The sequence below is a fragment of the Lepisma saccharinum genome, chromosome 17 (genome assembly GCF_977018435.1).
Source record: "Lepisma saccharinum chromosome 17, izLepSacc3.1, whole genome shotgun sequence".
Classification (NCBI taxonomy): domain Eukaryota; kingdom Metazoa; phylum Arthropoda; class Insecta; order Zygentoma; family Lepismatidae; genus Lepisma; species Lepisma saccharinum.
Window position 1 is genome coordinate 20,101,593 of NC_139245.1, and position 240,114 is coordinate 20,341,706.

The 240,114-nt window shown below is 38.3% G+C and overlaps 4 protein-coding genes across 7 annotated transcripts; 2 read left to right on the forward strand and 2 right to left on the reverse strand.

Moving 5' to 3' along the window:
- Positions 1-3,761: 3,761 nt before the first annotated feature.
- On the reverse strand, positions 3,762-24,545 carry Cdc6 (Cell division cycle 6). Its single transcript, XM_083139048.1, has 10 exons — positions 24,362-24,545; positions 20,899-21,124; positions 20,311-20,541; positions 17,973-18,172; positions 16,382-16,548; positions 8,713-8,959; positions 8,292-8,457; positions 7,206-7,426; positions 6,246-6,386; positions 3,762-4,046 (listed from the first exon to the last, which is right to left on the reverse strand). Exons 2-10 carry the CDS (start codon positions 21,110-21,112, stop codon positions 3,948-3,950), a joined length of 1,686 nt encoding a protein of 561 aa, XP_082995174.1. The 5' UTR covers positions 21,113-21,124; positions 24,362-24,545; the 3' UTR covers positions 3,762-3,947.
- Positions 24,546-26,854: 2,309 nt separating this feature from the next.
- Positions 26,855-60,951, forward strand: ncm (pre-mRNA-splicing factor nucampholin). Of its 2 annotated transcripts, none has more exons than XM_083139049.1 (12): positions 26,855-27,102; positions 28,643-29,586; positions 37,475-37,697; positions 38,086-38,214; positions 39,883-40,071; positions 40,574-40,727; positions 41,978-42,121; positions 46,154-46,380; positions 47,161-47,441; positions 51,004-51,105; positions 53,411-53,550; positions 60,690-60,951. In XM_083139049.1, exons 1-12 carry the CDS (start codon positions 27,076-27,078, stop codon positions 60,806-60,808), a joined length of 2,679 nt encoding a protein of 892 aa, XP_082995175.1. In that variant the 5' UTR covers positions 26,855-27,075; the 3' UTR covers positions 60,809-60,951. The 2 variants fall into 2 exon arrangements, with proteins under 2 accessions (XP_082995175.1, XP_082995176.1); XM_083139050.1 differs by having other exon boundaries at positions 26,855-27,094.
- Position 60,952: 1 nt separating this feature from the next.
- Positions 60,953-114,694, reverse strand: LOC146001568 (EF-hand domain-containing family member B-like). Its single transcript, XM_083139052.1, has 10 exons — positions 114,532-114,694; positions 112,346-112,522; positions 106,894-107,074; positions 81,965-82,094; positions 76,795-76,971; positions 74,964-75,186; positions 67,429-67,624; positions 64,860-64,940; positions 63,633-63,781; positions 60,953-61,301 (listed from the first exon to the last, which is right to left on the reverse strand). Exons 1-10 carry the CDS (start codon positions 114,580-114,582, stop codon positions 61,113-61,115), a joined length of 1,554 nt encoding a protein of 517 aa, XP_082995178.1. The 5' UTR covers positions 114,583-114,694; the 3' UTR covers positions 60,953-61,112.
- Positions 114,695-114,984: 290 nt separating this feature from the next.
- Positions 114,985-154,762, forward strand: Rab5 (RAS oncogene family member Rab5). Of its 3 annotated transcripts, none has more exons than XM_083139055.1 (6): positions 114,985-115,001; positions 134,882-135,047; positions 137,664-137,815; positions 139,160-139,376; positions 146,911-147,067; positions 152,910-154,762. In XM_083139055.1, the coding sequence occupies exons 2-5, from the start codon at positions 134,888-134,890 to the stop codon at positions 147,021-147,023; spliced, it is 642 nt and encodes a 213-aa protein (XP_082995181.1). In that variant the 5' UTR covers positions 114,985-115,001; positions 134,882-134,887; the 3' UTR covers positions 147,024-147,067; positions 152,910-154,762. The 3 variants fall into 3 exon arrangements, with proteins under 3 accessions (XP_082995181.1, XP_082995179.1, XP_082995180.1); XM_083139053.1 differs by lacking the exon at positions 114,985-115,001 and adding an exon at positions 115,128-115,221 and having other exon boundaries at positions 152,910-154,760; XM_083139054.1 differs by lacking the exon at positions 114,985-115,001 and adding an exon at positions 115,336-115,449.
- Positions 154,763-240,114: the final 85,352 nt, after the last annotated feature.

Below are 240,114 nucleotides of genomic sequence, written 5' to 3' on the forward strand. Positions count from 1 at the left end.
GATGTAATGGGAAGTGTAAATGAATTTTTTTACAAAGCATGAGAAATGGCACATAACACACATGTACGGACATGCCATCGGTAATTTTCAGTTTGGTTGGGTGCATTAGCTCGGCATCTATGGCAGTGAAAAAAGAAATGTTCATTTCTACCGATAGCCAATTGTAAGACTATGCATTGCTAACACTGCTGGTGTTTCAGTGCCACAAAAGGTGTGTTTTGAAAATTGTATACATCATGCAATTACATAAAAACAATGAAAAAGAAACTTGGAAATTTTCATGAAAATAGTTTTACTTACATGCACCTGGCAACCATGCAATGAGATTACATCCCCCCCCCCCTCCTGCTTGGAAAGAAACAGAGGAAAGGCCAGTCCTGTTCTCATCCCATGGTTCCCTGGTGCATGTAACACTATTTTCATGAAAATTTCCAAGTTTCTTTTTTATTGTTTTCAGTAATTGCATGATGTATACAGTTTGGAAACACACCTTTTGTGGCACTGAAACACCAGCAGTGTTGTCAATGCACAGTCTTAATTTCTAAAAACAACGATTTTCTTAGTTCCCCCTTAAAGATGCCTCATCCAATTGGCTATCGGTAGAAATGAATATTTCTTTTTTCACTGCCATAGATGCCGAGCTAATCCACCTAACCACACTGAAAATTACCGATGGCATGTCCGTACATGTGTGTTATGTGCCATTTTTCATGCTATGTGGGCCTCCCCGATGGTGCAGTGGTAGCGTAATTGCCCTGTAATCAAGGGGTCCCTGGTTCGATTCCCAGTGGAGGCACATAGTGGTTCGGATCCCACTTTAAACTATAGGTCCAGTCCCAATTAGCCTTACTGTGCATAAAGTGGACTTAAAACACCAAATCAAAAAAATGAAATTCATGCTTTGTAAAAAATTTCATTTACACTTCCCATTACATCTGGTAACATCCGGTTCAAAAGTTGTACTATCCCCAAATCTGGGTTGCATTTTAAGTGGAACACCCTGTAGTACAAAATGGCCCCAGTGCTACCAAAACCGGATGAAATTTATTTTTCAAGCTTCCTCAAAATTATGCTAATGAGCTTGGGTTTTATTCCAGGGTTGAATCGATACTAACCCGGAGCCACAAAAATGCTGCACAACATGAACTCTATCCTGGAAAGTATTCAACATTTGAATTTTTCATTTATTTTGCGTGGGCATTATATGGAAAAGTACGTTTTGATTAAATGACAATGATTTTCATATTCTGTGAATGTTTGAAAGCAAAATTCTAGCAAATTGATGCATATAATTGCAGTGAAACAATATTTTCAATAATTTTTAATTGTTACAATTTTCAAGCATGCATATTGGTAAGAAGAGAAGAATATCGGTAATGGTATCACCTCAGCCCCATTATATTCACAATACTTTAGGACATAATAAGATACCATTTGAAGGACAAACTGGCCTTGTCAGTTGGTTGACAAAGTCAATACATTATTTGTTTATATAAATACATAGATTTTGCCTCCACTGCAATAGCAAATTGAATATTCCTTCAAATTTTGCATGTTATGTTTGGAAGTGAAGTTTGACATTTTGTTGCTTTGCCTAAGTTATATTAATAGTAAGATATGCCATGGTAACGGTAGATTTTAAGAGAGTTGCATTTCAAAATGTCACTAACTTTAGACCTCAAAAATTCATTTTCATAATTGTCCAGTAGTACATGAAGAAATTAATTTTGTGCTTAAACGACAGCTACCGATATTTATAATATTCTAATGTAATTGGGGTGTAAGGGGTGACTTTCCAAGTAGTGCACCAAATTGTCATCCTCACTTTCACGTAGTACACCCTGGGCTGCAGTTTGCAGACTAACGAGGCTCTGGCGACTAGCCCAATGGCCAGTATAATTCTGTTTTGTTCATACGTGTGCTCCTTTACAGCCTCAGTTTTTAACCAAAGTCGGGAAATGTTAATATTTAGTTACACAACACAAGAATTATGTTACTTTAGTTATGATAAGGGGCTGGACCCCTAATAATGTGACAGGTGCAAAATAGCCTAAGTGCTGACGCACCCAAACGAATCAAAATCAAATCTAATGTAATTTTCTAAACATTCAAAAGTTTGATTTTTTTTTGTTTGTTTCAAGTCCACTTTATGCAGAGGCTAATTGGGACTGGACCTACAGTGTAAAGTGGGATCCGAACTACCATGTGCTTCCACCCTAAATACATGTTCCAAAATGATATAGAGGTTTCAAGTAGTTGGTATATTGCAACCTGGAGTGCTTACATTTGTCTTCCATCAGTCACAATGCATAGGTGTATTACAAGATGGCGATTCCCGTGCAAAAGTCCTTTTGTGTTCATGAATTTGCAAGGTGTGGTTCTGCTATTTCAGTTCAGCGATCTTTTGAAAGTTATCCTCCATCGGATAATATTCGTCGATGGTTTAATAATTTTCAAACAACTTGATATATCTGCAAACGGATGAGTTCTGGACGTCTTAAAGTGTGTTGTCACAAATGGTGCTCACATTGAACATTCATAAGGTACACTATGTAAGCTTTGTCCTTGTACTCCACATATAAGGGAAATTAAAATACTATGAAATCCTGATAATCATTTTTGGACACACTGTATTTGAGAGCAAAACTGTAATGATGTGGTATAGTAAGAAAACACCTGCTAAAAGATGCACTAGTTAATGGAGAAGATATCAGATGAGATATGACATTAAATTAAGTGGATCCTGTGCTGACATGAAGAGTAAGGTGCAGGATTCTGTCAATTAACACTACAGTGGATGGGTTGTGCCTGAGAAGCATGCAACACGACAAATGAATTTGAGTTTAGTTTTTTTTTTTCCCAATAGATGGCCGATAGATACAACTGTGTCACTCGGTGTACCTTTCGTTGCGGTTGCCGGGAGTAAATTGTTCATAATCATGGAGTAAGCCCATCAGCTGTCAGTGAGCGGGAAGGCATTGTTCTCGTTATGTACCTGTCACACACAACCAATCTGCTCGGGTAGCATTCAAAGCCTTCGTTGAAAATTGCATTGGGTGCCTGACGGGCACAACCCGTCCAGTCACATAACAATTTCACCTGTGTATTGAAGGGTTAAGGCAGAGATTGGTGAATGAACATTTTGATTGATTTTGAACTTTTAATTGTTAACTAGCATTGGTATTGGTGAGGATCAGGAAGAGTGCCAACAGTCGAATTATCATTATTCAGAGAATTCATGTGTAGAAAGTTCTACAAAGAAGAGCATTTTTTGTCTTTCATATTTTATTAATGTGTACAAACATTCTATAATATTGATTTCTAGTCACAATAAATTAAATGCTGAATAATTCTTACAATCAGGCCATGCAGCCAAGATATGTACAGACACCTAGTCAATGGGGTGAAGTACAAGTCAAACTCAACAAAAATATTCATGCAATTCATGCTTGCCAGAACAATTGATTCACACATTTATGAGTTCAAAGACTGAACTCAAACTCATGCTCTGAACACAGTAAGCTCATTAACAGGAATTTATTATAAATTACCTAAGACTCCTCTGGATGCTGTATTACTACAGCTTTATTCTAGTGTTCATTTTTATTTGTCCTTGTACTCAGGTTCTTTACATTTGCGGTTTAAAAAATTTCCTCTCAAAACTTAATTTTCCCATGAAAAATACTTATAAAAATATTCTCATCACAATTCAACACAATACACCTTTTTTTTCATTTCACAATAAATAAAAAATAAATACACAAACTAGATATTTGAGAATCATACGATGTTGTTTTGCACAAAATGCGACGATGGCAATAATAAAAGGTCGAATCCTGGTTGAAAAAAATCCACTTCTTTTTTAATTTGTCCTACAATATGGAAAATACTGAGCAGTTTTAACTTTACGATTGTTACTGTTTTTTCAAGAACAACAATAATCATGGTCAACCAGACAGGCAGGACACATCATTCAGAATAGATGTCATGAGTTGCTGATCCTGTAAAGCAGATGATACTTCCCCTTCATCCCACTGCAGAACAACCTGAAAGAAAGAAATAGATAGATAATAAAAAAGAACAGATCAAAATATATACCCTACTTGAAATTTAATAAAGTAAAAACGTTTATTTAATACACAATTGATACAAAGGAATATCACTGAGTGAAAACCTGTTAGTGTTTCAAATATTTTGTGAACTTTGTGTCGCAAGAATAAAAAACTGATAAAATTAGGCAAAGCAGGGGATATGAAATGTGCGTTCGACATGTAATGTCTATTCTTAACTTACTTTTTTTTGTATTTCTGTCAAACGTGTGGTTTTGCACAATATGTATTCCAGTGATTTCGGTCATCAGATAGGATGCTAAATCCCAACACCAGACTTGGCATCCACATAATTACAGTGGAATCTCGATTTTACGTTTTTCAGGGGACCAAGCTGGAAAAACTTAAAATGCTGGAAAATGTAAAATCGAGGAAAATTTTATAGCATTTTGCTCTATTGGGACCGTGAATACTGAATGTACAGGGTGTCCGACTTAGACCTTTAACATTACAAAACAGTATAACTTTAGTTACATTCAATTTCAAATTAAAGTTATTGTTTGTATGGGACTGGCAACTGTAGCCATTTGCGAGAATCGTCAGTACTCCGAGTTGACGTGACACGCATGCGCGTGTATCGCATAAATTCCAAGATGGCAGAGTTGGCGGTTCAGCAGAAAGTGTTCTGCGTTCTTTCACTGGCAGAAAACAAATCTGTGAAGCTTGTTCAATGTGCTTTTCGGCGTGAATTCAATCTTCAACGTCACGACAATTTTCCTTCCTATTTGAGTATTGCTAAGTGAGATAAACAACTAAGAGAAACTGGAAGTGTTGTATCAGTGGGCGTGAAGTATGCGAAGCGGAAGGTATCAGAGGAAAACATTGAAGTGATTCGCACTGCATTCACAAGAAGTCCAAGAAAATCAATAAGACGTGTAAGTTTAGAGCTCAAAATTCCTCGGTCTAGTATCCATGACGTTGTGCACAAAAGGTTACGTCTACGGAGGTACAAGATCCAGTTACATCAAGGAATTTATGCTGATGATAAGCCTAAAAAGACAGACGTTTTTGGGCAAAATGTTAACCGAAATTGACAACAACAATGCTTTTCTGGACAAGGTGTGCTTTTCTGATGAAGCTGTATTCCACACGTGTGGCAAAGTTAACAAGCAAAATTGCCGTATTTAGAGAAGTGACAATCCTCATGAGTTTCGTGAAATTATGAGAGACTCGCCAAAAGTTAATGTGTGGTGTGGTTTAATGAAAGAGAAGATAATAGGCCCGTTCATCTTTGCTGAAAGAAACAGTGAGAGGAACGAATTATTTAGACATGTTTCAGCATTACGGTGTGCCTCAAATGCCTCCAGAAACCATTTTCCAACAAGACGAAGCCCGGCACATTTTGCTATCATTGTACGAGAATTTCTCGATGAGCATTTTCCTTGGCCTCCGCGCTCGCTGGATCTTTCCCCCCTAGACTTTTCTTTTGAGGGTTCATCAAGGACCAAGTCTACAGTATGCCTGTCGAGAACTTGGAAGATCTGCCTAACAGAATTCGTCAGGCGATTAACAATGTGACCCCTCAAATGCTAGTGAATACCTGGACGGAACTGGAATATCGGTTCGACATCTGACGTGCCACGGGGGAAGCTCATATCGAGTTTGTGTGAAGTGCTGGTGCTGGGACAAAAAAAATGCATGAGTTTTTCTACCAAAATGTATATTTTGGTAATAAAATTGTGTTTCTCTGCAAAATTATGCTGTTTTGTAATGTTAAAGGTCTAAGCCAGACACCCTGTATAATGCTGGAAAATGTAAAACCGAGGAATGTAAAATCAGGGTTTCACTCTACACTAATGGCGACACAGCTGATTTTACACAAAAACAAATATATATGAAAGAAATCCCAATAAAACAAAGCGAGTTTAAGATGGTTATACTTTTTATCATAAATGTCTATAGTTTCACCTGCAACAAGGGCACAAAGTTTTGTTCCTGGCCAACATGTGATATGTACCTTATTTATTGTTATAGGTCCTATTAATGCTTATATGTGTAATATGGAATTATTGTCAATGGGTATATTCAAGATTTCAATATTTATCCATTTTTTTCTCAAATTGCTTCACAAATTATATTGATATTTCCTGTGAAATTCAAGCAAGTAAACTTCTAGTCCCGGCATCTCATCCTCACCTTCGTTAACCTGGCATCTCCTTTGGAGTACAGTCTCAAAGCTCCTCTTGTTTCTATCAAGGTGCAAAGGTTCAAGAACTCAGACTGACCTACTGCCAAAAGATTCCTCTTTTTGCATACCCGGCAAAATACTTCATACAACTGCAAAAAGACAGAACATTTATTTTAGTAAGGCTATTTACAATATGTTGATTCACAGCAATGTAAATAATGAATAAATAGACACGATTTTAAAGTAATAAGCTGAAAATGATCAGACTCTTCCACAATTAACTGTGTGTGCATCATGCAAAAAAATAAATTGAGCATTGTAATTATATCTGATACATTTCTGTTCAAGTTCAGGAAGATAACTACTTTATATTCAACATGAAATCTAAAAGCTATAATCTATTAGAACAATGGCTGTGCATCTAAATTGCAAGCATTACAAACCTTGTATGGTTGTTTACACTGATTGTATTAAAATGAATGCTATGAGTCTCAAAGTTTCGGTCCAAAACAAATAGTTACACTCGTGATATTTTCTGGAAATAATCATGGCCACCATGAACCAATTGAATAAAGTTTTTATTGCAAAATTATTTGATGAATTGTCCTACACCTTGTATACAATTCAGGATTTGACTTCATTGGACCTAATCGTGCAAAGGAGAAGTAAAAAGTAATCAATTGATTGATTGGCATTATTTTACTTCGCTTTTTGTGCCACTTTTGGCTAATTTGCGAAGACTGAGATGAGTGATGATGTGATGAAATTGATGGACACTCACAAACATCCATGCCAAGGCCAGGATTCGAACCCGGGACCCCTGGCATTGCAGCTCGATGTGATAACCACTCTGCCACGGGGGCCGGCTAAAAAGTAATCAATTTGTTGTTTATAAATATACAGTGAATGATAAACTAATTTATTAGTTCTCAAGTATTAAGGATAACAGAGTTAGAAAACGATGATACCCTTCCTGTAGTGACAGCCTTGTTCTTTCCTTTCTGCAAAATAAGCAACAAACAGCAGAGCAGGATCCTTTGTTGCAAAGGGAAGCTTTCTTTGTTCTCAGACTCCAATGATGACGATGTGCTGTACACATTATTCAGAATACACATCAGCTGCTTCAAATTTACACCCCTTAATTGATTACATTTCCTTGGAGATTTTCGGGGGCTGCCTGGATTGGAGCCTGAAACATTACGCAAATCATCAGGTTATAAAGAGATAAAATTCAAGCTTCTGCATCATTCAAAATACTAGCAAGCCATCTACAGGAAACAACTTTTATATGACTGATATGTGAAATGCATAAAAAATGCAAATATCCTCTCATACACACTACAAGTGATCTTACACAATACATAATTTATAAAGTATCAAAAATATATTTTAAAAAACATGAACTGAATTTAAGTTAATTTCTAAAACATAACTAGTTAAGTACAGAGAAACTAGTACTCACTTTTTCCGCCACTGCTGATTGATTGATTGATTTGTTGTTTTAAGTCCACTTTATGCACAGAAAGGCTAATCGGGACTGGACCTACAGTTTAAAATGGGATTCGAACCACTTGTAACTCCACCGGGTGTCAAACCTGGGACCCCTTGATTACAAGGCAACGACGCGACCACTGCGCCATCGGAGAGGCCCATTTTTCCGCCACTGCCATCATCCTCATTGGAACTTGTTGCAACAAGTTACAAAAATACAGTTTCATGGAAAAAGTTAGTACTAGTTTCTCTGTATTTATCTACCACCACGTCTCTCATTTAATCATGAACGACTACTTAGTCATATATTTTACACATTCGCAAAATGACACCTTGCCATCATGTAGGAACCAGCAAGTTGCAATTCTTTATTAAGCAATAACACACTTGTCACTTTCGGCCAATGAGAATAATGATGATTAAACTTATGAAGGAACATTCACCAAGAAATGCCCAGGCCAACATTCAAACACACAACCTTCAGTGGCAAGATGGTGAATTTAAGGTGCTTGGTCATCGAGGTGGCAAATTTGCAACCACAATCGAACCATTCTATAAATTACCATGATCAGATGTTGGCTGCAGAACCTGTTTCCCCTGTTCTCTCTCAGCCATATCCACCAATCGCCGAGCAATATCCAAGGCCCGCCTGACATCACCGGAAGTTGCTGCAACCTTTCCTGCTAACAGCTGAATCACTGGAGGAGAAAACACATCACATACCCGTGCCTGAAATGAAAAGCATTATAACATATTTGGCTGAAGACCTTGAAAGACACAAATATTTCTAATTTGATATCTGGATTTTCTTGTCTAGCAGGAAATAATTATTACAGGAAAAATGTAAACAACTTGTTTCTTTAAATCAATCATTAGTAAAGAATGGCAGGGATTTCACATTCAAAGGCTGTTCAAGATGTAGTTTCTTAACATAGTTATAGCAAGTTATTAAAACTATATTTCCAGTTGACTTTGATGACTTACCTCGTTCAATCTATCCGTAAGAATCTGTGCTATCTGCTGCTTAGTGTAGGGCTGGAAGTGTATCAACTGAGGTTTACACTCAGGGCGAGCTTGCAGCCTTGGCAAGATCCTGTCCGTCAGATCCAGTGCATTAGCAATACCAACAAGGACCAGTTTTGAACAACTTTTCCCTGCCCATTCGAAAATTGTGTACAAAACTGACTGGTTCTTGCTGTCCAATTGATCCAGTTCGTCCAGAATTAACAAGCTGAAATATGAAAGCTTATTATTTATTTTTCACAGATATGCACACATTCAACTGTCTTGTGTAGCCTTGTTTTATTCCTTATAAATTACAAGATTTATGGTCAAGGCTGCTGGTTACATTTTTAAATACTTTTCAGTGTCATGCATGCAATTTTTAAAGTTCGTGCCAGAAGCATGTAACACCTGACTGATATAAATACAGTAAACCCTTGATTCTATGAAACTGGATATAACGACCTTCAAGAAAATTGATGGAAAAATATGTGTTTTGCACTCATCCCTCGCAAGTGGGTCTGGTCTAAAAATAGCCACCACCACACCAAGCTTGAGTGATATCCAATAGCACTTGACCTCACCCTCCCCTCCCCCAAGTGTGCCAATGTTACCCTGCACCCGACGGCTGCTACCCAACATGCTGGGCTTGTTTTGCCATTGTGATTTCGCTTGCTCTTGGGTACGCAAGAAGAGAAGATCAAATGTGCTTAGATGTTATTTTAAATAGACCTTGACTTGTATTCTTGTCCTAAGAGCTGTTGACAACTGGATTGGGGGGGGGGGGGGGGACAGCCCAAAATGACTGTGCTGGACTTGCAGTCTTTGTCTATGTATATGGCAGGTCAAGCTCCTTCATCGATAAATACACCAGTCTTGAGAAATTAGAGATAAGATCGCAGGAATGTTCCAAAATACAGATGCGTGGTGCCTGGAAGTCTGGACAGTCTGTCCGGCTGAACAAAATTTCAGCAGGTTCCCGTGAGTGAGCAACTCTTGGCCTTGGGAGCCGAAATCTTCCCGTAACCGCTTTCATTCAAAACACATTCTTTGTTCCCTGTAGCACTTCATAAAAAAGTGTTACTGTTAGAGATAAAGCCACATAGGCCAACTAAAGATCATCAACTCGTTTAAGGATTTGTCATCCAAGCTTCCACAAAAGTTCGATCTTACATGCATCATAACTCCCGTTTTCCACTTCATACGTTTTCCTGTGCCGATGTCGTAATATTTGCCAAAAAGTGTTACCCCACCCCCTCCTTCCCAGCTCATTCTCCCCCACTAGTGTGTACGGCAATGTCAGAGAGGCAATGTGATAATTGCAGAATTCAGGTTCTCATTTTTTTTTTTTTTTAAATGCTATTTACTGCATAGGAAATATTTCCCGTATAATTGTCTGTTGCATAGTAAAACGTAAAGAAAGGGTAATTTCTTTCTTCTCCACACCGCTGATAAAAGTTCAGTCTCAGACAGGTGAGTTATCTTACAATGCTGAGGATTTTCTCTTCGACCACCTGTTGCTCGAACTTTCAGCCAGTCTCCTTGTTTTTATGCTGCAGCTGGTGCCAGTGTTTTATCTAGCATCTGCAAAGCAACAATGACTCATCCAGCACCAAGCAAAATATCATTGTTTTGAATCTTGCAAAGCTGTTTTCATTTGAAGATAACGAAAGTCAATATCCAGAAAGAAAAACAAGAGTTAAAATAACTTCATGTTCTGCACCTTCTGATGAGCAACACTGTAAATTTTACTTTACATCTGACAAGAACAAACTTCAACACTCTGAGCATGTTGGAAGGAATTGCACACAATATAATCACCACTTTTCTTCAGAACCATTCATGTGGGAGAAAAGAAAAAAGTGCTCAATGTAGGAATGGACGCTGAGACTGATTTAAAGAAACATTATTCAAGGGGAAAACATTTGGAGGAGCAGATGTTTGACATCGAGAATACTCCTAAATTCAACTTTAAATCATCGATTAACATGACAGTAAATAACGATCTCCTATTTTGATATCTGAAAATGTGCAAGTTTCATAAAGCTTGTTTTAAGTTCATTTTATGCTGATGGGCTAGTCGGGACTAAATATACAGTTTAAGAGGGAGGTGGAGTTTGGCGAAGGTCGCCGTGGAAAGCGCTTAAATTTAACATGGGCTTTTTTGCATTTTGTTGAATATAACGTTTTAGGGCAAAAATTTGCCGGAAAACACGCAGTGGATGTGAACTTAGTTTATGAAACTTTGAGTACATGACACATTTATGCAATTTCAGTTCGTTAAATGTGCACAAATTCCATTATTTTTTTTCAATTTCCCATAAGGAAATACGTAAATAAGCACAGAATGGTTATAGGATTTGTGGGTAGCACCAACGAAAATGGCCATTATGATGCATACTAACGTAATGCTCAATCCTTTTATGACTGAGCTAGGGAGGGCTTTTCTTTCAAAAGTCACTTGCACGGCCCAAAATGATTGTTTAAAAATGTCATGTATTATCGACGGCGAAAGATACGGCCGCTTCAGCCGAATTTCATTCATCATAGTTCGCCACTTGGCCACTAGATGTCTCTGTTCGAAAATTGCCCCAGGGTGACGGGAGGGCTATTTCGCGCGGGTGTTTGAATCCTCTGCACAGCTGGGTTCCGTCCCCTCCTCAGAAGGTCCCGTAGCTGTCACAGCTTGATTTATTGCCTCTTTCCCAGGCAAGATACCAAGAAAGCAGGAAGGCCATGAGTTTGTGTATATTTGAGTGTAGAGAAGCAGAGCATATTTACCGTGAATTGGAACCAGTGACACAGTAAATTTATCTCGATCCCTCCCGCGAAGGAAGTATTCAGGGGGTCCAGGAGTCCCAACCTCCCCCCGAAAGACTTACCAAGTACAAAAATTAAATAATGAGATCATAAAATAACTTCAATTAAGTAATGAAAATAAGGTTGTTGTCTAATCGCAATTTGTTTATTTCCGCAAAAATATTGGAAAGCAATACGACTTTGAATGACAGTACCAAAGAAGATTTATGCAAGAATTATTACTACTTATAATAACATGCAAAATATTACCAGGAATTTTACTTTCGTCAACTGGATCTAACATCATTTTTTCATACTCAATAAATATTATATTCTTTATCTATTTGGCATTAATTTCCTTGCCAGGGCAGTTTCTATTTACAAATTTTGCCGACCTTAACTACACGTAAGCTAGATAATGAATACTGTATCACTGTTGTTATATCGCCTTCTTATCTATTAATGTAATAAAAATACGTATATTAATTAATTTAATATAATTATACTTATTTTAATTTAACATTATTAATATTATTATTTTGAGACATTACGTTAGGACGCCCCTCCGAAATATATATCTCGATATGTGCCTGGTGTTCGATTTGAATAAAATGTAGAAAAGGCGGGGAGGGTGTTAGCGCTTCCTCTTTTTACATTTCGATAGTTTTACCTCACATGTAGTACTTTGTGAGTCAACGGTGCAGATAGGAAATACGTGTACACACACACACATAATTGATGATTCGCAAAGGAACTTCGTTAAATTCCCATGCTTGTTCCGCTCACAAATCATATCCTCTCCAAATTACAATAGCCTACTATCGTTGTTGCTTACATATATGTGTGTGTGTGTGTGTGTGTGTGTGTGTGTGTGTGTGTGTGTGTGTGGTTCCTAGAACTTCACTATTTCCAAACATAAACTTGATGTGACTCTTACAAAACATTTGTTTTTGGAGTGGAAGGATCATGAAAAGTTCTACTGTTTCTTTGCAAACCTTCAATTAATCTAAAATTTAGTATAAAAACATAATTTTGGCTGACTTGCTAACTTGAGATTTAAAGACAAATTATTAATTTGAATTCTCCATAACAATAACAAAAGTGACATAAAATGTAGAAGGACAAGACTAGTGTTGCCCACGGGACGAGACGGGACAGGCTTTTAAAAATTCAAGACGAGATGAGATTGATCATGTGTCCCGAGACAAACGAATATTTTCGAGACGAGACAGCATTTCACAGCATTTCCACGAGACGAGACAGGCCAAAGTCTCGTCTCGTGTGCAACACTAGACAAGACTTTTGGCTTGGTTGAGAATTACATTAGAGATGTACAGGTTAGGAAAGGAGAGGGAGAATTCCGTCTTCTTCCTTTTCAGCGCGAACCCTGCCTCCTACATTCTACATGTCCATTCAAAATGTCTTCTTAGTTTTAGATATTTTTGCCTCCCCTATAGCGTAATGGTAAAGATGACCCTCGTAATGTCAAAAAAGGTCCCGAGTTTGGTACCTGGTGGACGCCCAATAGTTCAATCCCACTATAAATGTAGATTAGCCTATCTATAGATAAAGAAGACTTACAGAAACTCAAACTCAAGATACTCAAACGACCGGCATAGGGTTGACGGCGCTTGGTGCAGTGAGAGAGCTCCCCTTTGCCAAATCAAAATTAGGAAACAAAAACTCATCTTCAGGGGTTCCCTCACTTTTTCGCCCTTAGATGGCAGCTGCTGATAAGGGATGAGCATCCCCCCCCCCAAAAAAAATAATTCTGCATACAGGCCTGCTGTCCTGCATCATGACCGTCCGGTCTAAGGCGTTATGCTTTGGGTTCTCCAGCTACGGGACGCGCTCAGGTTCGAGTCTCCTGGAAGAAGCGTAACGACTTTTCTCCTGATATTTCGGCCAGTCAAACTCGCGGCCCGTGGGCCGCATGTAGGCCCCAGCATCCGTTAATGCGGCCCGCCTTGGCCCCACTTAACACTTCATGCTTGAAATTATCTATACATTTGTAGTTATCCCGTTTTCTCTTTTTTCGTGATACAAGACCAGACTCATCCAAACTTCAACACATTGACCAATTTTCCCTACACAGGTATACATTCCATTATAGAGTAGATGTTGTGTCAACTAAGCAAGCTGATGGACATGTTACTTCTGAAGTACGAAAATATCTTGCCAGCTGGGGGAGGGCAGCGTGCATACTTTCTGTCGCCTATGAGTTTGTTTCTTGATTTTCAAGGATTTACCTGGAAGAAAAGTCAGTTTCTGTAAAGGTTTCAGAGAACCATATGGCTTCCCAAACTTCGTGGGAGTAAGAAAAGGACTATAGACGAGGAATGTAGATTTTTCAAGTGAAATGCTTACTTTTGTTGTGAAGTGAATAGTGAAAAGCGTAGAAAATTTGTACCCTGATAAAGTTTATTCATCCAGAAGTATTTCTATATCACAAAATAAATTTGCCAACCTCTGTGGCAGAGTGGTTAGCACAGCCCGTTGCGACACCAGAGGTTGCGGGTTCGAATCCTGGCCTGAGCATGGGTGTTCTTTGTATGTCTCTCTTCATCAATTTCATCATACCATTACTCATCCTCATCGTCGCCATTAGCCAAACGTGGCAGAAAAGCAACGCTAATAAAAAAATATAAAAAAAAAAAACAGAAATACAGTTGAGGAGAGAATTGATGACTTAGTCAACGAACAATTGAAAGCAAAAATTGTTCGTGTTGTTGCCTTTTCGCTCACAATATGTGAAATTACGAACGTCTGTGAGCTAGCTCGGTTAGCTCCCTTCATTCGTGGATGCGATTCTCATCTCGATATGACAGTAAAACTACTTGAATGATTCCTCCCCGTGACACAAGGGCTGATATTTTGAAGGAAGTGGAGGCCATTTTGCAAAGTTACAGTCTTCCGTTATATTAAAACTTTTTTAATAAAGTTATAATTTGTCCTTCTCAACTTCTCAGGAATACCAGGTATGGCAGGAATATTTGTCCACAGTAAAAATACTACGTGATGAATTTGGAAACAGGTTTCAAGACTTCAGAGGGTGCGAAATTTTGTATCAACACGAAACCCCCTACAAAAGAAAAAAGAAAATGGCGACTACTATGCCTCTGCCTTGTTATCACTGCCACTGGTATGCTATACATTTACACAGCGTACTTTCAATTAGTTATTCTTACTTGATTCGTCGTTACTTTCAACTGATAATCTCTACCTCCTTCTTTACTATCAATTTATAATCTCAACCGCACAAAGAGAAATTCCACATAATTATAGCAGCCACTGTAATCAACAACATTTATTCAATCCAAATCTCATTTGTGAAGGTCCTGACTGTTTGCCGTTGCCACTTCCCTTGCAGTGAATATTTTGCCAGTGGAGAAATCTTGAAAGAAGCGGGAACCAGAATGAAATGAAACAGGTGGCGCCCTTTCGCAGCAATCACAAAGGAGAGGGGTTGGTGAAGGCAGGGGGGAGGTCCTCTGCCCCCCGGCCTGTGCTCTTCCTCTTGTAGTTTAGGACACAAGCGAGAAGAATTGCTAGTTCCCTGATATGTCGCTAGGTGTCTCTGTATCGCGCCGGGGCAGGAAAACTCTTTTCATGCCAACCTCCAGGCCACTCTTAAAGTGAAATCCAATTCCAAACCTGAATGATTATCAACTGCGACGCTGTTTAATGTGTCCTAGAAAACAGATCGCAAGATGCGTGTTTGGACTGCTCCCTTGAATGGGGGAGGGGGTGACTATGAAGTTGGTTGAAGCATAGAAAACATGACTTTTTTTTACAATGTATTTAACACTGCCGAACCACCGAAATTTACAGCCCCACCTTTTTTTTTGTCTGGTGCCTAGAAAGGTTGTGTTGTTTCTCCCGACAGATCTTTTCTTAACAGTTAATCTTGTAACAGACAATGCTCCAGTAGACCTGTATAAAATCAAACATCCACTCTGCCCGATTATCTCAAGATTCTTCGAGTTTCGCTTGCAATAAGCGAGAGATTGTTTTCCTTTCCATAGGTCTCAGTGCAAATGGGTTTCTCATGAACTAGAATTGTAAGAATTTCCTGGAAGAGCAACGACTGTGCACAATTGAAAGAAAGTAACATTATTTTAAATCCTTTTTTGTGAAAAAGTTTTCATGTTCTATTTTCCTTCTCACAACATGCATCCTGTGCATAACAGATTGTATAACTACCAGGATAAATGGTGTTCCAGTCTCCTAGGAATCTTTGTGTGTCCGTTTGAGCTCAGTTTAAGCTTAAAATTGGTGCAAATTCCAATAACGACCCTTTTCCTGGGAACCGTGAAAGATCGTTGTATCGACAGTTGACTATATAGGCATTTTTACCAATAAATCAACACATCTATACTAACTGGTATCGACAGAGTACCAAGTGAACTGTCCAATCCCTAAAATACATACATATTACTGGTAAAATGAACAGCAATCATATTAAAGTTAACTCACTACTGACTCCTTTCAAAAAACACAATGGCTTATACTTTAATTGTAACATGTTGCCTTTATCTCTTTGTATTATTGGTTCTTGAAAAATAAGTACATATATGCAGTACGTCAAAACACCAGGTGCAGTAAAGAATTTCAGCCATTGAAGAAAACTACTTATTAAATTAAAATTAATTATATGATGAATGTGGCCACAAGGGGCCAGCCATGTGCAAAGATTTAAATAAAATATCAACAGAGTAAAATAGTTGTTGCTCTAAAGTTATCCGTTTTGATGCACATTAACTAAATTATAGACATTGAGCGACTCCTGAATTAACATCGTTTGAGCACTATTGTATTTTCTTAACAGCCACTAAATCTGAACGTAACGTACATCATTTTGTGAGATTCGTGAAGACATTCTTCTATTTGTGATATGATTTCCTTCTCCTTCTTGCCAGGAGTCTTCAGCTTCAAATACTCTGCTATCCGTGAGAACACAGCACTGGAATTTTTCATTGACGTGCAGTTTATGTACAATGCCTTAAAACCAGACTTAACCTGAAAGTAATAATTTAATTATCAAGCAAGAATTAAGATGATACCAAAATCTGTAGAAGTGAAACAAAATAATCATTTGATAATGTCATTTGGTTAGTGGTGAACTGCCAATTTCTTACATGTACTCTACCATTATCTGTAAAAATTTTGTATATTATAGGACAAAACCAGAGTACAATACTTATACAATTTAAATTTCATGGTTGCCTATGGAAGCATTAAACATTATCGTGAAGTGGATTCTACAAACCTTTACATATTGTCAAGACAGAAAACTACTCAAATGATTTAGCCAGTTCGGTGGCCGAACACGTTAAGAGATCAACTTTACAACTGCCTAAAGGGTTGATCGACAGGTTATAACTTTCAATCTCGCCATCAAAGTTCCAGATTCGCAGTCCCCTCATTATCACGATTTGCCAAAAAGTGATAGAACAACAGAACATAACAAAAATACAAACACTACATTCAAATCACTGATGTTTCGGTACATGAATTAACTGATGCAAATTAGCTTCATGCAATTAAAAAACTAGCCATCAATATATTACTGTTCTGAGTAATAACTCAAGTAATATTTCTGAAACTTTTCAATAAAACTATGGCACAGATAAAGTTTATTAACAATGTACAAAATAACATACCTAAATAGCTATATTTAGGGGCATGCATATTTCGTTTTTGACAAAAAAACGAAATTTGAAAAAACACATTGTAGTGTTAATTTTTCATGTGTTTGAAAAGTGTGTGATCCATTTTGTGACCATATTTTGTCACGAAATAATGCGAAATGAACTCTTAAACACGAAATTCAGGGTTTATTCACAGACGTGACACCTTGTGAGGTCTGAATTATCCTGAGAGTTATGCAATTCCCGGAAAAGTTATTAATTCTGCTGTTAATATTGGAGAAGCAAAAATGGACTCCTTTACACAGAAAAAAACTTAATACTCTGATAACTACATAAATTTGCTATTAGAAGTGAAATGTTAATTCTGTGGAATAAGTGTAGTTTTTAAATCAAATTTAGGATTATATTCACAATTTTAAAACCAAAATGTATTTTTATATACCACTTTTCATCCAATTTTTCACCGCTATAACACCGATATTTTATTTTATTTACCGCTTTTGAACCCGAAATTGACTCCATTTTTGTACCGAAATTTTGCTTTTTTATTTACCGAAAATATGTGCCTCTAGCTATATTATCTTTAAAAAATCTGAGAAATTCTTTGTTTCAATTTTTACGTAAATCAGGCAAGCAATGCACAGTTTTCAGATTCTTCCCATTTCACCAGAGGAAAATTACCAGATATATCAAGGGATTTTTCAAGAGATTTTGTAACATATTTGCAATATGAGACGTATGTTCTTTTATACCTACAAAGGTTGCTTTCCTTGAGCAAAAATCCAGACTCACCTCAGAAATTTCTAGCGACCTCATAAGAGATGCAGTTTTTCCAGTTCCTGGGGCTCCCGAAATGTACAAAGATCCAGATTTGTTGGCAGCCAGGCTCTCTCGAAGGAAGGAAGCTATAGCTTGCTGTTCCTGCTCTCTTCCTGGCATACGGTTCGGAATTGTTCCGTGGAAAGCCTGCCTGGCCAACTGATACGTGCAGCCTGTCAAAATATATCATACAAAGGCCTTAAAGGATACCACTTTGAACCAATGCCCGTACCAGTTCTCACTGATACTAATACCAAAGCTTGAAAATTGTAAGAATTAAAATTTGGTGGGTATAAGCATCAATTTAGCAGAGTTTTGCTTAAAAATATTAAAAAATTACAACAAAATATTAAAATGCATGTTATGTAATCAGGTAATAGTTATATATTAATAATAAATCAATGGAAATTTTTCTCCCAGGATAATTAGACCCCACGAAAGTGTTGTGTGGCTTTATTGTGGACCGGGCGAAAGGTAAAAAAGACAGAAAAGTATCTGCTTGTATAGGTAAATAAAATCCGAATGATACTGATACATAAATTGTAAAAGCAATAATAATAAAAATAATAGCCTCCCTGATGGCATAGTGCTATCATCAACTCCTTGTAATCAAGGAGTCCCAGGTTCAATACCCAGGTGAACGCACATAGTGCTTTGCAGCCCACTTTAAACTGTAGGTCCAGTCCCGATTAGCCTATCTGTGCATAAAGTGGACTTAAAACTCAAAGTCAATAATAATAATAAAGGTATTCCCTCACAAACTAATATTTTCTGCATCTTTCAAATGCACAGATTAGTATCTCCCAACTTCAGACTTAATCCCACAATCATTTCCAGTATCCTAAATGCATTCTGATACTGTACAATCACAAGAAATTTGTTGTTGTTATGGAATTATTAAAACATCCCTTAACATTATATATTCCCTTTCGCAGAAAAGACAAGTAAGGCAAACAATGACAATTTACTCCCAACTTGAAGTTGTAAAAAAAAAGTTACACAATCAAAATATGTTCCAAGCATGTGTGACAGTAGTACAAAATCACTCGCACAGTATGCTATTACAACACTGATGCTTAAGAATTTATCACTAGGTAAATACAATACACAAAATAATTTCTTTTAAAATAAAAGTAATTTCAGAGACAATCTGTTGTACCCTTGACCCTCTGTACCCCATAGATAAAGTGAAATATCTTGCATGGTGTATGAAGATTTTGTTCTTTATGAACATTTTCAGTTTATTTTAGCTCTCGGAAATGTGTTATTGTGAAGTAAAGTACCAGGTGGTTATAATTAAAGTGACGGTGTTCAGAGTGGTACAGCACGGGCTGTAATGAGAGTAGCAGTCTGAAACTTCGTAGATATGCTAATGAAGCAATGCGCTCGCGAATTATGCAAAAAAAAAAAAAGTTCCAATTCTCGCCACCAGGGTGAAAAATGGCGCTGTAAGCAGTCAAAACTTGGTATAGTTACAGGAAAAACACTATAAATCGCAGAAAACAATACTCTTTGTAATAAAATATCGCTACAATTTCACTATTCGAATTACATGAACATTACTAAAGGAAAAAGCAACAAGCGTCACCAACAACAACCAGGGAGCTCACACAATGGTTAGGCAATTTCACCGACTTTGACGTCAGAGTTACGGAAAATTCCACGTTTTGACTGCTTACAGCGCCGTTTTTTACCCTGGTGGCGAGAATTGGAACTATTTTTTTTTTTGCATAATTCGCGAGCGCATTCCTTCATTAGCATATCTACGAAGTTTCAGACTGCTACTCTCATTACAGCCCGTGCTGTAGCACTCTGAACACCGTCACTTTAATTATAACCACCTTGTACTTCTGTTACCTTAGCATGTTACTTTACTGTGAAGCAGAACAGCCGAAAGCTTCGCGCAAGTGATTATAGCACCCAAAATGACTTTCCACAACAGCAACTATAATATTACGTAGTTAGGTTAGAATTGTTAGGGTTGGTACTGATGGTTATTTTCGGCATGTCCCTTTTGCTATTTAAGTGTACATACAAACAGTTTTCACTAACAAAAAGCGGCGAAAGTACTCCGAAATTGCAGGTTTTAACTTAAGTTGGTCATTCTTTGGGATCAAATATCTCCATTATTTGTGCTTTGCTAACGCTGGAACCACTTTTACATTACCTAAAACATTGAAATCTGTCGATTAAAAAAAAAAAAAAGAGGGGGTACAGTGGGTAAATGGCCCGCAATCTGATATTTCTGGCAAATCTTGTATCTAAATTTACGATATTCTCAAACATTGGGGAAAAAATACAAATAAAATACCTGCATCAGAAAACAGTTTCTTTGGCATCAAAGACCCTTGATCTTCATGCTTTTGAGCCTTGCCCTTAGAAAAACTGCTGGGTGGGCTTCCCAACTGTAACCTCTTCACCAGGCTTCCAGGAGTACGTGGTGACTTCAGATTTTCATCTTGACTGTTTCTTCTTGGAGATTTTGATGGACTCTTTAATAATGAACCATCACTTTTCCTAATTTTACGTGGAGATGGTCCACCTGAAACAATGAAAAACTATTGAACATTCAATCCCAAAACACATATAAATTAAGAAAATCTTTTGAACTTTTCAAGATGTTAATTTCTCAAGCATAATTTAAATGTCTCTTGGGTATGCAAGGGTACATGAATAAAATATAGGCGTCATAAAATGTAAAAAAAAAAAAAAGTAAGTGCTTTACCGTGGTAATGGTAACCACTTCCAAGACATTGTGTGAATATGTCATCTAGAGAAACAAATCAGACAAATAAACATAAAATAGTACTGCAACATAATTAACCAAATACATGACTTTTGAAACCCATAGTCTAAATTTAGATAAAACAAAACTAAGAAAAATGAAAAACATACTTACTGTCATTTTCATTCACAATTTTCTTCCCAGTGGTACGCTTTGATTTTGTGTGTGCATTAGATCTTGAAATTTCTTCATATGCTTGTTTCTCTCCAAAGTTGGAATCATCTTCAGACTGTTCTTTCTCACAATAGCTAGAGGTTTCAAGGATTTTGCATTTTCTAGGAAGCTTCTTTCTAACATTGAAGTCCAATCTTGTTTGGACTGTTGCCATATTGCTCTTATCCTGTATCAACATAAATAAAAACTATGTTAAATGAGAGTCACTAATTGTACCACAAGCTACAGTGCCTTGAATAACGTAGTGTGGAAAACGACCCAAGAAACTGGTTCCCGCGACTGATGAGAACATCTGGCAGTGCGATCAGAATCGGTGCTAATTTTCTTATGAAAGAAATGCGGCTTTGTTAGTTTTTGGAATATATTGTGTAGATTTGTTTGTCTTGAAAGAAGGAACGTGAATTGATGGAAACAGTTATATTTGTGGAGTGATTTGCAGTCACAAAATGGCATTAATTTGGAAAGAAAAGTAAAATAAAATGAATAAATAAATAGCATGCGTGCGTAACACAAGAAGAAACATCGCAATGTGATTCCGGACGTCAGGTCTTGGACTGTGTATTAGAGTTTATTTTTCTATGTTATTAGAATATAAAGAGTATCCTGAAAGATATTTCATACCAAGGCGACAAACCACAAGTGTCGCTTGAAAGCAGTCTGTAATCAATGCAGCCTTTCGTAGGGACACAAGCTCTGACTGCGCAGTTTCCTCAAGGAGATTTTAGACCAAAGCGACACGCGACAAATGATACGAGGATTTCACACCAAAGCGACACTAGTCCTTCGGTCCAAGGCAACTTTCATACCGAAGGGACACATGTTGCTTGGAAATGAGCCAATCAAGAGCAACATTTCACATCGTAGCGGCATGACGGGAAGCACAGGCCAGCGTTCGGTTGGTGAAATCCTCAAGCGACAAGTGTTGCGTGCCCCTTGTCGCTTTGGTGCGCAATCTCACTAAAGCAAGACACTCATTGCATCGCTTATGCGAGAACAACAAACCACGGCAACATGTTGCAAGCTATTGAGGAAATGGCCCAGTTTGAGCGACGCACAAGAGACAAAGCGACACGTGTGGCTTATCGTGTCGCCTAGATCTGTTGTTGTAATGTGCAGTTTTTTGTGTCACCTATCTGTTGTTCGCACAATTAGCAGCGAACGCTTGCCAATAGATTGAAGGCACCATGTCGCTTGTCACTTATTTGGGAACTCCCCCTGTAGCTCGTCCCTTTGGTCTCAGCACCCTTCCTTTAAGGAGCTTTCCGACCGAAGTAACAAGTAGCACGCGAATACGCCATATGAACGTGTCATTTGCTCTTTGGACCCTCATGTGCAATGAATGCTATTTTACAGTCTGGAAGCGTGTGTCACTAGTGTGACAGTGTGAACATCCAGTGTCGCTTGTCCCATGGGTTTGAAAGTTTCCTTACACTCATGTCGATGGCACCAAGAAAGTTTTGTGGGGTTCCCCTTGTCGTTTCATGCAATCATCATTATCATCATCGCCGCAATTAGTTTAAAGCGGAAGAAAAGACAGTAAATATCCAAAATACAAATGCTTCAGTGTGTATATCTTTAAAAGAAATGATGATGATGATAATAATGAACCTAATTCATACACAAAAATTTAGTTGCCAAGAGCATTCCACGCATACTTTTTCTCCCATATTATTAACGAAAGTATGACGATAACAGGACGTGGTCGACTGTCTAGAATGTTCGTTAATATCTTCGCGACCACTGTACCAAATATCATAGCAATTATCACATTCATAGAAATGCTTCATGTAAAAGAATCAGATGTTGCAGCGAAAACTCCATTTACTTCCATTATAAGCAGACGAATACCACGCACCGGGTCCAACACCAGCGCCTCTAGCGGTATCATTTTCGAGTGGAACCAGCCAGAGAGCGCAGAACCGTGCCGTTTTCCACACTACGTTATTCAAGGCGCTGTACACAAGCCTTACCTGGAGTGCTTTACTACAACTATAATTCTTTTGTGATACTCTATTTAGTACATAATAATTTACAAAAGTTTTCGACAAACAGTATAAATCACCAATAGAATACAAGAAATCAAGACAATCTAAGTATAAGAAGATACCAACACAGTAAATCTAAAAAAAATATGACTTATATGGCGGTAAAAATTTACAATCAATTACCACAATACTTACAATCTCGGTAACAGTTCGTTATATCGGGAGACACTTTTCTTCAAATTTACAGGAGAAACTACTTACAAAAATCAGTTTCTGTCGCATTGTCGAAGTTCTTCGAGTTACTTTCTTTCATCTTTCAATCTATTTCAGCCGGAAATCAATTCCAGTTGCTTCAATTTAAGTGAAAACATAACCACGCCGTTTTTTAACTATGTTTGCCTAACCTAACTGAACCTAACCTTTTGTGAATGGTCCGTGGGGCTATCTGGGAATGGTTTTTGGGGCTATTCGTGGATGGTTATACGATCGCAAATGGTTTTTGGGGCTATGCGTGAATGGTTTGTGGGGCTCGCACCATGACGTGCGTTCCATAACACTTCGAAAAATGGCTTATTTTAGTGTAAAAAATGTTTTTAATCGTGTGAAAACCTTAATGGCACCTTCAAATATGTTCCGCAATACACACTTGGTAAGTACAAACCATATGAAACACAAAATATCAGATTTAAAAGTGTCCCCGATATAATGAACTGATACCAATATCTTGTTACACAAACTATCAAGTATATCCCACGTAAATGACAGTTCACTCCGTCTTGTAATTGTGGCAAGAACTTTCTCGTACCCCTGGCAACCTTGAGCTCACTGATGCCCCGCAGTATTTTCCTGGATGTCGATGGATCCCGGTGTCGCCAAGTTATAGAGCGTTAATATGGCTTTACAATGTGAAAATAGTAATTATATATTTTATTGTATAAATTAATAATAATATAACTTGACATTGTCGATACATTCTTGTAATGTCTTATGGTAATCAAGATGTTCTTATATTATCTAATGAGGAATATGTTGCCAGTTTCCAAACATAATACATTTTCTAATGCTTCAATATCTACATTAAATATCATACACAATTGGAATCGTTACCTAAATGTCATAGCTTACATGTATTTAGCAGAAATGGCACACTGCCACAAAAAAATCTTCCAATATTTCATTTAAGGAAAATTGTGACCATAAACTTCAAATTTTATATTACTGTAAAAAAAATAGGTGCAAAAAGAATAGTCAGTTGACCTATAGTAGATCCACAAAGACACTGGTGTGAAAAAATAATTACTAATAACATAAAAAGGTCCACAGATTTCATACACAAATAATGCACAGTAAAAATAATTGTGTTAGGTAAATATGCAGAGAAGAATTTAAATGTCCCAAACATCACCATATGATTATACCTGATATAAGTCCGATCTGTCCTATATTTCCAAATTATATCATGCTCAGTAAATTGTGTTTTCGTTTGATTTAACAACACACTTTCTAAAATGAAAAAAAAAATATCTGTGCACTTATTTCGGTTGCTTCGGAAATTTGAGGACTCTACACACGGAAGTGAGTGATCTTCAACTACCGCCAACAAAACGCGGCAAAATTGTGCCACCCCATTGGCAGTCGCTCGACGAGATCGACGATTTTCCTAATGAGCAATTGTACATATTATATTATGACATATACCACAGACAACAGACAAGTGCAAGCAGAGAATGGTGCAAGGGGAAGGGAACTGCTCAAGCAGCTTCAAGCAGTGACGTGCGGTGACGTCGACACTTGGGGTAGCAGTCAGTGGCGTGCTCAAGGGGTAGTGGTTGGTGTGGGTCACACCTCTCCCACATTTAGGGCCCAGTATCCTAAAAAAAAGAATGTCAATAACAAGAGAAGATTACAAAATGATGAATGAGTACTAAAAAAAAGTACACGTAAACCCCACCCACATTCGAAAATAAAAAACTATTTGATTTGACTAATAAGCCAAAGATCATGGGTTAGAATCTCAGCTTGGCCATGGGTATTCTTTGTGTGTGTCCCTTCATCAATTTTATCGTATCATCTTCGCGATTAGCCAAAAGTGGAGAAAAGCGAAGTAAAATAAACCAAATCGAGCAATCAATCAATGATTTGATTTCATTTTTGTTACTTAGCGTCGCTTTTTTGATACATTTGGTTAATTGCGAAGATGATACGATAAAATTAATGAAGGGACAAACACAAGGAACACCCATGCCCAGGCCGGGGTTCGAACCCGGAGCTCCTGGTGTCCTCTGGTGCCCCACGGTTGGTTGATTTGTTTTAAGTCCACTTTATGCACAAAAACAAAACAGGTAACAAAACGCACTTTTTTGTAGTTTCTTCAATAATATTCCTTTGGCTTTTCGAGTTCTGAGATACATTTTTCTTTCCAAATTATTTCATTATTCACTGCAGAGTATAACACATAGGAACAAGAATGCGCACACTTCACGGGTTCGAATCCTGGCCTGGATTGTTCATATGAGGTCCCTTCATCAATTTCATCATATCATCACTCATCCTCACTTTCCCGATAACCAAATGTGGCAGAAAAGCGAAGTAAAATAAACCAATCCAACAACAATATGAACGCGCCGTTCTCTTGCCCAAATAAATATATCCGTATTTATGACTGTTACAGGCCGAGAGTAGTATATTTAAATAAAACACTACTACTAAAACGAGAGTGAGAGAGAGCCCGAGCACATATTTGTAATTTAATCATTATATATTACATACTTGAAAAAAAAAACATAACACGTTCCCATTTCATAAATAATAAAACTGCATTCCATATTATACATACATATTGTACAACGCTTAAAATGTTGTGTAAATATAGAGAACTGCAGAAAATTTTTACCCTGAGTTCTTTAGAGGATTCACAAAAAATCTATGAGAAACCAATCCCCTATCTGTCCTATAGGAGATAGACTAGGGGACCTGAAAGCACGGGCTTTCAACCATTGCAGCGGGGAGAGGGGGCAAAGGAGGTAGAGGTAGAAATCTTCCTTTTCTCTCGGGCGTCCGTTTCTACCTGGAAACTGGTCAGGCGGAAGAAGAGCGAGCTAGGGTATCCAGCCAGTTTTGCCCGCGAAGAACACCGATGGACGAGAAGAGCGTGGGAAAAAAGGTGTTGCATATGAGCTGTGGTGGCTTTAACAAGACAATAAATATTGTGATTTGAATATAATTCGAGATGTGAGATTGATTGATCTATCTCTGCTAGACTAGCTACTCCTCAGTGCACGTCACTGGCTTCAAGTACAGTCATGGAATTCTATGGTACGGTATTGCACTTATCGGACACAGCCATAGATTCGTAGATGTGCGGACCGGAAAGTTCTTAAAATCCTGACGTTCTGGAAGGAAAAATTTGTCATTTCCCGACTAGGTAGAGAAATTTTCGTAACTGACGAAATGATAGAAATTCCCGACGTTGTGAAAGAAATCTTAAAGTTTACACACTATTTACACGTATGTTGTGTTGCATTTCTAGAACAATCACTGCTAAACATGGAGAATTATTCAAATTTGATCAGTATGTTCACAATAAATTGGACATCGAGTCGATATCGCTTTTTTTCTTCGATCCAAGCAGTAAAAATATGATACGTACGTTCATACCCTGTGAAAGATATATCATGGCAGAGCAGCCGTTGGCTGAACCTCGCCCGCTGAATAAAGAAAATTTATTATTATTATTATGATCCAAGCAGGGCGATTCACAAAAATGACTACATAATCAAGTGTACAACGGAATTTTGTAGTCCAAGATCATGCCAGCCAACAAGATGCCGCACACGCCCAAGTTTAAAATTCCGTAAAGAATACTCTATCCGAAGTTTTTTTTTCATTGTCATGGTCACCGTCGAATCGCAGTGAGTTTCTAATCTTTATGTAACACGTATATGATTTTTTCACTATTTCAATAACTCATATCTGAAGTTAATTATGCCGTTATTTACAAATATTGCATATTTGCATTGACTCAAGGATATGGTGTGGTGTTTGGAAGTAAATGCTGCTTAATAGTTGAAGCAATTAACGTTTTCCTCATGAGTGTTGTAAACAATCTCGTACACTGCATGAATTTATTTACATGATATATCTTTCACAGGGTATGAACGTACGTATCATATTTTTACTGTAAAAATAGTAAGAGTGTTATCTATATGTTTTGGACTACGTCTTCATAATTTTTAAATGCAGTTGAAACTGACTTGTTTTCTGGTTTCTGCTGTTGTTTTTTAAGCGTTTATTTGTCCCCACAAGTTCTAATTGTATAATTTCGATGTGAACGTGATACCCTTAAGGGCCCAATTTCCTTTTGTTTTATTGCGATTTCATCATGCTACAAATGCAATTTGTACGTGGTTATATTTCGATGTACGTCTGTTAACACATACTGCGGAGTTTTAGCGATTACTTACGATTTTGTTCAATATATATTTTCATGGTTAAGTTAGGCAGGTTAAGTTTGGTTCCCTTAGCATTAAAATAAAGTCCCTAAATGCATTCTACTAAGGTTCCGATTTACTTCTACATTCATTCCCACGCTTCTACGATATTTACTGTCTCTTGTCGACGGAGAATATCTTGTCCATGAGTGCGTAAGGTAATTTTCAAGTTGTTTTTTCAACATAAATAACCTTTTACCGAGTCCAAACAGTGCTCATTACTTTAAGGAAGGTTCACATTTCGTGTGACAATGATTTCCAAAGTTCTACGATAATGGTCTTTGTGCTAGGAGAAATCATAAAACAATCGGAACCGTTACACCATGATTAGTTTTTAAATTAATCGAGCAGAACTTACGCTACACATTGTGCAAATTATTAGATTTTATTAATGTATACATCAAAATAATACTTTACTGCTTAGCGAAGTAGTAATGCTCTATCGGTAAATATGCGATAACGCTCGGACACCTTTAACTCATTTATTTCCTTAATTTTACCACTGGTACTTACCTTTTCTGCATTGCGGAACATTCTTTAAGGTGAAGTTATGCCTTTTTCCATAAAATAGTGTCAACTTTTCATATTACGAGTGATTATTTGTCTTCCTTTTTCTGCTTGGGTTACAGACAATATTGCATGCACTCATCATGTTTCATTGTGCCGTGCTTGTGTTTTGGAGTGGGTATGCAGTGTTTCAACCTTCTTAACCAAAAAATACCTACTTTTGTGTTCATTATGTCATCACAAACCACTGACGGATAGCCCCAAAAACCATTTCTGGCAAGGTTAGGTTGGGTTAGGTTAGGTAAGCATAGTTAAAAAAAAAGAAAACAAAATTCTCGTAATCTGCACGCACACAATGGAAACAACGGCATAATATGGCGTAAAAAGTGATTAATTCTTGTTCGGCAGCATTCAAATACGAAGTTTTTAGTTTCCCGTGAAAGAAAATACCTCCAAGAACGTCCAGAATGCTAGAGAAACTCATTTCAGTAGGTACTTTCTCTTGTAAATTTGAAGAAATCCGTCCGGGCGATATCGCATATTTACCGCTGTATCCTCTACTTGCATAACTTTTTTTTTTAATATTGTTGTGAGGATGTTTCCTGTATTTCATTCATTTCATTGATTTTTTTTTTAATCTAACATACTTGAGAACTAAAGTTACCCATGTTCAAATGCTGATATGAGAATTTAAAATTTCAGGTTAGTTCATATACAGAGAGGATGGGGAGCAAGAGTCACAGAAGGGATGAGGACTCCGAGGAACACAAAAGTAACACAAAGAGACGTGAGTCAAACTACAGCAGGAGAGAAAGCCAAGATTTTTCTCCAGAACGTGTCAAAGATAAACATTCTTCTCACCGAAGTAGTAAACATAAAAGAAGTGACAAGGATATATCTTCAAGGGAACATAGGAAATCAAGAAAAGATGCCAGTAGTGATGATGAAAGTATAGAACATAGAAAACACAAATCAAAGCAATATTCTGATCATGCCTACAGTGATGATGAAAGTGTAGAACGTAGAAAAAACAAATCAAAGGAATATCATGATGAAGAAGTACGTGACAGTGAAAGATACAGAAGATCTAGGGACGAAGAGAGTCGAGACCGTAGGGATAAAAACTTCGACAGTAGACGAGAGAGAAGTTCAGATTCAAGATATTGGAGGAATGATTCTGAACCAAGAGTTAGGGAAAATAGTGACACATATTGGAACAAGTATTCGGATAAGTTGAGAACTAGCTATAATGATGATTCGGAACATCACTCTGTGAGTAGTGCGCACAGAAGCAGTAGTGGTAGTCGTAGTAGGAAAGATCATTTTGATAGAGATTCTGCTGTGAGTGAACGTGAGAGAAGGAACAGTGCTGAGGATAAGGAAAATGTTAGAAGCAGATCTAAAAGAAGAGTGGAGGAAAGTGACGAGAGGTCAAGTCAAGCGAAGAAGCAGAGGAGGGAAAATGAAGGTGAACCCAAGACAAGTTCGTTAAATACTGACATGCCGCCTCAAGAAACTTCATCTGACACTGTTCCAAAGAGGCAGGATAAATCTGCTTTGGAAATGTTGACGACTAAAACAGGAGGAGCGTATATTCCACCAGCAAGACTTAAAATGATGCAGCAACAAATAACGGATAAGTCCAGGTTAGTTGCAGTGCATATCATTACACATGTTTATAACATTTATATGTCCCTAGGAATATATGCATGTTTAATTATTCAGAATATTTTAGATTTACTGGAACATTTTTTTTCCCACTAATTTATCGGGTTCAAGTCAAGGTGTAATATGTGCATAAGATAATAAATTTTGGAGCTTGCATCCAATTTTTTCCCCCATGTATCATATTTTGTGGTTTTACGTTGCTTTTTCTGATGTAACAAGGACAGCAAATGATTACTTGATACATGATTTAATGATTTGTGTACTTTGAAGATAGACCTTGTTCCAAACCGATGTTGATACCCAGAAAAACCCACCAAAATACCCACTCAAAATGTGGGTTTTTCAGAAAATGTTGTAAATTATTGCTTTATATAATTGTAAGGTTCTAGAATTGTCAACATTTTGAGAAAACTTGTAAAATAAAAGCTTAGCCAAGCTTATAATACTCAAAATAATTAATGTGGTACAAGTCACAGTGGTTTTTTTCAGGATATTTTTCTCAAATCATGTTAGAAATAGACTTTTAACAGAAATAATATGAACTTATATCCAAGAAACAAAAATTAAGATTGTCTGAAATATTGAGATAAAACATTGAACGAACAAAGCTTATAATTTTGAAATGTGGTAGCACTTAGATATCAGTCACTTCCATATGTGCGCAAGCCACTTAGTTTCATCTGTGACGATCAACTTTTACAATAATTTTTTCCATGAATAAAACATTACAACTAAGAATTGAGTGCATGTTATTGAAATGTCGTGAAAGTAGAAGGTACTAGTTTACTATCCTTCGGACAGATTTCTTCATTTCTACAGAAGAAACTACTTACCGTAATACGTTCCTGTAGTATTGTCTAACATCTGGAAGGTGTTTTGTGTGAATGTTTCATAGCGGAAATTCAACCATTGACGCATAGCCCCACGAACCATTCATACATAGCCCCACGAACCATTTCTGGTAAGGTTAGGTTAGGTAGGGTCACGTATAGGTTACAATAGTTAAAAATTGGTTTCGAAAAAAATATGCGTAGCCCCACACACCATTCTCGCATAGCCACACACACCATTCTCGCATAGCCCCACGAACCATTGACACATAGCCCCACAAACCATTTGCGGAAACGTACGTTCTTCAGTTACAAAAACACTTTTTTTTAAAAAAAAAAAAGATCAAAAAAACGTGAATACACGTTAAAAAATGATCCGCGAAGCAGATAGGTAAGTACAAGTGTCAAAAATTGACGAAACTCAGAAGTTATAGGTGTCCGAAGGATAGTAAACATTTACCAAGTAGAATAATGTTAATTGTGGTATAATTCAACCAAACACTTTTCAAATGATTCATTTCATTTCTCAAAATTTAGTATGTGTGCAAATGTTCTGTTATCTTTCCAATGCCTTCCACTGAGACAGTGACCCCTCCCTCCCTCCAGTTCAGTGCATTGATTGAACGTATTGGGTTGCTTGCCCATGTAGGATAAATGTCATTTGTGGTTAGGAGCTCTATGCCCAAGAAGTCTAGCACACTCATAATCTACCACGATTTCTTTTTATCTTTATTATAGGGGATGTGGGGTGACATTACTTGCACTGTAGATTCACAATAAAATTATCGAAACATAATGCACGATTTAGGAGGAGCATGGGTGGGGTGGATGGGCAAAGAAAGACAAGCCATCTATTGAGTGAAAAAAAAATGAAAATAAATGTCTGATGAAGGGAGTGTGTGTTCTCCTGAAACGTCACAACGAAAAACTGTTTTCTTATGCTTGTAATAACCGTAAACTACAGGAAAATAATTCTCCAATGCGTACATACAAGAAAAACTATCTATTGAGTGACCATGATAACATGTTTCTGCAACTAGAAAACTTGACAGACTGCAATGGTATTACATATGAGTGAAATTGAACAATGTGTTTCAAGATGGTGAATGAAAAACTGATTTTCCTCATGTTGCATTATTGTATATGAGAAAAATTTGTCACCATGTTTAAAAATGGTGGACAACAGACTGATTTACATGCCTTGCGAGAGCTTTAAGTTATGCAAGTATTTGAGGTCAGATTTTCATAGATTAAGAAAACCAAGTCTCAGCTACGTTAGGACATTACTTGAGCTTGAAGTTTTTAATAAAAAAACGTGTTATATAGTGTGTGGTTTCGGAAGGGTCACCAATTTTGAGACCACGATGTCTTTAGCAATTGTAGAGTTTTTAATCTGAAATTCATGTTGGAAATAGATACACCCAGGGAGTGATTTTATTTTGCATTTGCAGTTGTTGATGATGGATGAAAAATTGATTTTTCATATTCTGAGGTATCTCCAAATTCTGATGCCACTTTCAACTATCTGCCTAAACTACATTTTTGGACATTAAGAAAAGATACTTAAATTTAGGGCATTTCTTAAGCTATGCCTTGACAAATAATTTTTTTAACAATATAGTGCATATGTTGTACATACATACATAAATGAAGTACACACAGCAGAACCTTTAGTTCCAGAACCTAACTTGACTGAAGTTAAAGGTGCTATTAAAAGGCTAAAGAATAACAAAGCACCTGGCATTGATTTAATACTAGCTGAGTTAATTAAATATGGTGGAAATTCATTAATATGTGAAATTCATAAATTAATATCTTTAATATGGAATGAAGAAGAAATCCCTCAACAGTGGAAAGAATCCATAATTGTTCCTGTGTTTAAAAAGGTGATAAAATGAACTGCAATAATTACCGTGGAATTTCTCTACTCTCAACAACATATAAAATATTATCTAACATTCTTTTAACAAGACTTACCCCATATGCTAATGAAATTATAGGTGATTATCAATGTGGATTTAAACGTTACAGATCAAATTTTTCACATTAGACAGACACTTGAAAAAAAGTGGGAATATAATCAAAATGTCTATCATCTATTCATTGATTTCAAAAAAGCATATGATTCGGTCAAAAGAGAGAAATTATATAATATATTAGTCGAGTTTGGAATACCTAAGAAGCTTGTTAGTATGATAAAAATATGCACCAGTGAAACAGAAAGTAAAATTCGTGTGGGTATTAATATGTCTGACAAATTTACAATTCATGATGGGTTAAAACAAGGAGATGCATTATCTCCATTGCTCTTTAATTTTGCCTTAGAATATGCTGTTAGGAAGGTAAAATAAATTAATGAAGGACTAAAATTAAATGGTATGACTCAGTTGTTAGCATATGCAGATGATGTAGACTTATTAGGGGATGATATAAATACAATTAAGAATAATGCTAAAATATTTTTCAAAACTGCTAAAGAGATAGGTTTGGAAGTTAACAAAGAGAAAACTAAATATATGCTTACAGGCCGAAACCAAGTGTTAGGTAATAATCAAAATCTAATTATTGATAACTCGTTTGAACCAGCTTCCAAATTCAAATACTTAGGAGTAATATTAACAAAAGGAGTAATATTAACAAATGAAAATTATATTAAAGAGGAAATAAAAAGTAGGCTTAATTCAGGAAATGCATGTTACTTCTCTCTTCATAAACTTTTGTCTTCTCGTTTAATATCTAAGAAACTAAAAGTTAAAATATACAAAACAGTAATTTTGCCTGAGTATTATATGGGTGTGAAACTTGGTCCCTTACATTGAAAGAGGAACATAAATTGAGAGTATTTGAAAATAAGGTTCTTAGGAAAATATTTGGGCCTAAAAGGGATGAGGAGACAGGTGAGTGGAGAAGGTTACATAATTTAGAACTACATAATTTGTATTCATGTCCTGATATTATTAGAATAATGAAATCAAGAAGACTTAGGTGGGCAGGCCATGTGACACGAATGGGAGAGGAAAGAGGAGTTTACAGGATTGTTGTTGGGAAACCTGATGGTAAGAGACCTGTAGGAAGGCCAAGACGAAGATGGAGGGACAAAGTTGAGATGGATTTAAAGGAAATCGGTAGGGATGGAAAAGAGTATATAGATCGTGCTCAAGATAGGGACAGATGGAAGGCCTGTGTTGCTGCAGCCATGAACCTTCGGGTTTAAGAAGGGTTAGTTAGTTAGTTATATAGTGCATATGTATGTTGGGATCCAAATGGGGGCCACTAATGTTTTGTCCATGGGAACTTAGTTTCATAGCAACCAGATATTTTGGAGGATGGATACGGATTCCATTTGGATGAAATCAGCCAAGACAATTAAATATGTTAGCCTTATAATTTTGGCATGGTTAATACACAGAGAGATATTTAAACTTGAAACATCCACAGAAATAATGAGAAAACACAACTGAACAAACTGTATTGAAGCAGATTTAAAAGTGTGTGTGCAGCTACCGTATGTTGTATAGTAGGTAAAGGTATTCCGGGAATTCCTTGAATTCTAGAAATTGTGTGTGAATAATTGGCTCTGGGAATTCTTCGTGAATTTTTCTACATAGACGTGAAAAATTGCAACATTTATTAAATCCATATCCCACTGAACGCATCCACGATGGTGCAGTGGTAGCATCGTCACCTTTTAATCAAGGGGTCCCGGGTGCGATACCAGTGGAGGCACATAGCGGTTCGGATCCCACTTTTAACTAAAGCTGCACTCCGAATTAGCCTTTTTGTGCATAAAGTGGACTTAAAACACCAACTCAATCAATCAAACCATATCACATTGAATTTATAAATGCTCTGAGGCAAGTTTTTCACCGATCAATTTTATTTTTATCGAGGAAGGAAAAGAAAGCTATGTGAAAAATAAAATTGAATTCAATTCATCCGTTTACTTTCTTAGTGTCCTTGGTAGAACAATCTATCTGATAGATGGAAGATTATTGCAAGATAATATATCCTGAAGTTGAATAGGTAAATTTCAGCTTAAAATTCTTATACAATTAACAATTTTTCGTACATTAGTATATCTTGTAACATTAGTAACTTGTGTTTGTAGATGTATTTTGAGTCTGAATATGTGAAATCCAAATATAAACTCCGCACCTTAAATTTAATATTTGAAATATACATATGTGCCATTTATTTTAATTTATTTAGAATTTTTGGATACATTGGAGTCACACAGACCCTTTATATTGTTAGTGTGGGTGGTGAGAAGCGGTAATACGTAAGGTTGAAAAAGAGAAAACATCTTCTGGTGACCTTCAATTTTTGGAAAGTTCACCTTGAAAACTGGGAATTATATTTGAATTTTAAGAAAAGTTGGAAGGGGGCCGGGCGCCTGCCCAGTGTCAAATGACATGGCTACCTGGGGGAAACCCTGGGGGGTAAAGGTGGTCAGGGACGTGATGCTGATCACATCACTCCCACTCACGACCAGAATAAGAAAGTGTGGGTGTTACCTCCACACCCCCTATACGTTGAGGCACATATTTTTGGTAAATAAAAAAGCAAAATTACGATACAAAAGCAGTCAATTTCGGGTTCAAAAGCGGTAAATAAAATAAAATTTCGGTGTTATAGCGGTGAATAATCACATCAAAAGTGCTATATAAAATGACATTTTGGTCTTAAAAATGTGAATATAATCCTAAATTTGATTTAAAAACTGCACTTACTACACAGAATAAACTTATGCCTTCTAATAGCACATTTATGTAGTTACCAGAGTATTAAGTTTGTTCCTGTGTAAAGGGGTCCATTTTTGCTTCTGAAATATTTACAGCAGAATTAATCAATTTTACGTGAATTGCATAACTCGCAGGATACTTCAGAAAGTGTCGCGTCTGTATATAAACAGTAAATTTCGTGTTTAAGAGTATATTTCGCATTTTGCAGTTCATTTCGCATTATTTCGTGACAAAACAGAGTAGGGAAAATGGATCTCACACCTTGAAAAATGAATATTACAGCATGTTATTTCATATTTTGTGTTTTCTGCAAAAACAAAATTTGCATGCCTCTACCTATATGCCTTCATGGCGTGGTGCCAAGTATGGGAGCACTTTACTTTTTTTTTTTTTTTTACCTGGAGTGGCCACCCTAATATATCACCACACCATGAAGGCACATTCAGGGGATATGGGGGTAGGGCCCGACATATTCTTGATCTCAGCCATTTTGAAGGTGATGTGATCACAACCAAACTCCAGCTGCCTTTACCCCCACCTCTCCCCCAGAACCCATTGGTTTGAGGCTGGGTGAGTTCCACATCTGCTTTATGCAGGGACAAGACCGGAAAAATTCCTACCTTAGATCACCCACCCAAAGATTCGAACCTGGGTCTTCTGCATGGCAGTCAGCCAGCCTGTCTACTTTTTTTTTACGTAATAAAAGTAATACTGCTAAGCAGTAGTATCCCCTCTTTTCTCTCTATTTTCTGTATTTTCTCTGTATTATCATTGGGACAAACATCCACATCTGAACCAGGATTCGAACCCGGGACCCCTGGCTTTGCAGCGTGCTGTGCTAACCCCTCTTCCACGGTGGTTGACTAAACCACCACAGCTATCAAGTATTAGTATAGTATTGCAATGCGAAACCCTGGGAACTGATCATAGATATAATAACTATTACCCCATCCGGCAAGAGTAGAATCAAACTGTTGGGCAAATTTTTCAGAACATAGTATTTTATATAATTTAATCATTTGTTCCGCACTTTGGTTGTGCGGTCATGCTTTGGGCTCCGGCTATGGGACGCATGCAGGTTTGAGTCTCCTGAGATTTCGGCCTGGTCATGAAAACCTACGACGACGATTGGGGGTTCATCGTGCTGACCACACGTCACCCCGTAATTGGTTGTATGATCTCCCACCTCTGAGTAGGATCAGGTGGAATTGCAGTCGGTAGGTAGGCCTAGGCCCTCAATGGTCTGCGGCACGGGTTATGTATGTTTTTAGTTTACTCACTTCAAGATGTGAGATCTTGATTGTCAATTCTTAACTATGTTAACAGAAAATATTAAATAGTTGTTGATTCAGTGAACTAAAAGAATACAAATTGAATGTTCCAATATATTACTATTAGAGACAAATGTATTCATTTTTAATATATATATATTTATAATCATAACATGAAAAAACCCAATAACACTTAGTTTTGCCCGGGTTTAATTGGGTTTTATCTGAAAAGACCCATTTTTGAAAAAACCTGGGCAAAATGTCAACCCTGACTCCTTGTAGATGTATGAAATGAATTGCTTTTAGGGCATATTTATTTCCCATTTGGCTCTGCTATTCAATAATAAATGTGTTCATTCAGGAATACTAGAGGATGTCAGGTGATGACAAAGGCTAGATTTTGTACAATACATACTTGCAGTAGGGCAAACCCTATTTAGGGAAACCTTAATATGTAGTGTGGTCAATTATTGTTTGCATTTTGAGTAAGTGAATTGTTTTCTTTTATATATGTGTGTGTGTGTGTTAACCAACAGTATAACACATATATCCTGGAAAATTATCCACTTTAAAAACGGGCCTCCCCAATACTGTCTCAAGCTAGATTCCAGTAGTTTTTGTTTTCTTTTATATGTGTGTGTGTGTGTGTTAAGCAAACCTAATATAACCAACAGTATAACACATATATCCTGGAAAATTATCCACTTTAAAGATGGGCCTCCCCAATACTGTCTCAAGTTAGATTCCAGTAGTTTCGATCCTACTTAAATCTGAGCAAAAAATGGATTTATAACTAACTTTTTGTCACTTTAAAGACTACATATAATAGTTTTTTAAACACTATGTATGTACTGTGTATCAGACACAGAATTTTGTATAATGTATGTATCCATGCCATTTTTTTTAGACAGTACACTGCATGCGATTTTCTATTCTTGTTACAACCTAATACAACCAACAGTATACTGAGAAATGTTAGTTTGTTTAACAGGTGCTAATTACAGTTTTCATTATACTCCTCAGCCCCGCATATCAGAGATTAGCTTGGGAAGCCCTGAAGAAATCAATCCATGGCTTGATAAATAAAGTAAACACTTCAAACATTGCAATCATTGTGAGAGAGTTGTTTAAGGAGAACATTGTGAGAGGAAGAGGCTTGTTGTGCAGGTCCATAATACAAGCCCAGGCAGCATCTCCTACATTTACTAATGTGTATGCAGCTTTAGTGGCTATCATCAATACAAAAGTAAGTCTGTGATGTCCAAAATTCTGTAAATTTGATCTGATCTGAACATTTTTTTTTTTTAGATAATAGGACTATTTTTTTCTTCATTTAAATGCTGTAGTATCTTTTTTTAAATTATTGTATTAAAATTTAAGATGCAAATTAGAAAATTCAAACCAAACCATTATTTTTTTAAATAACAAGGCATAATTTGATTTTCAGAAGGCAATAGTGTGGTCTTGTTGTGGTCAAACATACCACCCTGGCCAGGCCATGGCTATTTCATTGTTGTGTTTATCCCAAAACAAGTAGATAAATAATTTTCAATAACCAAATACAAACATTCAAATGGTCTTCATTAACATGATTCAGAATTCAACTGTGAAAAATATTTCTTTTTGTCTTTCAGTTTCCAAATATTGGAGAGCTGCTTCTAAGGAGATTAATAATACAGTTCAAGAGGGGATTTCGCCGCAATGACAAGAATATCTGCCTTTCAGCAGCAACATTCATAGCCCACTTGGTGAATCAGCAAGTTGTAAGTATTATTTTCCTGTAGTTTACGGTTATTACAAGCATAAGAAAACAGTTTTTTCTTTGTGACGTTTCAGGAGAACACACGCTCCTTTCATCAGACATTTATTTTCATTTTGACTAAAGATACAGTTATAACAATGGTTAGTAATTTTTTAAACAAAAAGAATCTGTTATATAATGGATGTTGTCAATGTTACATTGTTGTAATATAGCAACTTAACTGTGAAAAAAGCAGTGTTTTATTTTTATTTCAGATTTTTTTAAATTATGAATCCCAAATATCATCAGGTATTCAAATTCATCATTGTTTTCACAAAGTCTCTTGATGTTTTCTGTTACATTAAATTTTAAAGATGGTGGCTTACTCCATTTGTGAAAAAGAAAACTCCATACTGGATCTATGTTACCATTTTCATTATTTAATTTATTCCAGTGTTCTTCTGCAATGAACGAAGCTTCCCAGACATTCAACTCTGTGTTTCCCGTTAATCTTTTTAAAACCCTTCTCTTTTTAATCAAATGCTTAATCAAGAAAAACTATAAGTTGTAAGTATATGATTGTCCTCAAGTCTTCATTGATTCTCTTTCTAGGTTTACATTTGTATTTTCAAATTTTAACTAATAACTTATAAGGTTTGATACTTAGTGGCAAGTTGTAGCATAACCAAGTTTGAACCTTGGACCCTGGCATTATGGTACATGCCTGTGCTGTAACTAATTGAGTTACCAATCCACTTTTCTCTCACTATAATTTCCTCAATGTAGATATTCGTATTTGCTCTATGCAGCCTTCAATTGCTTCCAAGCATTGGGTTATGTTAATAAAAAAGAGCACTTGACTCATTTCTCAAGTTTTGTTGAGTATGCATTCCATTTCATGTGTCTAAAAAATCTGACAACCTGCTCTCTCAGTGAGTGCCTGCGCTGATGGTGAACAGTATGAATGTCACCAAGTCATAAAAAGATGAGATGTATATCTGAGACTTTACTAGGTAATGTTTCACAGACTTCTCATTTGCATCGTTAAACTCAATGGAGTTGTATTTGGGATTTCATAGTTGGTTGAATCAGTTTTGAGATAATTGTTCACGTTTGACAAAACCAATAATCTAATAGTTGCTAAGTCTTTCTGTTTCTATCATTATCACTGGTCTTGCTAGCTTTTTTGTACCCATGAGAAATAAAGGTTTCCAAATTTATTTTCATTTAAATTATTTTTCGTTGTATAATTCCAATGCCTTCTTTTACATTTATTTCTTTTTATAATTATTAGCACTTGTAATCAATTTCACTTTTTCAGGTGAAGAAATACATTTTTTTTCTTTTATGGTACCTCCTTTCAAAACCTTTGTTTACTTTTTGGTACATTCAGAATTCTTTCTTGTACAGGGCATGTAGTTTGTCTCATGTATTTGCTTTTGCAGCTACATTCTACACTGTACATATTTTATCAAAGAATCTCTTAAATATTATTCATCTCTTTTATCATCTTTTAATCATCTTGTTTATAAATGAATAGCCAATGAATTAGCAATATCTTGGATTATGGTATGTATCGTGCAGCACGGTAGACCTAGTACCAAATTGTTTATAAATTTGTATGTACCTGTTCACTAATATTGTGTAAACATAATTAAATGTTGATTTTTACCTGTGTATCTGTTTACAGGCACATGAAATCGTAGCATTGGAAATTTTGACACTACTCTTAGAGAAGCCAACGGACGATTCTGTGGAGCTGGCCATTGCATTTTTGAAGGAGAGTGGAATGAAGCTTCAAGAAGTGTCCATGAGGGGAATCAATGCTATATTTGAGACTCTCCGACATGTTCTTCATGAATCAAAAGTAGACAGAAGAGTAAGTACTTAATAGATTTTTACAGAGTTGGTCCAGTATCAGTGTTGATATTCTTACTGGTTCCTGGGAATGTGCGGGATACGGAAATATCTGTGCCAGAATTAGAAAAAATATTTCAGGAAATTACTGTCCATTTTTGCTGATTCCAAACCATTGGGAAATTTTGAATGGACATGTAAATTTAATATGCTTATTGTTTATGCACTATGAAGGTTAGACTTTCTCGGAAATTGAATTTTACATATCCAGAGAAAACAAGATTTTTCAGTGTAAACATTTTCCATCCCAAATGTCATGGTTTTAAAATTTGACTGAAATATTTCAGTTCCGCTCATCCTTACTATTTACCACTAATCCATTGGAGCAATTGCAAAGTTTTGTCTAAAATTATATTTTTGTTATGATTTTATGATTTCTGGAAAAGATGTTTAAATTTTTTTTCAGGATAAATTGCCGTTGATAAAAAAATTTGCTTACTGGTGGCATTTGAATTGTTTTTCAGGTGCAATATATGATTGAGGTGATGTTCCAAATACGTAAAGATCATTTCAAAGATCACCCGGCTGTAGTAGAGGAGCTTGATCTAGTAGAAGAACAAGACCAGTTCACTCACCTTATCACGCTCGAAGAGGCTACAAACACAGAGGATCTACTGAGTAAGTCACTCTTGTGTAATCTATTGTTAGTTAAATCGAAATCACATTGTTCAAGTCCACCTAATCAAGGCTGGCCCGACAGTTTAAAATGGAACCTATAAACTTCTATGCATCTCCAGTAGGGATCGAACTGCGACCTGGTTGATTACAGTGTTACTACCTCACCATTGGAGAGGCCAGAATGAAATTGAATAAAATGTCATTATGTATATGTGCACCGTTTTATTACTTCTGTATGCATACATTAATATCATGAGGTAGATAGTATTTATTTATTTTTTTGGTATAATTTGTGGTATTTGTAATCGTGAGAAATTTTGATGTAGTTAGGGTTGACTTCTTGAAAAACTTGCCGAAATGCCTGTAACTTACACTTTATTTATGACTACATTGTATTTTATCTCTTGTTTTTTACCATTACATGGCTTACCTGCTAAAAATAAATTTAAATTAGTGAATTTTAAGTGTATTTTAATGCTTTGATAACAATGGCAATTTGGGCCTCAAAGATGGCATCGTGTAAAGTCATTGCCTTCCGGTAGAGGTACATGGTGGTTCAGATCCCACTTTAAACTGCAAGTCTAGTCATGATAACCCTTTCTCTGCACAAACTGGACTTAAAACCAAAACTCACAATGATGCCAATTTTTCACTTGACTGTACAATTGATGTTCAGTAGGAACAACTGATTACCAATTGAAGTTTTTTTAGTACCTGCTGTATATTTTTTTACAATAATGTATATAGTACAGTGAAGCACCTTAAAATGCAGTAAAATATAAATATTGGGAAAATTTTATGTGGCATTACGAAATGTCATATCATAAAATTTTCCCAGTATTTACATTTTACTGCATTTTAAGTTGATTGAGCCTGGTTCCCAGCAAAATGTAAAATAAGGGGTTCCACTGGGTATATAAATATATTTGAATTTTTTTTTCATGTGTCTTCAAATGTTTATCTATTATAATCACTTCTTTTCTTAATTATTTATTATATACAGGGTGGATCAAAAGTAGGTATAAATTATCCCATCATAAATATACTATGTACTGAGTTCCTACTTTTGACCCACCCTGTGTAAAAACTTGTGTATTTAGCTGTTTCAGTCATCATAGGCAACTAAACCAGGATGTTCTATCACAGGCTATAAGTTTTGTTGTTGTTTTGCTTTTGTTTTCAAGCTAGAGCAAATGCAGTTCTATCTAGTGTTCTGTTTTAAGATAAATAAATCTTCTCCCTTCTTGTAGATGTATTCAAACATGACCCTGAGTATGAGGCAAGTGAAGAAAAGTACAAAGAATTACGTAAAGGCATTCTTGATGAAAGTTCGAGTGAGAGTGGAAGTGGTTCTGGATCAGAATCGGAGGAAAGTGAATCAGAAAGTGAAAATGGTAAGTTTACTATTTTTTAATTTATTATTTTCAGTTATTTCTGGAATGTTCTATTGTGTTTACAGTGTGTGTGTTCCATTGTGCTGGTGTGGTAATGAACATAATTTCCATTTTCTTTTTCACAGACTGTCAGTTCAAATTACAATACTTTCCTACTTTGCATCAGTTTTCTGCTTTAAAATCTAAAATTATACTTGTTATAAAATATGTTTGTCATTTTATGAAATTTATTTTTATTTATATTTTGTACTTTTAAATCTTGCTAACTAATATTTCCTGCCCCCTGTCAAAATAGCTTATTGCTCTGGAAGTATATTTTTCAGCATTTCCCAAAAAATCTGCTTTGTATCATCAGGAAGAGAATTACTGTTGAAGGTCTGAAGTAGATCTGTAAGATACTTTTTTAAAAATTCTTACATGCATTTAAAAGAAAAAAAATAACAGGTCTGCGATGAAGAAATTGTTTCAACTTGAATGGCTGAGTCCTATGTATTTTTTCGCGCTGATTACGGGAAAAATAGTAAAAGCATTCCATCACATACCATTTTTACGCAAAACGCTATTTTTGGATTTGACACCCCACATATCGCCTTATATGGTAAGCGAGCAGTTAGTAGCATCTTCCGTAACTTAAAATAAGCTGTTCCTCATTTCAAAGAATAGGTTTGCAGTAGAACTGACCATACGTAAAATAGGTAAATAATCTTAAAAATAAATTTTTGAGTTTCAAGCACACAGGTTTCATCCATGGCCGTATTTAGAGGGGGGTTTCTAGGGTTCAACCCCCCCCCCCCCCGAAACTTCTGACATGTTGCATTAATGGATGTTCAGTAACCAAAATCTGTAACAAATTTTCAATTATTTTTTTTTGAAGCATCACAAAAGTACAAGGAGACAATGTTGAAACGATCGAGCTACAATTTTCATACATTTGTAATTCTGAAAGTTGAGTGAAACAGGATTTATTCTCGGAATTGCAGCCCACCGGCGACCCCTCCATTATCACTTCTGCTGTCATCTTTCCAGTGTTGTTCCTGCATCACAAGGAATATAGATTGAAGATTTCCTTATGATTGTCCCAAAATTCCATTTCCAGCTTTTAAATTCCCCGTCCGATAAAGTCGAAAATAAATCCCCCTTGATAGGAGTTCAAACCTAGTACCTCCAGTTTCGTAGCACATTACGTTCGCGATTGAGGTTACAATCCATGCACCAGGCTGAGCTTTTAAAGAGAATAACTGGTTCCACACTTTTCAAAATTCCAAAAATTTAATTTTAAAGTCAAACAACAAAAACTTTATGACTAAAATTTCCATCTAACTCTTAAAGTTTTTTCTTGAAGGTATCTAAAGCTTAATGACGAAGTAAAATAATTGTGCATTACAGTACACACTGTATGAAACGTAAAAAAAACAAAAAGAAAGTTATGGTGGATATTCACTCATCTGCTGGATTGAGTAAGCCCCCTCAAGGATATAACAATAATATATTAATAATAATTATTAGTATTATTATTATGGAATAAAATTGTTTTATTATTATGAAATTTTAATTATTATTGTACAATTATTATTATTATTTCTATTATTCAAATTTCTGGGGATGCCCTGGGAATAATTATGAATGAACCCCCCCGAAAATTTTCCCTGCCTACGGCCATGGTTTCATCTACAGGGTGTCCCAAAAGTCCCTTAACAGCCATCCTAGAGACGTGTAGTGCAGAGATTGACATGATTTGAGTATATAGTAATACTGTAGGGGTAGGGGGAACAAGATTGCTGTGGGTAACCATGGCGGCGGCCATCTTGGTATCCGCCATATTGGATGGAGGTCATTTTTTTAAATGGGAAGGTATATGTGTGGCACATAATTTTAGGCTAGAATTGCACCAGAAACAAGAATATGAAGCCAGTTTTCATATATCTTTAATCTGTGAAAAGTTATTGATGCAATATTGAATAAATGATGACGTATGATAAAGTATGGAAATTGTGATAACTGATATCATATCTCTTTTGTTGCAAGTGTAAGTGACAATGAACATGATTTTATCCAATGAGGAACGAATTGAGATCATCCTCATTTCCGCCGAAAGAAGTTCACGGGACATTGCCAATGAATTCAATCAAAGACATCCGCTTAGGCCGCCAGTGTCGCATGTTAGTGTGGCCAATGTGATGAAGCGGTTTAAGGAAACGGGTGCAGTGCACGATAGACGTCGATCGGGAAGACCAAAAACAGTCACGGATGAAGAAACAACAACGGCATTTCTGGCATCATTCGTGAAAAAAGTATTCGACGACTATCCGTCCAATGTGGTGTTAGCAAGAGTTCGATTAGCAGGATTATGCCAGAACACAAATGGCATCCCTACAAGATGCAAATGCCACAACATCTCAGTGAAGATGATCTTCATAGGAGGGTGGAATTTTGTGAGTGGTGTGTCGTGCAACTTGAAAGTGACCCTGACTTTTTGATTTTGAATTGATTTTGAATTTAAAATTTTGGGAGCGTCAGCACTTAGGCTATTTTGCTCCCGTCACATTATACGGGGGCCAGCCCCTTATCATTACAAATAACAACTCTAGCGTTGCATAACTAAAAATGTTAAAATGTTCTGACTTCCGTTAAAAGCCGAGGCCGCAAACGGGCACTCAGCACACACAAGGACAACAAACAGGACAACACACACAAAATTATACTGGCCATAGTGCCAGTCGCCAGAGCCTCGTTAGTCTTTAGTCCAGGGTGCACTACGTGGAAGTGAGGTTGACTTTTGGGCGCCTACGTGGAAGGTCACCCCTTACACCCCTGACCCTGACTTCTGGCGAAACATTCTGCATAGAGATGAGACATTTTTTTTATACCAATGGTGAGGTCAACCGTCAAAACTTGTGGTATTGGTCCTCTGAGAACCCGCACTGGGTAAACCCGGGGAACGCGGTTGGGCCAACAAAAGTTATGCTGTGGTGTGGAATTTGGAATACCCAAATCATAGGTCCATTTTTCATTGAGGGGACATTGAATGCAGAGACCTACCTGCAGTTGCTACGCGATCTTGTCTTACCTTCAGTTTGTATGCCGGATTGGTCTTTCCCAGAATTTTTTTTCAACATGATGGTGCACCACCTCATTATGGAAACATTGTTCGGCAGTACCTTGATATCCAATTTCCTGGTAGGTGGATTGGCAGACGAGGACCAAGAGAGTGGCCAGCCAGGTCCCCAGACCTTACTCCCCTTGATTTTTACTTGTGGGGCCATCTTAAGGCCATGGTTTATGCAGTTCCAATACGTGATATGCGTCACCTTCGTCAACGAATCACTGAGGCCTGTGTAGCTGTCACTCCCGAAACTCTTTTGAATGTTCGCGTGCATGGGAGACTTTCTTACGGATGTTTTTACGGGAGCATGGGAGCACATTGAGCACATTTTGTAGCGCAATAACTTTTCACAGATTAAATATATCTGAAAACTGACTTCATATTCTTGTTTCTGGTGCAATTCTAGCCTAAAATTATGTGCCACACATATACCTTCCCATTTAAAAAAGTTGACCTCCATCCAATATGGCGGATACCAAGATGGCCGCCGCCATGGTCACCCACAGCAATCATGTTCCCCCTACCCCTACAGTATTACTATATACTCAAATAATGTCAATCTCTGCACTACACGTCTCTAGGGTGGTTGTTAAGGGACTTTTGGGACACCCTGTATATTCCCATAAGATCATCAAATGTTAAAATCTTAGAGGCAGATTATCATTAACATTATGATTGTCACGTTAACAGAATAGAAACCTAAACTGTGGAAATATATTGTATTATATGCTGGTGTTTATGTGGAAAAATTACCACCAAAAAAAAAAACAACTTCAAATACCCATTAAATCAAAATGAAGGCATTAATAAATTAAAACCAAATTAGCAGTACCAAAAATGTTAGAAAGAATGTAGCGTTCTTAAGACATTATTTTAGTAGTGAGCCTTATCAACAGTTACATTGTGAAATGTGATTTCTTTCCTTTCAGAGGAAGCTAATGCAGAAGTAATTGTGGACAACACAGAAACAAACCTCATTGCTCTGAGGCGACTGATTTATTTGACAATCCAGTCAAGTCTGGACTTTGAAGAGTGCGCTCACAAACTGATGAAGATGGAATTGAAGCCAGGGCAAGAGATTGAGCTCTGTCATATGATTATCGATTGCTGTGCCCAGCAAAGAACGTACGAGAAGTTTTATGGGTTGCTTGCTCAGGTGAGGAATTAGATGTAGTTATGATTGATTAATGGCTGTGTCGGATTTGAAAATTAAACCTTAAAATACCGGAAAGCTGTCTGATGTTTTTCAAGTGTTTGTAGGGAAGCAAAACTTCAAGAGATTCAATATGCCTTAAAAAATAAAATGACCATTATATTTTTCAGGCCAGGATGAAGTCAATTAAATGGTACTCTCTCAATATTGAATGTTGAAGACATATTGGAAATATTTACTAATAACTATAGTAATCTGATAACTATAATAGTTCACATCAATTCCCTCATTTCCAGATCGATGGAACTAGTGTTCATTTGTCAGTGCTAGTGTTTTTATATGTCCCTGATTGCCGTTACTGTTGTGATTTTTTTAATACAAATTTTATTCTTCAAAACAATTTTAAATTGCTGAAATGTTTACAGTGGAACCTTAATTTTGCGTTTTTCAGGGGACCAGACTGAAAAAACTTAAAATGCGTGAAAATATAAAATCGAGGAAACTTTTGTAACATTTTGCTATGTTGTAACCATCAAGATTGAATGTACAATGTGGAAAATGTAAAATTCAGGAACATAAAATTGGAGTTCCACTGTAAATTTTGGCGGCAGTCATTTGAGAATTTGGATCAGTTTTAGAGAAGACTGTTTGATGTACCTTTGTGGTTATACTAGCAGTGTTGTATTACACTCAGTGTGAAATTGCACAATGTTCTTTCAAGTGAATACAATTTCTTCAGACTCTTTGTTGTTTGTTGATGTTTTCAATTTTCTTATTTTCCAGAGATTCTGTCAGATCAACAAAACTTTCATCGAACCATTCCAAGAAATATTTCAGAGCTCTTATGACACAGTCCATCGTTTGGAAACTAATAAGCTTCGTAATGTTGCAAAGTTCTTTGCCCATTTACTATATACAGATGCAATCTCATGGGAAGTTCTTGCCCACATAAAACTAAACGAAGATGACACCACCAGCTCAAGTAGAATTTTCATTAAAATACTTTTCCAGGAGCTCTCGGAATATATGGGACTGCCAAAACTCAATGAGAGAGTGAAAGATCCGTAAGTGTGATTCTTGTACTGAACTCGACTCCAACTGGCGGCTGGGAAACATCGAATCAGCGATCAGTTGAATTTTCTTCGATTGAGATCCACACGTTGCCAAATGTACTGTAAAGCGAGGAGTCTTCTTGGGCAACAATATTGCCAGCACCAGAAATCAGCGGGGGTTAATGCACACGCGGTCCTTAACGATGAAGTTTCGGGAAGGACCACCCACAGGTCGGAATGTAGGTGGACACACAGTCATATAACAACAACTGGCAAAAACAGAAGTATGCTTGACAATGTTGCTTCGGCAGAGCGATGTGATCCCTTCAGCTTTTACTTCGCAACCGAGTTTGTTGACACCCATCGGACCACACGCCCCCGAAAGTGATTGGGGGACAGAAAGAGCCAGAAATACCCTTCAAGGTCAGCCGCCAGTTGGAGTTGAGTTCAGTATAATTGTGGTTTAAGGTTTGATGAAGATGGTTGAAGTGTTAAGATTTATCCCTTGAGTTTGTACTAATGCAATTTTGAGAGAAGGAAAGTGTTGCCTGATGTGCTTCATTAACTTTTGTTATAAATAAATAAAAAACAACAACATCATTTGTTACTGGAGAAGTCATAGATATTTGAGTAAGTTTAATTTACATATAAATATATGCCTGACATGGATGTTTTACGGTTTCTATGTATTCATGTACTGCCGTCTTGTATTTGATTTTCTTTGTTAATTAGTTTTTCACTAAGTAGTTGAAGTTACCCATCACTTTGTAACATGCCATGAATGCATATGTGGGGGGGGGGGGGGGGGTTATGGAGGTAAGTCCCACACATTCAAAATCTTGACTGTTTGTGGAGATGACGTGATCAGCACCATGCTCAGGTACCCATTTATTCGAACCTGAGTGAACTGCAAAGCTGCTCCTTGTAGGGGCATTCTTAAAAAAAATTCCTTCATTATTTGCAATAGTGTTGCCTATTCCAATAATAAATAATCATATTAGTGTGTGTGGTCCTTTGCGATCTCATTAAGGTTAACATAGTTGCCTTGTACAGTGCATTCATTTTGACTCTGGGTCGAGATAGCACGTGAACAACTCATAACATAGTTTAGTACTCGTTATGCAATATAATTATAACTGTCTCCATGCTAAAGATATGTGCGTTAATCAGCGAGGCATTCGGGAGAAAAATGCCGGCATCTGCGCTAATGCCGGCATCTGCGCTATGCCACGTGCTATCTTGGCTCAGAGCCAAAAGAAATGCACTGTATTTAAGTCTCTTGGGTTAATTTCCTAGTAGAGAAGAAATTCTGTGTTTGCGATCCCACTTCAAACTGTTGCTGCATTATTCACTAGCAGATCTCAGTATAAAGTGGACTAAATTTGACGTTTCGAGGCCTATATAAGTAGTATCCAACCTAATTTTTTCCCCTCATGGAACCAAAGGAAGCACAGGAAATGTTCTCTGGCACATGCGTGTTGGAAACCTTCGTGTTTATGTGTGAATTTTTTCCTGCCCGCAGAGAACATCAGTAGTTGACAGTCAGCTTGAGAGAGAGAGAATGTAGTGAATGTCCATCAGATTGCTATTTGCCGCAAAATGATTGAATGACTCAATCAACAGTATTGCATCAAATTTAGCCAAAAGCATGGTGATACCAAAGCGGAAAGCAATCAGGATGTTCAGCAGGCTTTCGGTGACAATGCCGCAGAAATCACACTGCTTAAAGAGTGCTACGACGACTTCAAAGATGGTCACTCATGAATGGAGAGTGAATCACGATTCCTGTTGGTCCTCAACGAGTTGAAATGACATGGTGATTAAACCTAATGGGGTCAATTGCTAGAGGCATGCATATTTCATCTTTGACGAATACACGAAATGTGAAATAACACATTGTAATGTTAATATTTCATGTTTCTGAAAGGTGTGAGGTGCATTTTCCTACCCTGTTTTGTCATGACATTTAGAGTATATGTACTGAAGCAACACTATCTGAAATTTGAATTATCCTGTGAGTTACGCAATTCATGGAAAATTGATTAATTTAATGTAAATATTTGAGAAGCAAGAATGGACCCCTTTATACAGGAAGAAACTTAATACTCTGGTAACTACATAAACTATTAGAAGGGATATATTTATTTTGTGTAATAAATGCAGTTTTTAAGTCAAATGTAATATTGCAGTCACAATTTTACAAACAAAATGTCCATTTTATATACTTACTGCTTTTGGTCCGATTTTTCACCGCTATAACACTGAAATTTTATTTTATTTACCACTTTTGAACCTGAAATTGACTGTTTTTGTACCAAAATTTTGCTTTTTTTATTTACCAAAAATATGTGCCTCTATCAATTGCTAATGCAGAACTGTTGTAGTTGTCCAAGTACTTGCAGACAAGGTGGGTATAAGCATTGGTTCAGTACATTCTATTGTGGGAGAGGATGTGGTCATGTGAAGCTGCTAATATTGGTAAAAGTCTAGAAGTCTCACAGTACATGCTGGAATAAGCAGGCGGTGATCCTGGCTTCATGAACACCATAGTCACTATTGATGAGTCTTGGGTTTACATGTACAGTGGGATCCACGAGTATTACCATGCAAATTGTCCATGACTATTTTCATTAATTTTTCTCTTACATCCTATGTATTTTTATCATGGATCTTTATGTATGCTGGTGCAGAAGTTAACAACAGCTTATTTTGAGTTTTCTTTTAATTTGTGAAGCTCTTATTGGGTCAAATAAAGTGCACAAACATGGTGATGGATAATTTGCACGGTAACTCTCATGGATCCCACTGTACAAGCTATAAACCAAGGTACAGTCATTACAATGGAAACATTCATAATCCCCAAGCACCCCCCACTCTAAAAGTTGCATAGCAATATAAATTTTACATTGGCTGTTTTCTTTGACTCCCATAAAGTGGTGCATCATTAGTATACACCAAAGTGTACTACCTGGAGGTCCTATATTACCTTTGATATGCTTTGTGGTGCAGACAAACAGACCTGCACCACGGTAGTGCTCCTGTCCATTCTTCACTTCTGCTTCAGGCTTAGCCAAATACAACGTATGTCTGTTTCATCAGACTCTATGCTCTTCCGACATTGCCCATTCTGGTTTTTGGCTCTTCTCCAAGCAGAAAATGCTGCTGAAAGGGACTAGAAAATTAGGGTTCCAAATCTCTAGGTGAGTGATTGCATTTTTCCCAGTCAAAGGTTGGATAGTATTTTAATAGACTTCGTATTTGTGGTGTGTATTAGGAAGGCACTTTGTAAGAAAAGGAAGAGTTTACAATTTTGTATAAAGTGATGCTTTACATAAGATTTCATTTCCTTTTCTTCATCGATTTTTAATTTGTTTGTATAATTCATTATGTTCCCAGCATTTACATTTTCCCATATTATATATTTCACCTTGTTCGACCCAATAAGGCACTGTGTTATAGAATTCTCCTGAAAGATGTCTAATCAAAGTTCCACTGTATAGTTTATCACATGTACACAAATAAACCGTAAAGTATAAGTGTGCACAGTAACCATGCTTATTTCTTTCTCTTTAAGGACTCTGCAAGTGGCATTCGGTGGCTTATTTCCACGTGATAATCCAAAAAATACAAGATTTGCCATCAACTTCTTTACTTCAATTGGTTTAGGTGGACTGACGTAAGTTTTTGACGTAAAGTTGTAAAAATAGTTGGTACAGTTAGGAGAAATTTGCTGTAATGGAATAATTAAAACTAGGGATTGGACAGATTAATCAGTGCTCTATCGGTATTGGCCGATATAGACCTATTGGTTATCAGTAAAATTACTGATTATTTTACCAATCTGATATATTTTATAATTTACTGCACAGTTCTGCCATTTTCTTATAATGTTTATGGTGCATTATCCCAATGCCCTAGTTTAAAAACAAAATGTCTAAATAAGCAGCTTCTTTTGCGCTGCAGTCACCTGGAAACAAACATTTATTAAGGAGGTCAATGAACCATTCTGGTTCTTCAAGGACCACTTCGAATTTTATATCGGATTGGTAGAATATCGGTATCGGTAAATTTTATATCAGTACTGTATCAGTATCGGCCAAAATTTCATATCGACCCATCCCTAATTAAAACTCACTCTTGAAATACTTATAATGTAGGTTCCTTTTTGGCAGACAAGCCAAATAATGGTAAAAATGTAGAGGCAATACATGCATACATGATGCAAAGTTGTTTTTCAGAATCACATGTAAGTGTGAGAATTTAGCATGTTTTTCAGTGAGTTCCTAAGAACAGCAAATTTTCTGTTGACTGACATAGTTGAAGATTGAAAGTTTTTTCTACTTCCATGCTACTGAAATTTAGAATATGTTCTTCTTGAAGGTTTACATAACCACTTTTTGTACATGCAAAATAATCTTAACAGTTATATTTAGTAGTTTTTATTTGATTTTATCTGCGACATTTTGTTCTGGTTTGTGTAGAGGGATTAGCCATGTGAGGTTAGGTTGTGTTGTTGTATGTGTAGCTTGCAAAAGTTCTGGGAAACCAGAACGAAACATCGCAGATAAAATCAAATAAAAACCACTAAAATAATATTTTGCATGAAATTTAGAAATCTGTTTATTTTGAAGTATGCCTTCATTATCTTCAAGTAGGCAACATAATGTAAATCCAAGGTGCAAATAGTGGACCTTTGAAATTAACAGGTTCCTGATTTAAGTAGCCTGCAAATATAAATTTCTATCTATCTTAATATGTTATAAGTTAGTTAAGCATCTACTTTTGCTTAAATTAAGTATACAGTAGAGTCCTGATAATTCGAGGTTGACAGAACTGAGACAACCTCAAATTACAAAAACAACTATACAGAATAACCTAGGATAAATCAGAGGAGGCAAAAGAAAAGAAAATAATAAAACATAAAAAACTACAGCATATGATAAGAAGAGACATACATTATTATTATGAATATTGTACTTGCATTGTTCAGTACATGAGAGTACATAAAAAAATAGGTAAACATTCAACTTACACTTGAAATGGTCAAATGTCTTCACTTCCGTTCACAAACCTGAGCACTTACCAGAAGAAAACTTGGATTTTTTTTTGCCTCTTATTATATGGGACGTCAGATTATTGACACACTACTGCAGTAATAACCTTTTCACCATGTAAAGATGTTTAAAAATGAATTTAATGGCATATGTAAGATCATGTTCAACAATTTGTTGAATAGCAAGTACTATAAATATGGATATATAACTCACTTTATCCGCGAAACTGTTTTTTCTTCTTTGTTCTATGAACAAGTACTATCTTTACAAATGCCATATATCAAATTTCATTGTTGATATATTTTTTTAAGTTAACATGTAATGGTTGCAGATGTGTATATTGTGTTGTCCATATACATATGTTTGTCTTCTCATCATTGTGATTAGCCAAAAGAGGGAGAAGGTGAAGTAAAATAATGTAAATCATTCACTATACCACAGTAATTACTGTATTGCGTTACCAAAACTATATCAGTATAACCCCCGTGATCAAATTTTCAAATTAAGAAATTTCATGTTTGAATTTTACCAATTTCAATACTGGTTATGATTTACCATTTTCAATTGATATACAGGGTGGTCACAAAGTGGGCGTACCCCCCTTTATTTTCGACACTATGATGGTAATAGTTGGATTATTTGATATGAACACACACCTCTGTCAAAGTGTGCCAAAATATGGCACAGATTTCGGCCGTGCTACGAAAAAGACTTTCTCCATACCGATGTTCGGAATACTTAAACTCAGGTATGTGTTCATATCAAGCATTCAATCATAACCATCGTAGTGTCGAAAACACAGGGGGGTATGCCCACCTCCCTGTACATCAGAAATTGTATTCTTCATATACCTTCTTTTTGTTTAATACTAAAGTTAATAATTCAAAATATTTTCTTCATTGAACACAAATGGAATTTATCTTGCAGGGATGAGCTGAGAGAACATCTGAAGAATCAGCCCAAGCCAACAGTGGTGCCAACTCTAGCACAGGCTCTTTCCAGTGACTCAAGCGATTCCAACTCTGATTCCAGTGATGACGAGGAGTCATCAGGCGATGATAGTTCAGGTATCCACATTTATTTATATTTTAACTATATTGCTCCTCTTGATTATGTTCTTCAAGATTCTGTTTAATATCATACTGAGAGAAATCACTTTGAACTACCATATTGTTGTAAAGCCATGAATTGGTTCATTAGGTTGTATGATGTAGTTCCTCCCGTCTTGACAGTATTGTTTTTTTTTTCTTTCTTTCAGAATGTTGAAAATAATTTACACAACTTATTTTTCTCTATAAAAGGAAACATCTCATATTAAATTAAAATAACCTATTTTGAATTACTTGATTAGTTAATTAAAGAGAAAGTGGTCTATTGAGAAATTTTTTTTTTTTTTTTTTGCTATTGAAATGTGGAAGAAATAGGAAGAGAAACTGTAAGTGTTTGTTTCCCCCAGAAAGAGCTGAAGAACATGTTATACATAATAAGAATCGTGGGCATGTATTGCCTATTTTAATCCAGAAAGACGTTTGTTGCTTTGAGTGATTTACAAGTGAACATTTAATTTTATTAATTCATGAATCATTGCTAATAAATTGACATTTGTTGATACATTTCTGGCATTTTGGTGTTCGTTGCCACACTACACTTACAGAGAATTCCAAGTTTCCATTTATTTTGCACCAGTATTGTATGAAAAACTGAATTTCGTAATAACGTGATAGGCAGTTTAATATTCTGATGTAATTCTTTAATATTTTAAAGTAAATTTCTGGTAAATTAATGCATTTATTAGGTCATTAAATATGAAATATCAAATTTTTGAATCAAAAGTGTGGATATTGTATCTCAGTACAATTAATCAAAGTATGCTCCTAAACTATGGCCATTAGCAACATCTTCGCAAGACACTGCGTTGATGTTTTGAACTGCCTATACTGCATTAGTTCTATGATACTTATATTCCTTATGAAAACAACACAATTCTTTTAAAATTAGCCATGCTTTTGCAAATATTGCTATGAAAAAGACAATTCGAAAGATAATCACAAATCAAAGAGAACTGTCAAAGTAAAGTGGCAAGCTATATCAACTGTCGAGCTTAACACTTCAGTACCTAATGACCTAATAATTTGAGTGGAATGTATACACACCAATATCAATATTTCAATTAATCAATAAATCAATATTTTGAACAACTTTTAATTGTTGCAATTTTCAAGCATCTGCATCAGTATTGGTGGTAATTATTAAGGGTTCTGGTATTCGCGATTAAAATTAACCGATATGCCATCTGCCGGGATTTTCAGGAAGTACTCTAAGTAGGATACGTTGTGTTGAAGTCGTTAAAAGCATGGTGAATATGCGAGAAAGTAAGGTCTACTGTTCAGGTGTTTTTTTCTTCTTTTTTTTGCTCTAAATAGTTTTATGGGTCAGAACAAATTAAAAGTTTTCATGTGTTTCCACCCCGTGGAATCAACAAAATGAAATTTGTTAATAAATCAGGGAAAACGTCAGAAGATTGGTATGGGGGATATAACACTGTAAATCGGCAAGGAAATTACGAAGAATGCACGAGTCTGCTTACTTTATTTATCGAGAGATAAATATATATTTCCACGAAAGTAAAGTTTTAAATTGTACTTTATAAATAAAGCTTTTTTTTTCCGAAAAATCATGAAGCGTCTTAACCAATGCGTCCATGTATTACCGGTGTTACGTATGTGTGAAATTTGGAACAGGTGCAAGTCGATTAAGAGGGAAGATGAAAATAGTTTGATAATGAATTAATGTCAAATGTAACCAGAAAAAAAGTGGACATGCTAATGTTACTGTTTCATTCAGTACGATGTCCTTTTTCAGTGAGTATAGCCTGGTCATGAAATCGTGAATATTATTATTAAACCAGACTTTCTCTTTCGAGAAAGAACTGCAACGATATGTTCGCAATTTTCTCCTGTCCCAGCTTCTCAAGTACAGGTCAATTTCAATACCTTTATTTTCAAATAATTTCCGAGAACTCCAGTTACATGACGTGCAGATGATACAGCACTGCTTTGGACAACCAGTGCGTATACATAGTTTCGTCTGCATTTTCCGTGTTATTTTTGCCCATCATAATTAAATGCTTCGTTCTCAGTACAGCTTCACGTTTATTAGAGTACCTGGAATTCACATCGCATTCGCAATATTTAAAAATAATGCGTAATTTAAACGTTTTCTACCATACCAGTCATGACAACACGCTGCTCTTTTGTGCTACTGCTGAATGTAAACAAAGATCTATCCTACTTAGAGCGGCCATATTGGAAGCGACACTAGCGCTCAGGTGGTAATTTTAATCGCGAATAGGTACAGGTATTGGCTTACCCCAAAATACAACTACAAGGTAGGGATGTGACGAAGCTGAAAATTTACCGATGCTGATGTACTCACCGATAAATTTTGGAACCGATACCGATGCCGATATTTAACCGATTCCGATACATAAGATTATTAAACAGAAATGGGATGTTATTTTCTGCATGACAAAAATAAATTTGCTATATACATTTCTATTGCATATCATATGTATATACATATATATTCTCAAGAGATGCGAATGTACATTTGCATCTACAAAAGGTTATGTGAACCTAGAGATTTAACATTAGTACACAAGCAGTTCTTTGAAATGCAAAATGAATTCCTGTTCTGCCAGATTCAACTTTAGAAATACGAGATTTGGAAGCACTTCAGGAAGTAACCTACTTCTTCTCTTATCGCAAATCTGTTCAGCAACACTGAACACAATCACTGAATACTGATGCAGCAGGTATGCCCAAGTATTTTCTCAGCACTTGCTTCAGGTTTGAATAGTAATTTTTGAATTTCCAATACAACAGCAGATCCTGGTTCAGCAATGTACTGTTTTATTTCCGATTTATAGTTAGGTTGATCCTCTGAATACGAGTTTTCAATAATTTTATTACAAAAAACTACAATAATGACGAATCATAACCAAATTTTCAATAAATCTTACAAAACTAGAATATAAAACTTGTTAGAAGGTAAAACTCTTGTATAATCTGTACCGGTTTAAATATCAGATTTTTGCCGATTCCGATACCGATGCCGATGTGTCAATTTCTGCCGATTTTCATACATCTGTAATCGGCTTCGGCACATCCCTACTACAAGGGCTATCCGGAAAGTAGTACCCATTTTTAATTTTTAGAAAAGTAACAAAGATTTTTTGAAAGTATTTTGTAATTGTTAAGAACAAACTTTATAAACTACTTCTACATAGTCACCATGTACATTTAAGCATTTGCCATAACATGTGACGAGTTTCTGTAACCCACCTTCATATTCCTCTGCTGCCAGTCCATTGAGAAAAGTAGTGAGCCCTTCTTTCAGTTTCTCGTCACTGTGAAATGTCTTTTCTCCAAAAAAAAAATCCTTTGTTTTGTGAAGAGATAAAAATCTGAATCAATTTCATGAAGAATTGTTGATGAAACATCAGGGAACAGATCACTGATTTCATTCAGTGTGACGCGCTGATCGTTCTTGATGAATTCGTCAACTGCACTAAGCAGTTCGTCCGCGATGACATACGGGCACGGAATGTTCGTTCTCATGGATGTTCTCCCTCTCCGAGTTAAAGTTTCGACACCAGCGCCGAACAGACGACTCAGCAATAACATTGTCTCCATAAACCTCCTTTGATTGACAGTGAATATCACATGGTCGCACACTCCTGGCGTTCAGAAATCTGATCACAGCCCTAACTTCACAAGTGGCAGCGTTTTCAATTTTTTTGAACATTGTAAACACTTACAGAAACAATAACTACAATGACAGCGCTACGAAACTTTGCACATACTGAGGAGACAATCAACTGAAGTCGTTTGACCTTGAGCAGCGACTACTTGCGTCAGTAGCGCTCCACACATAACGAACGGGTACTACTTTCCAGATGGCCCTCGCACATACACATAACTACAGAGAAACTAGTACTCACTTTTTCCACTTAAGAGTTTCGCTGAAAAAGTGAATACTAGTTTCTCTGTATTTATCTACTACCGTGTCTCTCATTTCCCATGTGGTTGTAAAGGATTTCAAGAATGCAAGGATGTTATTTTAGAAATGCTTAAGTTTTCCATTGCATTGGCTGTTAACCTTAATAGCAATACATATTTAACCTTTTCACAAGGCCATTTTCACTTGTAACCCCCTTGGTCCCGATCAGATTTTTAACAAAATGCCAAGTTTCAATTAAATGAGTGTAGATCGGAGGCTAATTGCCCTAGAAAGATGAATGATATACCGTTGTACGCTGAATGAACCAGAGATTTAGACTATATAAAATTTATGCAAATTTGGCTTATATGTGGTGGGGGAGGGGAGAACCCCAAAATTCCAAAATTTCAGGAAAAAATGGGGATTTCCCTCTCCCCCCAAGAAAACAGTACATGACAGTGTCAACATGCACATGGAAATTATCTCTGGCATGTAAGGAACACAAAAATATTTGCATTATTATCGTATGACCAATGTAACACGAGTTGTACCCCCAACAGGAATGGTCAGAATGCCACTGATTCAAGCTTCAAAATGCAGCGTTACCTTGAAATGACTGTAGCTCAGAGGCTAATTGCCCTAGAGAGATGAATGATATATCGTTGTAACTGGAATGAATCACAAATTCAGACGATATAAAATTTATGCACGTTCGGTGTATATATGGAGGGGGAGGGAGAATCCCCCAAATCATTCTTTTTAAAAAAAATGGGGTTTCCCCCCTGCCCCCGAAAAAAAGGACATGAAAACGTCAACATGCACATAGAAATTATCGCTGGCATGTAAAAAACAGAAAAATGTTTGCATCATTATCATATGACTAATGTAATGCGAGTTGTTCCCATCCCCAAAAAATCATTTAAAAAAAAAAAAATTGGGGTTTCTGCCCCGCTCCCCCGAAAAAAGGACATGAAAAGGTCAACATGCACATGGAAATTATTGCAGGCATGTCAGTTTGTAAAATAAAATAGGAAGAGGAATACAAATATGAAGTTTTTTTTGTACTTACCTTCGCTGCTCCAGCTCCCAGGCTTGGTCTGGAGCCATGATGTCTTACTGGTGGTACTCCATAAAACATGGGTCCAGACACAGGGGCACCTTACAGGTAATGCAGCGGCATCTACTTCGTCGTTGGTTTCGTGGCCCGCACTGTATGCATCTCTGCTGTTCTCGTACCATGGTGGGGAAGTGACTAAAAGCCACGAACCTTGTACCGCTTGTTGGCTGATGGACTGGGACCTGACGGACCAGGTTGTGCCGCAGCTTGGGGAGGTGGGGTTCAAGTGCCTGGCCCGCCCCTGGTCCCCAAAAGACTTTGAGCCCACTTCTCACGGTAACCAAAGTGCCTCACGTTCTGATGAAATGACTTGAAGAGCAGGAAGGCGTTCAGGATACATGGGTCAAGAAGGTGGAAGAAGAGCTAGACAGTCCACTTCATGGTGTTTCGTTGGACACTGTAGGAATTAGTCATGCAGTCGGCCTTGTCAACGTAACCCATGTGGCTATTGTGTTCACATACAATAGCCAGCTTGAGTACGTTACAATGGCCATCGCAGAAATTTCCCTCAGCTGGTGACTGATGTATGTTCGTCAACACGTACACCTCTCTCTTGTCTTTCCAACATATCACAGTCAAGTCATTCTTCACCCGAAAACGTAAGTCTTCAGCTTCAAGTCAGTCTTTGAAAAGTGGAGTGGGAGGCCTTTTCGTCGGGGATTGACGGTCCTGCAGCAATATATACTTCTTGTTGCGAGATCATCAAATAGTTCTGGAGAAGAGAAGTAGTTGTCCATAAATAATTTATGACCAACTCCCTTCATCTTCTCCGTCAATGCTACAACTGAACCATGCGTCGCAGATGTTGTGGCAGTCGTTCTGTCTTTGTCCTTGCCCAGATATACGGTCATGTCATATGTATATCCCAAACAATCACAGAGTTTGTAGATCTTGATCCCAAACCTCTTGTGTTTCTTTGGAATATACTGTTTGAAGATGACTTTCCATAGCTGCATTAACTGCTAAATGCTCTGTAGGATAGTAGCATTTAGAGCTAAGCTCATTGATCTTGTCAAAGACATACCTCATCTTCCACAGCCTATCATAATTGGGATCTTGAGGGGAGGGGTTCTTCGTATTGTCCTCAAAGTGTAGGAATCTAGAGCAAGTGGATAAAGCGGTTACGTGACATCTGTTGTCCATAAATCTGAGTGTAACGGTGGGGTTTTGTGGACTCGTAGTCTCGCCAACGTTTTCTGCGGTCATGTCCCATCAGTATTGTCAAACCATTTCATTTCGTCAATGGTCACGTCACGTTCGGGCTTTCTCGTTGGGTGCTTTTTGATATGTTGGTGGTAGTATCTGTTGGTCTCAGTCACCAGATACTGGAAGATTTCTTCGGAGAAAGTCAGTGCAAAAAAGTCCAAGGGAGGGGATGCATTGTCAATGTGTCGAGCCTTCAGTCCAGTCTGTCCTAGGAAAGGTCGGGGGTTGGGAGCAGTCCTCCCAGTTCGGGGAGGGGGTTGCCACTCGGATGGTGCAGGAGGAGAGGAAGGGGAAGATCTTTGTGACATATCATCAGAATCACATTCTGATGATATATCAGAGGGAATGTCAAGCTCTTCTTCATCCCAATCGGAGTCTGTATCCATCTCGTTCCAGCTCATCTCAGATTTCATCAGAATGGAGATCACTCAGGGCAGCCATGGTCGACTATATGCCTTTTGGGAACACAGCAAGCACAGACGACACTATCACACTTCACACATCACGTGAACGAAGCAAAGATGATAAGAAAGTCTTGGGAAGAGTATCACTTCACTCAAAAAATCTTTGGCACTTGGGCACAAAACGAGTCTCACGAACGCACAACCTTCCAGGAGGAAAAGCTAGAACGGAGTGAAAAATGCATGCCAATTCTTGCAGCTACTTCCAAATTCTATTTTTAGACATTGCAGGGTAACCTTTGTAGCCACATATCAACATATAGACTTCGTGACTCCCATCACTTTGCCTTTCTAGTCCATAGTCTGCCACCTAGAAGTAGCTTTCTCATTTACAATTACGGGTAGATTTTTCATGCATAATTATTGTTTCTGGAATTTACGAGTTTATTTATAGCTTTATGCTTTCTTTTTTGAATTACAGATAGCAGTGAACCTGTTTCTAAGAAGGAGAAACAACGATCTAAACATTCAAAAAAAGAAAAGAAGAGTAAATCAAAGAAGAAGAAAAAGAAGAAGAGGAAGAAGAAGAAGAGTAGATGAACAATGTACAGAGATTGTGATAAAGAATTTTTGTGTGAATGTGTTTGAAAAATCAATGTGGAATTATGAATTTATCATTTCATCTGTATTTGATTCATGAAGAAGCACACATTTTCTTGTTTTTTTTTTACAAGTGATTATTAAAGGCCTGTTTTTAACCTATGTACAATCAGTATTTATTTGTTTTGTTACAAATGTTTCAGAGCATCATATTTTTGTTACATGCTTAAACCATGATCTTTATAAACCAGTTTTAAAAGTGCAAAAACAGAAAAAGTAAAAATAAAGACAATATGTATAAATGCTATTCGCAGATTTGCTCCTCAAGGATTTTGAAAGCCTTTTGATCAAGTAAATTCCGAAATGTTTCAACACAGACACCTCCAGTGTTGTCCAGTTTCTTTCCTTCTTCCCAGAGTTCTTCAAAGACTTCATCAGATATTTTGAGTCCTATATTTTTGAAGATGTTCCGCATTTGGTCTTTGCTTCGTGGCTGAAAATGTTTGAAAATAGTGAGTTATTGAACAGACAGTTTCAAAGTGTTTTGCATACTTCTGCATTTAGTACTGGACTCTTTGTTCCCCTCGGTTATCAAGCAATGGCACTATACTGATACAAGTGTACTAACTTACACAGAAAAAGCCAGACTTTACATTTTCACTTGCTGTTATACTGCTGCAAGGTATATCATTTGCTTGTGGTCATTCAAATCTCCCAGCCTGGAATGTAGTAATATTGAGAGTATAACACCTGTGGTGGACTGGCTGATTGACAGGTGTTATTACACTTGTCATTCCTCAGGAACATGTCCAGAACCTAGTAACTACCGTATTTACTCATGTATAATGCACACTGTTTTCCAAAATTTTTGCCCCCAAAAAACTGGTGCGTAATATGCACGGAATAATTCAGACAGCCAACATGAAACCATACACGGTCGTTCCATGATTTTGGGACACTTGCATTGATTTTTCATGTTTACGGAACCCTATCATGTTATATATCGTTGTAAAGCTTAAATCCTGCAGTTTCTGAATATGGAAACAGTATTCCATTCAACATAACGACACTAATGTGAAATGCGATTGAAATAAGTTCATCACAAAATGAAGGAACTTTCTGATTTTTATGGTACTTTGGATGAAAGATAACATAAGGAAAAAGATAATAAAAATTAAAATGTATTACTGGCCAAATAATATGATATAGTACATGGAGTGTGTAAATTCCTTAATGGAAGAAATCTTGAGTTGCTAACTGCTATTTGGAAGGTCCTGAATGTGCCTCGTATAAATGTTACATTAGTCACGGAAAGAAAAAAGTATATATTTTGAAGTTCTTTTAGAAAAAGTAAAGAAGGAATGAGCAAAACCACATATAAAAGTTTGAAGGCCATTTCACATGATTTTTCACTTTGCAATGTAATGTTCTGCGACACCAAGAAAAGTAGTGCAACTCTGGCGGAATTCGAGCATGCACCTTCCTTCACATGGGATGCATATCAGCAGTATTTGTCGGGCAAGAAATAATAGAATATAACTTCCTGAGTACTGCAAATCCATAATGTAATTTTGATCTCGCTTTCAACTATTACAGAATAAATAAGGTGGTTAAAGAGTGAAAGCTTTGGGATTCTAAACACAGTGGACGGAGAGGGGGGAGGTGGCATGGGTTTACACAAGAGGATATCCTCCTCTTGGTCCACATAGCAACATGTGATTCATTGAGTAGGTATGATGTTATTCACTCTTGATCAGCATAGCAACAGCTTTACGACGTACAACTAAGAAAGCCATTTCTTGAAACTGGATTGTACTCGCATTATATACGCGATATAATTTTTTGTCAGTTTTACCCATCAAAAACCAGGGTGCACATTATACTCGCACGTGCACTATACACACGTAAATACGGTAACACTGTCAACATAAACTATTTGAATTTGCACAGGGGTAGACAAAACTAAAAATAATAAAGGCACTAGCCCATTTTTTTTTCTCTTTTGTTAAATACGGGCTAAGCCATGAATCTAACCGAGATAAAGCTGCACATTTTGAAATGTGATCTTTATTAATGAATATAGGATTGGATTAAATGTAATTAATTCTTGCGGCAGAGTGACCTTCCTAAAGAAGGCTCAACCGATAACAGCATGAATAATATATTCTACCATATCACTGCAGATTTTAAAATTAGGCTAACAACTTTTGATAGAGAAAAAAAACTGTAATGAACACATACTGTACTCATTATTTTTTAAAAAAGGAAGGGGAAATGGAAATTTCCATAAGCAAACTCAAAATATTTAAAAATATACATGTATTTCTTTTGGAACTGAATGAACCAGCACTTGTTCCTTCATGTAAAAATTGTCGGAATCTCAACTGCATCCCCTTTGCAGACTCTCAACCAACCCTGATGATGATTCCGAGATTGAATCGAAAGCTTGGACAAACTCTTTAAAGTGTTTTTTATCGTGCTGTTTGTGTGTTTTGTGTTGTTTTTAACAAGTACATTAAATTTAATTAGTAGTATTATCAACAATTGTGGTGTTATTACTGCATCAGGTCTTATTTTTTTTACTTCTACAATATTTCAGGTGCTATTTTCAATTGTGGAAGAGTTTGTTGTGGTGCTGAAGCCTTCCAGAAATAAGAACAAGATATTCCAGTAAGTACTGTACACTGTAATTGTTGATATTATCATTATGCACAGAATTTTATGTAGAGGTGATGTTTTCTAGCAGTAATTAATTCAAATGTGAATTTCTTATTTGAACTGCAGATATTAATTTACCCAATATTAGATTTACATATGTACTTACCCGAAAGAAATCTTTGTATGTCAATCCATAGTAAGTAAATATAGAAGGGCTAACTAGTGCTTTACAGTTGTCGGTAGAGAAACCCAAGAGACGTAGTTCTGCGGGAAGTTGTCCAAATATTTCACTTTTCTTTCCAAATGGCTTCATGTCTGAAAATATGCAACAGATAATTGTTAATGTGTTAAAGTGGGCTCAAACTTTGAAGCCTAGTGATAATTTTTTCATTCAAAATATTGACAATATTTTGTAAAAGTAAAGTATAATGAATTCATATGCAGAAAGATAACGGGTGTCCCACTAGCTTTCGAACCCGAAAAAAACGTGATAATTTCCGAAAAAACATACATAGAAAAATGAAATTCACAATACACGTACCTCGGAACGAGGCAGGGTTGAACATAAACGCACGCGTCAAAACAAAGACTGTAGGTGGCGCCAGGGGAAGTGGTGCATGTGGGTTAGTGTGATGCGCGAGTCCCTTCATCGCAAGGATGGATCGGTACACCGTACCAGAACGCATGTTCATTGTAAAGAACAACTGGATATAGGGATCGTATCAGACCGTTCAACGTGAATTTGGACGCCGTAAAGGACCATTGAAGGTGGGAGTTTGGTGTGCAATTTCCCGACAGCGTATCATTGGACCCATCTTCTTTGAAGATAAAGTAAACACACAAGTTTACTTACACATCTTCAGTACATTTGTGAATCAGCTGGATGATGAATAACTGTGTCGCGGTTATTTCCAACAAGACGGAGCGACATGCCATACTTCCAACGTGTCCATGGTAGAAATTGAGTCCTTTTTTAGTGACAGAATCATCTCCAAAGGATTGTGGCCACCAAGATCCCCAGATTTGAAACCTCCGGATTTCTTTTTATGGGGTTTCCTTAAAGGTTGTGTCTACAGAAACAAACCACGATCACTGCAAGAGTTGCGAAACAACATCGAGAATGCGATTAACGAGATCACACCGGAGACTCTACATCGGACTTTTCGCAATATGGAACGCCGTGTATAAATATGTCTGGACGTCCAGGGAAGACACTTGCAGCACCTGCTGTGACGATCATGTATTCAGCATGAAACCAGGTACGTGTATTGTGAATTTCATTTTCCTATGTTTGTTTGTTCGGAAATTATAACGTTTTTTTTGGGTTCGAAAGCTAGTGGGACACCCTGTATTATTGCAAAGCATAATAAAACTTAAAGCAAAGATAACTTACTCAAAACATGCTTGTTCTCCTCGGCATGTCTTACTGTAGCATTGTAAGTTGTTTCAAAGTGGAGATTATCATCTGGTACATCTAAAATAACAAGACAATATACTTGGATACCATAAATGTTAACTTATTTAAAAGCAAAATGTAAAAAACTGTTCTAATTAATTTTGATAACTTCTGTTTCTTGAGTGACTGAAATGTATCTAAAAATATGTATGTGCAGTATGTTGCAAAATACAACTTATTAAAGAATTTCTTCCTTTGAAGAAACAAAAGTTCTTATTAAAATTAATTACAAGATGAATGTGGGTACGTAGGGCATTTGCAAAAATTTAAATGCTAAAGACTATTTTTACATGAAGGAACAAGTGGAGAAATCTTCCTGACAATGTATTTAGAAATTAGTGGAAAGCAAGATGGAACTTTTCACTAATTCATATCTTTAACTGAGGGTTTGTGAAATGATACATGTTTAGTATGCTTTGTGTGCCTTTTGTTAGTAATAGTGATACTTGGTTCATATAGGGGTGTGACCTTTTCAGAAGGCATCTGAACTTAAGAGGGGTTGTGTTCTATCCTGTAGACACAAGATACAACACAAGTTTGCTAAATGCATCTCTTCAGCCTCAGCTTCAAGTGATAAGTTTGGTTTTCCTTGAGGTTAGGAATTCATCTTCGTGACATACGAGGCATGTCAGGAAAGTAAAGATACAACTGATATGAGGGCCATTTTTCTTGTAGTGGCAACACTGTTGGTATATGCTTGTCAGTTGTCGCTGGGACAAAAGGCGATCGGGTCTTGTGCAGTCTTGTACTACGGATTGTGTGTAGGTGTTTGGTGCTGAATAGTACTGTCGTGTGGTAGTTAGAAGATGTTAAAGTGAATTGTGTGTATAATACCACCCTGAACAATGTTCACGCGTGAAGAGCAGTGAATATTCATCAAATTTCAGGTTGCACGTGGAAGGAATGCACGGCGAATTCACAAGGGCTTACGTGAGACATGTGGGGACCATGCTTTACCGTATTGTACCGTTGCCAGATGGGCCAAGGCATTTGAAAGTGGTCGTAAATCAGCTGCGAAAAAACATGGTGGCGGGCATCCTCGCGCAGCAACAGATCCACACCACCTTGATGCACTTCGCAGATTGCTGGAGAATGATCGGCGTTGGACATGTAGTGAATTAGCAAATGAACTGAAGATTTCACCATCCTCTGTATACCAGATGCTAGCTAGCTCAGGACCTCGGCCTGCGTAAGATATTGGCAAAATGGGCACCTTATATCATGATGGCACACATGGGAATGTGCACGCATGCACCTTACATGGCGATTGGAAGGTAATGTATTCCTTGCTTGCATTATTGCCATTGACGAGACGGACAGGAACCGGCAAATTTGAAGGTAATGATGATTGTGGCATATGACCATGAAAGGGTATCCTTGCACATAGTGTTCGACAAGGTGCTACAGTGAATGGAGACTATTACGTTAGTTACCTTCGTGACCATTTGCACCCTGGTCTTTGGTGCAAAAGACCACATCTCCTGCAATCAGGACCCATCATTCTCCACAATAATGCAAGATATCTCAGCACAAGTGGTGCAGAACATACTGCAACATTGGGGTTGGGAGGTGTTGGAGCACCCACCTTATTCTCCTAACATGAGAATTGACTTTGATTGTTTCCCAAGATGAAGGAACCGCTGAGGGGGAAACACTTTCCAGACATCCCAAGCATCATTTCGGCCACAGGGCGGTCTCTGCGCACACTGGCACGAACGGGAGCTATGAATGGCATTCAACGACTGGCAGATGTTTGGAAACATGTTCACGCAGCAGCAGGAGATTACATTGGGGGATTGTAAATGATTCCAGGTATATATCTTCTTTCAGGTCGCTTTCTCATACATGTTGCCACTACAAGAAAAATTGCCCTCATATATATCTTAGGGGAAATATGTAAGACATAAGTTTACAACACTGGCAGTAACCTTGATCCTTACGCTTTCCAGTAGCATTCATTCGCAGTGCTGCACTGAGTCTTTTGTGAGTCACATGTGCTGGGAATGGCTGCGGCACTAAAGAATGCTGCCAAATGCGATTCTCCAGTGGACACTCAACGTCAATCAGGGCACTTTGTCACATTTTGACAATTCATAATGTTCCCACAAACTGCCGCCTTTTCAATATTTTATTCTTCATATGGTCTTATCCATTCGATATGTGATGAGGACACATGACTTTAGTGCTGACACACCCGTATTTTTAATTTTAATCAATAAACTGTTAGTTGATTTAGATAAAATGTCCATATGATTCCACTCATAGAAGAAATACTAGACCCGTGCCTTTTTCATGGTCCAAGCTGATTATCTGTAGTATTGCAGAATGTGGAATATTAACCAGTCTATTTGGGTATGTTTAATTTTCTGACAATCAATATCAATATTCAATTGGAATGGGATACATGTATTTTTGGTTAATATATTGTTAAAAAGGAAACTTCATATACATGTCTCCATTTCTAACAACTGACTTTCTGTTATTCTTACTATAAATTGCATTATACCTTTCACTTTCTTCAGAGGTAGAAAATCACACTGATTATTTATGGAATCAATGAACTTATTATAATCCACTTTTTGATCGCAGACCAAAATGTCAGAATCCTTCATAAATTCCTCTATCAGAGATTTGCTGAAATTCAGTTGGTATCCTTCACAAACCTTGTAGAAAGTTTCCAGAGAAATAAACCCAGTAAGATCCTATGAAAAACAAATTAATATTATTTTGAGAAATCCAAAAGTGAGGTGTGAATTTTTCCAACGTTCTTCAACCGCAACCAGTTCAATATAGTGGTCTGCAATATATTGCAACTTCAATATATTGAAGTTCTGTACTTCTGTAATACATTTCAAAGAAGCATGTGTTTGTCAGCTTCATTATCTATTTGAATTGGTTATAAAAGTAACTTGTGACATTTCAACTAATCAAAATAAATTTCATGTTGGAACAGCTCTTTGGTGGCAATACCTGACATTTCTATGCAACAAGTTTTTTTTTTTTTTTTTTTTTTTTTTGTGAAATTGGTAAAGGTGAAGCTTGAGCTTTCTAGGTTAAAAGTTGGTGGAAAAAATTTGAAACAATGCGGTGGTCTAGTCGGTAGCGCATCTGACTGCCACGCGGAGACCCGAATTTGATTTCCAGGGTGGATGATCTAAGGTCGTAATTTTTCCAGCCTTGTCCCAGCATAAAGCTGCTCAGGGGCTCATCGAGCCTCAAAGCAGTGGGTACCTGTGGGTATCCCAGGTAGGCATCCGGAGCATGGTGCTGATCACATCATCTCCAAAATGTCAGAGATCGAGAATGTGTGGGCCCTACCCTAAATGTGCCTTCATGGTACGGTGCTATATGTACGGGTAAAAAAAAAATAATCACACGTGCACATATGAATAAATGGTGTTATCTCTTTCTGAGGTCAAAAAAATAAGCCATCAGCCCTGAACATGACGTTTAAAACAAACAGCAAACTTTTAAAAATTCTGAATGGCCAAGAAACGAAAGTCGATTAATTAACAAGCGGTGTTAATTACTTAATGTTTTTGTAAGTATCAAATTACGTATTTCTTTATTAGGCTAATGTTTATTGTGTCAACAACCAATGTTTGCGGTTTCACTTCAGTGCTTATGCCAACATTTTTTTCCTGATTAATAACTTTACCAAAATCTAGTATTGAATTGCAGTCGTACCAGTATAATAGTATTGAATTGCAGTCGTACCAGTATAATAGTATTGAATTGCAGTCGTACCAGTATAATATTATACAAACTACTTGGAAGACATGGGGGGGGGGGCATGAGGTGGGGAGGCACCCAAGTCTTATGGCTCCTTCCTTAAATGTCCTACTGATAACCAGTAACACTTTTAAAAATCCCACGCCATGCCACTGGCGCTCGCATATGAGGGGCACAGAGGACAGCTAAATCTTCCGGTGCTCTTTCCGAACACGAGCTTTCTTCAGAGACCCCTTGCTCAGCGGCGTATACTCTGGGTCACCTAGGTAATCGGAGATGACCCGGCTATAATTTTTTAAAAAGTTGTTTTTTTATTTCTTCACAATATTCTTCCGAACCAATCTTTGTCACATATTTCTTTGCTTCCAGCACGCAAATGTTTTCAACCGTTTGCCGCGGAATGTCCGTGAGGCTTTTTCTCCAGCTGGTGGAATCTGGTGACGTCAGGGTGAGATTCCACCGGCTCCCTTTAAATCCCTTGACGGGAGGGGAAGGAAACACTGCTTCTCAGGCGCGGTTATTCCGTGGCAAGGGTAAGCTCCTTCTGGAGAGAGTCCATCGGTCGCACTCTCCACCCCAGAGCCTTTGCCGTTCCCTCGGCTGGCAGTGGCGCCCTCTTCTGCCATTCTTCCCCGATGGCCTTTGTATCGTAGGAGCTGTGTTGTTTACGACAGGGAAATTTCTCGGGAAAAAAACAGAATTCTGGGTTCACAAATTGCGTACTGAAAAAGAAAGTAGAGAAAATACATCTGAAAATGTGCGAGAAACAGGGAAATCTGAACAACATTTGCGAACCAATTCTATGTTAATTCTCATTTTACATTTGCTTCTGTCTTACTGATCTCTGCTATTTCAACAGATATTGTAAAAGGAAAAAAAAACTTTAATATTGAAAATGAAGGTAATTAAATAAATTAAAATTTGAACTAGAAATTCAAGAAATTACACCGACCTCCGTTGCGGAGTGTTAGCACAGCTCCCTACGACGCCAGAGCTACAGGGTTCGAATACCAGCCTGGGTGTTCTTGGTAAATGTCCCTTCATCAATGTCATATCATCACTCGTAGTGATTAGCCAAAAGTGGCAGAAAAGCGACGTCAAATAACAATTTAATCAATCGATTAATGAAGTAATTAAACTATATGCTTACTTTTTTTCATTTTTGTATTTTAAAATGCGTGATTACTTTCTTTGTAGCCTTCAAAACCAGTACTTCTTTCACAGAAATGAATAATTTTTAAAAGGGAAAGCTATCAGAAATAAATTATATATATATACGTACACATAAATTAGTTAATTTAAGTTGTTTTTCCCCCGCTTTAGATTAATAATGATCATAAAGATAAAAGATGTATGAATAAAATATATAAACAAAAAAAGCAATGATTCCAACTTATAAAACCTTGCGCATCGCAGGGAATTTAAAGCTGGGAAAGGGAATTTTTCATCATCCATAGGGAATTTAATTCTGAGTCAAGGAGTAAGGAACCACAATAGAAGATTGGCGCAGGGAATTGAATGCGTGTTGTAGGTGGCTTTGTGCTGTTGTTCCTATTAGCGATTCGAAAATGTAATATTTGTTTAGCTGTTAGTGGTTTAGTATTCGTGCTAGTGCTGTGTTTACTGAAGTTAAAGGCAATGGATATAATACAATATTTGCGTGTGAAAATATTTGGAACGGGATCTTTTCCGGAGAAATTGGAAATAGTTAATGTAGGTAGGCCAGTAACATCTCTTGTACACAGGTCTTGAACTTAAACTTCCATGTATACAAACAAAAATCGGGAATGCACGAGTAACTGGACACTGGGGTAACTTGAATTTTAGACTTCAATTAATATTGGGGTTTTTTATTTCACTACCGCATTCCTTTCATATTCTTTGTTACAGGTTTTTTCTTATAGATTTATTATATTTTCTTGTTTTATTATTTGAAATTCTAAACGTAGATTAACTGCAAGTGCAATCACAACAATTATTCGACAGTGGTCGCAACAATAAGGTAACATTTTTATCACATATATTCATAAATCCTGTATGGATGTTGAGGTAAATTTGCAGGGAGATTTCAGGAGTGGGTGGATGAATCAAGTGTCGGAGATTACCCACTAGTTAAAACCAGGATACGCCACTGCCCTTGCTGTCAAAAGGGTTATCGGCCATGAGAAAAGGTGCACCTTGTAAGTTCTTGGAAATTCAAGTCTACGCTAATCTCCCCTTCCCTTTCCAAATTTAGACTTGGTCAGACGACACAGTTATTGTTTAGAGTAGAATAACCGCAGAAGGTGTGTTTCGGCATTTACTCTGGAAATTGTAGGGATGAATTTGGATTTCCTTCCGCACCAAGTGATACAACTTTGCATGCATATGTGTGAATCATTTGCAGAAAGTACACCAACTGCAAGGTCGCGTTGGAAGATCACTGTACTTAGTCATCTGATATAGAATCAAAAGACGTATGTTGTACTTCTCTCCTTAAGTTTCCTATACTAATTTATACTTTTATTTGTTAAAAGCCAGAAAAAGACAAGACAGACAAATATCGTCTCGATATACCATCAGTTCTCTGCCCTTTCGGATTTCAACGCTGCAAACTTTGGAGTGTATGAACCATCTCCTCTCGTGGAAAGAGAAGAACTTTTATTTCTTGGCCATCTAGATTTATTAAAAGTTTACTGTTTGTTTTAAACGTCATGTTCAGGGCTGGTGGCTTAGTTTTAGACCTCAGACAGAGGTAACACCATTTATTCTTACAAGGTGCATCTGAAAAGTTTGGTGAATGATCCCATATTTGAACAACCGCGCTGGTTAGGATGACGTGCCCGTGCATGCGCATTGAGAGACATGTCAACAAGCGCCCCCTATCATGCAAATCACCGAAGTGAAGCAGTGGTGCACCCTGCGACCAAGTTAACGGAGTGAGTGTGCCAACTCGTGTCATTGCAACATGGAGCGCAAAATGGAGCAACGCGTTAACATGAAGTTTTGCTTCAAATTAGGGAAAACGGTGACGGAGACTCATGGAATGTTAGTGCAAGTGTACGGTGTTGAAGCAGTGAGTAAAAAGTGTGTGTTTGAGTGGTTTAAATGCTTTAGAGACGGAAAGGAAGGTATCCAGGATGAGCCGCGTTTGGGTCGACTGCCAACAAGCACAATCCCAGACAACATCGAACGAGTGCGACGGATGCTTGTGGATGAACGGCGACTGTCGTTGAGAATGATCGCAGAACTGTTGCAGATAAGCAAAGACAGTGTACGCACTATTGTTCACGAACATTTGAAAAAGCGAAAGATTTGTGCCCGGTTTGTACCGCACACGCTGACAGACGAGCAGAAGCAAACTCGGATGGAAACGTCTGAAGATGTCATCGACATGTCTGACCGGAATCCGCAGTTTTTGGAAACCATCATTACTGGAGATGAGACCTGGTGCTACCAATGTTGTTCGCGTTTTTCTGCAGCAAGGGCTTGATCCATCATGAATTTCTACCCGCGGGTCAAACTGTCAATGCAGAAGTTTACGAGGGAGTATTGAAACAGCTGCTGCAACGCATCCGGCAGGTTCGGCCAGAACTGTACCGGAGTGGACAGTGGACTTTCCTCCACGACAACGCCCATCTGCACACTGCGATCCGCATGATCAACTTTCTCACTCAACGCCAGGTGACTGTTCTTCCACACCCTCTGTATTCTCCAGATTTGGTGCTGGCAGACTTCTTTTTGTTTCCCGGCCTTAAATTAGCCCTGAAAAGCTTCCACTTCGCAGACGTTGCGGATATACAACAACACGTGACCACGGTGCTTCGAGGGATTCAACAAGAAGCATTTGCTGCCAGTTTCCAACAGCTTTACAACCAATGTCAGTGTGTTGTAGCTAATGGTGATTACTTTGAAGGCCAGTAAAGGTATTTTGTTTGTAACTCTTGTTTCCTTTATTTTCTGAGACCATTCACCGAACTTTTCAGATGCACCCTGTATGTTCACGGTTGATTTATTTTTACGTTGGGAGGAGTGAGTAATTGTTTAGTTTTAGGTGGCAAGGTCGAGGCATGATCGATATTTTCGACTTCTCAATGGAGGAGGGGAGGGGGATGATCGCCCCTCTCGCCTTCAGTCTTAAGGTATTCTCTCAAATCTGAAACATCTGAGAAGGGGCATTCATCTGAAAAGACATGTTCAGACTGATTTCATTCAAATGCAATACCAGGTACCTAGTACAGATCAAAATATCTCATTTTAAAGCAGTTGGCATAGCGTGGTGACTTGCCCCATATTTGACACCTCGGCCCTCTTCAACCATGCACTATATTTTAAAGTTTTCGTTGCAATAGCCTAGCAAATGCTCTCAAATTACTGATATTTTCATTTCTTAATCTCAATCTCTGAATAGCAGTCCGAGATTTGAAAATATTTGAAATTTTAAAATTATACTAAGATTTATAAAATGATGAAATGGTAAATGAGAACAAGAGCAACTTTCATTGCAACACATCGACAAGAAAGTTTCAGAAACATGGGTTTTCTCAATACGCTTTCACGTGTACTTTGTCCCCTTTTAAAAGTAACATGTTTTTAGTTGTTACTAATCATTAAAGGAATGCCTCAATACCATGATGCCTCATTGTATGCAAAGATCTATTCTCGAGTCAAGCCAGGAACCGGTGTGCAATCACAGTGCAGAACAGTTATTTTGACAAAATCCTGTTTACTGGCTGCTTTGGGGAGGGGGGATTTTAACATTGTCACATCTTGCCCAAGCGGTGGGCGTAATTTGTTGTTTGACTGGGAGTTCCTTCTTCCCTAGGACAACGGAGGGTCACTGCCATAAAGGAGCTTGCCGTGTCGGATATAAGGATGACGGAACTGTAGGACCAGGCAAGGATGGAAAATTGCTGTAATTATCGTAAGACATTATATGATAGTTTTCGTGTATTAAGTGCCATTTAACGGAATTATAACTAATAAAATAGTTCATAATAGAGGCCTCTGGGCCTCCTCTTATCTCTTATGAGGCTTTGCCACTGACTATATTCATATATTCAATAACCATATATTTATTATTTATGTAATATATATATATATATATATATATATATATATGGAGAGGAGATATTGTAAAAACTGGTTGATGGATTTGAAAAACCTGCCCCCCAACTCCAAAATAAGTTCCGACGTCTCTGGTAATTTGTGTTATTTATTAGAAATTTGGGAATATTACATTCAATAATTTATTGAAAAAAATCATTATTTTTTAACTAAAAAAGTGCCCGTTTCACATTATTTCGTAACTTTCCTAGTAATATATATTATTTGCTGCAAATGATTGTGTCCTATGTTTCCAGACAGGATGTCCTACTTTCTGTTTTCAGCAATCTGATTCCCCTAGTTCTGAATTTCTCTCTGCAGTTTTTCCAGAGTTTCAGTGAAACTTCCAGCATCACTACCAAACACCTTTTTTGCTCATAATGTTCAGTTCATATGTAGATAGTGCTCATTCAGCAAGAATTTTGGCTGCTTAGTTTTCATTAGCATGCAAAACTGAATGTGTCATGTGACAGAATATTCCATCGTGGTGTGGCGCACATCCTCACATTGTTGCAGCTCGCAATCGAATCAGGAATTTGGTGGACCATTGCATATCAAGTGTGTTGCCTGACCACTGGTAAGGGTTGCCAAATTGCTATTGCTTCTTCCCAATGCTACATACTTTTAGATATTGATTCTGATTATTCTGTGCATTAAGTAGGGTTGAATTGATACAGATTGTTCTTAAATATTGGTGTTTATGTTAGGAAGTGGCTTGAATCTACTTGCTATTGGTGGTCAAATTTTCTGCAAAATATGAAACAGGAACAAACTTGGATTCCAAATATAATAATGAAAATTGCAGAATTTACATTAATTTTGTGTCAAACTTGTGATAAATGTGGATTTCCTGAATAAGTTCTAGCTTATTACCACACAAGAAGATTTATTAATAGTTTAATATATTACTAAGTACAATGGAACCCCCATTTTACATTTCCTCGAATTGTCCATTCAATCTTTATGGTCCCAATAAAGCTATATGTTAGAAGATTTTCCTCAATTTTACATTTTCATACATTTTAAGTTTTTACATCTTTGTTCCCTGAAAAACGTAAAATCGAGGTTCCACACATAAAAGAATAACTATAGTTGGCTAAAACACAAATGCTTGTCAATTCGTGATTTTCCACTTGCTTTTAAATCAGTTTGATGTAAAGCAAATTTTTAATGGGACAGCATGTGGATTGATCAGTCCCAATCTTACATAAAAGCAACACAAACCTTGTCTTGTTCTCTAAAGCTGCAATGAAGATCACGAAGGAAAGTGCTTGATTTGGTTTTTAATAACAGGCGAATCCTATTCATTAAAGCTGCCTTGCCCAAAAGATCTCTTTTCTCAAGTGATGGTGGACATTCACGAAGCAAATCCTCCACTCCGTACAGTTCTCTGTCTAATTTTACTCCAAAAGCATGGTCTTTTGGCAAAAAATTTAGTATCTTGTTCCTACAAGTAATGGAAAACTAATGTAACTGAGCAATAAGTTCAATCAGAACTTGATATACAAGTTCAGGCGCCAGATTTGTAATCATAATAATAAAAAAATAGAAAACATTAGAATGTATGTATTGTATTAATCTTTGTTCTTGTTTTCATAATTTACATACATTGATCCTATCTTTGCTTTATGTGGTGCACAGCTACTCGAAAAATTTCTTGCTAATGTTGCAGAAGTAGTAAAATGAGTCAGCCCTTCTTTGTTAAATAATTTCATGTCTTTATGCAATGTGGGTTAAACAGGAGAGGCTAATTTCTTCCACTTACGTGCTCTTGCTTCTACCTGAAGATGTTTGTAGAGCTGAGAAAAACATAAACACTGAAATTGCTCTTATTTATTTTTTATTATTTTGTGAATTTTCAGAACTTATCAGGGCATCTGATATAGTCCTCACTGAAAATAACATTAGAATTCATCTGATACAATATGGAGCTTACAGTACATTAAAATAACAGATGTCATATTCTTCCAACTATTTGTACTTTTCGTTCCACACCATAGCTCTAAGGTAGGCCTCCCCGATGGCGCAGTGGTAGCGTTGTCACCTTGTAATCAAGGGGTCCCGGGTTCAATACCCGGTGGAGGCACATGGTGGTTCGGATGCCACTTTAAACTGTAGGTCCAGTCCCGATTAGCCTTACTGTGCATAAAGTGAACTTAAAAACACCAAGTCAATCACAGCTCTAAGGCAAAGGGATTTGAGCTTGGCTACTGGACGTGCACTGGTTCAAGTCTCCTTGGGGGAAGCGTAACAACGTTTCTCCTGAGATTTCAGCCAATGTATGGGACTGGTGGCCACATTGTGAGGAAATTGGGGAGCTATGAATGAGTAGCATAACCCGGTCATGAAAACCTACAACAATGACTGGGGGGTTTGCTGTACTGACCACATACTTATTTTTTTTGAAAATATTATTAAAATGTTCTCTCAAAAAATAATTTAACTGGTTGGATGATTGCCCACCTCTGCTGAGGCATGTGGGAATAAGGCTAGCAGCAGGAAGGCCCTGGCCCTCAAAAATTTGTACTTTCAGCTCATTTGTTAAATGTTTTTTTGTCATTTTCTTGTGTGGAAGTTAATATTATTTTTGCCCTAGCGAGTTTTGTTGATAATTATCTTCTCTAAAAGTAATAAATGTACATAATTAAAGCATAGCTTGTACCAACATTATTAGGAATAAATAAGTGGGTTTATTTCTCCACTTACTTTTATTTATTGTTTCAACTGCTGAAATATGGTGTTAAAAAAAAAAATCTGCCAGAAATAGCACTAAGAAAGTAAGAGTAGGGGGAAAAGCCACTTATATTATTCATTCATAATAAGTGTAAGTATTTGGATATTTTGGAGAATGGCACTTAATAAACAAAAGAAATTATTTCCTCTAAAACTGCACTAACAAATAATACTCGACTCAGAATGACAGTTGTGTAGATTCTTTTATTCTTTTCTTTTCTTTCTTTCTTTTTTTAATTCAGATGATATGTGTATTCACTACATATAATTAAATTCACTCTCACAGTGCAGCCCTTAATCTAGACTTTTACATCACACTTACGGCTCTTGTACTCTTCCTAGCTTGTGCTTCCATTGATCATTGAACTGAGAAGCAATTGTGCTTTCCACTGACGGCATTGTCTTCCATTTCATCAATCTTCGTACAAGTCCACCAGAAGGGTCTTGTGGTGTGGGTATACCATATTTTTTCTCTGGGCAAAAACCTGGACATGAATATCTGTAAAACAAAAGTTTTTCTAAAAAATGAGAATAGTAGGGTGTGGAAAGGTTAATTGGTACCCTATAGGTATCTGTCAACCATTGTATCAGTCAGTGGCGTCGCTAGGCCCTTTTAGGGGGGGGCTTCAGCCCCCCCCAATCCCTCGATAAGCTCCCCCAATTTTTAGCTATTATTACATACAGTATTTCGAGAAAACATATTTGAACAATTGTTAATGCAGGAACATACCTCTAGATACATATTCTGGGAAAGAATCGTTTCGTTGTGACATAGTCTTTTTTAAACCACGATCTTACATCTGACACGTCATCTCTTTAGCTGGTAAAAGTGCAAACGATCGCCGTCATTTGTTCTATTTTCACAACGGTTGCTACTCGAGGAAACGGTAGTGGTGCGTTTTGTGTTACGGACATTTACTGTTGTTCGTACAACAATGGACAAATTTATTATTCGAAGTAAATGTTCGTGGAGTTAAATGTTTGTGCAGAACTAAAAAATCTAAGTAGTAGATGAGCTTGCCAAATAAGGTCTCTACTTGCGGTGAGAAAAACTTATGATGCTCTTTTGAAATATGTGAGGAAACAATCAGATTCAGCAGATAAATGTACAGCCCCTAAGCCAAGTGTCAGGTTAACCTTTGCAGCAGGTTTCATGTATCAATCCGCGCGGGAACTGAGCACAGAATCTTCCGTGCCAGTCTTGCCTCAACCGCCGAGCTGCTTACATCGCAGACACTGAGAAAATCCACAGTATTGCCAACCGCACAACACATCAAAACCCGCATGCATGTCAAGCGTAATATATTTGTGTTTCTTTTTGTCTCCTGAAACATAACATTTTAGAAGTACTTTCGGCGCATAAATTATTTAAAAAAATGTGTCATTACTTAATATAAATGCGAAATATCTTCGAAACATGAGAGTATTTTTCCCAGGGGGGCAAACAAGTCACATTTCCCCCAAAAGAGTGTAGTTCCCTAATAACATTGCTTAAATTTGAATTTATTGTGTTAATGCAATAATTAACACATATTATTGTGGCTAAAATGAAATTATATGTGTGAAATACATAATTTTTGGTTGACTTTCATTTTCCAGGGAGGGAACGGCCCCCTTGCCCCCCCTTCCGGACGCCCATGAGCATGTGTGTATATTTCGAGCACGCAAAAATAAAAATAAACAAAGATATAAGTAAACAACGACAGGCCCTCTTGAATTTAATGACAAATTATTGTTTTTGGTTTATAAAAAAATACGTTTATGAAAACCTTTGTTACTGTAAGACACACGCACTTCAAGTTATACCAGCAAAAAAAAAAAAGTATGATATGTTATTGTGGATATATACAATCAGGTGCATTGTCTGCTGCTATTATTCTGGTTACAATTTATGAATCACTTCACTAAACCAGGATTCAAATCTTGGTCTGTCCATTTCTTGCTAATCATCCATCCCTTTCCTTGCACGGAACAGTAAATATATGCGCCTTCAACAAAGACGTCATTGCCGTCAGTGGGTGAAACAATAAGCCTCCCCCTTCCCCTCTCCCTTTCTCGTCGGTTTCTTCAGCCCTGGCGGTGGTTTTGCATGGTGATATATATATATAAAAAAAAATCAATATAACGCCCACGCCCCTCCCAGAGTTAAAGCACGTCTGGTCCAAATAATAAACATGTTTCTTCTCACGGGGATATCTTTTAATACCGGGGACATTCTTTTGTAGTCAAACAACAAACAATTGTTTCCTCTTCCTAAACTCAAACCGCAAATCATTCAACACCCGGGATACAGTTCGTGCGCCCATTGACGGCAAATCACCTCACGCCCTGTTTTACTTTGATCTTGTTTCCGTAAGGAGGATTATGCATTTTAAACAACTTGCTTGATTTGAAGAGCTTTTCCCTTCGGATGAAGCCCAGAATAACACTCGCTGAACAGGAGACCTTGCTTGATTCAGCCATTCTCGCCGCTGTATAGCACGATTATTAATCACAATAAACATAGGGTTAAAATAGTGGGATGTGCAACACTGGTATCATGGATTCCACGTGCTCTGCAACGTATTCAGTCTTGCTCGACTCGCACTTGGGCTTCAGGGATTCCTCAGCTCAATACAAACTCCAGTTGGCGTATCTGCGGATCCAAGTTCGTCTGCACAGTGATTGCAACCGATCAAGTCCACACCTGCTAATGGATGTATTATTTTGTCTGTATTTTACAAATTAAATAACTGTTTTCTTGCAAGTATGCAGTTGTGTCGGAATAGAACCCGTCTCAGTGGAACTATATTCTTGCGCGCACGTTTGGATCTACATATGCGAAAACCTGCTGCAAGGTTAACCTGACGCTTGGCTTAGGCCTTTATGAATTTTTGAGAAAATTCTCAAACATGACGTATCTGTTTATTTTCATTGAGCTTCTGTCCATAACAGAAATTCTCAATAACAAGTTGCAGTCACCAAACCTTGATATTGCGGAGGCAGTTGCAGGTGTTAATGCAGTGGTTGACACTTTAGGCGGTATGCGAAATGAAGAATATTTTAACTCTGTATACAAAGAGGCAGAGTCATTTGGGAAACAGAAGGTAACTCTCAATGAAACAAGTGTTGAATATTATTCAAAAGTTCACAAACGTGTTCACACATTACCATCATCACTTAAAGACCACGTTGTAAATGAAACCCTGGGGCACAAAACTGATACCGATAAACCTGCATTCTGCGAACTTTTTTACACTATCGTTGATCGAATGATAAATGAGCTGGAAAGTCGTTTCAAAGATAAAGCAACTTCCAGTGTTCTGGTTGGAATTCAGCATATGTCACCTTCTTTACTTACAACAAATTTTGACTTGTTTTTGAACCCTCAATTCTTCAGTGGTTTTTGTGACTATTTTCAATTACAAGTGCCGATCGCTGAAATCATGGTTGCAAAAAATTACCTAAAGAACTTGACATACACCATCACGTCCATAGTACATTTAATGAACGCCATTCCAAAAGACATGTTTCCGAACTTATGCAGAATGTTGCAAATTGCAGTGACAATTCCTGTGACATCAGCATCGTGTGAGAGGAGTTTTAGCTGTTTGAAGAGAATCAAGACATTTTTGCGTAATAGTATGGGCCAAGACAGACTTTCCTCACTTGCAATACTGGCCATAGAAAAGGAAGAGTGTCATGAATTGTGTGTGGATTGTTTTTATTGATAATTTTGCAAGAAATTCGAACTGCAGAGTACATAAAGACATAGTTCACCAGCATTAGAAAAACAGGACAAGAATATCCATCTGTTTTCACAAAAATTAATGCAGTAAGTCTATGTTAGTTTTAATTCCTTATGATTGTTATATATTATTGTCTTATTAATCACTTTGCTATTTTCAAACATTAAAAATATTTACAATAGTAGTAAGTCATGTATCTGGTTGCAGCCCCCCCAAAGCAGATGACCTAGCGACGCCACTGGTATCAGTAAATTACTGATAATTTTTCCACTCCGATACAGCCTACCTCAAGTTTTCCCAGATGCTTGAAACTAGAATAACTGTCATACACATGTGTAGAAAGGTTTACACTCAGTGGCGAGGCGAATGGTCATTGGCAGATGCGGCGATGACAAACCAAAATAATAAAAATATTGCTTTAGAGAATTAAAAAAAAAAAGTCAGAATATTCGCATATTTGTGCGAAATTAGTTAAGCGACACTATGAAACAGCTAGAAATACGCAAGAGACTCGCTAAAGTTTAGTGCATCGAAAGGCTTCTATCCCCATGCCAAACCGTCATTGCAGCAGGTCTGCGAATCCAAGGTCCCTCGACCGCTTGTCTCCCACTCTTGAAGGTCTGGTCACAAGAGACCTTTTTTTCATCGCCATGTTTACAACCACGATAAGGTTTCTGTGGCGTCATTAAGATGAAACTTCTCAGTGTGTCCGCTCTGTCTGTCCCAGCACTGTAAATCGTGCAACACACTTGATTTTAAGAGAAAAGCACATATTATATTGAAGAACACCGCAACACAACTTGCACGGAATACATGAAAGTAATGGTGTATAGAAAAATATATGAATGAGTAAAAGCATAAATTTACCCACAGTTAGTGATGGAATAGAGCAGTTCCGGATCCATTGCATTTCCTTCATAGTATTTCTCCTTTTCATTTTTTGGATCCTGCAGTTCAAATATCGATTTCGGAAAAAACGTTCTGGCTTTACAAAACCCCAAATTACTTCATGTTGTTTTGTGTTTACGTACTTACAAGTGACAAGGCTGATCAAGATTTTGTTTCTTGAGGTGACAGACATACTTACTCAGAGAGAACATTTTTCCTAACATATTGTACCTTCACATTATGGATGACCAAAAATATCAAGATTCCGGAAAATTTTAAAATCTCGATTCAGAAATTTTACTGCCTGGATTTCGGAGGAAATCCGAATTCGGGAGAGAGAGTTTTAACAATTTTTCAGGTAGAATTTATTAACAAAGTTTCGTCTTTCTTATTTTACGATCATATACTCCGTAGAAAAAAAATGGATTTGGCCATTCCTACTTCACATGTCATGTATGAACACTGTTATTATCAATATCAATGTAGGAATGGCACCTTTCTTTGGTGTAATTCCTAGTAAAATGAATTTTAAATGACATTCATAATATTATAGTGAAAAATGTTTCACTGTTTACACTTGCCATTTTATGAAAATGCAATTTCAGTTCACTACTAACCTTCAACCTTCCTATTTTCCTCTTTTATATTTTACCCTACTTGGTGAGTAAAGTTTTAAACTCTTGGTAAAACTCGAGGAAGGCCGTTGAAATGGAGAAGAAATGTCATAATTGTGGAGCAAGAACTACTTTATTCTTTTTATTCAGCTTTGTCTGTGAACATCAAATGAGTTCTAATTCAGTGCATGGTTTCTTCAATTATGCTCAATTAATTTTTATGATTAAAAGCTATAATCCTTGTGGAATTTCAGGTACTCACTCTCTGTCAATTTGTTCCCCTGGAAGATATTCATTGTGTGTCTTTCTATACAGTTCCCTGCCAATGTTGCTTTCAAAGTTAACTTGTTCAGGCAGTTTCTGAGGATTTACTATGTCACTTGCCTTTCCACCTATGTCGAAGAAGAGCAGAAAGTTCTTAATTTGTACATAACAGATTATAATTAGCAACAGTAACTTCACAGAGACGTCAAGTAAGTCAGGGCTTAGCAAAGTGTCGACTAAGATACCTATACTCACTTAATCCACGAGCAAGCCTTGATGTCACTCAGCAAAGTATTAAGCAGCAGAGTATAGTGCCACTGTTGCAAACCTTGAAGAGTTGATTTAATTACTTCACTATGCTAAAAGAATCTATGTAAAACGATAATAATCTTACTATAACACACATACTATGTATGAAACTATATGATAGAAATGAGTGTGTTTTTTTTTCTTTTAACAAAATGTACTTCATACCCCGCATTGTAAGTTCCCCACCCCTATATTCCAAATACTGGTGCCACCCATGCACCTCCCTGGAGAGTGACCCAGTTTATCGTGCTGACTATTTTGTGACACCAAAGAGATTCTGTTCTGGACTTGCATGTCATAGTGCAATGGTCAGCATAAACTTTTCTGAAGGGGTTCAGTTCAACCCCCTGATCTTGCATCCAATGACTTCTTCTCAGTTTTGAATGGTACAGTTACACCAGCAAGGATGACATGAAATGTGCTGTTTCCACCTTCGTCTGTCAGTAGGGCACAGAGTTTTACGTGAGCAGCTTTTTCAACATAGTTAAGCGATAACTGTTTCAATGTTCACAAAACTTATTTTCAAGATATTCAAAAAATTCTTCCCCTCCTGGTTGCATTGTTCTTAGCTGCTGGGATGTGTTGTATATAATATCCTTATGCTTTGAATGAAGGAATTAACCCCCACCGGATTAATTTCCAAATGCCACACTGCTCATAGATATCAGATCAGTTAATATCTGTAATTTTACTGATACACCAATATTTCTACACTGATACACCAATATTTCTACACTGATACCACATCCGTAAGTTTTCCTTAGTGTGCTTAACTTCTGGATACCAATGTATTTGAACAATAAGGCCACAGGAGGTTGATTTATATGTATAACCGGTAAAGTGTTAAGGTATATTTAGCACCAACATTATCAGTCATTGGAAAGTGTTACAGAAAATTTTGGAAGTGGATTTTGCATGTGAGACAAATCACTGATTTGTTTATTAGATTTACTATTGGTGCTGTCTTTTCAGTGGAGTTGCCCTTGGTGTCTGCAAGGCTAGATATTACATTTTTTGAAGCTTTTGTGATTACAATATTTTTCTCTCCATGTTTTTGCGTATCCAATTTTACATAGAAAATCTAAGAAAGTGGTGATATAATCCAATCATCCTTTCCTGGGCATGCCATTGCTACTCTTGCTATTCATTTGTCCATTATATTTGTGTTGCAAATAAGGTCCTAAGATATCAAAACACAAGCGTCATCAGTAAAGGCTATTATTTGTATTTAATTATGTAGGTTTTCAATTGTACAGTCTGCAAATATAATTTTACTGTGTTATTTTCAATCAATTTTATTTTACACTCTTGCAGCTTTTCTGAAATTTCTTTCAATTCTTAAACCTCAGATTTCATTATAAGTTATATATTTGTTTGTGGATGATTGACACTATCCACACAGTTTTTTCTCTTTCCTCATGTTTAGTCAAATTAAGGATGAGGTGGAGAAATTAACATAGCAGTGGAATGAACCGCTATTGTGCTGAGGTTCTCCTTCCTCACATGCATCTTTTCCGGAATGCTTTGGATCCTGAGTTCCTCTTCATGGATGACAACGCTACGCCTCATCGTACAGCAGCTGTCGCCGAGCTGTTGAAGAGTGAAAATATTCGCCCGCACGGTCCCCGGACCTAATTCCAATCGAACACATGTGGGACGTTCTCAGAAGACATCTGGCAGCATGTTACTGCTCACAAATTACGTATTTCTGGATCCATGTTGATATGAGAAACGTTTTTCTTCTCTATGCATCAGGAATCCATTCCTGAAGTATTACCACATATTTTTGTTACACACTGTATAGTATGTAGAAACAATATGCACACCGTATAGAGGTCATTAAGGCCACGAGGAACAGTTTCAGTGTCCAGTCTTTCTAGAAAGAACCTGCCGGCACTACCCCACCGAACTTTCCCTGCCGCAACATGGAGAAGAAGAGATTGTGGGAGACAAAACTTAACATTACATTTATGGGAGTATTATTTTTACTTGTTTTTTTTTTTTAATATCAAACTTCCGATGGCGTAGAAAAAACGCATGAATGGAAAGAGGGCAGGTCAAAATTGAGCCGCAAGTTGAAGTTCATGGGATCTGTAAATCCTTATTCGTTATATTTTTTACAGATCGTATGTAGCTTAATAATCCACTTAAAAACCACTTCCACATGGAACATTGGGAGAAATTCATACTCTCTTGTACATTTTTCTTTTTTTTAGTAGCATTGCCCATTCTGGCGATATTCAATATTCAAATAAATGCATACCTGGTGTGAAACTGGAAGAAAACTTTTCTTTTCAAGATTTTCTGATGCACCACGTTTCGACGCTACGAACCTCCAAGCAATATAATGTTTATCCTAAATATATGCAACCACGCAATAGGCTCACAATAGCCACTAATGGATTGACTTCTAATTACTTTAATCTAAATATATGGCTTAGTATAAAGAATCAGATAGATAGATAGATAGATAAGCGCTTGAAGTGAAAAATGTTAGCGGGGGGAGGGTGTATGTTTGGTTGAGTCTTAGGCACAGGCGTCTGTAGGATTTTCCCAGGAAGAGGCAAGCAAGGCATTTCCCCCATAATAGTGATTTCCTCTTAGAAATATGTACCACAGAGAGTGAAAATAAATTGAAGAAGAAAAATAGCGTGATGGTCTAAATATGGGCTATGACATGGGCTCTAATGTTGAGATCACATTTTCAACAAATATTTGGATATTTTTCTTAATTTCGATTTTTCCCATTCCACGTGATTTTCAAAACAACAGATTATTCGTAAATATGAATTTTATAATATTTTAGCGATAAATGGCTATATTTTAAAATTTTAATTGCTTTTTGTGATATTGCCACTAGTAGCCCATATTTAGACCACAATTTTGAAATACATTATTTTACAATTTTTTGGAAATTGCTTTTTTTCTAAAAAATGGAGACCTTCTATACTTTAGCATGCTATTACATTTAAGTATATATTTCATAGATATGCATTTTAAGGGCAGGTGATTGTTATATTAATTTTTTTCTTCCGAAAATGACAACATAAAAACGGGGGGCCCATATTTAGACCTTTTCCTCTAATATAATTAACATATAATTCCACTTCAGTTGCGATATGTGTGAAATAGATATATATTTTTAAGTAAGTCTTCAAGCTTTCCTGGCGACGAACGATGAAAAGATTCTCTCTGGCTATCGACCAGGTGAATTGTGGAAAAGATTCCAAACTTTCCATCTCCAAACACGTACGTATGCACCGGGTTGACACTTAGCACTGCACTTCTACCCTGAAGACGTTAGTTCTCGAAAGCTTGGAATATTTTCCACAACCCACCTTGTCGTTAGGCTGTGAGAATCTTTTCATATAATTTTTGGTCGACTTTCCCCCTTGCGGAAGTCCATGGTCTTTGGATTTACTGGGGAGATGTTCCTATGGTTTAACATGGTGACAATGAGACAGCTGAGGAGATGCATTGCGAAAATATTGGTAACTGGGGGAATTCCCCCTCACCACTTCGTGCTCAGCTTGGTACAAAAATTCGCATAGTAATATTTCAAATATAGAGAGTTTTGTCTCGATCTTGGTTTCGACTCTTCAAATATCGAGGCATCTGCGTTCACGGTTCCATCTGTGTGTAAATACGTCATTCTTACGTCACTGGAAGTAATACATGCTAACATTGAACTTCGACGGCTGGCCATAACGGGATTATGAAACCACAGCCAGCAACTGTGGAGCAGATAACATATGAGTGGCTTCCGCTAGACGAGTGACTCTTCTAACCTCAAGTCCAACCGCCTACTAATAATGGTTGCGAAATTAGCGAAGCATCAGAGACGGATTCGTGCACTGAGAGAACAAAATTAGTGGGTTGAAGGGTGAGTTCGTAACTTGTTCAAAGCTTGTTATAAGTCCACTTCATGCTCAGATAGGCTTATCGGAACTTGATCTATACTCTGTCCCGGAAATCTCTGGAGCAAGGCCGCGCATAGCGGCATAGAAGGAGAATCGAGTGGGCAGAGCAAAACAGTACACGCTGCTGCGAAGACTGGTAACTGCAATCGCTTCCCCCTCAACGCAATCCCATTCCCTCTCACGTGCTCATTGATGGAGCGTCAATACATGCGTAGAGAATTGTTTTCGTTTGGTTTTGCCCGGGACAGAGTATAGAGTTTAAATTTGAATCCTGAAAGGTGCCTAGGGGAAGAGGCAACAAAAGGTAAAGCTATCCTCTGTGCATCGCACCGTGGTATGAAGGCACATAGGAGGTGTGGGGGTAAGGCCCCACACATTCTCGATCTAGGCCATAGCGGAGGTGGTGTGATTGGCACCACGCTGCGGCCATCTTTACTCCCATGGTTGCCCCCAGGTATCAACAATTTCAAATAGTAAAGGGAGCGAGTGACGTTTCGTTTGTAGGGGTGCACGTATTTGAAAATTGAAATTTTACCTTTAGAAACCAAAATTACTTCACTACAAGACATATTTAAACATGCCAATCCAATATCTACCTTATTATTTGTAGATGGGTCATGTAGTTTCTTATAGTGGCATATTGTTGGCGTGTGCAGCGTGTTGCATACTTTACATGAAAATTAACGGAAAACGTTATCAAGAAAGTTGTTTGCCTTAATGACCACCATACTAACCACTCTGCCATGGAGGTTGCTATATTTGCTACCTAAAACTCGAAACAATATATTTATGGGTCAAATTAACTCCAGAACTAAATCATAGGAAAGAGACTATTTTCAGAAGTCAACGTGGTATTGTTTACATTGACATTGACCTTGCATTGGATGGAGACATGGGCGCAGTGGCGCAACCACAGGTGGGGGCATTGCCGCCCCCCCCTTACCCTGGACGGAAATGAGTTCTAGGGGGGCGCAAACATTGACGGCCACAACTTCAAATTTTATGCAAATCAAAATAAAATACTTGGCGTAAAATTTTCTTGCTCGCTTCCCTCGCATTATCTGCATTTCTTAGTCTGATTAAGAACAGAACTGTAGCTAGGGGGCGGCGGGAGTCAGCCCTGAGCGCCGAACGATCTAAATGAAAAAAAGTTGTAAAATTGATTAATTGATTTGTGGTTTTAAGTCCACTTTACGCACAGAAAGGCTAATCGGGACTGGACCTACAGTTTTAAGTGGGATCCGAACCACTGCGTCATGTGCCTCCACCCGGTATCGAACCCGGGAACCCTTAATCACAAGGTGACGATGTTACCATTACACCATCGGGGAGGCACAAAAGTTGTAAAAGAGAGAATGCATTGGCGTATTGTGAAATTATTTGGGTCCTATTAAATCAATATTGATTACAGCCTGCAAAAAATTTGGATCCAAAAATTTTCTTGCTCGCTTCGCTCGCAATTCTTCATTGTTCTCCATGGCCGTATTTAGAGGGGGGGGTTCTAGAGTTCAACCCCCCCAGAAAATTCTCACATGTTAGATTAATGGAAGTTCAGAAATCAAAATCTGTAACTAATTTTCAAAAATGTATTCGAAGTTTCACAGAAATACAACAAGGAGACAATGTTGAAACAATCCATCTAGAATTTTCATACATTTGGAATTCTGAAACTTTAACGAAACAGTACTTTTTCCTCGGAATTGCAGCCCAAACGCGCGACCCCTCCAATTTCACTTCTGCTGTCCTCTTTCCAGTATTATTCCTGGTCAGACTGAAAATTCCCTTATGATTGTTCCAAAATTTCTTTCCAACTTTTAAATTCCCTGTCCGATAAAGTTTAAAATTCCCCTTGCCAGGAGTTCAAACCTCGGATACCCAGTTTTGTAGCGCGTTACGTTCACGTTTGCGGTTACAGCATTGTAAATTACCATACAGAGAAATAAGACTTGTCTTAATTGATTTTGTTTTAAATGCATGAACAATTGTTTTGAGGAAAAGAAGCGTGCACATTTGAGAGACAATGTATGTACTTTTTGCTGTTGGTTTATTGTGAGATGAATGAATTGGTTCTGCAATGTATTTAAATAATATAAGTTGTATATAATATGTATTAAAGAAACTTTGAATACGTACACAATTTAGTGTCCACGTCGCTCCATGTTGCATATATGCGAAGCATATATTATACATGTTCATGTAGAAAATAATTATATTTGGAATGCATTTATCAAGCATTTTCTGTCTTTGAAAAATAGTTTGTGTGCTTGTTTAATGTCAAATTGAACGTGTTCAAAAAATAATTCAAATATTTTGTTCGAACACAAATGCTTTAGCACCAACTTCTACCCTCTTTTTGCATAATTTACAAGGGTAATAACATCTTTGATACTACCACCACAACTACTACTACTACTACTACTAATAATAATAATAATAATAATAATAATAATAATGTCCCGGGTTCGAATTCCGGCTTGGGCATAGATGTTTGTGAGTGTCCATTCATCAATTTCATCATATCATCACTCATCCCCATCTTCGCAATTGGCCAAAAGTGGCACAATAAGCGAAGTAAAATAATGCAAATCAATAATAATGCTAATAATAATGTTATAACAACACTATTATTATTAACATTATTATTAGCATTATTATTATGAAAATTATTATTATTGGCACGTTTATCCTGGTACTTGCCCCTCCAGAAAAAAAAATAGTGGTTGCGCCTCTGCATGGGCGTCGTGAGGGTGAGGGTCGAATGGGTCGGTGGACCTTCCCCCTGGAAATTGACATCGTTCATTTAAAAATACAAGAAAGCCGAAAGTTTGTTACTCTTATTGTTAAGAACAGAAATAAAGTTAATTTAGTTAGTATTCGAACAGAATAATCAAAGTAAAAATGCTATGGATCGAACACATTGAGTGAAAAATACAGGAACAAAGTTATAGTCTACCATTTCATCCAAAGAATAAATGGTTCCACAGTTTTCAAAATTCTAATAATTACATTTGTAGGTGAGAGGTCACACAACAAACTTTATGAAAAACGATTCCCCCCAACATTTAAATCCTTTTCTTGAACGAGACGTGCAAAAGTTAACATCAAAATGCATTTCAGATAAATGCATAAATTGCAAAAGAAATAATGGAAAATAATTGTCCTGTTATTCACTCGTTTGGTGGATCGAGTCTCCCCATTTGCTAATAATAATAATTATTTTTATTATTATTATTATTATTTCGAATACAATATATTTTTGTTAGTTTATAATATTTATTATTGTATAATAACATTTATAACCGTGGTAGTCGACGCGCTAGCTACGCTAACGACCGGCTGGCTTTGATGTCCACGGAGCGTGCCAACAAGCTGCAACAATCACATTCAACGCACAGTGTTGCCACACATCTACTCTACGCTACCTTGTCCCTCCGCGCACAAGCACCTTCCCAAGGTCTCCACATTGAAGTTGCAAAGTACGGCAACAGCGTATCCGCAGTCGTGTGACTGAGACTCCATGTGGAGTAGACGAACAGAATGACAGCTGAAGGTTGAGTGTGATCGGAGAAAACAACTCGCCCGCTATTTATCCCCACCCACGTTCGGGGCGGCGGCTTTCTTCAGTTCTTCGACGTTAACGATGTAAACGCGGGGACTATATTATTTTTCTACTATTCAACTTTTATCATTTGCCCGACCCCCTCTGCAAAAAAATTCTGGCGACGCCCATGGATGGAGAATAGCTACTAAATGGAGTCGTAACTTCAAATTGTGTGTAGCTTTGGTCGTCGAAAGGAAAAGATACAGTTTCACCAAAGGAAAGTAAGGCATTGCTGAGATGTTTTGCAAGACGTTTTTGTTTAGAACGGTCAAGCTTCTGGACAAAAACAACGCCAGGATGTAAGCTATCTGTCACGGTTTGAGCGCGCGTAACTTTCTCGTTAAGAGCAGGCAGTGACTGTGGTTCATCATGATTCATGATTTATGACAATATTCGAACCTTGTATCCTGAAGCGGCCTGTGAAATGCTGTTAACGAAGACAAAATTCGAGGGGTGTGCGGGGAACAAATGCAGGTCGGGACGGAAAATGCTCTCCATTTCCCACCCATTGGAAACGTTCAGAATTTCCGGACAACAGAAATTAACTCCTATTTCTGCCTGAAATAATTGTTCTTGCATTTCTGGAATGCAATCATGCCGGAAAAAATCGAGAATTAAGAATTTTAAAAAACAACCATTTGGAATTCCACGACTGTTTGGAAATCGAGAAATGATTTCCCGAAAGGATTTTTTTTTTGTGACCCAATAGAGTGGAATTTCGGAATACGACCAGTGATGGCGCCATAGGGGGAAATGGGGGTGGGGGCATTCTATCAGCAAACTTGGAAAATTATGTGGAAATATCACGGGAAAATGCATGTTCAAACCGGGGTCTTATTTGTTCTTCTAGCCCAAATGTGCACTTTGTGTGGTATTTTGGTGTTTATTAAATGTGCCTGCCCCCTCAGAAAATACTCCCTCTGCCTCCATGGTGCCCTCGCTGGATTCCTCATACCCATAGGAATTATATAAGATAAAGAAATTTCGCAGAAAATCTTAAATAAAAAGTCTCCTTTCCGTGCATGTAATTCCTGAATTCTTTCATCTTTGTCCTAAAGTGAAAAGTAAAAAAAAAGGTAAACTGCTCCCCTGTGCTTAGCACTACGGCATGAAGGCGTATAGGTGGTGTGGGGGTAACGCCTCATCTTTGTCCTCGATAAGAAAAACCGATAAATTAGTTAAAATTGATACATGTGAAAATTAGAGAAAGCGAATGACGGGTGAAACTACCGTCTAGGTGTTTCCTTTTTAAATAATAAAAAAAAGTGGTCAGCGCTCTAGCCTTTGGTGCGAACGGTCCAGGGTTCGATTTCCGGTGCGAGCCTCAAAACACTTCGGCGTGCGTTGACCCAGCGTCGTGAGAACAATTGGGGAGATACTTGAAAAGAAGAAGTAGCGGGCTTCGGTCTCGAAAGACAGAAGAAAACAGCGGCGAAGGGACTCTATACGTTGACCACGTGTCACCCAATGAAAAAAGTCACTCTGGCAGATCATGACCCTTAGAGGGCTGTTGAGCATGGATGTTTAGATGTCCGCTTGCGAAGTCGCATAGCGAAGTAAATTTAGTTTTATTTAAATTTCTAAATACCACACTAAACTCTAGAACGAGACCGAGCGTCTCGGTCACTAATTTACAGTCTCGTCTCGATTTTACAGAAGTGTGTCTCGTTCTCTCTCTCGTTTTTACAAGTCCGCCTCGGTACCATTCTTATCATGACATGTTTTCCTGTTTGCCTTTCTTTTACGACGCTGATAATTGCGTAAGTGATCAGAGTTCGTCGATCTGTTTTACATACGCTTCATGACGATATTGAGCCTCAAAAGTTACAAGCAATTCCGCTTATTTTGACGAACACAACCTATTAGGATATTTAGAAGTATCCGCTTCTAAATCATTTTTTGAATTTCGTCCTAGGTCTTCCCACTACCATCAGCGTCGCTACCTCTGAGGTATTGGGTGATATAATACACCAACATAATACGTTTTCCCGGATCATTGTGGAGTTGACTCGTCCCTCTGTCCCACCGCTAACGACGCCATTGTTCTATAGCACTGCCTTATATAGACCGACATATTTTTTAGTAGCCCAACGATAATAAAATTTAAAAGCTTTAGATTTATTTATTGTTGGTAATAACGACGACTTTAGGTCAACGAATAAAATATTCCTTTCTGAACGCCTAAAATCATGGGACCTCGGGATTGTACTAGGCAAATTACACACATGGACACGCTCCCTCCCCCTCAACCCAAAAGGATATATAATTTCATTTTAGCGACAGTACTTTATGTCAATAATTATTAGGGCGTTGCAGAATCATAACTCCACACAGAAGGAGTGGTATATTAAGGGGACAACACTATTATGGGGGAGAAATATGCCTCTTCCCCTCAGAAAATATCTTGCTTGGCCCTCCATGGAAAAAAATCCAGCGGACCTTTAGTTATACCCAGGCTATTATCAGGCCGGATTAAGGTGGGTGCTATTGATGCTGCAGCATTAGGCCCATTCCTGAAATAGGTCCAGATGAACACAGACGAGAATTTTTCGAAAGCTGAACAGTTTTCTTTTGCTATATTGGCCTGAAAATAAATCTTAGAATGAAATTTGGAGCCCCAATTTCGGACGCCTAGACACAGATAGTAAAATTTTCACCTTGAAAGTTAGTTGTATTTAAAAAAATCGACGGTATGCACCATCAGGCCCAATTCTGTCTTAATCCGGCCCTGGAGGCATTTAAGCTATCGACTACAAAACCATGTAATATCAGAAAGTCAAATTCAATGCCTTAAAAAATGAACCGAATGTGAATTTAGACTGCAGAAAGACATAACTATTGATGAGCAACAGGGACTGTGAATTTCACAGGAAAAGCAGCATTAGCGTGAGGCCTTGAAACGAATACTAGGCCTATATGTCATTAAGTATTTGACAGAGCATGATCTTGCATTACGGGGCCTGAGGCATAAAATATTCGCGGGACGTACTATATATATTTCAATTTTTCTTCCTTAGTCTGAAGTACAAGTGTCCTACAAAATCATAATGTAAACACTATTACATTTTCATTTAGTTTTCATTGTGATGTACGTCATCACCAGGTGGAGGCACATGGCACAGTCGTTCGGATCCCACTTTAAACTGTAGGTTGAGTACCGATTAGCCTCTCTGGGCATAAAGTGGACTTACAACAACAAATCAATCAATCTGACGTTCATTATATTTAATTGCAAAAACGGGAATGTTTAATATCATATTTTTACTTTAACTAAAAAGTAGCAATATTTAATCATATCCAATAACATAATTGTTTTCTTTACTTTTCATTGAATTTTGACACTTTAGTGAATTTGCATTGCTTCCATAAAATAATATTTTCATATCATATTTCATTCTATAAGTAAGCAAATAATAGCGTATATGTTAAGTATTTTTGATACAAATATTTGTAACACTATCTTTATGTCGTGGCCACTTTGTTTATGATTTCAGTAATTATGGATATATTTAAGCATGTCAAAATAATACACGCATGCAGGCTATATCAGATTAGTTACTTAATAGGAAGCACCAGCTTCCTATAAACTCGTTAAAAAAAACGCACACAAGTTGCCACCCCTGTCATGGCCCCCTTTCCGTATTTAGTGCGTTTTCTGGCAGAAAAAAAATCATACCAACAACAAGGGTAAATTTACAGTACATGCCTGCGAACACAAAGAATAAGAAAAAAAAAATCTGGGGCTTGTATCGCTAAAATTAGGTCTCAATCAGCAAAAGTCATTAAGAAAAGCTGGTTGCCAAATTTTAAATTTTATTGCCGCTAAACGGCGATACCAGGTTCTAATAACCAGTTTGGCGTTAGAGAATAATTTTACAAGAAACGGATATTATCGATATTTTAACATTACATAATACAAGGGCCTCAAAGATATAGTTCGCACAGGGCCTCGCGTTCCCTAACGGCGGCCTTGGTGGAAGAGCATTCAGGAAGTCCTGGATGAGCAGAAGGCAGATACGAGAAACCAGAGCGCGGGATTTTCACGCAGGATGAACGAACTTGAGACAGCAGTTATGGCGACTGCTTGGAACGATATCCTTGGCCGTCTCAACAGTACGAGCATTAGCCTCCAAGATCCTACAGTCAGAATGAATACGGCAATTGGCTTGATGGCATCATCACTGGTCGACACGGTTCAGTTTGCAAGGGATAGATTTGACGTGTATGAGCAGATGGCGACCGAAAAGGTTCAACACGGCGAATGCAAATATGAGCAGCGTCGAGGCCTTAAGCGAAAGCGAATGCCTGATGAAGGAGCTGCAAACGAAGCAGATCTCAGCCAAAGGGAAACGTTTAAAACTCAGACGTATCTGGTCATGATCGACAGTCTGTTAGCTGAACTGGAAAAGCGGATAAAGGCATATGACAGTAAAACATTCGGATTTCTCTCGGAGCTAACGTCATTGAGCATTGAGCAGATTGAGGGAAAAGCAAAGAATCTCGGCGGCTGAGCTAGTACAGCTTGCTACATTTATGCGCACTCAGAAACCGGTGACTGTGAACGAATGAGCAGAGCTTACCATGGCTTCTATCATCATTGAATCTTTATCAGACATTTCCAAACGTCGAGATTGCATTGCGGATCTATCTGTGCATGATGGTGTCCAATGCAGTGGCGAACGCAAGGGGGGTTACGGGGTTTAACCATTCCCCCCTTGAGCTTGTGAAATATTATGAAAAATGCTGTGCAAAAAATTTAAATGGCAAATTTATCACAGTCAAAGATCTCGGACAACACTATTACTACTTCTTCTTCTTTGAATTATTATTTCCATGCAGCAAGCATGAGAAAAGCACAGCATTCCAAACACACGCGTCTTTCAGAGTGATGCCTTGAAAATAAACACGAGTTCTTGAAAATAAAATATGAGGGTAACTACGATTTAAAAGAGAAGAAAAATGTTTTGTATCTCAGTTGCAACAATGTTCAATACACCGGCGTACGCAGGATTTTTTTTCTGGAGGGGCTGGAATTGTAAATGTGGACACATGGCTTCGTTTTGGAGGGCAGGATGGATAATAAAATATTTCGTATGTTTGGAGCTTTTCAGTCTATTAAAATTGTATTCAAAGTCAAAAATGGTAATCGGGACTCACTTGAAAAGAGTTTCGCATTTACACATATTGATCTTTTAAAGTTCTTAACAGATTTTTTTTTTTTAAATTCTGATTTTCTCAAAATTTCGGTAGGGGCTGGAACACCATCGGCCACCCCCCTACGTACGCTAGTGTTCAACGAACATGTATTTTTTTTGTGTGAATAATGAGAATTAACAAAATAAAGTTCGTTGTAAGAGGCTAATGTATAGACAAAGGCTAGGCGGCCAAGAATACAGTCACCAGTCTGCCTTCCCATTGTATTGTTTACCGCAGCACGTTTGAATGTCTCTCTTTAAAATGTCTCGCCTTGTTGACTAGACAATTATTCAAACGACAATAAGCTTAACTATATTAAAATGTTTTGTTGGTAAGAACAGCGAGACAATCCAGATGTGAATTATCGGGGACATTTTTGTGGGGAAGAAGCCGGAAAAATTCCAACCAATTTCGAGAATCGAATCCGGATCTCCAGCGTGATTGTCAGACGCTCTGCCGACCAGACCACCGCAGCTCCTTGGATGAGTTCCATACTTTGATTATTTCAATTTATTTTCTTGTTTTTATGGATTTTCTTCATCCTTAAAATGTCACACCTCGTTGACCAGACAATTATTTCGTAACAAAGAAACAAAAAAATGCTCCAAGAATTTGATAGAAATCGAATGACTATAAAGTAATTTCGTTCTGTTGTTTTCATAAATAGTATATTTATGTAGATCTCTACTACTTAATAGTAGTAGTGGTAGTAGTAATTTAGCTAATTAATTAATTATAAGTATTATTAATTAATTGTGATTATTATTATTATTAATTAAAGTATAATAAAACACTGGTAATGTGAATTTGGAGAAAGTTTTAGAAATAACCCCTCCTCTTGATGAAATCCTGCGTACGCTACTGGTCCAATGCCTCCGGCGAACGGAGCTTCTCAAAGTTGGGAATAGTCAAAGGAGAGCTGCGGTCTTCTATGGGGCAGGAAAGGTTAAGCATGCTGCTGGCGCTTATGAGCATTGAATCGAAGAATTCGCGCTTGCTAAGGCTCGAAAAACAGCAATATAAGTAAGCAGCACTAGCGCACCTCTCATAATCATTTCATGGGGTACATTATCATAATCACAATAATAATAATAAAAAAACAAGAAAAACATTAAAATAGTATATATATATATATATATATATATATATATATATATATATATATATTAATCACAGTATGTCAGCCATCGGACCCAATTTGCGCTGCTGCATCATGCCCATTTCGTCTTAATCCGGCCCTGGCTACGGTCCCGTCCCCTGATTCACAGCCCAGAACGGTTATTTCGACAAAATCCTGTTTCCCTGCTGGTCGCTTCGGGGAGGAGGGATTCTAAGGTTGCCTCTTATTGCTCAAACAGGGTGGCAGCGATAGGCCTAATCAGCTGTTTGACTGCAAGTTTCTTCTAGGTAAACGCGGCAACAGTGGGCCACTGACATAAAGACAGGTTAGCTTGGTTCGACTCTAAATTGAGTTTTTTATTTGTTTTTTTTTTCACTTTATGCGCAGAGAGGCTATACGATGTCCCGGGAATCTCTGGAGCAAGTGAACGAAAAGAAGTCCTCTGGCTCGACCAATGAGCACGTGAGAGGAAACGGAAATGCGTGGAGGGGGAAAAGCAACTGGAACTACCAGCCATTTGCAGCAGCGAATTCTGCTTCGCTTCGCCCATTTCTCTACCGTTATGCGTGGCCTTGCTCCACAGAATCCCGGGATAGAGTATAATCGGGACTGGTCCTGCAGTTTAAAGTGGACCCGAACCAGCGTGAATCGAACAACACCGTGGACTTCATTGATTACACAGCAGTCCGACCCGCCTTACACTGTATGTCCAGTCCCGATTAGCCCATCTGAGCATCAGGTGGACTTTGAACAAACGTTTGCCGATCTTCGTCCCTTTTAACCCTTCCGGAAAAGAACCGGTTACAAGGACAAAAGGCTGTGTAAGGATACAAGTGACAGTCGTTGCACTCATTGAGACATTATGCTGCGCACTTTTTTTTCCCCAAACCCAAACAATCAGCTGTAAACACGAGCAATACCAGACAGATAAGCTCTCCCACGCAATAGAGTAGCTGAGTCAACAGCTTTCTTGAATGTCCTTACTACAAGGTTAAATGTTTGTATGATGACTTTGTGATGTTTACGCGTAGATTCTGACATTCGCTTTCAAGCATCGACTGTTGAGAAAATATAAAATGTGGACAATAAACACATTCCAATCGTGAGACAAAAGGAGTATATTTTCGATTCCACGAGAATATTCCGTGTATTCTGTTTTGACACTTGGTAGAAAATTGTTTGTACACTTTCTCAACACTTGAAATGTAGGATAATTCTATTTTATTTCTACAGCCTGTTGTTAAGCTTACGCTTTTTACATATCTACATTATGTACACCATAGGCGCCGACTCCATGGGGCTTGGGGGGGGGGGGCTCGAGCCCCCCCAATGTTAGCGATGTGGGGGCAGAGCCCCCCAAATAATTTTGCTTAAGAGGATCTAATGTATTATTTTGCTTCTCTTGTAAAGTTTACTCTGAATTGTGCCACATGAACTTAACTAACTTTAAATACACATTTGAAACGTTCTAGACCATCAAGTTTGGGGGGCTGAGTCCCTTAAACCATCAAGTTTGGGGGGCTATGTCCAGAGGCAGCAAAACACATGACTTATTACTATATACTAAGTATGTAATTATGACTATTGTTAAAATGTTTACTAAAAAGTTTCAAAAGACGATGTGCATGAACTAGGGTAGTGGATGAGACGTTCGGGCTACAGATGGCGCTCACATGACATTCAGAACGAGATCATTGATATATTAGGGAGATCTGTTTTGCGCTCCGTGGTAGCAGATATTAAATGTCGGGAATATTTTGTTATTATGGTTGACGAAACTTGTGGCATATCCATCCATGGACAATTAATATTCTGCATTCGAACTGTGAATAAAAATTTTGATATTTTTGAGGAATTCATGAGCTTTTACGACATTCCGAACACTGAGGCCAAATCTTGAAAAAGGGAGAGAGTGAGTCATTCATTAATTTATTTCAGTGATCAGAGCCCCCCCCCCCCAATAATTTTGACAAATCGGCGCCCCTGGTGTACATGTAGCGGGAGTTTATCTAGAATTTTCCAGTTGGGGTGGGGTGTAAATGTACATTTAGAGCAAAAATACCATAAGCTGGGTCTTTGTCAAAATGTTAGGGAGTTTTGAGGAAATTTGGGGAAGGGTGGATAAATCACTGACGCATAGAGCCCACCTTTCACCAGGCTCGACATTCTCTCCCGGGGACGGATGCCCCTTTTTTACCCACTAGGTACATTGAAAGTTTATTGTTAGCTTTTAGACGTCGTCTAAATAACTCTAGTTAACTAAAGATTTACTTTTAGATTGAGACATCAAGGAGGTGATTCGCTTAATTTTATATATCAAGTGAGGGCGATCGCTATTTTACTCTCGTACGATTGACCCATAGGCATAACTTGGTGGGGACAAGGGGGCACTTTCCCCCTTCCAATTTTCAGGTTTACGAAGATATACAAGTTAATGGTACTTTTTAACCTGGAACCTGAGGGGCAAAGTAATGAGTAATTGTGATTTTTGCAAATGTAACAGTTATTTATCACAATAATCCTGGATGATGTTTTTATGGGGTAGAAAACTATTTTGACTCTGCTTCCCAAAGTTAGGGCCCAAGTTACGGCTATGAATAGAGCGACCACAAACAAAAGAACCTTTGGCCAGAGAAGCCTTCACGCATCTTCCCCTCCATCTGTTCTGATCACCTCACAGTGAAGCCTGTTCCAGTCTACCTTCGAAGCACACAACACGCAATTCTGTGTAGGATATTTTGCTTGTAGTCTCACCATAGGCGTGAGCACGGAGGGGCAAGGGGTCCGCAGATTTTTTAAACGGAGGGACAAGCAACGAATTTTTGAATGCGGTATATTACCCCGATAGTAGTGTTGCCCCCTCAAAAAACAACACTTGAATTTGAAATTGTCGCATTAATGTAAATTTCTATGTCTGCAATCAAATTATACGTATGACATTCAATTTCTAAGGGGAATGTGTGGCCATCCTTGCTCCCCCTTCCAGACGTTCATGTCCCTACATTATTATACTTTAACCTAGAAATTTAGTGTAGAGGAGTCTTATCGCTGTTATTAAACGATATCATAGCTACTCTTAAAGAAAATAAAGTATTTTCAAGCCGGTTAAAGTTCAAAGCAACTACGGGCAAGAGGGTGCAGTGGCGCAACCACAGGGGGCAATGAGCATTGCCCCTCCCCAACCTTGGACGAAAATCAATTCTAGAGGGGGGGGGCAAACATTGAGATAAAACAAAGCAAGACTAGTAGAATCTAAGAGTAGCAGGACAAAAGGATACTCAAGATGAAATTAGTTTTCACGCCTGTCTTGCATTATTTCTTCCAGACGACCAAGAGCACCTGCAGGATGGCACAAAGGGAAATTGGCCCCCTCGATATCAAATTTTATACAAATAAAAATACATTTCGTAAAATTTTCCTCCTTTTCTTACAGTTTTGTCCAGTTCAGAGCCGTAGCTAAGGGGTGGCGGGAGTTGGCACTGGGCGCCGAACGATCTAAATGAAGAAAAATGTAAAAGAGAATGCCATGGCGCCCCATGATTTTTTTTGTGCCATATTACAATCAATATTGTTTTCGGATCTAAATATTGTCTTGCTCACTTCGCTCGCAATTTTCTTGTTTTCTGTAATGCATTGTGAATTACCAGAGAGAGAAGTTATAACTACTAAGTACTTCAGACCCTTGCTCCTAAGCAGTTTTGTCTTAAACGCATGATCACAATTGTTTGGAGGAAAAGAAGCGCGGCACATTTCAAAGATTAAATGAGGTTTTTCTTTCCCAACTGAACTTTCATCAAGGCTTTTGCCCCTCCCCCTAATCAGAGTGTCTGCGCACGCCTATGAGTCACTGTTTGTTTGTTATTTTTATGTCAAGGGGGCGACCAACCTCCCCTATCCTTTAATCCACGCATGTCGGGATGGCAAACTGCAGGAGTCATAGGCTCACCCATATTTTTTTGGGATTCAAGACAGATCCAACTCTTAAGTTAGAGGGATAACATCTGTCCCAAACAGGGGGCACATACATGTTAACCTAACTTAACCCCTTAAGTGGGTAATTTTTAAATGCCAAATTACTTCCGTAGTGAGCAATTTGAAAAATGAAAATTCCTCGTCGCACACTAAAGAGCATCTTCTATACTCAAAGAAGATAGATGACTCCTTTTGCTGTTCTGAGCACTCAAGGAAAACCCCCAAGATTTCAAATTGCAAGAAGCCAGGGTTCGAATCCCAGCTTGGGCAGAGGTATTCTTTTCGAGTGTTTTTTCATCAATTTCATCATATCATCACTCATCCTCGCGAATATCCAAGAGTGGCAGAAAAAGTGACCTAAAATAGCTTCATTCAATTAATCAATCAAGAAAAATGGTTCATGCAGATCCTGAATTGGCACACACCTCATCTCCAGTTCCATATTATATTAGATACAGGCATACGATAAACACAGCAGAGTGCCAAGTGGAAACAGTGTTTCCATCTCAAGGTGAATATGTCAAGTTAAATACTCTGGAGATTATGAAAAGTGGCATCTCATAGCGAAACTAACTTGCTAGTGAAAGAAACAGATCTGTAGCTAGTCATATAAAGGAGATATTAGCCATAGAATGTCCTGGACGAATATAGTATTTGTTGAACCCATTGGAGATAAGAAGTGGAGAAATCTCTAGGCCACTCATTCATTTTTGTATATAGGAAACCTGGATCAAAGAGGAGATTATGGCCCTCCATCCACCCTCTCTAGGTACTTCCTGTTCTGTAGGAACTAATTCACAGGTCCGCCAAGAGCTATAACCCAGGACAAGTTTTTTTTTTTTATCACCCTTCCACTCCCCCTTTCTGCGAATCTGTTCACAATGGTCGTAATTGGATCTCAGTATGTTAATTTCTTACCTGAGACTTATTTTTAATTTTTTTTTAAAAAAGCAGTGATTAAGTAATTAATTAATACATTTACTTTCAGTGTTTTGAATTATAAATTTTATTGATTTGACAAAACACTAATATATAAAAAAATCACACCAAAAGAAATACAGAAACTACTTACAGTCTGCAAATAGATCTATTGTAACAATGCTTTTGTAGCCTTGATTTGACAAATCTTTATATTACTTCAGCGAAATCTGTTTCCCTGGCAAGCTGCCAGGCGCGTGCCCAGGATTTTCGTAAGGGGGGGGGTTATGAATCTAACACATTTTCCAGTTCACAGGTCAAATTTCTTGTAATAAAGTAGATAATTAATATACTTGGATTTTACCCCAATGAACGCAATCAATGTATTTGCTATGGATGCTTCATGTTTTTATTGCATCATATAAAAGCACCTGCTTGAATATTTCCAAATTATTAATATTTTATATTTAATTGCTCAAATATAATTTTTAAACAAAAAATATGTACACTCAACATTGTAACAACATTAAAGAGATTAAGATTACTTGATGTCTTGAAGACAGTAATAAATAAGGTACCACAGTTCAACAATTTAAATTCTGAAATTTAGGCATCGAGGTTTCTGTGTGAGTTCTGACAGTATGTCGTCACAAGTAACTTTTATATCCCGGTGAATGTTCAGAGCAGCTAACCCATTGAATCTTTCTTCGCAAATGGTATTTCGAAGATAGGTCTTCAAGTGCCTCAAAGTTGAGAATGATTTCTCATTTGATGTTGTTGTTACCGGGATTGTACATAATATGCGCAAACGTGTGTTTACCCAGGGAAATATTACTTCACTGCATATATCAATTGCTTCAAGAGCATTTACTAGACGTCTTTGCATTGCTGCAAGATGACGATACCACAGTTTCATTTCAGTGTGAGCGTCGTCGCCTTGTAATCAAGGTGTCCCGGGTTCAATACCCGGTGGAGGCTAATAGTGGTTCGGATCTCACTTTAAACTTTAGGCCCAGTCCCGATTAGCCTTACTTTGCATAAAGTGGATTTAAAACATCAATTCAATCAACATTGTACTTGTTGTGGAGATGGTTTTGCTAAATACTGTGTACATTTTTGGCATTGTATTTTTATATTATTGGTCAAAACATTTGTTTGACAGTCGACAAACAAATACGAACCGCTTCAGTAATTAACATTTTCTACTACAGTGTCATTAATGTGTCATATTCATTTTCATATTAGGTCTATGGAGAGGAATTTTGTATAATGTTAACGTTATGGAACTGCGAAACCAACTGTTGAAGGGGCCACTCCCCCCTTCCCCTCCGAAGCCCAGTACCGCACCACAGGATCTGTCACTGAGCCCGACAAAATCTTGCCAGACAGTGCTCGAAATGCAAATTCGTAGCCGAAAAGGGAGGGGATGTTTGATCGATTTTGGAAATAGGAGGGGGTACATCCTTGTATGGATCAACATGGAGACAATACAGTAGGTGGAGGATGCTCAATATGAAAATTATTCTAATTGGGGGTATGATTTGTGAAACTTTCTTAACTGAAGGCAGCATCCCCTACTTCGACCACAAAAAAGATGCTTTCAGAAAATGAATTTATTACTGCACACGTATATTACTTATTGTATTTGTTGCGTTTGTACAAGAGAAATATTCAGAAGATTTGTAAGGAATATTTGCAGTTAATAGGATGCCTATCTAGTCTATCCCGTTTCGTAATACAAACTTTATCCCTTTCCTACAAAATAATAAAACTGTCCATGCCAACCGTGATTTTATAATGTGGTTGCATACATATACACTAGCGACATTAGTGCCACTGCTCCGACGCCAGGGTTTCAAATACCTTGGTGGATCTATCGTTTTTCGAGGGTTCGTGAACAAAACAAAAAGTAAATGATTTTAAAGTCCATTTTATATTCAGATACGTTAATCGGGACTGGTCTTAAAGTTTAAATCGGGATACGTACCACTGTGCAATGCACCTTCACAGGGGATCAAACCCAGGACCTCTTTGATTACACCACCATCGGTGAGGCCCCTGAAATCATTGAGGAAACTTGTTCATCATAATGTTCTCTCGCCCTGCGAAAGTTTATTGGTGATATAGGGTGACATCCTACACACGTCTTCCAGACATACACACGCGGGCACACCCCTCCCCTGCACACACACGATTGTATGCTTACAGCACATGCTATGCCCTCCCAGAAAAACAATTCTAAATCCGCCTATGGATATATCTGCTATCAAATAATGAACGTCACTTACCTCGACAGTTCCTTGACATAATTTTGCAACAAGGTTTGCAATATCTTCTGTTATGCCTTCTTGTTGAATATCAAGAGTCTGAAAGTTCGCACGTTTCACTCTCGCAATTCGGATGGAATTCCTCTGAACTTAAATCGACCTTTTCTGACGTTCTATTTGTGGAAGGTGAAGCTTCAACTTCCATTTTTTGTTTCTTTTTGAAATAATCTAATAATGTATTTCTCCTCTTTTTTCTATCCATCTTTAGTTCCACGTCAAAAATCTATTACACACGCAGAAACGTAACACACAACACGACCACTTCGACTTGCTACCTTGCAGACTGCAACTCGCTACAACCCCAGTGAACACCAGGACTTGAGACAAAGATACCGGGCGGTCGAATGTCTGAACCATGCATCCAGCTTGGTCCAGCTCAAATTACGTCACCAGTGTTGACAGCAACCAGTAGTGTCAGTGTCAGTAGTGTTGGCAACTGCTAAATTATTTACGCACAAATTCAAGCGAGATCTTTCACACATGTTACAAGAAAATTCAATAAACTGAAGGCTGGAAATTGGTTGCGAAAAAAATATCTAATTTGTAAAGAGCACAAGAGTAAAACGTATAATATTTTGGCATATTAATTGCTTTTATTTTGTTTATGAAACTGACTGGGCCAGTTGCGCTATATAACGCATCCCTCCCTTCCTCCCGGCATGCTATTGTACAAAACATCGCTTGCCTCCTTCGTAAAACCATGCCTCGCTACTGCCTGCAACAATTATTATTATTATTATAATTATTGATATTTTGAAATAAATATGCATCCAGGTGCGAAATAAGATTTTGACTTACTTTGCCTACTAATTGTAGTGATTCAAATCTCACAGAACTTTGCTCTGCTGGTATAAATGGTATAAGAAGGGGAAATAAAGAAAAGGGAAGTTAGCAGCACTGTCGTAACAGGAAAGGGAGGGTCATTCTCCTAAGGGGAGGAGGGATTCCTTCAGTTCGCATTCCAAGGGTTGCGGCTCTTTTCTTGACCATACTGAGAAGGAAATTCTCCTTCCTTTTCAGTGACTAAGGAATGAATGAATGCTTGTGCATTGCTGTAACTCAACTCCAATATTATCAAAAGTAATTGAAGAAGCAATACATTTCTCATTGCCAAATGTAAACATTTTACAATATTGGCAATTTATGAAATAAAATGTATTTCTGCTTTGAATTTTTTTAAATGACGAAACCAATGGGGGGGGGGTTAACCCCCACCAACCCCCCCCTGGGCACGCCACTGCAAGCTGCACCTCGATAGAAAGAAGGTCAGAGTTACTGAGCTGCTTCTGACCCTTTCTGGATCGATTGAATTCTGTCACAGATACAGGGGGGGGGGAGGGGTGCGGAAAATCCTTATGCTGATGTTCACGTTTTGAAAAGCAAAAGTTGTATTTTTTTCAGTTTGTTGATAAGTTCAAAAGGCAGATTGCTTTGGATATTAGCCACATATATTGTCTTCAGATGCATTATATCTTCAAGATGACCAGACAAAACATTAGAACTATACTCTGACAAAAAGTCTTTGGCCTTTTTAACTATTTCATCACTTGAAAACAAAGAACTTTTCATTGAGTTACTCACATGACATCAACAAACTATAAAAGGCATTAACTCTAAAAACCATTCTTCTTGAGTACATGACATACCACTTGATTGTTGTCTCTCTTAGAAGAACCTTGTTCTTCTCCTTGTTCAGTGCTTAGACCTAAGGTTTCAGTAACAGTTTTAAGTTCTGTTAATATATCAGCCAATCATTTTCTCATGACTCTGAAGACTTCTCTTAAAGTTTTTATGTTTTCAGTTCAATCTTAATGAGCACTTCTTCGCCTGCAACACTTTGTTGTAGTAGTAGGGTTACAGACAGCCTCCTTTTCCTCTTTGCAAAATTTTCTTTAAAAAGTAAATCTTAATAATCTTAAAGTATTTCATGGCTATGATAAGCCTCATAAACATGTATATATACAGAAGGAATAACAAAAGAGAAGAAAAGGTTTTATGAATAATAAATAAAAGACTTTTGTAAGAACATGATTTTATTCTTGTACTAGTATAGAGCACAAAACTTACAGACTGACTACCTTAAGAAAAATAATTCAACTATTACACAGCCTAATCCTGTTTTAGAAACATTATACTTTTAAAGTGCTAAAATATTCATATATCAAATTTTATAACATTACTCAAATATTTTACATACACGACCTCCGTGATTATGGTATACTACAGACAAATTTCCCCAAAATGTTTGATATAATTGAAGGAATTAAATACAATAGCAAGCAGTGCTGTAAAAACTGGCAAACCAGGGTGTAGCACCAGGGCCCACAAGCATTTTTTTTTAAACACTGAAAGAACACGTGTTTCTATTTTGTACTGCAGTTAATCAAATATGAAATTGTAGAAAATCATATGTTGATCGTCTATTAAGTAAAATAGGCTTTTACTAAACACATGCACAGCAAGCAGCTCCAAGATAGAGTCACAGCTTCTACGATCTTTAACGAAATCATTTACAAATATGCAAAATCAAATATTTCCTTAATTGACCTCTGACTGCGGCCTCTGTAGAACATGCTTGTTCAAAACTTAAGTTAATAAAAAAAATTGTCTGCAGATTAGTGCTTCTCAGTAAACATACCATTTTGAACACTGAGCACAGGCAAACGAAACGGCTAAAAGGTTGAACACAGTGTGAATCAGTTTGCTGATTACAAGGAAAGCAAGAAAACTTTTTTAGTTTCTGCAAATAATTATTTTGTGTCGAATTTACTACAGCTACTCATTTCTTGAATCTTGATTGTGTGATATGGGTGCCAGCCACACAATGTGGATTTTCACAGTTTTAGTCTGTTTCTTAACCAAAACAGGGGCTTAAAAAGCACTGTAAATGCTGTTTTGTATTGAATGCATAATTGTAATACCATCCTCCTAGTGCAAGAAATGCTATGGGTGGCATAAAGACTATGGACCCCCAATGCTTTAGTTATACTAGCAGGGAACCCCTGGGCCCCAAACATTTCAGTTACAGCACTGAGAGGAAGTCTCTGAGAACCACATATGGACATGGAAAAACAAAACAAACATTCCTATACATGGAAAGATGAGAACTTGTTGAGGTATGTCATTATTGTGGTAGTCTTCTTAAAGTTTGCAATCTTTAGAGTAACTTTAAATTTTTTAAATAAAAAAAGAGGCTAGAATTTCATGGCAAATGTGATGGTGTGGTTAATTTCAATGTAGCTTTACCCTTTATCGTGCTACAGTGCTGGAACCCAAAATATTGATCATGGTAATGTTAACTGCACTCCCTGGCACTCTGGGTGACATTCATTGAAATCTTTTGCAATAACATGACATGAACAGAACAATCTATACTAAGCTATTGGATTAAAGGTTAAAGCTACATTGAAGTTATCATTTATTTCTATCTCTTCTTTAATCATATCAGTAATGTTAGAATGAAAAATCAACTAATATTAAGGAACTCCATTTATAATATATACCATCTTAAAAACAGAAATGAAGGAAAGCTTTTAAGTATTTTTAAAATTACTGTTTACTCACAACTTATAGATTTCTTTCCAAATGTGGTACCATAAATATCAGTTCCTGCAGGCAATCCTGGCAAAGGATCTCGTGATCTACCAACAGGAACTTTCCAGTATGAAGCATATGATGTATTTTCCAACTCATCCAGTAGAGTTTGAAATGTTGTCTTCTCTGCAGAGTGAAGGAGTTGCCATACCTATATAGCATGGACCTATATTTAGAATGTAATTTGATCTGATTGACAGCAGCACAAAATTCACTTGGCTTGGGGAAAGTGCAGTGTTACTAATGCCCTGCAAAACCTACACCAAATAGCTAAACTCAATAAACCTACTGCATTTGCACTTGCCCCTTTTTTGTATACCTGTTTGAGGAAAATACTTTATCACTGGATATTATAATTAATTTACAGTATTTCAAATATAAAGTAACACGTAGGTCTACTTTCAACAAATAACTTACCTAATCTGACTAGGAAAGAATAAATTTTAATCTTCTTCGCCACACACCGTAAGGAAGCAAGAACCAAGTCGTCTAACTCAGAACAGAGAAAATTTCCAGAAATGAAGGTAATCAAAAACTGCGTATCGCTGTATAAGACGCATCTATTACTAAAGGAAAGAAGTGCATCTTATATGCCGGCAAACACAGTACATGTGCACAATTGTTTGTTAACTCGATTATGTTGGATGATTTGGGTAGAATGAGCAGCTGATGTGGTCTGTGCCTCAGCATGATTCCAAGTCTTTGCAAGACTTGATTGAGGTTTAATTATATATCTTTATGGACGTGATTTACGTGTAAAAATGGATTGAACATGACATGTAAAATACATACAATGGACAGGGTATAATAAAAAAATGCATGTTTATCATGATTTAATGTGGAAAAAAAGCATTATTTACAACAAATCTACATTGCCAAGAAAAGAAATAGGTACTTAGTTCTGAGTGCTGTACTGAACACCTACAGGAACTACTATTGAGAAAGAATTTTATAAAATATTATGCAGACAACAAAGTAGCACACAAAACATAGCTCAACATTCCTTAAAGTGGGGGGTGACCCTCCATGTTAATATTTTACAGAGATTATTTTATCCAGATAAAATTTTCAGTAAGATTATTTGTAAATAAAATTTTGTTTTGAAGCTCTTTTTACACATGTATGCCAATTTTATTGGTTTGAGTTTTTGGTGGAATTGGAATAAACTGTCCCCAAATGATTCTCCGAAATGTACAAGACATTAAAGTAACAGCATAGTGTTATGCTTAATTATAAAAGGCTATCTTGGTATCCAGACGTGCTGAACTAGGAAAAGATAGAAGAATAAATGTCACAGTGCTCCTTGAAAAATTCTGCCACCTATTAAACAAGTACCATTGTTAGTTTGCTACAAGAACTTCTAAATGCTACAAAAACTCGTTTTGGTAAGTAGCTTCTTGTGTAAATATGAAGAAATCCATTGGGACGCTATCGAAGTTTTACCGCTTATTCTTACCACCTATCAATTTCGGACAACCACCACCTGAGATAAAAATTGTCATAAGAAATACGCAGCATGGGGGAAAAGGTACCTTTGCTTCAAATACACAAAGTATTTACTAAATTGGTAAAAAAAATATACTACCAATGTTCATAAAACATGTACCAGTTAAGAATAGTACAAAATCTAATGTTCTTTAAACAGCGCCACCACTGAAGACACAAATTATTTTGATATCCTTGTTAACCTTTCTACGGAATAAAAATACAAAGCAAGTTCCACATTAAAATTTTCTGTACTGAATGATTTTATTCTTCTCCAATATGATGAGAATAGATCTGACAGATACTTGTTTGTGTTAAATTGAAGTAATTTTTTATTTATCTGTCAAGAAAGATACAGAAATATTCCTTAATAATTCAATAGTTCAATTGGAACTCCAAGGGAACATGAAAAAATTAGAATCATCCAAAATTCAAATAGAAAAAACAATTATCATCCAAGATGTTTTTAAGGGGAATAAACTTCTGTTCGATTTACTGAGTAAAGGTATTTTCTTTCATCGTGGAATATATCTGACCGGGAAATCATGTATTTTTCAAGAGAAATAACTCACTGACGCACAATTGCCATTGCTTTCGCTAAGTGAACTGCATGCTGCGTACGTTTGATGACGTAAGCCCCTGTCAGTGTTTCCAACCCCTTTTTTTTCACTATGCTTCAGTGGCGTGAGGTGACACTTAGACCAGGGTATGCAACATGGGTGCACTGAAGGGAGGGGTTAGAGGGGTCAGCCCCCCCCCAGTCCATCGTGTTATACAGAAAATTACTTTTTTCAAAATTTTGTAATCAAAAATATATCATCCTTGCATCATTTTCAAATAACAGGAATCACTTTTTGGAACGGCACAGCAGCATTTATTACTCCTTGCACCCTTTTGTAAGACCTTCGTTCATCCCACACAAAAGTTGTTGCTTGAGAATAAAGAATCACACCATATTTTTTTTTTTTACGAGGAACATGTCCTGAAGATTAAGGGGAGCAGAAGTTATTTAAAGCTTGCTTTGTGCACACGGAAACTAATTGAACCTAGTTTAAAATAGGATGTCAATTATTGAAGCATTAACGAGGAAACTAAGGAATCTCCGATATAATCTTAAATGCTACCAGAGAGATCCAAATGTAACAAGGTAAGATATATGTATGATCTTTTATATTTATATTCGCAAATATATTCTGATGTAGCTACATACAGTCCAACAATTGACTATGATTAATTCCTTCATGCAGCGCAATGAACATTGAACGCGAACGAACTGGCATAGTGAATTTTCGTGCTTTCGTATAGCATGTGATAAATTTGATAAATGTCAGTATCCTCAGCATCCTCTACTATTTGACACACCTTTCTCAGAGGAAACCAACGAACAAGGCCAACAATAAAGTTTCCGCTTTTTCTACTGCCAGTCAACTGTATAGTTCTATTTTTTTTCTTCTGAAAATGCGTAACATACTGCTTACCATCATTCATAACTCCTGCTTGAAACAAGTCCTGCAAATCAGGAATACACACACCTACCATTTCGGATTGTTTGCACTTTTATTATTATTATGCCAAAAATACCATCTCCAGAGTGTCATCAATCAGTGGCGGCTGGCCAAGTGCAGATGTTTTCACCTAATTTTCAAATTAATATTGACATTTTTCATTTGCTTGTTAAATTAAACTATTTCCCAGCATAACACACACGATAATACTCAAATAATACGACGCTCGGCGCTACGCAGGTGAAGAGTTCGTCGTAGCATAAACAAACCAAGAGCAGATGCCGCCAGGTTGCGGAAGACTTTAGCCGGTTGTCATGGCAACGGTAACGTCACCTAGCGTTGGAATTGAACGGGTGTCGCCATCTAGGTGCAGCAGTTCTCTCGTCGACAGAAAACATTGCATCCAGTGGTTGTGGCAAAATCTTGTTCCGTGTGTGTGTGTTTCGCGTTTCCTATTGTGTGTTGTGCTCATGTGTTGAGCTGTGGTTTGTACAATGAACCCAGTAAATGACTTAGTATGTAATTTGTTGCAGACACCATTTTCCAGATGGACGGATGAAGACAAGAAAGACGTTTTAAATTGTGGGGGGCCCACTGACACTTACTATTTGTTTTTCATTGCCTATAAATGTACTTCTTCACCTGTTATTTTAGGCACAAGCCGCTACTGTCATCAATATCTCCCGAATCCTCTCCCCCCTCCCCATTCACTAAACCAACAAACAAGCAAATAATATGAACGAAACACTTTCTCCAAATTTCACACCACAGAAGAAAGCAAAAGTCAACCTCCCATGGTAACAAACAAGTGTCTGCCGCCCCGAAAACAGCACGTTCTTGTGGATGAATGGCTCGGAGTTGCCAGTCGATGAAATATTTTGTAGAAAAAAGATAATAAAGCTCACGAGAAAAATGCGTCAGCATACATTGGTATTCATCCCAGCACAGTTCAAAAGCTAAAAAAGAAATGTTGAGCACAATATACCATCCATATATACCACATTTTTAAATGTCTTGGAGGGGAGGGGGCTCACTATCGAATCCCATAGTAGCATTGTGTTTACTTATGTTTTTTGTTGTTCTATTCATTCATATTGTCGGGTCAACAGTCAACTCAACACCCATCCTAATCAACTTATAGGCTGAAATGCAAACGAACTTAAATAAAATGTTGATCTCTGGAATGGGATAAACAGATACTCTTGTACTCTGAGTATTGTGTGAAACTTGCAAATTGTTCACATAATTTCCCCCTAAGACAGTGACGACGCCAAGAGAAAGGTTCACGTGTAAAACTCAATCCTCTGTCGGTCAGTTCATTCTGCTATCCTCGCCTCCCTAATGCAAAAACCTTGCTAGTGCAATAGTTTACGCGTATATTCTACCACAAAATATCCTTACCCTCCTCTTTTTTTATTGCAATCGAGCACAGTGATCTATCTACGCGTGACTGCTAAATGTGAGTAAGCTAAACATTCCAGAAATAAATATATGTTGACTACTGCCAACACTGCAAACGCTGCCAAAATCCTTGGTACCCTGGCTTCCCAGACCTCTGTGCTTTGAACAGGGAAACGCAGGATGAGGCGAGCGTGGGCAGACCCAAACATATGGTTGAGGCTGATCTGAGCCAATTGGGTTGCCTTCCGAAATTCTAGGGTACTCAAGAGAAGCGGCTGTGTTTGCTCGTGGAAATCGGCAGAAACGCAGATCGGGTGGGTCGCCAAAGGCACATCGGGATCGTTTGGGACTGCTTCCAGGAAGGCCAGATGGTGCAGACGACACAAGGTGTTCATGCGGAAATCTGAATTCCTTGCAGTGGAAGTTCGGAACGATAATTGTCAAATTTTCATGTTCAGGGAAGGCGAATACAATATTTATTATTTTCTTATTGTGTTGTGGGTACGCATTGCGTACCTTGCGTACCCAGAATGCAAGCTGCTGCTATACTTGCCTAACCGAACCAAACCTAACCTAACCATATCGGAAATGGTTCGTGGGGCTATCCGTGAATTCTTAGTGGGCTATCCATCAGCTACCGTGCATAATGGTTCGTGGGGCTATCCGTCAGCTACCCGTGCATAATGTAAAATTTTCACATGTGACGAACACGATAGTAGGTATTTTTCGGTGAAGAAGGTTGGAAACACTGCATACCCACAACTTGAGTCAAAATGTGCCTGCCATAACGTGTGTTACGGAAGCGAAGAAAGGAATAAAAAAATCACTCTGTATGTGAAAAATGGTCTTTGTTTTCATGTAAAAAGCATAATAGCACCTTGAACTATGTTCTGCAATACACAATTGGTAAGTATGAACCATGCGAAACACAAAATATCCGATTTTAATGTGTCTCCGATATACCGAACTTTTACCAAAGAGTCCACTGTATATAAACTAACACAAATATGCAAAATTGGTTTTATTATTACCTCTGTCTTCATTGGATATATTACAGGATCAGTTCTAACACAGTCCTTGTTGCAATAATCAGTAAACGCACTGATGGCATCATCAATTGTTATAGGGTAATTAAGGCAATCTTTCACTGTTGTTTGTTTCTCCAGAAAAGGAACAAGAGCAGCCAATTCTCCTGTTGTGAGACCAGCCTTGAACGAGAGACATATCATTGCATGTGTTGAAAAGTTTATATATTATTGTGATTATTGCTAATTTTAAATTTAATTCTATTCAGCAGTTTGATGAGAAGTAAAAAGAAAATAATTAGGAAACTGCATTCCTGTTCAGGGAAATTGCTGCCGTGTCTCAGAGCAAGATAAAAGAGTGCTGGGCGCGGCTCGGCATAACAGCAGTACATGCAATGTCAGTTGCAGACATGGCGCCGTAGACAATAGAGTATTGTGTATTCGCATATGACAATTTCGTGAAGTGGCGAATGGACCCATGATAGTGTAGCAGCATCGAAAGAGCCACTGTCTTTCAATAAGCGACTCACCACTTTTCACGAAACTGTTGTATGTGAATACACAATGCTCTAATGACTACAGTGCCATGACTGCAACTGACATTGCAATACTGCTGTTATGTCGAGCCAAGCCAAGCCAAGTCGATATGAACCGAGCCGGAAATGGCAAGGCCGAGAGAGTTCAATGCCACCCTACTTCCATCTCTACACCCTCCCCTTCTTCAAATTCTTCATTTGAAAACCATCCGTTTCCCATGACGCACCCTTTATAATCGTTCATTATGTCACTTCGGTTATGCTATAACTTAGAAATTTATTTTTTTGTAAAACATATGCAATTTTACATGCTAATTTCGGTAACACTTTACTATACCGGAGACGGATTTCTTCAAATTTACAGGAGAAAGTACTTACGCAAATCATTTTCTGTAGCGTTGTTTATGTTCGGGAATGTAGTTTTGATCCATTTTAATGCGAATGCATGTGGTTTTCTACGAAAATCTATTTCCGACGTGCTGCCGCTGCCGCCATTTGCTTTCTGCACGAGAGCACAATACGCTCTCGTATTGTCCGTATATGATAAATTGAACGAAAGGAGTGCTAATGGAACCTAACCTAACCTAGTAGGCATACCTCGTCCCCGTAATGGTTCATGGGGCTATCGTGAATTTTTGGGCTAACGTCAATGGTTTTTGGAGCTACCCTTGGATGGTTTGTTGGAAATAAGGAACAACAGTAAGTACTCGTTAATGTAAGAAATAGGCATTATTTTCGTTAGAAATTCATTATTTCACCTAAAGTGTTCCGCAATGCAGAATAGTACGTTAGCAATGTAAAAAATTGCGAAATAAATCATTGATAGGTGTCTCCAGTATAGTAAAGTAGTACCCTAATTTCAATGTATATGCAAAAGTCAGGATATAATATAAAGTAACTACGGTCTAACTAATTCTTAATGGTACAGGAATGTAAAGAATATATGATCATACATTGTGTCACTTCTATGCTGCTATGTTAATAACCAAGATGATTGTATTTTATTGTAACCAAAATTACATCACTATTTGTAGCATACAAGCCACTGTAACTGTGTCAAAGGAAAGCAAATAAATGAAATTAAATCCAGTCCTTAGGCAATTATCCCTATTTTCATATTATTTGTAACCAGAGGTTATAATATCTGGGATCTCATGAATTTGTAATAAAGTGTATGAATATTTAGTATACAAGGAAAGATGACAAAAGCTGGATTGTACTACGAACGATGGTTAATGCATATTAGTAGGAATAGCCTCTATTGTTCATCAGAACTTCTTAAAAACACAAGTGTAGGCCTAAATTTGTTTAAAATTAATGCTTAAGAGTGAGGCAAATTGCAGACGCACATGAGTACAGAAAACTATGCTCTGGAAGAATGATCAGGTATCCTACAAAAAAAAAACCTTAAATAGTAATTTCGAAATGTTTGGTAAACGCAAAATGTTTATTTTGTGCATTAATAATTACCTAACACATTTCGTAAATTTGCCATGGTTTATATAATGTACATTGTAATGCATGGTGAAGAACTTATTTTTACTTTTCCGAAATCGAATACGATTTTAAAGAGAACATCAAAATAGCGCAAGAAAAGAAAATATGTAGGTAGTCAATTTTAGATCTACCCAGATGGAATAACATATTTCAACTTACTGTCCTGACACCTGGAAGTCTGTCCACGTATTTCCCAGTATTTGCATTCATACTTGATATTGATAAGTACCCAAATTAACCCTGATCATACATGTAAGGTACAGAAAGCCAAAAGTTGGTAAATATTTAAAATCAAATTAATATAATGACAGAATGTTTACCAGTCAGCTGATCGTTGCTATGCAACCAATTACCCTTTTGTCGGATGAAAATTTGTCTAATAGAATACAAAATACTTTGAGAAAAAAACATATTTATTTTTATTTATCCAACCGTTTGTGAAATATATATGTATATGCAGAATATATTTTTCGTCGTAATAAATAGCAGACCAAAATTGAGAAATTTTGTGACGTAATATACGGGGTTTTCCTTAATGAAAACATGGATAACAGCACCGTGACGTAAGTTCCTGTATAGTCCGAGAAATAGTTCCTACGTAAGCAATATCGAAAAAATAGCATACTAAAGTACGTTTTCTTGATGTTGAAACAAAAATTTTGACTTTTAAAGGTTAATTATATTTGTATTGAACGTTTTAAATTAATGAAATGACAACGATTGTTGTTTTACAGAAGGCGTAAGAATATTGACCTTAGAAGTAGTGTGACTTCACCGGAGGGTGGTGCGCGTTACTGTGACCTGGTGTTACTAATACATTTATTTAAGCTGTGCAAGTAATATTACTAGGTAAATAATAAGAATAATGATGTTATTGTTTTCTGCAAAGTATCTGTACATATTATATGTACGAGTCACTTAAGTGCAAGAAGTGTCGTTTGAAAACTGTGGGTTGTTATGGTCGAAGTGATGGGAGGTTGTTCGACTTTCTGCCACAAAAATTAATGCTGCTTTCTAGCACAATAGGGTGAATATTGCGCTGTGAAATTGCGTTGATAGCTTGGAAGTGACTGCCAGGTTTGCTGCTTACTCCTTGCATGCTGCATGTGCTTTATACATTTGTAGAGGAGAATTTGAAGTATTATATATTCCCGTTGTCAGACTTGTGTTGGCATTAACGAAAGAAATGCATCTAAACAAGAGGCCTAGTTTAGGCTCGTGATTTTGTTTAACGTACTGGTGAATACCTCTTCGGTAAATTGCCTGCTGGTTGTATGATTTGAGATTAAAGTGTGTGGTACAAGCGGAATTTGAGGAATATAAATCGTATCTTGTAATTATATTATTCGTCGATCACGCGACTGCAAATTCTTGTACGTATCAGCATGTATTGGTGCATATCTCGATACACGATACACAAAATTCAGTGCCTTTAGACGGTAGTATGTGGTACTTTCTTAGGTATGTCTTTGTGATGCCTCTTTTTGCCTCGTCATGCTTTGATTGGTACTTTATGAAGGAAAATTACTGCGTGTTAAATAATTTGGAATTAGCAAATATCTGTAGTAATGTCGTTTTTTGTTTGTAATATTGGTTATGTTAAGTTTGAGTAAAAGAAAGAAAAGAGATACTGCTTGGGTGGGAGTGGATTGTCAAAGGGAATAAAATCATATTGTACAAATAACGTAAGTCGTTTTGCTCAGGGTACAGTAAGTTTTCAGAAGCAAGATAAGTAAGTCTATTAATGGTGACATTTTAATCTATTAGGGTCACCCAGGGTAAATATTGGACAAAAATCAAACTTTTACCATAGCTCCCACATTTAGGCCTATGTACTTTTCTAGCCAATAATTTTTTTGGTAATGACTATTTGATATATCCGTTTGGTACCATTATTGAAATTTACTAATTCCTTTCAGGATTAGAAAAAAATACTGTCCAAAATTTACCCTGCGCATGGGGTAATTGTTGGACACAGCGAGGTAAATATTGGACAGTAGTTTTCAGTCTGCTCTGCACAGTACAGAGATGAGCTGCAGGGGGTAAATGATAAACAATGGTGGGTACTATAGGTGCTGTGTGTGGGGTAATTATTGAACCCACATGATTTCTGTAAAAAATGTAGAACAGTGAAATGTTGTAAAAAGTAGCAAAACTTCTAATTTGTCGGGGAACCTTTTAATAATTTCTGCTTTGTTCAAGTACAAACATTGCAGAGATGGTGTTTTTTAATCACACAAACTATATAACAAGTAAATTTAAGCATATTGAGGTGCTGTCTGTCACCAAACTAACTGAACTGATTAGAACTAAACACAGTTATAGCTAAAAACTAAATACATAACTTTTCAAAACTTTAGACATTTTTTTTGTTATAGTAGACCTACAAACATTGCACAAATGTATTTTAATCAAACACACTGCAACAAAGCATATTGAGATGCTATAGGCTTACACTGGTTGTCACTTTCCACATCATCTGCAATAATTACACAATCAGACTGTGGAGTACGGAATATTTTGTTCCTGAGTCTAGAGATACTTTGAAACATTGACCTTACTTCATCATTACAAGTTATTTGAAATGGATTAACTGATACAGTTTGCACAGGACCACAAAGTACATCAGGGCTTGAAATTTCAAGTTTGAAATCAGTCGCCGGACTAAAATCTTTTGTCGCCATTATTTTATATTGATAAATAATAAAAATATGAGCAATTATTAAAAAGTTAGGAATTAATGTTTGGGTAGCGCTGTCGTTCTGCACTGAAGTACGACTTATCAATCACAGCTGCTGGGTCAAACTCTGACAGGGAGGAGGGGGGGGGGGTCTGTTTACGAAAACTCTGAGCAAATCATCTAGTGTCTCAGTCTTCAGAGTTTTCCTGTAAGTAGTCTTGAGTCTGTTGTGACAGCTGAAACCTCCCTCACACGAGGCTGTGCTCATTGGTAGAACAGCACAAAATGTCTAAATATGGAGCAAAGTGGAGAATCTTGCTGAACACTCCGCACTGTGGATCGGCACTGTGGATCTTCTCCAGCGTCTGATTTAAAGCTGGAGAAGGAAACAAAAGTTTGTATTCTGTCCACTCTGCTGACAGAACATCCATTTTCTCATTATAAAGGCTCGGGTTCAAGTATATGTAGAGCTTCTTTATTTCTTCCGAAACTGAAGAATATTTTCTTTGGGAGGTCAACCCAAGGTGTCGAAAACATGCAGAGATGCAATCGCATCTGTTGACATAGACGGCAATGTTTCTGTGATGTACACCTTCACATTGTTAATTAAGTTTCCTCTAAATGTCTGAAACTCTTGCACATCCCTGATCTTCCCTGAAATGGATACATGGTCCAAGAAATCTTGTTCGCTTGGTCCAACATTAGATTCCAGGTCAGCCAAAACTGAAATACAGCGTTTGATTCTTATTTTCAGAGATGAAATCAAAAGATTCTTATTTTGTAGTGCCACGCTTAAAGGGTTCAATTTCCCGTAGAAATCCAAAAGGAAGTACAGAAGCTTAACAAATTTAAATTGTTTCAAACTTTTCAGCAAATCCTTAGCTTTAGCGCCATCATTGTATTTTCTATGGGCCACCTGTTCAAAATGGGTCACAACAGCTTTCCATGATTGCAAGAGAACTCTTATTGCACGTTCTTTGCTGGCTAACCATCTAATAGTATGGATATCACTCAGTTTTAGAATTTCTTCTATAACTTCTGCTGTTTCTCTCAAGGGTGAACTCTTGAGGCGTTTTTGACACACATTTGAAACAACGAAATTTTAGCCTCCAGCCCAAAACGTTTGGTCGCCAATGGCGACCTGGCGACTGGAAATTTCGCACTCTGAAGTACATAGTGTTTTCACAATTTCAATGTGTGGTTGCGCTGGCCACGAGTACCTGTTGTCTCCAAACCATTTGAGAAATTTGATCTGAATGCTAAGTAATTTGTTAGGTTTCTTCTTCATCTTCATAAAACATATGTTGTACTTTTCCATAATAGTAGTACACAGCATATATACCATCTTCTTCAATATGTTCAAGCACACACTGAATGTGAAGTTTCAGTTGTCGAACACTTAGTGGTGTATGTTTCCCATATTGTGCCAGTACACTGGTTTCACAGGGTGGCGACAGACCTGGAAAACCGGGAAAAGTCAGGGAATTTGAGGTGTCAAAAAAAGTCAGGGAAATGTCAGGGAATTTTGTCTTCATTGACTTTTTTAATTTTTTTTATTTAAAGATATCGTTATGGAACTCTGCACGGGAACAGAAAATTGTTATAAGTCGGGCACTATGGGAGCAATCTACTTCGGATAAGTTTTGTTTTGCAGCTAAAACATAAGCGCATGCAACCGTGTACAATTCAGAACCGAGGAAGGGGGTTTGGGGGGCTCGACCCCCGAATTTCAATAGAAAAAAAAATCTGAAGTTTGCCCCCCCCTCTGCTCCCACTATTTTTTTGGAGAAGGCGCAAACTTTAGTATTCTTTTCAAAGAATGGACATTTATCAAGAGAATGAAACATGTTTCATGTTCGTGGGTGCCATACAAGTTGAATAATAAGCCAAAATGTGATTTTTTTAAATGAAAAATATGTAATTTACATTTTTGGAGGAAAATTGTTATAACTCGGGCACTATGGGAGAAATCTACTTCGGATAAGTTTTGTTTTGCAGCTAAAACATCATAGCATGCAACCGTGTACAATTCAGAACGCCGAACCGAGGAAGGGGGTTTGGGGGGCGCGACCCCCGAATTTCAATAGAAAAAACAAAAATCTCCTGCTATTTTGGGTATAAGGCGCAAACCTTAGTATTCTCTTCAAAGAATGGACGTTTCCAAAGAGAATGAAACATGTTTCATGTTCTTGGGTGCCATAAGCCAAAATGTGAAACACTGTTTTTTTTACTAAAAATAGATAATTTGCATATTGCTCAGAAAATTGTTATAACTCTGGCACTATGGGAGCAATCTACTTCAGATAAGTTTTGTTTTTCAGCTAAAGCATCATAGCATGCAACCGTGTACAATTCAGAACGCCGAACTTAGGAAGGGGGGGGGGTTGGGGGGCGCGACCCCCGAATTTTAATTAAAAACTATAAAAATCTGGAGTTTGCCCCCTCTTCTCCCGCTATTTGGGATGAAGGCGCGAAGTTTAGTATTCTTTTCAAAGAATGGACATTTCTCAAGAGAATGAAACATGTTTCATGTTCTTGACTGCTATACAAGTTGAATAATAAGCCAAAATGTGATTATTTTTTTTTACGAAAAATAGGTAATTTGCATTTTTGGAGGAAAATTGTTATAACTCGGGCACTATGGGAGCAATCTACTTCGGATAAGTTTTGTTTTACAGATAAAACATCAGAGCATGCAACCGTGTACAATTCAGAATGCCGAACGGAGGAAGGGGGTTTTGAGGGCACGACCACCGAATTTCAATGAAAAAAACATAAAAATCGGAGGTTTGCCCCCTCTTCTCCCGCTATTTTAGTGAAAAGGCGCAAACCTTAGTATTCTCTTCAAAGAATGGTCGTTTCCAAAGAGATTGAAACATATTTCATGTTCCTGGGTGTCATACAAATTGAATAATGAGCCAAAATGTGAAACTCTGTTCGGAAATGTGGCATGGATATGTTGCTGAAAGGGGGGAGGTTGGTCATCAATATGAATTTCCCAGGCTTGCTCCAGACCTGTGTCAGAGTTTCCACTCAAACATAAGAGTATGAACGTCCAAAAAGCACATTCATTTCGTAATCAGCACCATTATACCATATGGTATCATCAGGCCAGTACGACCTTACTCTGATGATAACATATAGTATCATTGGGGGAGTAAAGGTTAAGCCTCTAAATATTACGTGCAAAATGCATTGAATTATTATTTTTTCTTGTCCATATGGGAGTAGTAAGGGGACTTGTCACGTAGTAAAGCATTTTGTTGGGCAAACTGAAGGAACATGGAAACAAATAGGTTCCTTTGATACATACGATTTTTGTTGAATATCGCCACCTGACAAAGTATCTCACTACAACATGCGACAGAAATTGCATGGACTGCAAATATGCTGCTGGAATTTTATTACTCTTCTGGCTCACTTCACCTTATTTAATGTAGCAGGTGCTTATGTAGGTCTTCTTTCATCATCCTGACGTGTTACTGGTTTTGCACAAGTTAACATTCGTTTACAATGACATTGCACTATTCTTAGATATCAAGAAGAATTCAACCAAACGGGATATATATTGTATACTATCACGAAAAAGTGAAACATAAACTGCATTGGTGAACGTTATAAAAATTGACAAGAGCATGCTCCCAACCTCAAATTTACTGTAACACTAGTATTGCATTGAAATTAACGCCACTCTCTGTCCTGTCTGTTTAAACTCGTGAGAGATGGTCATTAATCTCCCACAGGGTAAGGGTAATATCCAATATTATGAAACAAAATACTAATAATAAATACGTAAATATTTTAATATCATATTTACTCGATTCATTCAGTCATAAAAGCAAATCACTTTCTTCAAGGATTGACTTTTCTCTACCAGCCCTGCTAAATTTTCACTTTCCATCTACTGATTTATATGAGGGGTGGCCAGAAAGTAATTTCCAATTAGTAGGGACATTGATTTTTTGCAAACGCCAAAACCGTGAAAAATGGTAATTGCTGCGAAGTTATGTTTAGGAATGTGCAGTGATGTCAGGACACATTTTTCGCCCCTTCGAAATATCGAAATAATGCGAATTTGGCATAAAATGCGAATTGTTGGCATTTTTAACGATTTTTTTTAAAAGAAACCTAAAAAAATTAAAAATTCCATGAAATCCAACATTCTTGTCTTTTCTAGGCCATGTTTATGTACATAGAACATGCAAGTTTTCCAACATTTTACTCAAGAGTAAATTGTAGAGTTATACATACATGGAATAATTCTGATAGACACATTAAATCATGTATTTCCCACAATTTTTTCAACTTCTATCAAAACCATTTGCATCACAGAGCAAAGTGGTAGGGTTCTAACAGGAGATCGAGTGCTTATCTACCGTCACATGGGAGCCACATCTTCGTATTTGTCACAGAAGATATGTTTTAAATTACCAATCTAAGTGTGCACCATCGGCATTTGTCAAGCGAGTATTTGTCACAGAAGATATGTTTTAAATTACCAATCTAAGTGTGCACCATCGGCATTTGTCAAGCGAGTAATAATGGAGCTCAGTCGTTAGGGCATCTGACTAATATGCGAGAGACCCGGGGTCGATCCCCTGCAGGGGAGAACCGGGATGTTTTCCACATATTCAAACTGCTTCGGCGCCAGCATAATATGAAGCTGGTACCTTGAGGAAACTTTGAGGGATAAAGGTAGCCAGGAGTGTGGTGCTGATCACATCACTAGCCACCTTCAGCCGTGATCAAGAAAGTGTGGGACCCTAACTCCACACCCCTATACACCTTCATGGAAAAGTGCAGGGGAGCACTTTACTTTTACTTCCTCAAAAACCAGTTCCAACATATCAAACTGTCACGAAAATACGTAGACCATGTGACCTACAATTTAAAATAATAATTTAAAAGCACAATGAAGTATTAAGTTTCTCTCTATCTCTCTCTCTATCTCTCTCTCTCTCTCTCTCTCGGTATATTTGGCAGATAAATGTTCTAAAACAAAAACGCGAATTTTGGGAAACATAACACTAACAAGTCAAAAAAATATAATGCCAATTTTTGATGCTATAATATATCGGTATCTGTCACGTGAGATTGATTGATTAATTTTTTTTTGGTGCGTCGCCACTTATGGTCATTATGCACCCTTCAGTATATACGGGGGAAATTCCATTATCTAAAATCCTTACCTTAAAATTAAAAAAAAGTGGTATAGAAAATAACTTTCCCAAAACAACTTTCAACATATCAAACTCTCATGAAGAAGTGTAGGCCATGTGAAACAGTAGTTTAAAAACACCGTCAAGGTATAATTTCAGATATTTGCCAGAAAATGCGCTAAAATTAAAATGTGAATTTGGGGAAAATATAGTAAAAACTAAAAAATAAGAAAATACACCAATTTAGAAAAAAAACTACAAAATATCAAGGTCCCTACCGATTAGGCATAAATAAAACAAGAATATCAGTAGTAATTTATTGCATTAGTAACAGTGAGTCCTAACTTAATTTTCGGCATAATCACCACCGTTCTTCTGGCATTTGTCGTAGCATGTCACTAAATTTTGTATGCCCATGGTATATGTGTCTGACAAACAAAGACTGGAACTATCTCTACCGCAGTGTAGCTGTCAAATTCTTGCCCTGCCAGAAACCTCTTCAGTTAAACCATGAGATGAAAGTCGGTACATTAAAGGGCAGGGCTGTACAGGGAGTGGTCCAAGATCTCTCACCTGAAGTGATGCAAAGGGCCTGTGTTGTGCTGTATGGGGTTGTGCACATTCGATTGGCCTTCGGTGAATTGTCTGCAACATCGTCTGACCATACTATCGTTCACGACGTCCGGTCTGCACACCTCACACAATTGCTGGTGGCTCTGTGCCAAATTCCGAGCGTGCAATGTAGGTTACATCGCAGTCTGTGGGAGACTGTATGAGAGCTGCAATCTTTAACCTAGAATTTTCCTAAAACGGCTGCATTACGACTATTACCATTTACAGCTAAATGCCACTTCTTCCTGCCTGCATGTGTGTGTGTCCCTCTCCGACCACTAGTGCTGCATATAGGCACCATTGGAGCTTTTTTCAGGATGCCCCTCGTATATGAACTTTCAGAAGCTTTTATTATTAGTGTTTTAATGTGTGGTTAGCTAAATCAGGTACCTATACAATGCAATTCTATAAATTCCTTGCGTTAAATTTCTAATACCTACATACCCTTTTCGTCAGCATTAATGGTATAACTGCATGTTGTCAATTTCACAGTACTTCACTTGGATATACTGTACTGAAGCAGAAATCCCATTGATAATGTAAGGAAATATGACACTTTATTTTTTTCGATTCAATTGTTTCACTTATATGAAAGAGTTAAGTTGTTTGCTTTACAGAGAAGAGTGAAGTAGCTTTATGCATTGAAAATTGAGTCCACACACATGGTTCTTGCAAGCAGAGGCTTCCAAACTTCAGTGGAAATATCAACATATAATACCGAGAATGGATAAGGAGACTGATAAATTACAAATTGTATTTCTTAATCATTCACTCTTCACTCTTATCTCATTTAGTCGTAACTTTAAAAATAATCAAGTATTTTATTTTAAACTTACTGCGTACAACAAAATTCCGTAATCCTTCCCTAGCTTGTGAATTGTAATAATTTTCCAAATTCACTATTTTGCAGTTTGAATTCAAATCATAGAGAATAGAGAAATTAAGTCAATTTCATAGAAGATAATATTGGTGCTTGACAAATCCATACCTGGATCTGTATGAGTTTATTATTTCCATTTGCAAAAACATCGCTTTAGTTTGTAATTGTCAGGGAAAAATGTAAATTTTGTCCTGGAAAACCTGGAAAAGTCAGGGAATTTCATTTTTGCTTGTTTGTAGCCACCCTGTTTCATCATCAAGCTCACCAAAAGAAATATCTGTTGAGTCCTCTAATTCAATTTCATCCATATCTTCACTCTCAGAATCTGAAGAAATAGGTGTATGTTGGGCTAACTTCTTTTTCTTTTAGGCCTGTTCAGAACTCTCGGGGGTTTCTTTTCGCATTCTTCTTACATGAAGCTTTCTCTTGAGCTTTCTTTACCTGATCTACTTTATTTTTTCCAATGCAATCAACCTTTGCTTTTTTGCTTTTCCTCAAAGTTTTAGTTTGTTTTCTTTTTCAAGCTGTTTTACCTTATTCCTTTTCTTTTTCTTGGATTTTCCTTGCGTATTCTTCTGATAAAATGACAGTTGCTTTCTAATCAAGTTTCAGTTTACGAGATTCGGTTTCAGTAGGGAAACTTTCTCCAACAATAGGTCTTCAAAGCTTCGTTTCCTGGGGCTTCATCTTGGTGTTCTTGTAAATCTCTTTAGGTTACTGTGTTTCAGTGATAGATGCAATTTTGAGTGTTGTGGGAAGATTATTTTGCTGTGGATACAATTGGTTTGCCAATGTGTGGTACGGTTGCTTGTGATGTGGATGGGATTTCTGCATCCAACACAATGGTAGGCCTAGTGGACAAAACTGAATTGTTTTCATTTACAGGATCATTTGGATTGTTTTCAGTATTTGGTAAGTCTGTATCTGCAGGTCTGGCAGCATGTTGTTTTTTCTGCAAGTTGTACAGTTCTGATGTTGCTGGATTTTGGCGAAATGTTTGGTATTTGGAGGAATCTGGAGGATGTATTCCTGTGCTTTTGAAGCCTGAAATGACATTCTTTTCTGAGAGTCCATTGTACCAGATCTTCCCAAGTAGATTACTAAAGTCTGCTTTTGTTAGTGTGCAGCCACTGTGCCTCTGCCACTCAATTAGCTTTTTCTCCATTCATGTTTTAATGGACGAAAGCCACACTTGTCGAATGGCTGCAATTTGTCTGTTGTGTGTAGGGCAAGTTTCAGTATGGCTACTTGGTTCTCATGGACTAGCTCTATTGTCTTCACATACATGTGTGACAGGTGTCCATCAAATAATAGTATTAATGGTCTAACTTTTACAGTATTAAGAAATAATTTGAACCATTCCAAGAATACAGTAGCAGTCTTCCAAGAATACAGTAGCAGTCTTCCAAGAATACAGTAGCAGTCATCTAACCCGTAGGTGACACCAAAAAATGTTCTGTTGATCATCCCTTCAGCTTCATCACCTTTCCATGAGGCCCGTAAGTTTGAGGCCTCAAGCAAAATGAGAGGCGGTAAGACAAATCCACTGGCACTTACACAACCCAGAACTGTGGTGCTTTCACGTCCACTTCCTTCGTCCACTTCCTTTTGTAATTCTATGGACAGTTTGTCCTTTTCCAGCTACGGCATTAATTTTCGAAGGATCTGAGGGAAATCCTGTTTCATCCAGGTTGTAAATACATTCTCGGCGATCTGAAATTCCCATACGTTCCATTTCAGAGCGGCATAGATCATAGAATTCATATATGAGATAAGGATCGCTTGTCACTTCTCATCTGAACTGTTCCAGTGCTTCAGGCTTCTTAACACTGAGTTTATGACTCTACAAACTGAAGAAAGCAGTCGTCACCTGGCCAGTTGTTTTTGAATGGAGTTTTAATGTTGTGTTCAGTGACATAATCACATACAATGTTTTGAACCTATTGTTTCCTTTACCTTTTACCGCCCAAGGCCTTTTTCACATGTAAGCCTCTCTGTCCCGAGCCAATTTTGAGCAAAATGCAGTTTCAATTAAATGAGTGTAGATCGGAGGCTAATTGCCCTAGAGAGATGAGTGATATACCGTTGTACGTGGAATGAACCAGAGATTCAGACTATATGATTTTTTTGCAAATTCGGCGTATATGTGGTGGGGGGGGGAGGGGGCTAACTCTCAAAATTCCAAAATTTTGGGGGAAAAAAAATTTGTTCGCCCACCCTCCCCTCAAGCAAAAAGTACATGACAGTGTCGACATGCACATGGAAATGATCGCTAACATGTAAGGAACACAAAAATGTTTGCATTATCATAATATGACCAATGTAACTTGAGTTATACCCCAAAAGGAATTGTCGGCATGCCACTGATTCAAGCTTCAAAATGCAGCGGTACCTTGAAATGACTTTAGCTCAGAGACTATTTGCCCTGGAGATATGAACGATATACCGTTGTACGCAGAATGAATCACAGATTCAGACGATATATAATTTATGCATATGAAGGGGGAAAGGGGGGAAATCCCCCGAATTTTTTTTTTTTTTAAATGGGGTTTCTCGCTCCCCCGAAAAAAAGGATAAAAGGATATGAAAAGTTCAAAATGCACAGAATTTATCGCTGGCATGTAAGAAACAGAAAAATATTTGCATCATTGTCGTATGACCAATGTAACTTGAGATGTACCCCCAAAAGGAATGGCCACTGATTCAAGCTTCAAAATGCAGCGGTACCTTGAAATGACTATAGCTCAGAAACTAAATGCCCTAGAGATATGAAGGATATACCGTTGTACGCAGAATGAATCACAGATTGACGATATATAATTTATGCACATTCGGCGTACATATGGAGGGGAAAGGGGGAAATCCCCTCAAAAATACTTTTCTTAAAAAAAATGTCAAAATGCAAAATTTATGCAAGTTTGGCGTATATATGGAGGGGAAAGGGAGAAAACCCCCAAAAACTATTTTTAAAAATTGTCACCACCCAAAAAATGTCCTCGCACTTGGGCACAAAACGACACCTATGCACAACATTCACGGACGAAAAGCCAGAACGCAGTGAAAAATGAGCACCGATTCTTGCAGCTGCTTGAAATTCTATTTTTAGACAATGCAGCGTAACCCCTGTCGCAACTTGTGGACACTTGTGCTAAGAAAACAAAGGTTTCCTTCAGCGTGCTTCGAAATTCCATTCTCACAAGGCAGATTCAGCAACCTGTCTTCCCCCTCCCCCCACCCCCTCACCGAAAACTTTCATTTTGACATCGGATACTTATAAACAAGCTTCCTTCGAACGCAGAAAGCAGGAGGGAGTGAAAAGCATTGCTTTAGAACAACAAAGCCCGTCTTCCTTTGTCGGCAAAAATATGACGTTGAAAAGAGCCGCAAAAGAGAAGTACCTTTTCCCGCCTTTTCCCCTCCATTTTCATGAAGACAAGAGAAATGCAAAAAACCATTTCTGTTAAATACATGTGTTAGGAACAATATAAAAAAATAAAATCGAAATTCTAGCCAAAAATAGAAAAGTTATAACGTAAAAACTATGACCTTGACACAGCATCTCGATCGAGATGCTTGGGCGGCAAAAGGTTAATCCAAATCCCCATTTAGCGATTAATTTGAGGCATTCTGCAAGTTCTTCCTCCTCCGCATATGGAATTGCAGTCTTCCAACCTGCTACACTAATATGTTTACCTTGAAGACAATTAAACAGAGTACCTTTTTTCACTCCCCACTTCCTGGACACTGATATTTTTATTTCTGTCCTTTGCTTCACTGATTTCCAGAATTGCATTGTTCATTGAATCGTCATTGTATGGCTTTCCCTTAGCGGCATACTTGCGTGTCATTTTTCAGCTGTAATTACACATCAGTTGAGCTCATTACCTGGGAAAAAAAAAAAAAAAAAAAAAAAAAAAAAAAAAAAAAAAAAAGACTATGCAGTCTAATATTCAAGCTTGTCGAATAATTACCCCATAGCATGTCCAATAATTATCCCATCACTAAACATGCATGTCATACTGTTAATGTTCATCCTACAATGGTGTTTTTCAGCACAAACACAAAATTCAAGATCAAGTAAAAGATAACAAACATATACACAATTTTGTTTCATGAGAAAAAAGTTAAAACCATTTTTTTCAGGCACTTTGGGTTATTAATATATTTTTGAGAAAATGTACTAATCTCATCCCAATAATTAATCAGAGCATTGCTGGATATCCAATTAACAAATGTTGGTTTGGTTAGATGGTTATGATACATGATTTTTGGTCCCTGTCCAATATTTACCCCGATTTTCTGTGTCCAATAATTACCCTGGGTCACCCTATGCTGTCATGCTTCTGTTCTCCATACTCATTCTTTTTGCACTTCAACATTAAACTTTTTAGTGTACAATTTGCAGTCTTATAATTTATTTGCTTTGATCTCAGTTACAGGTTTTTACATCTTAGCCCTGTATTTTCTATTTCTCATCAATTTGAAGGCTCTTTTGTTAAATGGAAACAACATTTCATCTTGGTTATTTTTTTCTTTCGTCGTAAGAAGATTTTTTTAGTTAATTTCAGTGTAATTTTTCCTCCAAAAATTTAATTATATTATTTTATATAAATTAAAGTCAGAATCTTATTTATTTGAAAGTTGTAGGTATGGATTTTCCTCCCTTGTTCATTATGTGTGCTGTCTCCATTCATGTGATTGTGCATTCTTTTGTATGGCACACCCCATGCCAGATTGCATGAGAAGTTTTCTTTGCGGGCAGGTGGTAGAGCCATGATGTGTATATGGATGCCTATTCATACTAAAATACAGGATTTTTAACAAAAACTGACCTCATGAACTTGGATTAACCAGTTATTTTATGGTGTCAGGAATGTGCTGCTTGAAGCTTCGGTCACTGTGTTTTGTTAATGGAAAGTTTACATGTGGTTGTTCAGCAGGAACATGTTCTAGCAGAATTCTATTACAGACATGTTCTTATTTTAAGACCAGTTACAGGTACATTCTACTTGTACATGTTGCTTTATATTTCAACATGTGGTTCCTCCAACACTTTACTGCAGTATCAGGATGTTTCCACCAATCTCCAGTCAAGAAAAAAATATTGTTTTGGCTCGTTAACCCTCGGTTAGGTACGTGGGAAACCTGTGTCCCCTATCAGTGCTCATTGTTAGATTGCAATACTAATTACTAGACTGCACATGGATGCTTTTGTGTGGCAGAATATTCTTTCTTTTGACTTTGTGCTAAGCTGTATTATTCTGTAGCACTTCTAAACCATGTAATATAGAGTTAACATCGATCAAATGCATGGGAGACATTTGTAAAAAAAATATTAAAAAAATCAAAGCATTGAAAGACAGAAGAGCACACAGCAAATTCAGCAGATGTTATACGGAAGTGGGTTAATGAGGATTGGGAGACACCTAGGTATATGTTAGTGATGAAAAGTGACCACGTGCCGAAAGTGAACATGACGCTGCTTCTGTGTTTCGTATTAAGGTGCATACTGCGAATGGCGTTAACTTTATAATATTATGTCTCTTAGAAAGTGCAGCAGAAAATTGCAGATGACCTTAGAAGAAAAACAACAGATAGAACGTTCAGCATGCATGCACAGTATAGCCTACTGTATTTCACCACATGATCGTCACAAATTTTATGCTAAATTTTTCTGGAAAAAAGTAGGGTGGGACAATTATGTGAACCTTCTTTTTTTAAAAAAAGAAAAGAAAATTGTGTCTGTAATACCGGTTCTTAAAAACTATTTTTTACTAAAATGTGTTTGGTGCAAAATTAGGATGCACGAAATTCTTGTGAATAGTATACTTTAAAATTAAGTAGTCCACATTGACACACATCATTTGTTCGTGACAGTTTGGTGAACATTTTTTCTGATCTGAAAAAGTAGCCCACACATTGGTTGTTATTAATTTGTGCATTATAATCGATATATTTCACTTGAGAAAACTTATTACAATGTTTTGAAGTATGGATTGCAAAATGTAATCTTCTATGTCCGAAGATATGTGCCACTAACATTGGTTTCGTTATTATGAGATGAAAGCATATGAACCCTATTTTTTTTAATGGAAAAAAACAGTGTGCGATGATCATGCAGTGAAATGGGGACAGGTGTACCCAACGTGCCTTTTAGAGTGCTGCAATGAGCATTTTTTGCTCGAGTGGCAAATAGGTTGCACGGGCAATGCTAGATGGCATGCAGAATTGATAGTTCTTCTGCTAGAACAAAAAACTGTCGAATGAGCGAAATACACTCGAACTCTCAAACCCTATTATTACACGTATTTCCGTCATTTGTCTATGGTAATGGGTCCTCAAATATGGACAGTGAAGTAAAAGACTAAGTAAGTGAGATTGAAAAATAAGTGAACATAGTCATCACTCTATGTTAAAATGCAGTTTTGTATATCTTACTGAGATATGTGAAAATGAAATAGATTATGATGGCTGAAACTACCAAGACTGGCATTTTATGGTTCTACAATTATTGTCACATTAAAATGATGTTTGATTGAATGTTATAACTGCATTTTAGTATTTCTCAGAATATGATTATCCTTTTCGGTAAGTGAACAATGATGTACAAGTATTTGTTACACTGTGATACGATATTTTGTAATTGCTTAGGCAGGACTGTCAGCATGTGTGTCCCATTTTACGTTTTGGTCTAGATATTGCATACTTTCATATATATTGTATTTGAGCCTTACATAATATACAGAATTATTATTTAGAATTGTAATTGCATAGTGTGGTTTCCTTCCGTGTATGGGTTTTAGGTTGACAGTGCTGCTTATTAGGCTCTGAAATATGGGACGTTTACGTTCCACTACGAGTGCGGTACAAACGAGTGTGGGAGATTCGAGCGAAAGTGGTCCAATCCAGTACTCTAGTGCCTATCTAGGTTAGAGAAAATGACACACCAAAGGAAAGGTTAAAATACATCCTTAAGTCCCTGATTTAATTTCATTGTTGAGAAACAAGAAATGTAATGGTAAGAATCAAGAGGCAATGCACAATGCATCAACCGTTCTTCTGTCAGCTCCTAACAGCAGTAATTTAATCAGATTTTATATTAGCTCTCGGACGACTGTGATTTCCTAGCTACCGATTAGGACTAACCTATCATTTTATCGAGTACACTTTTTTCTTACAATATTTTCCTGCTTTTACTCTTGTCGTAAAACAACTGCTGTGTTTGTTTCTTTTATTTTCACGTTGTAACAATTTCTTACAAATTCTTCCTCATAGAATGGATAATAGAGGGCACATGAACAAATTGTTCAGAAGGACTGTTATTCATACAGAGTTCAATCACAGATTACAATCTTTTCATTTGTACCACACGCATCAACACATCGAACACAAGTATAGTAACAGCACAAGTCCACATTGCAGCTGAGCCGATACCACTTTGAACTGTTACCCATAGCGATACATGAGAATTGTGACAATTAAGAGTTGTTCAAAATATTGATTAATATTAGTGTGTGGGCATTCTACTCCAATCATAAGCATCGATTTACCAGAGTTTTATTTCAAAATATTCAATACAATACAACAGAATACAAGAATACTAGGGCTGGACACAAATTAATTCTGAATATGTATGGAAGCAGATAATGGTGGTTATATGCAAAGCAATCCAATCGAGCATAGGTACATGGTCCAAGAAAAGGAGCATAGGAAATTAAACAAAATGTTTGTCCAATATCTAAGAATATATTGCGTTAGTAATTAAACATAACTCTCAATTCTGTTGTTTCCATATAAAGCAAGACATATTAGGGATCGCTTAAATTCAAATTCATGAATTTCCTTTGAAATAATAACAAGATACTGTGTCAAACAGAACTTTCAATAAATATTCATAATAAAAGTGGGAATCTCAGAATATACTTAGTAATTATACATAACTCTCAATTCTGTTGTTTCCATATAAAGCAAGACATATTAGGGGTCGCTTAAATTCAAATACATGAATTTCCTTTTAATAATAACAAGATACTAGTGTCAAACAGAACTTTCAATAAATATTCATAATAAAAGTGGGAATCTCAGAATCTACATTATAGACCAACACATGTTGAAAATTTAACACTAGGAGGGTGGAACTCATTATTGTGATGGTTGACTTTTCAAAAATTTTACATTATAATTTAGACAATGTTAATTTTAATCCATTACTTCCATGCTCTGTGACTTTTACTAAATATTGGTGCTCTGCTTTTATATCACATCTGAAGGATATTACAATGGATTACTACTATAAGTACGAGCACCCATCATTGTTACGAGTACAAATTTTTAGACTCATATCTGAAAGCAATAGTGGATTAAATATGCAAGTGAACCTATGTTCATTTAGCTCGTCTAAAAGATGTACTTTCATATAGAATGTTAGTTTAGACGAAATGGCGTGCCTCTATACAGTGAAGTTTGATGTATAAGATGGCAGATGTACGTGTTCTTCAATATTCTGGATCCTTATCTTATACAAAGAGGTGATGACGTAGAAAATTTCTCGCAGAGATCTTATTTTCAAATTAGCAGAAAAGTCGACTGTACCTTGTGTGCCGAAAAGAAAACAAGATCCCTTCTTTGCCAAGCAGTGCACACCTGAGCAGTGATATCATCAAGACTTGCCAGATATGAGGCTGTGAAGGGAAGAACAAGTACAGAAACTTCTGTATGAACTGTGAGAAATATGTATGTGGACTACGGCTGAGCCGATACTGATGCTGATGTATCGGTTGGATTTTATTTACCGATACTTTTCAATCATTTTGGCCATCTGCAGATTCAGCAAAAATGCTGCAGGCAAGGCATTTCCACGGAGTGTTAATAATCCTGGAAGTTATGCAAATTTGAGGTTTCCATTAATTTTTTCCACACAAAACTGGTGTAAATAACCATTAGCACATAGTTGCAAAAACAGGGGCAGGGTTTTAGAAAAAAAGAAATCTGTTTATTAAAATTAATTTCAATATGTTCATCTAGACCTTATTTGTGTTTCAGTTCAGTTACAAATCCCAAGTAGTTGATTTTGTTGATTATGTACTGCGATGGAGTTGTTGCACTTCTCTAATCACTTTACAACAATATTTATGTGGTAACATTAAAACACATACAATCAACACTATGATTTTTTTCATGCAAAATATCACGTGACACAAAAAATATATAGATATTTCACCTACATTTTGGCATTTGATACAACTAACTTAAGACACATTTGTACATTTTGGTTTCATGTTTCATGGAATTGCCCTACAGCAACCTAAGCACAAACAACAATTTACATAATTGCCTTAAATAGTGTGTCTGCATCAGGAAGTAGGAAAGATTTGTGGAAAAAAAATACAATAAATTCAGTCTGTCACTAATTTTGTGTCCATCTGGTGCTAACTAATGCCTTGTAAACAGGAATTGTAGCTTTCCTGGCGATGTGATTCGAACAAGTGTTCTCGGGTTACCAGCCAGGTTAAGTCAATATTGGCTTCCAACATTTCGAGTGCATACATTGCTCTCATGATGCCTTGTAATCAATGGGTCCTAAGTGAACATATATTGCACAGAATACAAGAATACTAGGGCTGGACACAAATTAATTCTGAATATGTATGGAAGCAGATAATGGTGGTTATATGCAAAGCAATCCAATCGAGCATTTAAACTGTAGATCCAGTCCTGATTAACCTAACTGGGCATAAATAAATTTAAAATAAAATTTGACACTCCTTTTGTTGCACTGGAGGAGAACAAGAGTGTAAGAATAAGCACACATTTTATTTTATCTACTGGAGCACAATAAATCCATCATCAAAGCAGAGCTCAGTGTGTATCTGAATGCCCATAAAACCTGTGGGTACTATTTTGTAATGGGAATTCTATAGTACAATTTGGGAGGTATAAAATTTCTATACATTTGTGTATTTGCAAATAAATGATGAAATAGCCTAACAGTAGTATGATCCTTAATTTTCTTGCACCCCAAATGACATTTGTTTTGAAGGTAAAAATGCAGTTCTGATATTATCTGTAACTCAAGCATGAAAATTATACAGCATTGGGCATCTTGAATGAGTAAATAAGTACTCTAATAACACATGAGAATAAATTTTATTCACTCCAACTACAGTATATCAAATACAATATTGTTTCTTCATTATTGAACAATAGGTATTATGCTTGAGATGCTAATGTGCCATTTTGAAGAGCCCCTCCCTTCAAAAGTGTAATGCACAGTAGTCTGAGTGGCTATCCAAGCATAAACCATCAAGCTACCAATTCCTAATTCTGCAGAGAAATTCTCCGTACACAATTATCTTTGAAACCTGGTGCACTTGCATGGAACATCTTCAAAATTAAATTCTGCATCGACCATTGGGAGAACACCTACCTAATCAAGCAAAATTTAAACCTTGTACCAGGTGTTTTATAAATAATTGAGGGATTACAAAAATTTATTGCAAGTAAACTATTGAACTTTCTTTAATGAAACTAGTCCAGAGTGAACGAGGAAGAATGGAGGGAGGCTGGCAGTCGGGAGATAGGCTTTTTTCTCTTCCTCTTTTTTTTTTTTTTTAACCTACAAATGGTTCTATGCTCCATGAGTGACACAGCGTGCATCAACATGATAGGAATGCAAACAGTTTGAGCACACATGTTTGTTAGGCTGCGAGTTCATATGTAACTTCTTTTTTGTGGGGTTTCATCAAAGACATGGTATTCGTCTCATCAATGCCGTGTGATATTGCAGCCCTAAGGAGCATATCATAGACACTATCACAGGCCCATGTTGATGCGAGTGTAGCAAGAAGTAGACTATCGTGTTGATGTGTACCGTGTCACCCATGGTGCATACATTGAACATTTGTAGGTGTTAAAAAATAAGTTTTGAGTTCCTTGTTCGTTCTGGACTTGTTTCATACTTTACTTGCAATAAATATTTATAACCCTTCAAGTGTTTATGAAACAACCTGTACTATTTTCATCCTTTGTTTCTTTTAAATTTAATTTTTTCTCTTGTCTATTCAAACTGAAAATGTAATAGAGATTGTAGGTCTTCAATAAGCATGTGGTTGGAAGACTAGGTTATAATTTGTGCTCTGCTGAAAAGTAAATAGTATAACATTTATTTTTCTGTTTCAGAACAACATGGCCACGCGTGGGGCCCAGAGACCAAACGGTGCACCTCAAGGCAAAATATGCCAATTTAAGCTCGTACTTCTAGGTGAATCTGCTGTTGGAAAATCGAGTTTAGTTTTGAGGTTCGTCAAAGGACAGTTTCATGAGTATCAAGAAAGTACAATTGGAGGTACGTATTAACTGTACAGGAAAGGTAGAATCTCATGGAACCAAATATTCCCATATTATCATGTATGGAAGAAAGTAGTTGGTGCAGTTATTGCATTGGTAGGAAGTTTGTTAGACTGCCTTCTGTTAGGACAGACAAAGTTTAAGTGCTAGTAATGTTCAACACTACCAGCATTATTAGTAATCATTTCAAGTGCTCCATTTCAGTCCAGTACTCAAAATACTTGGGCATTTGATATTTGGTATTTCAGTAGTTACAAGTGTGTACAAACAGGTGTACCTAGCTGTTCTACGGGATTGTTGTCCAAATTCTTTTGAGATGGTTATAAATAATTATTATTATGTTGTTTAACACTTAGAGTACTAATCACGTATATATACGGAGTTCCCGTACTTCTCTATTGTGCGGATCACGTATATATACGGAGTTAAATTCAAAATTTATTTTCAACGGTCATTTGCCGTACATTTATGGAGTTAGCAATCCTGAGTAATGTTTGGACATTGTACTTCCTCATACTGCCACTAGATGGTGAGTAAATGCTCAGAATGGTTCTGTTCACATCGTTGTCTGATAGCGATATAAAAGTGAAGTTCTCCCCTGTGCATAGCAACATGCCATGAAGGCGTATAGGGGGTGTGGGAGTAACGCCCCACACTTTCTTGATCCGGTCGTGAGTGGGGGTGATGTGATCAGCATCACGCCCCTGACCGCCTTTACTCCCCAGGGTTTCCTCCAGGTACCCATGTTATTCGACGCTGGGTGGGTGCCGGGGCCGCTTCCATCGTTAGAAAAGTTCCCGGATTTGAACCGGCCGGGGATCGATATGCGCTTCCCATTTCTACAGTGCCGGTGATTAGGGGGGGGGGGGGGGGGGTGAGGCCCCAATTTTTGCCACTTTTGCCCCCGCACTATGCTAAATCTTATCTACAAAGTAGGGATGTGATGAAGCTGAAAATTTAACTATGCCGATGTACTGACCGATAATTTTTGGAACCGATACTGATGCCAATATTTAACCGATTCCGATACATAAGATTATTAAACAGATATGAAATGTTATTTTCTGCATGACAAAAATAAATTTGCTATGTACATTTCTATTGCATATCATATGTATATACATATATATTCTCAAGAGATGCGAATGTACATTTGCATATACAAAAGGTTATGTGAACCTAGAGATTTAACATTAGTACAGAAGCAGTTCTTTGAAATGCAAAGTGAATTCCTGTTCTGCCAGATTCAACTTCAGAAATACGAGATTTGGAAGCACTTCAGGAAGTAACCTACTTCTCTTATCGCAAATCTGTTCAGCAACACTGAACACTCAATCACTGAATACTGATGCAGCAGGTATGCTCAAGTATTTTCTCAGCACTTGCTTCAGGTTTGAATACTCATTTTTGAATTTCCAATACAATAACAGATCCTGGTTCAGCAATGTATTGTTTTATTTCCGATTTATAGTAAGGTTGATCCTCTGAATGAGAGTTTGCAATAATTTTATTACAAAATCTCTACAATAATGACGAATCATAACCAAATTTTCAATAAATCTTACAAAACTAGAATATAAAACTTGTTAGAAGGTAAAACTCTAGTATAATCTGTACCGGTTTAAATATCTGATTTTTGCCGATGACAATATGTCAATTTCTGCAGATTTTCATACATCTGTAATCGGCTTCGGCACATCCCTACTACAAAGGGAAATATACTGTCTTTGCCCCCTAGTTTTGGGACCAAATTGTCGCCACTGCATGTCATATATCTTGTCAACTTTTTATTTTTAATACATTTCATATCATTTATGATGAAACATCCAAGGTAGCCATGTGGTTATAATATAAAATATCACATCAAAATAAAGAGGAAGAATCAAACTTTTCAACAGTGTATGATACATATATTTTACATTTTTAGTTTTCGAGATATGATTTTTAAAGAGTAGTGAAAATGGTCAGCATTCTTGGGATGGAAAGCGACGTAGAGGTCAGCACTGTAAGTGTTAAGCATCTAGCAGTATTTTGTGCAATTCATATGTAAATAGTTCACATGCAGGCTGGGTAAAGATGATTTTTATTTTAGAAATTCATTTTTGATGTTTAATGTTTTAATCAATTCTTTAAATTTAAATGAGGTTGTGAGTTTTAAAAGAAAACATGCATAAAGTTGCATCTTATGTTTTCCCACACAGTACGTATAAATTATTATTATTATTTTGAATGTATTCTGATCATACCTTAGCTTTCTATAGTCTATAGGTTGAGTGTTACACTGCATATCAGAATTTTCACATCTAAATATAGCGAAAGTATGTTTTCATTTACTGTACTAAGGAACAACATTTATTTTGTCTTACTTCTCGTGAAACTAAGATTATAATTTTCTTTTTTCGACAATTTAAATGTTGCTGGAGGCAGATAATTACTTCCATTACTGTAACTTTATAAGAAAATGTATTGTTTTGTATCTAAATTTTGGAATGTTCTAAACTTGGTTACAAAAGCACCCTTTAGTCTTTTTGGAGAAATGTTAAAAGCATGTTGCTGCTCATTTTTATGCATGTGTTAAAAAAAATTGAAAAATACATGTTTTGTTTATTTTCAGCTGCATTTCTTACACAGACTGTATGTTTAGATGATACTACGGTGAAATTTGAGATTTGGGATACAGCGGGGCAAGAAAGGTACCATAGTCTTGCTCCTATGTATTATAGAGGTGCCCAGGCAGCAATTGTTGTATATGACATCACAAATCAGGTAGGTTCATCTTAAGAACATTAGTTTAAATGTGATGCGTTAATAGATGTCATAGGCATTAACCCTATAGTTTAGTCTAGAATTAATAAAACAGTTCTACGATCCCAGTATAATTATAGCAACTGGAAACCTGCATGCTGTTGCTTTATTAGCTTTGTCATCTTCCTGTACCACTCTGAACTAGAAAATTTGTTCATTATTATTTAACCACCTTTCGAAAGTAAACTATCCCCCTTATGATCAGTTAACAGTTAAGGAATTTGTATATTACAAATACTCTTGAAAGTAATTTGAATGTAACTAATTCGGACTTTTGTGCTTGAGACAGATCCTTGAAACCAACAATACACGGAACGCACACATATACATATGGGTCCATTCCATGTCTCTTAACTTCTCAGGTTTCATTTTTATAGCTCCTCAAACTCTCGGTGATTCATCCTTTCTTCCATACCCATAGCCTCCAAGTGTGAGCTGCACTGTCTTGGAAAAATAATTCTATCTCCCTTATAAGTTATTCAATCTTTTTGAAACTTCACAACAATGTTAATCAAACAATAAGGATTCCAGAAAAAAGCCAACATATCAGATTTATATTTTAGTACACTAATAAATTAATAAGATATTATTATCTCTTCCACATAGTGCACCTTAGATCGCATTTTGTAGACTAATGAGGCTCTGGCGTGTGCATCTGCAGCCAGGGTTATTCTCTGTAGAACTTGTGTTGTCCATTTGTGTTTGTTATTGTCCCTTCATCAATCCATTGTATCACCATTTATCCTCATTGTAACAATTAACCAAAATTGGCAGTAAAGTGACATAAAATGATTTATTCAATCAGTCATACTGTCTGACCTTCAGGCAGTCAACTAATGTAGATGATCCTTCAGATATTGAAATCTCAATCAATAGGGAGAAATCAGACTGCACATGCGTTACTCACATTCAAATATTCCTTCTTGAAAAATGGACACGTTGGTGATTAAATGAAACTTTTATGGCACTGAAGTTTCTAGCTTTAAATATTAGCTTCGATTGTTGTTGCTCATCATGAGTGTTGCAAAACACGAAAACTATGCTTTGATGTTCATTTTACATGGGCCGTTCAGAAGTGATTAGCACTACATTTTTTTTTCATGCCAACAATTTGTTTTATACAAAATTGATACCCATTATATTAGTGGTATTCCCCACCAATGCCCCCCACAAATGCCATTTTATAGCAACTGCAAGTGCGAATTATTTTTTAAGAACCTAAATATTTGTGTTATTTAATTGTGGTATGTTACTAATGCAAATAGTGTGACCATATGAATTAATATGTCACTTTATTCTTAACAGGACACATTTGGAAGAGCCAAGACGTGGGTAAAAGAACTGCAGAGACAGGCCTCTCCTAATATTGTCATAGCATTAGCAGGTAACAAGGCTGATTTAGCAAATAAAAGGATGGTAGAGTATGAAGAGGCTCAAGCATATGCTGAAGAAAATGGCCTTCTCTTTATGGAGACCTCAGCGAAAACAGCCATGAATGTAAATGATATATTTTTGGCAATAGGTAAGTTACACTCTTGATAATTTCATTATATTGGTGCAACCCTATAGCGTTTCTAGTACACTTAAAATCCCACTCATTTTTATGGTGCTTCATAAAATTTATTCCAAATATAAAGTTGCAAAGTTGTCCAGTACTATTTCATGCTGGATTTGGCATCTTGAAGTAAAATATATAATTTTTCAAATTTCATTAATGTGAAATCTTTTCTTATTTACATGTGATGATTGCTGGATTATAATACAAAATGTGCTTGAATCACAAAGTACATCTTGTTACCACAAAATGTTAGGCAAATATCGTATATACGCATGTATAATGCACAGTACAATGCAAGTTCAAGAAATGGCTTTTAGTTGTAGGTTGTGAAGCTGTTGCTATGCTGATCAAGAGTGAAAGTCATCATACCTATTCAATAAGTTACCATGGTTTATGAGGAAGTTATTTTCCATTATTTCTCCCATGACAGACAAATTCCGCTGATATGCCTCCTGTGTAACAGGTGGTGCCTACTCGAATTCTACAAGAACACTGCCACTTTTCTCAGTGTCTCAAAATGCTCCAATACAAAGTGAAATATCATGGGAAACAGCCATTTCACTTTTATACTGTTTGAAATCCACCCTCGCAATTTGTATTTGCACTTGTTGATGCATACCTGTTGTATGCAGTGACATAGTGAAAACAAGTGTGGTTTGATGTGGGCTGTCTCCGAATTATTCCGTGCATAATACGCACCACAGTTTTTTGGGGGGAAATTTTGAATAAAAAGCGCACATTATACATGAATAAATATGGTATGCAGGAATTATAAAAATGTAGAATGCTGCGGGTATACATATTAATTGGTGGCTTTTATGAGAATAAGCTAATATGTTTATTTGATGATGAAATGGTATTGTGTAGTATATAACTAAAATAGTTTATTTTGAATACGTACGCGAGTACTAAAATGATTTCTGTGAAACTTACATGTAAATATTCGGTTAATTTTGGTGGCCTCTGCCACCATCCACTTGGGTTACGCGATGCTTACTCACATACGTATTCAAATTATCAACCGCATTTTAATTCCCTTGAACTCTTAACCGGGCAACCAGTGTTTATCAGACACTGTTGCTTATATTTTTTGTCACATACTCCAAACGATACTTCCTGCGAACATGATATTTTTTGACTTTGTTTGTTTATCTCTATTTTAAATATCATGTTACTCGCTTGTTTCCACATCGATGAAAATTAAAAATCCCGCATTAGAAGGGCAAGATCCATTTAAAACAATGAAGTGTCCGACAGACACTGCTTGCCCGGACAAGTTACAAAAATAGCTTGCCCGGATAAGGGTTAACATGAAAATAGTTTAGTTAATTCCCACAATATGTGCATGAAAGATATGTTCATTTGATGTATAACTTCTTATATGCTTCCTTTAGTGAAGAATGGGTATGTAATATGATAGTGAATGACACAGCCAAATAGTCCTCTTATATGTTGCTGGTGAAATAATGTTTAAGTAAAAAGCTAAGTTAGAAAGTAAGTGAGGGAGAACTTTATTCATTCAAAAATTGTGTGTTTTTGCCTGTATGGTATGTTAGGACAATATTGGAGCCCTAGGCAGTATGCTACAGGTCAATAAACCACGTAATCCTACTAAAGAGTTTCATCTAGTGTTCTTTGGGTAATGTTCGATACGATAGTCATTCATTGAGGCTGTCGTAATGAACATTGTACATGGAATAGGGACCGAGCATGATTGTGCTTGACATAATCTTGCGATAGTGTCACACATGATTCTGATTAAAAATGGAATGGAGTTAGTATCCATCAAAGTATATGGATACTTTATTTTCATTGAAAAACCATGGAAATAACCTTATTCAGTGCTGCAGGTGAATTCTTAAATCTCATAGGAAGATAATGGAATTTGTGTCTCTCTCCTGCTGGTATGGAGAATGCAAATTTCACCTCATCATTCATGGAAGCGGCCCCGGCGCCCACCCAGCGTCGAATAACATGGGTACCTGGGGGAAACCCTGGGGGGTAAAGGCGGTCAGGGGCATGATGCTGATAACATCACCCCCACTCACGACCGGATCAAGAAAGTGTGGGGCGTGTGCTATGCACAGGGGAAGACTTTTTTTTTTTTTAATTCATTCAAATAACTCATGTTGTCCAGTAGGCTGTAGGAAAAATCTGCTTTCTTTATGAGAAATATTTCAGAATTGTAATGCGAGCCTTGTGACTTGCTTATAATTCCTGCAGTTTCCATTTCTTGTTTAACTTGATCCCTTACGCACATGCAGAACAGTTTCCCCCAGGCTGTTTCCCTCATGGCAGTGTTGCCAACTTGGCTACCTTGGAGCAGATGTGGCTATTTCGTGCACTTGTTTGGCTGCAAACTGGGGTGTCCCCGCCTTTGTGCCCCACTATGATGCCATCACTGGCTCCAACCCACATATACCAACTTTTGCCATGAATATACATTTTTCACGTGACATGATATTTTTATATTGGTTGCCCCACCCTACCCCCTCTTACCTCCCCACCTACTTTTTATTGTTTTCCGGGATTCCTTTATTTTCGATTTCATACGATCATGGTGGATTATTGAGATGGGTGATGCTGCCGGATCTAGACTGAAAACTAAGAATAAATTGTCATCACTTTAAAGTTAACATAATGGCAGCATCCCCCCTCCCCCCTTTGACAACTAAAATTACCTTAGGATGCACTTTATCCAACCTTCATAAATGTAGCTCCTTGAAAGTTAGTTTTAACTCCATTTATGGTGAAATTTAGCTCATTTATGCATCTCAGGTTCGGCAACACCACCAGCATAGTTGTAGGAGGCAAGGAGAAATGTATTGTGCTTATGGGAGTAGTACTTCATTTGTTGTCTTGAGAATATCAAACTTCTGATGGCATAGAAAGAGATATCAACGGAAAGATTGAAGATGTGTTTGACAAGTGAAAAAGTCGAAACTTCCATTTGCTTAGCTGTAACTTGATGTTGAAGTTGATTCCCCATAAGGAATACATGCATCCGAAAATTCTTGTCCATCATAATTTTTCAAACATCATGTCTAGCGTAATAATCAACATAAAAAACGCTTCCACTTGCAACATTGGGAGAAATTCATACTCCTGTATACGCCCAGTGTTTTTAGTAGCAGTGTCCATTTGGACAATATTGAAGTAAATTCACAACTGGTTGGTGGGGGACAATTTTGGAAAAGCACGCAATTTAGGCTGTGGTATACTTCTCCGACCTAGCATGCACAACGGTCTTGGAGTTGGAAGCTTATGAATGACGCACACTTATACCCGTCAACCCCTATGAAGGTCATGTTACAGAACAATATATATAATCGCATTAATCATAAAAGGCTAATGCACAATTCTTTGTGTAAGTGAAAAACTTAATTAAGGTACACAAATTGAATACACACTACGTACTGTGAATTTCAACTATGTCCAACTAGATCCTTTTTATAAGGTTGTTCGTAAATGAAAGCAGAAAAAATTGCATTAAGTACGAGGGTCATTCTTAAAGTAACCGCAGTTTGGCTGTAAATAAAAAATCCACATCGATACAACAAATTTTTACTTTACATTTGATAGGTACAGCTGTCCTCTATTTTTCAACATAGTCGCCATGTAAATTCAAGCACTTGTCACAGTGTTTCTCCAACTTACCAATCCCTTCTGCATAAAACTGCCGCCTGAAAATGAAACCAACCTGTCACAGCATTTTGAAGATCCTCTTAGTCAGCAAAGTGCTGTGCCCCAAGCCACTTCTTCATGTGAGTGAACAGATGAAAATTAGAAGCCACGTCTGGGCTGTATGGGGGATGATCAAAAACTTTCCAAATGTACTTGGGACAGAGTCTGAAGAAGACCTTGCTAGAAGGTTGAAACGTTATGTTTAGTTTATGTTTTATAATTAAAAAAATTACTGCCTTTGTCAGCATATTGAGTTTTTCATATGGAGACAAGGCTTAATGGTGTTGTAACAATAACAAGTTTTTACTAATTATGGTTCAGAAAATACTCCCACCCTACTTATATTTTGCAAGTCATTGGACTCTCTCTATTCTACTTAGATGATCTGATTTTAATTTCAATGTAAAAATGGGGGATATGATTTTTAGGTTAGGCTCTGGGTTTTGCCCTTTTATTTTTACAATATGTCATTGTCTCTTTCAACAGCATGGTCAGGTTAATCATGGTGTTCATTTGTGACAAATCTTTTGTAATTTCGTTCATGTAAGTTGCAATGGTTATTTTCATTCAATTAAATATGCTATCAAATCCAGTAATGCAACTATCATGTCTCTTATCATATGCACACTTAATAATTTAAATTGCCGAGAACACTCTGAAGTAATTTTAAGTTTTCATCATGTCCAAATGAATTTTGTCAGTTGAAAACTATCGTAACATTTAAATTCAATACAGACCAATTGTTATGTTGTAACTCCCAGTATTGGGCTAGTCAAATTCTGACATTGCACTGATTCAAGAAACACTTGCACATACCTGTTTTTTTGTGGTGACTGGTTGTAAATGAAATGAGTCCAGGAAAGATTATGGTTTGGTCCCTTACTTGTGAGAATGTATTTGGTCTCCCATCTCAACCATCTCATTAATGTACGTGCCTTGGTCAAATTCTTGGAACAGGAACCAGAAATTGCTGCATATTATTATTATTATGCACGTTATTGTAAGTAGTGGTGTACATAAATCTTTAGAGGGGCCTCCCCGATAGTGTAGTGGTATCGCCATCGCCTTGTAATCAATAGATCCCAGGTTCGAGACTCAGTGGAGGCACATGGTGATTCGGGATTCCACTTTAAAATGTAGGTCCAGTCCCGATTAGCTTAACTTCCTTAGTACTGCCATTCAAAGCCGTATGTTCCCAATCTAATCTCGGCGGAAATAATTGATTGATTTCCTTTATTTTACTTCGCTTTTTGTGCCACTTTTGGCTAATTTGCGAAGATGGGGATATGGGGATGAGTGATGAAATTTATGAAGGGACACTCACAAACATCCATCCCCAGGCTGGGATTCAAACCCGGAACCCCTGGCGTCGTAGTGCGATGTTCTAATCACTCCACCACGGGGGCGAGCTTTCGGCGGACATAAATAACCCTCATTGGCCTATACCGGCGATCACACGAAAGACAGAAGTGAAGAGTATATATATAAATTGCTGATTCCCCTTCCCGCTTGAATGTAGATAAAAACAAAGATAATTTCACAGTGACCTTCATCCCTCTTTTCCAAGAACTCCGCAACTGCCTGACCTGGCATTAGTGCGGCGGGGGCATTAAAAACATCCACCTATCTTACGACCACGATCTTCAAGCAAGAATTGGCAATGAATGGTTTATTTCCCACAGCATTAACTAAGCAGTTACATGCCTTCATGGTCACACTTGGGTTTAGCTTTCACTTGCCCATGCCTTTGATCTTGCCATATGCTTCCTCAACCAAGAGGGTGGGGATTTATGATCCACTGTTTCCAGGAAAATCTATGGAACTTCTTGTCCTAGTCTTCCAATCTGTCAAGGAAGGGTGAACGAACTTCTAGAAAGGACAAATGTTGATACGAGCTGTTGCCTTTGCCCGCTTTTCTATCCACTTTAAATCTGTGGTATCGGTAAAAGAAAATAAACCGATGCTGATACTGCTGGTATTGGCTCAACCTTAATTATTACAAATGACAAGTCATTGTTCTAGTGTTCTCTGTGCGGTGTTTGTTAGGATGCCCATTCATCTGAGGCTGTCATAATTAACTTTGCTAACTTCTTTAGCATTTACTCTGCTATACCTGCCGCAAAATTAGTTTGGTATTGACACTTGAGAACCACGTGTTGAAATCGGGTCTACGTCACTGCAGGAGGGTGGGTTGCTGGCATGCGAGCCAATCAAAATCTTCCCAGTGCTTCACCCAGGCCCTGGTTACCTAGCAACAGAAAACGTTTTTCTCGGTGTTGCCGCTTATCGGGCGATTCTTCCTGCGATCAGATTTCATGTTGTTGGAAGAGGACGTGTTGTTTGTTTGTTGCGTTGCGTTACTGTGATATTTTAACCAGTCTGTTTGTTTAGTGTTTATTGAATTTAGAGTATTCTTTGTTGTATATAGCGTGTTGTTTTAGTGTGTTATTTTTTGTACATAATTTTCTGTGTTCTGCTTGAGTGTGTCGTGTGCTTGTGTGAAGAATGTCAAGCACGGGAGGCAATACTCAAGATGACAATGTACCAAAGAGGCCATGTACTAAAAGAAAAAGGAATTCTTCTCAAAGGACAAACGCGGGAGATGGTTTGTTCTGAGCGCAAATAATTTGAGCAAGAGTAAAACAATGGGGGGGTCAAATCATTTCTGTAAACAAAGTTCTGGGCAGGACTGCTGCTGCTTTCGGCGTGTCTAAGAACACTATTGTTACCATAGGGAAAGAAAAATATAATGTGGTAGAAATAAATAAATAAATAAATGCGAGGCTTCACAATTGGAAACCCCAGGAAAGAATAGGAATATCAGTAAATGCGTGACAAATTTAGATACTTTTCAGCAAGATGCTATTCGTCGCCATATTTACTCATTATAGGAGGAAAGATCATCCCACTGTTGGGAAACTGCGCGTTTCGTTGAAAGATTCGGCATTTTTACAAGGTGGGGAACTCATGCAGAAAAAAAAAAATAATGGACCCAAAATAAAGTATGCAGGCATATGGATATGTGGAGGTAGAGCTCCACACATTCTCGACCTCGACCTAGGCCATATTATGGCGGTGATGTGGTTCACCAACCGCCTTTACCACAGGTTTGCCCCAGGTACTCACTTGGGCTGAGTCGACCCCGGAGCCGCTCGGGATATTTGAAAAAGTTCCACAAACCACCGCGGGTCTCACGTGTGAAAGTCAGATGCCCCACCAACTGGACTTTGTGCACTTCAGTTGCGGTATAATTGAAAGACGGGCAGACTTTAACGGCGACTTCGGAAAGAAGTTTATTATTGAAAGTGTATATACAGAATGGATTGAAAAGGTAACCTGTAAACAATGCTCGTTTCATTAATTCGTTCATGTTGTAAGGGAGATGGAAATGAATAGAAAAAACAATAATACATTCATCATTGTTGTTCCTTTTCATAACACGTTTTCCTCGACACAGCGTCAGACGGCTGCAGTGCGTACTGTACCGCATGATATGGCAACACCGTGACGCGTGTTCTTTCAGCTCTCAATACCAAACTAATTTTGCGGCAGGTTTAATGTTCAAGCATGTGCCCAGCAAAACCTCCCACTTTTTGTCCAATGTTAACCACTCACCAAGCCTGGTCTTTTTAGAACTATCACTTTCATAGCTAGTATGAAGTGAGGTTATTGATTATTGAACTAAGTAAGGTAAGTTGAATTTTTATTGTATATAATGAAATAATTTATATATATATTCATAATATGATTATTATCTCTCTACTTTTGAATGGTTTTTGTACTAAGTACAAATATAAACAATTATTTATTACAGCTAAGAAACTACCAAAGAATGAACAGGTGTCTGGAGCAGGAAGCAGCGGTCAAGGAAGGAGACTAGTAGAATCCGAAAACACGCAGAAAGCACCTGGGAATTGCTGCAAGTGATCCTGTTGTACATTTCTTCAACTGGCCCTTCTTCATAAAATCATGTAAGAAGCAAATGAATGCTTTTCTATTTGGTGTATGATATGTATAATAAGTATATATTATTTTACAATGAAACATCACGGGAGATTTAAACTCAATAAGTTAAATAAAGCCTTCATCATTCAATACACCATTACTAGGGACGTGAAGTTTTCGTTTTAACAATAACACCGAAAAGTTGAGAAAAGCAAATACACTGTTTAAAATGTATTTGGGTGTGTTAAGGAGGCAAGTTTTCGATGTTTCGGAATCGTGAAATAATGCGAATTATGCCATTTTTTAGAATAACACCGAATTTTACACTTTTAATGCGAGAAACACAGCGAAATATGCAATATAAAGTTCTTCTGTTCAAAAGAGAGTTACCTGAAGCGCTATGTGTTCCCTTATTTCAAGCCTAGCTGGTGAAAGTTTGGTTCAAAAGAGATTGTCACGCTTCATTGATTGCAGTTTGGTGCAGACATGACTGACAGCGCTTTAATAGAATTCGCTGCGGGAATCTTCTCAGAAGGGATGTTTTGAAGGAAAGGGGAAATTTTCAGGGAGGAAAGTGTGTTGCCGGGTAAGGGATATTTGGAGGTCTGACAGATTTTTTGTCATTGTTAGGGAAATTTTAGTCTGAGTCAGAAAGATTAAAGATTCACTGTTCTCCGAGACTTTATGGTTTGTGCATCAGCTTGCATGTTCATTTTCCTTTCGTGTTGTACTTAGTAGCATGCCAAAGCCAGAAGTAAATGCATTTGATCGTGCACGGGAATTTGCTTCAGATAGAAGTACATTATTTTGTAAACACTGCAATTGCAAAATAACATGGGAGCGGAAGGATTCTGTGATTAAGCACAATGAAAAAGAGAGAGAATAAAAGTAAAGCAAATGAAACAAAGCAGCAACTTTCTGTTGTTGAAGGCTTCAAGAAATCTAAAAGAAGGAAAGAAGCCAAGGAATACATGGCACTTAGAACTGTGGAAGCCTTTACTAAAGCAAACATTCCATTGGAGAAGTTGAATGACAAAATTCGTTCTTGGATGAACGAATTTATCCAAGGTAAGCCACAATTTAAGAATATTATATTATTTCTTCTGTTCTTTTCTATTTTCAGATGTATGTTGTTGATATTTTATGCCACTCGTGTGTTCATTTGTCTTCTCAACATAAGCCAGGGAATATATATAATTAACTTCAGTGCATCCTTGGGCCCACACAAACAATAGACTTCGGACAACTGGGGAGAAACAGACAATTTACCTTAATTTGTCGAACGACTTATGTTTTCTTTACCGAGATACCTTCTCTCAGCACTAGTTCACACACACTGGTACCATGTAGACTTTCAATATGGTTTTTAATGGAGCCTCAGTGTTTGGAATGCAAATAAAACCCTAAATGCTCGCGACTAGTTTCTGTCTTGGTTTTAAGTGCCAATTTTTGTAGTAATTTTTTGCACCAAAATTCTACCATAAAGCATATATATAAAGTGTTTACTTCTTTTAAAAATAAAAAAAGTACTCAAAACAGCAGGTTACGTGATTTTTTCAAGACTTGCAAATTACCTCTTTTTAATACATTTATTTCCTTTCCCAGCTGTCTTGGTTGGGAATTTCTTGGATACTGTCCTTACATAGGCAGCTCTGGGACTCTCCCAGCTTCTCGTCAATGGTTAACTTGGTGTGGGGAAGGAGTAAAGGCTGCTGCATAGTGTGATACTAGTGCTTCCAATATGGCCGAGATCGAGAATGTGTGGAGCTCTACAGCTTCACACCCTCTACTATCAGATTGAGAAGGGTTAGGTGGCAGAGCAGCCCTTAGCTAAACCTCGCCCGCTTAATAAAGAAAATTTATTATTTCACGGCACAGTGCAATTCACATGGGATAGCTTTACCTTTCACCTGAGAGAATGCTGATGGTATTGATGAATTTTGATTGTTCAAAATTGCTACTTTAAAGAATCTTAAATAATAAATATTATATTTCTATAACTTTTCCCAACCTTTTAATTTTTAGCAATGGTGTTTGTCCACGGTGTCTTTGTTTCCTTCTGTTATTAAACTGAACTAGTTTTTGTCACATTATTTTTTATTTATATTTCTCTGAGCATAATTTTCATAAAATAAATAAATGTATTGGGTCAAGCATGCAGGAGAAAAAAATCCTTGAAATTTATGAAAACATGCATGCCTTGAAATTTGGTCTTTACTTGCAGTCATAGCAACTTGTCAAATTTGTTACTACAGTTACTACTCACATCAGTTTATAATTACGTAATTTATATTTGCATTGCAGGTTCTGGTGACATGCCTTGTAAGAAGACAATGTGAGAGAAGTACCTGAAGGAAGTTTCAGAATAGAATTATCTTCTTGCAAAGGCTTCGATAAAGGACAGGAAGCTAGCTATTCTATGTGAAGAAACAACTGACAAAAGGGGCCACTGTGTTTTTGTGGTGCTCTTGAGGATTTTATCTTTGGAAGAGAGGAGACTTTATGTGGGTGGTGTCTATTTCTTAGACAGGGCAGATGCTACTTCGTGTGCAAGGTCTATTACAGAAACAATAAGAAAGTATGAAATTAAGTACGAAAATGTAGCTGCAATCGTGTCAGATTCATCTCGATACATGACAAAGTGTATTCAGTCTCTCGTTGTCCTTTTTTGGGGAACATTTACTCCACGTACAGTGTTGGGTGCATAAATTAAATTTGGTTGCAAATCTATGGGGGAAAGAAATGAGCAACCTGAATGAATGAAGTCAGCATTTTTGAATACAAGAAAAAGAAGGCACATGTATGTACGTTTCATATAAGACAAGTATCCAGAGGGTCAAAAAGCTGGATTGTTCTTTTCTGCGCCGATACAAACAAGACTGAATTCCTGGTTTCATTAGTTTTCTACCTTGCAACCTATATAGAAAATGCCGTAGATTTATTTCAAACAAGACATGAAAGCCATATCAAATGCTGGAATTGACTTCTTTTCCAACAAGATGCCAGTGCAAGGACAGTCAGTAAAAGCTTCAAAACACTTTGTAAAGACCCATGCATCAAATTTCTTGAGGGTTCATTGTATGCAACTGCTCACCTTGTAAGCAAACTTCAAAATCTCAAAAATGGTTGGAGGCAGTAACACAAGGATGCTTCTCAGTTTCAACCAGCAAAGCCTTATCTTATGTACATGATATAAGCAAATTAATAAGTCTTCAAGAACACAACTCTCCTGTCATTACAAAAGTGGGATACTCTTATGGACACAGACCCTTGCAAAGAAAGGTTTCATCTCCTGCATAACGTCTTCAATCCTCATGGTATTCTGCAAAATGATTGAACACCTGAGCTGCTAGATTGCCTGAGGCAGATAAACGGAATGTAGAAACTCCAATCCAAGAATTAGCAAAAGCCTACTTATCTTTGAAAAACTCTTGTTAAGAATGTAATCGTAAGTAGGAAACATTTTAAAATCGAGGAAAACTTGAGTGGACTTCACACAACACACAAGGATTTCGTGATTTGTGCTCTTCAAGCAATATTATCAAACATAGACTCGGAAACATTTTTTTTCAGAGTACAACAATGTAGTGACAGTGCAAAGACAAAATCTTTTGGAGGAATATGTGGAGGAATTAACCATCTTGTCATTCGAGAAGTGAATGGAAAAAACGGCAATCTTTCTGTTTAGAAGTCTGTTTTGTAGAGGAAGTGTAGTGAGTGAACAATTAGCACGATCTGTGTAAAACCATAAAACCATGAATGTTATTGTGAACTGAAAAGTGAATTTAAGAAAGTATTTTGTGAAAGTGAACAGCAAAAATATGATTGTGTTAAAATATTTAAGTGATATCAAAAACATTACATATTTAGTGGCCGATGAAATGAAATATTTTAAAAATGCAAGAAATTTAGTTATTAATACAATAATTAAATTAATTTCTTGTCGTCAAAAAGTAATATTTGTCTAAATTTTCGAGAGCTAGAGCAATGTGAAAATCTTACGTAAAGATAGAACAGTAAACATGTATGTAAAAATAACACCGATTTTAAATTAATAACACCGAAATTCACACTAAACTGAAACTGCAAAAAATAACAGATTTGTAGTAAAAAATAATGTTGAAATTAGGGGGGAAATAAAACTAAAACTTCACGTCCCTAACCATTACTATGTAAGTGACATGAATATTTCAAATTCCAGTGATATGATAGTTTTTCTTGTATGTACGCATTGCTTGCATTGTAGAATTATTTTCTTGTAGTTTACGGTTATTACAAGGAACAATGTAACATTGACAACATCCATTATATGACGGATTCTTTTTGTTTAAAAAAATTTGCTAGCCATTGTTATAACTGTATCTTTAGTCAACATATAAATAAATGTCTGATGAAGGGAGCGTGTGTTCTCCTGAAACATCACAACGAAAAACTGTTTTCTTATGATTGTAATAACCGTAAACTACAAGAAAATAATAAGTGATAGGAGTATGGAAATACAAAAGAACAATGAAAACTTCACACTTCACCAACAGGACCTCATACCTTGATTCACTAAACTTTTACATTTTAAAATAAGAAGTTGGCTGTTCAAGCCCCAACATAATTGCTTGTAGGTTCAATCCGTGATAGGTTCTGTTATTTCTTCAACTTTTTGCCCCAATCTCTGGGTGGAAAAAGGTGATATATAATCTTATTGATGAATTATTTTGGGAAGGGAATCTTAAAGCAAGAGTTCTTTTACTTGTAAACTATCAGTTGCAAAATATATGTATGACGTGTAACCATATTTGCCCTTGGCCATTCTCCCTTGCTTAATCAGGAAAGTCTCATTCTTATTTTGCTTATAATTTCTGTTACACTCAAAGGGATTCAAAATATCTTTTGGTTTTATTGCACAAATGAAGTTCAATCTCTTGTGATTTTTTTTTATTAGGAATGAAAAAGTTGGAACTGTACTTGCTGTATAGCTGTGGTACTAATCAGAAGCGTCATTGCAATAGTTGATTTGTTGCCTACCAGCAAGGACAATTTGTATTATAATATCTCTCAGTACTCCAAATTATATCTGTTAGTTTCCGATTAATCTGTGAATATAGGGCATGGTGCAAAAGTTTCAAGAGTTTAATGTGTTTCAGATATGGCTATTGGTTATTCTTGAAGTCTTCAAGTGAAGATCGGGTCTCCCCGATGGCCTGGTGGTAATGTCACCATCTTGTAATCAAAGAGTTCTGAGTTCTATACCTGATGGAGGTTCATAGTGGTTCAGATCCCACTTTAAACTATAGGTCTAGTTCCGATTAGCCTTATTGTGCATGAAGTGGAATTAAAAGAAACTCAATCACAAATCTTCAAGTGAAGATTATGAAGTTCATGATGGCATTTGTAAAATCACTTTTCGTGAGGTGGGCGAGTGAAGTTTGCTTGTGCCCAAACCACACGGGGACTGCTTTTTCCATGAAAATCATCTGCTACTTTGCAATGTGTGTTCATGATGGCTTCAAACTACACTAGTTTGGAAAATACAATATAATTTGACCAGAAGCAACATGCACAGTATTGTGCCTTAACTGTTCTTTAAAATGTGATTATAAAAAGGAAGAACGTGTACAATCAGGTTAATTTCTTACCTCGAAGAATGACACCATTGAATGCCATGTGGAAACTTCCTATAAACAAATCACTGTGACTGACACTTTCTCGTACTGTATTCTCTACATTTGGTTACAACTTAAGGAATGTGCCCATACGTTGTAGATTATTTAATTTTGTGACTTCTATTCAGGTGTTTTACTTTGGCAAAGTTAACATTTTCAAATCTATTTTCCTTTAATGGAAGTGAGTGTGATACAGAATTTTCTATTCCAGGTTTGTTCCATAAATTAGGTAGGAGGTATTGTTCCAGCTGGTGTTGCGAGGACCAGGCCACTGCTGTTGTGGGCAGGTAACATTCCTGGCTGCTAGGAATCTTGTTTGGAACAACCCCCAGCATGAACACAATTAAAACTATACATTTCCACTAAAAACCCACACAACAGATGAACTGAAAAGTCCATATTGTGGGCAGTTGTTTCTAAGTGATACTAAGTGTAACAACAATATATAAAATATATATATATATAATATGGAGTCTTGCAAAGATACCAAGATATTTGAAGACTGCTAGAATATCTCCCGTTCCCCATGTGAACAGTGTTCTCTATGGAAATACAAGAGAAGCATGTTAGTCGTTTCATCCTACTGTGATTGGTATTTTCACTTGACTCCTTTTCGATCAATTTTTCTTGTAATCTTTTTTTCCCCCCCTTTTCCTTCTTTATCCATTGGGAGACCTGTGTAAGTACTCAGAAATGTGTTCCAAAAAGAAAAATGAATTTTCTGATAAGTATATATATAAATATAAATATATGTGTGTGTATTTAATTAGTCTGTTGACAAAATACATCCTGTAAGATTGAGTTGTGTGTATGGTATTTTGGTAAATAAGGAAATTGTACATAATGTAGCTTTCATTTAGATTTGCAGCTGATATTGAATGTTGGCTTTGACAGTTGACATGTTGAGAACCATACATTTAGCTCACTATAAATGTACATTTGGAACATATTTCAGTCGTATATAATTTCTTTTGTTGGTATAAAATAGTCAAAAGCCACGCTCATTGGTCTAATTAACTTATGTATCATATCAGAAAAATTATATATATATATAAATATATAAATAAATGAAAATATATATATAGTTACATTTTCATTCATATTCAGTTTCTTTAGATGTACAAAATAGCATTACTGTGGTGGCTGTACAATTTTATTCATTTCTTTGATTGTTTCACTTCTCATGAAACAATGAAAGAGCATTCTCACGTAAGGGTGTTGATTATTTACCCAATCAGATAAGCACTGTATTAAGAAATTGGAATGCTTGCTCTATTCTTCTGTAAGCACAGGAAACACAGCTTGTTTTGATTGTACAGGAAAGAAATATGGAAATAAAGTTAATACTATCAAATAGATGTGTTGGTTTTGCAGCAAATTTAAATGTATGTTATTTCTAAAGTTGTATTTTATATGTATGTTTGACAGAAAAGTGCTTTAAATGTGTACAGAAGGCAGTTATGGATTATGTTTAATTTACTTTCAATGTAAGACTTTCTTTGGAAATGTTTTGCACTGTGACTTTTTTAATTTGCATATACAAGAACAGATGTATTATAGAATGTATAAGATTTAAAACTCGGATTATTGTTTTGGGAATCAGCAGCTTAATATGTAAGTTATCTTTTCCTCCCCTTTACATACTTCGGTTAACTGTAAATTTATTATTTTTTAGTTATTTTTCTAAGAATAACATTACCTCTCACTTTTAAGGTGATGTTAAAATGCAATGTGCGTTGTTAAAGACACAAAAAATCTGTCAGTATAAGAGCTTCATTAATAAATCTGTAAAGTAAATTAGGTATTTCTTATTCCATTTTTCATTGCCTGTTGAGTAATGAGACATAACTATTAATTGAAATTATGCCGAAAGCATTATTTTTACTTGGGTGTGTTCAGACTGGTGATGCCATTAAACAGTGCATGGACAGTTTGCATTGTAGTTCAGTAATATTCTTATTGATCCAACTTTTGATGTTTCTTGAATCTTGATATGAGAACTGGAGTGTATGCTGTAACTTGCAAGCCATGACATGATGCACAAGCTGTCACTTCATTTTTCTCTGTTCCATAGTTTGTGGATTATAAATTCCTATGGGGTAAGGGAGCTCTATTCCACATTGTCTATTTTATCAGAGACCCCATGTACACAAAAATAAAAATTCAAGTACACTTATTTTTCATATTACACAAAAAGTTTCATATCCATCTGGTTACATTTATTAAGACTGTAAATACAGTACATACACTATTCAGGTTCTGGACTGAATGTTTATTTATTTACTCAGAGTTTCAGATACAGTCTATTTGGCCATTTTACACTGAAACAACATAAAGTAGTAACAAAAAATAACAAAAGATAAAAAACAATAACAAGGTGGGATAGATTTACATGTTGTTGGTCAGTAATATACAAAAATTATGTTCTGGAAGGAAAATATCTACATTCAGGGGAATTTTGTTGTAGATATCTGGGAGCCTGTAAAACAAGGTGCGTTGTTGTAGAAGGGATAGCCTAGTGGTTGGGTTGTGGAAGAGTTGCAGGTTGCACGTTTGCTTTTGGGGTACCCTAAGTGTGAATTCACTGATTAGGAGATCTGTTCTGATTTTGCCATTTATTATCTTGTATAAAAATTTCATGTCAGCTAGATCACGACGAAAGAATGGAGTGTGAATATTCAGAGCAGCCATGGTGTCTGATTTGGATACATGTCGAAAGGAAGGTATTCTATGGCGAACAATTGCAAGAAAGAAACTGAGAACAGAATCTATTCTGGTGAGATTGGTTTTTGAGGCCATTACACAAATTGGGGAACAGTATTCAAGGATGGGCGAGATGAAAGATTTAAAGAATAATGCAAGAGATGATGGGTTTTGAAGGCGCATGGTTTTTTTTTAATGGTAGCTATAATATGATAATTAAAAGTGAGTTTTTCATCCATGATAATACCTAGGTCCTTTTGGGTGGAAACGTTTTGGATTGGATTGTTTTCAATAGAATAAGTAGACAGCACTTTGTTCTTTTTTAGGGAATAAGTAAGGAAAGATCATTTCTGAGGGTTTAGTTCTAAATTCCACTCAGGACACCACTTAACAAGTTCTGTGAGAGCATTTTGAAGAATCATCATGTCATGATAACGATGAGATGTCCTTAAAGAGTTTACAGTCATCCGCAAACAAAAGTATATTGATAGGGAGGGAGGTCATCCATGTACAGAAGAAATAGGAGCGGCCCTAAGACACACCCCTGGGGAACTCCAGACAAAACGGGAAGAAAGAAGAGATACCTGAAAGAACAACACGTTCACGCTCATGGAGGTAGTCCTGGAGTAAAGAGAGAAATTTGCCATGGATGTTAAATCTGGATGATATTTATGAAGAAGAAATTTATGATTAATTTTGTCAAAGGCTTTCGAAATGTCCAAATATATAGTGTCAAGTTGGAAGTTATTATCAATAGCTCTGGCAGCATGCGAAAGTAAGACGGAAAGATTTGTTAGGCAAGAGCTGCCTGGAAGAAAACCATGTTGTGCTGTGTTGATATATGGTGACGTAAACTGAAGTAACCTGTTTTTGATGATTTTTTCACAAATAATTGATAGTGGCGATAGAAGTGAGATTGGTCTATAGGATTTTACACATTTTTTATCTCCAGTTTTGTGAATGGGCACAATGTTGGCCCGTTTGAAGTTTTTCGGAAACACACCCTTAGAAAAACATTTGTTGAGTAAGGCAGACAGAGGAAGAGCCAAGGAGTCGGCAGTTTTACGTAGGAATATTGTGGGGATTTCATCTGGACCTAGGGACCGGTGGAGGGGCAATGAAGCGAGAAGGTATTTTACTTCCGGGGGGATGTTTTGATTGAAGATAGTGTGTGAGGACAGACAACATTTAAGTGGGGGAGAAGGTTGGAAACTGAGGGAGGTGAGAAGTTCTGATGGAAAAAACATTGAAAAGTTCGGCTCTTTCTTCTCCACTAGCAATATCAGTATTATGAACAATTTCTTTAGGTATACGTGGGCTTTGTTTTCTTGAATTTAATAATGTGAAGAATCTGTTAGGGTTTGTAGTACATTCGGTTGTTATATTATTTATGTGTTCACTATATTTTTTTCTGAGTAGGTATTTTGAATGACGTCTGATGTCACAATAGGTACCGTGAGTGTGAATATTAGGGTGCTGCTTCCATAGGTACCAAGCCTGTTTTTTATTTTTTTAACACAAAGAGAACTTCTCTGTCGAACCAGAGGGGGTGTATTTCGTAGATCTCCGTCTCGCAGTGGGCACGAAGTCTTTAATCGTGGCATGCAAAATTTCAACGAAGTTCTCAACTGCTTCATTCACTTCCTCTTCCATCAACAAAAACCAAGGGTAGGTGTTGAGTGCATGCTGGATGACATTCCATGGAGCTTTTCGCCATAGGTGATGGGGGGGGTTTGGTTCTGCTTGACGGATTCCTTGTCTTTCTTCATGGTAGGCAGGTGCATTGTGATGTCGAGTGAGTCATGGTCGGAGGTTAGAAGATTTTTTCCTGCAGTTACCTGCATATTATTCAGGGTTGCCAGTACATAGTCAAGGTTGCTGTCACCACGTGTTTTATGCAAGTTGAACTGGTTTAACCTTATTCCGTGAATGAAGGTATCAATAAACCACTGATCATTTTGGCAGTTTATAGTTCTCGTATTTGGGCTTTCCCAATTGATGGACAGGTTGAAATCACCAAATAACATAATATCACCACTTGTCATTGCTACTAATACCGAATCCCTGCAGGCTTCGAGGATGGAAATAGGAGAGTTCCTATGTGGGCGATAATACGATCCAATTAGCAGTTTTTTGTTTTTTTGAAAATTGAGTTCTATCCAAATAATTTCACTCCTTGATTAGGTTTCTTCGTATTTTACAATTCAATTTAACATTAACGCAGATCATCACTCCTCCACCATGACGACTTGCACGCTCATTTCTAAATACATTGAAAAGCTTTAAAAATGGAAATTCACTATCCAACACAGTGTCGTTTAGCCACGTTTCGGTGAAAACTAACCAGTCATATTGCAGTAGCTCGCTTAAGTGAATGTCACAGTCAGAAAGTTTGTTTTTAATACTTTGCATGTTCTGGTAATATATGAAAAAAAACAGCATTTCCTTAGGCAAGTCCCGGGTTGACATGGATGTCACCGCACAAGAGCACGAGGCACAAGAGGTAAAAGTAACAGAGAGTGGATCTCTTACCTCGCGGTCGTTGGTCCTCGGACGTCTGTAGTCCCATCATGGCTGCGGTCAGGCCAGAAGAAGTTCCAGCGGCCGGAAAAAGAAAGTTCCTATTTTCCACGTCTCCAATAATGAGCCACTGTTGACCATAGTTACTTCAGATTTCTGACTCTCACGTACGTGGTATTGAAAAACAGAAATGCAGCACAATACCAAGAAAATAAAACCACTATTTGCAGAGCGAAGAAACACGCTCCCAGTACTATCCGCCATCTTGCAACTTTTTTTTTTTTCAAATTTTGTATCAGATTGATGCAGTGTTAGTAAATACAATGTACTAACAGATTTTAAAAAGCTACTTCACATGAAGGTTCGGCCTTTATTCATTTCTAAATTTACAGTGATCAATATTTACCACACAAGAAAACAATACATTAAGAACAAAGAATACTAACTCTACATTAGTTGTGCACATATTTTAATACGGCAGAGGCATTAATAATTGCTCTACATATAGTGGAAACATTTCTTTTTCATAGGATCTTAATAAAACTTACTCATACTTTCCATTCAAGTTCCCAAGTCTGAGACCCCTAAATAATCTATATTAGAACTGTGAATATGCATGAACAGTAAAAATGTGAAAATTCTTCTTAATCCTGCAACAAGCTTCCATTAACGTTTGGACCAGGTGTTGTGTTTGTGCCAGGAGGTTCAGTTGCCTGCCACTGAATGAGAATTACAAGATAAGTTGTTCTTGCTCCTGCTATCTGAAAAGATCAGAATTGGCTTATTTATCTGCATAAAATGAATTGCCAATAATTAAGAAATTTGTAGGTGTGTGTTGTAAAAGTAATTATTTTATGTCAATGCCCAATGTAAGATTGTATTACATTTATTATACCTGTCTGCAGTCCCCTCTTCTTATACATTAATTGAGGATGTGACAGAAGGCTTGTACACTTCTCCAAATGTGACCTGACTGCCCTGAGAGAGATTTCTAAGTCCAGAAATTGTTAATTTGGCAACATATAAATACAGAGAAACTAGTATTCACTTTATCCGCAAAACTTGTCTTTTTTCTTCGTTCTATTAATTTCAGTGGCCACTGCCACCATCCTCGTTGGAACTTGCTGTAATGTTGCTTGGGTGCATATTTTGTTTGTAGTTCTCTGGGTGCGCTGCTGTTAACTGTACGTCTGTGTCGTCTGCTATTTCCTGGTGTTAACTATTGTAGTAGGGAAATCCAAGTGTGGTGTGCCTGTTCGCTATCAATGTTTAGCTCGTGCGGGAAGTGCATTATGGCATGTGTTTCCTTGATTTATGTGTACGAGTGTGTGGGCAGTGTGTTTGTCTTGTACCTTTTGAATTTTATGCAAGACCAGCAGTGGGTTGGGCTTTTCTCGCATCTGTTAGGTGCTGTTGGACTCTTTCATTGACAGATCTGATGGACCTGCCAATGTAATGTGCCTTGCACTCACACTTACTCTGCATCGTAGTATACACCTGGGTTGTCAAGGGGAGAGAGGAAGTACCGTTTGTGTTTGTTTAGTTTATCAGCTATTTTGACATTGGGTTTGTGTGCTGCTTTGATGCCATATGGGAGAAGGGCTTTGGATGCACTTTGATGTGGTGGGATGGTAGGGGAAGGCAAACCATTTATATTGGCCGTTAGAGGTTGATTGTAGTTGGTTAGGGTGCCTGACCTGTATTTCCACTTTACTGCACCAAGTGGAAAGTTGTGCTTCTGTGTAGCCATGTTTCAGAGCTATTTCAGTGATAGTGGCTATCTTTTCTTGTAGATCCTCTTCTCTGCAACAGTAGAAGGAGGCTCTTAAAAAAATCCTCCAAGTGACCAAGCTAAATAGCATCCACCCCAGGCTCAACTTTACTGTAGAACAAGGGAAACATGGCAAGATCAACTTCCTGGACATCACCATGAGCCGTGCACTTAAATTCATAACCACTGTCTGCAGAAAGCCAGATGCAGGCAACCAGTATATACACGTTCTCTCTAGCCATCCTCCCAAATAAAAAGCTAATGTGGCTGAACTGGTACATACTCCAAATGAAAGGTTTCCATAGAAACCTCTTCTTTAAGTTCAGGATATAGAGACCTCATATTAAACTTCTGTAGTATAATCCCTGTTCTTGCTGCCTGAAAATAAGGAATATGTGGATTAATGACTGAAATGAACAACTGTTATAAAGATTTTGTTCAAATATGGATTTCATGTTAGTTGTTTGGTTATAAGGTCAAGTCAGGACAGAAACAATTACATGTTTTTATACTGCATACATATTTTGCCCTGACATCAAAGGATTGTAGGATTTGAAACCTCGCAGGGTTAAATTTCAGTGGTTCAAATCTCAAACGTATAGAATAATTGCAATTTCTTGCTATATTGTGTAAAAGTTGCACATGCAGATGTTAAGAAAATTAATTTAAATGAACACATTAGTTATTAGAAGAAAATGCTTTGATGCAGTTTGTAGTAATTTTGTTGATGTATGGAGTACATTTCAATCATATGTTCACATGCAAACGATTTATTACTAAAAATCAAAAGTTTAAGCTTTAAACTTAAATTATTTCTATTTTCTACTGGTAAGAAATATTAATGTGTAGTATCTGCAAGAAAAGAAAGTGGTTGACAAGTTGTGTGACAGGAGTTTGAATACATGGCTAGCACAAAATGCAACTCTTTTTTTTTATAATCACATGTCACATTATGAAAGAGATGCGAAAAATACCAGTTCTTGAAAATCTTATTCAAACTTACATATATTACTTAAATATGAAAGATTCCCCCTCATATATCATTGGAAAACAAATTTTGAGAGGTGTCATCTACAATTAGTTTGAAACATGCTCAGCAATTGTCCACAATGAAATATATGCTCAATAACAAGATACTGTGCTGAAGGTGTGAAAACAATAGAAAATCTTGGGGCTCCCTGCAAAATATACCTACCTAACCCCCCCCCCCAACACACACACAAACTATATATATATATATATATATATATATACAGGAATAGGGTTAGAAATGGTGCCAGAAGGGCGGATAAATACAAATAATGAAGGAGACAGTAAACACTTACCACACGAATAGAAATAATTCAATATTTCGCGATCTGAGTCGCATTTTCAAGACGGTAGAAAAAAGATCGACGACACTTTGAGTAGAGGCACAGAATACTGACCGTAGCGTCTCTACGGTCAGTGTTGCCAGAAACAGTTGAAAGGAAACACGAAATACTTTAGCCAGTGTTTACTGTCAGGTGGGTGGGTAGTTTCGGGGAGGAGAGGAAAGAGTTACTGGTTGGATAGGTTGAGTCCGGGGGGTATAGTGGCGTGCATGCCTGCTATATAGGCCCTTTCCCATCGCCTGCGGAAAGATGTGTCAGAGCGGGGGGGTAAAAGGTGGATGATGGCCACACGGAAGCAGTTATTGAAGGTGGTGTTATGGCTGTTGGTGTGGATGGCAACTGTGAAATCGGAGTTTTGGGTGGAGGAACGGTGATTATTTATCCTTAGATTCAAGGGGGTGGAGGTTTCGCCTAGGTAGAAGTTCCCGCAGATTTGACAGATGAGGGTGTAAATTAGGTTAGATGAGTGGCAGGTGCCCTTAGGGTGAAGGGTGAACTCACCTGCCGCTGTAGGGATCAGGAGGGTGGGGGAGGTGATGAGTATGGGGCAGGTCTTGCATCTGGGTTTATTGCACCTGTGGGCTGGGGGAAGGGGTGCGGAAGGGGTGGGGGTGTTTCGGACCAAGATGTTTTGGAGGTTGGGGGGGCGACGGAAGATGACCCTGGGTTTTTCCCGAAAGATGTCTCTGGTCTCGGGATCGCTGTGCAGGATGGGGAGGAGGGAGTGGAGGGTATGTCTGATTTTTGTAATGTGAGGGTGGTATTGGGTGATCAGAGTTGGAGGGTTGGTTTTGGGTTGTTTGGTGCGGTTGTGGGAGTTAGCTCTAGTGATTTGTTTGTTGATGAGGGTGGAGGGGTAGCCACGGTTGGTTAGGGCTTGGTGCAGGCGTAGGTTGTAGTTTTGGCGGGATGAGGGGGATGAGTTGAGGCGCTGGCCTCTGAGGGCTAGGGAAAATGGGATGGCTTTTTTGGTGTGGTAGGGGTGTGAGCTGGAGTAGTGGAGATACTGGAGGTGGTTGGTTGGTTTGATATGTATGGATGTTTCCAAGTGGTCTCCCACAATGTGGATGTCCACATCGAGGAAGGTCACTTGGTCTTTGGAGTGGAACCAGGTGAATTTGAGGGTGCTGAACTCATTGAGTCGGTTTAGGAATGTTGTGAGGGAGGGTTCGCCATGTGTCCAGAGGAGAAAAATGTCATCAATGAATCTTAGCCAGAGGAGTGGTTTCAGTTGCTGGGAGTCAAGGAATTCCTGTTCCAGCCTGCCCATGAACAGGTTGGCATAAGAGGGGGCCATGCGGGTACCCATAGCTGTGCCACGTATCTGCAGGTAATGTTGGTCACCGAAGCAGAAGTTATTGCAGGTAAGTACAAGGTTGGCTAGTTGAATCAGGAAGTGAGTGCTGGGATTGTGGGGTTTGGGTCGGCTGTTGAGGAATGATTCCGTGGCACGGAGGCCATGGGCATGGGGAATATTGGTGTAAAGGGATGTGACATCAACTGTTGTGAGGATGGTGTTGGGTGGTAGGGATGGTAAGTTTTGGATGATGTTGAGGAGGTGGTTGGTGTCACGGAGGTAGGAGGGCAGGGCTTGGACGAGGGGTTGGAGGTGAGAGTCTAGGAAGGCTGAAATGCGTTCAGTGGGTGAATTGTAGCTGGACACAATGGGTCTCCCGGGGTTGTTAGGTTTGTGAATTTTCGGGAGGAGGTAGAAAGTGGGGGTGCGGGGGTTGTCAGGTATGAGTGAGGAGATGGTGGAATTGGATAGGCCTTCAGGGGGTCCTCGGGAGAGGACAAAATCCCGAATTTTGTCTAGGTGTGTGGTAGATGAATCAACCGTGGTGGGCTTGTAGGTCGATGAATCAGAGAGTTGACGGGAGGCTTCCGCCACGTAGTCAGAGGAGTTCATGACTACTGTGGTGGACCCTTTATCAGCGGGGAGGATTTTGATGTCTGGGTTGTTGCGGAGGGACCGGAGGGCTTGGTGCTGGGCTGGGGTTAGATTGTGGTGGGAAGAGGGGTTTTGGAGGTATGTACTGTCGGAAACATTGTTGACAACAGAGGTGATGTATCTTTCGAGGGGGTGGTTGTTGGGGAGGGAGGGGGGATCATGGGGGGAAGGGGGGCAGAATTGGAGGAGACTGGGGTGTATGTCAGAAGGATTAGCTTTGGAGGGGGGATTCTTGGCCCAAAAGTAGGTCCACCTAAGTCTGCGGGCGAAAGTTTGTATGTCAAATAATAGCCGGAAATTGTTAGGGGTGGAGGCTGGGGAGAAGGTAAGACCTTTGGAAAGTACGTCAATTTCGGTGGTATATATATATATGCATGTGTGTGTGTGTAATTCTTGATCCCATGTTGACAAAATCCCATATAAGGGCCTAGAGGGTGATTCAACAGTCCCTTAACACCCTTATAAAAAGTAATGGAGTTAGGATGGGTAATTAATTGGTCATGAACGAAACAGGTTAGGCTTAGGAGGAACCACTTTGGTGTGTTCCAAGTGGACATCCGCCACATTAAATTCAACTCAAAATTTTTAAATGGGAAGGGGTTGATGTGATATACATAGAAAACACTGTTTTCTCACAACTGGGAAATGATACATTTGTTATACAATCATGCAGTCGTAACTTTTGCCCAATTAAAGATAGGTTGAAGAAATTTTCATCACCTTCAAGATGGCCGACATCGAAGATATGTGGGGCCCACATACCATAAATGTGCCTTCATGGCACTGCCATATGCCCAGGGAACTTTAAGTTTACATTTACCTGTACATATTGTAATGGTTTCTGAACCTCTGAATAACTAAGTTTATTTTTTACATATGCACTTTGTACTATACCAATGGCTAAGGTTCCCCCCTAAAGGCCTATTTGTCTCCCCCCCCCCTGCACTGCGGAGTTTTGCAGTTTGTAGATCCGGCACTGCACAGGAGATGTACTACGTAGAAATTTTAGTGAAAAATGCGGGCTCTACCAGTAAAACGGCAACTGCGAAAAAGCAGGCCAGGCTGGCTCAGTGGTAGAGCAATGGCACAGGATGCCAGAGACCTGGGTTCGGGTCCTGGACGAGCCTGCATTGTTCGTTAAAAATTTCTACATTGATGAGCTTGTATCCCACAGCTCTTAAAAAAATTATGGTTAAATTTGCTGCATATATGTATACAGTTATTTAGAGTTGTATATTACCTTCCTGGAAGTGATCCAGCACAGTAACACAATATAAATGCACGAAGACAGTCTAGAGTAAGCCACAGAACATTTAAAATAATCAAGTCAATCATTAATTTTTTTTTTTAATAAAAACCCGAATCGGGGCTCTTGACATACCGTGGCATCGCTCTACTAACTGAGCCACCGAGTAGTGGCGTGCCAAAGGGTGGTTGGTGAGGGTCATAACCTCCCCTCCTTTGGCCCAGTATTTATTAAAAAAGCGTCTAATGTAGGAAAACATGGCAAAAGGAGAGCTGACTTCGAAAAGTAACTCCCTTCTTTCATAAATCCTGGGCATGCCACTGCCATCCTTCACTTCGACTGATTTTTCGCTTAAATATCTACATAGTATGAGGAGGGGAAAAAATATGACAATCAAAATTCGGGCAGTGGCATCGCGTGCGGTTCACATGCGGGTGTTCACAATAATTTTTTTTATACTGATTAGAGATTTAATACTCTCCCTTGTAACTTCATCTTCAATATTGAACAAGTAAGAATAACAGTTCAACTTATTTTCAACGATTTCCCCACAAAATCATGCTATATCTGAAGTAATACAATACTTTTTTATTCAATTAACACCCTTTTAATTACGTTATTTACAATTAGTGAGGCTGTTGCAAACTAATTAGTATAACATGCAATCTGAGGTATGTACAATGCAAGATTATCATACTTCGCAATATACTTTGTATTACACGGACCATATGTTAACCAACCACATTCATTCAGCATTGAAAGCACGTGCGTCGTTAGCGGGACAGACAGGAGGACACGTCCAATCCAGAAAGAAAAAAAATGTATATATAAGATATTTGGGTATTGTACAGGATGTCTCCTCGTCCCGCCCACAATAACTAGGTTGTGATGCTGTGACTGATGTATCAGTCAATGTGACATTGCTTGCATTCCTTCTTTCCTAATGTTTCGCATTTTCCCTCCTAGCCATGGTTCAGAGAGGGCCTCCACGATGGCGCAGTGGTAATGTCTTCGCCTTGTAATCAAGGGGTCCCGGGTTCGATACCCAGTGGAGGCACAAGTGGTTCGGATCCCACTTTAAACTGTAGGTCCAGTCCCGATTAGCCTTACTGTGCATAAAGTGGACTTAAAATAACAAATCAAAATTTAAAAAAATCAAATTCAGAGAGAGATTGATTTTCGACCATTTAAAGCAAGGGTTCCCAAACTTGTTTGCTTCACGGCTCCCTTAGTTTTATCAAGACTTTACCACGGCGCCCACAATGTAGCCCTCTCCAACACCTGCAACGCTCAGTTACAGTGACGTGCACTGAGGAGTAGCTAGTCTAGCAGAGATAGATCAATCAATCTCACATCTCGAATTATATTCATGTAACGAGTGCACTCACGGTCCCCGAAATGACGTGTCAATCATACCCCGGCACGGGGCCAAACGTCGTTGTGTGTACGGGAGACCGGTCGTGACTCTCGGTCCAGGTTTTCAAGTTCGGTACTGAGATGGTCGTTTATTGTCATACTATTGTGAGGCGGAGATTAATACCTTGAAATGTTACACTGCTTTGTTTACCTTTGATATGTAGATTCGAACAATCATAAAACACTAATAGCATAATATCTGGTACCTGAAAAACGTCAAATAACAACACTGACGAACGGTAAAAAAGTGAATATATATTGTAACAACAAAAAAAATATTGCAATCAACAACTGTTTACAAAGCCTTCTCACTCTCACAACATTCACTCTATCTCTCTTTCACACACATGAGGTATTTTTACATGTGAAGTATGGATACAAATCATGGATCTCATTAACATATATCATTCCTTTTAATTTTTAAACCTTTATGTGAATTTAGGGCATTTGTCTGCCAGCTCCTGTGCTCTTTTAAATTAACTTTAGTGCCAGCCCTCGGAAAGCGGTTAACTAAGACAATTGGGTCGGCGTGGTTAAATCTTTCGTTCGAATGAACGTATGCATCGAGTCGTAAGCACGACATTATACAAGTTTCTCGGACGGGGGTATTACACACAAGCCTCTCTCGTCCAATGAGAACAACTACTCAATTACATAGTGATGCAAAAACTTAATTGGCTCCAGCTGCCGGAATACACTAATCAATCGTCGGCGCGAGCAAAAATTACCTTAAAAACCACTATGCAACAAATAATACTATTTCACGCACACGACCTAGCAATAAAAACAACTACGCTTTCCACAATTAAAAAGGACTCATCAGTCAACTATTGACAAATTAAATGGCGCGACGGGGCGGTCGGTTACACAAGAAATGGAGCACACTTTGACAATTTATACTAAATATTAAAGAAATGAAATGGAGCTTCTAACCCTGAATGCAGACAATTAAATTAGAACATCTGAACATGAAATTACCCTTTTTTATAACAATACCAAAAAATATCAGACGCGGGGGTTAGGTTCGGGGTTTCCTGAGTAACTTTGCGAATAAGTGAGACTTCGGCGTTAACTGTACGGTGTTGATACTAACGACGCACGTTTACATGGACATGAGACCCTCTGAAGTATACTGTACCAGACTCTGCTACATGGCGTGGTCATTCATCTCTCCTGGACGCGGGACTTGCACACGGTTCCTTTGTGGCGAAATTGTCCTCCGAGGTCGATCGCAACGAAGAATAATTGCGACGATCTGGTGTACTTGCACCTCCTTAGTACTTCGGGCGTTCCTCTTGCCACTAGCGTCGGATGTACGTGGTCACGCGCCGGTCAGGAATCTCTCCAGTGTCGGGCATCAATTGGACGTCGATCTGCAATCATCTCTCTCTGGTGACGGGTTTCGTTTGGGCGTCGTTCTGGAATCGTCCTTCCCTCTCTCTCTCTGGTAACGAGCTTCGGTTGGAACGTCGATCTGGAAACGTCCTTCGGGCTTTGGTTGGGACGTCGATCTGAAAGCGTCCTTCGGGCTTTGGTTGGGACGTCGATCTGAAAGCGCCCTTCGGGCTTTGGGCAGTGTTTGGTTTTGGCGTCGTCTGACTGGCTTCGGCGTCGTTGCAGGCGTCAGGGGAGTCGACGGACTCCCTTCTCTATCTTCTTTAGCCCTCCATTATTATGTAGTCCACGCTTGGCAAAAACAAATCACCGCGTAATCTTCACCAAAATAAGGCACACACTGGTAACTCTCTATCTGCGATTCGTTCACGGTACGTAAGAAAACGAAGTCCACGGACGCAAAACAATGATCACGCGAGAGTGTAGCGCGGAGATGCTCTCTCTATGAAATCCGGGTAAAAACTGTGTCTGGAATCGGGGTACTCTTGTTTATATGTCCCTTTCGAATTTGTCCGTTGGGAATGACGCTAAGGTGGCTTCGCTTCTCTTTCTGAGGGGGTGGAAATGACCTCTGTCCATTGTCTTGAAACGCGCGGTCAGCAGCGCGTCTTCGATCCTTGCAGGCTTGGGCTCCAGCTGGTTTTCCTGGTCATCCGTGAACATGGGTTCGAACGCCTGCTGCGACTCAAGCCCGGTAGCGGCGAAAATAATCTTTCCTTATCTCCGTGTTGGTGCAAATATGTCATGTTCTAAGCGGCGGCTGTCACTCAAGAAAAACCCGTCCCCAACTCCCGACGTCTGGCTCGGATACAAATTTATCCACAAAATAAAATACCTCACACTTTTATATTTGAACATAAATGAATCAATAAACAAAAATAATTTATATCGAACTGCGTTTCACATGTCACTAGATACCGTGACATTCAAATCACAATATTTATTGTTTTGTTGAAGCCACAGTTCATATGCAACACATTTTTTCACGCGCTTCTCGTCCCTCAGTGCGTTCAGCGGCCTAGCTCGCTCTTTCTCCGCCTCACAGTTCCAGGTAGAAACGTGTTTTCGAAGGGAAAGGGAAGATTTCTGCCTCTACCTCCCTTGCCCCCTCGCCCCCGCTCGAATGGTTGAAAGCCCGTGCTTTCAGGTCCTCCAGTCTATCTCCTATAGGACAGATAGGGGATTGGTTTCCATTCAATTCCTTTGTAAATCCTCTAAAGAACTCAAGGGAAAATTTTCTGCAGTACTTATGTTCTCTGTATTTACACAACATTTTACACCTTGTACAATATGTATGTATAATATGGGATGTACTTTTATTATTTATGCAATTGGAACGTCTTATGTGCAGACAAAAATGTTATGCTTTTTTTAAAATATGGCATAGACTATATAATTATTAAATAACAAATATTTGCTCACGCTCTCTCTCACTCTCGTTTTAGTTTAGTTTTATTTTAATATACTAATCTCTTGGCCTCCAATAAAAAAATGGATAAACAATCATAAATACGGATGTATTTATTTGGGCAAGAGAACGCGCGTTCTAATTCTTGTTATTGGTTTATTTTACTTCGCTTTTCTGCCACATTTGGTTATCGCGAAAATGAGGATGAGTGATGATATGATGAAACTGATGAACGGACCTCACAAAGAACAATTCAGACCAGAATTCGTCACGAACGTGCATTCTTGTTCCTATGTGTTGTATTCTGCCTGCAGTGAATAATGAAAAAATTAGAAATGAAAAATGTATCCCAGAACTCAAAAAGCCAAATGAATATCATTGAAGAAAGTAGAAAAAAGGTTTGTTTAAAGGTGTGTTTTGTTACCCATCGCTTTTTCTAGCTGTATAGATTTAATCGGAATAAGTAGCCAAGAGCTTGGAAAGTCACGAGGGACAATGCACTGCCAGGAAATTATTTGTATTTTCTTCTCTCTTCCATCGCTTTACCTAATTTCTGCCATGACGATGAACGTTGATTAAATTAAACGGGTGAAGAGTGGTTGCAAAGAAACACTCATGCAAAGGCCAGGGCTCGAGCCCGGATCCTTCCGTAACGATATCGTGAGATGGGGAAATTAGGGAAATGAAGCAATGCAATTTTTTTGGAAAAACGTTAATCATATATAACGATAGTATTTCAAAAATTCAATTGAAAATTACTACTCAGGAAAAATGCAGTTTGCTTTACCGATACCCACGTATCCGAATGGTTAGCGCCTTCCTCTCAGGTTTGTTGTCGGTCGACCTCCGTGGGGAGTGCAAGTGGTCCCGGATCTGTACCCGATGGAGGTATATAGTGGTTCTGATCCCACATTAAACTATAGGTCTAGTCCCGATTAGCCTCTCTGTGTATAAAATGGACTTAAAACGTCAAATCAACGAACCGTGGGGGAGTGGTTACCACAGCGCGCTACAACACCAGGAGTTCCTGGTTCGAACCCCTACCTGGACATGGGTGTTCTTTGTGTTTGTCCCTTCATTAATTTTGTCGTATCATCTTCGCGATTAACCAAATGTATCAAAGAAGCGAATCAAATCAAATCATTGATTGATTGATTGTTTGATTTGGTTTATTTTACTTCGCTTTCCGCCATATTTGGCTAATAGCGAAGACGATACGATAAAATTGATGAAGGGGCACACACACAAAGATCACCCATTGCCAAGCCGAGATTCAAACCCGGCATCTCTGGCTCAGTAGTCAAATCAAATCGGTTTTGATTTTCGAAAGTGGGTGGAAGTTATGTGTACAATTTTTTGTAGTCATTCCTAACTTTGCAATTTTTCCTGTATTTGACGTTCTTCTTTTAGGAATACTGGGCCCTAAAAGGGGGGGGGGGGGATTATGACCCGTTGGGCACGCCACTCATTGCTACCCCAAGTGTCGACGTCACCGCACGTCACTGCTCAGTTACTTGTAAGATTGCTTGTGTTAAGTTAAAAATTAAACACGTATTTCAAATTCAGAAACATTTTATACGTAAAAAAAAGTACTAAATAAGCAGATATTTGAAACATTCATAGCATTGACTAACGATTCAGTGAAAATATTGGAACATTTCGTAGCGCCCCTGCAAGCTAATCACGGCGCTCCAGGGCGCCGCGGCACACACTTTGGGAACCACCGATGTAAAGCGTATAGTAACATCTGTTCGTCGTCGTCATTAACATATTTACTCGTCGTCGCCTTGTAATCGAGGGGTTCCGGTTCGAAACCCGGTGGAGGCACACAGTGGTTCGGATCCCACTTAAAACTGTAGGTCCAGTCCCGATTAGCCTTACTGTGCATAAAGTGGACTTGAAGCAACAAATCAATCAATCAAACATATTTACCATCCTTGATCTTATACATTGCACGAGACGAATCGTTCCAATCCAGATGCAGTCTCTTTTTAAGCGAGTCGCATGTGCAAATGGTAACAAACGCCCAGGATGTGTCCTGTGTTTGTCCATGAATGGCCGCCTCCAAACAATAAACAAGGAAAACAAAATTGCGCGTTCACAACGTTGCACCCACATAACCAATTGTACTTCGTGTACCAGTAATTTTTTGAATGTTCTTTTAATAACGCATTTGGAAGTACTTACCTCTTGTACAATGTAGAGGTCCAGCTGGTGAGGGCCCATCCTTTTTACTTGAGTTCGTTCTGCTTCGCTCAATCGCGAAAATGACTTTTCTTTCAAACAATAAGTATATTCTAATAACGTAGAGAATAGTAAAAAGGATTTACTAATATCAATTGATAACTTTTTTCGGTAACAACTATTTAGGCCATACGACCCGATACTATTCTGAGTATAGTTACCAGACTAATGAGCGTTGAATTGATGTAAATGTAGTCGGCACTTTCCTTTGCAATTTAAGTTGGTGAGAGTTATTTCTTTGGCATGAAAAACGTCGATTACTAAAGAAAGTTGCACAGTCTGAATTGCCCTTAGACGCACATGCGCAAATCATATAAACTTTGAAAGATATTATGTAACTCCTACAGACTAGTTTCTAAAGAAAAGTTCACTATTCCGTGAATTTTAGCACCCACTGGAATTTAAAATCCGGCAGGTTTAGCAACTTCTCACTAAAGGTTGCAACTATGTAGTGCCGATCTTTTCGAGTCCTCCTAGATATGCCTTGTATATGCTGCACCCTGGTGCCGAATGTAAGAAGTATTGCCGCTTGGATCAGGGTTCGCACCACAATGTTCGCACAGCGCAGTGAACATTTTCGGGCTATAGTGGCCAACCAAGCCCCTTAGCTGCCAGTTCACAACACACAACACAGCCATTGTGTTCATCGCAACCGTGGAACACAATGGGAGTCAGTGTTACCAACTATCTAGAAAAGTTATCAGACGTGAAAGACGTCGTGTCAGTAAATTGTGTGTGTATACTCGAACATCAAAAAAGTATTATTTCGAAGAAATATATGTGTGTGCATTTAATATGTACGTAATTTAGAACATACACATGAGTGTTCACGTGCTCATGCGAACATTATCACGCGACGCGCCTGAATTCGGGTCCTGCTGATACTTGCTCGTAGCGAAAGGAGGTGTACAGTCTTGGACACAGCTGGCTTGTAACGACCCTATTGAAGAAGCAGTGAAGCAAGCCATGCATGTCTGACCACCAAGCGCCTTGTGACTAGACAACCCAAACAGCATTGCAATTTTGCGGCTTGTATACCAGTCACGGGTATACATCTCTGTAAATTGAGTAGTGATGCCAAAGAGAAATACGAGATGAAGATTGTCGATCGTAATGTCTCGTGTTCTCGACATGGAATAATACACGGTCCACTTTACGTTCCATTATTTAATGTTGTTTGGGAATGAACCTGACGGACTAGGTTTATATTTTCAATCCTTGCATTACAGTAAATTCCATATTTTACAATTATATTAATGCTTTTAACGAAAATAATGCCCAGAAAAACATCAAACACACGTTCACATCATTCTTCTCACACACATGCACGTGAAAACAAACACACAAAGCTAAGTTTTAACTTCCAAGTGAATGTCCAAATAACAGTAAATGGAGAAGCACGATGTGCGAAACATGGGATTTTTCACAGAAAGAATGCGTCTATTTGTGACATACGTGGTTTCTATTAATACACAATGAAACAATTATGAGAGAAATTAACATGCATTTTCGTCTTCAGGTGCTGAGGAAGGAAACAGACTGACTGGAAAAAAGAAAGCATGGTGCTATTGATAGGCTGTTGGTTAGCGTACAGAGCTTTCATCAGTGAGGTCTAGGTTCGATCCCCACCAAGGACATTTATTTTTATTCTTTTCTATTAGTGAAGAAGTATGTAATGTTGTTTTCTAGGCTTTTTGACGAAAGGATACACATCAAATTTGTTCGTTTAATATGTATTTTCATTCTTCTAATAAGTTCTCTTTCGCAATGGGATATAGAGATTCTCTATCTAGGCGATGGATATCTTCTCAATGGTTACGTAGCTGCGATTCTCCAGTCCCTTACACCCACTTGTCTTATTTATTTACTTCATTTCATATCTAACGAAAACACACAGATATAAGTAGAACAGTGGGCCGGGTTCTACGCCCGAAAATGAGGTATAGTGAGGTACACAGTGTTGCCAACCTCTTACTCGAAAAAATAACCAAGGTTTTTTTTTCGGTCTAACCTAACCTCAAACAAGGAGCTGGCAACCTTGCTTGAGGCTTTTCTCGCAGTGTTGCCAGCTGGGGCTCGGTGAGGCTCAGTGCCAACCTCTTACTCGAAAAGTTACCAAGGTTTTTATTTCTTGGGCTAATCTAACCTAACGCGAGGAGCTGGCAATCTTGCTTGAGGCTTTTCTCGCAGTGTTGCCAGCTGGGGCTCGGTGGGGCTCGCAGTGTTGCCAACCTCTTACTCGAAAAAATGACCAAGGTTTTTATCTTGGTCTAACCTAACCTCAAGCAAGGAGCTGGCAATACTGCTTGAGGCTTGTCTTGCAGTGTTGCCAATATTTTACTCGAAAAGTTACCAAGGTTTTTATTTTGGTCTAACCTAACCTAAGGCAAGGAGCTGGCAATCTTGCTTGAGGCTTGAGGCTTGCTTTAATTAATTGCATAAATCAAGGTTGCCAACCTACTGGTATTTCTACCATGGTTTTTTTACAAAAAAAAGAGAGAGGGGGAAGAGTTAAACAACCGACAATGCTGCCAACACCTACCTATAGTTTTTCTTACTTGATAAGGGTTTAGCCAATTTATACACTGGCGTAACATACACACACTGTGCAATAGAGCCGGCAACAAATATATACTGCCGTAAAAGAGAGATGGCAACACAGTATGTGTGTGCGTGTGTGCGTGTATAATATGTAGCATTATTAACTAGAGTGTGTTGGCAACCTACCTGCAATTAAAAAAAAACTAGAGACGTCAATGTTGCCGTAAGATAAAGAGGGAGACTAAGCTGGCAACAGTGGTGAGCGAATATGCCTTATTTCCAAGTTCTGGGCGTCAATGTATATCGGGATTTTTGTAAAAATCTTATCGCGGGAACGATGTGCTGCACATGCATATGCGCGCACCTGTATTGTGACGCAAACAAACAAATAAATAATTGTTGTTTTTTAGGATTCCTGGCCCCTAACCCCGCCAGGGTGCGTGGTGCCCAACCCAAAAAGGTTCTAACGGCTGCGACTCTAGATAGTCGCACCTCTGTAGAGTTTCACGTGTTTTTTTTTTTGTATGGTAGTGGTGGTGTCGGCAATAGTGGGTGGGTTAATTGTTGTCGTAATATTTTGGTTATTTGGCAAAATACTGCTAGTAACTAGAGGAGTTAGCGTGGGAACGTGAGGCGGCGGCATCTAATTATCTCCTTTGCCATTATCCCCACCGGAAGGTCTACTCCACCCAGTTACGGCCAGTTTTTTTGTGCGGGTGACCTCGGTGGGAATAATGGCGGCGGAGACAATCAGATATTATCGCCTCATGTTCCCACGCTCATCATAATTTGGTTCGCTGCCTTTGGAGCTTTCTGCGTCACTGGCGTGCCCAGCAGCGAAACCAACACAATATCACCGGAAGGTCACCCGCACAAAAAAACTGGCCGCAACTGGGTGGAGTAGACCTTCCGGTGATATTGTGTTGGTTTCGCTCGCTGGACACGCCAGAAGCACTCGGGTATTAATCAATCAACGTCTGGTGAATCGGGGGGGGGGGGGTGTGATACATGCCAAGGCTTTTGCCTGCTTTTTTGCTATTCTTCGCACATCAGTTGCAGTCGAGTATTGCTACTGGGTAGTCGCATAAAAGTGTACGCTATACCAAGTGTAAATATCAAGTGTAATAGAAGCCGAATTAGTTTGGTCTGTCAGGTGAGTACCATATCAGCATAAGTTATACGCACACAAGTTGCTTGACTAGCTATAAAACTAAAATTTACGCAGTAAGGCTAATCGAAACTGGGTCTACAGTGGGATCCGAACCACTTCCACTGGGTATCGAACTTGGAGTTTACAATTATACAAGTGTACAGGGAAAATTTTATTTTTTTTGAATTTGTTGATACTTTCGATTGGATTTTGTTGTTTTAAGTCTATTTTATGCATAGTAAGGCTAATCGAAACTGAGCCTACAGCGAGATCCGAACCACCTCTGCAGGATATCGAACTTTGAGTTTAAAATTATACAAGTGTACAGGGGAAACTCTATTTTTTGAATTTGTTGATACTCTGGATTGGATTTTGTTGTTTTTTAAATCTATTTTATGCACAGTAAGGCTAATCGGGACTGGACCTACAGTTTCAAGAACTACTTGTGCGGGTATCGAAGCCGAGATTACAAGGCTATTGCAGTGCTATCGCAGAGGCTGTTGGAAGTACTGATTGATTTGATGTTTTAAGTCTATTTTATGCACAGTAAGGCTAATCGGGACTGGACCTATAGTTTCAAGAACTACTTGTGCGGGTATCGAAGCCGAGATTTTTTGATTATAATGCTACCGCTGCGCCATCGCAAAGGCTAGTAGAAGTACATAGTTATTCGAATCTTATTTATTTAGACTTACAGTCTAAAAAAATATCATGGTATTATTATTTCTGCAATTATTTGCAATCTTGGCCAGAGAGAGGAGAAGAGGAAAAAAAAATAATATTTTTGTTTCAATATCGAACCTATATTTTAAATTTATACATGTGTGTATGCGTGCAGGGAGTATTTTTTTTTGATCGGGTGGGTTGTAAGGTGAGTGAACATGTAGGAAAAATACTGGTATATTAATTGATTGATTGATTGATTTAGTTTATTTTATTTTGCGTTTTGTGCCTCTTGGCTAATTTGCGAAGATGGGGGTGAATGATGAAATTGATGAATGGATATTTACAAACAACCAAACCCAAACGGGATTCGAACCCGGGACCCTTGGCATCGCAGCACGATGTCCTAACCACTCGGCCACAGGGTCGGACAAGTACTGGTATATGCATAGACCAAAGTTACATGGTTCTAGGCCCCATAGGAGCCGAGAAAATCAATGTCTTGGAAAATGTCTTAAGACAAATATCTTAATCTTTAAGAAAGTCGACTTCCGGTCTGTCAAGATGTTACTTCCGGTCTGTCAAGAAAATTTTCTTAAGACAAAAATCTTAAGATGTTTTCCAAGACATTGATTTTCTCGGCTCCTAATTGAGCTAGGATGATGATTTTAGGTTTGTTGGATAGGATTCGACGAGAACTATTCGACTGGCAAATAAAATCAATTCCACCCCCTCAAGTTTCGGAAATACAGACAATTTTTTTTATTTTTTGAGAAACTTGATTTGCTGGCTTAGTTTTTACCCTATTTTGAAAATTTTAATAGTATTCGATACAAAATTAGAAGTACTCTACAACCTAATGGAGGGGTGATGACTAGTGCCTGCTGTTTTTGAGTTATTTTGGATTAAAATTTCAAGATGTAATTTCTAAGATGTTTTGTAATTTATAAACTATGGGTTGTAGGAAAACGATTCTTGCTCTATCTGCTATTGCCCGACAAATACTATAAACACAAATAAATTTTTTAAAAAAATAAAGATCGAAAATAATTTTGTTTTCTGAAAATAAAAAATATGTGTATGGAAAAAAAATACGATTGTGTAATTTTTTTATGATGTATGTTTGCATATAAAAATAAGTATACCTGAAAGTTTTAGAATTTCAAAATAACTATATATATATTTGCTATTATATCAGCCAAAACAAAAAAAATATATATAAACAAGTATATTTTCATAGTTTCACACCTCTACTAGATTGGTAGAAAAATATACTAGTGGGCAATAAAATCTGAAGAAGATTCGTGTCTAGCAAAAATAAGCTAAATAGAATTACACATGCATACAATATTTATTGTGTTTTTTCTATCTACAATCATATTTTTCTTATATATTTTTTTTTTATTTTTTTATAGAGTTGATTAAAACACATATTTGAGGAAGACAACACTCTACCACCAACAGATCACATATAAATAAACATACCCAAAAAAAATGCGCTCCATGAAAAATTGCCCTGTGTGCAAAAAAACTATATTAAGCAAAAATTTTGCAAGACATTGTCGCACCTGCGTGCCAGACAAGCATTTGGCTGCCACTGAACTGTGTTCCGGATGCAATAAACATATTACGATTGCGTATGCCAAGAAACATAAGCTTACTTGTCTAAGCAAAAATACATCTGGGGCACAGCCTTCGACCTCCACCAAGAGAGAGGCAGAAGCAGCCACCATCAATGCACCACCCGCCAAACGTGTCAAGCATGTGGCGAAAGCGAACCAGTCTGCTTTCCAGCATTTGTTAGAAGATTTTCCTTTTACTTCGGAGGACTCATGCGACGTGCGTAGCTTTTTGGAGAACGTGCAAGCCCAAATTATTTCCATTCTCGGCGATGCGCTTGCAACGCACTCTACCAAATTCTACGCATCGCTTTGTTGCTGGTACAAGAAGCCGTCTGATGAAATTTACAGCTTCTGCCACAACACCAAGGCGAAGACGCTGCATTTGGCGGATGTCGACAACCTCGAGGACATCTACAACAAGTTTGTCGAGGAGCTGCTGGCAAAGCAAGAAGAACATGAAGCTAAGGGCTCGGGGGGTTCGCTGTGTGGTGAGCCTCACGAGCTGCGCGTCAAACTTTCCAAGTTTGTGCCTCTCTCCGCCTCCAGCTACGTCCGCTTACCAGAAGCGATTGAGGATAAAAAGGCCGTCCTGAACATTCAAAACAGTGACGCCAAGTGCTTTCTCTGGTCTGTGCTTGCAGCATTGCACCCTGTCGACTGGAAAAACCATCCATACCGAGTTAACCACTACCTACCCTATGAGCCAGAGCTGGAAGATGCCATTGCTGGGATTGACTACCCGGTGGAGGTCTCGGACATTCGCAAGTTTGAGGCCCGTACACACAACCCTCGGTTGGCCATCAACGTTTATGGCCTCATCGACGAAAATGTGGTGTACCCCATTCGGGTGAGCGACGTAGACGACGACGGTGCGCAGGAAATTCACCTTCTGCTCATCAAGAATGAAACTCACCATCACTACACCCTCATCCGTTCTCTCTCTAGACTTGTTTCGAGCCAGCTGAGCAAAGACAAAACCCACATAGAAGTTTGTCCCAGGTGCTTGTCTAAATTTCGTAATCGAGAATGGCAGGATTACCAGCGCATCAGAGGCCGCAACATCGCTGCCGAGAAGCTTGCTAACCACAAGCTCTACTGCAATGCCAACGAACCTGGGCTGGCAGACTTGCCCGAACCTGGCACCGTGGAACGTTTCCACATGCACGGTGCCATGGTAGAGCACCCCGCCATCATCATCGCGGATTTCGAGGCCTTCCTCAAACCCCTGTCCACTTGCGATCCCGATCCTGAAGTTTCTTCCACCACCCCTTACCAACTCCACGAGGCATCCAGTTTTGCATACGTTGTCGTGCGACGAGACCAACACATCGCCCCCGAGCCCTACGTGTACCGTGGTCCCGACGCTGCCAAACACTTCCTCGAGAAAATGGTTGTGGAAGCCAACGAGATAGGGAAGGTGCTGTTGACCCCCAAGTCTATGCTCCCACTGACCCCCGACGATCAACGTAGACACGACGAGGCTATTGCTTGCCCTGTCTGCGTCAAGGAGTACACCGCCAACAACTGTAAAGTCCGACACCACGATCACTTTAACGGTAGGTACGTTGGTCCTTGGTGCAACGATTGCAACCGCTTGGCCCGGGACCCGCGCTTCATCCCTGTGTTTTTTCACAACGGCTCGGGGTACGATTTTCACCACCTGATCAAGCATCTTGGGTACGACAACGAGCGAATCAACGTCCTGGCGCAGAACGAGGAGCGTTACATCAGTGTGAGCAAACGAGTGCCAATCCCAGAATCCGACTCTACCGTCGAACTTCGCTTCCTCGACTCCCTGAGGTTTCTCCCAGCCAGCCTCGATGCTCTTGCGGGGAAGCTTAGCGACGAGAAAATGCTTATCACCTCTGCGAATTTTCCGAACTTGGACGCCGGTCTCTTCAGGCGTAAGGGGGTCTACCCCTACGAATACATCACAGACCCTACCAAGTTTGCGGAGACGTCGCTTCCTCCTCGAGCAAACTTCTATAGCAAACTGCGAGGCTCGGGCATCTCTGAGGATGACTATAACCATGCTCAGTCCATGTGGTGTGAGCTGGATTGCCAAAATCTCGGAGACTACCACGACGCCTACCTCAGACTTGATGTGACGCTCCTCGCCGACGTGATCCAGGCGTTTCGTGCAACTGCGAAGACCATCTACCACCTGGATCCCGCCTACTTCTATAGTCTCCCCGGACTGGCATGGTCAGCCATGTTTCTGGTGACGAAAATTGAGCTGGAGCTTCTTTCGGACGTGGACATGATGCTGTTTGTGGAACGTGCCGTGCGGGGTGGAATGGTCCAGGTGTCGCAGCGACACTCGCACGCCAACAACCATCACATGGCTACTGGCTACGACTCCACCCAACCGTCCAGCTACATCATGCACACGGACGTGAATAACTTGTATGGGCACTCCATGATGCAGCCACTCCCCTTTAGAGGGTTCGAGTGGGCTGACCCTTCCAACTTCAACATTAAAGATTTCGACGATTCGAAACATGGGTTTTTCGCCGAGGTGGACCTTGAGTTCTCCGAGAAGCTGCAGGATTCGTTCTGCGATCTTCCCCCTGCACCCGAGTTCAAGTGTCCACCCGATTCCAACCAGAAGAAGCTCGTCATGGATTTCGAACCCAAAAAGAATTACGTCCTTCACTACCAGAATCTCCGGTGGTTGATGCAGCAAGGGGTCACAGTCCACGCAGTTCACCGTATCCTCAAGTTCGAGCATTCTCCGTGGTTGCGTCCATATATTGAAGTTAACACTGAACACCGCACCGCAGCCACGTCCGAGCTTGATAAGGATTTCTTCAAGCTCATGAATAATGCGGTGTTTGGCAAGACCATGGAGAATGTACGGAATCGCGTGGACATAAAATTGGTGACGAGGAAAGAGCGATGTCGTCAGCTTGTCGCGAGTCCATTGTTCAAGTCTCGAACAATCTATAACGAGCAGCTGGCTCTGATTCACATGAGGCAAGGTGTGGTGAAACTCACCAAGCCCATCTACGTTGGAGCCACGGTTCTGGATCTGAGCAAGCTCCACATGTTCGAGACATACTACGACATATTACGTCCACACTACGGCCACAACATCTCGCTTCTCTACACGGACACGGACAGCTTGGTGTACCACGTTCACACAGCCGACGCATACGGGGATATAGCCACAGTTCCATCTTTGGTTAACCTCTTTGACACGTCAGGCTATCCCCAACCGAACCAGAGCGGTATCCTGGCCCGCAACAAGAAGGTGCCTGGCAAACTCAAAGATGAGAAGGACGGAGATGTGATTCTCGAGTTTGCAGGTCTTCGCGCCAAGGCCTATACCATCAAAGCCGAGGGTAGCGTTACCAAGAAGGCCAAGGGTGTCGGCAGACAGGTGGTTCGGGAGCATCTTACATTCGAGGACTTCGTGGATTGCCTCAAGACCAGGTCGTCGGTTCTAAGAGCAGAACAGCGCATCCAGAGCGTCGACCATGTGTTGACCACCAACAAAGTGAGGAAGATTGCCCTGGATCCCAACGACGACAAGAGGTGTGTTCTCCAATGTGGAATCCACACACTGCCGTGGGGGCACTATCGCTTAGCAGAAAGCAAAACCTGCAACATATGCCCATCTTCAACAGAAGATTCATAAAACAAAAACAAAAAAAAACAAAAAAAATCATTTTGTTAGTTATTACAAAAAAAAAACACTGACTGTCATTACAAAAAAACTTTGACCGTATTTTAAATAACCAGCATAATATGAATCTCTTTGGTTTCCGAAAACAAACCAACATGGAGACTGTACACCACACGACGACAGATCATGAATTTCTACCTTCCATGTTAACTAAACTCAACGGTCTACTGATTGTTCACCTTAACAGCATTTGGACGAAATTGGATGACGATGTGGGCAAGATGTTTTACGTCTTCAACAACAATTTACATTTTTACAAAATTCCGATCGATGGAAAACTTCAAATTACCGTGAATCCGGAAAACGTAGGCGAAATCAAAATATCTACCGGCAAGAACATTTTTCGAATCAAGCATGACAAAATGCTTTCTAACATTACGTACGATGTTTCCGCAGGAGATTGTTTATACGTGGAACTCCTAGGAGATTACGACAAACTTATTCCTCTCTTCGTAGAATTACGAATCGTCTATCCTATTATAAATAACCGTTAACCAAAATGCCTAACGATATTTTCGGCAACACCAAGCGTGTAGACCACGCAGAAGAGATTCTCATGTTGGACGTCCGAATTAAAAAGTTGAGGAGCGATTTGATCGCTTTGCAGGAGACCTTAAACAAAAGTTTAGAGTCGGAGATCGCTACGCTCCAAACGCAATGTCTCGACCCCATTCTGAAAATCGATTCCGAACTGAAAACGCTCATAAAAAATTATGTCGACGTACCTTCTTACGACAACGTTCAAAATATACAGTTGAGCGTGGATAAACTTCAAAATGATTTGGCCAAATTACAGCAATTTCAATCGAAAAATGAAGATTTGGAAAAATTGAAACTCGAAATCGAAGAACGAACTTCGGCAATCGAAAAGAATTTCTCTGAACTTCAAACCGTCGTGAAAGATATTGATGTAGAACGCTTGCACGTTGTTGTTTCCAAATTACAAGAAGAATTCGCCAGCACGTTGGAAGAAATTAAATCCAAGTTACAGACTTTGGAAGATACCATGACCAACCTACCATCGTCAGACGAACTGCAAGTCATCGGCAAAAGCGTCGCGAACATAAAAATTCAATTGGAGGCTTATCAAGATTTCGAACACATTCAAACCACCATCGCTACGCTTCAGGCATCTCTGGAGTTGATCAACGAAGAAATTAAAAATATTCACGCTGAAGCAAACGCGTTGACGAGCATACAAGACACGTTGAGCACGGTTCAGCAGAAGATCGAATATTTAGAAAATTTGAACGTCGAATCAAACCTTGCTCATTTTCATCACGTACTGGACAACATACAGAATGACTTGGAATCGTTACGGACGAGCGTACCTTCGAGCGAAGATTTGGAAAAATTGAAAACGGCCGTGACGGCACTATCCGATTCGAGCGACATCAAAAATTCATTGAGCGATCTCGAGAGTAGGGTGGCCAATCTCCCCACCTCAAAAGAATTACACGCTTTGAAAAGGAGCATATCACGTATGCTGAAACGACTGGAAACGGAAACGGCGAACGTGGAACAGATTCGAGACGAACTTGCCTCGCTGGTGTCGACGCTGCCCACTTCGCAGAGCGTCGCCGACCTTCACACGCAGTTTACCGAGATGCGAAGCATCGTGAACGATCTTACCGAAAAAAGTTCGAAATTGAATCAAGTCGAGAATCTTCAGAGTATCGTCGTCAACATCAGAGATCAAGTTGGAGTGTTGGAATCCACGCAGGAATCGACGCTGGCCTCTTTCGGTGCCAAATTACAAGAACTCAACGAAAACTTCAAGCAGTTGAACGTGGAAGTGAAAATCAAGCCGTCATTTTCTACAGTAACGGATACCATCGTCGAACATTTGTTGCCCGTACAAAATACACTGGGACAGCTTCACAGCAACCTCGTTAGCGTCGATACTAAATTCGCTAAACTGCATTCTTTGCAAGCCATCGAAATCAACAGCGTACCCAATCAACAGAGAATCTCCACGTTCGTCGAAGGTAACAAACTGTACATGTTACATCCTTATCATCCGTACTACAAGTTTCTCCTCGATGGCACGATTCAGATAAATGAATTTTCGTACTGGTCTCACGGCAGAAAAGCTAGCGTTCCCACCATGACCTTGATATCGAATCGTGGTGTCCAGAAAGCAGGAAACATTCCTCTGGCACGTTGGAACGAAACGCGCAACATATATGAAATACACGAAGACGAAGATCTTACCGTTTTTGACGTGAGTGCCGGCGATAAGCTGATCATTCAAAACACTGGTGAGGTGCCACCCTCTTTGAATCCCATCACGCTGGTGCTTCTCTTTAAACGTAATCTCTAAAAATGTCTAGGCAAGCCATCGTCGAAGAATTGCATAAACCTGCACGTCGCAACTACGAACGTTTGGCGGTGGTAACCAAGGGAATCGATGACCTCTGGCAAAGTGACCTCGTGGAGATGAGTAGCGGCAATTTGAAAAATGTGCATAAATTGAACAAGGGCAACAAGTACCTCCTCACCGTCATAGACACGTTTTCGAAATTCGCATGGGCTCTACCTTTGAAAGCCAAAACGGGGACATGCGTCACGGAAGCATTCAAGACAATTTTTCGCGAAAGCGACAGACGGCCTCGGTTTTTGCAAACGGACAGGGGGAAGGAATTTTACAATGCCGTATTCCAAAAGTTTATTCAAAAACATGACATTCGACATTATTCGACCTTCAGTCACATCAAAGCCAGCATCGTGGAAAGATTTAATCGAACCTTGAAAACACACATGTGGAAACGATTCACGCTTCGAGGAAATTACAAATGGGTCGACATACTGCCGGAACTCGTCGACACCTATAATAATACGGTACACAGAACGATAGGCATGAAGCCAGCTGACGTTACGAAATCTGACGAGCAGCGTTTAATTTCTACAGTTTACTGTCCAAAGTACACTCCCACGACTACCAAAAAATCAAAATTCAAAATTGGAGACCAGGTGAGGATCAGCAAATTCAAACGCACCTTCGAGAAGGGATTCACAAAAAATTGGAGCACGGAACTTTTTACGGTGGTTCGAGTTTTACCCGGAAACCGACACACGTATATAATAAAAGATAGTAGCGACGAGATTTTGAAAGGAAGATTTTACGAAGAGGAACTCTCTAAAACAAAACATCCCGACACGTACCTCATCGAGAAAGTATTGCGTAGGAAAGGCGACAAACTGTTTGTCAAATGGCTGGGACTTCCGGAAAAAAGTTGGATCGACGCGAACGAAGTGATCTTGTGAGTACGTGGAACGTGGTGAAGCGTCTACCGGATTCGGAAAGTCAAACGAAAAAAAAGAACGGTGAGTTGCTTCCCGACAGCATCCGCTGTCTGATCGTAGGTCCTTCAGAGTGTGGGAAAACAACACTGCTCGTGGACAATTTTCTCCTCGCACCGAATTGGTTAGATTGGAAGAACAGGCACCTCTACGTGTTCTCGAAAAGTTTGGAGCAAGCGAAATACCAGCAACTGATAAAACTGTACGATGGTCTGGACATTGCAACGTTCTCTTCGGAAATAAAACCACTCCACGATTGTCGTGAAAATTCAGTCGTTGTGTTCGACGATGTCATCCTGGAAAATCAAAATGAAATTCGCAATTTTTTCACGCAAGGTCGTCACAAAGGAATAGATTGCTTCTTCCTAGCTCAAACGTTTTCCAAAATTCCAAAACAGTTAGTACGCGACAACGCTAATTTCATATGTTTGTTTCGTCAAGATCACACCAACCTCAAGCACGCGTACGATGACTACGTAGGCGGAGACATGAACTACAATCAATTTTCGGAACGCTGCTGCTCCCACTGTTGGAACAGTGACGATTTCGGATTCGCGACGATCGACATGACGAGAAAACCTAACGAGGGAAAATACAGAAACAAAATCAACGACTTTCTAAACGTTGCAACGTTGTGAGAAACGATGAGTATAAATAACGCTATGACGAAACGAAAAATCGAAGACGAAAATCTCAAGTTGCGAAACTACCTCGCGAAACGCTTCAAAGGTTGGAAATCCGAGAATCGCGGATTCTACGAAGAGAAGAAACGTCAAGATCAACCTGTGATCGACGCCATCGGCGATCTAGGTAAAGAAATTAAAGGTGTCACGGAACAAAATAAAAATTTGATCAACGAACTCGTACCACTTGCAGCTAAAAATTACACCGTACCCACGCCCATTTCGAGCATTCCTTCGACGCCGTTCGAACTAAGAGACGTACCGCCACGACGTCGAGCCATAGGTAGCACGTCGTCGTCTTTGGATAAGATCGAGTTGGGACCTTTGGCACGAGACTACCTGAGCACGGCGAAATTCGACAAGGATGAAGTTTTCGGATTGTATCCGAGCATGGAGAGCAACGAAGGCGGCGGTGTGGTTTGGAAGATTGGAAAATCGAAAGTTACCTTCGAAGGCAACGACATTAAAGTTAATTTAGGCGAGAAGGATAGTTGGAACAGGTATCCGGGTACGGTGGGACTGTGGGAACTCGTTGCCAAAAAGCAGCCGAAGGATTACACCGACGAAGATTACCAGAGTTACAAGGAAATTCTGATCATGACGGACGCCTTATACCAAAACAACGACGCCTCGCAGAATAGGGTCAAATCCAGCAGCGGCGAGAAGTACAGAAATCTCATCAAGCCGATATGGAACCAGGTGAAAACAGGCAGCGGCGTCAAACTCTACAACACCCTGCCCAAAGAATTCGTTTGGGTGGACGACGTGCGCAAGCTCATAGACAGGTTGTTGGTTATTGCAGGAGAGGAGACTGCAGGCAATCGTAATTTCTACAACGAGAAGGTAGGAATTGTGGACATGATCAGCACAAAACTTTCCAACTTCATCGTGAACGACGACAAGGGCATAGGTTACCTCATTAAAATTATCAACACGCTGCCTCCGAGATTCTGGAACATGGCCGAAGGAAAGGGACTCGTGAACGACATCATCAACAAGTTACCTTTCGAGATGCATTTACCCGGCTACCAGTACTGCGGACCAGGTACCAAACTCGAGAAAAGATTGAAGAGAGGAGACAGGGGTGTGAATCCGTTGGACGCCGCATGCAAAGATCACGACATCGCTTACAACACCACTCGCACCGAACTGGATGCACGTCACGAAGCAGACAGAAAGTTAGAGCACGCAGCTTTCGAAAGATTTGTCAGCAGAGACGCTTCGCTGGGAGAAAGAGTTGCAGCACTGGGCACCACCATCGCCATGAACACAAAACAAAAACTTGGGTGGGGTATATAAATAACACAGTAAAAAAAAAAAAAAAAAACACATCATGTCTGGTATAACCGTCTTGCCACACGAACTGTTGTGTAAAATTTTTAAACACGCAGTAAACGGAGATGTTAATAAACTTTTAATCATAGCGAGATCAACGCCGGAATTTCGCATCCCTTGTGAAATGGCTGTTAAGGATTATCTTCGGGAGATCAGTGGCATGAGGTGCGGTGATCTCGACACTCTTCTTTCGGCTGCAGGGGAAAAATTAAACGAGAGGATGGACGAACTGCACGAGGCGAGGCAGGGAAGAAGACAATACACGGATGATTGGCGTAGATCTAAACAAGAGACGGAAGATATTATCACGCACATCATCGTGTTTTCCGAAGCACGAACTTTTTTCCTCTGTCGAAAACTTGATATATAAATAACACACACACTGAAAATTTCTCTTCAATATGACGACTGAAAAAATGAGTGACTTTCAAGCATTAAAACAAATGCTAAATTTGTCAGTAGAGTATGTAAAAATTCAGGAATTAGAAGTGGACAAACCTTACACGATAACTTCCGGTTCAATTGTTTCTACCCAGTATGGTCCCAAGGCGCGTTTGTTGCTCAACGCACAATACAGTCTATTTTTACCAGATCGATACGCTAACATGTTATCCGACGAGAAGCTAGCTATTTTAATCGAGAACAAAACTCAAATCGTGTACAAGGGTACAAAGGAACTTCTTGGTAAGAAAACAAAGCACGTAATAGAATTTGTGTAACAGCTCTGCGCGAAGTATATCCTTGAAAAAAAAAAATTACACGGAACAAAAAAATCTCAGAACATTTATATATAAATAACATACCGAAAAAAATTACACAAAACAAAAAAAATCTCAAAACATATATATAAATAACATACCGTGAAGATAACATATAGAGCATCAACATGAAGCCCAAAGGTGTCGTGTACCAGATACCATACTCCAATCTGAAAAATCTAGGTACCCTCGATGGTTTACTCACCAAAAAACAACGCGAGAAGAAACGTTCTTGCTTGATGAAAGGACACGGAATGAAATTACTTCTCAGCACACCTCAATTGAGACGCTTGCAGCGTTCGCGGAAACAGCAAAAAATCGGAGGTTTCATATTCAGCATCCCAGCCATCCTGGCAGCATTGGGGGCTGTTGGAAGTTTGGCCGGCGGAAGTGCCGCCATCGCGAAAACCGTCATCGACTCGAAGAAGAACAAAGCCGAGTTGGAAGAACAGAAACGTCACAACCTGGCTATGGAGAAGAAGGGGAAAGGTATAACCAAAAAACAAAAAAGCAACCTCGATGCTTTGAAGAAATATAAAAAAAAGAAGAAGCCCTGTCCAACTTCGATATTGAATCTCTGATCGAACTGTTGGGAATAAAAAACTTCAGGGGTGTTTTCATGTCCGATTCTCTACCCTCTGCTGTGAAGAAAAAGGAGTATGGCGTGGTCAACCTGGACAGTTACAAAAATCCTGGTACACATTGGATATGCTACCTCAAAATTGACGATAACAATGCATTTGTTTTCGATTCGTTCGGTGGCACACCACCTGCCAGGTTGGTGAAGTATCTCAGTGTTGCCAACCTCTACTACAATGACAAACGCATCCAGGGTTTCACCGATGTTAACTGCGGCCACCTATGCCTTTCTGTTCTCGCATACATGTCTAAAATAAATAACCCGTCGGTGGAACATTTTCAGAAAGCATTGTGGAATCTTAAATACGATGGGCGTGTTCCATCTCACGAGCGAATCTTCAATCTTGAAACTCACGCTGCACGACGACATCGTCTATCCTAAATCCGTGGCTCTGCGTGCATTCTACAGCATGTACCTCATACCTAACGTCACGCAGCACAACAACAAAATTAGCGTCGGAAGCGAGCACATTGTCGTCACGCCAGGTCAATACAATCTTTCCACTTTGCAAGCTCAGTTACCCAAAGGCACGTACCTTTCTCAAAATTCGGTCACGCACAGAGTGGAAATCGTATCGGCAACGGAGACCGTGGACCTGGGCACCATAGGAGAACTTCTAGGTTTCGAGAACAACACCAAACTCGAAGCTGGCATCAAGCACACGGCAGTCAATATTCCTAAATTTCTAGCCATCGAAACTCTGAACGTTCACTGCAACGTGGCGGAAGGCATGATCACGAAATCCTCGGACGGGGAGCTGCTGGGAAGTCACAAGCAGACAGGAATCATAGCTACGTTCAAACCCAGTTCCGAATTCATGGAACCGATCATCTACACACCCTCTTCGCCGATCTATTTTCCAGTATGCCGCAACCGCATAGACGACATAGAGTTGGTGGTGACAAACGAGAAAGGAGACGTGGTGGATTTCGCAGGTGCCACTACGACGGCCATCGTGGAGATCAACGTATAATAAATAACACACATAGTGAAAATGGAGCAAATCGAAAGTTACGAATTGCAATCTTTCCCTCCCAACCGTCGCACGTTCGCCAATCTCAACGAAGCAAACAGGGAGATCGAATACGACGTGGACGTAGGCGATGGGTTCGTTCATCCTCACAGAGCGGACCTCTACCTTCAATTCGACGTGGTGAAGAAGGAAAACGGAGATGCGTTTCCGCCCAATGCAAATTTGATACTCGTGGACAACTTCGTGCCTCACCTGTTCTCGCAGGTGGAGGTGAGGAAACACAACACCGTCATAGACAGAATAGATTATCCAGGCATCACGTCGACGGCAGTGGGAACATTGAAATTATCCAAAACAGACGCAGCATACTACCAGGCGGGAGGATTCGAAGCGGGGACCAAAATATCGACTAAAAGTCACACGGTGCTTTTTCCCATGCGTCTGCTGCCGGGATTCTTCTCGGACTACAAGGAGATCATGTGGAAGGGAGGATTGCGCGTCACGTTTCGAAGAGCGGCCAACGACAACGACGCACTGATGCGATACACCAACTTGAACGCCGACGGCACGCCGATAGCCAACACATTACCTGAAGCGGCCAAGTGCGTCATCCGGAGCATGGAATTGAGAATGCCGATCGTAGAATACGAAACAAACTACGCCCTCAAGTACAAAGCGGAGATCTTGAAGAGTCCGCAGGTACCGATTCACTTTCACGGTTACCAGTGCGTGCAGAAGATGGCGTCGGGAAGTCACATGGAATTCGACGTGACGACGCAGTTCAACAACATACAGTTCGACATGCCAGATTTCGTCGTCGTGCTCTTTCAGACCGGGCGCGATAACAACCAGGAAAAAAATTCCAGCATGTTCGACGACTGCAAGATCAAGAATGTTTATCTGAAGAATGGCAGAAACGAAGTGTTCCCGCGCGAGAATTACAACCTCGACATGACCAAAAACGATTACCTCAAACTTTACGAAGCTTACACCTCTTTCAAACGCGTGACCGAGGGAAGCATGGACATGTACTACACGCCCAGCGAATTCAAAACCCGCAGACCCATGTTCGTCATCAATACCACGAAGAGGAAGCAGGTGGTGGTCAACGATCGAACCAACATCAAGGTCGTCTGCGAGTTCCACGACGCGCTGCCCGAGGACACCGTATGCAGCGTTATCCTGATTGCAGAGAAGTCCTTCGTCCACGACGTGAAGAACGAGAGGGTCACAGAGCAGTTTTAACAAGTTTTTTACATTTTTTTCTTGCACAATAAGAAATTTTTGTACTAGCACAATCAGTTTTAATGGCACAATACGAAAATTTCACTAGTTCAGATCAGTTACAAATGTCTATTTCATTAGTTATCAGTTACAATATCTTTTTTGCACTATAGCACGAGAGACAATCAGAAAATTTGCACAAAAAAAATTTGTTGTTGTTTTTTTTTACACGAGAAAATTAACAATAAAATTCTTTTTTATCGTTTCAGATGCTGTCGAAACATCAAAAAACACATACACACACACTAGAAAAAAGCATGCAACTTTATTTGTAACACACACACATACATTATCCATCTTCATCAAAAAAATATTATAATAAACATAATTATTTTTATCTATATCTCACAATAAAACTCTATATCCAAAAATATTACAACATCAAAATAACACTAGAGTCGTTAGTACACGTTGCATGCATTACGGAGGTCCTCTGTAGGGTTTCATGGAAGTTTGGGGGAAAAAAAAAACACGTGAAACTCTACAGAGGTGCGACTATCTAGAGTCGCAGCCGTTAGAACCTTTTTGGGTTGGGCACCACGCACCCTGGCGGGGTTAGGGGCCAGGAATCCTAAAAAACAACAATTATTTATTTGTTTGTTTGCGTCACAATACAGGTGCGCGCATATGCATGTGCAGCACATCGTTCCCGCGATAAGATTTTTACAAAAATCCCGATATACATTGACGCCCAGAACTTGGAAATAAGGCATATTCGCTCACCACTGTTGCCAGCTTAGTCTCCCTCTTTATCTTACGGCAACATTGACGTCTCTAGTTTTTTTTTAATTGCAGGTAGGTTGCCAACACACTCTAGTTAATAATGCTACATATTATACACGCACACACGCACACACATACTGTGTTGCCATCTCTCTTTTACGGCAGTATATATTTGTTGCCGGCTCTATTGCACAGTGTGTGTATGTTACGCCAGTGTATAAATTGGCTAAACCCTTATCAAGTAAGAAAAACTATAGGTAGGTGTTGGCAGCATTGTCGGTTGTTTAACTCTTCCCCCTCTCTCTTTTTTTTGTAAAAAAACCATGGTAGAAATACCAGTAGGTTGGCAACCTTGATTTATGCAATTAATTAAAGCAAGCCTCAAGCCTCAAGCAAGATTGCCAGCTCCTTGCCTTAGGTTAGGTTAGACCAAAATAAAAACCTTGGTAACTTTTCGAGTAAAATATTGGCAACACTGCAAGACAAGCCTCAAGCAGTATTGCCAGCTCCTTGCTTGAGGTTAGGTTAGACCAAGATAAAAACCTTGGTCATTTTTTCGAGTAAGAGGTTGGCAACACTGCGAGCCCCACCGAGCCCCAGCTGGCAACACTGCGAGAAAAGCCTCAAGCAAGATTGCCAGCTCCTCGCGTTAGGTTAGATTAGCCCAAGAAATAAAAACCTTGGTAACTTTTCGAGTAAGAGGTTGGCACTGAGCCTCACCGAGCCCCAGCTGGCAACACTGCGAGAAAAGCCTCAAGCAAGGTTGCCAGCTCCTTGTTTGAGGTTAGGTTAGACCGAAAAAAAAACCTTGGTTATTTTTTCGAGTAAGAGGTTGGCAACACTGTGTACCTCACTATACCTCATTTTCGGGCGTAGAACCCGGCCCACTGTTCTACTGATATAGTTAGAACAAGAAACACACCTCGCGTCGAAGGTTCCAGACTCGAGTTCTGGCTTTTTTTTGCGAGGGTGATTATTCTTGTGTGTTTGTTTATCATCTTTGTCAAAAAAAATATTCCTCATTATTGCCGTGATTAACCTAGGGAGAGACCAAAGCGACTGAAATAACAAAAGTACAGAAAATGCAAGACACATCTGCCTAGGCATGTTATAACATAACCCCATAGCTCTACAGCACCTTGGCGGGCCTTGGCTTACCTACCGACTGCTGGTCTCCCTCCCACACTGTTCCGCCGTCACCTGTTATAGCGTGGAGGTCTCAGACCAGTGTTGGGGTGACGGGTGATCAGCCCGACGAACCCCCAGCCGTTGTTGTAGGTCTTCTCGACCGGGTTACGCTCACTCACTCGGAGCTTCCCAATTTCCTCACGATGGTGGGTTGCCACCGGCCCTATACGTAGGCCGAATAAATTCCGACCAGAGCCGGATTCGAACCTACGCCGTCCCAGCGAACGATCTCAAGACGAGTGAACGCCTTAACCCGCCGCTCGACTACGGAGGAGGACTTCAAACCATTAATAACTGTTTGAAATAGTGATACTGATATCATATATAGAAAGAATAAAAATGGAGAATTTCGCTTAATACAACTTATAAATAGGGACCGGAAGTAGATGAAATGTCATTTTTTTTCTGACATCTCGGACGCGATGCCCATTAAATATACACAATATTACACTTCATCTAGAACCCAAAAAAGGTAATTTTAAAGTGCATTTTTTTGCATTTGTTGCCATTTGTCAGGTTTTAGGTCATTTTCCCGGATTTTCGGCATTTACCCGTCATTTTTTGCAATATTCGGTATATTGTTTCATCATATTTTGTCACTTCTTTAATTTTGGTAATATTCTTGAATCTTTTCACCAAGGTATATATATATCTCGCAGGATTGCAATTTACGAGCATAAGAAATGCTGAACTGGTGACAGTCTTTGTTGTGTCGGGGGAAACCACCAGGTGCCCGTCTGGGGCAAACTCAGATTTAAGATCAGAAAAGGAGAGGCTTGAAATACCATAGCTAGACCCCGTTTGCACTGAAAATCCTCGTTGCATATTTTAATTGAATGTGCATGTGCTATCATTTGGTGCCCTTTTTTTTAAAGCAAGATTGCACTTTGTTTAATTTCATTTTCATTTCAATTTTTAAACTGAAACTAACAAATTTGATGGTCATTTCTTGCATTTTACGTCATTTTTTCCCCATTTTTAGGATATTCTATAGGTCATATACCTATATTTTTTAGGTCATCAACTTCCGCTCCCTACTTATAAATATATTAAATTATGTGGATACCTGATGTGAAACGTACGATGCACGATCAGAGAGCCTGAATGTTGCATTGAAAACTGCAGAGAACAATGACTGACTTATGAACAGTGAAAGGTTTTTCCATGCTCCAATGGGATTTTATTTATAACTATAAATAAACAAGGGAGAAGGACACAGGTGGGTATGATGAACTAAATTGTAATCTAAAAGTTTTAATTGAAGAAACAAAACACGTTCGCGGTTAAAAATAGAGCATTCAATTTCAGACACATTACACTAACTGAAAGAGTATTTTCAAAATTAATAATATTTGGATAACCGGCAAATCCAAACTTGATGTTAACCACGTAATGCACTTGATAATCAAAGAAACATAATTTTTCTTGAGCATGCCCTTTATTTTGTGTCTTGATTGTTGAAATAATACGTTGAAACGAACAGTAGTATGTTTTAGAGTGTGTTTAGAATCTCTTGTGTACTGCATGTAAATACTGAAGTCATTTCAGTATCCTAATCAAATAACAATTATTCAGTGTAATCCTTTAAAAGGAAAGCCTTTGTTTCTTTGCAGCTGTTCATGACAGAAATTCAATTGCAAGACAAGTTACCAAATTAGCAATAGTTCTCTTACATATTTGTGGTATGTGCTTGTCTGCCTTATACCGGATGATGAAGGAAGCAGATATAAAAGATAGACAATTACTGTTCTTGTGTAGCTCGTCCTGCTTTTGTCAGAAAACCTGATCAGCATACTGAACCAAGCCATCACACGAGATACGACTTCAATAATATAATCCCGTTCCTGTGGCCAAATACCTCCAAAAAAAAGGCAATAAAATTGTCAGTGTGAGGAGACGGAGAAATAATTTCCTTTTATCTTACATTATACTCTGTCTGTATGCCTAGTGTGGTTTGTCTGTCCCAAAGCTGAAGCTGTCTGTTGTAACGCGTGGCATGTTTTCTTCCAGTTTACAAATCACGTAAAATACCTTCGTTCACTTCAGTGTGCTGGTTCTGCAGGCTCAAGGTCATGTCGACTGATAACGAGATAGACCACGTGACTCCGTACGTTTGGATTGTGTGCTCAAATGTTGCAGTAAACATAACTCCGTGACACACAACAACAATTACAAGTGCTTCAAAGATTAGAAATTTAGCAAGCGTTACTCATAAGACGATTAGATTGTCCGACTGACAGAAGACCAGGTGGTGGGTTGGTAGCGTGTAAGCTTGACATGCAGGAGATACTGGGTTCGATTCCCCTTTGATTGCCTCCAATTTTTTTTCTTAACTCGAGCGACTATATATTTTAATTTATTTATTGCGAACATTCTTATTTTATTTGCTGTGCGAATTGTTGAATTTTGTTTTCTAAACGATTACGATAATTTCTTGTGAATAATATTATATGTATTTCTGGATCATTTTCTCGAAATAAATGTATACTTTTCGCCAGGCATAACATTTTGTTGAGTATGTTTGTAAAATGATGAGATATGTGGAAAAAACTATCGCAAAAAATAATTTTCACAAATAAAATTTAAAACAGTAAAGTAAAGATTTCCACCCAAAAATAAAGTAAAAATGTATTTAACTTTTACTCAAATAAATTATTAAATAAAATGCAATAATTAGTTGCTCGAGTTATATAAAAAAACATAGGGCAATAGAACGGGAATCGAACTCAAAGCCTTCTGTACGTGAAACTTATCCGCTACCACGGGGCCACTTGACCACTTGAAAATCATGTAATAGCTTCGCCTCATAAAGGCATTTGGAACTCATCAAAACCTTCAAGAGCTTTTCCTCGATTTTTTCCTTCTTTTTAAGTCCACTTTATGCACAGTAAGAAAACTGGATCTATAATTTAAAGTGGGATTTTAACCACTTGGAACCACTAAACCGCGTATCAAACTTTTCCTCTGGAATTGTTGGCTAGCGTGCGATATTACCAATACTCGGTTCGGGCATGGATGTGGGTGTTTGTCCCAATGAGAATACAGATAATATAGAGGAAATTGACATGTGTCACAACTGAGAAAAAGGTGAAGAACGAGGATACTATTAATTTTGAAAATACTCTTTCAGTTAGTGTAATGTGTCTGAAATTGAATGCTCTATTTTTAACCGCGAACGTGTTTTGTTTCTTCAATTAAAACTTTTAGATTACAATTTAGTTCATCATACCCACCTGTGTCCTTCTCCCTTGTTTATTTATAGTTATAAATAAAATCCCATTGGAGCATGGAAAAACCTTTCACTGTTCATAAGTCAGTCATTGTTCTCTGCAGTTTTCAATGCAACATTCAGGCTCTCTGATCGTGCATCGTACGTTTCACATCAGGTATCCACATAATTTAATATATTTATAAGTAGGGAGCGGAAGTTGATGACCTAAAAAATATAGGTATATGACCTATAGAATATCCTAAAAATGGGGAAAAAATGACGTAAAATGCAAGAAATGACCATCAAATTTGTTAGTTTCAGTTTAAAAATTGAAATGAAAATGAAATTAAACAAAGTGCAATCTTGCTTTAAAAAAAAAGGGCACCAAATGATAGCACATGCACATTCAATTAAAATATGCAACGAGGATTTTCAGTGCAAACGGGGTCTAGCTATGGTATTTCAAGCCTCTCCTTTTCTGATCTTAAATCTGAGTTTGCCCCAGACGGGCACCTGGTGGTTTCCCCCGACACAACAAAGACTGTCACCAGTTCAGCATTTCTTATGCTCGTAAATTGCAATCCTGCGAGATATATATATATAACTTGGTGAAAAGATTCAAGAATATTACCAAAATTAAAGAAGTGACAAAATATGATGAAACAATATACCGAATATTGCAAAAAATGACGGGTAAATGCCGAAAATCCGGGAAAATGACCTAAAACCTGACAAATGGCAACAAATGCAAAAAAATGCACTTTAAAATTACCTTTTTTGGGTTCTAGATGAAGTGTAATATTGTGTATATTTAATGGGCATCGCGTCCGAGATGTCAGAAAAAAAATGACATTTCATCTACTTCCGGTCCCTATTTATAAGTTGTATTAAGCGAAATTCTCCATTTTTATTCTTTCTATATATGATATCAGTATCACATTTCAAACAGTTATTAATGGTTTGAAGTCCTCCTCCGTAGTCGAGCGGCGGGTTAAGGCGTTCACTCGTCTTGAGATCGTTTGCTGGGACGGCGTAGGTTCGAATCCGGCTCTGGTCGGAATTTATTCGGCCTACGTATAGGGCCGGTGGCAACCCACCATCGTGAGGAAATTGGGAAGCTCCGAGTGAGTGAGCGTAACCCGGTCGAGAAGACCTACAACAACGGCTGGGGGTTCGTCGGGCTGATCACCCCAATACTGGTCTAAGACCTCCACGCGATACTAGGTGACGGAGGAACAGTGTGGGAGGGAGACCAGCAGTCGGTAGGTAAGCCAAGGCCCTTCAAGGGCTGTAGTGCTGTGGGTTATGTTATTAATGGTTTGAATGTCATTTGTTGGGAAAAAAGTTTCGTATTACTTTAGATTCGAACATGCAAACGCAAGTATCAAAGTATTGCTTTAGACTCATGATTTTGAAACGTGGAAAGGTAATCATTTTACGGGAAACGTGAAAGTTGATGTGTATTGACAGACTGTAGTTACTGCCATATTAGCACTGACAACTAGGAAGCGTTCTCAATGATCACGTGGCTGCATGTTTTTCGTTAATAAATAACTGCGTTTTTTCAACACATGCACAAATACATCGTCGCTTCGAAACATCAAATTTTCATCTTTGATGCTTTCAGATTACCAACATACGAAGTGGCATGCAATTCAAAAGGTTTTGCAGAAACTTCAGTTTTATAAATAAGTTTGGATGAAATTAGACAAAAAAAAAAAAAACTTGCCATCCGCTGGGCTCGAACTCGCGTTGCCCGCATGCTGGTCCGACACGATAACCAACAATCCAAACGAGACAACACGAAACTCTTTCGCAAGTAGTGGACTGAAACGCAAGTTAATTTTCAGATTGCTAATTCCCAAGGTATAACATGCCTAGGCAGATGTGTCTTGCATTTTCTGTACTTTTGTTATTTCAGTCGCTTTGGTCTCTCCCTAGGTTAATCACGCCAATAATGAGGAATATTTTTTTGACAAAGATGATAAACAAACACACAAGAATAATCACCCTCGCAAAAAAAGCCAGAACTCGAGTCTGGAACCTTCGACGCGAGGTGTGTTTCTTGTTCTAACTATATCTGTGTGTTTTCGTTAGATATGAAATGAAGTAAATAAATAAGACAAGTGGGTGTAAGGGACTGGAGAATCGCAGCTACGTAACCATTGAGAAGATATCCATCGCCTAGATAGAGAATCTCTATATCCCATTGCGAAAGAGAACTTATTAGAAGAATGAAAATACATATTAAACGAACAAATTTGATGCGTATCCTTTCGTCAAAAAGCCTAGAAAACAACATTACATACTTCTTCACTAATAGAAAAGAATAAAAATAAATGTCCTTGGTGGGGATCGAACCTAGACCTCACTGATGAAAGCTCTGTACGCTAACCAACAGCCTATCAATAGCACCATGCTTTCTTTTTTCCAGTCAGTCTGTTTCCTTCCTCAGCACCTGAAGACGAAAATGCATGTTAATTTCTCTCATAATTGTTTCATTGTGTATTAATAGAAACCACGTATGTCACAAATAGACGCATTCTTTCTGTGAAAAATCCCATGTTTCGCACATCGTGCTTCTCCATTTACTGTTATTTGGACATTCACTTGGAAGTTAAAACTTAGCTTTGTGTGTTTGTTTTCACGTGCATGTGTGTGAGAAGAATGATGTGAACGTGTGTTTGATGTTTTTCTGGGCATTATTTTCGTTAAAAGCATTAATATAATTGTAAAATATGGAATTTACTGTAATGCAAGGATTGAAAATATAAACCTAGTCCGTCAGGTTCATTCCCAAACAACATTAAATAATGGAACGTAAAGTGGACCGTGTATTATTCCATGTCGAGAACACGAGACATTACGATCGACAATCTTCATCTCGTATTTCTCTTTGGCATCACTACTCAATTTACAGAGATGTATACCCGTGACTGGTATACAAGCCGCAAAATTGCAATGCTGTTTGGGTTGTCTAGTCACAAGGCGCTTGGTGGTCAGACATGCATGGCTTGCTTCACTGCTTCTTCAATAGGGTCGTTACAAGCCAGCTGTGTCCAAGACTGTACATGTCCTGCCTGCTACCTCAAGCGCAGAAAATAAAGGAGAAAGAAGAAAACTGCTGGGCATTCTCACCGGTTGAGGAAACATTTTACTTTTGTGGTCAACAGGAGCTGCCGACAGTGGTCTAAGGGAAAAAAAACAACAACTGCACTTTGGACTGAACACGAGCATGGGCGTATATATAGTTCACTTAGGGAAGGGGGGGAATCCAACTTTTGGTATGATATGATTAGGGTTCCTATATTTCATAAGTGGAAATCCGGGACACTGCTGACCAGAAGATTATTGGGATAGGGGGAGGGATGCTGGACCCGACAAAGTTGTGTATGTGTGTACATATCCATTATCATATTCTTTACACTTCTTAAGAAGAAACAGAAATCTACTCCGAAGTATATCATTGACATAGGCGTGCGCAGACTATCTGATTGGGGGAGGGGGGAGAAGCCTTGATGAAAGTTCAGTCTGGAAAGAAACCTCATTTTATCTCACTCTCTTAGTTTTATTGCAATGAGGGTGTGTGCGTATATATATATATATATATATATACAGTGCGTCCATTTCGATCTTCAGCCGAGAGATCGGGAGAAGCGTGGCGGGCGGCGCTGGCGGAGATGCCGATATTTGCGGCCTGTAACGCCCGCTTATTTTTATGGACAAATGCAGATATTTCTATAAATATTGCAAAACGAGCACTAACCTGTGTTATAATTTATCATCTGTAATTCATCCAAGTTCTGCCCTTATATACACAAAAAATACGCTTTAAAAAACAATGTAAAGAGCCACAGATAATAAAACATTTAAATCATAGTTTTGACCAGTAACGTCCTGCTTAAGTTTATATCCTTGAAAGAGTTTTGTGTCGATGGGGATCGTTTGGAGGTTTCGAATGTGCAACACTGTATCAAGATTACGCTGTAGACGAAACCGTTAAAAGTCAATGGTGTTCGTGAGCTTGCTTGCAATCCGAAATCTCCGAGCTCGAGTTTTTTTGTTCCTTCGCGACAGAGCTGTGAATATAGTGGCGAGCAGATGTAAACCAAGAGCGTGTTAATTTCGTACTGTGCGCAAGAGTGTTATTATTGGTTACTTGCCGTTACTTGTTTGTGTTATTGCAGTGTATATGTGTGTTGTGTCAGTGAGAGGATTGGAATGCCAGCCGCAAGGTTCACGTTACGTGGGGGCTGATAAGTTCTCGGCCCGACCTAGAAGGACTTTAGCTACAGGCACGAAAGTTTCAGGCTATTCAACGTATTCTCCCCGAAAGTCTACACACTTGGCACTTGGTGGATATCAGTTTGAACAACTCTTATAACACAGGTTAGTGCTCGTTTTGCAATATTTATATAAATGTCTGCATATGTCCATAAAAATAAGCGGGCATTACAGGCCGCAAATGTCGGCATCACCGTCAGCGCCGCCCGCCACGCTTCTCCCGATCTCTCGGCTGAAGATCGAAATGGACGCACGGTATATATATATACACGTATATATATATATATATACGTATATAATTACATTCCATAATCAATTCAACCTCACCATAACATATCAAGAGCAAAAATGATATAAATTGTTTCTGAAATGTGCACACACCTTTTCGTCCGAACAATTGTTCCTACATTTAAGACAAAACTTTAGCAGCAACAGTCTGAAGTTCTTATTTTTCTCTCTCTCTCTCTCTATTAATTTACAATGCAATACACAAAAGAATTAAGTCGGGAGCGAAGCGAGCAAGAAAAAATTCAATTAAATTTTTTTACAAACTGAAAACAATATTGGGCGCAAAATATTTCATGGGACGCCATGGCATTCTCTATATATTTTTCATTTAGGTTGTTTGGCGCCGAGGGCTAACTCCCGATAAAATTTTAAATCTAGGGTGGCAATTACCCCTCTGCCCCCTACAGATACTCTTGGCCGTCTGGAAGAAATAATGTAAGAGAGACGTAAAAACTTGAGTGTCTATTTGTTGTGCTTCTCTTGCTTTCTTTTACACCCCCCGAATTGATTTCCGTCCACTGCACCCCCTTACCCCTGTAGTTGCTTTGAACTTTCATCAGCTTGAAAATATTTCATTTGATTTCAGTTACAGTAATTTATATTAATTATTATAATGGGGATGCGGGAATGCGATAATTTCAAATTCAAGTGGTGTTTTTTTGAGAACACTATTATCGGGGTAATATGTCCATGGAAAAATACCTTGCTTGTCTGGGGACGTCCTTGAAACTGAAGAGCTTGCTGAAATATTTTTCTTCTACTAGTAAATTGTAAAGTCCGTAAAGTTTCTCCAATGGACATTTCCACTTTGACATGAAAAACGTTTTAAATCCATTCGTTTTACAGATAATGACACAAACATGAGACGTGCAAAATATCTCGGCGATATTTGTTTCGGTTCTCGAGAAACACGCCTTCAAACACCGCTGAAATTCACCTACTACGTCATGGATTTGAAAACGCCCTCTCCACAGACAGGAGGTCCTCTGACGTCATCACTTAGAAAAGCGTGCAGGCGGGGCTTCTGCTCGTCCCGCCAACATAGCATGAGCCGCGGAATCGACAGCAAATTCACTTGTTACTGTGTGAAACAAGTATCTTCAGTGGCGAAGCGTGCTGTCTCTGGAAGGGTAGGCACAGGATGGAGCAGGGTTTGGGGGGAGGGGAAGATGTGATTTTTTTTTAACAGTAGTATGTTAAAATATAGCCCCTAGAAAGTAAAAGATAACATATTGCCTGAATCTCGTCTACTTAAGTCGGGATAGTGATTGTAAAGGATAATGTAGTGATTAACGCTCTCGCCTTATAATCAAGAAGTAGAAGGTTCGATTCCTCCTGGAGGCATTGCTTCAGATTCTACTTTAATCTAGTCTCGATTAGATATCTGAGAATAAAGGCGCTTCTGTCTCGAAGGTCAGAAAAAAATGACAATGAGACTCGATGTTCTGACCACGCGTCACCCAATGAAAAAGCCGTTCTGTCAGGCCCTAGCCATCTTACATTTGTTAGATTAAAGCTGCTCGTAAAAATTATTTGCTACTTCAATAACAGTATTGTAAATGTTTCTCGCATTACAGAAATGGTTGGTTCACTTGATCGTCACTTAGCGTTTATTTCTTTTTAATGCTGACCTCCGCGGCAGATTGGTATAACAGCGTGCTACGACAAGGGCCTCAGGTTCGAATTCCCACCTGGGCAAAGGTGTTCTTCGTGAGTGTCCCTTCGTCAATGTCATCATATTATCGCTCATTCTCATCTTCCCAATTAGCCAAAAATGGCAGAAAGCCAAGTAAAATAAACTAAATCTATCAATCAATTATTTCTTTTTAACTTTTTTATGCATATAATTCTTCTTCAACAGGCGACTTTTTTTAAAAAAAATATAATATGATTTAGAAAATGATGAAATGCTAAATGAGAACACGGACTGTGTAACACACCGACCAGAAAATTTCAGTAACATGGATTTTCTCTATACGTTTGCATTGTACGTACTTTGCCCCATTTTAAAAGTAGCGCGTTTTCAGTTATGTCACTAATCATGAAAGGAAATTTCGTCTCAATATCCCTTTTCTCAAAGAAATAAAATACTTTCCCTCTCTGAATCGAGATTGGTGTGGGGCACATCCAGCAGCTAACACTTCGCGAAAAGCGGTTCCTCAAAAGAGCTGAAAGCACCAAACTTAACACTGGTAACCAACTTGCATGCATTATTTGCAGTTAGAATTCTAATAATGCCTACTTTGATAGGTTAGGAGGCCAGGCTTAGAGGTGTTAGCAACACATTTTCGCTACATGTTAGCAGCTGGGTGTGCTCCGCTCCCGGCACAGCTCTGAATCTTCCATGGAAACACTGCTTCAACAAGCTCTGTACCAATCTGTGCTCTGTACGTCCACTGCCTGCTTCGTCACGCACTCGTACAGTGGGATCCATGATTATTACCGTTCAAATTGTCCATCACCATGTTCGTGCACTTTATTTTATCCAATAAGAGCTTTAAGAAATATGAGAAAACTCAAAACAAGCTGTTGACAACTTCTGCACCGGCATACATAAAAATCCTTCGCTTAAAAACACATAGGATGTAAGAGAAAAATTAATGAAAATAGTCATGGACAATTTGCACGGTAATACTCATGGATCCCACTGTACACGATCGGCACTCTTCGGAAGTCAGGGAGAGGGGGTGAGAGAGAGAAAAGAGGCCGGCCTCTCAGGTTACATTACAGGCGAACGCACCCCTGAAATTATGCTTTCCCGCACGAATCATATAGGTTGTTATGGGACCAGCTGAGGCACTCTCGGGCGGGCCTCGCTGAATGCTCAGATACGGTTCCAGGCAGGGTTGCAAACTTGCGGTAATTATCGGAAGACCAAGAATTTCAGTTTTCTTTTATTAAGCGTCGTTTAATGAAATTTATAAGTAATAAAATAATCCGTTATAGACAAATATATTAGGGTAGGCCCGGCCTCCGGGCCTCATAGGACGCTTCGCCACTGAGTATCTTACAACTTCCAGTGCAAAAATCTGTGCTCCATTTCTTGGAGATGAATTATGCCCTAGCAGTATAGTAGTATTTACTATAATTCAGCCACTCGGTAGAGGGTTTTCCCATTAGGGTGACAAAGCAAACCTTGTAACAGTCAATGGCTGAACACGTGAACAGCCTTGTTCATTGCGAATACATAGGTTAGTTCTGACTGGCAAGAACTTAATGTTATAGGAATGTCTTTTCTGGAATTACAATTATTTTCGTCATAATATTTTCTTCACAAATTTTAAGATAATACTTTTAGAACACACTGGTTTACACGCCAATTTCTGTAATATAAGAGGTGATACGGTATAAAAAGGTACGGTGAGTTTTTAAATTTCCTGCAGTAAATGACAGTTTTCTTCAGTTAATATATATATTGCAAATTTTTGTATTTAGCCTACTTTTACGTCGCTTTTCCGTTCACTTTGTTTAACCGCAACGATGAGAACGCATGGTTAATTTATTATGTATCATCTCTAACATCACATTTCTTCCCTCTTTTGGCTAATCGCTACAATGAAGATGAATAACTACAAGCAGTATTCGAAGTCGGGGTGCAAGAGTACACCCCCTCCCCACACACACACTACTGCTCAGCAAAGAAGAGAAAACCCCCGGAAAATATGCGAACTAAAATCCACCCCCACTTGTTTCTGTCGCGGTGAACGGCAGCAGACGAGAATATGGGGGAAATTCTTCTTTTCCTCTGTTCTCAAATGGCACGCTGTTGCCACGTTGCCTCACAGCTGTTCTCTGACAGATGGAATTCTGGCGGACCTGCCACAAACCGCGACGTTCAGGGTGGTGCGGTCAGTGGTTGAAAAGAATGGGTAGTAGGGTGTATCGAAAAAACTTTTTTTCGAAATGTTAAGGTGGCTAGTGCGGAAAAGTGGCCATTTGTGATCAAAAACACGTCTGATTTTTTTCAGATTTTTTGGAGGTCGTTTAGGTGGCGCGCGTCGATCTTGAAGTTTTGATAGTGATTTGGTTATGCAACACGCACAACAATTTCACAAATTATTTGGCTATTTCATGTGTTTTTTCTGCATTATGGTCCTTTATTGTTTTGTTTATGGCAAATATGTTACATTCGTGCCTTAGGGGTGGTTTCTTATGCTGTTTACGTATGCTTTTGGTCAAAAATTGTCAATTTGAGGCTAAAAACTCCATTTTTTCTATTGATGGTTTCCAATTGGTTTCGACTGTGTTTTATTCGAAGGTTTTCCGATATAAAAGACTAAATAAAATATTTTGGCTTTCTAATTGCTAACAGTTCCTCAATTACTGTCCAGCGCTTCGCTTATTTTCATAGCTTATTATGCTTTGAAAATAACCCAGAGCTCACCACGAGGAGGTGGCTGGACTGCGAGCTCCACCCACCCAAATGATGTTGGCAAACATAATTTTACTAAGGGGCAGGCCAAGATTTTCTTCTAGTTTTCTCCTTGAACTTTATAGTCACTTTTTTGTTCGAAATGTCGGCATATGTTCTCTAGATTCCAATTTCGCTTTGATGTAGCCATCACGTGCGCTGGCTCCGAAAACGGAAGAAGCAGCCTCTGTGATAATTCCAGAGGTGTCGGGCTCCGTCAGTTATCGATGGTTCCTTCTTGATCCCAAACCACACCGGTGCGTACACCTTCATTATGTAGTATGTGGAATTTGATCTACTTGTCCCGATTTCTCCCACACCACTTGAGAGATCTGATTAATAGGGTCATTCAACAAAACGCGTTCTTGGTCCATCCTGAAAATATCCTGCTGGCTTTAATAACCGACCAAAACCCAGAAATAAGAAGTTTTGGTTGGCAAAGAATTAAGAAAGCAAGAGTATTGAAAGAAAGGCAAAAGAATTCGCACTTTTGTTTTACCAACCATCAATTTTAATGCAGACCAATACTATGACATGGTTGATTGGGCTTCATGCTCCCTCCACGAGCCTACGTTGGCCAATAATATTACAAATGAAGAAGTAGATGACTACAATAAAAACAAAAATATAGCGGAAATTCAAGACTTCCCCTACCACACACAAGGAGTGGAGCGACTTGTGAAAATTATCACAGAGGCTGCTTCTTCCGTTTTCGGAGCCAGCGCACGTGATGGCTACATCAAAGCGAAATTGGAATCTAGAGAACATATGCCGACATTTCGAACAAAAAGTGACTATAAAGTTCAAGGAGAAAACTAGAAGAAAATCTTGGCCTGCCCCTTAGTAAAATTATGTTTGCCAACATCATTTGGGTGGGTGGAGCTCGCAGTCCAGCCACCTCCTCGTGGTGAGCTCTGGGTTATTTTCAAAGCATAATAAGCTATGAAAATAAGCGAAGCGCTGGACAGTAATTGAGGAACTGTTAGCAATTAGAAAGCCAAAATATTTTATTTAGTTCTATAACCCTGTTATTGATAATAGCACGTATCTAAGGTGGGGATCAGGGGGTCGAGCCCCCCCTCTCAGGAAATGTTTCACTTTACACTAGATAAATTAGTTTCTTTTATTAAAAAAATAAATAAGCTGCACAGATGAACTGTAAATCAAAGTTTTGAGTAATGATTTATTTGTGCCCGGGCCAAATTTCGTTTATGCAGTTCGAGACTTTCATGGGATATAAATGACTTTTATTAAAGCTTACTGGGTTCGACACACACTCGAACATTTAACTAACATGAAGGGACAGCCGAAAATTGTACCCAGTCCTCATTTTGCCATCCTTTTCTTTTTTAGGAATACTGGGCCAAAGGCGGGTTATGACCACCACCAACACTCCCTTGGGCACGCTACTGGAGATAAATGAGTGAGCATTTTATCATATTGGGAAACGAAACTTTAGATATGTTGTGAACGGAAGGGTTTTCACTGTCCATTATTTTTTTTCGCGATCCAGCTGTGTTCGAGAAGACTTCCTTTGTTTCCTGCCGATATGTGACAAGACTGCTGAAGCTGTGACAGACAATTTTGAACACTAGCGAGTGCTTAGTCCTGAATATGAACAATGTGGTGGGTTTCAGCTTTGATAAGAGATGCAGACATGGGAAGACAAGACACAGCAGTGGTGTTCAGGCTCGAATTAGAGAGAAAATTTCCGAGAGCTGTCTGGGCCCACTTCGCAGCCCAAAGTTTGAATCTCGCGTTGTCGAGTGAATTGTCCATCCCGTGCGTAACAACTTCGTAAAAATACTCAGACACCATAGATATTTTGATGTCTGATGAGAAGAAACGGACAAACACGTTGTGATAAAAATGGTAGGCCTATATGGTGGCAGGGCCTCCCCCATGGCGCAGTGGTAGCGTCATTGCCTTGTAATCAAGGGGTCCCGGGTTCGATACCCGGTGGAGGCACAAGTGGTTCGGATCCCACTTTAACTGTAGGTCCAGTCCCGATTAGCCTTACTGTGCATAAAGTGGACTTAAAACACCAACTCAAACCAAACCAATTATATGGTGGCTACGAGATAGGGCAGTTGGGAAGTAAACTTTCCTTGCCCCCAGTGCCGGATCTACAAATCTTGCCCCCCCCCCCCGCAAAATATTACCAAAGGCCCGCTCTACCTACCTACCTTTACACACACATCACATACATTATATATGTGTGTGTGTAATTCTCGATCTCATGTTGACAAAGTCACATATAAGGACCTAGAGGGTGATTCAAAAGTCCCTTAACATCCCCAAAAAACTAAAGGAGTTAGGCTGGGTACAATTGGTCATGATAGGAAACAGTTAGGCTTAGAGGGAACCACATTGGTGTGATCCAAGGGAACGTTGAATTCTATATTCTGCCCCTTCCGCCTTGACACCAAAAGGCCACCACTGGCATTAACCACTCGTGAGGTTCTATCTATATCCCTTAAAAATATGTTGTTCACCCCCCCCCCGAAAGGAATTTCTGGATTCGTGCGTGATTTCACCAATCGTGCGCAACCACTCGGCTTTTCGATATAGCTCAAATGCGAAAGGCTGTTAACTGCAATTGTTTTTTGTATTACCTACACGTTGTTCTTTTAGAAAAATTAGGTCATATTTGGACTTGGACTACAGATATACCTTCCTTGGGAAAAAAATGGAGACCTCCATGTGAAAAGCATAATTTAAATATATTTGATTCCAACACCATCACCGGAAAAGGTTGGATACCTCCACGTTAAAAGCGTGATTTTAATATATTTCATTCCAGCGCCATCATCGGGAAATGGCTGAACTATAGATTATTTACGTCCCATGGGAAAAGTTTGGATATCTCCATGTTAAAAGTGTAATTTTAGTATATTTGATTCCAACGCCATCATCGGGAAATTCTTGAACTTCAGATAATATACCTCCCTTTCGAAAAGATGGGATACTCCATTTTACAACCGTGATTTAAATATAGTCGATTCCAGCGCCAACATCGCGAAATTACTGAACTACACATTACTTACCTACCTAACTTGGAAAAAAGATTGCATACCTCCATGTTAAAATCATGATTTTGATATGTGATTTCACCGCCATCATCGGGAAATGGCTGAACTACAGATTTACGTCCCATGGGAAAAGAGTGTACACCTCCACGTTAAAAGCGTGATTTGAATATATTTGATTCCAGCGCCATCATCGGGAAATGGCTGAACTATAGATTATTTACGTTACGTCCCATGGGAAAAGATTGTGTACTCCATGTTAAAACCGTGATTTTAATATATTTCAGTACAGCGCCATCATCGGGAAGTGGCTGAACTATAGATTATTTACTTCCCTCTGGGAAAGGATACATACCTCCTCCAAAGGAAGGTACACGATTTTTAGTTCTGCTTCTTTCTGATGATGGCGCTAAAATCTAGGGGTGTGCGGGATCCCGAAAAGTCGGGACCGGGAGCGGGAAAAAAAATCCCGTCCCGATCCCGACTTCGGGAAATGACTTCCCGACTTTTCGGGATCCCGAGCAGTCGGGAAATACCGAATGGTCATTTTAAAAAGTCGTTAATTCTCGACGTTTTCTGCATTGTAAATGTCTGGAACGTATCGAAAATTGTTAGCTTTTGTACCAGAAATGCAAAAACAATCACTTAAGGTGAAAATGACGTGTAGAAATCGAGATGATCAGAGCTTCGGGAAATTTCGAACATTTCCCGTCCTGAATGTCGGGATTAAGATAATTTCCCGTCCCGACCCAAGAATTTCTGTCCCGCACACCCCTACTGAAATCAAATATACTAACATCTCGCTTTTAATATGAAGTTTCCAATATCTCCTAGAGGAGGTAAATCTGTAGTTCAGCCATTTCCCGATGATGGCGCTAAAAACAAACAAATTAAAATCACGCTTTTAAAATGGAGTTATCCAATCTTTTCCAAAGGGAGGTAATTAATCTGTAGTTCAGCTATTTCACGATGATGGCGGTGAAATCAATATATTAAAAATCACGCTTTTAACACGGAGGTCTCCAATCTTTTCCCAAGGAAGGTAAATACTCTGTAGTTCAGGAACTTTCCGATGATGGCGCTAGAATAAAATATTTTAAAATTACGATTTTATCATGGAGATGGAGTATCCAATCTTTTCCAAAGGGAGGTAAATTATCTGTATGTCAACAATTTCCCGATGATGGCGCTGGAATCAAATAATCTCGCTTTGAAGATCTTTCCCAGAGGACGTAAATAGTCTGTAGTTCAGGCATTTCCAAAATCACGCGTTTAAGATGGATATATCCAATCTTTTTCCAAGGAAGGTAAATAATCTGTAGTTCTGCCATTTCCAGTTGATGGAAATGTCTCGAAAATATTTAAAAAAAAACAGTTGTGCTGGATAATCATTCATGTGTTGCATTGAGTTGAAAAGTCTCCCCTAGCATATAACTATAAGCATACTAATACTACTACTAATTATTATTATTAAAGTGTTATCATTTATTATTGGGCTGACCTCCAATAAAAATTTCTGGCAACCCCAACGGATATAAATACGTAGCTCACAGACAAAAAAATTGTGGTTGCGCCTCTGACTCCTTGTAGCCCCCTACCCTTCATATAGTATAATGGTTTGACAGAAAATTCTAATATTTGGCCCCCCCAAAATGATCAACTTAGCTACGTCCCTGTTTTGTACAACACACTATCCTGGGAGCGAGTGAACGAAAACAAGTGTCTGTGCGACTAGAGGGGGCTCAACAAAGGATAGGAACATGCACTAGAGAATAGGATTACATGGACAGTGGCATGTGCCCAAGAGGTGTGCGTATGTGAGGGGGGGGGGTTATTACCTTCCCTTTGGGCCAGTATTCCTAAAAATAATCCAACCCAATCAAATCAGCCAAGTAAATCAGAAGATAAAATATTCACATTTACTTACCAAATCCTTCTGCTCGATGCTTCCACAATTCATAAGTAACGTTAAAGTCATACAAGCTGCTGCTGTGAAGAGATAGATGTTGGCTGGTGATGCTGTGTATTTCTTGCAGTCTTCTTCACGTGCCTTAAGGGAAGAATTTATCAATCGTGCTCCCATTTGATTTCTCTTTTTTGTTTTTGTATCACGTAACATTGAAAATATTCTTTCTGTTTCCACATTAGAATGTGGTAATGTTAGCACTATTTTCGTAAAAGTGGAAATGCTTTCAAAAAAGAACTTGCCTTCAAAGTTATTGGTAACCGATAACATGTTACAAAATTCTGATAGACATTTGTTAGTTCTTTTTTCTCCTCCATCTCAAGTATCCAGGTAAACCAATCCATTCATTTTCTAATAATACAGCATTGGTCAGCAAGTGAGAATATCTAGATTTCAAGACATTGAGTGACGGAATTTATTTCTGCTTTTGTAGCCTAATGCAGTAGGTGGGTTTATAAACTCAACTTCCTGAAACAATGGATCTGAAATTGGTAACCGGCTTTTGAGTTCTTGCACATCTAAAAAAAGTAAAAAAAAAGGTAAAGTGCTCCCCTGTGCATAGCACCACGCCATGAAGGCGTATAGGGGGTGTGGGGGTAACGCCCCACACTTTCTTGATCCGGTCGTGAGTGGGGGTGATATGATCAGCATCACGCCCCTGACCGCCTTTACTTCCCAGGGTTTCCCCCAGGTACCAATGTTATTCGACGCTGGGTGGGCGCCGGGGCCGCTTCCATCGTTAGAAAAGTTCCCGGATTTGAACCGGCCGGGGATCGAACCCGGGACCTTTAGCATGGTAGTCAGACGCGTTACCGACTGAGCCACCGCGGCCACTCGTTCTTGCACATCTGTTTGGTAGAATTGAAGACAACGTAATCTGAAATTATGCACTTCACCACGAAAGGTGCAGAAGCCATGCTGCAACTTACAGCTATGAACTTTAGAAGCTAGAAACACGCCCAGAAACATCAGTCACCAAATAACGATTGTACAGAAGGGATCAAATGAAATGTACGTACTTCCCTTTTCCTACCAAACTCAGAAGCGAGTTGGAAACTCTTCATTACTCCTGTATAGATAAAAAAGTGGGGGCGGGCAGTAGCAGACAAGGCCATCAAGCAAACTTGATTCCGGCAAGCTTTCTGTTGGAGTCTTGGTAGTTTGTGGAAGGATTTTGTGTTCTCCCCCCCCCCCCGCTTTTCTCTCTCTCTCTTTGCATTGAAAAACAGGATGCGACGATTATGCGATGAAATACGGTAATATGTAACAATAAAGCTTAATTTGAAGATAATAATAATAATAATAATAATAATAATAATAATAATAATAATAACCCGTGGCGCAACAGTCAGTGAGGGCCAGGTCCTACCTACCGACTGCCGGCCTCACTTCCACCTGCCGAGGTGGGAATTATGGGGTGACGTGTGGTCAGCAAGACAAGCCTTCAGTCGTTGTAGGTTTCCGTGGCCGCGTCACGCTACTCATTTGTAGCTCCCAATTTCCTCACGACGGTGGATGTCCAACGGTCCCATACACAGGCCGAAATTTCAGGATCAGGTGTTCCGGGTTCGAATCCCGGCGTGGGCATGGATGTTTGTGAGTGTCCATTCATCAATTTTATCATACCATCACTCATCCCCATCTTCGCAAATTAGCCAAAAGTGGCACAAAAACCGAAGTAAAATAGAACCATATATCACACAATACAGGTGAAATTGTTGTTGGTTGACGTGAATTGTTAATATGCCTGAAGTCTTAAAATACTCTAATATCAAGTTTTCTGTTGCAATTATTATTCTAATTTTGAAGGTCTTCATGACCGAGTGCTGTGCATACTGCTCTATGAAACCGGAGACCCTATGTTCTATTGATTGATTGATTTGCTTTATTTTAATTCGGTTCTTGTGCCACTTTTGGCTAAACGCGACGATGAGGATGGTCGATGAAATGATGAAAGTAATGAAGGAACAGTCACAATAAACACCGAATGAACACAATGCCAAGGCCGGTGTTTAAGCAAGATGTGCTAGCCACTCTACCGGAATCCTTTTTAATGTATAGGAGAAATCGTTCTTTTACATCGAACTAAGAACAGTTAATATGCGTCACCTCGGACTTATTATATTTTAAATTTCGAACAATCAATTGAGATTTATTCTTCACCATTCTTTTGCCAGCAAAACTTCCACACAATAAGATCAATTACACTAAGGACAACAGCGTTAGAGTCTGTGCTTTAAGGAATGATTAAGCACACGATGATGACTGAAAATAATTCACATGATTATAGTGATGCATTACATCAGTGAAACATTAATTTTCGGTCATGAGGAAAAATTGAAAAACGCAGGGACACAATAACCTATTTATTTATTTATTTTATTTCGCTTTTCTTCCACTTTTGGGTAATCACAAATATAAGGATGAAAAGTGTGTTAAGATGAAATTTGTGAAAGGACAACTACAAACGTAGATGGATAGGACACAGTCAAAACCCCACAGACCATTATACTGACCTTATGTCTAGACGCCAGATCCTCGTTAGTATGCAAACTGCACTCCATGGTCACAATGACGTAACCATTCGTAGAACTGATTTGTATATCATTCTTTTTTTCAGAAAAACGCGAGCTAAACTATTGCCCATTATGTGATATGCTCATTACTTCTCAGGAACACTCGCGGCCTTCAGTTTTATCCTTAAACAAAATTGCGGGTTAGGATGTTAACAGATACTTCCAAGACAATATCCAAAGAATACTATCACATACGCAGAATGTAAAACATGTTTATTTTCTCGTTTCTACTATATCCCTGTTGAGTAAAGACGGTTGGAGCGTGGTGTTGATCATATGACCTCCAAAATAGCCGAACTCGAGAATATGCGGCGCCCTACTGCCACATCCCCGAAATGTGCCTTCATGGCATGGTTCTATACGCACGACGAACTTTACCTACTACCTACTCATGCCAGGAATTTTTGTATTTTTGATCCTTCATTATGTCTCCATTGCTAACCTGGTTCATTTCCAGCCATACAGGAATTAGTGGATGCAATAAAAATACGTCAAACTTAAAATTAAATGCGCGCACACACACACACACAAAATCAAGGAGAGAGAAAGAGGAGGAGAGGGGGGGGGGGTAGGAACACAAAATCCTTCCACAAACTGCCAAGACTCCAACAGAAAGCTTGCCGGAATCAAGTTTGCGTGATGGCCTTGTCTGCTACTGCCCTCCCCCACTTTCTTATCTATGCAGGAGTAATGAAGAGTTTCAAACTCGCTTCTGACATGAGTTGGTAGGAAAAGGGAAGTACATTTCATTTGATCCCGTTTGTACAGTATTCCCACACACGCGTGTTACGTAGTTATCGTACCGACCAAACTGTAGTCTGCAACTGCAATGCAAGATGTGTCAACGTTGTGCAATAATCAAACACAAAAGGAAACTGAACACTAAGAAAGCGCAACTGACCGGCGAGTAAGCTTTGCACTTTTGCACAATAAAATGTTATTTTCCAACATTTAAAAAAGTCCCTACGTTTTCCCTCATTTGACAAAATCTGTCCCTACGCGGGTAAAATATAGTGAAAAGTCCCTAAGCGGTTGGCATCACGTCATGTGTTTCAGTATATGAGTACCAGATCATACAGCACAGATCAAAGAGCGTATACGGTATTTGGAACGAGATCTTTTAACTAGGGTTGTGCGCGACAGATTTTTTTTGGTCGGGACGGGATCGGGACGAGAATTTTTTTTAATCCCAACATTCGGGACGGGAAAAACTCGCCATATCCCGACAAAGTCGGGGAAATTTCTGGACGGGAAATGTTCGAAATTTCCAGAAGCTCTGAAATTCTCGAATTCTACACGTCATTTTCAACTTAAGTGATTGTTTTTGCATTTCTGGAATAAAAACAAACAATTCCCGATAAGTTCCAGACACTTGCAATGCAGGAAACGTCGAGAATTAACAACTTTTTAATATGACCATTCGGTATTTCCAGACTGCTCGGGATCTCGAAAAGTCGGGAAGTCACTTCCCGAAGTCTGGATCGGGACGGGAAATTTTTTCCCGATTCCGGTCCTGACTTTTCGGGATCCCGCACACCCCTACTTTTAACACCTCCCTAGGGGTGCGTTGTCTTGACGAAACTAAGCAACTAGGATAAGTGGGCTTGTGAACAAATTTTCGTTCGTGTTCGGCGCAGGCGGGGTAGGCCCGTAGCCTCCAGGGGGAGCGCACGGGTTATCGGGGGGGGGGGGCCTTTGTAAACAAAGTCTATTTTTCAAAAGTTTAATAGTATTAAATGAATGTAAATTATGTGTGTGGGGTGAGGCGTGGGGCGGGGAGTAGCGGGTCATTAAGTTATATATATATAGACATCATACAAATACTACATTTTTTTATATCTTATAAAATATCGCTTAAAGTGTCAATTGACTGCTACCGAAATCATCCCTTGCTACACACTCCATACTACTCTTGATTGATTTAGTTTATATTACTTCGCGTTTTGTGCCTCTTGGGTCATTTGCGAAGATGGGGATGAGTGATGAAATTGATGAATGGACATTAACAAACAACCAAGCTCTAGCGGGATTCGAACCCGGGACCCTTGGCGTCGCAGCGCGATGTGCTCCATACTACTATTGATGATACAGATATTTATATCACACAAGAAAAATGGACAGTATTCATTCATTGTGCTTAGCGAACATTCCACCCCTGGGCCGAAACAATAAAACTCCCCTTTGTTCCATGCTGGCCTTTGACGCAGATATCGAGGGAATTTGCATGATGACGTGTCAAAGTTACAGGTTTCTGTCTAAACGGAAGGTCGCAACTCGCAACAGGGGCAGCGAAGGTACAGATAAAGAAGCTCCCCTATGAAGCAACTTTCTAAAGTCTAGAGAAGAGAATATTTTATATACTTGTCGCTATTTAGACTTCTTATAATTAAGATGAATGAATTTAATAGCTGCTGTTCATGTTCTGGAATTTATCCTTCAAAGTTGTGAGCAAAATAATATCTGCTGTCTACATTTTCACAGTCCTCTGCAAAGAAATTACACAAAATAGTTTTACCTGATGTTATAGCCCTTTCTTTCTTGCTCTGGTTCGGATTAAGATTATTAACCTGCATACTGGACCCCCATAGGTACGTGGTACACCTTACATCAAGTATTTTAATTAATTACTAGAATATAAAATTCACTGGATAGGATTGGTTAACAGTTTATTTAACAAAATTTAAATATGGTATTCGAACAATAATATATTATATTTATATAAACTGTCATTAACAGTTATTACCTCAACGATAACTAATATAACAAGATAATTTTCAATAGTTATCCTTAACTAATAATTGACTTTCTCTCCTTTTGCAGACTATTTAATTGGTATCATTATTCATCCATGTTGTATCTGATTGCCTAAAAGAATATTTCTATGTTAAATTTCCCCCACAGTTTCTATTTGTCTGTAATGACGATCACTCGGTAAAGATCAACAAGCAAATTAATATAATACTACGAACAACTCTACAAAATAAAATAATATTAAACTAATTCTCTATGAAAGAAATGAAATTAAACCATCACCACTACGTGCGTCTAAGTCCCCTGTTGACCTCTCCCGTCACGTCGAGTGCCCTGTTTGATTATGATTTTGAACGTGTGCCAGCTGGAAGTGGAGTGTCTCGGTTCAGGATTCTTACATCCAACCGGCAAACTGAATGACATAACATCTGATCAGTGCCATCTATCGGCTTTTACCTTAACCATACCTTTCTTTCATTCAGAGGGAGAGAAACCAAAATCTTACACAGGCTATAAAGTTCCCTCCCCCAATACTTTAACATTACCTGTGGGGGATTTTGACATATATATATATACACAACAATATAGATCTCTTACAATATGCAAGGCAACACAGTTAGATAACTACTATATTTGCTTCTCACAAGTATCCTTCAATTTCCTTAGGATTCCTTTTTCATTAGATGTTGATTGTCGATATTTCTGTACCATTGAGGAATACCTGTTAATAGAAAACAAGCACAACTCACATTTTACAACACATATTCAAGAATATATATGATGATTATGAACATGAAATCACACTATTGTTTAAAAACTGGCTCACTTCCTGGACACACTACATAGTTTTATCTGATCAATATGACAACGTTTTTCAATAGATGGATTTTCAACCTTCTCTAACAATACAGAAACTGGGGTTAAAATCTTCTTGATTGCATATGGACCGTCATACAACATATTTAATGACCTTGTAATACCATCCAGCAATGATGCTTTAGGATGAGTCCTTACAACTACTTTATCATTGATTTGATACGTCACATTGCTATATTTTTTCTTGTAACTTCTTTCACGTTTATGGCACTCACTTAATTTTTTCTAATGTACGAGACCATTTTATTTCATTACCTTGGGTAAAATCTAACATTTCATTATCAGTCAATTGCCAATTTTGCAACAATGGATCAAAAAGTTTCCTTCCTAAGAATAGTTCTGCAGGGGTACAATCTATTGATTGATGATGAGTGTTATTGAAACAAAACTGTAAATACAAATATTTTGACTAAGTCGATTGGTTGGTGGAACAAAAACATCTTAGAGCTTGTTTCAGATTTCTAATAATTCTTTCACACAAGTTTGCTTTTGGATTCCATGGACTAATTGTAATATGTTTGCAACCGATATGATATAGAAATTCACTAAATAACTCAGAAGTATAATAACTAGCGTTGTCTGAACAAAATTGAGAAAAATATCCAAAATTTGAACAATATCTTTGGAAATGTTGAATTATTATTTTCGACGAAACTTGTCGTAATGCTTGATACCAAACACATCTACTAGCATTATCTACTACTACTAATACATACATGAAACCATTTGAATTTGGCAAAGGTCCCAAAATATCACAACTCACTCTCTGTAAGGGATGCTTAATGATTTCTGATGACAAAAAACCCATTGGAGTTTTATTTCTTTCCTTAGCTAATTGACACACTTTACAACTTGTTACTCTATCCTTTACAACATTGACCATATTTTCCCAAGTAAAATTTCTTTGAAGTTTTCTCAAAGTTTTGGACCAATTTGAATGTCCCCCACCTATAGCATTGGTGTGATAATATTGAAATAACGGTTCAATTAAGTGTTTGGGAACTAGTACTTTGAATGGCTGTCCTTTATTTCTAGTTTTCTTGTAAACAATTCCATTACGCACACAATGATTAGGAACTTGTTCATTGGCCTTGATTTTGTTCTTTATGACATTTATCTCATCATCTTTATCTTGTTCAGACAAAATTGAATTTAACAATGTAGGAAAACCCCATACATTTAAACAAACAGAATCAATTTCAGATTTATCTAAATCATCGGTATCGTACTGAGAATGATCATACATTCTTGAAAGAAAATCTGCGATTAAATTACTGGATGATGGATTAAATCAAAACTAAACGAAGAAATAAATTCAACCCACCTTGCAAATTTACTATATTTCTTCGCTCTCTTCAACATGTGAAATAAGGCCATATTATCTACTCTAATGGCAAATCTTTTACATTGCAAGAAATATTTGAACTTCTCTAATGCTTGAACTAGACTGGTTAATTATAGTTCATATATTGTTTTATTACGTTCTGCATCCTTTAATCTTATTGAAAATAAATATACTGGCTTTAGTTTACCTGAATCATCTTCTTGCATTAAAAAAGCACCATAGGCCTTCAATGAACTGTCACATTCAAGAACGAATTTTTCTGAAAAATCAGGGAGAGCTAGGAATACATGCTCAAGAAATTTACCTTTTATTTCATGGAAGGCATTTTCATGAAATTCAGTCCAACGAAATTTATTCTTCGGACTCCTAAGTTCATTTAATGGTCCTATTATTTGAGCATATTCTGGGGTAAATGAATTATAATAATTAAGTACGCCTAAAATTCGCATTAATGATCTGCGATTTTTAGGTCGAGGAAGACATCGAATTTCTTTCAACATAAATTTAATTTTGGATTTAGAAATAGTAACACCATATTTTTGAGTCTATCTAACACAATACGCATGTGTTCAAAATGTTCATTTTCATTTTTTGAAACAATGACTGTATCATCGCAAAATTATTCAACAATTTTACCCCGTAAATCTCCTAACATTATTTGCATCATGCACGCTAAGCAAGCACTCCCAATTGAGATTCCAAAGGATACGGATTTGAATCTATAACTTGCTGTTGATGTTGAGAATGAAGTATAGAAGCTTCACTTCATCGCAGTGGCGTCTCGTGGCCTCAAATTTGGCCGGGGCTTATTTTTTAAAGAATTTAGAATATAATGACAATTCACATGAATTACAAAAAATAGGTATTTTCTTCTTCTAGACTACAAAACTGGACTTACTTTTTTGAAAAAATTAAAAATATAATGACAATTCACATGATTACAAAAGAAACAGGTATTGTTGTGAAACATACCTTTCTACGAACGTTGACTCCTGTTCTTCTGCTCAGCAAATTTTGTTATTACTTTTTCGTTGAAGCCCTCTATGTTTGAAATGTATTCTATCTCTATTGTAAGCAAGTGCATTTGGTCTGTCTTGTCCCATTGCATTTCTTAAGCAGGTTTTAATACGCTTCAATGTGCTGAAACATCGTTCAGATTCAGCTGTTGCCACTGGAGTTATTAAAACTATGTTTGTCATTTTTACTGTTTCTGAAAAGGTACCCTCTAAATAATTTTAAATGAAAAATGAATGCAATCTACTGATAGAGTTTATGTTTTTCAACTCTTCACTACAATAAAGAACACGAAGTTCCCTCTTTAGTTTTCCCTCTTCTATGAAGGGATAATAAATCTGGGAAGATGCCTCTGTTTAAAGATTGTTCTCTTTCATTATGTCCTCAGAGCAAGTTCATGTCGACCACAGAATTTTAAGCAATCGATAATTCTATTTAATATATGCCTATTTTATCGGACAAATTCATTGTGTCTTGTAATTGACAGCCTATGTCCTTCATCAATTTGTGTTCGAACATCAACCCTGCCAAACTCACTCAAACATAGCGAATGAAAGCCACCAAAACACTACAGAACACGCGAGATCGAACGCGACGCAACGGAACTAGCCCCGAATCAGCACTCAAATCCATTGCACTCTCCCCTCCTCTCTCTGCTAGCATGTGTTCACTGTAGCGTAGGTGGGTGTAGGCCACGCCTTCCTTTCCGACGTGCCCCGGAAAATGATAATTGATATCAATGCCGCTAGGAGTGCTGTCGTATCCATTGCAACAGACGATGAATTTACGTGGGTAAAAATCGCCTTTTAAAAGACTGTGATAGTTATGCGTTATGGTGATTGATAATTACGTGAATACGTCAGTTTTTCTTTAGGGGCTAAGCCCCGGAAGCCCCAAGGGACGAGACGCCACTGCTTAATCGTACCCGATGATACGCTTTTCTAACATCTATAACAGAAAACACTGACCCTTTGCTCAGGTTACTTAATGACTCTTGCATTAAATTTGCTGGGAAACCATCAAAAATTACCTTTTCATTTAGTTTTTGGTAATTAACAACAAGCCTTTTACTATTATTCTTCCCTCTTACGACGAAACATGGAGCTGAATAAGCAGATTGCGATTTCTCAAGATCAAGATCTAAAAGTTCTTTAACACAATCATCTACTTCTTTTTGTTTTTCGCGTGACTGTACATAAGGTTGTTCGCGCACTGGTATTTTGTCTTTCAGATGAATCGTGTATTCAAATTCATTAAATACACCAACTTTATCAGAAAAGAGTTCAGGATATGAATTTAATAACATACCTAGTTCTTCAGTGTATTCATGCGATGTTCCTGGACATTGTTGCTGTTCTCGTTGATGTAGACAAGACAGATGGATTATCAGGAATCGACGTATCTTCTGCCACAATCATGTTGTAGCTACCAGCTGTTGCTCTGGAACGCCAAAGTTGCCTTCGGATGTTACTTCGTTGCGAAACTCTGTTCCTGCCACCAGACCAGCTTTGCGGAGTTCTCGATTGCCAATGCGACCTTGAACTTGAAACATCACAAGCATTAGTTCCTTTAAATTTACGTGTTTCCTGAAATGAATGGCTCGTATTAATAACACTGTCCGAAATCACTTGATATGCACCTTTTCACGAGAATACGGAAATTTAATAGTTTTGTCATGAAAATTTAATAGAAATTGTCTATCCTTAATGAACTGAACTCCTATGATAAAGTCAATAGGTAAGTCTTCACACACAAATGCACTAATGGGGCATGACATGTTACATAGTTTCAAAAGTCAACTACTTTGTTCAATTTTAAGCTACGTCCTGCATCCAATGTTATTGTCACTTCTTGAAATCTCTCTTTTAAATTACGGCCTTGTCGCTGTTCATTATACAAACGTTTGTTTATCAAATTGTAAGTACTTCCCGTATCTAAACATGCACTGACACGCTTATTATTGAATTCACTATCGGCAAATACTGCAATTACATCTTTATTATTGCCATCAGTTCTTTTCACTACTGGTAAAGCTGAATTTAAAGTTTGATTGTAATTACGCCAAACACTTTCTTTCCTTGGTTCATTTAATCTTGACGAAACTGGTGTCGTGCGAAATGACACTTTACTGGGAAACTGAACATTTAGTACTTTCTTCTGTTTTTCTTGTCCAAAAAAAATCACGTTTCACATTCTGATGCCATTGCATCTTTTCTAATGTTAACTTAATTTTACTAAACTAATCTGGAATTTCAGTAAACAAGAATTTTTCACTAATGTTAGGAACCAAACTGTCTACTAATAATCTAACAAATTCAGGTTCACTCCAGTTGACGCGCAACAGTTGGGCAGCACATTTCCTGTCCTTCAAAAATTTAAGTGCATCCTCATCTTCCTTTGCTTAAAAGTACGAATTCTTGGAGCAATTCATTCCTACCTAATGATGTTACATATCTAACATGTATTCAACCATGTTACCCCACGATTTTCCTTCATTAATACTTTTAACCAAATTTCTATCAATTGATGATTAACTTAGGGCATTACTGCAATCAGCATATTACGCAGTGGAAATAGATTCAAGTCAATAATTTGTTGTAATTTAAAGAGAAATTCAAAAATTGACTTTGCGTTTAGATTATGCATTAGTGGAAGATGTATTATCATATTATTCATTGTGTCACGAGCTATTTTATTTGACACCTTTTGCAATGAATTTCCTTCAAATACACATGGCATATTTCCTAATGAATTACTTTCACGATTGACATTCAAAGGCGTACTACTCACATTATCCTGCCCAAGATCAATTAAATCAGTTACAGTTTTTACTTGAGTTTCCTTATTGTAACATTCTACTTGTTCTATTCTACCACTATCTAAACAAGTGAAATCTAATGGATCTTCCCCTACTGCAAATGTGGACGACATTTGAGGTCGTATCCCGGGTTGCCAATCACGAGCCCCTATCTGACTTAGCGTAACAAATGGATTACTTCTATGAAATTTTGACATTATCCTTATTCCAGTGCTACCAATCATAATAATGAATATTACGCGCACTTCACATAGTTCTATCGAACCATGCTCTGTTTTTTATAGCCCTTTCTTTCTTGCTCTGGTTCGGATTTAAGATTATTTGTTTTTAATTAAGATTAAAAATACCCTTCCGTTTAACCGATGAAAGATAGTTATGAACCTGCATACTAGACCCCCATAGGTACGTAGTACACCTTACATCAAGTATTTTAATTAATTACTAAAATATAAAATTCACTGGATAGGATTGGATGACAGTTTATTTAACAAAACTTAAATATGGTATTCGAACAATATATTATATTTATATATACTGTCATTAACAATTATGACCTCAACGATAACTTTAATATATATATATAACAAGATAATTTTGAATAGTTATCCTTAACTAATAACTGACTTTCTCTCCTTTTGCTGACTATTTAATTGGTATCCATCCATGTTGTATCTGATTGCCTAAAAGAATATTTCTATGTTAAACTTCCCATACCTTTTCTATTTGTCTGTAATGACGATCACTCGGTAAAGATCAACAAGCAAATTAATATAATACTACGAACAACTCTACAAAATTAAATATAATAATATTAAACTAATTCTCTACGAAAGAAATGAAATTAAACCATCACCACTACGTGCGTCTAAGCCCCCTGTTGACCTCTCCTGTTACGTCGAGTGCCCTGTTGGATTATGATTATGATTTTGAACGTGTGCCAGCTCGGAGTTGAGTGTGTCTGTTCCGGATTCTGAATCCAACCGGCAACTGAATGACGTAACATCTGATCAGTGCCATCTATTCGGCTTTTACCTTAACCATACCTTTCTTTCATTCAGAGGGAGAGAAACCAAAATCTTACACAGGCTATAATGTCAAAGGGATTGACGGCAGTGCCGGGGAGGGGGGCTGAAGAAAGTTCCAGGGGGCTGAGCCCTCCCTGGCCCCTGCCTGAGGCGGGAACGCTACTTCCGGTTTTAAAAACATAACATGGTTTTCAAAGGTGTAAGGGTAATATCTTACTGAAAAGGCGACAATATTTGCACGGTTGTTGATTTCAACATGAGATCTGGAACGATTTTTTTCTCAAGTATCTATGCATCGTTTTCTGATAGACCTGGTAAAAGCGAAAAGGCAGGGAACCAACACAAGCGATTCTGCACTTCATCGTCGGTAAATAAACCCAATGAAATATTTTACTTGTTTCAAAATAATAATAATAATCCGTTGCGCAACAGCCCATGAAGGGCGTAGGCATACCTACCGACTGCCGGTCTCCCTCCCACGCTTTCCTTCGTCACCTCTAAGCGTGGAGATCTTCAACCAGTATTGGAAAAGTCGGGGGGTCAGCCCGACGTATCCCCAGCCGTTATAGTAGGTCTACGTGACCGGATTACTCTCACTCACTCGGAGCTCTCCAATTTCCTCACGATGGTGGGTTGCCACCGGCCCTATACGTAGGCTGAATAAATTCCGACCAGAGCCGGATTCGAACCTACGCCGTCCCGCAGCGAACGATCTCAAGACGAGTGAACGCCTTAACCTGCTTTTTATTTTTTTTATTTTTTTTATTATTGTCTCATTCTGATATACAAGTTATGGAATTACATTGTTTTTGACATAAGTGTATTACTGCTATTACAATTTGTATTTCTATCTGGTTAACCTTTACATTTTTGTTTGACCTAAATTAAGTATAAAGCACTAATAAGAAATTTGCATAAGATTTCTTCCTTGCTTGGAGAGGAATTTTTGCGTATTGTTCTTGCAAGAAGATACTGAATTGTTTCTGAAAACTGCTCTCGTCATTGTGAAATATATATAATAAGTATTCAGTTATCAACCATTGTACTGCTCGTTGTTTTGTTGGTGGAAAAAAATTGAAATCAGGAAAAACTATATCTGTATCCGTAAACTTTGTTAATGAGGTGCGGCATATACGACTGAGCATTGTTCGCAATTCGTTCCTGCCGTGGAGGAGTTTCGACACTTCGTTATTCTGTGGACTAAAGAGTCTGGCACGTTGCATGATATACAGTTAGGAGAGTCACTGATTCCATATTGGTATGTCCTATCTCTTGTCACTATAACACGATGAACCACTCTGTACCATATTGATTGGCCAGCTTTTGAAAGGTGTTTGGCGGAGACATTTTCCCATATTTGTGGCCAATTATGTGTATTGAAATCCCTGACTATTCGTGGTACTGTGTGCTTTGAACTATTGATTTCACTATATAACTTTTTAACAGATGGTGTAATTGTCTCATGTCGTAATAACTGGTAGCATACCTGTAAAGCGATGTCCTTATAAAACAAAAACCTTTTAGGGATACTTTGGATATCGATGGGGGCTTCTAATGGAATGTTCCGAATTATCGTCTGTATACATGCTTGGGTCGTTGACTCGTGCAGTGAGAAAGCTGTTTGTACAAACAATGCTCTTGCCTGTGTGTTCGCGTGTATTAGTGCCAACCCACCTGTCTTCTCTGATAACGTGATAACGTGCCACCCGGAAAATTGTATCGTGCCACATAAAGCAGCCAACAGCTTTGTTGACCTTGGCTAAGTGCTGTGGTTTGAAGGGCAGGATTTTTGCTACATACCAAAGTTTAGAGAGAGCAAAAACGTTGATAAATCTTACTCGTGCTTTTAATCTCAGAGAGCGCATCTTGTTCACTCTGAGGACGTAGATTGCCGTCTCGCACGTGAGTTTACTATTGGCTTCGATTGTTTCATCGATATTTGCATAAACGTTTATACCTAAAACTTTTATTTTCTTGTCTACAGGGATCTCCGTATTGTTTGGGAAAGGATTCTCCTTGCCAAGGGGCATCAGGAATGACTTTCGATTGTTTAGTTTTGCTCCTGATGTGAGCTCAAAAGTATGTATTTGGCTTTTAACACTGGACAGATCCCTTTCATCCTTGAGAAAAATCGTGACGTCGTCCATGAAGCTGCTAACTTGTATTGTGGTAGAAGCCATACAAATGCCCTGTAAATGAAGCTGGATACTAAACAAAAAGGGGGCTATTGTGAGGACGTACAATGTGCTACTCAAGGGACTACCTTGTAGTACACCTCGTCGCATTTTAAAACTTGTTGTCAAGAAACCATTTATTTTGAGTTTTAGCAGCATATGATTATATAATGTTTTGATCAATTAATGAAAGTGTCTCCGAAGCCATATGCTTCTAAGACTTTGTACAGATATTCGTGGCTCACTCTGTCATATGCTTGGGAAAAGTCTAAAGATAGAATTGCCTCTGATGCATTCTTATTTTGTTTGGTAATAATTACGTCTCTTATCGTTTGCAGCAAGTGATGTATACTTTGAGACGTATTACAAGCGAACTGTAAATTGCCAATAAGTTTAACCATATATTTTTTTAAACGCTGATTTATGCACCTACTTATAAGTTTGATGTCACTACTCAATATTGAAATTGTCCTAAAATCTGTGACGAACTTTGGATTTGCCTTTTTGGGAACTAACACTATAACTCCCGTGCTACTGGTCTTCCCTATTGTCCCTGTTGTCAACACTTCGTTGACCCATTTCGTTAATTCGTCTCCTATTAGATCCCAGAAACATTGATAGAATTCTGATGGTAATCCACCTTCGGCGGTAGTTTTATTCCTCGCAGCTTTGAATACTGCATCATGAACCTCCTTTTTACTAAACGGTTGTGTGAGCTCAGTTCTTTCATTTTCCGTCAGTGATGCAGGGAGGTAGTTCAAAAAATTACATTGCGTTTCTGTTGGTTTAAAGGCTGACCAAGAAGATTTTTATAGTATTGCAAAAACCTGTTGTGTATACTATGAGGGCTAGTGACAACTTCACCGGAATCTAAAGTTAATTTATAAATGACGTGACTCCTGGCGTGTTTATGTTCTTGAAGAATGTGACTTAGTGTGGCTTGCTCGTCAGGGTCTATAGGAAGAATCTTGCTCTTTATTATTGCTGCAGATTTTCGTTTCCTATGTATAGAAAGTAATTGCGCTTTTATTTCATTTGCATAGGGACGATCGAAATTACCTTGCAGTGCTAAACGATGGAGATCATTCAAGACTGCATACAAAAAATTATATTTGTTTCTTTGATCTCTACTAACCTCTGCACTGAAGAATTTACTGACCTGACGAAATTTAGGTTTAACTCGAGTTTCCCACCACTCGATTAGGGTCTTTTGCACTGGCCGAGAGGCCTTGAGTTCGTTCCACGTTTCCCTGATTAGCTGGACATAACTACCATTGTGTAATAATGTGCTATTTAAAAGCCAGTATCCGCTACCTTGTCGGTGTTTGATCAAATCTAATTTTTTTTTGAGAATTGGGACACTATGGTCACTACTGGAAAATTTTGAACACTAATTATATATTCCTGAAATCTTGGTGCGACATGAAACCTATCGATCCTTGACGCACTATTGGAGGTGATATGTGTGTAACCTGGACTTCCGGCGTTGGCGTGTATCCAAGCGTCACGCAGTTGTAACCCCTGCGTTAATTCATAAAGCGCACGTGAGAAGTTGTATCCTGGATGTTGATCTTGTGAACGAATTACGCAGTTAAAATCTCCCACTAGTATAGTGTCTAGTGTGTGGGATGTCAACTCGGGCCCTACAACTGTTGAAAAAAAATCTTCTCTTCCCCGTCAGTTTTGGCTTCCTGACGAAGCATACACATTACAGAGAAACACTGAGCCTAATTTGGCACTTATTTGTCTGCCCGTGGGATGGGGCACTACATTACGTAAATCCAAGTGTCGCCTACATGCTATGGCAGTCCCTTGTGCAAAGGGAGTCAAATTGTTGTATACTTTAAACATGCTCAGTACAGAAAAATCGTCTATGGCGACCTCTGGTAAGAGGGCCACATCAATAGACGATTTAATGAGAAAGTCATTGAGAGCAATTATTTTAGTCTTACTTTGCATTTCATTCAAATTTATAGATGCCAAGGTAAATGTTTGCATGATTATAACTGTCTACAAAAGAAAACTAAACTTACTTACATTCTTCAACATTACTGATCTCTAATTTCTGCCTATAATGCATTAACTATGCTTTCCACTAAATAAATCTGGGGTAAGTTTGTTACTCGTCGAAGGTTTCTCTTTAGTTATATTTGCTAAATTACTTGTTAAACTAACCTTTGAAACATCTTGGTTTGGGGTACCAGGTTCTACTCTAAATTCGTTATGAACTACTGTGGAACTTACGCGTTCATTATTTTTCTTCTTCTTTCTACGTAGCACCATGGACTCTTCCGCCACTGACCGTAACCTTAATACAGATCTTGACCGTGATTTCCTAGGAGAGGTAACTAAGGGGAATTCTGCCTCCGCGAATAAAGCACTTGGGGGTTGGGGGCGGGGGTATGTGCTGCATCTCCTCTGAAGTGGTCAATGTTGGCTGCTCCATCTCTTCCCTTCCTGTTGGTGCATTCTTCACACTAACTTCGCGTCTGGTAACTGTCTCCTCGTCGGTGATTCTGGGGCTATCCGTGTTCCCTCCATTGTTATCTCCTGACGCAGGAACTTCTGCAACTGATGGAGCTGAATCTCTTGGTTTAGTCCGTACGGGTAGCACAGTTGGTTCATATACCATCGGTACATTGTCAGCGGGTATATTAACCGGCCCCCTGCGGGGCTGGTTCCCAGAGGATCGACGCTTGGGACACTGAGCCACATTAGGACCCTCTTCCGAACACGCGAGGTACGTACGTACCTGCCCAGGGTATGTTACCCAATAGGAGTCTCCATTCATTATTACATATGAGGGTATGGGTTTACGTAGTATCATTTTGATCAAGACACGTCCAGTTCGAGTAGGGTAAATGTGATCTGTTCCCCATAAGACCCCATGACACGACTTATCACTTCTACACTTAATTCAATTGGGACTACATGGATTCTGACAATTACATGTCGCTGGTGGGCCCATTCTACTTCAAATTTATGATCACCATCTACGTCACTATAGATTACCTCAGCACCAAAATCATTTAGTAACCGTTCTCCTACCACTTTTGTCGTTAATTTCACGTACAAACACTTACGAAAGTAATCTATTTCAAGATTGAGCACTTGGTTCGTAGGCACTTGGTAGACATTATGAAACCATCGATGAAAATCCAATGACGTAGGTCGCGTTTTGACATCAATGAAAACAAATTTCAAGGTGTTTTCTCTTTGTGTATTCATCGTGAACTATTTCATCGTATCTTCACTGGCTCACGGTAATTGTAGTCAAAACCTCGCTTGCACTCCAAAGGAAAAAAGATCTAACACAACACTAGCAAACCGTATACGGCCCTAGCTAACTCGGACAGTTCGATCACTAAGCCTTCTCACGCGAAGAGCGGAGATCGCTACGAACTGATTCCTGCACGAGTTGCAGGCAGACTGAACCCGCTCGGCTACGGAGGAGGACACTTGTTTCAAAAGTAACGCGAATATGTAGATGTAACTAATTTAAAAGATGTAGGTAACTGTTATTATGTCAGGCAAGTTATTACCTGTGGTGCCGAGCCCTGTGGCCGAGTGGTTGTTGTCCCCTGTGACGGAGTGGTTAGCACATCGCGCTCCGACGCCAAGGGTCCCGGGTTCGAATCCCGCTCTGGCTTGATTGTTTGTAAATGTCCATTCATCAATTTCATCATTTCATCACTCATCCCCATCTTCGCAAATGACCCAAGAGGCACAATACGCGAAGTAAAATAAACTAAATCAATCAATCAATTATTACCTGTGGTCAGGGGTGGCGCGAAGGGGTGTTTCCGCACCCCCTAATTTTCTTCCGCGTCCCCTTCAGCTCCCCTACTCAAAACTTATGTTGAAAACATTAACTCTTACAGTGTCCTATGTTGTAGTCACATTGAGCGCTCGAATGTTAGGTATTGTAATTAGACCGATGCTATTGCATACAACAGCTAAGCATTGAAAGACAAGCCGCACATATTTCCTGTACTGTCGGCAGTCTGTATGAAGATCTCTTCGTGAGTTTGCTAAAATGATTACGATTATGTCGTCAGCATAGGCGATGATTTTAACTTTTCCAGGATTTCTGGTGATTCCTTTAAAGTTGTCAGTGCTGTTTCTAGATTGATGTTCCACAATTCGGGGCCTGTGGACAGCCTTTGGTGCAATTTTTGAGATAGTAAATTCCGGACATTGATGTTCACTTTTCGGTTTGAGCGGTAACTCTTGAGTAGTCTATAAAGGGATCCAGGCAGTCCTAGATCTCTTAAGGTTTTGAAAAGGTGTGGCCACCACAAGTTGCCAAATGCTCCCTCTATATCTATAATTATTCCTAGGATGTATCTAGCGTCGGTTGCCTTGACGGTGTCAGTCAGAAGACAAAGTGCGTCCCCGTCCACCGTTCATCTTCTAGCAGTAAAGCCGTATTGCAGTCCCGAGATTTCTCCGGGTGCCCTGAATTCTTTGATTCTTTTGATTTGATTTTGATTTTGAATTTAAAATTTTGGGTGCGTCAGCACGTAGGCTATTTTGCACCCTTCGCTTTATACGGGGTCCAGCCCCTTACCATAACAAAAATAGCATAACTGTAATGTCGTGTCGTAACTAAAATATTAAAACATTCTGACCGTTTAAAAGCTGAGGCTGTAAAGAGGCACTCGGCACACATAAGAACAAAGGACAGGACAACACACAGAATTGTACTGGCCATAGAGCCAGTCGCCAGAGCCTCGTTCGCCTGCAAAATGCAGTCCAGGGTGTACTACGTGGAAGTGAGGTTGACAATTTGGTGTACTACGTGGAAGGTCACCCCTTACGCCGGCTTTAGACGAAAGCATTTCCTTTAGCATCTTTGCTAGCATAAATGCTATGTAAATGCTTCCAAAAATCTTATAGCAGATAGTACTTGACATGCAAACATTTCATGTAACTTTTCGGCTAGTATTTGCGATTACAATATATAACATATACAGCATGAAAGGCACGTCGAGTTACACCATCTAGGCTGAGTGCACTGTGTTTACATTTGAAAGAACTAAAATATTCTTCCATACGTGTACAGTAAACGATGTCAAGTATGTATTTAAACAGCGCCATTGTTTTGTACCTAATAACGTTTTTTAGGAAACGCTATTCCTCTCGGTTGAATAGCTATCGGCTTTTAAAAATGTGAAGTGATACATTGTTTACATCTCACGCGGCCGCCATTACAGCTGCACTCGTGACCTAGAGGTCGCTTCTGATTGGTTATGCTCGGAAAAATGCTACGGAATTAGGACGGGTTCTATCCTTGATAAATGCCATGAAATAAGCTATGGCATCTGGAATGCCATAACATTTCTCACTTTACATGGTAGCATTTTGGTCATGTTAAGAAAAATTATAAGGAAAGTGCTTTCGTCTAAAGCGGGCCTTACACCCCTTTGATTCTTTTGAGTATGAGTTTTTCAAACAATTTGCCCAGCGAACTTATTAGACATATTGGTCTATATGATTTAATTAGTCTGTCATCCCTGGAAGAGTCCTTTCTAATAATGATCAGATTCGTTTCTTTCCAGATTGTGGGAAAAGTGTGTAAGGCCAGACATCATTAAAGATTAGAGTTAAGTACTGGGAAAGACCAAGACCCGTTGACTTGTTTGCCGCCTGCTTTGGAAGGTCTGTTCATAACAACCCTTTTGAGCAAACCGAGGTGGTTGTAAAACTGTGACGTCATAGTAATGACAGATCGCTGGGGAAAGTTTGGTATCCGCTAGTTTTAGCAAGGGAAACATGTTTCTCTGTTCTTTCCTTGCGCTTATATTCGTGTATTTCCAGTATTTTTTATGCGTTTCATATTGTAGTGTCTGGGTGACAATAAATAATGTCTCACTGCGCTGCAAGCGCATAAATATATATATTATATAAAAAACGAAACATTCCCATATTGTTTACCGCATATCTCCGTCCGACGAGAAGTTCCGAGCAAATGCTATTGAACGACAAATTTCAGGTTGCAATTTTTCTTTTTATACCAGTGTGTTACGAATGTTATTTATAATCCGAATTAGTAGGAATTGCAGCAAAGAGTCTGAAGATAGGCGCCGTTCCTACAGTGATAATCCCAGTTACACTAGCTTAGTGACGATAACAGTGTTCTTGCAAGCGTGAAGTTGGGGTTGCCAAATGCGGACTTTTTCTTTTTACGGAGTATATGATCTGACTACCATTCTGGAGACTCGGGTTCGATCCCCGGTGGGAGAACCGGGATTTTTTGCACATGTTCAAGCGGCTCCGGCGCCCAGTTTAAGTGGAGGAAAGTCTGGGGGATAAAAGCGATACTTAAAGTGCAGCACATTGAGAGCTTTGTTAATAAATTTGACCTGAAAAATTGAAAGTGGTTATATATAAACCTCTATCCCCGAAATTCAGATAGTAACATTTCCAAATCGAGATTTTAGATTTTTCGGAATCTGGATATTTTTTGGTCATCATTAGTGTGAAGGCAAGATTGCTAGGAAAAATGTTCTGAGTAAGTGTGTCTGTCAGATCGAGAACAAGAATCTTGATTACTCCTATGATTCGTCTGTTCAATACAGACACGTATCTAGAAATATGTTTAGGGGGGTCCAAACCAAGTGTCTCAGGAATAATAATAATAATGTTTTAATTAAAATAATTATATTAAATATAATTTATACTAATTACGATACATAAATTAATATTATATTATTATTATACGAATAGATAAAAAGACTGTATAAGAATAGAGATATAACAGCGCATATTCATTACGTAGCCTACCTGTAGTTAAGATCGGAATAATTTACATAAATGCAAGTACCCTGGAAAGGAGATTAATGTCAAATAGATGAAGAATTAAATATTTATCGAAAAACAAAAATGATCTTAGGTGTACAGTAGTGGCATTAATTCTGGACACTTTAAGTAAAATGTTATTTTTTTAAAAATCTCGAATGTAAAAACTAATTTCTGTATAGAAATATTAAACAAGTTTAAATGACATCGTTCAGTAACTTCAATAATTGCATCTGAGTGCATCATTGTAGTCTATTATTATTATTGTTATTTTCAACCAACAGAACGCTTGTGTGCGATTGTTGTATAGTAGGTCAACTGGGAACATTATTGTTATACATTGTTCAGTAGCTTCAAGAATTTCATCTTACTGCAGCATTGTTCTATGATTATTGGTATTTTTTGTATTGTACTGTGGGTTAAGTGTGAGCTTCATTGTTTGCAGCAGTAGGAAGTTGACCTACTATACAAAAATCGCACACAAGCGTTCTGTTGGTTGAAAATAACAATTATAATCAGACTACAATGCTGCACTCAGATGCAATTATTGAAGTTACTGAACAATGTCATTTGAACTTGTTTAATATTTCTATACAGAATATAGTTTCTATATTCGAGATTTTTTAAAAAATAACATTTTACTAAAAGTGTCCAGAATTAATGCCACTACTGTAGTTGGAGAAAGGTAAGCTTCTGATTAATATTTTATGCATCTTATTTTGAGTAATAATGTACATAAATTTTCCTTGTAATGTAATTCAATGCCGTATGATCCCAATATAATCCTTGCCTTCTAAAAAGTTCAAAGGGAATTAATAACCATCGATTATGAAACAAATGCTAATATTTTAATTGCTTAATTTTTGTACTTAATAAGTCTTTCGGGTGTGGAAGGGGTGGTCCGGACCTCCTAAATACGCCCTTCCTGTCCTTCAAAGTCGTATGATCCCAATATTGTCTTCCAATAAGTTCAGAGGATATTATACCGTACAACAAAGACTAAACGAGTATATTTTCATTATTCAATTTTTGCACTTAATCAATCTTTCGGGTGGGGAGTGGGGGTCCGGACCCCCTAAATACGTCCTTCCTGCTCAGATTAAAGTAAGTTTCTGATTAATATTTTATGCATATTGAATAGCAGTGTATATAAATCTTCTTTGTAATGTTCTTCAAAGCCGTATGATCCCAATATAATCCATGGCTTCCAATAAGTTCAGAGGAAATTATACAACAAAGGCTAAACGAATATATTTTTCATTATCTAATTTTAGTACTTGATAAGTCTTTCGGGGGGTCCGGACCCCCTGGATCCCTCTAAATACGTCCTTCGTTCAATACAAAACGAAAAAATAGTAAATACAAAACAACAGAAAGTACTTCGTGTTTTGTCAAGAAAGAACATTATTTTTTTCCGAATTCTATATTTGAACCGCAGGATCCAAAAATTAAAAGGAAAAATACCATCAAGCAAAAACAATGGATCCAGTCCTGCTCTTTTTCCTATTATTTCCAGCACTAACCGCGAGTAAATTTTTGATTTTGCTTATTTAATTTTTTTCTATGCACCATCACATTCATGTATTCTGTGTAAGTTGTGTTGCGATGCTCTTCAATATGTGTTTTTCTCTTAAAAACAAGAGCTTTGAATGCTTTACAGTGTTGGAAATAGCAGACACTCGAAGTCTCATCCTGATGACGTCACAGAGACCCTGCTGGGGCTGTAAACATGGGGGACTGAAAAGGAGGCGAGTTATGACCAGACCTTCAAGAGCGGGGGAAACTAGCGGTCCACGGATCTTGGGGAAAGACTATGTTTGGCAAACTGGAGCACTTCGGCTGGTATATTATCCGGGCCGGGTGCTTTGTTCTTTCCAAGCTTGTCTATTTCCATTTCGATATCTTCTTTGCTAAACGGAACGATCGAGCCGTTTGGGTAGATCATTCTATTGAGATTCCTTGTCGGCATCTGGAAGTAGTTTGTACGAGTATATTATATAATTCAGAGTGTCGTTTAAGTCGGTTGTCATTGTATGGTCATCTTTTAGAATGGTTGAAAATGTTTGAGGGTTCTTAATTTTCTCGCTGGTTACTTTGTAAGAGAGGCCCCACTAGCTTCTTGAAATATTTATTTCAATAAAGTTGTAGCAATTTTGTAATTTTGTTGTGCGTAGCTCCTCTTCATACCAGGAGTGCTCACAGCGAGGATTCATGACGCGCCTGCGCCATGGGAATTTTTTGGGGGAACACAATTTTATAACAATTCTATAGCCTATATCTTAACACAAAAATAGGAGGGTTTGTTCCTTTGATTGACTTGTTATTGATTTTTAGTTATGGTTATTCTGTACAGTTTCTCTACCTATCTGTGGGTGATCGCAGCGACGGGGTTAAAATTAAACACCACCTCTTATGCCAGAATTGGTTTAGAACAGGAGGACGTGCTGTTGGCATTAATACAGACAAACTGTTAAGAAAATGGTTCAGTACACTAATAATGGCAGTGAGCTTGAGCAGTTTTGTACGTTTTATGTTAGCAAACATGAAAATGAGCCTAAAGTACCCAGAAGTAAACATATATGTCTGTATTATATTGTTCCGCAAATTTTGTCTAACCAAAATAGTTGGAGGAGAGTGTTCTACTTTTTGAGGGGGTGTGCGTCATAGGCCTCGGGGGTGGGGATGGGCACTCCTGCTTCATACTGTGATTTATGGCCGCGTGCACCAACGCCGATTATTTCGAAGTTCAGATGAACGAGATCAATTGTAATCCACTCTAAATGAACTTGGTTTAAAGATTTGCATTGCACCAACGAAAAACGAGGTTCAGGAGATTCCGTTCAACTGATCCGAGATTCATTTGTAAGGCTATACCTGATTGGTTGGCTAAAACAAATGACAATCAAGAACCCAATAGAGTAATGTGATGTGTTAAAGTGTCAACATGTAGGAGAAGAAAATAATTCGGGCTGCAAACTTCTATGAATTTGAGAGATATTCTAATCAACCTTGTCAATATGTACAAGGATGTAGTGGAGTGTAAAAAAATAATAATATTAAAAGAGAACTGACGGTACAACACAAAAGAGAAGGAGAAAGCATGGAACCTTCTTCTACGGGACTTTAATGCCTGACCAAATGCATTCGATTTTAAGAGAACAGCGTATGCTGAACATCGCCCGCTCAAATAAAGATATATATTATTATTATTTCTATTATTACTGTACTGTGGTAAGTATTTGAATTTTTCATTTCTTAATTCTTATGTATTTATATTGTCTTACTTACTTACTTACTTAGTCGCGTCCTCTTCTACCTGCCGGTGTCGAGGGGTTACAGATAGTTCTCCAGACGTTTCTGTCCATCGCCTTTTCCTGTGCCTCTTTCCATCTTATGCTTCGTTTCTCCAAAATCTCTTTGACACTCATATTCCATGTCTTTCTTGGTCTTCCTTTTGGTCTTGCTCCTTGTGGACGTGCTTCCCATATCTGCTTTGGCAGTCTCGTCTCACTCATTCTGCTCAAATGGCCGAACCATCTGAGTTGATTAAGTTCAACTGTTTCTTGTAGTGGCTGAGCATTTAAAGATTGCCGGATGATTTGATTCCTTATCCGATCTTTCCTGGTTTTCCCACTTATTCTTCGAAGGTACACTTTGCAGGTGTTTTCCAGTCATTGTCCAATTTTCACTGCTATATGTAAGTGTTGGTATATAAATTGTTTTATATACAGTGAATTTTGTTTCGGGTAGATATTTCTTTTTTGCCTATAAATCCTCGGTTTATCATTTGATATAGCTTTCCTGTCTTCATGATTCTATCTCTTATTTCTTCCTCTTCTTTTCCTTGACTGTTTATAATTACTCCAAGATACTTGAAATTTGTTACTTGTTCTAAAGGTTTGTTATTCAGTTTTATCTTATGGTTTGTCTTTTCTCTACTAATTATCATTGTTTTAGTTTTCTCCGTATTTATTTCCATATTCATTAAGAATATTTAGGTTATATTGTAAACTAGCCTGTGTATTACCTATTAGTATAATATCATCAGCGTATATGAGCTCTGTTAGTTTAATTGATTTCATATTCCAGTATCCTACATAAAATTGTTTTATTTTTATATGGCATTCCTTTATTACTTCATCTAATAGGATTATAAATAGATATGGTGATAGTATATCTCCCTGTTTAACTCCTGTTGTTATTTCGAATTCCTCTGACTGGTGGTTTCTCGTCCTCACGTAGCATCTGCATCCTTTGTACCAACTTTGGATTGCTTTTATTAGGTTTTTATCCACTCCTTTCTTCTCTAAAGATTTCCATATCTCATTCCAAGGAACTCTATCAAAAGCCTTTTGTAGATCTACAAAACATACATGTGCCTTTTTATTGTATTCTATTGTCTTGTCTGTTATTTGTTTGAGGGTGAAAATATGGTCTTGTACACTTCTTGCTGGTCTAAAGCCTGCTTGACTTTCTTCCAATTGCTCTTCGACATATTTTCTGAGTCTGTTCTCCAGAATTCTTGAATATATCTTCCCTGGCACACTGAGTAATGAGATTCCCCGATGGTTTCTGCATTCTCTATTATCCCCTTTCTTGAAGATTGGGATTATTACTGATATCTCCCATTCCTTCGGTACAGTTTTCTTTTCCCATATAGCATTCAATAGGTTCAAAAACAGTTGCTCTCCAGCATTTCCCATGTATTTAAGCATTTCTGGTGTTAAACCATCATGTCTACTAGCCTTACCTAACTTCATTTTCTTTAATGCTGCTTTTAATTCTTCTACTTTGATATCATTTATTTCCTCTTCTTCATCCTCCATTTCTGTATCTTCTGTTCTTTCGTTTTCTGTTTGAACCTCCGTCCTGTTAGTTTGTGTTTCATCCTTCAGCAAATCTTCGAAGTATTTCTTCCATCTTTGCATGATTTCTTCTGGTTTTGTTCTTAGTTTACCATCTTTTCCTTTTATGTATTTTAATGGGCTTTCTTTATCTTTTCTCATAGTCTTTAAAACTTTGTAGAATAGTTTCTGATTTTCTCGGCTGTTCTCTTCCATACTTTCCCCAAATTTTCTCCATGAGTTCTTTTTAGCCTCTAACACTTTCTTTTTGACTATATCCCTTTGCTTCCTATACTCTTCGAAGCTTTCTAAATCATTAATTGATAGGTACTTTTTCCCACATTATTTTCTTGTGCGTGACTTCTTCTTTCAGATTATCTGTCCACCATGCCGTTTGCCGTTCTTTTCATTTTGTTTCCAATGTATGTTGTCCCGCAGCTTTCCTCTGCAGACTGTAGCAAAATCTTCTTAAATTCATCCCACAATTTATCTACATCTCTTTCTTCCTTTTCATGTTTCTCTTGTATCTTTGCTTCTATTAGTTGTTGATATTTTTCTTTAACTTTTGTATCTTTTAATTTATATGCCTTTATTCTTATTTTATTTTGTTTCTCCTGTCTTCTTTTTCCTTTAGTTTTTAGCACTCTACTTCTTTGTACTACTCTTTCCATTATTAATAGTTTATGGTCACTCCCAATTTCCGCCCCTCTTTTGACTCTGGCATCTCTTATCTTTCTCATCGTATTTCTCTCTACTATGAAATAGTCAATTATAGATTTTTCCCTTCTTGTTGGTTCTTCCCTAGTGTATTTATGGATTTCTTTATGTGGGAATTTAGTATTTACCACTACCATGTCATTTGTTACACATAATTCTAAGATTCGTGTACCATTATCATTTAATGTCTCTTCTCCATGTTGTCCTATTACCTGTCTCCATTCTTCCGTATTGTTTCCTACTCTTCCATTTAGATCTCCTACTATCAATACTTCTTCCTTTCTTTCATCTATGATTTTCTGTAGTGAATCATAGAACATGTTTTTATTCTCTACTGTATCATCTTCATTTGGACCATAAACTATTATCATTGCTATATTTTCTTCTTCTTCTTTAATGTTAACAATCATTATTCTCTCACTTATGAATTCCCAATCTATTATATTGTTTTTCTTTTCTTCGTGGATCAGAAGTGCCACCCCTCCTCTAGCTCTTTCCATTCTCGGTACTCCACTATATATCAGTACAAATCCGTCATCTAACTCAATTTCTCCATTTCCTTTTTTCTTGGTTTCAGTTAGAGCTAAATATTTTACTTTGGTGTTCTTCATTTCTTTTACTATTTCAACTTCTTTTCCATTAAGGCCTCTGATGTTCCAAGTTCCAAATGTCATATACCTTAGTCCTCGCCAATTATCTTTCCTATAGATCCGTCCGGCCAACTCTCTGTCTTTTCTTTTAATCATCTTTATTTAAGAAGTGTAGGTGATTGGCCTGCAGCTTCCTAGCATAGTGAAGGGGCTGCCTTCTTGTTACTGCTATGCCAGCAATGGGGTTTGGATGTTTCTCCCCTTTTTTCTTTTGTGGGCTCTATGCTCCAACCTCCACTTCCTTGGAGGACCTGGGATTTTCTGATAGGGGTTTACTCCCCTTAGAAGGATCGGCTTCTCTATGCCTAAGAGTTCCTTCCACCCTTTGGTTTTCTGTTGGGGTGACCTTCCCCTAGCCTTTGGAGATCCCTCTCCTCCCTGCAAGGCAGCAGGGGCAATGCTTATTTAATGGCGGCACTTTCTCGCCATGTCGTAGTGCTGTTATGGGGCTTTTCTGGGATTTTATGAGGATGATCTTGCCATAATCCTTCCTCCCCAGACCTCAACAGCACTACTGCCTCGGTCCGGGACTGCTTATTGGGTATTTCCTTATTCGAAGCTAACCACCATATCTGATGGACGTTCGCTATCTGCCACCTGCGACCCGCCCAGTAGCTGAGGCTCGCCCTGGGTTTATATTGTCGTGTCGTGTAAATAGCCAGTAACATGTATTTTCGTAAATTTATACGATCACATTTCCAACACCATGTAGCAATATCGTAAACATTGCGGTGTTATAATTTACCTTGCACGTAATATATGACATTTATATATGTTTTGTGTTCTGGGATAGAAAGTACAGTATTTATAAACATTACGACTTGCACCACAGAACCACAAATTATTATTATTATTTTGGCAGTTTTTAGTTTACATAGTTCTCGAATTATCAGCATTGTACATCCAACATCTCTAACGTTTGCACGCCCTCGATATCACTTTCCGCTGTTTCTATATTAAAAAACAACTGCCTGCAGTCGAAGCGTCAGTATCGTGAACCTGGATCAGACACCAAAACGGTCGCGAATGGCCGATCAGAAGATAAACTCGTTTTGATGTTCCTAGATCGCGATCAAGTGTTGAACCGTCTTCGTGCAATGGAATTTTCCAGTGATCCTTTCCCGATCCGAGTTTAAAATTTGATCTTCGTTCGTGCACACGGCCATTAATGCTTCTGTATATGTCAAGATTTGCTGTCCTGTAGGTGTGGATCATTGTTTTCTTTATATATTTTCCGGGACTTACGCATTTGTTCTTTTTAGTTTTAGATTTAATTCAAGATCGTTGTAAACTATAAGAGGGTCAAGATTCTTGTTTGAACCAACTTCTGATAAATCGGACCACGGTTCTGAATCAGTATAAATTTCTTGGAAGGTTTCAGGGAGGACCTCTATAATTTAATGACGCGGGGAAGGAGTAGGGGGTTTTGCGGGTTTGGTTTTAGGAGTGCAAAGGGGGTTGTCTATTGAATGGGAATTGTGTCGAGGGTCTAAGTATACGGGTGGGGTGAAATGATTGCAGTATGAAAGGTTAGGGTTAGAAGAGGTTAATTGCGATTGCAGTAACTCATTCGCTTTTTTAAATCGTGTTGCATTGCGTCTTCTCCGATTTGGAGAGTTTCCTTTTCTTTCATTTTTTATGGTTTGATTATTCAATATTCGTTTGGTGAATCTCGTTCTTGCACGGAACGCACGGAAAGCGACTTTTGTGACAGCATAACGAACCTCACGAAACGCACGGACGCACTTATGGGACAGCCAGTTGCCATAACTCGTTTAATGCGTTAAACTCGTGCGACTTTCGGAACGAGCCCTAGGAGTGTGAGGGACAGAATGTTATTGGGTCTGGACGGAAAAAAATTAAATCCTGACATTCGGGACAGGAAAATTTCGCATCCCAAGCTCTGGAAATCTCGAATTCTACACGTTATCTTCTAACAAGCAATGGAAACCGGAGATACATCCAATCTCCTCAACAGCTTTGCTAAGTTTATAATGAATTTTCGACAGTTGTTTCAGTTCGCACGTTTGGATTGTGTTTGTTATAGTGAAACCACAAGCAAGAAAGCCTGCACAGACCCGCGACTCCGTGTGTACCGTACTCCGGCGAGGTGAGATGGGCAGAGTGAACCATGGCCCAAGCTGAACGGATCGAGGGATAGGTGTGCGAGGGATTTTAGTCGAAGGTTCTTTTGTTTGAGGTCGCTCTATAGTTTATTTTTAAGAATTGTGAACGACATCTTATTAAGAATTGAGAACCTTGTCTTTAATATAGCACACAGAGTCCAGAATTTCATTTCACAACATTAGAGAAATACATGACGTATAGCACAACATAAGTAGCATGGATCATACGTTCATCCACGGCTTGTAGTGCTCAAGAATCATACAATGACAAGAATGCACAGAAGAGACAAGGATATGCAAATTATGGTACCGTAATAGGACTTCTTATGTTGATTGATTGAATTGGTGTTTTAAGTCTACTTTATGCACATAAAGGACTTCTTATGTGTTTGCAAGTCTATTGTTAACACATTATCTATCTCATGAATGCAGTGAAGGATTGCTGCTAGTTTCAGTCCATTTTTAAGAATCGACACGTGCACGAGCAGCGCAGATAGTGTAACAGATACCACATCAAGCATATCGACTAGTTTCTTCACTGGCGCCATAGTGGAATCAAATGTGCACCAAACGTATCTGAACTTGGTTTGCAGAAGTTCAATATATTTTCCCCAAGCAGATTTTGGATTTTGAAGCTGATTCTCGTAGTTGATGTGGATTCATTCCAAGAAGAATCATAGAATCTTGGTCAGATGGAATAAGGGGCTTACCGTTTTGTAGACATCGTACTTATTTGGATTTATCATGATCTGGTTAAACTGTAATCGGATAACATCAAGATCGTTAGTGGTATACATCTCTATACCTAATTTTCATTTGAACAAGTACCAATGTTTTCTGCATTATCCAGTCAATTATTATACATAACGCACCAGGAGCTTCTGCAATGATTCATCTCTGACAAGGCCAACTCGAATTTTCATATAAAGAGTTAGAAATGTAGGTTGCAAAAATGTAACCAAATAATTTCCTATCTTGTACAGTGTCTGTGGAAGTACATTCATAGAGAAAATATAGACTGCCAGATGCAAATGATCAGGCCAATTAGAAAGAAAATAACAGCTGGCAGTTCTTTTGGCTTTATGAATTTGAAGTGGAACGGAATTAGTTTTCACATTTTGTTTGCAAATTAGATTGCTCGAATTAAAGTGGGAAATGTTTCTTCAATAAACAATGCAAAGTCTGACAGTCTCATCGAAGCGTGATGATTGCTTATCGACAGTGGCTAGCAAACATCGTGAAGCCCTGGGCGAGATTAGAATGAGAGGCCCCCATTCGTTTTTTAATATCAATATGAATCGATACAAAATCTTCAGGGATACATCAGCAAATTATCGTATTTAAATAATAATAATAAATTACTGACCAAAAATTATATTTAATAATTTTGATCACTTTAAAAATGTATTTCTCTGTTTTCCGGGAGTTGAAAACAACGCAAGTATTTAAATACCTCACACTTGCTTCGTGACAGTTGGAAGTACTTTACTGTTAACATATTAAAATCAAGAATGCAAGGTCAAAAAGATGAAAAGACAAAACAAAGGGCTTTATAATTCAAGAAAGGAATAAATGGGTAAATATCCAAGCAAGCTATCGTAAATTTTTAGTAAAAGTTTCACATGAGAAATACGACAATAAATTTTACTTAGTTATTTCGGGTCCACTTAAGTTTTGGGACCTCCTGCCTGTATGTTACGTCCGTTTTGACGTATTCATTCAAATTATAACGTTTAATTAGAATTTAAAGCCATAATTTCATTGCACCAAATTTTATTGCTTTTCCATCTTTTTTTTTCACTTCTATCTATTACATTTTTCGTATAGGCCCCATGGGACGCGAGGCCCCGGGCAGTCGCCCACCCCTTGTTACGCCACTGCTTATCGATTTTATCAATCTAAAAGCATTCAGAAATAAAGCTAATTTCTACA

What these genes read in the sequence shown, in the direction of transcription:
- Cdc6 (XM_083139048.1), bottom strand. Translation starts at nt 21,112, where the DNA reads ATGGCAACAGTCCAAACAAGATTGGACTTCAATGTTAGAAAGAAGCTT. An exon ending in AATTGTGAATGAAAATGACA is followed by an intron (nt 20,542 to 20,898) that starts GTAAGTATGTTT and finishes TCATTGTTTCAG; the next exon opens with GTGGACCATCTCCACGTAAA. An exon ending in GAGATGCCAGGTTAACGAAG is followed by an intron (nt 4,047 to 6,245) that starts GTGAGGATGAGA and finishes TCTTTCTTTCAG; the next exon opens with GTTGTTCTGCAGTGGGATGA.
- ncm (XM_083139049.1), top strand. Translation starts at nt 27,076, where the DNA reads ATGATATATCTTTCACAGGGTATGAAC. An exon ending in TGGCTATCATCAATACAAAA is followed by an intron (nt 37,698 to 38,085) that starts GTAAGTCTGTGA and finishes TTTGTCTTTCAG; the next exon opens with TTTCCAAATATTGGAGAGCT. An exon ending in AATCAAAAGTAGACAGAAGA is followed by an intron (nt 40,072 to 40,573) that starts GTAAGTACTTAA and finishes ATTGTTTTTCAG; the next exon opens with GTGCAATATATGATTGAGGT.
- LOC146001568 (XM_083139052.1), bottom strand. Translation starts at nt 114,582, where the DNA reads ATGAATGCAAATACTGGGAAATACGTGGACAGACTTCCAGGTGTCAGG. An exon ending in GGGGAACAAATTGACAGAGA is followed by an intron (nt 76,972 to 81,964) that starts GTGAGTACCTGA and finishes TTTGTTTTACAG; the next exon opens with ATATTCATGTCCAGGTTTTT. An exon ending in CATACAAAGATTTCTTTCGG is followed by an intron (nt 61,302 to 63,632) that starts GTAAGTACATAT and finishes AAACATTTTCAG; the next exon opens with CCACGAAGCAAAGACCAAAT.
- Rab5 (XM_083139055.1), top strand. Translation starts at nt 134,888, where the DNA reads ATGGCCACGCGTGGGGCCCAGAGACCAAACGGTGCACCTCAAGGCAAA. An exon ending in TCAAGAAAGTACAATTGGAG is followed by an intron (nt 135,048 to 137,663) that starts GTACGTATTAAC and finishes GTTTATTTTCAG; the next exon opens with CTGCATTTCTTACACAGACT. An exon ending in TGATATATTTTTGGCAATAG is followed by an intron (nt 139,377 to 146,910) that starts GTAAGTTACACT and finishes TATTTATTACAG; the next exon opens with CTAAGAAACTACCAAAGAAT.